Source organism: Protomyctophum parallelum (genome assembly GCF_964188405.1).
Source record: "Protomyctophum parallelum genome assembly, chromosome: 20".
Lineage (NCBI taxonomy): Eukaryota > Metazoa > Chordata > Actinopteri > Myctophiformes > Myctophidae > Protomyctophum > Protomyctophum parallelum.
Genome location: NC_139718.1, coordinates 40,401,357 through 40,666,356, shown reverse-complemented (window position 1 = coordinate 40,666,356; position 265,000 = coordinate 40,401,357). Strand labels below are relative to the sequence as shown.

The window sequence follows — 265,000 nt, the reverse complement described above, 5'->3', positions numbered from 1 at the left end:
CTCATAAACATTTGTTTTTTTTCAACGCCATGTTTTCTGCAATTTAATCACTTTGACTTGAATAATTGATTAAAAGAATTTGTGAAACAATGAAATGGGAACTAGAGATTATGACTGCAGGCAAAAGCTTAATCACACAAAACACCAAAATGAGACACTGCTTTTGGTGTGCCTAAAATAACGCCTTAAAAGTTAACGCGTTATAGTTTAGTACATTCGGTTCTGGTTAAGTGATTAATATATAGCAGCTTAACCACTATGTTGGCTATTCAAAAATAGCAGATCTACACGCTTGTACATCTTCTACTTTTGAAAATATTGAACAATATTAAACATGTTTGAAAAGTTTTTCATTCCTTTAACGCCATCTAGTGTTAGCATGCGCGCACCCAAGGAATGCCACCCGGCCGCTCTCACTCTACGGTGCTTGTTTCCCTTCCGGGTTATTCAGGAAGGTGGGGGCCTTTGTGAGGAGCACATCACCACTCGCATTAGCTCATAGCCCTTAGCTAGCATTACAACCAGTTACATTAGCTCACAGCCTTTAACTAGCATTACAACTGCAGTTACAATTGCTCAGTGATGCGGTACAAACTCACAAATGATTTACGGTCGCCGGGTGCGCGGCGGCCCACCATGGACAGCTCTCGAACCTTTAGAGATACAGCGCTTTGAAAATCCTGTTATAATTGGAGGCTCAACGGAGCTGGATTTAAAAATCCCATCATAGACGGAGGCTCTCCATACTAACCGGAGCAATGCTAAAAAGGTAAATAAACGGTCAGCGCTTTCATATATGGAGCATACGGTTGTCTACGAACATACGCGCAGATAGCAGCAGTAGGTACCGTTAGCCTAGCTACGTTTATGAACGTATAGATGCCAGCGAAAAAGTTACATTATTTTGACACTGCCACTGTCGCGCGTCTATGCAAAAAATAAAAAGAAGAAAAAAAGTTCCTTATCTGTCCTAAAATCCACGATAAACCATTGATGTACGCTGACTCGCAACCAGTATCTATATGATGATGAATTATGCCCCTATATAATTATACAAGTTTGACATTCACATTCCTTCCAACATTATTCAGTATTTACCTTCGAAGAGTCATCCTTATACCTCCAATCACAGTATCATTCACCTACATATATATCACACGTACTGTACATACACTCGCCTATTAGTTCGCATTGCACAACTACTTTGGATCATTGGACAACTATACATTGGATCCATTGGAACAGTGGAATGCAGGTTCCTTTTTTTTTTTTTTTTAAGGAACCTAAAAAAAGGTAAAGCTTTTAAACATAAAAGGTTTCTACCCGTCCGGGACGACAGCATTTTGCTGTCATTATTATGATGTAGTAGTAGTAGTAGTAGTTCGTTTTTTTTATAGAAGTTCCTGCAGTTACTCTCGTCACAGAATGAATCCCAGCGCGCTGCCCTGCATGCCTGACGCCATGCTGGAAAACTATTCCTCCAGATACAGAATAAGCTCTGTGTGTGAGAAAGAAAACCTGCATGAACACTGTCCGGACTGACCACCACACTGCATGGACACTGTCCGGACTGACCACCACACTGCATGAACACTGTCCGGACTGACCACCACACTGCATGGACACTGTCCGGACTGACCACCACACTGCATGGACACTGTCCGGACTGACCACCACACTGCATGAACACTGTCCGGACTGACCACCACACTGCATGAACACTGTCCGGACTGACCACCACACTGCATGGACACTGTCCGGACTGACCACCACACTGCATGGACACTGTCCGGACTGACCACCACACTGCATGAACACTGTCCGGACTGACCACCACACTGCATGGACACTGTCCGGACTGACCACCACACTGCATGAACACTGTCCGGACTGACCACCACACTGCATGGACACTGTCCGGACTGACCACCACACTGCATGGACACTGTCTGGACTGACCACCACACTGCATGGACACTGTCTGGACTGACCACCACACTGCATGAACACTGTCTGGACTGACCACCACACAGCATGGACACTGTCCGGACTGACCACCACACTGCATGGACACTGTCCGGACTGACCACCACACTGCATGGACACTGTCTGAACTGACCACCACACTGCATGGACACTGTCTGAACTGACCACCACACTGCATGGACACTGTCTGAACTGACCACCACACTGCATGGACACTGTCTGGACTGACCACCACACTGCATGAACACTGTCTGGACTGACCACCACACTGCATGAACACTGTCCGGACTGACCACCACACTGCATGAACACTGTCTGGACTGACAACCACACTGCATGAACACTGTCCGGACTGACCACCACACTGCATGGACACTGTCTGGACTGACCACCACACTGCATGAACACTGTCCGGACTGACCACCACACTGCATGGACACTGTCTGGACTGACCACCACACTGCATGAACACTGTCTGGACTGACCACCACACTGCATGAACACTGTCCGGACTGACCACCACACTGCATGGACACTGTCCGGACTGACCACCACACTGCATGAACACTGTCCGGACTGACCACCACACTGCATGGACACTGTCCGGACTGACCACCACACTGCATGAACACTGTCCGGACTGACCACCACACTGCATGAACACTGTCCAGACTGACCACCACACTGCATGGACACTGTCTGGACTGACCACCACACTGCATGAACACTGTCCGGACTGACCACCACACTGCATGAACACTGTCCGGACTGACCACCACACTGCATGGACACTGTCTGAACTGACCACCACACTGCATGGACACTGTCCGGACTGACCACCACACTGCATGAACACTGTCCGGACTGACCACCACACTGCATGAACACTGTCTGAACTGACCACCACACTGCATGAACACTGTCCGGACTGACCACCACACTGCATGAACACTGTCTGAACTGACCACCACACTGCATGAACACTGTCCGGACTGACCACCACACTGCATGAACACTGTCCGGACTGACCACCACACTGCATGGACACTGTCTGAACTGACCACCACACTGCATGAACACTGTCTGGACTGACCACCACACTGCATGAACACTGTCCGGACTGACCACCACACTGCATGGACACTGTCCGGACTGACCACCACACTGCATGGACACTGTCTGGACTGACCACCACACTGCATGAACACTGTCCGGACTGACCACCACACTGCATGGACACTGTCCGGACTGACCACCACACTGCATGAACACTGTCCGGACTGACCACCACACTGCATGGACACTGTCCGGACTGACCACCACACTGCATGGACACTGTCCGGACTGACCACCACACTGCATGGACACTGTCTGGACTGACCACCACACTGCATGGACACTGTCCGGACTGACCACCACACTGCACGGACACTGTCCGGACTGACCACCACACTGCATGGACACTGTCCGGACTGACCACCACACTGCATGGACACTGTCTGGACTGACCACCACACTGCATGAACACTGTCCGGACTGACCACCACACTGCATGGACACTGTCTGGACTGACCACCACACTGCATGAACACTGTCTGGACTGACCACCACACTGCATGGACACTGTCTGAACTGACCACCACACTGCATGGACACTGTCCGGACTGACCACCACACTGCATGAACACTGTCCGGACTGACCACCACACTGCATGGACACTGTCCGGACTGACCACCACACTGCATGGACACTGTCCGGACTGACCACCACACTGCATGAACACTGTCTGGACTGACCACCACACTGCATGAACACTGTCCGGACTGACCACCACACTGCATGGACACTGTCCGGACTGACCACCACACTGCATGAACACTGTCCGGACTGACCACCACACTGCATGGACACTGTCCGGACTGACCACCACACTGCATGAACACTGTCCGGACTGACCACCACACTGCATGAACACTGTCCAGACTGACCACCACACTGCATGGACACTGTCCGGACTGACCACCACACTGCATGAACACTGTCCCGGACTGACCACCACACTGCATGGACACTGTCCGGACTGACCACCACACTGCATGGACACTTTATGGACTGACCACCACACTGCATGAACACTGTCCGGACTGACCACCACACTGCATGGACACTGTCCGGACTGACCACCACACTGCATGGACACTTTATGGACTGACCACCACACTGCATGGACACTGTCCGGACTGACCACCACACTGCATGGACACTGTCCGGACTGACCACCACACTGCATGAACACTGTCCGGACTGACCACCACACTGCATGAACACTGTCCGGACTGACCACCACACTGCATGAACACTGTCCGGACTGACCACCACACTGCATGGACACTGTCCGGACTGACCACCACACTGCATGGACACTGTCCGGACTGACCACCACACTGCATGAACACTGTCCGGACTGACCACCACACTGCATGGACACTGTCCGGACTGACCACCACACTGCATGAACACTGTCCGGACTGACCACCACACTGCATGAACACTGTCTGAACTGACCACCACACTGCATGAACACTGTCTGGACTGACCACCACACTGCATGAACACTGTCTGAACTGACCACCACACTGCATGAACACTGTCCGGACTGACCACCACACTGCATGAACACTGTCCGGACTGACCACCACACTGCATGGACACTGTCTGAACTGACCACCACACTGCATGAACACTGTCTGAACTGACCACCACACTGCATGAACACTGTCTGAACTGACCACCACACTGCATGGACACTGTCTGGACTGACCACCACACTGCATGAACACTGTCTGGACTGACCACCACACTGCATGAACACTGTCCGGACTGACCACCACACTGCATGGACACTGTCCGGACTGACCACCACACTGCATGGACACTGTCCGGACTGACCACCACACTGCATGGACACTGTCCGGACTGACCACCACACTGCATGAACACTGTCCGGACTGACCACCACACTGCATGGACACTGTCTGGACTGACCACCACACTGCATGGACACTGTCCGGACTGACCACCACACTGCATGGACACTGTCCGGACTGACCACCACACTGCATGAACACTGTCCGGACTGACCACCACACTGCATGGACACTGTCCGGACTGACCACCACACTGCATGGACACTGTCCGGACTGACCACCACACTGCATGAACACTGTCCGGACTGACCACCACACTGCATGAACACTGTCCGGACTGACCACCACACTGCATGGACACTGTCCGGACTGACCACCACACTGCATGAACACTGTCCGGACTGACCACCACACTGCATGGACACTGCACATATTATGTGACATTAGATAATCTTCCCAAGATGAAGGATTGACAAAGTTCTTCAGGGTGAAGTATTGAGAATGTATTGAGAAGATTCAGCAGAGTAACAATCTGTTCCTGCAGCCCCTTCCGGTTTGAACTGACATGTTGGCTCAGAAACCTTGCGTTCTTGTATACTTCTACAAGTATACAAGATCTACAAGCGCACGACGCCACGCGTATAGTTGTGAGCTTGTCAGACCTCCCGAAAACAAACAACCATGACCCACATAATTCCAAATCTGAGGCCATGGTTCTCAGCAGGAAACCGGTGGATTGTGCAGTCCGGGTAGGGAATGAGGCATTACCCCAGGTGAAGGAGTTCAAGTATCTCGGGGTCTTGTTCACGAGTGAGGGGAGGACGGAGAAGGAGATCAGCCGGGAATCGGAGCGGCAGGGGCGGTATGCAGTCGCTGTATCATGAAGTGACCTAGGGAGGTCCTCGACCCCGGGGCAGACCAAGGCGCAGATGGAGGAAACACATCGACTCACTGGCCTTGGAACGTCTCGGAATCCCCCAGGAGGAAGTCGCTAATGTTGCTCTGGAGAGGGAAGTCTCCGACCCGACTACGGATAAGCGGTTGAAGATGGATGGATGGATGGACATGCTAGTCTGCAATGGCTCAGGGTATAGAAGACGGGGTTAAGGACATTAAAATGGGATTGGTATATAAGATAGTGAATGGTGATAATATAGCGCTTTTATCCAAAGCGTGTTACATAGATTGTGCATTACATTCACCCACTGACACACACAGACACACACATTCAAACACCAACCTGCTCATCAGGAGCAAAGGGTTCAGAGTCTTGCTCAAGGCCACTTCGACACTAACTCTGGGGGAGCCCACAGGGATCAAACTGGGACCCTCGCGGTTGCCATCCGGCCGCTCTACCCCTGGACCACTGCATAGTCAAAGACACTTCTCCAAAGTGAGTGACACCCACACCAGAGGGAGACACCATGATCTGACTGGTACCACCCCCCCAAAAATATGGGTCTAATGCTCATGCTACTGTTCTGTGTGCGCGAGCACACACACACACACACACACACACACACACACACACACACACACACACACACACACACACACACACACACACACTATTGTGAGTCGATGTATCATGTGTCAATCGTGATGCTGTGAGCTGGCTATCAGTCAGTCAGCACCAGGGTTGTTTGTTGTTCACATCAAGTGAGACGTTCCTCTTTGAATTCATGATATTGTTTTGGCATAATATCTCTTTGATCTGCTGCTACTGAGACTTGCAGTATCTTCAGTAAGAAATGCCTTGTTTTAACCCATTCTGTACGGGAACCCCTTTTGGTGTTTAAGCATTATTTTATACTTCAGCTATTGGAAAATAGCAGATCTACAAGCTCACAGCGCGGCGCTACGAGCTTGTAGGTCTGCTATTTTTGAGAAATCGTGAATATATAATCTTTGAATAATATATTCTTTCAGAGCGAACGTTTTTAACTCAGATCTTTGCTTCTGGGGAGGTCCCTGGAACAACATATTTTCAGATGGGGGTCGTGGCCATATATTTTTGGAGTCCTTGACATGAAATATTGAGCACCACTGCACTGATACAGAAACATAGGTATTTCAGATTTATTTTAGGCCTAAATGGGTTTAATATATTGCCTGTCGAGTGGAAACAAACCTCAATATGTCCAGATCTGTTACGATTCAGGATTCAAATTAAAAAGTGTCCAAAATAGCAGATCTATATACAAGCTCAAAATGTGTCACATTTCGAGCTTGTATAGATCTGCTATGTAACGTTGGATACTTTCGTGTGATTCTGTGTCGGTTAATTTATTACAAAAAGTAAGACGTTTCTAATCCAACAGTGACGATAATCCGATTACCTGTTTACGTGACCCGAGTTACAATAAATTATCCTTTTATTTTTCTCTTACATTTTTATCCCACAATTTTGTAACCCATTTTTTTCAGCCATTGTCAATGATCTAATGTAATCCTGGGCGCTACACTCCCTCTGCCAACCTGGGGACGACGACTGACCTCATGCTTCTTTATATGCATGAGGAGTCCAAGCCGCTTCTTTTCACCTGACAGACTGGTAGTTTCCTTGGTTGGACATAGCGCGTGGAAGGAACACGTTATTCCGACCAGTTCCTTTCCCCTCCATCAGACGCCCCGGCTGGCCAGGGGGAGGCAGTTTAGAGACCAGGACTACTGCATGTTTTTGTGAGGGTATACCTACCCTATAGGACACAGGGAGAACATGCAAACTCCACACACAAAGGCCCTTTCGCCAACCCCACCTAGGGTATGGGCAGTGGGCACTGATGACACGGAGGAGTGCCCACAGCGTCCCCTGCGGGAATCGAACCCGGGACCTAGCTGTAGTGTGAGGCGACATTTATCCTTTTAAATCTTACGGCAGCAATGATACAGTTTTACACCATCTTCGCTCTTTGTCGTATAACAAAGTATAGTAGTATAATGCTATTTCCGTGCTCGGATAGACCCAGGGCCACAGGGACAGACCCAGGCGGACCCCAGGGACACACATAGCTGTCTATAGGAGTGGTTGCACCACTCAAAAAACTACCGGTACATTCAGGCTTCGACAGCCCATACATTCAACAGAAAAGTCTGACTGCACTAAACGATGTTAAACGACATTAAACTCACTTTTCTGCTCACTTTATGCATGCACATACAGTACCCTCTATTGTGTAAATTAATGGTAGACATGTAACCACTTACAGTAGACCCTCACTACTTTTTATTTTTTGTTAAAAAAGGGGTTATTGTGCCCCATTGCATGGAGCTATAGAGTTCCAATAATGAGAGGATCCATTGTGAGACCTCACGTTTATGGGGAGGTTTCCATCTCAGGACGAGCAGTTTAGGACGAGCACTAATCGAGTAAACTTTGACCTCTGGCTCTGTACTTGGCTTGCTCCCATTTCCCCTCTAGACCAAACAGCCGATCTACAAGCTCACGCAGTGCCTCGAGCTGCATCAATCCCAGAAGTGTGTCAGTCAGGCAATTGACTAGTATACACAAGAGGAGCCATCATTATAATTAATGATAATAATTAATTACGCATTATCATCATTATAAGAGCTGCACATGAAACACAACCCCATGTGAAGTTCTGGATGAGTTGGCAGGCATAGTTACTTTCCGCGGCGTATACAGCCAAAGCATTGAAGTGTATTATTATTATTTCATTTTACCTTTTTCTTTTTACCTCTCAGTATCTCTGAGAGGGATTTGTTTTTCTGCTCACGGTGGTAAAAAGTGATATGAGTGAAGAATGTGTGCAGAGCTAGATGACTGGAGCCAGAACTGGAACATTACATAAGACCACATACTGCAATAAAATGTTTGCCAGGTACAGGTCCTTGGGAATTTATACATTTATAAATTATTATACGCAATTCTTCTGGCATAATTGTCTAAAGAACAAACAAAAAAAATCCACATGCTTTGTTTGCGTCTTGTCGACAGGCCAACAGATCCTCCTGTGTCTCTGGGTAGCCTCTGAACATGTGTGACCAGATTTGACTGAGAGACTGCCATCGCGCAAATTACAGCTTTTCACCAGATTTTTTTTCTCCCAAAATGAGTTAATAGCACAGGCAGACTCTTCACATACTGCATGTCTGAGATAAGTGTCAGAGCTGAAATCGACGTGTAAATAGGAAATAAATGCCCAAACATGTAGCTAGGTGTAATGTTAGAGACCACAGAAGTGAACCTTTCAAGCCTGCTTTCTCAACTCGCTGTTTCTCTGCAAGACATTACTCTATCAGTCATACAGTGTCTCCAAAACCGGTGGGTCAAACTGAACGACCAATATGTCAATTTGAAGCTACGATTCCCTGCTTTCATATGACGTGAAAAAACGACAACAGAGGCTGGGAGGAATTGGCCACCACGTCAAGAACAGATTCCGAGTGGCGCTACTGAATCTGTCGGCATGGGCATTCAGAAAAGTACATGAACATTGGGGATTAGTGGAAATGAAAACATTAGGCGCCACACAGGAAGAGCTAGTAGGGGCTGAGGGCGGGACCAAAACGGGCCAACATCCTGTTAAAACACATTTGGCGCCACAGCGCCGTCATGGTGCATTTTCAACGGCGAGCACCTTTGGACGCAGTACCACGCCGCCCACCCAGAGATTGTTCAGGAGCACACACATGCATCAATTATAAAGAACAACCATGTGAAGTTCACCCCTCGACATCTATTATTACAATTGAGAGAATTCCACGCCCAACAATGCAAATTAATTTGTGCCCATATAGAGCGGTGGCCAAGTCATACCGGAGGTGCCGTTCGCGCCTGTGCTTTGCCGTGATACTGCGTTTTCAACCCAGCTTGGTGGCTCTAAGGGCCTATTCATACTCCACTTTTAGGTGATAAGGTGACCACCGAAAACTACAACATGACGTCACTGAGCCGGGAGGCATACTATGATCCGACGGAGCATTGGTCCGAGGTGCGCTGGGGGTCGGGAGAGGGTTGGGGTTAGGTTTAGGTGTCTGCCCCGGGGGAGGTTAGGGTTAGGGTGAGGGTTTGAGGTAGGTTGTCGTTCGGACCAATGCTCCGTCGGATGAAAGTACTGCACTCCACTGATCCGCGGTGGTAAGCGACTCACCGCTCACCCAAACACATCTGTTTTTCCTAAAACTACAACATGACGTCACTGAGCCGCGGTGGTAAGCGACTCACCGCTCACCCAAACACATCTGTTTTTACTAAAACTACAACATGACGTCACTGAGCCGCGGTGGTAAGAGGCTCACTGCTCAACCCAAACACATCTCTCTGTTTTTACTAAAACTACAACATGACGTCACTGAGCCGCGGTGGTAAGAGGCTCACCGCTCAACCCAAACACATCTCTGTTTTTACTAAAACTACAACATGACGTCACTGAGCCGCGGTGGTAAGAGGCTCACTGCTCAACCCAAACACATCTCTCTGTTTTTACTAAAACTACAACATGACGTCACTGAGCCGCGGTGGTAAGAGGCTCACTGCTCAACCCAAACACATCTCTCTGTTTTTACTAAAACTACAACATGACGTCACTGAGCCGCGGTGGTAAGAGGCTCACCGCTCAACCCAAACACATCTCTGTTTTTACTAAAACTACAACATGACGTCACTGAGCCACGGTGGTAAGAGACTCACCGCTCACCCAAACATGTCATCTCTCTGTTTTAGTGTTTTTACTAAAACTTCAACATGACGTCACTGAGCCGCAGTGGTTAGCGACTCACTGCTCACCCAAACATATAATTTTTACTATCCACGGTTTCAGTTAAAAATAATCTTTATTGTCCCGAAGGATATGTGTTTTCACAGTCTGTGCAACACCCACATCAAAAACAACACAGAGCACATTACACCAGGACAATACAAAAACATGAGGTCCCCACAGTATACAGAACCATCCTATCATACTGTACACTGTGAAGAGAACCATCCTATCATACTGTACACTGTGTACAGAACCATCCTATCATACTGTACACTGTGTACAGAACCATCCTATCATACTGTACGCTGTGTACAGAACCATCCTATCATACTGTACACTGTGTACAGAACCATCCTATCATACTGTACACTGTGTACAGAACCATCCTATCATACTGTACACTGTGTACAGAACCATCCTATCATACTGTACACTGTGTACAGAACCATCCTATCATACTGTACACTGTGTACAGAACCATCCTATCATACTGTACACTGTGTACAGAACCATCCTATCATACTGTACACTGTGTACAGAACCATCCTATCATACTGTACACTGTGTACAGAACCATCCTATCATACTGTACACTGTGTACAGAACCATCCTATCATACTGTACACTGTGTACAGAACCATCCTATCATACTGTACACTGTGTACAGAACCATCCTATCATACTGTACACTGTGTACAGAACCATCCTATCATACTGTATACACTGTGTACAGAACCATCCTATCATACTGTACACTGTGTACAGAACCATCCTATCATACTGTACACTGTGTACAGAACCATCCTATCATACTGTACACTGTGTACAGAACCATCCTATCATACTGTACACTGTGTACAGAACCATCCTATCATACTGTACACTGTGAACAGAACCATCCTATCATACTGTACACTGTGTACAGAACCATCCTATCATACTGTACACTGTGTACAGAACCATCCTATCATACTGTACACTGTGTACAGAACCATCCTATCATACTGTACACTGTGTACAGAACCATCCTATCATACTGTACACTGTGTACAGAACCATCCTATTTTGTCCAGATGGCATGAGGTTGAAGAAGCGATATACAGGGGATGATCAGCGTCATGTGATATCCAAAGTGCCAGCTGTGTGAGGGCCTCATTGATTGGCCATCAGAAAGTGTGGATGTAGGTCAACGTGTCACCGAAAGGGTGGTCACCTCATCACCTAAACCTGGGGTATGAATGGGCCTTTCGGGCTACTGGCCAATCACAGTGGAGCTTTCCTAGAACTGCGGCGATGCTCCCTGTACTTTCCCCTTCTCTCTCTCTCTCTCTCTCTCTCTCTCTCTCTCTCTCTCCCCCCCCCCCCCCCCACAGAAAACACAGAAACAACGCGGCCAATGTCCAAAGACACATCGCTGTCTGCCATCGTTCAAAATGTACGGTTTGCGTGCGTGTGTGCGTCTCACTCGGACACGCGATACGAGTACACGCCATAGCTTCTAGTAGTTTACAAAAGGCTGCCGAGTACACAGAGTGTCTCTCCAGCGTGAATTAACATACATGAGCCTAGCTAATGCATATCAATAGTCCACGTCTTCAAAGTACCGTCCCACCAGAGAGAAGATTCACCACTTCATATTAACATACCATAATCAGATGTATTGCATTAACACCGTAGAGATACAGTGCTAGTTATATAATATATATCAAGTTAACATGCTCTACCATACAGAAGCACTAGTTATGGTCATAACGTACACCATACAGATATACCAGTGATATCTTTGTATTAGCATACTGTGCCATACATCTTGCAATAAAATTATGATTTATTCATTCAAATAAGTCTCAGATTGTGTCTTTGATACGGAGAGAGAGAGAGAGAGAGAGAGAGAGAGAGAGAGAGAGAGAGAGAGAGAGGGGGGTCATTATCAGGCCGAGCACAGCCCTGCGTAACCGTAGCATAATTCCAGCATTCACAGAACTTCAAACATTATACTTAGAAATGTAATTAACCCATTCTGAACGGGCACCCATTTTGGTGTTAGCATCATGTTATGCTTTAGCTATTGAAAAATAGCAGATCTACAAGCTCATATCGCGCCACCGAGTGGCGCGATACGAGCTTGTAGGTCTGCTATTTTTTGAAAAATCGAAGAACGACTGACATTTTTTGAATCTGATCTCAGGTCAGAATGGGTTAATCAGACCAGTGTGTGTCCAGTGGAAACCTCGTATGAATCTGATCTCAGGTCAGAATGGTTTAAGAGCATCAGTGTGCCGCACTGCGCGGCCACTCTGGGCCCATATCAAAGCTCTAGGAGGCGTAGCGTGTTCCATGTTAAAAGACTGCAGGTACAGACAGTCCTATATAACAGTGGGTCGGGACCCATGTGTGGGTCGCGGGCACATTTTTATGGGTCCCTTTGTTTGAGTTTTTTTTGTTTCCTATACTTTGTTTTTAATATAAAAAAAAAAAAATCTTTCATTTTTCAGTAATATCAGGAAGAAATAAAAGAAAAATCTATATCCATAAATGAGAAAAATGTTTAAGAAGTAGTGAAAATAGCAGATCTACAAGTTCATAATGCGCCGCTTCACGGCGCATTATGAGCTTGTAGATCTGCTATTTAGAGCTCGTATAGCAGCAAAATGAGTTCACCACTCCAACCCTGTATGGTTGCCTGGAGTCCCCCAGGGCTCTGTACTTTTCACTCTATATTATATAATATAAAGATATAGCCTAGTATAGACCTACAGACGCCTTAACAGACAACGTCACAATGATAAGAAACAACATGCGCGTGCATACCGGCAGCACAAGAACCCTGCCTCTCATTAGATGCAATGGAAAAGTTCTAACTGCACTCACGTGTAAAACATGCACCATTAAACTTTCAGATGCTGTTTTTCTCCCAGTGTGGAGGAAGAATGATTAGGATTTTTATTGTGATCGCTCGCCCTTGAAATATATAATCCTTGGTTTCTGTTGTGTTTGAACAATATAGGCTAATAGCAATTCAAAGCAGTCGTCCTCAAAACCACACCTCCAGTCGCTGTCACGAGAACGGGAGGTGCGCGCTCATGATCACGGCAGAAGAGCCTGTTTGTGCACGGCTGCACGTGCACCTGCAGCCCAGCCATCAAGTATAATTTTGGCTTCGTCCCGCGATGGTGTCGCACACGCCGACCTCTAACGCTCACAACAGTCGCATCCGCGATGCGATGTGAGATTGTATATCAGCTGTTCTCTGCGTGCAGTAGGCTACTGTTGCGCTTTGAAGTATAAATGTCTCCTAGGGTGCACCTCACTATAGCCAACACATAGCCTCGGTACAAGGCTTTCAGTTTTGTTGGTGCAAAAATTGAAAGCCTGGAGGAACGCATTGGCCGCTCTGGTCTAAAAGTGGGAGTCAACCTTTCCGGGTGGGCGTCGCTCCAAATGATGTGACGTAGCGCTGCACTAGGGCGGAGAGGAGGGGCCGGGGGTGACGGACAGATCGATGAGATCCAATCAGGGCGTGCGCAAATCTCAGCCGCGACCCTCCCCTCTAGACCAGAAACCTAACACGTTAGCTCAGGCTAGCCAACACAACATGCACGCTCGCTCGCTCGCTCACACACACACACACACACACACACACACACACACACACACACACACAGCAGTGGTTATGGTTTTGGATCAGTAACTCTGTACAGAAATGGGTGACAGTCAAATGGTGCATTTATATAGCACTTTTCTCCAAGGGGCTTTACATTACATTCACCCATTCACACAATAATTCATGCAGTATACACCGATGGCGGAGGAAACCATCATGCAAGGCACCAAACCAGCACATCGGGAGCAATTAGGGGTTCAGAGTATTAAAAGGAGACTGAACCGGAGCGATATCCCCGCTTTGAGGCACCCGGAAGAACGCTATAGTGGTGTCCAAAATGCGGAGGTGCAAACGGGCGCTCAATGTTAAAGCCCAGATGCTGCACGTCATAACTCCACGGGTCCGCCTGCAGTCCCTCCTCTTACCACTAGGGCCCAGTGTTTCAACGTTGCCCCCTTTCTGAGCCTAGCTCCTCGCCACTCGCCCTACACACTTGCCCTCGATATGCGCGTTCACGCGAGTGTCGTCCGAAACCAAGGGAAGTGGCTTATAAAGCCCTCAAGAGCGAGTCTTTGCCGATCTAGACCATAGAGTATTAAAAGGATAGAGACTGATCTGGCGCAAAGCCTGTCATTTTTGACAGTCACGCTGTATTTCCTTTTTCTATATTAATGAAATCCACTAGCCACACAAACATACACGATGCAATGCAATATAACTGTGCAAACAAAATAACAGGAACCATGGCAACGAATGGTGTCTGTTTCCTGTTTCTGCACAAGGAGGGCAAGTGTATTTCCAAACAGTTTTTTTATACCCAGCACCCTAATCAAGGGAACTTGATTCAGCTGGAGGGGCACTTCCTGTCAAGGGACTGGTTTCAGAAAGGGTGTTGGAGAGCCTCACTGGGGCCTTGGCTCAGAGTCTTGCTCCAGGACACTTAACTCTGTGCAAACAAAATAACAGGAACCATGGCAACGAATGGTGTCTGTTTCCTGTTTCTGCACAAGGAGGGCAAGTGTATTTCCAAACAGTTTTTTTATACCCAGCACCCTAATCAAGGGAACTTGATTCAGCTGGAGGGGCACTTCAAGTCAAGGGACTGGTTTCAGAAAGGGTGTTGGAGAGCCTCACTGGGGCCTTGGCTCAGAGTCTTGCTCCAGGACACTTAACTCTGGGGGGAGCCCGGGTTCGAACTGGGAACTCAACCCCTGAGCCGGTCCGTCTCAAACAAACAAGAGGGAAGAAACATTTAATGAAACAAGGCGAGATCCACTTCACCCTTCCTCTTCAAACAAACAAGTGGTTCTATGTAGCATCGCAGTCACACGAAAGCTATACCGTCACCGCCCCGCACCTCAGACTTGCGTCTTAAATGTGTGCCTCTCCAGTTTCCACCATGACATGCTTTTCTTCACGGTTTGATTTTCCTCCTTGCTCCCCCGCGCCCCCCCCCCCCCCCCCCCCCCCCCTCCTCGTTCTTTTTCTCTTTCTAAAAACGACACCAAACTAATCTCAACCTCTTCTTTACGCCTGTAAAACCGGCGATGTGACAACAACATCGTTCTGATCCCACTCCAAACACACATGGTGCTATTATTAACTCTGCGACAACAACTCAAGTGTAGGTAAAGGCGTCAAAAGGATTGGTGAAGCTGTTAAGGTCAATGCTGTGCTTTGTGTCAATAAACTATATCACGATTCATCATCTTTGGAGGAACATCTTGTATTGGATTGGCATTTTAAGCTCATAAGAAGCGGTCCGTATGGTCTCCGTACCAGCCAATATGAAGTTGACATTTCATATACTGGCCAGGCCAGAGCTTCCCAATGTGTGGGACCCAAACGCACCGACGGCAGAGGGACAGCAAATTTTGATTTTAGTTTTAGTCATAGTCTCTGAGTCTTGAATAGTTTTCATTTAGTTTAGTCACATTTTAGTCACCTGGAATGTCGACTAAACATCATACGATTTTAGTCGACTAAATCTACAGTTGATTTAGTAGAACAAAATGTGTTTTGGCGGGCCTTGATGCCGTCGTAATGACTGTTTTTACACTTGCTGAAAATAAGCCCCAGCGCGACGCGTTGTGAGCTTGTAGATCTGTGTGCAACTAATTGTATGCAACTAATTGTAATGTAGTAATCTAGTATAATTGTATAATTGTAATTATACTAGATGTCTTGTCCACTAGTCCCTTCATAGCATTTTAGTCTAGTTTTTATTTGTTGACGAAATTGTCAGTATATTTAGTCATCATAGCTTAGTTTTCATTTAGTTTCCATTTAGTTTTCGTCAGTGGAAAAAGGTAGTCGACGACACTTGGGACACTTGGCCTCCTGAGCCACTTATAAAACATCTAACACATTTGTCGGTTTGAGTGAGAAAACTAATCAATTGCACATGAAGCAAATCAACTGTGGGTCAGGAGGACCCCCAAGCCACAAACTATAGACCACGTGTTACAATTATTAATATATATTTTTAAATCCCCCAAATATAAAAGAACCCAATCTAAAAAGCGTAGGAAAAAAGCAAAGTAATTTGCACACCTTATCAGCTGAGGGACAGGTTCGTTTGTTAGGACATGCACGCACCCAGGCCCCCCCCCCCCCCCCCCCCCCCACACACACACACACACACACGTTACAGTTACAGACCTTCCTCAGCCATGAGCTTCCATGACCGAAATGTTACGTTAATACAAGTTTTCATGTGTGTGTGCCTTATGAATACGGGTACCGGCTTTAGTTTCGACATACTATTGGTCCGACAACGACCACCTACCTCAAACCCTAACCTAACCCTAACCTGGCACTCTAACCACAAGGCCACTGTCTGGTCCACCAAGCAAGCACAGTGTGAAGATCAACAGTACCACATTGTCACCTGTTGGTACCCAACAGAGACAGAGACAGAGACAGAGACAGAGAGAGACAGACAGCACTGTTCTTTGGAGTGGCTACTCAGAAACGTATGTTGCTATACCAGTGGTTCTGAACCTTTATCATGTCAAGGACGCCCAAAACGATATGTTTGGCCTCGGAACCTCTTCTCAAAATAGACAGTATTGGTTCCAGAAGCAAAGCTTTTGAGTTACAACAAAATACATATATATTCAAAGATTTGTACAAAATAATGTTCAAGAAGTTTCAAAAAGAGCAGATCTACAAGCTCATGCCGTACAGCACACGAGGTGCGTACACAAGGTGCTCGCTCACAGCGAGCATGCACATCTGCTAAAACTTCTCTCATGTACTGTCCATAAAAGGTTGTCAATAATGCAATGAGCTCCCTCTCACACTGAGGGAGCTGATCCCCACTTTCACAGCTTTTAAAAAGGTCAATTGAAACAGTGGCTAAAAAACAACCAGTCTTGTGATCACGTATGACGGTCAGTCCACAATAGAGTTGGCCCTATAGCAATAGTTTTAATCTTTTCTTATTTTCTCCTTTTACTGTGTTTTGAAATGCATCATGTTTTTGTATGCTGTCCTCTCATGTCTAGTAATGTCAGTTTTGTTTAGTGTTCAATGTCCTAAAGGGACTACGGATGGAAAATAGCATCTCTGCTAAATCCGGTGTATTTATGCTACTGTACATTTCCCCCCAAAAATGTACTGTTCATTAATATGCTCTGTCCGTCTAAATAAACAAATAAAGTAAAAGTAAAGAATGGGGGTCCCTGGCACAAAATGATGGAGGGTCTGGTCCGCGGCCCACTATAAATACATTTGGGGGTCCTTAATGGAACACAAAAACCAACCAACAACGTCTGAGAAACCACTGCTGTAAGAGGAGTGACCCGCCTCTTGCTGCCGGTGGGCGTGTTGCCAAAACGCAAGCTGTGTTTAACCCATTTTAGACCTGAGGTCGATTCTACAAATGTCTTCTAAATCCTGACAGTTTTCAGAAAAACGCATGTTTCTATGTCAGTGGTGCTCAAAGTCTTTCATGTCAAAAGACCCCAAAAACTATATGTAATTGGCCATTTGAAAATATGTAGTTCCAGGGCCAGAAGCAAAGATTTGAGTTAAAAACGTTCGCTCTGGGCCTGGGCCATGGCTCAGCGACGACGGCCTTTACTGCATGTCTTCCCCCCATTTCCTGTCAGCCTACTGTCTGTTCGCCCTGAAAGAATTATTCGAAGATTTGTGCCACGTTTTCACGTTTTTTTTTTTTAGCAGACCTACAAGCTCGTTTGTACATGAAGCGTGCTTTGAGCTTGTAGATCTGCTATTTTTCAATAGCTAAAGTATAACATAACGTTTAAAACACCAAAAGGGATTCCCGTCCAGAATGAGTTAAAAGTCTAAACGCTCTCCAAGCCCTTCCACGTTGCTTCAGTTGGTTCAGTTCCCCCTCTCTGTACCGTGTCAGACAGACTGGCAGAGGTTGGCAGCTTGCACATAAAATATACATTTCACACACTTCTACACCTGTAAGTCTGTGATGTGTCAATATGAATACAGTCTGAGAGGAGGACTAACAGGTGGCAGTCGAAGCCAAAGTGTGGGCAATGGGGCATGCATATTATTAAATTATGCATAAACATGATAATATCGCTTTGAATGTTTCATTGGTTTCCATTTTCATTTTAGTTTAGACTTTGTTTTAAAATGTGGTTTTTAAAGTGGATTGGATAGTTGATTTATTTGGTTTTGGGGTTTTTTGGGTTGAAACTTAAGATGGAAGTATAGCAGAGTGTCTCACAATCTCAGCCCGATGGCCTAAGAAAAAAAGTCTAATATCTTCCCAGAGTCTTATAGGGATATCCCTTTGGCTTAGTGGTTAAGAACCGTAAGACGTTGGCTTTCCACACTGCAGGAGCCCAGGGTTCGATTCCTGCAGGGCGTTACAGAAGCAACAAGCTAAACAAGATAAGACCCACGCAGACAACCACCACTGTCACATTCTGTACATGAAGCCTTGAGGAGGAGTCAGGAGATTTACGGTGATGTGATGCAAGAAGCTGTAACCTCTTATTAATGGATGGAAACCTCTCAACTCCACAGCATTATGTTGTTGTTTTTCCTAAATTAACACCCTAATAGATCTCACACTACAGCGTCACGCTAAGGTATCAAAAGAAGATCTACAAGCTCAAAACACGGTGCGAAACGGCACGTTTCGGAGCAGATCCATTTTCCTGAGTAAACATTTTAATCTCTCTCTCTCTCTCAGCACAAGTTCATACATTGAATGCATAGAAATAGTAATCTAGTATCATAGGTAAACCAAGAACGTATCAGTGTCAACAGTAGAATATTAAAATATATAATCTGTCATTTGAAATGTACATTGGATCGATCCATTAACCAATTGGTTATATTTTCTTACCATTACTTGCAAAGTTAATACTTTTACATACGAGGTATAGCATCCCGACAGTGACTTCATATTATATTCAGTAATCACACTGATCACACATTAAGCCAGGCTGTATTTACATAATGACATTAAACAGACGCACACAAGGTGTGTGTGTGTGTGTGTGTGTGTGTGTGTGTGTGTGTGTGTGTGTGTGTGTGTGTGAGAGAGAGAGAGAATGGAGAGATTATCAAACCTTCATCTCCTTCAAATGTGATCGAGCCCCAGAGACCAAAATATGAGAGAGAGAGAGAGAGAGAGAGAGAGAGAGAGAGAGAGAGAGAGAGAGAGAGAGAGAGAGAGAGAGAGAGAGAGAGAGAGAGAGAGAGAGGAGAGAGAGAGAGAGAGAGAGAGAGAGAGAGAGAGAGAGAGAGAGAGAGAGAGAGAGAGAGAGAGAGAGAGAGAGAGAGAGAGAGAGAGAGAGAGAGAGAGAGAGAGAGAGAAAGGACGGACAAACAAGAACTGCGTTTTATTTGATGACAGTATCATCGTTTGTCACTCGGTGGAGAAAAAGCTTAATCTGATTGTCTTCTAATGCGCCTGTCGATCAATTACAAGCATTTAGTCTCAGACAGACGCTAATCTCCGTGCAAGCCTTTTGCTGAAAATGTGTGATTTATCGCATTAGAAAAGCTACAATTTACAATTGATCCAGAGCGACTTAACATGTGCAAGATCTGAGAGGGCCGAGTCCAGCAAATTACTTTAAAGAAAAACTTTTAAAGAAGTATTCAAAATAGCCGATCTACAAGCTCACAGCTCACATGGGCAAAAACATCACGTTTCTCTTTTGTGGGTCTCCGAGCTAAAAAGGTTTGTGAACTGCTGAATTATACAACTGTCAGGGAAGAATAAAATAATCCTCAGTATCATAGTAGATATATAGATTAGCTTGCTTTTGTGGTTAAAGGAATCAATGCAATCAGCCGCAACGGGAAAGCTTTCTAATAAGCTATTATCGTTTTTGCTCTGTCTGTCTGTCTGTCTAACTGAATGGAGTGTTCATTTTGCAGGTAATTTAGTCTCAGTCTTTCAATCAGATCGATAGAGAAAGAGAGACGGTGGTGAAATGAACTATGTAACAACAAAGCAGAGTCCACTTCCTCAGACAGTATAGAATCATCCGCCATGTTGGCTTGTGGTGGACATCTTTGTGTCGACATTCCATCTTGCCGCGGACATACAAAATGAGAGGACAATAATATCACCAGAAAAACACATACATGGATAGCCTGAATGACAGGTTTGTAACTGTTGTAAAAGAGCTGTTCAAATGGAACCAAATCATTTGAATAAAGTACTATAGTTGGACTCCTAATGTGCCATAGAATTGTAGAAAATACCGGTAATTGTCATACATATTCTGAAGAAAACCTGGGTGACCCCTGAGTAGAATGTTTAATAGTTTAAACGTGTGCCTACAGTATATGATACATGTCCAACCAAAAATATGCATATATGTCACATGTTCAACCAGTGTTTATGCTCCTATATGTCATATTATGTTCAACCAGTTTTCAGTCAGTGAGGTTCATCCAACAGTATGAAAGGAAGCCAGCATTATTAATCCCCCTTCCGGAAGACAAATAAAACATGTAATGGACCCAAACTGCAGTCCTATTAGTATTTTACATTTGTTAAGCTGAATTATAGAAAGTTAATTCAAATTCAAACCAATCATATGGACTACTTTTCCAATAACGATCTACTTTCAACCAATTTGGCATGCGTACAGGGGAGGCCATCCTACAAGCAGTGCACTTCTAATGACGGCTGAGAAAGAAAGAAAGAAAGAAAGAAAGCAGAATAGACCACATCAGCATGCAGTTCCAAAACGGAATTTGGAACTCAAAACGTCCCAAACTCTTCTCCCTTCTGGCTCCAAAACTGTGGAATGCACTTCCCATCGCAGTCAGAACTGCAGCATCACTCCCAATCTTCCGCCGTAGTCTGAAAACACACCTCTTCAGACTCCACCATGGCCCGTAGCACTTGCCCTAGCCTAGCCCCTTAGATAGCACTTTATGTAGACTTGGATAGTATTTTAGACAGACTTATAGCTCGTTACGTAGACAGCACTAGAATTTCATTTTATGTAGTCATAGCACTTTATAGTACACATGTATATTGTATAATATAATAGTATAGTATGTATAGTTGACATAGATACTCCACTGTTACGTTCTTAGTTTATACATGATTCATGATAACTACTTTTTATATATGTGATGTAGGCCTATGCCATGCTTTTGTTTTTGCTTAAATGTAAATTGTAAATTGTAAAATGACTTCAATCACATTAATATACAACACAAGTAGCCCTGGATACATGGCGATGAATTACCATGCACCAATCACAACGCATTGCCCCATAAACGCATACACATGCTCCGCAAAGGAAGTTTTCATATGTTCACTCCACAATCATTTCAGGCGCCTAGCTGTCGCAGACAGAGACTACGCTGTCCATGTTTGAAGAGATATTTTACTAAACACACGTTCTCTGCCAGAACATTCAAATGGATATCGTTGCCGTCGGGAGGAAACCTTCTAATTCCATTTGTGAGGCTTTTGATTTTTTTTTCCATAAATCATTGCTATTGAACACCCTATTTCTGTGTGTTGTTTCGAAAATATTGAATGAATGAAAAGTAGTAAGAAACGCTTTGGACAAAACCGATTGGGCCCTCAAACTGTCTGCTAAAGCAACTACTGTAACCACCTCTCCCCCTCTCATGCAAGCCATTGACAATATATGAAGTCACAACGCCAACCTCTAAATTATAAGGTTCTTAATTTCCTGAAAAAAATTACATTTTGGAGTTACGAGGTTTCTGGACAGCAGAGATATGGAACTTAGTGGAAAATATCTGTCTCCAAGTTGCAGCAATTAATGATGGGGTGAGCACACATGCAGCGCCATAACTTAACCCATTCTGAACGGGCACCCATTTTGGTGTCAGCATCATGTTATGCTTTAGCTATTGAAAAATAGCAGATCTACAAGCTCGTATCGCGCACCGAGTGGCGAACGTTCTTCATCAATGTCTTCATCGTTATGCTGACATGCTGTCTTCATCGGTGTAGTATGTCAAACTCACAGATGATACAGTTCATTTCCAAAGTGATCAAATAGTGTCGTGCAATTAAAGTGTCAGCTAGAGATAATGATAAAAAAGTGAGCAGTGGATACCAATGATAATTAAGGCCTACCATTTCGGGATAGTGATTGCTATTGAATTACATTGTTTCTGTACTTTGGTGATTCAACTTTTAGCATTCCTACTTTCTCTAGTGTTAACTCTAAACAACTATCCTCTCTCTTTCTCTCTCTCTCTCTCTCTCTCGCTCTCAGTTCAATGCAATTTAAATGAAGGTGAAGTAAAAGGAAAAAAGCACTACATCGCGGCGAGTTGGTAAACTGGTGAGTTAAACTGCATGTTTATCTGGAATACATGAAATGTATGTAATGTCACAGACATTCTATAGGGGTGATTTTAAACCAGTGGTCCGGGGACCACCAGTGGTCCTTGAGGGGGTTCCAGCTGAATGATGGAGAGTAACCAAATGGACCCTTATAGATCTTTAACTCTTGAGAGCATACATTGAAACCAATTTGGACCCATAAGGGTCCATTTGGTTTCATTTTACAATCTCAAGAGTTAAATTATCGTTATACATCTGCATTACTTAATTTACAAGAAGTCTACATAATAGAAAAGTGGGATAATTGTTATTTTGATCAACGTTTGCCTGTTATCTCTCCTAATAAGAATTAATACAGTCAGCAACAGCATGGAATTGTGGACAAAATCTTGAACGATAACAAAACATTCTTTAGTTTTGGGTCTGAGAGGCTAATTGACATCAAATGGTGGTCCGTGGCTCATGCAGAATAAATAATGGGCCTTGGGATATGAAAAGGGGTGAAAACCACTGTTATATAGGGCTATATAGTAGCAACACAAACAGCAGCAGAAAAGAAGAAGGCGGGGAAAAAAAGATCCTACCTTTGAGCCATCTTCCACTTGACTTCTTTCAGTTGGCCAAGTAATGCCAGGATCAAACTTTGGAACCCATGGATAGAGAGATAGAGGGAGCGAGGCCCTCTCTCTCTGTAGTTCATCCTCTGATGAGCCCTATCCAGCTGGGTCTCCAGTCACCATCCATACATACGTCTTGTCTCTCTGGCTAGCTAGCTCGCCACTACTTTCCTCCCCTGCTGGGAGCTCCTGGTGTCAAAGGCATGCAGTGGACGGACCAGCGCGTCTGTGTGAAGCTAGGAGGAAAAGAGACATAACTTTAAATGCAGCCACGATGAGTCTGCTATACCCGGGGAGGGCACGCATGGGGCTGATCTATGGCTGAGGCCATGTATCTGACATAATATGAAATGTATGTAATATCACAGCCATTCTAAGGCTATAATATATTGAGATTAAATAGAAATCTGCACGTGTTGTTCAGCTTCTAACACTTCACTGCTCCAATATATCACAACATTAAAACTCACCAACATTGAAGCTGTACTAAAAGCTTGAATTATCCTCTTTCTACTGCACTACAGTATCTGAAAAACCCACCGTAGGCTAGACATGTTATGAGCTACTTAGAAATGCCATGATGCAGGTGATTGGAGTTTGGAAGCACTCAACAGCCCTGTGCATGTACCACCAATTACACATAATGCAGGAGGCAGTGGGACACACTCTGACACTTAGAAAAGTGTTAATCACCTGCACGCAATCCTTTGACAGAAAGTAGCTCACGTGTCTACGGTGAATTTTTGAGTGGTGCAACCACTCCCTTACGGAGCTGTGTGTGTGTGGGTAGCTGGGTATCTGGCTGCCTGGGTATGAGCACGAAAACAACATGGTTGTTTTTCACCACCTGTGCGCAACCTAACGCACACACAAACACACGCACATATCAACTGTATATATATGATGCTTTTGGGTGTGCCAGTACAGTACAGTAGAGGGTACAGTAGAGGGACCGCTGCACGGTAACTTTGTCATTTCTCAACCATTTCGGACGCGTGGCGGCACGCCGGAACGGGCCCACCCCCCTGGGTGCGTTACTGTGGGTCTGGAACCCCCCCCCCCCCCCCCCGGAAATCCCCAATCCCCACAGGAAGTTGCACCACTCACTTCACACAGGTGTGATTTTTATGAAACAAACACTTCAAGCTTTCCGTACAGCTTAAGCTGCAATGTCGGTGAGTTTAACGTCATTTAATATGATCAGATAGGACATTTCCTATATGGGCTGTCAATGGCTTTGTGTCGATAGATTCAACCCGTCATGAAAATATAGTGTTGCAAATTGGGCTAGTAAACAGTTAAGTGGCTACATTTATGTAATTTAGTTTTATAATTTAGCATTTTATTAGCCGCAATTTGCAACTCTAGATTGTATTATAATGGGATGAATCTAGAGTTGCAATACCCTCCATTGACTCCCCACTCATCAATTTGCGTTTGCGATCTGCTTGTCTTAAACGACATTAAACTCACCAACATTGCAGCTGTAGTCCAAACTTGAATTATCCAGCTCTTTCAATCTGCCGAGCTTGTTTTTCATAAAAATCCCCCGTAGACATGTTATGAGCTACTTTCTGTCAAGAAGAAGACATGTTGGAGTTTGGAAGCGCTCGTTTTTATTAAGGGGTCGCGCTGCTGTCTCCTGCAATATGTGCAAATGCGAAACAGATGCATGCAAGGCCGTTCAGTGACTTACCACGAAGGCTTCTGTAGTAGACATGCCCTCAAATATCTCCACTCATTTGAGGGGACTGGACCTCTGTCCATATGCGTATAAGGACATCGTCCAGGGACCAATGTTTCACCACTTCTAAATTGAGAAAGTTTCACCTCGTGTTTGGTGTACACACACACCAATGTTATCTGGAAATAGCTGACCCATCAACATTTTCTGACGGATCGGCTGAGAGACGCCGTGGAGTCTGAGGCAGAAAAAGTGACACTTCAAGAACTGATGGATGACCACACAGCTGTTTGATCTTTGCACAGCAACCGAGAAACTCTCTGGGGAAAATATCCATCTGGAAGGTTTTAAGATATAAAAGAGAAGGGGTGCCTTGTTGACTCACCCTGGGAACATATCATATCTAGAATACAGGAATTCTCAACCTATTAAAGTGTAGAATTTTTAATCTACTATTTTACTCCCTACTCCCTCTCTCTCCATCTCTCTCTACCTCCCTTTTTCTTTCATGTATCAGTCTCTCGTTTCGAGACATGTAAGGGGAGAGGGGGGCGGAGCTTACACTGACCAGAAGAGTTTAACTAACCGGTCCCGATCAGGACAGTTCAGTTTTTATTTGGGTTCACTCCCAAGCAGTGTTTTACTTTGTTTTGTGTGAAGTCTGAACCAATTATTATTTTAAGTTTTAAACCTACCTCACCGAGGCAGTGTATTTCGTTACTTTTTGTTGTTTGTTTCGATTTATGCTAGTAATAGCAATTTGGGATTGCAGAAGAAATCATTTGAATCAACCAGACCAAGGGCACTCGTTGACTTACACTCCAAGACTCTGACGAGAGTTAATGAAGAAAAGTAAAGCTAGTAGCCTCTGTGTTTTTGTTTCAATCCAATCGAACTGAACTAACTCTGACCAATACGACAACAGAACAGAACAGCTGATAGCTGATTTGTTACACAAAGAGAATTCACAGGAGAACCAGTGGAAAGACGTGCGCAGACTCTTCAATCAACTAAGGCACTTTCAAGCCGATTTTGGAATTATTACATCCATTCTGAACGAGTGACAGTGACTTTGATTTGCAAGAGGATTTGACGTAAAAAGAACTGTTTGCCTAGCCGGCGAAGAGGCTTTGACCGCCGAAGAAAGTTGCTTTGCGAGCGAAAAGGGAAAGTGACATTTTGCTATTGCGAGCGAAAAGGCTCTGTCCGCCGAAGACCACACGGAGAAGATTTGAACCAAGCAGAGGGGAGAACCACAGTACCACACCGCTAGAATCATTTGCCCACGGCACAACTAAGGTCTGTCGGTGTACCTTGATTTATGTGGTTTTGATTAAGAGAACAATTAAGTCATAAAGACATCGGTGATTTTGTTACTCTCCCTCCACTCTCTCTCTCTCTCTCTCTCTCTCTCTCTCTCACTCTGTCAGTGCAGCTCACTACTGTCTGCCATTCGTTATAACAACCTAAGATAGCTGAATTCATTTGTATCAGTCTCGATATAATAAACAGAATTGATTGAATCAATGGTTATATGATTGTGTTACTGTACTAATGTTTGATATAAGCAAGCGACACTGCAAATGATCAAAGAACTAAGTATTAATCTTGCCTGGCCACACCAGAAGACGTTGTGTATTTGTAACCATTATCAATTCATTCTTAGTGGTTATAAATATCATAATTAATCAGGCATAATTGCTACACTTCCAAACTCCAGCACTTAGAAAAATAATCACTTGCACAGAATTTCTTGACAGAAAGTAGCTCATAACATGTCTACGGGGGATTTTTATGAAAAACAAGCTCGGCAGATTGAAAGAGGATAATTCAAACTTGGACTACAGCTGCAATGTTGGTGAGTTTAACGTTGTTTAAGACAAGCAGATCGCAAACGCAAATGGATGAGTAGGGAGTCAATGGAGGGTATTGTAACTCTAGATTCATCCCATTATAAAAAAATCTAGAGTTGCAAATTGCGGCTAGCATTTCATTAGATTTATAAATTAGCATTTTATGTAGACGTAGCACTCTATACTGTACCTGTATAGCCTACTCATGGCCTCACTGTACAGATAATACATGTATTACCATGTGTAGCCCCTCTCGGGACCCCCTGGGTCAGCTCATTCTATCGTGCCGACCAATGGGGTCCCTGTTCGGAAGTGCAAATGATAGAACGCAGACATAAATACCGTCGGAAACGTCGTCTCTCAGCGTTTGAGTGATTCTGATCGTTTGAGTGATTCTGATTCTGAGAGCTACAGTATAGGATACAACGTAAACCGCTGAGAATTTCCCTGTGCCGCAGAAGCCGTTATGTTTGTATTGTATGTACAGTATCTATTGTATTTTTAATCTGTGTTTGACCGATTTGGTAGCTTTGATTCCTCTCTTCCTTCCTTGTTTATTGACATCCCATTGTACCGCCTATCTGGCTAGCTAGTGGCTAGCTATGACAGAGCAGATCAGAGATCAAAGCTACCAAATCGGTCAAACACAGATTAAAAATACGGCTTCTGCGCCAAAGGAAAATTCGCAGCCGTTGCCGTTGTCTCGTATAGCTCTTATATGCTTATTTTGGACCATCGGACCCGCGCGAGGAAACCGCAGCAAAGACGTTTCCGAAGTTATTTATGTTTGTGTAACATGCAGGTTAGCGCTGGAACAGGACTGTATTATGGAATACAGATGGACTTAGCGTCGAAAACGCCCGTGCTGCGCTGTGTGAGAACTTGCGATATATATAAACTTCATTACAGGCTCGTGGCCCTCAAGGTAAGACAGTAATCACATATACGAGAATACAAAAAAATAAAATAAAAAATACAGTACATTTACCCAGCCCCACAGGTTACTACTCTAGGCGAGGCACTCATGCCAGTGTCCTCTGATGGTAGAAGTGTACCTTACAGAACTACGGCCTGGGTCTGTCATCTGTCCAATGAGTCTATTCAGTGAGTGATCCAGCCTGCTCATGAATTTGAATGTCAGGTTCCTCAACAGAGCCATGAATGTAGTGATATGTTTCAAAAGAAGCATAAGAGCTATAGAAGACAACGGAAACGGCTGCAAATTTTCCTTTGGTGCAGAAGCCGTTAAGTATTTTTAATCTGTGTTTGACCGTTTTGGCAGATCTGAAATTCTCTCTTTCTTCCTTCCTTGACTTCCTTATTGACTTCCCATTGTACCGCCTCCAGCCCCGACACTCACACAGCGCAGCACGGGCGTTTTCTACGCTAAGTCCGTCTGTATTCCATAATTTCCATAAGGATTTCAACTGATGGCAAGGGACTCCACGGGTTAGCGATGAAAAGAGCTCAACCGGGGGGTCCGAGAGGGGCTAGTATCAGCATTACAATCAAACACAGATCAATGCAACTTATTCACTTCACAGCAAACCCCTGAGTAGTTTTACCAAGGCCTCACTCACACCTTTCGATCTAGCATACAACATTGATGCATGCTAGAGGGATGCTAGATGTAAACAAAGGGTAAGTGTCAATGCATTTCCAATGGAAGTCACATGGTTTGACACAACATTTTTGTTGCTTTCGGCTGTGTTTCGACTGCCCCCCCTCCCCCTCATACAACAAAAACGTTGTGTCAAACCATGTGACTCCCATTGGAAATGAATTGCGAGCTTGCATCAGTCAATAAGTCTCAGGCATCAGATATACATCAATCTGTTGTGAAGGTGTGAGTCAGGCCCGAGGGGGGGGGGGGGGGGGGGAAACAATGCTACACACAACTCAGCTCAACTGATGTCAAAGTGAACTCACCTGGAGAAGTTGGAAAGAAAAGCTGTGGTTTGTCATGAAGATTGTCAACACCTGGCTGTGACTCAGCAGTTTTCACTCCCTGACAACTCTTCACGCTACTCAACTCAAGTACATTATGTTGTTTATTTAACTATTTTCCTTCCAAACATAACAATCTGTCTGTTTGTATCAGGCAGGTGTGTGTGTGTGTGTGTGTGTGTGTGTGTGTGTGTGTGTGTGTTGGGGGGGGCGGAGCTACCAGAGGATTTTAAAGAGCCTCAGCCTGCTTTAGGGAGTGTCAATCAATAACCTGCAGCACTGTTTCCCAAGCAGTGGGTCGGGTCCCATGTGTGGGTCATGCAGACACACTTGTATGGGTCCCTTTGATTTTGCTTTCCTATATGTTTTGCTTTTCATCAATTCAAAACAAATTATTCCCCCCCCCCCCTATAGTGTATACGCATTGTTTCATTATATAGATATTCCACTGTTAGGTTCTTAGCGTACGACCGTACGTATGATTCTTGCTGAATATTTCTTTTATGTATTTCATGTAGGCCTACTTGCTTCATCATCATCATCATCATCATCGGGGGTGGCAGTGGCAATGGCTCCCCCAGAGTTCGTGTCGAAGTGTCCTTGAGCAAGACACTGGTCTGCTTCGAGCCAGTACTCCAGAGAGGACGTATACTTGCTCACTGTAAATCGCTCTGGATTAAGAGCGTCTGCTAAATGCCTAAAGTGTACATTGTATAGGTTTAGTGTAGGTTATCCATCTAGGTGACAGTGAGAGGTTTGGGATGTTCAGGAAGAATCAGCATCATCTGCTCTGGTTGATCTTCAGACCAATTATGCTTTGCAAAGATGTTCAGACAACAGGCGTGTGTGCATGCGTGTGTACGTGCGTGCGTGCGTGTGTGTGTGTGACCAAAGCCATGCACGTCATCTTAAAGAATCCATGTGTATTTGTTGCAACATTACGAGGAGTCAGGACTTACAGTGGCAAAATGATAGAATGTTAATTCCCTCCCCGTCTCAAATGTGAATTCCCTGTGAGTTCCAATCCCTTTTACACACATTCTGAAATCCCCACGTGTCATCACATTTCCTCCGCTCTATTATATTCTATTCTCAAACATGCCAACCAATGACAGTTACACTGACAGGAACAAATGACTCACTGACTAGCCCATTGAGACCATGAGGCCGATTCTACGAAAATGTCCTCTAAATCATAGACGGCTATCTGAAAAACCTTATGTTTCTCTGTCAGTCGTTCTCAAACTATTTCATGTCAAAGGACGCCAGAGATAATATGAAATTGGCCGCCGACCCCCATCTGAAAATATTTTCTTCCAGGGACCGCCCCGGGAGCAAAGATTTGACTTAAAAATAACTTTTTAAGATTTTTTCAAAAAATAGCAGATCTACAAGCTCGTAGTGTGGCACTCGCTGCCGCACTATGAGCTTGAAGATCTGCTATTTTTCAGTAGCTAAAGTATAACACACTTAAATCACCCAAAGGGGTTCCCGCCCTGGCTGGGCTAGAGATACCACAGCAAACGTCTAACTCCACACAAAGCTCATGTAAAAAGTATAACTCATCATGGCACAACGTTGCGCATTATTCACAATCAAATATTAGCGTTTGTGGTCCTCCGCAGTGTCTGAAGGGAGTTCATGATCAAACGAGAAATGACAGCACTTGGAAGTTTCCTTATTCATCTTTGGTTTATTTATTTTTGGAAAATAGCAATTATAGACGAGTATAGACGAGTATAGAAACTAATCTGAGCTGAGCTCAACTCTCGGAAACAATAAAGTGCATTGTTGTTGGAGAACATGCCGTGAAACCGGTACCCTTTATTTGCACGATAATAAAATTAACGATTTATTTTAAACTGTCCGATAAGAACTCCTCTCCTGAGTGACGGCCTCATTAGGTTTCATTTAGATCTCTGCCAACGATGGAGCTGGACAGGTTATCATTGCTGTCACAATCAGCCTCTCGGCGCCAGGTGCGAGATTAGTAGAGGTAGCCCCCGCACGTGCATATTTCATTTATTTTTATTTTATTTTATTATTTTGAGGGCTACACAGTTGTAGCGTGTTAGGCGTTATATTTAATCCTGTAGACTTTATATCAGTGTAATTCATAATTATAAAAATATGAATTATAAGTTAAAAAATTAAGAGCCAAAATCAATCTGAATTTAAGAAGGGGCACCAGTGAAATGAGCTTAGGAATAAGCACCAGATTGATTTGTATTTAGCCTTTAAGTTAAACCACTAATAAAACAATTAAAAGATTATAAAATAATCAATTATTATTTTATCTTAATAAATCTATGGAATCTGAAGGTAAGAGGTATTTTCCATTACATAGCCTTTCTTACTTTGCATTTGTCAAAAACCAGTAAGTTCAACTTCTTGAGCAAATAATAGACTTGTTTAAAAAATGAATCAATTTATTTTCACACCTAAGCTAATAGACAAACTTAGTAGAACAATAATCAAATGAATTCTTAAACAAGGGTTAATACAGGTTCAAATAGAATTTAAGAAACAAATCAAATGAAATGAATGATAGATAATGTTCCTTGCCATGAACTTAGAAACTTGATGTAATGCATCACTTTCCTGAGTGTTGGTTTGTTGAGCAGAGCTTTGAGAGAGGCAGACTGGGGTCGTCTGTCTTCTGAGGGAGAGAGGTTGCGTGACAGGCGGCAAGCGGCAGGGGTTCGATTGCTGGTCTGGCTATAACCCCTGAGCTTCTTGTTGTAGTGCCTTGGGTTGCCTGGGATCGCCTGGGACGCTCAGGTCAGAGCGTCGGGAGCTGGTCTGTGTAGTGTGGTGGCCAAGACCCTCTCATCAGACATCCCTCTGGTTCCTTTTCCTCTCCCTCCATCCGGTCCTCTGGACTCTCCACTATCTTAGTTTGTCTTCGTTCTGCCTCCTCAATATATAGTTCTCTTCGTTGTGCAATGCATGGCTCAGTTGTCACTCTCTTTGCAAGATGGAGACATTGAGATGTCTTGTGACATTCCCAGACGTTGTCAACATGTTGCTGTCGTGAGCAAAGTTTCTTTGAAGTTAATTTTGGGAAAGAGTGTACGCATGCACATTTCATGCAGCTTTAGATCTCACATAACACACAATCTGCATTTACATGTACACATGTATGAATCTACATGTATTGTACAGTGAATGTCATATTTCCAATTGATGGTCAAGGAATTGTGAATGAATGCTTTTGTGACTGAGTGGAACATTCAACCTTTGACATCCAAAGTCAGGGTGTGATCTGTGGCGATGACACTTTATCCAGCTGAAATGGAATCAAGTCTTTATGACACTTAGTCCAGCTGAAATGGAATCAAGTCTTTATGGTACAAGTGTATCCCATAAAACTGAGTCTCTGAGTCTGTAGGGAAACAAGTCAATATATTGTACTTCTTTGTACATATGAACATGAAGGCCAGTAATTGGAATTGGACAGTTCCAGTAAGAGTGTGTACATTTGTGCACACAATTATGCCACTGGTGTTGGATATGAGACCATTCTTGAGGGTCAAAAGGTCAGCAGACCCCTCTGCAGGGCTATAACTGTCCGTCTCCTTCACATGTCACATGTTCTACATGTGCATGTGATGTCAGCATGGGAGAGAGAAATCACTTCATGTTCATTAGATATCATCCAATGCTGTATGTGGTATAGCTGGATGCGATAGCTTAATTGTGCCTTTATACCCCTTGTCTACTACACAGTTGACAGTTTCGGTGTGAGAGGGGGGGGCATTTTGCCCACATTTAGTTCAACGTTAGATGGTTTCGGCATAGGACGTCTACTGTAAAAATCACACCTGTGTGAAGTGAGGGACGCTCTGATCATCGTACATCATCATCAAGAAAGGGGTACCGGCACCGACATACTAGCCTGGGGTCCACCTATGCTTTCTGTGGCATAGGCAGCTCCCGGCCGCGGGGAGAATCTAGACGCAGCTGCGCGACATGAGACTAATTAATTAGAGTGACAGAGATAGAGAGAGAGTAGTGTGTGTGTGTGTACGTGTGCGTCTGTGTCAATTTAACAAAGGTGCAGACGATCAGAAATCAGTAGAGTGATCGACGTTTGCGCTACTGCATGCCGTATGTGGACTCGGCCCCAGACTTTTTTTTTTCTCTCCCTGGAAATATAAACGTCTGGGTTTCCGAGGCTACCGACATACATACCCAGACGATTTGCTCAGACACAGTTCTCCATTTATTGTCAATGCAGGCATTTAATGTTTGTGACAGAATCTACACTGCTCTATCTTTCGAGCCGGGGCCTCTCAAAGAATATGGACGAAGGGAACCGCCACCCGTGACCCATTGGTTTCTATACAGACCCGTTTTGAAGCTACCTTTCCAGCGGACTTGAATGGAGTAAAAATGCTTCCGCCGCCAGCAGGAGGGGGAATAGTGACACCTGCTGGGCCATTCATTAGAACGGCATGCTGATATAACGTCCAGCAGAGCTTTCTTGCTACCTGGTTTGGTGTAGAGGCTTCATTTAGCCCATTTAGACCTGAGGGCGATTCTACAAATGTCTTCTAAATCCTGACAGTTTTGTTTCTGTCAGTGGTTCTCAGACATTTTCATTTCAAGGGCCTCCAATAATAATAATGTAATTGGCCGCCGACGCCCAACTGAAAATATGTTGTTTCGGGGTCCCCCAGAAGCAAATATTTGAGTTAAAAAACGTTCACTGTGAAAGAATATATTTGGGCCACATTTTCTCGATTAAAAAGAAATAGCAGACCTACAAGCTCCGCTATTTTTCAATAGCTATACAACATAATGCTTAAAACACCAAAAGGGGTTCCCGCACAAAAAGGGTTAGTCTGGTGTAGAGGCTTGGGGTCTTCATTCAGTCTGGTGTAGGGGCTTGGGGTCTTCATTCAGTCTGGTGTAGGGGCTTGGGGTCTTCATTCAGTCTGGTGTAGGGGCTTGGGGTCTTCATTCAGTCTGGTGTAGGGGCTTGGGGTCTTCATTCAGTCTGGTGTAGGGGCTTGGGGTCTTCATTCAGTCTGGTGTAGGGGCTTGGGGTCTTCATTCAGTCTGGTGTAGGGGCTTGGGGTCTTCATTCAGTCTGGTGTAGCGGCTTGGGGTCTTCATTCAGTCTGGTGTAGGGGCTTGGGGTCTTCATTCAGTCTGGTGTAGGGGCTTGGGGTCTTCATTCAGTCTGATGTAGGGGCTTGGGGTCTTCATTCAGTCTGGTGTAGGGGCTTGGGTCTTCATTCAGTCTGGTGTAGAGGCTTGGGTCTTCATTCAGTCTGGTGTAGAGGCTTGGGGTCTTCATTCAGTCTGATGTAGGGGCTTGGGGTCTTCATTCAGTCTGGTGTAGAGGCTCATGGGTCTTCAATCAGTCTGGTGTAGAGGCTCATGGGTCTTCATTCAGTCTGGTGTAGGGGCTTGGGGTCTTCATTCAGTCTGGTGTAGAGGCTCATGGGTCTTCACATTTAGTCGTTCAGAACCAGACGAGGCTGTGTTGCTGGTAACTCACTGACCCACCTGAGTGACAGACAGCACAGAATGAATGGAGGAGAGCATATAAAGACAGGAGATGAAGAGAGGATCGGCAAGACAACAGGAAGAAGTGGATGGGAAAAAGGCAAACATTTGTATGTTAATGGTTTTGTAATTGTTCAATAGAAACAGTATGCTGAGAAAAAAAAAGGGAATAACCAGGTGCTCACCGGAGATAATAAAAAAAAAGTGACGATGGTAAAACAAAAAAAGTGCTCACACGGATCAAAGGGGATCAAGGCATATAGAAAAAAGAAAGACGATCCGAGCACTCAAAGTTAAAAAGAGGCAAGCCTTTATTAGATTAAAAAGGCAACAGCCAACATGTTTCGACCATAAATGGTCTTCTACAGCGAGAAGGATGCTATTGCCACAGTAACTGTCTGACTTGTTAAAAAGGCAACTTTGTGGCTCAGGAGGTAGAGCGGCCGGCTGGCTGCTTGGGCATCAGCCGTGAGGCGTTGTGAGCTTGTAGATCGGCTACTTTCACAATGTTTGCCTCTTTCTCATGTAATATTTGACACTTTGGCTAAATTGGTATTAAAAAGGTCTTAAATGTCATTGCATTGAAATTTTAGAAATGTATTCTGTATACAGTATACATGTGTGTTTATATATAAGGCTGCTCCCATAGAGTTATAAGGCTGCTCCCATAGAGTTATAAGGCTGCTCCCATAGAGTTATAAGGCTGCTCCCATATAGTTATAAGGCTGCTCCCATAGAGTTATAAGGCTGCTCCCATAGAGTTATAAGGCTGCTCCCATAGAGTTATAAGGCTGCTCCCATAGAGTTATAAGGCTGCTCCCATAGAGTTATAAGGCTGCTCCCATAGAGTTATAAGGCTGCTCCCATAGAGTTATAAGGCTGCTCCCATAGAGTTATAAGGCTGCTCCCATAGAGTTATAAGGCTGCTTCCATAGAGTTATAAGGCTGCTCCCATAGAGTTATAAGGCTGCTCCCCATAGAGTTATAAGGCTGCTCCCATAGAGTTATAAGGCTGCTCCCATATTTATAAGGCTGCTCCCATAGAGTTATAAGGCTGCTCCCATATTTATAAGGCTGCTCCCATAGAGTTATAAGGCTGCTCCCATATTTATAAGGCTGCTCCCATAGAGTTATAAGGCTGCTCCCATAGAGTTATAAGGCTGCTCCCATAGCGTTATAAGGCTGCTCCCATATTTATAAGGCTGCTCCCATAGAGTTATAAGGCTGCTCCCATATTTATAAGGCTGCTCCCATAGAGTTATAAGGCTGCTCCCATAGAGTTATAAGGCTGCTCCCATAGAGTTATAAGGCTGCTCCCATAGAGTTATAAGGCTGCTCCCATAGAGTTATAAGGCTGCTCCCATATTTATAAGGCTGCTCCCATAGAGTTATAAGGCTGCTCCCATAGAGTTATAAGGCTGCTTCCATAGAGTTATAAGGCTGCTCCCATAGAGTTATAAGGCCGCTCCCATAGAGTTATAATGCTGCTCCCATATAGTTATAAGGCTGCTCCCATAGAGTTATAAGGCTGCTCCCATAGAGTCATAAGGCTGCTCCCATAGAGTCATAAGGCTGCTCCCATAGAGTTATAAGGCTGCTCCCATAGAGTTATAAGGCTGCTCCCATAGTTATAAGGCTGCTCCTATAGAGTTATAAGGCTGCTCCCCATAGAGTTATAAGGCTGCTCCCATAGAGTTATAAGGCTGCTCCCATAGAGTTATAAGGCTGCTCCTATAGAGTTATAAGGCTGCTCCCATAGAGTTATAAGGCTGCTCCCATAGAGTTATAAGGCTGCTCCCATAGAGTTATAAGGCTGCTCCCCATAGAGTTATAAGGCTGCTCCCATAGAGTTATAAGGCTGCTCCCATAGAGTTATAAGGCTGCTCCCATAGAGTTATAAGGCTGCTCCCCATAGAGTTATAAGGCTGCTCCCATAGAGTTATAAGGCCGCTCCCATAGAGTTATAATGCTGCTCCCATATAGTTATAAGGCTGCTCCCATAGAGTTATAAGGCTGCTCCCATAGAGTTATAAGGCTGCTCCCATAGAGTTATAAGGCTGCTCCCATAGAGTTATAAGGCTGCTCCCATAGAGCTATAAGGCTGCTCCCCATAGAGTTATAAGGCTGCTCCCATAGAGTTATAATGCTGCTCCCATATAGTTATAAGGCTGCTCCCATAGAGTTATAAGGCTGCTCCCATAGTTATAAGGCTGCTCCCATAGAGCTATAAGGCTGCTCCCATAGAGTCATAAGGCTGCTCCCATAGAGTTATAAGGCTGCTCCCATAGAGTTATAAGGCTGCTCCCATAGAGTTATAAGGCTGCTCCCTGATCTGCTCATTTTGCGTCTCTTAGCTCCCACCAAGTGGTTAAGAAACTGTTGGGACGACCAAAGTCACCAGCTGGGGTTCCTGTGTTGCGTCGGTGACTATAGAATACTATGAATATGTGTGTCTTTCACACACAGGGCCCTGCAAGCTGCGGGCCCCTGGGGCCCCTGGGGCTTCAGCGCCACTATGTTCCATTGTTAATCCGGGCCTGGCCCTACAGTATATGAGCAGGTCGGTGCCTTGCATGGATGCTTTCCTGCTCTGCATGCTGTCGGAGAGAGAGGGAGCGTATGGGTGAATGTATAATGCACATTGTACTGTAAAGCGCTTTGGAGAAATAGGTTGCTATAGAAATGAACCATTTACCATAATGGCTTTGTTGTTGGACGTCGAGACGGAGCCGTGCGTGTGTGTGTGACCTGCCCTGCCGTTCCGTTTCCCCTCCTAGGCTGTGTTGTTTCTGTCATTAGTCACAGAAACATGCTCCTGCCTCTCACTGTTTCATCATCGCCTTGAAGGCAAAGCACTCTGCGATGTATGTCCTCCCTGCTACTGAAAGACTGGGGAGGTTCATCCTGGGTGAAGACTGGATAAACACTGGTGAATACTGGTGAAGTTCACCCAGCTGGGTAAACAGAAAACAAGGGCTGCAAACTAGCTCTGATCCATAGCTCTAATTCCGTTGCATTATAGAGCTATGCTACTCTCGACTTCCTGCGCTCGCATGAAATGCAGACCAGCCTCTGTCTCGACTGTAACGACAATTAAAACGTCTGCGCTACTCACCGGTCACCGATACGAAGACGGCTTGTGTGATTAGAAAGCCTGCTTTCCGCGGTGGACGCACTCTGAGCCGCCCACCACCACTTTTTTTTTACCTTTTCTGGCCAAAAAGTGCATTTTATACGTGTGGTTGGGGGGGGGGGGGGGGGGGGGGGGGGCTCAGAGTGCGTCCACCGCGGTGAAAGTCCTTCTAGTCATACAAGCCATCTTTGTATTGGTGAGTATAGCCTATAAACGTTCTTTTTATTCTCACTACAGTCGAGAGGCTGGTCTGCATTTCATGCAAGCTCGGGAAGACGAGAGCTCTAATGCAGCTCTAAGGCATTAGACTCTAATGATTAGGGCTATATCTATATGCTCTTCATGTGTTGTAGAGCTCTAATGCAAAGGCATTCGACTCTAATGATTATATGTATATCTATGCTCTTATATGTTGTAATGGCATTAGACTCTAATGATTAGAGCTATGTATATCTATGCTCTTCATCTGTTGTAATGGCATTAGACTCTAATGGTTAGAGCTATGTATATCTATGCTCTTATATGTTGTAATGGCATTAGACTCTAATGATTAGAGCTATGCGTCTATGCTCTTCATATGTTGTAATGGGAAAATGACATTTCTATCCATAAGAGTCTGCCTTTAGAGAACTGCTGACAGAGTTAGCAGTCCCTGTATTAGGACAAGAGGAGTAATAGAACTCTTTCACAACGGTGCCAGCAGTCAAGAGCCTATTCTAGGGATTTCTAGCAGACAGCCATTTAAGGCCATGTGTTAGATGAGTGTTGTGTTTATTCTCAACCTATGTGTGCTCTCATTGTGAGACCTCTCGAAGTGTATGAGAGGGTGTGAAGCTGTAATTGGGAGGTGCCATGACACTTCGGGTGTTGTGTCATTCTCCATGGAGAGCTCTTGTTAATAAATACGTGATTGTGTTCTCAACACTTCTAAAACCTTCTCTCGATGTGAAATTCATTACGCTTTTGTTGTGAGTTTAAAATATCCAGTACAATGTCTATGAAGAGCTTTCTACAAGCTCTTCAAGCTCGTAGATCTGCTGTGTTTGATGCGTTTGTTATGAAAATTTGGGAGATAAAATAAAATATGGAGAAAAGAAGCATTTGCCCGACCAGCAACGTATATATGCTCACAGGATGTCTCTGGTTGCCATACTAATACTATAGAGCGCCGACGTCCTGACGTCACTCGCTCGTCCCCTCGATTCCCCCGGTTCACGGAAGTCATTTCTCTATATGGAGAATAACATGGGGTCATCTTGACCCATTCTGACCTGAGATCAGATTCATACGAGGTTTCCACTGGACACACATTGGTCTGATTGACCCATTCTGACCTGAGATCAGATTCTAAAAAAATGTCAGTCGTTCTTCGATTTTTCAAAAATAGCAGACCTACAAGCTCGTAGCGCGCCACTCGGTGGCACGCTATGAGCTTGTAGATCTGCTATTTTTCAATAGCTAAAGCATAACATGATGCCAACACCAAAATGGGTGCCCGGTCAGAATGGGTTAAAATCGTTTCATAATCAATAAACAAGCGGTCTCTGCGTTATTGTCGGGGAGGTGTCTCTGTATGGTTTGCGACAGTCAGTCTCTCATTATATGATACAGTCTGCTTCTATAGCGAAAATGTAACCAATTCAGCAGCAGTAACAATAGCGTTATCTCTCAGTCGGTTGATTCTTCATATCCATGTGAGTGAAGCGGCCGGGATGATTTTTTTCTTATTTTTCAAACACAGTACAGTAAACAAGGCGATCTAAAATACCCCTATGGGGATTACAATGCAAATGGAAAGTACATGAAACCGCGGACGATATAGCGCCCTCTCCCGATATTGGCGTCAGACTTCAGGTGCTCTATATGCCATTCTGAACGGGCACCCATTTTGGTGTCAGCATCATGTTATGCTTTAGCTATTTAAAAATAGCAGATCTACAAGCTCATATCGCGCCACCGAGTGGCGCGATACGAGCTTGTAGGTCTGCTATTTTTGAAAAATCGAAGAGCGACTGATATTTTTTTTAATCTGATCTCAGGTCAGAATGGGTTCATCAGACCAGTGTGTGTCCGGCGGAAACCTCGTATGAATCTGATCTCAGGTCAGAATGGGATATGCCATGCCACAGTATACTGTGTGGAGCAGCTGCAGGTTGAATACATCAGAGGAGAGAATCTGAGCTCAACGCTGCTGCTCCACAGCCTGGCTTTCTACAAAAGGTATTATACACTTCATATGGACTCCATTTGTTCTACTGCAAGACAGCTAGCGCGCACGCGTGTGCACCGGGGCGTGCGTGTGAAGTTCATAGACGAGACACAGAGAAAGAAAAAATAACATGTTTCTTTCTTTGGCCCAGAATACTGATAGAGATAGAGAGAGAGAGAGGGGGTGGGAGGGCAGGGGGGGGGGGGGGGGGGGGGGATGAGAGAGGGATGACCAGAGAGATGAAAGAGAATACATGAAGACAGGAGATGACACCCTGGGTATAGAGATGACTGGCGCGCGCGCACACGCACACACATCCACACGTTTATATTGCAGTACTCGTGATGACATATAACATTTCAGGAGGGACACGTCGTCAATGTCGTCCTTACCCATCGGGTATTTCTTTACCCATAATCCTATAAAGCCGAAAATAGCTAATGTATACATACAAGCTTGTAGATCAGCTATTTTCGGTGCATGACGACGCCGCCACACAATCTTTCCCATTCAGGACGGGAACCCCTTTTGGTGATTTTAGCATTATGTTGTATACTTTGGACGCTATTGGAAAATAGCAGATCTACAAGCTCATAGCGCGAGCTTGTATAGGTCTGCTATCTTTGAAAAATCCTGAACATGCATGGCGCAAATCTGTGAATATACAGTATATTCTTTCAGAGCGAACGTTTTTTTAACTCAAATCTTTGCTTCTGGAAAGGGGGGGGTCCCTGGAACAACATATTTTCAGATGTGGGAATCCGCGGCCAAATACAGATCATTCTGGGGGTCCTTGACATGAAATAGTTTGAGAACCACTGACACAGAAACAGGAGGTTTTTCTCAGAAAACTGTCATGACATGGTTTAAGTACGCGTGTATAGGCTACAAAATCAGGCCTATAGCTCCAAACCTAAACCCCCGAAAACCTACCCTCTAAATGTGTGTAATCCTAATCCCAGTCTCTGGGTTGAGGGTTAGGATTAAATACAAATCTTTAAGCCTTAGAACTGCCCAAAATCCCTTTTTTTAACCATGAGACCAAACCACCATATCTGCTATACTCGTGAGGACATTTTCAGCCTCACAAGTGTAGTACATGCACACACACACACGCACACACACGCACGCATGCACGCACGCACGGCTCCGTCACTGCTCCGTGTGCGCAGACAGCCTTGTGTGTGTGTGTGTGTGTGTGTGTGCGTGTGTATATCCCATTCTGACCGGGCACCCATTTTGGTGTCAGCATCATGTCATGCTTTAGCTATTGAAAAATAGCAGATCTACAAGCTCATATCGCGCCACCGAGTGGCGCGATAGGAGCTTGTAGGTCTGCTATTTTTTGAAAAATCGAAGAACGACTGACATTTCTATAGAATCTGATCTCAGGTCAGAATGGGTTTATCAGACCAATGTGTGTGTCCGGCGGAAACCTCGTATGAATCTGATCTCGGGTCAGAATGTGATATATAAGACACATAAGCGTTTAAGGGGCTATAGTGGGTACAGTGCAGCCCTGACCCCCCCTGCTCTTTGAAGCAGTGTTGACGCCTCAGGGGGTGAGCAGTGTGTAAATCCCTCTGCAGCCGCGCCGCTTCAGAAGGGTGAGAACCCGGCCAGGATGCTCTTACGCACGCACGCACGCACGCAGGCACGCACACACGCACGCAGGCACGCACGCACGCACGCACGCACGCACGCACGCACGCACGCACGCACGCACGCACGCACGCACGCACGCACGCACGCACGCACGCACGCACGCACGCACGCACGCACGCACGCACGCACGCACGCACGCACGCACGCACGCACGCAGGCAGGCACGCACGCACGCACGCACGCACGCAGGCACGGAGCACTGCAGAAGACTCATGGAGCATGAATGGACAACACTTATGCTCACAGCGGTGTACAGTGGATCTTTTAACTAGTGGAGCCGCTATACACGCCATGTGAGCACGCACGCACACACGCACGACACACGTAACATAACGATGTAACTGTTATTTTTTGTATTCATTTGTTTAACTAGAATAGACTAGAATGTTGGATTTGATTTTATAATGTGAATGTTTTGTCTTTTTGCATTTTGCTTTGTTCAGAAGCCCAGGAAGACCAGAGGCTCTTTCACGCGTCTCTGGTGGGGATCCTTTAATAACACACACACACACACACACACACACACACACACACACACACACACACACACACACACACACACACACACACACACACACACACAAGATCGATTTAAATAACCTCTTCGACCCATAAAGACCTGAGGCCATTTCCACAAACGCCTTCTAAATCCTCACAACAAAAAATATTTCGATATAGACCTGACAAAATCCTGACAGTTTTCTGGACTACCGTAGTTTTCTGTATCAGTGGTGTTCAATATTTCATGTCACGGACCCCAAAGATTATATATAATATGCCTCCGCCCCCCCCCCCCCCATCTGAAAATATGCTGTTCCAGGGACCTCCCCAGAAGCAAAGACTTGAGTTAAAACGTTCACTCTGTAATAATATATTCAAAGATTTGAGGCTCTATGAGCTTGTAGATCTGCTATTTTTCAATAGCTAAAGTATAACATAATGCTTTAAAACACCACAAGGGGTTCCCGACCAGAATGGGTTAAATATCAGTGGTTCTCAAACCTTTTTCGTGTCATGGACCACCCTGGATTTCCATCTCAAAATATTTCTTTTCTCAGGGGACCTCCCAAGAAAGAGATTTGAGTTAAAGGTATATTCAGTGATTTCACTTAATTCAAATATCACTTATTTTTTTGTTTTGTTGTGATAATCCTCTCTACTATAGAGTGTGCTGACAAGGAGTTCCTCCCTGTCCCCAGTTAACCCCTGGGGGTCAAAAAACCTTAGGTTTCGTTTTTGGCTCTCTATCCTGATTGGATGAAAGGCTTAGGTCCCAGCCAAAAACGAAACCTGAGGTTTTTTGAGTGAAATCACTGAATATACTTTTAAACATGTTCGTTTTAGAAATATTGCATTCAAATATTTGCACAAATGAGCTTGTATATCAAGTATTTTGGAATAGTCAATGCTAAGATTGAAAATGACCGGCTTTCCCGGTTTTATTTGATTAATATGGAGGCCTATTTATTAACCCAAAATATATATACACCGGTATATTGAATGACATGGTTACACTGGTTAAAACTCCCCTGTGGCTTATTCCACGCAGTGTTAGTCTAGTCTTAATTAGTCGACTAAAATGTCATGAGATTAAATCGACTAAATCTACGGTTGATTTAGTCGTCTAAAATGTATTTTGGCGGGCCTTGATGCCGTCATAATGGCTGATTTTACGCTTGCTGAAAATAGCCGATCTACAAACTCACAACACGTCGCAGCTTGTAGATTGGCTATTTTCAGCATAGAACCAAGTGTAAAATGACTTGATCTCTTGTCCACTAGTCCCTTCCTAAAATTTTAGCCCAGTGACTTCTAACCTGTAGGTATTTTCAGACGGTGGTATCCCATAATTATTCCCTCGTGCATGGCACGTGCACGCGCTCATGTGCACATAAAATGCTTCTTGCGTGTATTCTTGTCAAGTCAAGTCAAGTCAACTCAGCATATTATTTTAAAACAGCGGTTGACCCAAAGTGCTCTCCAGAAAACAGGTAGGCCGTAGTCTATATCCACAGTGCAATAACTCAATAGAACATTGTAATACAATAATAAAACAGGCCAAGCAAACAAAACAACAACAAAAAGAGTGCACACAACAATGAACAATAACTTCACACTGTGTTGAAAGCCAGACTAAAAAGGTGTGTTTTCGAGTTGGATTTGGAATGGAAGATCGTTCCAAAGTGTATAGGTCTTGTTGTAGCACGCATATAGGCTACATTTGCACTAGTTTGAATACTAAAGTAGTGTGTCATTATATCTATCGTTAAGTCTACCTGGGAAGTAGTTCCGTGGCCAGCGGCCATTGTCACTTCACTATACAGCCAGACACCAAGCCTTCACATTTAAGTGCTCAGACACGACATAATATCATCTGAAAAAAAGGCCATTGAACTGAAGTGCACATTCTTCCTATATCCCCATGCATCCCCTCCTCCTCCGTACGCTACTTCTTGTGCATGGCTACAGTTATTTTTTGTACATTCTGTCTGAGTACACTACGTAGGATAGCGTATACTGGTAGAATGAATTGCATTTTTTCTTTAAATACAAGACATACAAGGAACAAAGTACAAAAAAAAAAAAAAAAAAAAAAAACAACATACCATAACGCATACCCACCCACCCGCTAGCCCTGAGGGGAGAATAGACTTGTATAGAAAAAATATACGATAATAAACAATACTTACAAAGAATAATTAGGAAAGAAACCTGTATAGGCAAGACATGACCATATAAAAGAAGCTAAAGAAGATAGAGAGAGCCGCTAGTTGAGATTCTTTTTTCCTTTTTTCTAGGTGAATAAAGGACTTTTGCTTCCAGTGAAGCAAATTGCGGCGCCTCGCTATGATCTGGCTGCCTGACACCTACTGAATCTGCCCACCACAGGAGACACACCGAAAATAGCAACTAAAGCAGAGAGAGTATCGAAAAGGTGTTTCCAAAAAGGAACACGTTTTGGGCAGGAGTACAAAAATAATAATAATAATATTAATAAACTTTATTTGAATAGCACCTTTCCTACATAAATGCAGCTCAAAGTGCTTCACAGGGCAGGACACAAAAAATAAAAATAAAAATATAATACAATAAAACACAAGTAGTGAATATAAGAGCATAAAATAAATAAAAACAAATAAAAACACCACATGCAGCAAATCAGTCAGGGCAGGGTAGGAACGTGCATAGTAAAACTCAACTAAAGCAAGAGTGAAGAGGTGAGTCTTGAGTTGAGATTAAAAAATGTCTACAGAGGGTGCGTGTCTGAGCTCGAATGGAAGTTTATTCCAGGCTGTTGGGCCGTAGAAGCAAAAAGCTGCCTCACCATATTTTTTTGTGCACATTCTTTTAGGCACTTCAAGTAGGCCAGCATTGGAGGAAAAGTGTGTGTATGGTCTGCAGGTGAGTGAAGACACCTGGTACAGGAGTCATTGGTGTCTGGAAGCATTCTGCTCAACCTGGCCTTGGTGTGGTGTGTCCCATGGACCACTTTGAATTGGATACGACACATTGGATATGAGGCACATAAAACAAGACCAGTTTATTCTAGATAGCGCTTCCTTCCACAAATCCTCGGGTAGCTCCGTCCCATGTATACCTCACCCCAGAGGGTGTGGTTCATTTAGAAGAGAGCGAATTGCATTTTTATAGCGCTTTTCCAAGTGCTCAAAGCGCTTCACAACGGTCCATTCATTCATACATCGGGAGGTGAAGCGGCGAACAGTCGACGCCAGAGTCATCACTTCCCACGTTCACACACCGACGGTGGCGAGCTCACACCGACCGACTCATTGGAGGCAATGTAGGGTTCAGTGTCTTGCCCAAGGACACTTCGACATGTGCACAGGAGGAGGAGCCGGGATTCGAACCGCCGACCCAGGGATCATTGGACGACCGTTGGATCATCCACACACCAATGGTGGCTCTACCTCCTGAGCCACAGCCGCCCCATAGAACACAACAATTCTTCCAATACGAGTAAGTAAGCAAGGCAGTGTGCAGAAGACAGTTGGTGGCTTAATCGTTCCAGTGGTATATATGCGAGATTAGCACCGGATAAACACGCACGCACAAACACACACACACACACACACACACACACACACACACACATTCTTCTAGCCTCCGACAGACGCTGTAGAAAATAACTTCACTTCCTCTGTATATTGTTGTGGTCATGATGAGTATGATGAACTAAATTAATGTGCTCCTACCAGGAAACACAACACTGGTGTTTTGAACAGTAGGCTACAGCACACAGTGACACACTTTGAACAGTAGGCTATAGCACACAGTGACACACTTTGAACAGTAGGCTACAGCACACAGTGACACACTTTGAACAGTAGGCTACAGCACACAGTGACACACTTTGAACAGTAGGCTATAGTACACAGTGACACACTTTGAACAGTAGGCTACAGCACACAGGGACACACTTTGAACAGTAGGCTACAGCACACAGTGACACACTTTAAACAGTAGACTACAGCACACAGTGACACACTTTAAACAGTAGACTACAGCACACAGTGACACACTTTGAACAGTAGACTACAGCACACAGTGACACACTTTGAACAGTAGGCTACAGCACACAGTGACACACTTTGAACAGTAGGCTACAGCACACAGTGACACACTTTGAACAGTAGACTACAGCACACAGTGACACACTTTGAACAGTAGGCTACAGCACACAGTGACACACTTTAAACAGTAGACTACAGCACACAGTGACACACTTTGAACAGTAGGCTACAGCACACAGTGACACACTTTGAACAGTAGGCTACAGCACACAGTGACACACTTTGAACAGTAGGCTACAGCACACAGTGACACACTTTGAACAGTAGGCTATAGCACACAGTGACACACTTTGAACAGTAGGCTACAGCACACAGTGACACACTTTGAACAGTAGGCTATAGTACACAGTGACACACTTTGAACAGTAGGCTACAGCACACAGTGACACACTTTGAACAGTAGGCTATAGCACACAGTGACACACTTTGATAAAAAATATCAACACAACTGTGTCACTAGTCTGCATGCGACTGAGCGAAAACTCATTCATAATGCATCTTTCTTTTCACAACACAATGTTTAAATGGAGATCTAGCATCAAATGACATCAATGACAGCAGCATGATTTGTGAACTGCTGCTGCGATAAAAGAAGGTTAGCCAATGGAACCACAACCAAGATAAAAGGTTAGCCAATGAAACCACAACCACCCTAATGGACTGTACCTCTATAGACCTAACCTGACTCCGCCAGATGGCGGCAGTATTGAGTTCACCAGTTCCATCCTCCTGCCTGCATCTGGTCTCTCTCAAGCAGAAACGATAAACCGGAAAGCAGCGGGACCAAAATGATGATATCTCCATAATCATTTCGAGTTGTATAGTCCTTGTGTTTACATTTGCGCTGTGGCAGCGCTTCAATACGTCACCAGTCTCGCGAATGATCCCGCCTCTAGCGGCCGCGTACGGCTGCGTCTCTCTCTGGTCAGAAATGGCCCAGAGTGCATCGCCTCTGCCCGAGAGTAGCCTGGGCACCATTTCATTTACGTTATATGATCCTGTCGGGAGCGGATGATATCGTTACGTCATGTTGTAGTATTGTTTTGTAGTCGACACGCAGGCAGGGACAACTTCCTTTTCCCTCAAACCGATTTTTCTCAACAAAAGCTACAGGCTATACAAGAGCTTTTATTGAGAGGGAAAAGGAAGTTGCCGCCGCCTGTTGCTCCTGCCTGTCGACTACAAAAACAATACTACAACATGACGTAACCATTATCATCCGCTCCCGACAGGATACAGACCTTTGAAACAGAGACCAGGCTTTCCTCCGAGGTGGTGGAAAGCCTGGTGAGGAGAGGCTAGCCCGAGCTCCAGATGGGAGCAGGAGGAGGAACTCACTGCTGCCGCCAGCTGGCGGGGTCAGGTTACTACTAGACCTACTGCACATGTAAACAGACCTTTTAAACACATTTTAAATCAAAGCAAATGTGACATACAGTTCTGTTTACACAATGCTGTGCCCCCCCCCCCCCTCCAACTGTATATAATTTATACCCATTTTCAATTGTCTTTATTATATTTTGACACTTGATTTATTTGGCAATGTAAATGTCTCAAGCTCATTTTGAATCATTTTGAATTGACAGACAGCAGTGCTGCTGTGAGGCCAGTCTATCTGTGGCAGACGTTACTTGTCGTGCCATTATCGGGCACGACAAAGTGCCCGATAATGGGCACTTGTCAAGGCACGACAATGGGCACGACAAAGTGCCCGATGATGGGCACTTTTCAAGGCACGACAATGGGCACGACAAGTGCCCGATAATGGGCACTTTTCAAGGCACGACAACGGGCACGACAAAGTGCCCGATAATGGGCACTTGTCAAGGCACGACAATGGGCACGACAAAGTGCCCGATAATGGGCACTTTTCAAGGCACGACAATGGGCACGACAAGTGCCCGATAATGGGCACTTGTCAAGGCACGACAATGGGCACGACAAGTGCCCGATAATGGGCACTTTTCAAGGCACGACAATGGATCCACGACAAGTGGCCGATAATGGGCACTTGTCAAGGCACGACAACGGATCCACGACAAGCCCGGGGTGGACGACGGCCACCCCGGCCGGTGGCCGTCCGTCCCTCCTCCCGGCAGCGTCCGATCGCCGTGTCCGATCGCCGGTGCCGGAGAATGCACTCGCTCGGACAAAACCGTCTTTGCATTGGTGAGTAGCGAAAGTGTTGTGTTTGTTTTTGCAGGTGCAGGAAGTTGAAAGTACCATAGCGGCGTTAAGACCTTCTGGACGGGAACACCCTTTTGGTGTTTTAAAGCATCGTGTCATACTTTAGCTATTGAAAAATAGCAGATCCACAAGCTACCAGCTTGTAGGACTGCTATTTTTCGAAAGGTCTTGCTGGGTCCCTGGAACAACATATTTTCAGATGGGGGTCGGCGGCCAATTACATATTTTTGGGGGGTGACCTTGACACGAAAACACTGACATAGAAACAGGCTTTTCAAACTGTCATTTGATTTAAAAGACATTTTGTAGAATCTGGTCTCAGGTCTAAATGGGTTAAGGGACCGGTTATAGGGACCGGTTATAGGGACCGGTTAAGGAGACGATATGGACCAGAGCTACACTGCAACACGACCCTGAACTCCAGCTACAGTATATATATATATATACTCACTGCACTGATATCCTACTCAGAGGAGCGATTCAGATCCTCCGTGTGCTGCCGTTCCAAATCCTAATGCTCTCTCACTCTCTCTTCCGAGCCCTGCCTAAAGCGTGCATTTGCGCACACGCTTCGCACGGCAGGCGCGGCCAGAGAAGAATGACACTTATGGTCCTCGGGGGAATTGGAAACGTTGACCTTTAAGAATCACCAAGTGGGTTTTTTCTCATTGAAAAGTCCCTTCCCAGACGCATGAGAATGGCCTGTGCACTCCCCGGAGGCGGTAGAGACGCTCCGCGAGCAATAGACCCGCTGTATATGAAAGAGTTTATAGCGGTTAATTCACACTGGGAGGGAGAGATAGAGAAGAGAAGGGGGGGGGGGGGGGGGGGACAGCAGACAGGGACAGGCGACAGAGAGAGAGAGAGAGAGAGAGAGAGAGAGAAAGGAAAAAAAGGAACTGCATGGCGAAGAAGAAAAAGACGGTTCTGCACTCAATGGAGTGACTGAGTGGATCGATCGTGCATGTGAGAAAACATGCGCACAGCACGCACGCACGCACGCACACACACACACACACACACACACACACACACACACACACACACACACACACACACACACACACACACACACACACACACACACACACACACACACACACACACACACACACACACACACACACACACACAGAGAGAGAGAGAGAGAGAGCGCCAGCCTTTTCACAAGATGGGTTGATGAATCGAAGTCACTTAAAGATGTTGGTTCAAAGCTCATTTAGCTTTCACCAGTTGTTACACTCTCTGTGTGAGAGCGTGCGTGCAACGTGTGCCTGAGTGTGTGCGTGTGTGTGCGTGTGTGTGTGTGTACACTAGTATGTGACAGCCTTAAAGCAAATGAATGTCAGGTAAAAGGTATTTACGAAGCAACTTTGAGGCTTTTAAGCCGGAGGATGTGCATTGAGCTTTGTGCGTGTGCATACGCGCTGTGTGTGTACGTGCGTGCATGAGGTATTTGTATTTCATTACTTTTGCAACTGGACTGCTCTTGCTGTTTTCTGTCACGTGTCACAGCGTGTCACGGTGCGATGTGTTGTGAATGAGCTCTGTTATCCCATTCTGACCTGAGATCAGATTCTAAAAATGTCTTCTACATCCTGACAGTTTTCATTCTGACCTGAGATCAGATTCTAAAAATGTCTCCTACATCCTGACAGTTTTCATTCTGACCTGAGATCAGATTCTAAAAATGTCTTCTACATCCTGACAGTTTTCAAAAAATCTTGACAGAGATAGTTACCGTGTGGCGGTCCCCGGGAACATCCAGGAACGCGCCCAGGGATGGCGGGGGGTGGGGTCCCGGTTCCCCTACGTCCGAAACGGTTGAGAAATGACAAAGTTACCGGGTGGGGGTCCCCAGGGTGGTGGTCCCTGGGAACATCCAGACCCCAAGGAACGCACCCAGGGTGCCTGCCCTGTTCCAGGCCGAGCCTCCCCGCGTTCCGAAACGTCCGAGAAATGACAGAGTTACCGTGTCGCAACGTTCCGTGCTCGGACAGACACATATAGGGACACTTATACATACATACGTAGGGACACACTATAGCTGCGTAATGGAGCGGAGGCACCGCTCAAAAATAAAACCCACATAGAGATGCTATACCAAGCAATGTTTTCCACGTTGGAATAGTACAGTGCAACGACCGAAGGGAGGGGAAAAGGAAGAAAGTAATCCGAATGCCTGTTCCATCCCAACATCAAAAGAATCATCGTACTCTCTCATCTTCGCTCAAGCATCACCATGGGGTGTGTACAGCAGGCTACTAGCGCCACACCAAGAGTTGTTTGAGCTAGCTGCGCACACACACACACACACACACACACACACACACACACACACACACACACACACACACTCACGTCACACACACACACGTCACACACACACACACACACGCACACGCACGCACGCACACACACACACGCACACACACGCACACGCACACGCACACACACACACACACACACGCACACACACGCACACGCACACACACACACACACACACACAACACACACACACACACACGTCACACACACACACACACACACACACACACACACAGGCATACCGATGTGCTGTTTGAGAACCTCACATGTCCTTCCATTGGCAATTCAGTAGACTGGCAGTGCATTGCCAGAAACAGAACATTGTCAGTGAGAAAGTGGGGCATTCATTTGCCACGGTGTTATGTGTTCATTCTATTCAGATCTTCCCCTGAATAGACAGAGGGCTCCATCTTGCGCCTGCACCCTTATCCCATTATCCCTAAACTAATTTGCCATTTTTCACTATTTTGAAAGTCATTTTAAAACAGTTCAACTAGCCGATCTACATCTACACGTTGTGAGCTTGTAGATCAGCTATTTGAACTTGAGGTTTTGAGGTTTTTATTTATTTATAGTAAAACATGGCAAATAGGTTTAGGGATAAGGGTTAAGGGGTGGGCGCAAGATATAGCCCAGAGTTCCTCTGCTATGGACTCTTCTTTTCTGTAGCAAAGCAGTAGAATTAGAAAGGCTAACAAAAAAAACAGTGAATATAACTTGCTAAAAACATGCTATTTTCGTCCCAGGAAACCTCCAGGAAAAGACCAGGAAAGCGTGAAGAAATTGGAACGGCACAAGAGAGTGTGTCTATAGCGTGTCGATCAAAAATACCCATTTGCACCTCTTAGCAGTGTCAACGGCGTGAATTAACATGATAGGAATGACCCTGGCTGGATGCACATCAAGGCTATACTGTAAGTACTGTACAGTATAGGTGTAAGCATGCTGTCAGAGGTTCCGGAGCAGTCCATTGGATAACAGTGGCATGCTGTCAGAGGTTTCCGGAGCAGTCCATTGGATAACAGTGGCATGCTGTCGGAGGATCCAAAGCAGTCCATTGGACAGTGGCGGCGCTGGGGGGGGGGCTTTAGCACCTCCAAAAATACCATAGCACGGCCTGTAGCACCCCCAAGAAATTCTCAACCAAAATGTACACGTTACCCCCACTGTCGGTGAATAAAATGATTTTCTCTGAAATTATTTGGTGGTCATGTAATTATTATTTCCAGTGGCCTATCGGCTATCCGTTAACATCGATTAGTAAAACGTGTATACTCGCAGTGCGCCGTTCGCGTAACGTTACGTGCATAACGTACAATAACGTACGCTATTTACGTAACGTTACGCGAGCGGCGCGCGTCACCTGACATGCTAGGTGTAGCCAGGTGTAGTTGTACTATAGTTGGTGGAACTTGGCGGGCGGTTTTGGTTTTGCTCAGCAGCACATGTAGTCACAGAGCAAGACAGCAGTGTTGTTTTTGGCAGCAAATTTCTATTTTAGTTTAGTCATATAGGTCCTGATTCTTCAAAAACGAAATGCGTCAGAGTGTAACGGTGGCGGAAACAGATATCGTATTTATCCGTCCGATCAAGCTACGTTGAGATGACGTGTTATTCAGAGAGTGGTGTGTATCACAGGTGCGCAGGTGTATCGCAGGTGTATGTCATACTGAATGCAGCGGGTGCAAAGTGATCGGAAAAGCACCCGACAACCTCATCTGCATTGATCCACGCCCTATATCGCACCATAAAAGGCTTCAAGCATGACTCAGCAGACAGCAGTTTGTCTGAGATCACAGCCGCGTTCACTGCTATCCAAGCTTACGGTGCGTGCTCCACTGAAGCAATATAATTATAATTTATTTAATTAAGTTCGGGACCAAGGCGGGTGCTCACTCACACCTTTGCAGAGGTAAAACATATCCGATATTTAAAATATCGGATATGTCAATGCAAAAGTCGTCTTTTCAGAGAGAGCGAGAGAGAGAGAGAGAGACGAGAGAGGGAGGGGGGCTGCATGGGCCCTCGACACTGTTGCGCGATAAAGAACAGTAGCCCATACATTCATAAGTAAATATATTATAGGCCTGGGATCCTCTTGTCTGAAGAAATTATAATCCAGTGAGTTTATCCAGTGAGTTAAACTATTCTGTGTGTGGCATCCATGTGATCAATATCAATATACATTTTATAAATTCTGTCTGTCTGTCCGTCATGTTCACGAGTGGAGGTGAGCTGGTTTAAAACTGATATGACTGGCCGACTTTCAAACACGCTGCATTCATTAGGCTATAAATGTGGTCTTCTATTTTTTATATAGGGCTAATTAGCCCTATTCATTTTCCAATGTGAATCGGATCGGCAGCACGCTGCTGTCTGCCCCCCGCCACACACACACACACACACACACACACACACACACACACACACACACACACACACACACAGTGCAGAATGCAGATAAGCCTATGTTCTTATTATAACTGCGAGTCCGCGAGATCCGATCTACAAGCTCACAACCGTTGCACTTCCGAGTAGAAGGCTGCCGAGTGAGCAGCCTCAATCGCGCATGATATAAATATCCTAATAAATAAATAGAAATGTGTCGTGCTTGCGGGGCAGTTTCTGTATGCTATTTCTATAGGCTAACTTGCCTAGAATGCATGCATTTAGGCATACAAATGCACTCGGCTTTTATATATATATATATATATATATCGTTTTTTTATGTGCTGATCGACCAATATGTTGGGGACACATGCCTACATATTTTATCTGAGATTTGGGGACTATTTATTGATTCAGCATGAAGATTAAAGCCTTCTGAATAAATCTATACGCAAGTGTATGCTTCCGCAAATTTCTCCGCCACCTAAAGAGCTCCCGTAGGATTTAGCGGAGTTTCCGACGAACCAAAGTCAGCGTCAAGTTCACGGCCATTTCCATGAATTCCAAATTAATGTGGGAAATCCACGTAAATGCCTTTCCGCCAGCGTCATGGCAATATATCAGCGGAAACACGTTGAAGAATCAGGCCCATAGTCTTTGGACTGAAACTTCATTTAGTTCTAGTCACATTTTAGTCACCTGGAATGTCTTAGTGTTAGTCTAGTTTTAGTCGACTAAATGTCATAAGATTTTAGTCAACGAAATCTACAGTTGATTTAGTCGACTAAAATGTATTTTGGCGGGTCATGATGCCGTCGTAATGAGTGTTTTTACACTTGCTGAAAATAGCCGATCTACAAGCTCACAACGCGTCACGTTGCGACGTGTTGTGAGCTTGTAGATCGGCTATTTTCAGCATGCAACCAAGTGTAAAATGAGTTCTACTGGATCTCTTGTCCACTAGTCCCTTCCTAACATTTTAGTCTAGTTTTTATTTGTCGACGAAATTGTCAAGTCTTAGTTTTAGTCATCATAGCTTAGTTTTCATTTAGTTTCCATTTGTTTTTGTCAGTGAAAATAGGTAGTCGACGAACATTTTTCGTCTTAGTTTTAGTCGACGAAAACAACACTGCAAGACAGACAGACAGCGAGACAGATCATAACGAGATACAAAATGGATACGTTTGTGGTCAGGCAGCCTCGAGCTGTGCAGCACGACAGCAATGCGAATCCATGTTCTTGATATGGAGGTCGGAGGACGAGAATTCATGAGTCTGAACATGACGGAGAGGGAGAGAGCCCGGTACGGTACACCGGGAGAGGATGTTATTATTCAGGACGGCAAAAGCGCTGAAGATATAGACCAGATTACCGATGCCTTTGCGGCAATCACAACAACGGTTCTTCTGTGAAGTTGGTGACTGCATGCCACTGCGCTCCCTATAGCTATGAGTGTGTGTCATGATGGCCAGGAAGGCACCGTGGCATTAGTCCAATAGTCAGCTTCATTTGTATGTGCATGCAGGGCTGCAGGCCGCTGCTCTAGTATAGGGTGGATTTATTTCATTAAGTCTGATTCTGTTCTTGTTTTGTATATTGCTGCTGTGCTGTGTGTATATAGCGACAATAGAATGTGTGAGCGCTCTGACCGCTCTCTTTCTCTCTCCCACACCCCTCTCTCTCTCCTCTCCTCTCTCTCTCTCTCTCTCTCTCCCCCCCTTCCCCCCCCCCTCTCTCTCCGCCTCTCTCTCTCTCTCTCTTTCTCTCTCACACACCCCTCTCTCTCTTCTCTCTCCTCTCTCTCTCTCTCCCCCCCTCCCCCCCCCCCTCTCTCTCCGCCTCTCTCTCTCTCTCTCTCTCTCTCTCTCTCTCTCTTTCTCTCTCACACACCCCTCTCTCTCTTCTCTCCTCTCCCCCTCTCTCTCTCTCTCTCTCTCTCTCCCCCCTCTCTCTCTCCCGCCCCTCTCTCTCTCTCTCTTTCTCTCTCACACACCCCTCTCTCTCTTCTCTCCTCTCTCTCTCCCCCCTCTCTCTCTCTTTCTCTCTCTCGTAGTCATGTTTTGAGTGGTGCAACCACTCCAAGGAACAGCAATGTCCGTGTTGGTTCACCTATGTGACGTTAATGAGCACCAGTATGACTATATGCATACCAGTAGGGGCGCTGTTGTGCCAGAAACACAGAGAGAGAGACAATGCTGCACTGTTGCCTGCTAATGAGAGAAAGAGAGAGAGAGAGAAAGGGAGGGAGGTGGGGGGGGGGGGGGGGGGGGGAGAGGGAGTTGCAACACTCAGTTCACACGGGTGTGATTTGCTGATGGGTTGATTTGATTGGGTTCTCACTTCTCAGACTGCTTTGCTCGCTCTCAGATTGTGTGTGATTACAAGTTATTGGCTATAGTGATATAGCTGCTGGCACAATTAAAACTAGAAAAAGTGCCCGTCTGGGCACAGGTCTGTGTCGCAGATCGGACAGAACTTGTTTATGTCTTTGGCCGTGTTGAAGTGAGTCACCATAGGTCGCTGGTTCAATTCCGGCTCGAAGGGACCAATGTGACCGAGGCCAAGTATGGTGGTCTGGTCGGGAATAGGGCAGAGGGAATTCTACCTTCCGAAATACGGAAGGGACAGATATGGATTCCCTTGAGCGCAAGCTGGTCTTGGTGTCCGGTGGTCGGTAGCGAGATCTTGGTATGGAGTCCTAGGTCTGCTTTCTGATCTTGGTTATTCTTAGCTCAAATCCGTTTTAGCTTGCGTAGGCACCTATATTTATAGTGTTATGTCGGAGCGACCCCTGGTTCCTTCGTAACAATAGGAGTGTGTGTGATGTTTGGCAAAATGTTTAGGAGTAGGCTAATATAAACATGATTTTTTTGTTTTTTGTTTCTTGCAACAATTGTTTTCATTTTGTTGAGGAAATGCAGAGCCAGTTCACTCATAGCATCTCTGAGGATAGAATTCTGGATGAGCAGGACATGTGCAGCATTTTGTACAAAACGGGCCACTCCTGAAAACTTTGGAAGGCAATCTTAGCCAATCAGTGTAGGATCTGAGAATTCCAACAGGCTCGTCTTGATCACATGACTACAGAGATCATGTGTACCGATTTGCGTGAGATTTGGATGAAATCATAAACAATGTGTTTTGCCTAAATCTGCCTCATGGTGGCGCTATAACCGGCAGATGTAGAGGGATGCAGGGACAATGTTTTTCCATGGCCTCTAGGGAGTGTGCATACTGTACATAGGTTGTATATAGATCGATGCAGTTATAGGTAAAACAGGAATTGGCCTGTTATTGCGCCACCGTGAGGCTGATTTGGGAATAAAATAGTGGCATGACGTCCTCTGCTAGTGGAAATGTGCGTGTATAATTTCATGAACATTGGACACTGTTTGTGATTTGTGGCATTTTGTTCGAAATGGACCAATCATGGGAGCTTTGGAAGCCAATCTTAGCCAATCAGGATGGAAGATGGGAAATGACTATGGAGATACCGAATTGTGTGGATGTATGGATAAAATGTGTACGAGATATCCACAGAAATGTGTTTGGCCTAAATCGGCCTCATGGTGGCGCTATAACAGGCCGTTGAGGAATATTTGGGGCAGAGGTTCGTCGCCGGCAGCCAGGGAGTGTGTGTGCACAGTTTGGCATGGATCGGGCCAACGGTGCCGGAGATTAGCTGATAACGGACGGACGGAAGGACGGACGGACGGACGGACGGAGTGCAAAACATACTCTCTCCCCATGCCTTCGGCCTGGTGGAGACAATAAACACTTGTTTATTGTCATGGTCCCTCTAACTACATAATGTATGTGTGTGTGTGCATGATTTTGTGTCGGCTACATGGTTTACTGATGATCCATCTCTGTTATACTTTTCAGGATTCAAATATAAAAAGACGTAGCGCTCCACTAGTTAATACATCGCTAACACGCGTGGATCGATACGCAAGAGTGATAAACACGTGAAGGCGCTAATTTGTCTCCAGGGCTGCCGAGTCGACACGGCGCAGAACTCCAGACACTTCACCTGCATGGCTGGCACTTTCTGTTCTCCAATTCTCCCCAAAGTGGAATGCGTCTTTAAAGCGTTCTGTTTTGTGCACATTGGGCTGTAACCTTGATTTATGGAAGAATAACAGCCTCTTCAGCGCCTCGCAGCACAGCGCTACTTATGGGGCTCAACGGCGGAAAATGAAGCTGTCCGTCTCTGCCCGGAGGAAACCTCTTATCTCCACACTTTGTATGTGTCGTTGTCATATAAGTGAATGAACGACCCCAGTACTTCAATGTGTCTCTCCAGCGCAGTGCTTCGCAAACCGTTTTTCACATCAAGGTCCATTATTTTATTCGGCATTTTGAGCCACGTGCCACCGTTTGATGACATTTATTTCACCTCTCAGACCCAAAAGACTTTGGAATATTTGGTTGTCGTTGGATAAGATTTTGTCCACGGTTAGGAGATCAGGAGAGATAACAGGCAAACTTTGGTACTCATTATGTGATGCTCATATAGTCACATGGACACATAGGTGGACACATAGGTGTACACGGACATTGCTGGTTGTAGGAGGGGTTGCAGAACTAAAAAAAGAAAAGAATATGCAACTGAATGGCTTTGGAGTTGACATAGTACACTATAGTGAATGCATAAACTTTCCTTAATGATTATATCTGGTTTCAGTATTTATTCATGATACTTTTTTCATTTTCTCCATTATTAAGGTTATTGTCGCTGTCAATTTGTATTGGTGGTGGCGGTGGTGGTGGGGAGGGGGGCGGGGCTGGGGTCGGGAGACATGGTCATGAGCTTTCCTCGGGGTTCCCCAGTCAAAAACGTTGAGAACCCCCCCCCCCCCCCCCCCCGCTCTAGTATATATGACTTTTGAATTAGACTCCTGAAAAGTAGTAGCCTGGTTAATAAACCAGACTAATATCGCACGGACCGCGGGATATTAGTCTGGGGAGGCTCAGCTTGGATTTCATTTCCAGGGGAGCGGGCTGAAACATTTTCTCTTTGACGCAATTGGTCAGACCTACTGTCAGTCAAAGGTCTCAAGCATTGGAAGTCACTGTACCAAAGCCCGCCCATATTGCATACCGTGTCCCGATTGGCCACCCCATTTCTCTGGTGTAGGAAATGGGCGTACAATTGAGCCTCTCCAGACCGTAATCCGCCGGCAGGCAATTTATATACGGCTGATTCGGTCTGGTTTATTAACCAGGCTAGAAAAGTAGTGGTTATTTTGGACATATGAGGTTTCCACCCCGACATGAGCTCTTATTACTATCATACCTCCGGCCTGCTCTGACAACGATCAGCTGAACGTCACTAGAAACACCCTGTTTAGAGTGCATGCAGGCACTGCAGCACACTCTCAACGTCATGATAACACCTCCCGTTGTATATAGGAGCACACTCTCAACGTCATGATAACACCTCCCGTTGTATATAGGAGCACACTCTCAACGTCATGATAACACCTCCCGTTGTATATAGGAGCACACTCTCAACGTCATGATAACACCTCCCGTTGTATATAGGAGCACACTCTCAACGTCATGATAATACCTCCCGTTGTATATAGGAGCACACTCTCAACGTCATGATAATACCTCGTTTTTTAATAACGTTTTTGCTACTCACCAAAACAAAGGCGGGTTGTGTCATTAGAAAGCCTACTTTCCTTAGTGGACGCACTCTGAGCCTAACCTGACGCTGCCAGATCCAAGAAGCTTGCTACACAAATTTGTTTCACAGCTTATTGGGATCTGGGATCGCGGAAGCAAATTCGATGACGGGGCTGTTCTTTTTTTCAAGATACTTGGTAGATGATTGGATGGGACCGTCTGTCTATCACCGTGTGGGCGTGCAAACACAACCAATCATATTGACGTGTCTATATAGCTTCACATCCGGTTTCGCACATATCCCGCCCTTAGCTCACGCTGATTGTCCGGTACGGAACGGATTTTTGTCAGCTCAACTGCCTGAGAGATCCAGATGAATGCTGTGTTGGGGAACATGGTTACCCAATACCGCCCTCATCTGGCAGCGTCAGGTTACTCTGAGCCCCCCCCCCCCACCACATGTATAAACGGTACTTTTTGGCTAGAAAGGGATTTTTTTCACCGGAGGAAAAATATTCTCTATGAGGCAGTTCTCTGGGCAATATCGGTAGAGGGCGCAGTGGAGTAACTGAAAATATATTTTTCCCGGTGAAACAAAATCCCCTTTTGGCCAAAAAGTACCGTTTATACGTGTGGTGGGGGGCTCAGAGTGAGTCCACTAAGGGAAGTAGGCTTTCTAATGACACAACCCACCTTCGTTTTGGTGAGTAGAAAAAACGTTATTTTTATTTACGTTAAGGAGGAGAGGATGGTCTGATTTCGATTTGAGATTTAAAACAGAAAGTCATAGCCCGCAGGGCATAATCGTAGAAGCAGTAGAAGGCTATGGACCAGAGCTACACCTGGGGTGGGAAATATCCGTATAGTACTACACTCTGCCTTTGGACTTGAGCAAAAATGTATAGACACAACTCTACAGTTCGAAGTAAATGTCCTCTGTATTCACAATGTTAAGAAGTAGTAGACCGGTGCCCTGTTGGGTATACCGTACCGGCCTACGTTGGAACGATGTAAATTACGTTAGACCCTGAGACTCGGGGAAGATATTAGACTTTTTTTTTAGACCATTCTGGCTGAGATTGCACTCTGCTATACTTCCATCTTAAGGCCAACACAGACCCCCAAATAAATCAACCATCCAACCCACTTTAAAAACCACATTTTAAAACAAAGTGTTAAAGTGCTAAAATGAAAATAGAAACCAATGAAACATTCAAAGCGATATTATCATGTTTATGCATAATTTAATAATATGCATGCCCCATTGCCCACACTTGACATATGGGCTTCGACTGCCACCTGTTAGTCCTCCTCTCAGACTGTATTCATATTGACACATCACAGACTTACAGGTGTAGAAGTGTGTGAAATGTATATTTTATGTGCAAGCTGCCAACAATCCGCCAGTCTGTCTGACACGGTACAGAGAGGGGGGAACTGAACCAACTGAAGCAACGTGGAAGGGCTTGGAGAGCGTTTAGACTTTTAAACCATTCTGGACGGGAACCCCATTTGGTGTTTTAAAACATTAGCTATTTTAAACTTTAGCTATGAAAAATAGCAGATCCACAAGCTCATAGCTCATAGCTTTAACTCAAATCTTTGCTTCTGGCCCTGGAACTACATATGTTCAGAGGGGGGTGCAGGCGGCCAATATATATACAGCTTTTGGGGAAAGACTTTGAGCACCACTGACATAGAAACATGGGTTTTTCAGAAAACTGTCAGGATTTAGAAGACATTTGTAGAATCGACCTCAGGTCTAAAATGGGTTAAACACAGCTTGCGTTTTGGCAACACGCCCACCGGCAGCAAACAGCTGGTTCTCAGACGTTGTTGGTTGGTTTTTGTGTTCCATTAAGGACCCCCAAATGTATTTATAGTGGGCCGCGGACCAGACCCTCCATCATTTTGTGCCAGGGACCCCCCATGAGAGAAGTTTTAGCAGATGTGCATGCTCGCTGTGAGCGAGCACCTTGTGTACGCACCCCTTGTGTGCTGCACGGTATGAGCTTGTAGATCTGCTCTCTTTCAAACATCTTGAACATTGTTTTGTTCAAATCTATGAATATATGCATATATGTTTTTTTCAAGCGAACATGTGGACTGTGAAAAGTGGATCGAGCAGGCAGTATAACTAATCAATTGGCAGGTGTGGGGAGTTCACCAAATGAATCATAGGCTGGGGGTTGCCATGGCAATCGATTGGCTCATTTGGGCCACGGGCCAGAAGAAGCCTATATTGTACAACGGGCGTATTAGTCGGTTCTGGCCAAACCGCCTATCCAACGGTTCTCGACATATACGTAAACTATACAGATCCCGTGAATTTATTGTCAGATTAACCTATTATTAACTTTTAACTTTTGTTTGTTTTTATATAAAAATATATTGGTTCAGACACTTCAGCCAGCGTTTCAAGCTGAAACTTCAAAATAAAATGCCCACCATTTCCGTTTCACTACACCCTTAAAGCACTTGCGTTACAGTCTGTTTCTAATTTCTAATTTTACTTATAGAGGGCAAGAATAACATATTAAGGCATCATTCTTATTAGGTAGTGATCCTTTTAAGTATTTTGATGTATTTGGACTTTGACTCTTGAATAATAGAGGACTCATGATTGCATGTATTTTCTACATTGTGGAATTGCTATGCTTTTACCCTAGTTTCCACCACTGGTAATTATAGCCTTCAAAGAGACAATTGTGTTTAGCTTTTTTAACAATGTTCAGGGTTAATTGAGCAGCATGCGCACCATTTGCACACGTACAGAACGGAGTAGTGAGACAGTGCGGGCCACGCAGCATTATAACAATTATTAACGACTGCAAGCAGCTGCGACCGCTTGATGCATTCCCTAATTATTCCTTATTTCCCGTGTCATTAAGATGACACATTCTGAACATTTCACTTGCCAATGGCTTTTAGGCCAGAGTAGCATTCAGTAGTACATCATGTGTTGTGCAGAATTATGTTAAGTGAGTGTGTGTGCGCGCGTGTGCGTGCGTGCATGCATGCGTGCACAGCAAGAAAGAGTTTTAAGAGACGGAGGGCGGTCATCTCATCATGACATAATCTCAATCGGTGCATTTGTATGTAGCGTCTTTCTCCAAAGCACTTTACGATGCATTTCAGCCATGTTGAATTACTTGCGCAAGCAGAGCGCGCAAGCACTGTAATCGGCTGCGTATGTCGGTGGTGTCACTCGGCCAATCAGGGATTGGCTGATGACGTAACTAAGGTACGTTTGGTGTATGTTATGTGTATGTATGTCGGGGGAAAGAATGGTGGTTCCTTATTGGCTGTTTCAAGGTTGGTATAAGGTCAATAACGGGTCTAAAATATGCATATTATATATGTATATACTTATTATATTTTAATAATCTTCTCTTAATTTTAACCGACCAAGACATCCCTTTGCACTACATTGTACTATAGGCCTTATGCAGTACCTTTCTAACAGACAGAGGGAACTGTTCATTGTGTACCGTCACTTTAAAAGTGACGGTACACAATGAACAGTTAATAATTTATGGCAACGTGACAACGTCTTACCGTGCTGGCCTGGGGCAAGCACGGTAAGCACAACATGCGTTGGGTGGAAGAGCAGGATGTTTGTTCCGCTGCAGCAGCTGAGGCTCCCGGGTTGTTTCGACTCGGTGCAGACATGCAAAGGTATCGCATTTGGGTTTAATACAATGCATTATGGACAGATGTCTATGCATTGTCGAAATGCTCCCTTTCGTGCATGCAACAACTGTGGTAGGCTACATTATTGCATTTAGCTCCCCTCTTGTCTTTTTACCAAACCTTTCAACCGTTCCACCATACTTCCACCACGGCAAACGATGACGAACCACGCAACCACCGGTTGCGTCCAAGCCCCCTTTATATAGCGAGCGGCCCATGACGCCAGCCGCTGCGGCTATACCCGTTAAGAGGCTCGACAAGCCAAACGCCTATTGATACTCGGGTCTCGATTTTGTAGTGGTTCAGGAGTCGGGACGACCGGCTATCCGACGGACTCGACACCGTGCACTGGACTCGACACCGAGCACTGGACTCGACACCGTGCACTGGACTCGACACCGTGCACTGGACTCGACACCGAGCACTGGACTCGACACCGTGCACTGGACTCGACACCGAGCACTGGACTCGACACCGTGCACTGGACTCGACACCGTGCACTGGACTCGACACCGAGCACTGGACTCGACACCGTGCACTGGACTCGACACCGAGCACTGGACTCGACACCGTGCACTGGACTCGACACCGTGCACTGGACTCGACACCGAGCACTGGACTCGACACCGTGCACTGGACTCGACACCGAGCACTGGACTCGACACCGTGCACTGGACTCTACACCGTGCACTGGACTCGACACCGAGCACTGGACTCGACACCGTGCACTCGACAGCGTGCACTGGACTCGACACCGAGCACTGGACTCGACACCGTGCACTGGACTCGACACCGAGCACTGGACTCGACACCGTGCACTGGACTCGACACCGTGCACTGGACTCGACACCGTGCACTGGACTCGACACCGTGCACTGGACTCGAGTCGACACCGGACCAAGGACTATTGAAAGAGGACGGGAAGCGAACACCGTATACGGTGGACTCCATGTTGCTCCATGGAAGGAAAGAAACATGCGCAGTTGAGACCAAGGAAGCTGAACGCGGAAGTGTTGGCTGCATATAGCCCACTGCGCATGTTTTGTTCCTTCCAGGGAGCAACATGGAGTCCACCGTATACGGTCTTCGCTTCCCGTCCTCTTTCACTAGTCCTTGCACTGGACTCGACACCGGGCACTGCACTGCCTTTGGTGGTGTGGAACGCGTGTGTCGAATTTGAAGTTGGGTGAACGGTTCTCGAGTTACGTGGATTACAGACGTACAGTACATACACACGTACGTACACACAGAGACTTGGTGCATTTATAGCTAGATAGATATCTGGTAAAGCCGTGTCCTTATTCTACCTCTTGGCCAGTTCGCTGTGCTGCGGACGGCCCATATTAGGGCGTGCATGTGTGTGTGTGTGTGTGCGTGTGCGTGCGTGCGTGCATGCACACTTACTGCAAGAGGATGAACAGCACGAGCATGAGCGTTGCCATGACGATGAAGGGCATCCCAGTGACGGTAGTCAAGGTGAGAGGGTACAGGCCGTTGAAGACGAGCCCACCGATCAGAATGCACAAGGCCTCTACGGAGGCTGACATAGAGAACATGGCCCCTATAGACACACATGGGGACATATATATATATATATAGAGAACATGGCCCCTATAGACACACATGGGGACATATATATATATAGAGAACATGGCCCCCATAGACACACATGGGGACATATATATATAGAGAGAACATGGCCCCCATAGACACACATGGGGACATATATATATATATAGAGAGAACATGGCCCCTATAGACACACATGGGGACATATATATATATAGAGAACATGGCCCCCATAGACACACATGGGGACATATATATATAGAGAGAACATGGCCCCCATAGACACACATGGGGACATATATATATAGAGAGAACATGGCCCCTATAGACACACATGGGGACATATATATATATAGAGAACATGGCCCCCATAGACACACATGGGGACATATATATATATAGAGAACATGGCCCCCATAGACACACATGGGGACATATATATATAGAGAGAACATGGCCCCTATAGACACACATGGGGACATATATATATAGAGAACATGGCCCCTATAGACACACATGGGGACATATATATATAGAGAACATGGCCCCTATAGACACACATGGGGACATATATATATATAGAGAACATGGCCCCCATAGACACACATGGGGACATATATATATAGAGAGAACATGGCCCCCATAGACACACATGGGGACATATATATATAGAGAGAACATGGCCCCTATAGACACACATGGGGACATATATATATATAGAGAGAACATGGCCCCCATAGACACACATGGGGACATATATATATATAGAGAACATGGCCCCCATAGACACACATGGGGACATATATATATAGAGAACATGGCCCCTATAGACACACATGGGGACATATATATATAGAGAACATGGCCCCTATAGACACACATAGGGACATATATATATATAGAGAGAACATGGCCCCTATAGACACACATAGGGACATATATATATAGAGAGAACATGGCCCCTATAGACACACATAGGGACATATATATATATAGAGAACATGGCCCCTATAGACACACATAGGGACATATATATATATAGAGAACATGGCCCCTATAGACACACATAGGGACATATATATATAGAGAACATGGCCCCTATAGACACACATAGGGACATATATATATAGAGAACATGGCCCCTATAGACACACATAGGGACATATATATATATAGAGAACATGGCCCCTATAGACACACATAGGGACATATATATATATAGAGAACATGGCCCCTATAGACACACATAGGGACATATATATATAGAGAACATGGCCCCTATAGACACACATAGGGACATATATATATATAGAGAACATGGCCCCTATAGACACACATAGGGACATATATATATATAGAGAGAACATGGCCCCTATAGACACACATAGGGACATATATATATATATAGAGAACATGGCCCCTATAGACACACATGGGGACATATATATAGAGAGAACATGGCCCCTATAGACACACATAGGGACATATATATATATAGAGAACATGGCCCCTATAGACACACATGGGGACATATATATATATAGAGAGAACATGGCCCCTATAGACACACATGGGGACATATATATATAGAGAGAACATGGCCCCTATAGACACACATGGGGACATATATATATATAGAGAACATGGCCCCCATAGACACACATGGGGACATATATATATATAGAGAACATGGCCCCCATAGACACACATGGGGACATATATATATAGAGAGAACATGGCCCCTATAGACACACATGGGGACATATATATGTATAGAGAACATGGCCCCTATAGACACACATGGGGACATATATATATATATAGAGAACATGGCCCCTATAGACACACATGGGGACATATATATATAGAGAACATGGCCCCCATAGACACACATGGGGACATATATATATAGAGAACATGGCCCCTATAGACACACATGGGGACATATATATATATAGAGAACATGGCCCCTATAGACACACATGGGGACATATATATATATAGAGAACATGGCCCCCATAGACACACATGGGGACATATATATATATAGAGAACATGGCCCCCATAGACACACATGGGGACATATATATATATAGAGAACATGGCCCCCATAGACACACATGGGGACATATATATATATAGAGAGAACATGGCCCCCATAGACACACATGGGGACATATATATATATAGAGAACATGGCCCCTATAGACACACATGGGGACATATATATATATATAGAGAACATGGCCCCTATAGACACACATGGGGACATATATATATATAGAGAACATGGCCCCTATAGACACACATGGGGACATATATATATAGAGAGAACATGGCCCCCATAGACACACATGGGGACATATATATATAGAGAGAGCATGGCCCCTATAGACACACATGGGGACATATATATATAGAGAGAACATGGCCCCTATAGACACACATGGGGACATATATATGTATAGAGAACATGGCCCCTATAGACACACATGGGGACATATATATGTATAGAGAACATGGCCCCTATAGACACACATGGGGACATATATATATAGAGAGAACATGGCCCCTATAGACACACATGGGGACATATATAGAGAACATGGCCCCTATAGACACACATGGGGACATATATATATAGAGAGAACATGACCCCTATAGACACACATGGGGACATATATATATAGAGAGAACATGACCCCTATAGACACACATGGGGACATATATATATATATATATATAGAGAACATGGCCCTTATAGACACACATGGGGACATATATATATATATAGAGAACATGGCCCCTATAGACACACATGGGGACATATATATGTATAGAGAACATGGCCCCTATAGACACACATGGGGACATATATATGTATAGAGAACATGGCCCCTATAGACACACATGGGGACATATATATATATAGAGAACATGGCCCCCATAGACACACATGGGGACATATATATGTATAGAGAACATGTCCCCTATAGACACACATAGGGACATATATATATAGAGAACATGGCCCCTATACACACACATGGGGACATATATATAGAGAACATGGCCCCTATAGACACACATGGGGACATATATATATATAGAGAGAACATTGCCCCTATAGACACACATGGGGACATATATATAGAGAACATGGCCCCTATAGACACACATGGGGACATATATATATATATATATAGAGAGAACATGACCCCCATAGACACACATGGGGACAGACATATATATATATATATAGAGAGAGAGAACATGGCCCCTATACACACATGGGGACATATATATAGAGAGAACATGGCCCCTATAGACACACATGGGGACATATATATATAGAGAACATGGCCCCTATAGACACACATGGGGACATATATATATAGAGAACATGGCCCCTATAGACACACATGGGGACATATATATATAGAGAACATGGCCCCTATAGACACACATGGGGACATATATATATAGAGAACATGGCCCCTATAGACACACATAGGGACATATATATATATAGAGAACATGGCCCCTATAGACACACATGGGGACATATATATATATAGAGAACATGGCCCCTATAGACACACATGGGGACATATATATATAGAGAACATGGCCCCTATAGACACACATAGGGACATATATATGTATAGAGAACATGGCCCCTATAGACACACATGGGGACATATATATAGAGAGAACATGGCCCCTATAGACACACATGGGGACATATATATAGAGAACATGGCCCCTATAGACACACATAGGGACATATATATATAGAGAGAACATGACCCCTATAGACACACATGGGGACATATATATATAGAGAGAACATGACCCCTATAGACACACATGGGGACATATATATATATATATATATATATATATATATATATATAGAGAACATGGCCCTTATAGACACACATGGGGACATATATATATATATATAGAGAACATGGCCCCTATAGACACACATGGGGACATATATATGTATAGAGAACATGGCCCCTATAGACACACATGGGGACATATATATGTATAGAGAACATGGCCCCTATAGACACACATGGGGACATATATATATATAGAGAACATGGCCCCCATAGACACACATGGGGACATATATATGTATAGAGAACATGTCCCCTATAGACACACATAGGGACATATATATATAGAGAACATGGCCCCTATACACACACATGGGGACATATATATAGAGAACATGGCCCCTATAGACACACATGGGGACATATATATATATAGAGAGAACATTGCCCCTATAGACACACATGGGGACATATATATAGAGAACATGGCCCCTATAGACACACATGGGGACATATATATATATATATATAGAGAGAACATGACCCCCATAGACACACATGGGGACAGACATATATATATATATATATATAGAGAGAGAACATGGCCCCTATACACACATGGGGACATATATATAGAGAGAACATGGCCCCTATAGACACACATGGGGACATATATATATAGAGAACATGGCCCCTATAGACACACATGGGGACATATATATATAGAGAACATGGCCCCTATAGACACACATGGGGACATATATATATAGAGAACATGGCCCCTATAGACACACATGGGGACATATATATATAGAGAACATGGCCCCTATAGACACACATAGGGACATATATATATATAGAGAACATGGCCCCTATAGACACACATGGGGACATATATATATATAGAGAACATGGCCCCTATAGACACACATGGGGACATATATATATAGAGAACATGGCCCCTATAGACACACATAGGGACATATATATGTATAGAGAACATGGCCCCTATAGACACACATGGGGACATATATATAGAGAGAACATGGCCCCTATAGACACACATGGGGACATATATATAGAGAACATGGCCCCTATAGACACACATAGGGACATATATATATATAGAGAGAACATGGCCCCTATAGACACACATGGGGACATATATATATATAGAGAGAGAACATGGCCCCTATAGACACACATGGGGACATATATATATATATAGAGAACATGGCCCCTATAGACACACATGGGGACATATATATATAGAGAACATGGCCCCTATAGACACACATAGGGACATATATATATAGAGAACATGGCCCCTATAGACACACATAGGGACATATATATATATATAGAGAACATGGCCCCTATAGACACACATGGGGACATATATATATATATAGAGAACATGGCCCCTATAGACACACATAGGGACATATATATATAGAGAGAACATGGCCCCTATAGACACACATGGGGACATATATATATATATATATAGAGAACATGGCCCCTATAGACACACATAGGGACATATATATATAGAGAGAACATGGCCCCTATAGACACACATGGGGACATATATATATATAGAGAACATGGCCCCTATAGAAACACATAGGGACATATATATATATATATAGAGAACATGGCCCCTATAGACACACATAGGGACATATATATAGAGAACATGGCCCCTATAGACACACATGGGGACATATATATATAGAGAACATGGCCCCTATAGACACACATAGGGACATATATAGAGAGAGAACATGGCCCCTATAGACACACATGGGGACATATATATATATAGAGAACATGGCCCCTATAGACACACATAGGGACATATATATATATAGAGAACATGGCCCCTATAGACACACATAGGGACATATATATATAGAGAGAACATGGCCCCTATAGACACACATGGGGACATATATATATATAGAGAACATGGCCCCTATATACACACATAGGGACATATATATATATATATAGAGAACATGGCCCCTATAGACACACATGGGGACATATATATATATAGAGAACATGGCCCCTATAGTCACACATGGGGACATATATATATATAGAGAACATGGCCCCTATAGACACACATAGGGACATATATATATATAGAGAACATGGCCCCTATAGACACACATGGGGACATATATATATATAGAGAACATGGCCCCTATAGACACACATGAGGACATATATATATAGAGAGAACATGGCCCCTATAGACACACATGGGGACATATATATATAGAGAGAAAACATGGCCCCTATAGACACACATAGGGACATATATATATAGAGAACATGGCCCCTATAGACACACATGGGGACATATATATATATAGAACAGGCCCCTATAGACACACATGGGGACATATATATATATAGAACAGGCCCCTATAGACACACATGGGGACATATATATATATAGAACAGGCCCCTATAGACACACATGGGGACACATATATATATAGAGAACATGGCCCCTATAGACACACATGGGGACATATATATATAGAGAGAACATGGCCCCTATAGACACACATGGGGACATATATATATAGAGAGAACATGGCCCCTATAGACACACATGGGGACATATATATATAGAGAACATGGCCCCTATAGACACACATGGGGACATATATATATAGAGAGAACATGGCCCCTATAGACACACATGGGGACATATATATATATATATATAGAGAACATGGCCCCTATAGACACACATGGGGACATATATATATAGAGAACATGGCCCCTATAGACACACATGGGGACACACATATATATATATATATATATATATAGAGAACATGGCCCCTATAGACACACATGGGGACATATATATATAGAGAACATGGCCCCTATAGACACACATGGGGACATATATATATAGAGAACATGTCCCCTATAGACACACATGGGGACATATATATATATAGAGAACATGTCCCCTATAGACACACATGGGGACATATATATATATAGAGAACATGGCCCCTATAGACACACATGGGGACATATATATAGAGAGAACATGGCCCCTATAGACACACATGGGGACATATATATATAGAGAACATGGCCCCTATAGACACACATGGGGACATATATATATATAGAGAACATGTCCCCTATAGACACACATGGGGACATATATATATATAGAGAACATGGCCCCTATAGACACACATGGGGACATATATATATATATAGAGAACATGTCCCCTATAGACACACATGGGGACATATATATAGAGAGAACATGGCCCCCATAGACACACATGGGGACATATATATAGAGAGAACATGGCCCCTATAGACACACATGGGGACATATATATATAGAGAACATGGCCCCTATAGACACACATGGGGACATATATATATAGAGAGAACATGGCCCCTATAGACACACATGGGGACATATATATATAGAGAACATGGCCCCTATAGACACACATGGGGACACATATATATAGAGAGAACATGGCCCCTATAGACACACATGGGGACATATATATATAGAGAACATGGCCCCTATAGACACACATGGGGACACATATATATAGAGAGAACATGGCCCCTATAGACACACATGGGGACATATATATATAGAGAACATGGCCCCTATAGACACACATGGGGACACATATATATAGAGAGAACATGGCCCCTATAGACACACATGGGGACATATATATATAGAGAACATGGCCCCTATAGACACACATGAGGACATATATATATAGAGAGAGAACATGGCCCCTATAGACACACATGGGGACATATATATATAGAGAGAAAACATGGCCCCTATAGACACACATAGGGACATATATATATAGAGAACATGGCCCCTATAGACACACATGGGGACATATATATATATAGAACAGGCCCCTATAGACACACATGGGGACATATATATATATATAGAACAGGCCCCTATAGACACACATGGGGACACATATATATATAGAGAACATGGCCCCTATAGACACACATGGGGACATATATATATAGAGAGAACATGGCCCCTATAGACACACATGGGGACATATATATATAGAGAGAACATGGCCCCTATAGACACACATGGGGACACATATATATATAGAGAACATGGCCCCTATAGACACACATGGGGACATATATATATAGAGAGAACATGGCCCCTATAGACACACATGGGGACATATATATATATATATATATATATATATATATATAGAGAACATGGCCCCTATAGACACACATGGGGACATATATATATAGAGAACATGGCCCCTATAGACACACATGGGGACATATATATATATATATATATATATATATAGAGAACATGGCCCCTATAGACACACATGGGGACATATATATATAGAGAACATGTCCCCTATAGACACACGTGGGGACATATATATATATAGAGAACATGTCCCCTATAGACACACATGGGGACATATATATATATAGAGAACATGGCCCCTATAGACACACATGGGGACATATATATATATATAGAGAACATGTCCCCTATAGACACACATGGGGACATATATATATATAGAGAACATGGCCCCTATAGACACACATGGGGACATATATATAGAGAGAACATGGCCCCGATAGACACACATGGGGACATATATATATAGAGAACATGGCCCCTATAGACACACATGGGGACATATATATATATAGAGAACATGTCCCCTATAGACACACATGGGGACATATATATATATATAGAGAACATGGCCCCTATAGACACACATGGGGACATATATATATATAGAGAACATGTCCCCTATAGACACACATGGGGACATATATATAGAGAGAACATGGCCCCTATAGACACACATGGGGACATATATATATAGAGAACATGGCCCCTATAGACACACATGGGGACATATATATATAGAGAGAACATGGCCCCTATAGACACACATGGGGACATATATATATAGAGAGCATGGCCCCTATAGACACACATGGGGACACATATATATAGAGAGAACATGGCCCCTATAGACACACATGGGGACATATATATATAGAGAACATGGCCCCTATAGACACACATGGGGACACATATATATAGAGAGAACATGGCCCCTATAGACACACATGGGGACATATATATATAGAGAACATGGCCCCTATAGACACACATGGGGACACATATATATAGAGAGAACATGGCCCCTATAGACACACATGGGGACATATATATATAGAGAACATGGCCCCTATAGACACACATGGGGACATATATATATATATAGAGAACATGGCCCCTATACACACATAGGGACATATATATATAGAGAACATGGCCCCTATAGACACACATGGGGACATATATATATAGAGAACATGGCCCCTATAGACACACATGGGGACATATATATAGAGAGAGAACATGGCCCCTATAGACACACATGGGGACATATATATAGAGAGAGAACATGGCCCCTATAGACACACATAGGGACATATATATATAGAGAGAACATGGCCCCTATAGACACACATGGGGACATATATATATATATATATATAGAGAACATGGCCCCTATACACACATAGGGACATATATATATAGAGAACATGGCCCCTATAGACACACATGGGGACATATATATATAGAGAACATGGCCCCTATAGACACACATGGGGACATATATATATATAGAGAGAACATGGCCCCTATAGACACACATGGGGACATATATATATAGAGAGAACATGGCCCCTATAGACACACATGGGGACATATATATATATAGAGAGAACATGGCCCCTATACACACATAGGGACATATATATATAGAGAACATGGCCCCTATAGACACACATGGGGACATATATATATAGAGAACATGGCCCCTATAGACACACATGGGGACATATATATATAGAGAGAGAACATGGCCCCTATAGACACACATGGGGACATATATATATAGAGAGAACATGGCCCCTATAGACACACATGGGGACATATATATATATAGAGAGAACATGGCCCCTATAGACACACATGGGGACATATATATAGAGAGAGAACATGGCCCCTATAGACACACATGGGGACATATATATAGAGAGAGAACATGGCCCCTATAGACACACATAGGGACATATATATATAGAGAGAACATGGCCCCTATAGACACACATGGGGACATATATATTTATAGAGAGAACATGGCCCCTATAGACACACATGGGGACATATATATATATAGAGAACATGGCCCCTATAGACACACATGGGGACATATATATATATAGAGAACATGGCCCCTATAGACACACATGGGGACATATATATAGAGAACATGGCCCCTATAGACACACATGGGGACATATATATATATATAGAGAACATGGCCCCTATAGACACACATGGGGACATATATATATATAGAGAACATGGCCCCTATAGACACACATGGGGACATATATATATATAGAGAACATGGCCCCTATAGACACACATAGGGACATATATATAGAGAGAGAACATGGCCCCTATAGACACACATGGGGACATATATATAGAGAACATGGCCCCTATAGACACACATAGGGACATATATATATAGAGAACATGGCCCCTATAGACACACATGGGAACATATATATATATATATAGAGAGAACATGGCCCCTATAGACACACATGGGGACATATATATATATATATATATATATATAGAACATGGCCCCTATAGACACACATGGGGACATATATATATATATATATAGAACATGTCCTCTATAGACACACATGGGGACATATATATATATATATAGAACATGTCCCCTATAGACACACATGGGGACATATATATATATATATATAGAGAACATGGCCCCTATAGACACACATGGGGACATATATATATATATATATATATATATATATAGAGAACATGGCCCCTATAGACACACATGGGGACATATATATATATATATATATAGAACATGGCCCCTATAGACACACATGGGGACATATATATATATAGAGAGAACATGACCCCTATAGACACACATGGGGACATATATATATAGAGAACATGACCCCTATAGACACACATGGGGACATATATATATAGAGAGAACATGGCCCCTATAGACACACATGGGGACATATATATATAGAGAACATGGCCCCTATAGACACACATGGGGACATATATATATAGAGAACATGACCCCTATAGACACACATGGGGACATATATATAGAGAGAGAACATGGCCCCTATAGACACACATAGGGACATATATATATAGAGAGAACATGGCCCCTATAGACACACATGGGGACATATATATATAGAGAACATGGCCCCTATAGACACACATAGGGACATATATATATAGAGAACATGGCCCCTATAGACACACATGGGAACATATATATATAGAGAACATGGCCCCTATAGACACACATGGGGACATATATATATATAGAGAACATGGCCCCTATAGACACACATAGGGACATATATATATAGAGAACATGGCCCCTATAGACACACATGGGAACATATATATATATAGAACATGGCCCCTATAGACACACATAGGGACATATATATATAGAGAACATGGCCCCTATAGACACACATGGGAACATATATATATATATATATAGAGAACATGGCCCCTATAGACACACATGGGGACATATATATATATATATATAGAACATGTCCCCTATAGACACACATGGGGACATATATATATATATAGAACATGGCCCCTATAGACACACATGGGGACATATATATAGAGAACATGGCCCCTATAGACACACATGGGGACATATATATATATAGAGAACATGGCCCCTATAGACACACATGGGGACATATATATATATATATAGAGAACATGGCCCCTATAGACACACATGGGGACATATATATATATAGAGAACATGGCCCCTATAGACACACATGGGGACATATATATATATAGAGAACATGGCCCCTATAGACACACATGGGGACATATATATATATATAGAACATGGCCCCTATAGACACACATGGGGACATATATATATATAGAGAACATGGCCCCTATAGACACACATGGGGACATATATATATATAGAGAACATGGCCCCTATAGACACACATGGGGACATATATATATATATATAGAGAACATGGCCCCTATAGACACATATGGGGACATATATATATATATAGAACATGTCCCCTATAGACACACATGGGGACATATATATATATATAGAACATGTCCCCTATAGACACACATGGGGACATATATATATATATATATATATATAGAACATGGCCCCTATAGACACACATGGGGACATATATATATATAGAGAACATGGCCCCTATAGACACACATGGGGACATATATATATATAGAGAACATGGCCCCTATAGACACACATGGGGACATATATATATATAGAGAACATGGCCCCTATAGACACACATGGGGACATATATATATATAGAGAACATGGCCCCTATAGACACACATGGGGACATATATATATATATATAGAACATGGCCCCTATAGACACACATGGGGACATATATATATATATAGAACATGGCCCCTATAGACACACATGGGGACATATATATATATAGAGAACATGGCCCCTATAGACACACATGGGGACATATATATATAGAGAGAACATGGCCCCTATAGACACACATGGGGACATATATATATAGAGAACATGGCCCCTATAGACACACATGGGGACATATATATATATATATAGAACATGGCCCCTATAGACACACATGGGGACATATATATATATATATATATATATATATATATATATAGAACATGGCCCCTATAGACACACATGGGGACATATATATATATATATAGAGAGAGAACATGGCCCCTATAGACACACATGGGGACATATATATATATATATAGAACATGGCCCCTATAGACACACATGGGGACATATATATATAGAGAGAGAACATGGCCCCTATAGACACACATGGGGACATATATATATATAGAACATGGCCCCTATAAACACACATGGGGACATATATATATAGAGAACATGGCCCCTATAGACACACATGGGGACATATATATATATAGAGAGAACATGGCCCCTATAGACACACATGGGGACATATATATATAGAGAGAACATGGCCCCTATAGACACACATGGGGACATATATATATATAGAGAACATGGCCCCTATAGACACACATAGGGACATATATATATATAGAGAACATGGCCCCTATAGACACACATGGGGACACATATATATATAGAGAGAACATGGCCCCTATAGACACACATGGGGACATATATATATATAGAGAACATGGCCCCTATAGACACACATAGGGACATATATATATAGAGAACATGGCCCCTATAGACACACATGGGGACATATATATATAGAGAACATGGCCCCTATAGACACACATGGGGACATATATATATATATATATAGAGAACATGGCCCCTATAGACACACATGGGGACATATATATAGAGAACATAGCCCCTATAGACACACATAGGGACATATATATATATAGAGAACATGGCCCCTATAGACACACATGGGGACATATATATATATAGAGAACATGGCCCCTATAGACACACATGGGGACATATATATATAGAGAACATGGCCCCAGACACACATGGGGACATATATATATATAGAGAACATGGCCCCTATAGACACACATGGGGACATATATATAGAGAACATGGCCCCTATAGACACACATGGGGACATATATATATATATATATATATATATAGAGAACATGGCCCCTATAAACACATGGGGACATATATATATATAGAGAACATGGCCCCTATAGACACACATGGGGACATATATATATAGAGAACTTGGCCCCTATAGACACACATGGGGACATATATATATAGAGAACATGGCCCCTATAGACACACATGGGGACATATATATATATAGAGAACATGGCCCCTATAGACACACATGGGGACATATATATATATAGAGAACATGGCCCCTATAGACACACATGGGGACATATATATATAGAGAACATGGCCCCTATAGTCACACATGGGGACATATATATATATAGAGAACATGGCCCCTATAGACACACATGGGGACATATATATATATAGAGAACATGGCCCCTATAGACACACATGGGGACATATATATAGAGAACATGGCCCCTATAGACACACATAGGGACATATATATATAGAGAGAACATGGCCCCTATAGACACACATGGGGACATATATATATATATAGAGAACATGGCCCCTATAGACACACATGGGGACATATATATAGAGAACATGGCCCCTATAGACACACATAGGGACATATATAGAGAGAGAACATGGCCCCTATAGACACACATGGGGACATATATATATATAGAGAACATGGCCCCTATAGACACACATGGGGACATATATATATAGAGAACATGGCCCCTATAGACACACATGGGGACATATATATATATAGAGAACATGGCCCCTATAGACACACATGGGGACATATATATATATATATATATATATATATATATAGAGAACTGGCCCCTATAGACACACATGGGGACATATATATATATATAGAGAACATGGCCCCTATAGACACACATGGGGACATATATATATATATATATATATATATATATAGAGAACTGGCCCCTATAGACACACATGGGGACATATATATATATAGAGAACATGGCCCCTATAGACACACATGGGGACATATATATATAGAGAACATGGCCCCTATAGACACACATAGGGACATATATATATAGAGAACATGGCCCCTATAGACACACATGGGGACATATATATATAGAGAGAACATGGCCCCCATAGACACACATGGGGACATATATATATATAGAGAACATGGCCCCTATAGACACACATGGGGACATATATATAGAGAACATGGCCCCTATAGACACACATGGGGACATATATATATAGAGAACATGGCCCCTATAGACACACATGGGGACATATATATATATAGAGAGAACATGGCCCCCATAGACACACATGGGGACATATATATATATAGAGAACATGGCCCCTATAGACACACATGGGGACATATATAGAGAACATGGCCCCTATAGACACACATGGGGACATATATATAGAGAACATGGCCCCTATAGACACACATGGGGACATATATATAGAGAACATGGCCCCTATAGACACACATGGGGACACACATATATATATATAGAGAACATGGCCCCTATAGACACACATGGGGACATATATATAGAGAGAGAACATGGCCCCTATAGACACACATGGGGACATATATATATAGAGAACATGGCCCCTATAGACACACATGGGGACATATATATATAGAGAACATGGCCCCTATAGACACACATGGGGACATATATATATAGAGAACATGGCCCCTATAGACACACATGGGGACATATATATAGAGAACATGGCCCCTATAGACACACATGGGGACATATATATATAGAGAACATGGCCCCTATAGACACACATGGGGACATATATATATAGAGAACATGGCCCCTATAGACACACATGGGGACATATATATATAGAGAACATGGCCCCTATAGACACACATAGGGACATATATATATATATAGAACATGGCCCCTATAGACACACATAGGGACATATATATATAGAGAACATGGCCCCTATAGACACACATGGGGACATATATATATATATAGAGAACATGGCCCCTATAGACACACATGGGGACATATATATAGAGAACATGGCCCCCATAGACACACATAGGGACATATAGAGAACATGATAGACACACAGAGACATATATAGAGAACATGGCCCCTATAGACACATACATATATAGAGAACATGGCCCCTATAGACACACAGATACATATATAGAGAACATGGCCCCTAGTTTGACTCAGACAAACACGACATCGGTTCTGGTATTCCACAGGGCTCGATTCTCGGTCCTCTGCTATTCTCCCTCTACATACTGCTATTGGGTGAACTCATTACCAATCACGGAGTCAATTTTCATTTCTATGCTGATGATACCCAACTATATATTTCTGTGGCTCCAGATGATCCCTGTGCTTTAGACCCGCTGTTGACCTGTCTGTCTAGCATCAAATGTTGGATGAGTGAGAACTTTCTCAAGCTAAATGAGGATAAGACAGAAGTTCTCATAATCGGTTCTAGTGAGCAGAAAGAATCAATAATAAGCAGACTTGGCAATTATTATTTTTTTAATTCACACATTAATCATGTCACCAAGATTGCCTTTTTTCACCTTAGAAATATTGCATGAATCAGAGCCTATTTGTCTTTGGACGATGCAAAAACGCTAATCCACGCCTTTGTTTTTTCTCGGCTTGATTACTGCAATGCACACTTTTTTCAGGACTGCCTAAGAAAACAACTGACAGATTACAACTGTCTGGTCTGCCATGTCGTCACGTTTTCTCCATCCAATGAGCTCGCAGCCATGCCACCGGTCGGGAGAGTTTGGGCGATATATATATAAGCTTTTTAACAGAACTTTTCATTTAAATTTTTAGCGTGATGCTCTCCGTAAAACACATCGTCGGCCTCACCGCCTTCCTCCTGACCGCAGTGGGCCTGCTGTCGGCCGTGGTGGTCGTCAGGGACCTCCCTCTGCGCCTGACCCAGGATGTCCTGGTGGTTCTGGCCCGGGCCGAGAGCGCCTGCTACTTCTGGCCCGTTGTGGAGGTGGCGGCGTTGGCGGCAGCCACGCCCCCGTCCGGTGGCTCTTCCTCCTCCTCTGTCCTCCTGCATGGCGTCCGGTGCACCTTTGACCTCAAGGTGCTCGGCACTCACGAAGAGGCGGCGGACCACCTCGCTCTGCAAAAGAAATACGCGTTTCCCTTCGCCGACGCGTTCCGGGTCCTGCAGCTGTGCGTGCGGACGAGCACGGCGGCCGTGCTCGGGTTCACGGGCGGCACAGAGACGGTTAGTTGCGGCTACGACGTGGTCCTAGTTGCTCCCGTGGACCCCCGCGCCCTGCCGGCCGTCCTGAGGACCTGCCTCGGCCTCTTCCTCTTCAACTTCGCCGTCTTCAGCGCGGCGTTCGGCGCCGCGCCGTTCGCGCGCGACCTCTGGGGCCGGCGGGCCCGGCGGAGACGCGGCGACGCCCTCCTGAGGGGCCTCCCCGTCCACGCGTACCGGTCGGGCGACGGCGACGGCGACCCTTGCTGCGCCATCTGCCTGGCAGAGTACGAGCCCGGGGACGCGCTGCGGACGCTGCCCTGCGCCCACGCCTTCCACGCGGCCTGCGTGGACCACTGGCTGACGGCCGTGAGGACCACCTGTCCCCTCTGCACGCAGAGGGTGGAGCTTAGAGCCACAGCCACCGTAAGGCCCCGTACCAACTCAGTCACTGCCAGAGTGGATACATAAATAACACACTGAGTGTGCAGGTCATGACCGAAAGAATAAGGTCGCAGAATGCAAGTGAGTGAGGCCGGAATTAGTTTTGAGTGAAATTAGTTTTCTCCGACGGGTGGCTGGCATCTCCCTTAGAGATATAGGGTGAGAGGTTCAGTCACGCGGGAGAGACTCGGAGTAGAGCCGCTGCTCCTTCGCCTGGAAAGCTTAGGTGGTTCGGGGCATCTGGTTAGGATGCCTCTAGGGAGGTCCTCGATGCACGTCCCACTGGGAGGAGGACCAAGGCGCATATGGAGGCATTACATCGACTGCACTGGCCTTGGAACGTCTCGGGATCCCCCCCAGGGGGAAGTCACTAATGTTGCTCTGGAGAGGGAAGTCTGGAGCTCTCTGGCGGTGCTGTTGCCCCCGCGACCCGACTACGGATAAGCGGTTGAAGAGTGATGGACGGATGGAGGGATGGACTGCTGCAGCCATTTCCCGGTTTCCCCTATACCGTTCCAGTAGTCACAGCCGTTCGATCGTGGATCCCCGGGTCGTTGTGAAGACGGAGGCTTATAGTTATGGTCCGTTGACAATGGCCAAGAGAAGAAGGCGGGGCGTGACACACAGCCGTTTCCCCCAGGAATAAACAGGAAGCGGAGTGACGGCAGAGTGAGTGAGTGAGTGGCGATCACGTGATCTCCTGGATCTCTCTGTGAGCGAGGGTCAAACAGTGACGCGTGTTAGCGAGCAGCGCCATCTATAGCGGCGAACACTGCAAAGACACTGTTTCGCCGCGTCAACGCCGACGTGTCACACATATGGATGTACAAGGTAATAATAAATAATGATAATAATAATAAAAATAATAACAATAGTAATGTAATAAGGTAATACGGTGACATGCCCAAAATAGGGAGCCAAGTTTGAACGTTATTAGAAAATGTATAATGCTGACATTTTAAATGTAAAAAGAGAATTCATAATTGTGTAGGCATACTGTATACAGTATATTGCTGTATCAGAGAACCCAGAACCCCCTCAGGGAACCCAGAACCCCCTCAGAGAACCCAGAACCCCCTCAGAGAACCCAGAACCCCCTCAGGGAACCCAGAACCCCCTCAGGGAACCCAGAACCCCCTCAGAGAACCCAGAACCCCCTCAGAGAACCCAGAACCCCCTCAGAGAACACAGAACCCCCTCAGAGAACCCAGAACCCCCTCAGAGAACACAGAACCCCCTCAGGGAACCCAGAACCCCCTCAGGGAACCCAGAACCCCCTCAGAGAACCCAGAACCCCCTCAGGGAACCCAGAACCCCCTCAGAGAACCCAGAACCCCCTCAGGGAACCCAGAACCCCCTCAGAGAACCCAGAACCCCCTCAGGGAACCCAGGCCGGACAACACTTTGAGAACCACTGTAATAGAGCATAATATTATCTTGCAGTACTATAAATGCGCCACGTCTCTGCGTGCGTGTGTGTACGGTTGTGATGCACGTAACTCGAGAACCGTTTGACCCACCGACTTCACATTCGACACACGCGTTCCACACCCCCCCCCGCAGGGAGTGCATTGCCCGGCATCGAGTCGGTCGGACCCACGGTTCTCCAGAACCACCTCAAAAGGCTCTGGTCAGGCTCTGCCAGTGGGCCTAATGAGGCCAACTCCTTTCACCTGTGCAATTTCCAGCCTCTGCCTCAGCCAATTGAGGCTCAACCAATCAGGCTCTGCCAGTGGGCACAGGCACACACACCGGCTGACAGTTAAAACGGGTGCTATGACAACGTATATCACTAGGTTCCCAAGTTGCATCGTGCCCAAGTAGGCCGGTGGCCGACTGCGACGTACAGGTCTAGTAAATGAAATGCACCAACGTCTCTGTGTGAAGCCCAACACACACCGGGTGCGCAGCGACGCGGCACAGGCAACTCCTGGAAAATAGAACAGTGGCGTATCGGAGCGCCAGGCGAGGCGTGAGCGCGCGCCGGACGCCGCCGGTGTGGGATAGGTTCATTGAAAATAACGGAGGCGGCTGTTTTGACGCGCGGCGTTCGCAAACGGTGTGTGTTGGGCTTGAGTACACGACTGTAATCCAAGTAACTCGAGAAGCGTTCGCCCCACCCACTTCGACACCACCACAGGGAGTGCAGTGCCCATAGCCTCTTGTGGGTTGCCATGTGGGTTGACGGTTATGGTGAGCGTCACAAATGTGGCCCATACATAGTGAGAGACCGGTTTTACATTTAAATTTGAAGGCCTTAATATCAGGCATACAACTCGGAATAAAAGCAGGCGCGAGTATGAATTACTCACACCATGTTTTTAATTTGGTTTTGTGTTTTTGTTTAGTTTCATCAAAGCCCCGTCCACCTCACTGCCCCGGACCCTCGGTCTCCCGCGACCCTAACAAAACCCCGACCAGGGCTAATGTGTTCTGAAATAACCAACCCCAGTCTGTCATTTAGAAACGTCGCATAACTGCAATGCTTTTTAGATAGAGGTCACTGAAAGGAAGAGGAGCGAAACGGCACATTCATTTGCAAATGAGCTTTTCTAATATAAACGTCTGTCTTTTATCTGCCTCTCTGTACAATTCAAACCTCTTTGATAGCAGCACTTTTCACTCTTTTTTTAAGTATGTCTTTTCATGGTTGTGAGCCGTGACAGTCTAACATCTAAATGGCTTCAGGCACAATGTGTAAGAGAGGATGAGGGTCCATTTGCCCATGCACGCTTTTATCTCTTCTTCACATTTCATGTGACAATTGGGGGCCATCCGAGTTCACCAACTAAATCACATAGATATATATTTTTTGTATTATATTAAACCGTGCCATAGCAACCCCAGCTATTCTGGGGGGAACATTTTCGGCGAAGAGATTCTGTGTTTAAGGAGGTATGTCCACACCAGTTTGTTTTCAGGGAATAAGCATGTGTTCCAATGGGTCACCTGTAGTTAGTATTTAGACACAAACTCTTACTTCACGTCATTGTTTCAATATTTTATAAACCCCATAGTTAATAAGCCCATATTGTTGAGCGGAGTCACTCAGGGCTCAATGCTAAAGTATTGTCTGCTTTCTGTCATAGATGCCATGTTCTCCTTGTCAGCCTATAAGTAGAATAGGCCTAATTCATTTCATATCGTATAACTGCAGGCTTTGTTTTTTTGTGACGATTTGATTGGCTGAGCATGGAATGTGATGATTTGATTGGCTGAGCAGTATAAAGTACATATTTTATCACTTGATAAAAGTGAGGGCAGAAATGTGAAGACGCCAAAAGTGATTGGCTGGAATGACATTTGTGACCCATTTTTTCACCCACGTGTCAACCATCAAATGTAATCCTGGGAGACCATATAGAGACCAGATTATACTGCATGTTTTCAGGGATAACACGTGCGTGCGTGTATGTGTGCGTGCACGTTGTACCTTGTTCATGTGGCTCCACTATAGCAGAAGCCAGTGATCTGATCACAGCCTGGGTGATGCCTGATGGAGCCCCGATCACACACACTGTAACGCACACACACACACACACATACACACACACACACACACACACACACACACACACACACACACACACACACACACACACACACACACACACACACACACACACACACACACACACACACACACACACACACACACACACACACAGTAGACAGAGCAGTGTATGCACGGTTACTGAAAAGCTTTTGGCGGTTTTGTGTGCCGCTGTATAGTGTGATCAAGAACTCAAGAAGGTATGAATAACTTAGGGAAAAAACACACATAAGTTATAGAATAAGGAGATAAGAGGTTTCTGCCCGACAGCGACGATCACATCAGCATGCTCCAACGTGCCATGCGTGATGCCGCTGAGGAATACAAAAGCAAGCAGCCGCAACTTCGTTCCATCTTTTTCACAAGCCATCAATTTTAAAACCTGATTCTCGGGTTGCACATGTCGGAAGCTGCCCTGAATGACAATGTTTTTCACGCCAACGACCACTCCCAATTTGATTTTTTTTTTTTGCCGCGGACGAGAAGAAGAAAAAGAAAACGCTTTCAATATTTTTCAAAACATTAAAAAGAAATAGCAGATGTACACAATATTGCAGTGTGGCACTAATTGTGATGCGTTTTTGTGAGCTTGAAAATCTATTTTTGAATAGCCCACAACCCCCACATGGATAAACCCATTTAGTCCCGAGGTCGATTCTACAAATGTCTTAAAAAATTATAACTCATTTAAAAGAAATATGAAAGATATGAAATTGGCCACTGACCCCTCTTCTGTAAATATGTTACCCCCCGCCCCAGAAGCATAGATATGAGTAAAAAACATTTGCTGTGAATATATATTCAAAGATTTACACACATTTTCATGACTTTTCAAAAATAGCAGATCTGCAAGCATACGAGAGCAATTTCCATAAAAGTCCCTATATGATGTGAATGTAAGCCTGATTGTTCAAATGTGCGTATTTGTGGGGATAGAAAACACACAGCGGAGCCCAAAAAACACCAAAAAGTTGAATTGTATGTTATAGGTCCTTTAACCGCAGAAATATCACTTGTAACCTACAGTTATTAATGACAAAGGAAACATACAAACAAAAAGGCATATAAGGTCCCTACATGCTCCAGCTTTAGTCATCCACACACACACACACACACACACACACACACACACACACACACACACACACACACACACACACACACACACACACACACGCGCGAGTGGAATACGTACACAGTGCTGCCTTTGAGCCACGGCGATAAGCGTCTCATTGGTCACCATCAGCCCACCTAACTGTTTATACCAGTGTCAAATTTGGATTTGGTTAATAGTCATAGACTTTGGAATGAACATCTATTTAGTTTTAGTTATATTTAGTCATCTGAAAACTTTTAGTCGTCTTAAAATCTATAGTTATTTTGGCCTCGATGGGTGTCCGTAAATTACACTTGCGGTCGCTTGCTGAGAATATAGCCAATGTACACATTTGTGCTGTGATGTTCAAAGCGCAACGCCCGAGTAGGCTACAACCAAACAGACTGTTGATGAAATTGTCCATACCGGGAGGCATACTATCATCCGACAGAGCTCCGAGGTGCGCTGCGGGTCGGGAGAGGGTTGCGGTTAGGTTTAGGTGTCTGCCCCGGGGGAGGTTAGGGTTAGGGTGAGGGAGGAGGTAGGTTGTCGTTCGGACCAATGCTCCGTCGGACGAAAGTACTGCACTCGTCAATACCGCATATTTAGTCTTTAATCATCACAGTTTTTATTTAGTTTTCGTCAGTGAAAAAAGTAGTCGATGGGCATTTTCCGTCTATATGTCACTAACTATACTATAGCTGATGCCAACCCTCCGAGTGTGATTCAATCATTCAGGCCAGACCAACAGTATACAAAGACATTGTCCCCGTCTAGTGACCACCATACATAAATATTGAAGGGACTGTGACATCATTCTATTTTATTTTAGGTTTTCTGAGCTCAAATGCACCCAAAAAAAAACCCTGAACTTTTAACATTCAGTACATTTTCTGTGGTCTGGGGTTTTCTGAAAGATTTGCCTGTGAAGTGTGTGAGGTTACGGTAAGACTGCACAAATCCCATATATGTGACCAGATTTGACTGAGAGCCTGCCATCACGCAGATTCCAGCGTTTCACCAGAGGAGAAAAACTTATTTTTTATTATTTTTTATTAGTTAATAGCACAGGCAGACTCTTCACATACTAGAGCATGTCTGAAATAAGTGTCAAGAGCTGAAATCAACATGTAGCTAGGTGTAATGTTAGAGACCACAGAAGTGAACCTTTCAAGCCTGTTTTCTCAACTTGTTGTTTTCTGCAAGACATCACTCTATAAGCAGTATCTCCAAAACTGCTGGGTCAAACTGAACAACCAATAACTCTATTTGAAGCTATGATTCCCTGCTTTCACATGACATATGATAAAATTAAAAAAATTAAAAAAAAAATCTAATGGCAGTCCCTCAGTCAAATTTAGTCACATTATGACAATGGGATTTTCCAGCAGATGTCACCAAAGGATTCAGAACACACTGCAGAGAAAAGCACAGAGCACCGAAAATCCGCTGAATGTTCAAACTTCTGGTTGCTTGGGTGTAATTGAGGTCATATAACCAAAAAGAAAAACGAAAAATAAAAATTAATGAAAATTAATGTCATGGCCCAGGCGGTGGCGTAACCGTCTGGGCACCCGACTGGTAATCCAGTCGCAGTGTGCCGCGGGTTCGACTCCCGAGCCCGACACGGCCTTTACTGCATGTCTTCCCCCATCTCTCTCCCGTTTCCTGTCAGCCTACTGTCTGTCCCTTCAAAAAACTAATAAAAGGCGTAAGCCGCAAAAAAAAAAAAAGAAAAAAAAAAAAATTAATGTCATGAAACCTTTTAATATAAATAGGAATCACAGGAAAACGGGTGACTTAATAGCTAGTGATAGCTATTAAAACAAAGATGCCTTACTGGCCGCTGCAGTTCATTGTAGCGATGACTTGTCTCGTCAAGCGGAAGTGCTGAAGGAACGCCGCATTGACGTCACTCGTGCGACTCCTCCATGTCTCTCGCTGTCACTCAAACTACTGGCCAATCGCAGCGAGTCTTTTCCGGGACTTACAGTATGTTATACACACACGGAAGCTTGACAAGCTTCCGCTATATGCTTTGCGAGGAATCTCTGGGAAATTGTGCCTTCAATGTTGACACGCGCCCCAGAGCCGGAAGAGGCATCTATCTCTTTATGTCTATGAGTAAAATGAGTATGATGGTAAATATAGCGCCTTTATCCAAGGCGGTTTACATAGATTGTGCACTACATTGACACATTCACACACACATTCATACACCGATGGCGGCGGAAACCATGCAAGGCACCAACCAGCACATCGGGAGCAATTAGGGGTTCAGTGTCTTGCTCAAGGACACTTCGACATTAGCTCTGGGGGAGCCCACAGGGTTCGAACTGGCAACCTTGCGGTTCCCATCCAGCCACTCTACCTCTGAGCCACCGCCGCCCGATGGCGTGTTATCAATGGGATCTAGGAATAGGAAGAACGGGTGGATGATGGGTGGATGTCTAGAGTTGGAGCATGCACAAGAGCCTTATAAAGAGAGCATATCTCACCTAGAAATACCATCCACGTGTTGGTGGAAAAAGCCAGTGTAATGAACGAGGCTGCCCTGCAGAGGGCGCTCACCTTGGCCAGAGTCTGCTCTCCTACGCACCTCAGCAAGACAGGAAACACAAAGAGCAGCACCACGCCCTGGAACACAAGACGCACCTCGTCAAGACATGAAGTACAAAGAGTATAACACCACACCCTGGAACACAAGACACACCTCATCAAGACAGGAAGTACAAAGAGTATAACACCACACCCTGGAACACAAGACGCACCTCGTCTTGACAGGAAGTACAAAGAGTATAACGCCACACCCTGGAACACAAGACGCACCTCGTCAAGACAGGAAGTACAAAGAGTATAACACCACACCCTGGAACACAAGACGCATCTCGTCAAGACAGGAAGTACAAAGAGTATAACACCAAACCCTGGAACAGAAGACGCACCTCAGCAAGACCATAGATATTAACACAATGTGTGCTTCCACTATTAGCCAGAGTCGTGCATGATGATGATGCGGCTGTTTACACTGGCAGTGTATTAAATAATAGAGTGAGAGACGTGTCGTGTTTGGGAGGTAATGAGGACACTTGGATAAAATTATACAGTTAGTTCATCATCAACTGAATTCTGGATCTGACAGTTTTGTTGTTGTGAAATCTTGGACCCATATTTTATTTCGAGATTAATTTAGTATGATTCAAATGTCATTAATTATGTCATTAATCGAGATTCTCCATGAAGGCACCGCAACACAAATCAACTCAGCACAAAATGTTTGGAAACTTTTACTGGAACATTTGTTCCAGTATTATACGCCATTGTGGCACATTCTTTGGGGGCGCTACACACACATTTAGCTGTGACGCTCATTCCACGAATGCCCAATCCTTACAATCTATACCTCATTGTAAAGGTGACTAATCAACGATTAAAATAATATAGAATACAATACCAATTGGTATTATTAAAGTGGAGAAGTAATGGACCAAATTGAAATGACCTAACTTTGTAGGTAATTTGAGTTTATAAGAATGATCAGTCAAACAAAGGCTTCAGGGTGAGTAACTCAAATCATGTGTCATTGGTTTTAGTCTTCAAAGCAGTGGCGTTTCCAGGAATTGCATGTTGGGCAGACGAGCTCTGTTGTCGTCCCCCACTCCTCCCGCGCACAATCAGGAGCACAAAGAGATACACCTGCCAGACGAGTATATACAGGCTACGAAGGCTGAAAGGCATGCATTTGCATTCCAATGGGCTCTACGCGCAACGGCCAATTCACTGTCCATTAACAGTTCTCGGGTCTGGTGTTTGTCCTCTCTTTTTGAGTGGTGCAACCACTGCAAGGAACAGCAATGTCCGTGTTCACCTATGTGTTGTTCACCTATGTGTCCGTGTGTTCACCTATGTGCAGTCCGTGTGTTCACCCATGTGTCCGTGTGTTCACCTATGTGTCCGTGTGTTCACCCATGTGTCCGTTTGTTCACCTATGTGTCTGTGTGTTCACCTATGTGTCCGTGTGTTCACCCATGTGTCCGTTTGTTCACCTATGTGTCTGTGTGTTCACCTATGTGTCCGTGTGACATTAATGAGCACCAGTAGGGGCGCTGTTGTGCCAGAAACGGAGAGAGAGAGAGAGTGCTGCACTGTTGCCTGCTAATGAGAGAGAGGGGGGGGGGGGGGGGTTGCACCACTCAGTTCACACGGGTGTGATGTTTTCTCAGTGTATGGACTTTGGCCAGGCAGAAATGGATTTGGACAGGCCTTATGGTATAGATACGCCACTGCTTCCAAGTCCTTCAAATCTCCAAAAACAATTGGAAAAATAACAGGTCCACAAAACACGCAACGTCAATCTTCAATTTCAGTTTTAATTATTATAGTATTTGCCACTTTAGTTTATTTTCTCGTTTTTGAAAAGGCTCATAGTTTTAGTTAAATGTTGATCACAGATGCAAGGTATCCACGTGACGGCAACACAAACCATGAATCACAGAATAGCGAAGGCTAATGGCCAACCCCCATCCCTAGAGAGATGCTATAGCTATAGCCACCATGAATACGTACTTTACAAAGCATTACTGTAGCTGAAAACCTAGCATTGACACTTAAAGCATTTAGACCTGACACTATAGATTCTACAAAACAGTTTTCTGAAAAAAAACTATGTTTCTATAATTATGTCAGTGGTGCTCAACCTTTTTCATGTCAAGGACCCCCAGAATTATTTGTATTTGGCATGCGGACCCCCATGTGAAAATATGTACGGTAGTTCCAGGGACCCCCCCCCCCCCCCCCCCCCCCCCCCCCCGCCCCCCTCCAGAAGCAAATATTTGAGTTAAAAATGTTCGCGGTGAAAGAATAATATATATTCAAAGATTTGCGTCACATTTTCACCATTTTTCAAAAATAGCAGATCTACGAGCTCGTAGCGCGGCACTTTATGAGCTTGTAGATCTGCGATTTTTCAATAGCTAAAGTATAACATAATGCTAAAAAAAAACACCAAAGGGTGGTCCCTCCCGTTCTGAACGGGTTAAAGCATTTCTGTATCTGAAAAGCCAGCTTAACAAAGCATTTCTGACACTCTCTGACTCACATTGTGTGTGACGCACATTAAAATACATACCTTAACAAAGCATTTCTGACACGCTCTCTGACTCACATTGTGTGTGACGCACATTAAAATACATACCTCGCAGAACATGCTTTCAGACAAGGCAGCCTCCATTCCCCCTAATGGCTTCATATACGGTGTGTGCAAAACATGCAGAGCGTACGCTTTTGCATAATTTCATGTATGCAGAGAAAATATGTCTGTCAGAATGTCAATGTGTGAGAATGACGTGTAGAGAGAGAGAGAGAGAAGAAGAATGGAGTGTGGGCGAATATGTGATAATTTAAGGAATCCATAATGTCATCCCTGTCGGGTGGAAACCTCATATGTGACTGGGCCCAGCAAAAAGAACCCTCATTTCCCAGTTACTATAGCCATGTTGAAGAATTCTGTGTTTACAAACACACAACACGCTAATGGGCGGCGTGAATTCCGTTTGTGTCCGAGCATATATAGGCATGGCTGAGGCATGGCAACGCCCCGCCTGCCTGTGATTGGTCTACTGACACAAAGACATTCCAAAGACCAATCGAAAACCAGTATGCAAATCTCAGAGGGAAAAAAGCCTACTTTTACCTTTAAATCTATACCGTACTTATTTAATGTCCCCAAATCAACTATCTGTTGGAATGAAAACCTTCTTCAACATTGGAACTGTGTTAATATGGAAGAAAAAAACCCAGAAAAAATAGTTTATTTTGCCATTTTCTGCCTTTTCATTCTAGGCGAGTTGAGGACCATTCTGCCAGGCCCAGTCACATACAGTATCGACAAGCTGAAAACGTGTCACGATTAGCTACTTTTGTGTGAGGCTGTATAGTAATAAATATGACCAAGTCGCGGTCAGAAGGTCTTTGTTATTTTTTAACTGATACAATTCCCTCTAGAATGATAAAAGTAAGGTGCTATTTACACGAGGATGGTGTTCATAGAAAACGGCAAAATAAAGTACCGTTTGCTGTGGTTGTTTAGACGAGAACCGTGTTCTCATGAGGTGAAAACGCAACAAAGTGAAACCACCTTCCAGAGTGGAAATCTTTGAGAACGCGTTTTATCCCTTCTCCGTGTAAACAGGCAAAACGGTGAATCCGCAAAACTTATGACATCATGGCTCACGTTGGCTGACAGCGCATATGTTTATTACATTGATGCAGAGCCATATAATTATGATATAATGGAGTTCCTGAACAAGCCTCCCTCCTCGCCTACAAAGTGCTGCTCATCAGCGATGGTGAATGTAAAACCATGATGTAAATAAAAAGCCTTGTGATAGGCGGCAGCAGCAGCGTTTATGTAGCCTAATGTATTATAAAATATATACCATCCCGTGGCGCTTTTGCCTGTCAGTGTCAGCCCAGAGCAGTGTTGCGCCGCTTACACTGTTTTTTGGCAAATCTAAGCTAGCAAATTTAAGACCATCTCTTCAAAATAAGAGTATCCTCTAGAGTATTGAAAAAAGTTTCATTTGCACATTAAAAGTACAAATTAAGCATTTAAATGATGCTATAAGACACACATTATGTTTCTGTGTTATTTAATTACTTATTTTTACACAGAAACATAATGTGTGTCTTTACAATAGCTGTAATGTAATAATAATACTAATAATGTAATGTAATCATTATTTAATTAACGACACTTTTATTCTGAAAGCAACCGGATGTCTTAAATTTGCTAGCTCTCAAACAGGAAGTTCTAGATTTGCCAAAAAGACGGAGCCGTGTTGCGCAGGCTTGCGTGAAGGGGTTCTTCTTCTTGTACGTGGGTGACCTGTCTATTTGGCAGCCCGTTATCGCCACCTAGCGACATTATAGCATAATAGCACATTATAGCATAACGTGTGCGTTCTCGTGTAAAGGGTACGAAAAAATGAGAACGCAAGGGACTTTGCCATTTTCTATGAACACCATCCTCGTGTAAATAGCACCTAAGACCTCTGGTGTTTTCATGACTCCATCCTCATCTAACCTTTAGTAGGCGGGCATTTTGTTTTGAAGTTTCAGCTTGAAACGCTTATGTTTCTGAACCAATCAGAGCGTCGCATCCCTCCAGGCTATGGGGTTTTACGTATGTGACTTCCTCTCACGTTTGTAAACAAAGTGACAGAGAGATGTGCTGTATACATATTTCAGCGTGACGATTACGTTTGAACCCATTCTGACCTGAGATCAGATTCATACGAGGTTTCCGCCGGACACACACTGGTCCTGATGAACCCATTCTGACCTGAGATCAGATTCTAAAAATGTCAGTCGTTCTTCGATTTTTCAAAAAATAGCAGACCTACAAGCTCATATCACGCCACTCGGTGGCGCGATATGAGCTTGTAGATCTGCTATTTTTCAATAGCTAAAGCATAACATGATGCTGACACCAAAATGGGTGCCCGGTCAGAATGGGTTAATCAAAACCAGCTGTGTTGGAGAATGAAGCTATGGGAATCAAACTGGTGTGCTTCATTTTTATTGTCTTTCATTGATGTGGGATTTTTTATATGAAAACACACAAGAATGAGAATTTGACAATTTGTCTACATCTACAAGCTACGAGCTTGTAGGTCTGCTATTTTTGAAAAATCGTGAAAATGTGGCGCAAATCTTAGAATATTATTCTTTCAGAGCGAACGTTTATAACTCAAATCTTTGCTTCTGAGGGGGGGGGGGTCCCTGGAACGACATATTTCCAGATGGGGGTCGGCGGCCAAATACACATATTTGTGGGGTCCTTGACATGAAATATTGAGCACCGCTGATGTAAAAAAATAGATATTTCAGAAAACTGTCAGGATTTAGAAGATCTTTTTTTAAATTTCGACGTCAGGCCTAAATGGCTTAAAATATGGAGATACGAGGTTTCTGCCAACGATGTATACGAAGAGTGTGCGCATCAATTGCATGCAGAACATCTCAGTAGATTGAGAAAGGACGCAATCATGTCACCCTCCGGGGGTCCCGGGGATGCAATACTGTACTCAGTCAGTAGGCTGTACTCTAAACACCCCTGCATGGGTCCCATTACATTGAAAACCTATATTTACATCACGGCCATTTGCATCTGCATGGTGTATTTCAAAAACAAGTATATTAAACAGATATATAAACTTAAAGTGTCATCCTGGTGACTATATAGTGCCGTGTTTCACGAACATAAATATCATCTGTCGGGTGGGGAGAAAAAACCCCTTATGCCCAAAACGGTTACTTTTCAGGATTCAAATTCAAAAACTGCAAAAGCATCAGATCGACAAGCTCACAATGTGTCGCTTGTATAAGATCTTCTGCGTTTGGTGCTTTTGTGTAACGAGTATACGGCGTTAATTTACGGGAAAAAAACCACACAGAAAGTCTGAACATTGGAGACGAGAGGTTTCTCTCCCCGACAGTGACAATATAGCCTATAACCCATTCTGACCTGAGATCAGATTCATACGAGGTTTCCACTGGACACACACTGGTCTGATGAACCCATTCTGACCTGAGATCAGTTTCTAAAAATGTCAGTCGCTCTTTGATCTTTCAAAAATAGCAGACCTACAAGCTCGTAGCGCGCCACTCGGTGGCGCGCTACGAGCTTGTAGATCTGCTATTTTTCAATAGCTAAAGCATAACATGATGCCGACACCAAAATGGGTTCCCGTTCAGAATGGGATAATTCAGTTGGTGATAAAACCTGGTCCCGGACCCACATCTTCAGAGCTCCACAGGTCCCAGCAGCACAATGAAGCCAGTAATGGACATAATCTGCAAGAGTCCCTGCAGGGGGCCATCCGATCCCATCCCCCGCATCTTATACTTCAGGGAATAACTTTTCTAAGACGTTCCGGGGAGATTCCTTTGAGTAAATAGCTGCATTTCTTTCTTTTTTTTACGAGGCGGTAGTATATATATATATTTTTAGTTCCATCTTGGAATTGCTCCCCTCGGGTGTTTTCTTTCCTGAGGTCCAGGCAAACGCACGCACGCACGCACGCACGCACGCACGCACGCACGCACGCACGCACGCACACACGCGCTTCATTCCTAACAGTCTGAAGATCTCATAAAGTATAAAGCCTGGACCTGGAACTTGAACTCGACTCCCCCACCCCCCCCCCCCCCCACCCCGACTCCCACGGGTTGAAGGCAGATAGAATTATGGGACACATGCAGGTCCAGTAGGCACCGAAAACCTTGTGGTGCTCAATCTCTTTGCATGTCAAGGACCACCAACATTACATTATGTGTTTTGCTGCGGACCCCCATCTCAACTGGACTCTGTGCCATGCAGGGAGGGACCTCCAGAAGCAAAAAGACTTGAGGTTTTTTCTTCCTCCTATATATCCCATTCTGACCTGAGATCAGATTCATACGAGGTTTCCACTGGACACACACTGGTCTGATGATACCCATTCTGACCCGAGATCAGATTCTAAAAATGTCAGTCGTTCTTCGATTTTTCAAAAATAGCAGACCTACAAGCTCGTATCGCGCCACTCGGTGGCGCGATATGAGCTTGTAGATCTGCTATTTTTCAATAGATAAAGCATAACATGATGCCAACACCAAAATGGGTGCCCGGTCAGAATGGGATATACAGCTTTTGTCCACACACGTCTCATATTTTGCCATTGACAATGAAAGGAAAAAGTAGGTCCAAATGTCCGCCAAATATGACATGATTCGTGGCAACGCAAACATTAAATGCCACTGACAATGAAGAGAAAGTGTACGTCATATATGTAGACGGGCAAATCGCCTAACCAATCACATAACTTCAGTTGCTCGTGAGATGACGTACGATGACAAGTGCGCCCCTCACTCACTTCACATGGGTGTGATTTTGTTTTGTAAGAGTTTGCGTATCATTTTTCAATAGGCAAAGTATAAACTAGAAATCCGCACTCTCTCTCTTGAGACGCCAACTTGCGCCTTGTACACAAGAAGGCCATGTATGGCTTACTTGTGACTTGACTAAATCAATTAGCCTGATGAACCACTTATTTCATACTTTTTCGTTCAACAGACAGACAGACAGACAGACAGGCAGGGCGACAGACAGACAGGCAGGCAGGGCGACAGGGACCCAGTGATTAGAAGGCTTATAGAGTTTAAGTGCCTTGCCCAAGGGCACGTCAGGGGTAGTTATTATCCAATAGAAAGGCCGTAATGGCTGCAGGTGGTGGTTATTATCCAATAGAAAAGGCCGTTATGGCTGCAGGTCGCTATCAGAGTCACACCATCAACCATAAATCATCACGGCTGGTGGACATGTGTACACACACGCACGCACACACGCACGCACACACGTTTAGACTCACAGCATTACGACCTTTCAACCCTCAAAGGCGAGTTATGTGTGCGGACACACACACGCACACACACGCGCGCGAAGCACACATCGTTTTTCCCCACGTCTTTCCTTTTCTTTCCGAATGCCTACAAAGAGACACATGCACGCGCACACGCACACAGGTACACACGTACGCACGCACGCACGCACGCACGCACGCACGCACGCACGCACGCACGCACACACAGAGCGCCAGTGTGGCTGATAAATAATCCCGTCATTTTCTGGACAACAGAATAGAATGAATTAACCTTCAACCATCACAGCTAGCATCAATTATGTGTGTGTGTGTGTGTGTGTGTGTGTGTGTGTGTGTGTGTGTGTGTGTGTGTGTGTGTGTGTGTGCGCGCGCGCGCGCGACTTCTCACTGAAGCTCCGGCAGCCGAAGGGACTCAGACTTGTCAGCAGGCACACACACACACCGCACACACGCACGCACACGCGGATGATGACGATGATCATTGCGGTGTGTGCGTGTACTCAGAGGTCATGTACGTATCTCATTGAGTGCAGGGACATTATATGTATATATAATCAACAGTACATTGACCACTGACCACAGCGTCCACCCATCATGGCCAGAGCAGCCTTGTATCTCCGTATTCAAACTGTTCATGTTTCTTCTGTAAATACCGTCGATCGCTGTCGGGGCAGAAACCTCTTATCTCCATATATCTAACTGTGTTTTTGAGGGGCGCTATATGAGCCCCTCCTATGACCAGCTTTGTGTGCTTGTGTGTACCCCGTATAGCGATGATCTGATTGGCTGAGCAATGTGTGTATACCCCATATAGCGACGATTTGATTGGCTGAGCACGGAATGTGACGAATGTCACTTCACACAAGTGTGATTTTTGAGGGGCGCTAGCCCCTCCTATATTCAGCTATTAGTGTAGATTTTAGATTTTTAGAACTTCATGTCTGAGTGTATACATAAAAGTTTCATTGTACTCGCGAACAAGACCCCGAGATATACTTACAGGCGATTCACACTGAGACGGACTGAATCCGTTTCAGTGGAACCGTTTCCGAATATGGTTGCCTGGTCCCCGATGGCCATGATTCACATTGCCCGAGATTCAACAGCGCACCCGGGTACACTTGCATAACACACTTTAATCCTCCAGATGGCGGTGTGCTTGATGGCTGGCGCGCCCGGACACTGACCATCAACTCTGCGACATTGTCTCCAATAAATCCAGACACACTGCATTGCATTGCCTCTTTGCCGTTATACTACTTCACTGTCAGCCATGCCTGCTATTCACTGTGTCAGTCAGTTCTGTGCTCCAGTGTCGTGTTTGATATTGGTTTGCTATGGATTCTACTTTAGCATTATTATTATTATTTTTGTTTTACTTTGGAAACTATGCCAAGCAAAGCCCAAGAGCCACGTGTAGTCCGCAGAATAAGATCAGCGCGTATTGCGGTGCTGCGCGTATACGCAGATTCAACAGGAGACGGGCGGCGTTGAGAAATGCGCTGGTGTTACGTGTCGTGCAGCGGCTGTGTGTTTCTTTTGGTTGTTGACGCTTGGCTCGTCGACTAGAGATTATGTCACGTTCTTTTAAAAAAACAGTCCACTTCCTTCTTTAGGTACGCATTCACATTGGAACGATCCGTATCTGAATACACGTCAACGGTCCAGAGACCCGCCACCCCCATGCGGTCCCGGGGACGGTTGGGCGATCCGCTCCCGGGAACGGTACGCATCATTCACACTACCACAACATCTGCCAAGTGGTCCCGAGTGCATGCGCACCCGGGACCATATAGTGTGAATCGCCCCTTAAACTCTTTGGGCCTGATTCTTCAACGCGCTTCCGCTTATATATTGACGTGACGCTAGCGGAAAGGCATTTACGTGGATTTCCCACATTAATTTGGAATTCATGGAAATGGCCGTGAACTTGACGCTGTCTTTGGTTGGTCGGAAATTCCGCTAAATCCTCCGCCACCTCTTTAGGTGGCGGAGAAATTTTCGGAAGCATACACTTGCATATAGATTTATTCAGAAGGCTTTAGTCTTCATGCTGAATCAATAAATAGTCCCCAAATCTCAGATAAAATATGTAGGCATGTGTCCCCAACATATTGGTCGATCAGCACATAAAAAAACGATATATATATATATATATATATATATATATATATATATATATATATATATATATAAAAGCCGAGTGCACTTGTATGCCTAAATGCATGCATTATAGGCAAGTTAGCCTATAGAGTCCCATACAGAAACTGCCCCGCAAGCACGACACATTTCTATTTATTTATTAGGATATTTATATCATGCGCGATTGGGGCTGCAGCTCACTGGCAGCCTTCTACTCGGAAGTGCAACGGTTGTGAGCTTGTAGATCGGATCTCGCGGACTCGCGCTGCATGTTAAAAAACAAATTCACAGTTATAATAAGAACATAGGCTTATCTGCATTCTGCACTGTACGAATCCAACATAGTTTAGTGTAGACAGTAATGCCTGCAGTAGGCGTGTGTGTGTGTGTGTGTGTGTGTGTGTGTGTGTGTGTGTGTGTGTGTGTGTGTGTGTGTGTGTGTGTGTGTGTGTGGCGGGGGGCAGACAGCAGCGTGCTGCCGATCCGATTCACATTGGAAAATGAATAGGGCTAATTAGCCCTATATAAAAAATAGAAGACCACATTTATAGCCTAATGAATGCAGCGTGTTTGAAAGTCGGCCAGTCATATCAGTTTTAAACCATGCAGCTCGCCTCCACTCGTGAACATGACGGACAGACAGACAGAATTTATAATAATGTATATTGATATTGATCACATGGATGCCACACACAGAATAGTTTAACTCACTGGATTATAATTTCTTCAGACAAGAGGATCCCAGGCCTATAATATATTTACTTATGAATGTATGGGCTACTGTTCTTTATCGCGCAACAGTGTCGAGGGCCCATGCAGCCCCCCTCCCTCTCTCGTCTCTCTCTCTCTCTCGCTCTCTCTGAAAAGACGACTTTTGCATTGACAAAAATATCGGATATGTTTTACCTCTGCAAAGGTGTGAGTGAGCACCCGCCTTGGTCCCGAACTTAATTAAATAAATTATAATTATATTGCTTCAGCGGAGCACGCACTGTTGTAAGCTTGGATATAGCAGTGACCGCGGCTGTGATCTCAGACAAACTGCTGTCTGCTGAGTCATGCTTGAAGCCTTTTATGGTCGATATGGGGCGTGGATCAATGCAGATGAGGTTGTCGGTTGCTTTTCCGATCACTTTGCACCCGCTGCTTTCAGTATGACATACACCTGCGATACGCCAGCGCACCTGTGGTACACACCACTCTCTGAATAACACGTCATCTCAACGTAGCTTGATCGGACGGATAAATACGATATCTGTTTCCGTCACCGTTACACTCTGGCGCATTTCGTTTTTGAAGAATCAGGACCTTTGTGTTGTCATTAAAATGTCAAGTGTTTAGAGTCAGTTCTTCGGGGGAGGCCGCTTGCAGTATCCTCAGAGTCCCTCCAGTGAGCCCGGGCTCCACAGCTTACTGATGCATAATATGATCCACCTGGAGTAGAGGTCCTTGGAATTCAAAAGGTTGAGAATCAGATTTAATCATAAAGGATATATATTTATTTCCCCAATAAGTCATATGCAGACCTTGAGCTTATTATGAGGCCGGTTATGTATCGACGAGTGTGTCTTTGTGTGCGCGCGTGTGTGTGTGTGTGTGTGTGTGTGTGTGTGTGTGTGTGTGTGTGTGTGTGTGTGTGTGTGTGTGTGTGTGTGTGTGTGTGTGTGTGTGTGTGTGTGTGTGTGTGTGTGTGTGTGGAATATTCCGACAAACACACACATGCACACACGCGCACACACGTTTGAAGAACACTCTGAAAGGAAATCATGGAATGAAGCGGACCGGAAGAAGGAACTACTATATGCATTTCTTTTCATCAGTCATTCGTCCTTGTCGGGCAGAAACCTCTTATCTCCATATTTACACTTTTTGTGTTTTTTCGTAAATCTTTGTCGTACCTGATCACACTATGCCGTCACACAAAAGCATCAACAGTTAGCAGATCTACAAGCTCAAAAAGCGGCGCGTTTTGAGCTTGTAGATCTGCTATACTTTTGATGCTTCTGAATGTGAATCCTGAACAGTAACAGCTTTTGGACATAATTATGAGGTTTCCACCCGACAGAGATGATTTGTTAGGATGGTGGTGGTGGTAAAACGGAAAGGACGGAACTGGAATTCAATGGACTGAATCATCGTGAATGGCGTCAACCATGAGGCCCGGCCTCGACTCCAGTCTGCTTGTATTATTCTCCGCGGGTTTGCGTTTTGCAAACAGAGCTTTCATTCCATTCAGATCCCACTCAGGTACGTTGCTGACCATTTGGTTGCCCTACTCGTCATATGTGACCAGAATTGCCATCGTGCAATTTTTGTTATTTTTTTATGAGTTAATAGCACAGGCAAACTCTTCACATACTAGAGCATGAGAAATCGTGAAATGTAAATATGAAATAAATGCTTAGCTATAGAGACCACAGAAGTGAACCTTTCAAGCCTGTTTTCTCAACTCGCTGTTTCTCCAAAGAGCCATATCTCCAAAACCGGTGGGTCAAACTGAACAACCAATATGTCAATTTGAAGCTATATGATTCCCTGCTTTCATAAAACATGACAAAACGGAAATTCAAAAAAAAATCCAATGGCAGTCCCTCAGTCGAATGTACAGTAGTCACATATTTGTGCTGCCCCCCCCCCCTCCCGACGAGAGCGCTGTGTTTCCTTATGCAAATTGGCTATACTTTCGCCGTTTGCAGAGGTGCTCACTATTATGCGGCGGAGCCGCGGAGAAAATTGTTATACGAGGGTCGGCTTGGCACTTGTTGGCACATTTTGTTGCCCTACTCGCAGTGCGAATACTGCACGTATACGAAGCGACAGCGCCGCGGCCACTCAAAAGTCCTGACTTCACTCGCTCATCCCCTCGATTCCCCTGGTTCACGGGAGTATAATTTCTCTACGGAGAATAACATAGGGTCATCTTAAAAACGTTTCATATAAGCATTGTGGTCCAAAAATGAACAAAGGTGTCTCAGCGTTATTGCCGGGGAGGTGTCTCTGTATTGTTTGCGACAGTCAGTCAGTCATACAGTCCGTTTCTAGCGAAAATGTAACTAATTCGATTCCCGAGCGCGGTACGGCTGCATGCAGCTCACCAAGAGATGGGTCAAATGCGGAGAACAAATTTCACTGCGGTAACGTGTGTGACAGATCCTATGACCTTTTGACTACCGTTTTTTCCTCAAATAATTGAGAAGAAATGTCACACTGGCTGATGAAACAGAGAAAGCAATGAAACAGATGGATGGACACATGGATGGACAGAGCTGGTGAAAACATACTCAAGGCCCTATCTTGCCTTATGCCTTATTCATACACCTTTTAGGCATTATTCACTATTTTGACCTTTACCTTGCTATTTTAAGGCATAAAGGGCCCTTAATCTTCGGCCACTAGGCCTGGTGGAGATAATGACCTGAAAAAAATCACACCCGTGTGAAGTGAGGGGTGCTCTTATCATCATGACGTAACATGTCTATTTGCTCAGATACTATGACGTAAAAGTGTCAATTTATTTTGTCAATGGGAATTGTGTCCTTTGTGTAGGACAAAAATAGCCGATTTGCTCAGACACTATGATGTAAATTCTCCATTCATTGTCAATGGGAAATTAATGTTTGAGTAGGACGGAAATCTACTGAGAAAGACTGTACTGCCAGCACTCCAGGTTAGAACAAAGTCATTCTAGGTGCAAGGCTGAGGCTCGTAGATACAAATACGTGAAATAAATAAAATATCAGCACTCATTATAGGTCCTTTTCACATGAACGTATTTACCTCTGACGAGAGTGGACAATATAAGACGAAAACCTACACTAAATAGCTGAATATAGGAGGGGCTAGCGTCCCTCACAAATCACACTTGTGTGAAGTGAGGGGCGCTCCTATAATCATACATCATCACATTCCGTGCTCACGCCAATCAAATCAGCACCTTCCCTTCACAGTTACACACAGACGCACTATAGCCTCTGTCCCAGCCTTACTCCTCTGCGAAGAGAGAATTGGCCACAATGTAAGGCAGAGACAGCATAGCCGGTATATAGTGTCGGGCCGGAACATCCGTCAGATGTACAGTATATCCCCCCCGGATACGATATTGTTTGTGACCAATCACAAATCTTGTTTCATTCAGGGAAAACGTAAACAGATTTGCGTCAACGTCACTTCCTTGAGCGGTATATACTTCCGCCAAAACCCTGCTACTTCCGGACAAATTTCAGCGATGCACTCTACAGCGTAGGTCAGTGGCGTGCACAGACATTTAGAGGGGCAGGTGCACCTTGTGCAGCGCATTTTGTGGTGGGAACCCATTTGGGTGCTTTAGCTATTGAAAAATAGCAGATCTACAAGCTTGTAGGTCTGCTATTTTTCTTTAATCGAAGAACCACTGACGTAGAAACATAGCTTTAGATTGTGGGGGACTAAATAATATAGTAGAAGCGTTTTTTTATAAAGATTTGATCAATGTCACCGCATGGTCCACACAGTACAAATTAAGAAGAAAAAATAAAAAAAACGTTTTTTTTTCGTTTTTTTTTTTTTAAGAGCAAAATTGCTAAAAAGGGCAGGGGGTGCTCTAGCACCCCCTAGTGTCTATCTGTGCACGCCACTGGCATAGGTCTTGCCCAGCGTGCGGACACATAGGAGGGGCTATAGAGCCCCTAAAAAAAACCCCTATGTTTTCACTCTACTAGATCGCTGAAAGTACAGCCGCTCTATATCGCTTGTCGCCAATCTTACAAAAACGAAAAAGTTTTCGTTGACAGAACGTGAAGCCACGGTTGTCTTCCCGTGCCAGACATCCGTGCCAGAGGAACGAGGGAGAAAATTCAAAGAGAGAGACGAGCGGAACGAACGGCAACCCGTAGCGCTAATTAAAAGGCCCGAGCAGCCAAAGACAGATCAGTCCTGGTTCAGACGCCAGATGGCACAACCTTCAGGAGGAAAGGAAGTGAAAACATCTCCTATATATACAGACAGGAGAGGGGAAAGGCTTCACGTAGCATGCCGCAGCAGATGCTGCTGACGCAGACATGTGATGCGCAGGAGGAGGCACTTCAAAAAACAAAAGGAAAAAAAAAAAACCTGCAGCTTTCGATCAGAATCAATTCTGTCTCCGAATCCTTGCATGGTGACAAATGACATCTCAATGATGCCTTCTTAAAGGACAACTTTAGTTTTTTTCAACCAAGGTTCATGTTTTAGGTTGTTATTAGAGAAACTAAAAGGTGAATGTAAATTTTCTTTCATTTTCTGCTTTCTTTCGTTTTAGGGATTTTAGCTGTTTTTGACAGGGGGGCGGGGGCATTCGAGCATGGGGCTAAATATGTATTTTTTTACAGAATTGTATGGTGATTTATTTTTTTATTATTTACTATAGTCCTACTAGACCCCAAGAAATTACATTTGGCCACAAAAGATCACGGGATCTACTGAATGTGACAAACTGAAATATTGAGCCTACCGTATACACACAGTATGCCTTCCCCCAGTAGGCTACCTTCACATTCAGTAGATCCTGTGATCTTCTGTGGTCAGATGTAATTTCCTGGGGTTTATTAGGACTATAGTAAATAATAAAAATATAAATCACCATAACATTTTGTAAAGAAATACATATTTAGCCCCATGCACGAATGCCCCCGCCCCCCTGTCAAAAAGAGCTAAAATCCCTAAAACGAAAGAAAGCAGCAAATGAAAAAAAAAATTAACACTCATCTTTTACTTTCTCTAATAACAACCTAAAACATGAACCTTGGTTGAAAAAAACTAAAGTTGTCCTTTAAAGGAGAATTCCATGCTAGAATGCTTTCTTATCTTTCTTACCTTTCTTTGTAGTTGTTACGTCCCCACCAAAGAGGTCCAGGTGTTTTTTTGTGCAAAAACTCCTTATTGGCTACCATAAGCCCTCAATGAATTGCATTGCATTGAATGGGAATTGAATGGGGCTATGGGGTGTTATGCTAATTCGCTTATTTCCATCGAAAGAAGTAGTAAAGTGTGCCGCTTGGGATATTATTTACATTATGAAGAGAGGATATATACAAAGAAATTATAATTTTGAGCGATGGAAATAAGTGAATTAGCACAACACCCCATAGCCCCATTCAATTCCCATTCAATTCAATGCAATTCATTTAGGGCTTATGGTAGGGGAAATAGCCAATAAGGAGCTTTTGCACAAAATAACACCTGGACCTCTTTGGTGGGGACGTAACAACTACAAAGAAAGGTATAAGAAAGCCTTTTAGTATGGAATTCTCCTTTAACCCATTTAGACCTGACGCCTGACATCTAAATCACGACAGTTTTCTGAAATATATATATTTTTCAATAGGTAAAGCATAACATGATGCTAACACCAAAAGGGGTTCCCGGCCTAAAATGGGTTAAACGTACTGCGTGTGGTACATTTAAAAGGTGTCATTGACATGTCATTTGTATTGAAGAAATGTCGTCACTGTGTGTCGGGCATCTCCATAATTCTAACTTTTGGTGTGTTTTTCTTTTCCTTCGTAAATGAATGCCCGATGCTTGATCATATTCTACAGTGTCACAGAAAAGTGTCCACAGTAGCAGATCTACAAGCTCGAAACGCTGCACAAATCGAAGCTTTTTGAGCTTGTAGATCTGCTACTTTGAATTATTATTATTATTATTATTATATTATTATTATGTTTTATCCTGACAGAGATCATATACTTGGGATTGGGAACACATTGTGTAAAATATAATTGTGCAAAAAAAAAAAAGTATAGTCTTTGTAGTGTTTTTAACTCACTATACGTATTTCCGTAATTTCGATCTTCATCTATTTTTGAGTGGTGCAACCACTTCAAGGAACAGCAGTGGAGTTGCACCACTCAGTTCACACAAGTGTGATTTCTTTCTTCCCTTCTCTCTCTGTGCCCTGAATATTAGACCCCTTTTACACGAGAACAGTTCTTTTAAAAGATATTTTCCGGAACGGAAATGGAAAAAGCGGAAACGGATTACTCGGATTCGTGTATATAGTTCCAGACATAGCATTCGGGAGATTGTGGAATAGTTGTCTGGCTACGCGAGGCTGCGTCAAAAACTGCTTCAGAATCAGGATTCAAATTCTAAAGATTTGTTTTGTGGGGCTTTTTAATGCCTCTATTGTCTCTATATGTCTACATCACTATCGTGACGGTATAGACAGATAGGACAGGGGGAAAGAGAGGCAAAGGCTCCCCAGCCCGACGGGCTCGGGAGTCGAACCCGCGGCACGCCACCGTCCGGCTGGTTTGGCAGCCTATAATAATAATAAAGCTTTATTTGTATAGCACCTTTTAAGAACAAGTCACAAAGTGCTTCTACAGAGAGACATAATATAAAGACATAGCAAGGAGGCACACAATAGAATAAAAAGACATTGTCAATAATACACAAAATCACAACAATAACAGAAGAAAAAAAAAAAAAAAAATCACAAATCACATGGGTATAGCCTATAGGTGCCCAGACGGTTGAGCTAACCGTCAGAGGGGCCAGGATTCAAATTCAAACATAGCTGATCAAAAAGTATAGCAGATCTAAAAGGTCGCAAGATATGCTACTTTCGATGCTGTTGTGTGACGCTGTAGTATGATCAAGTACGTAACGCAAAACGTTTAGTTAGAATACAGAGGTAAGAGGTTTCTGCCCCGACAGCGACCACATACCAGCTACCCTCCTCTCGTGTCACGCGACGGATCGCAGCGCAAAAACAGCTTAACCCATTCTGAACGGGAACCCATTTTGGTGTCGGCATCACGTCATGCTTTACCTATTGAAAAATAGCAGATCTACAAGCTCATAGCGCGCCACCGAGTGGCGCGCTAAGAGCTTGTAGGTCTGCTATTTTTCTTCTTTGAAAAGAACGACTGACATTTTTTTAGAATCTGATCTCAGGTCAGAATGGGTTCATCAGACCAGTGTGTGTGCGTCCAGTGGAAACCTCGTAATGAATCTGATCTCAGGTCAGAACGGGTTAAAATGGAGATACGGGGTCTGGGAGCGACGGCGACAACAATGCATTATTCATGGCAGTGTTGATGAAAAACAAGTCCCGTCGTTATCGGCCCCTCTATCTCCCTGCCCTCCCCGTCCATCCATCCATACGTCTAGCTCACGCCCTCCTCTCTAATTAAAAAAACTAGTTAGTTTCAGCACTTCTATCACTCTCTCTATCTCCTCTCCCTAGCTCCCTCTTTGCTTTTTTTATATTTGGGTCTTTCTCTCCTTTTCAACCTATTCTTTTTTCTATGTCAAACGGCCCTTTATCGAGCCTTAATTAAACTTCTCTGTGTGTGTGTGTGTGTGTGTGTGTGTGTGTGTGTGTGTGTGTGTGTGTGTGTGCGCAAACAGCCGCTATTCTATAGCGCTCCTGTCAATCGATTGTTGCACTATGACGCTCGTATACACAAACGTACGCACGCACGCACGCACGCACGCACGCACGCACGCACGCACGCACGCACGCACGCACGCACGCACGCACGCACGCACGCACGCACGCACACACACACATGCACACACACACACACACACACACACACACACACATACAGTATGTACTGCATAGTCAAAGATTTGCACACATTTTCATGGATTCCACCAGGAACATAGCGTGTTACTTGCCACATGCCACACTTTCCTTTTTACAAAATCGTGATACACACACTCACACTATATGTAAACACAGCTAAAATGTAAAATGACGCAGAGGCTTTCCTGGATCGAATGGGTTAACGTTATGTGTATAGGACTGTAGGTCAATAAAGCCCTTTTCACACCGTGTGGAAATAATGTCCAGGGAATCAGGTCAGTTCTGTCCGCGGTCCTGTAACCACGCAACGGAAAGAATGTCCCTTCCACCCGCGCTCACGCACGTGTAACAGTGTAAATAATGGCCTGGGGCCGTGGCTCAGCGGTCCAGGCACCTCGGCTGGTAATCCAGTCTGGCAGTGTGCCGTGGGTTCGACTCCCGATCCCGACGGCCTTTACTGCATACAATTTACAATTTAGGCATTTAGCAGACGCTCTTAATCCAGAGCGACTTACAATAATCAAGAACAAAAGCATGGGAATACATCACAAAAGCATTTATCATAAAACATGCGTAAGCTAAGAAAGTAACAGTGGAATATCTATATTATGAGACTATACATATAACTATATATATATACTACTATGCTATACATATGTACTATGGCGTGCTATGAATATATACAATGCAATTATAGTGCCGTCTACATAACATGCTATAAGTCTGTATCAGATGCTATTTAAGTCTACAGAAATGCTATCTAAGGGGGTATAGGGTAAGTGCTATGGGCCATGATGGAGTCTAAAAAGGTGGGTTTTCAGACTACGGCGGAAGATTGGGAGTGATGCTGCAGTTCTGACTGCAATGGGAAGTGCATTCCACAGTTTTGGAGCCAGAAGGGAGATAGCCTGGTTAATAAACCAGACCGAATCAGCCGTTGGCAAAAAAAATTGCCTACCGGTGGATTTCGGTCTGGAGAGGCTCAATTTTACGCCCATTTCCTACACACGAGAATGTGTGCGCCCAATAGGGACACGGTATGCAATATGGGCGGGCTTTGGTACAGTGACGTTCAATGCTTGAGACCTTTGACTGTCAGTAGCTCTGACCAATTGCGTCAAAGAGAAAATGTTTCCCTGGAAATGAAATCCAAGCTGAGCCTCCCCAGACTAATATCCCGCGGATCCGTGCGATATTAGTCTGGTTTATTAACCAGGCTAGAAGGGAGAAGAGTTTGGGACGTGTGGAGTGTTGTCCCGGCGTTTTTAGTGAGGGTACTTCCAGCTTCCCTGCGTTGGCTGATCTGAGTGCGCGGGAGGGTTTGTAGGGTTCAATCATATACTTGCACGATATGGGGGAGCCATACCTTTGGTTGCCTTGAATGCCAGCATCAGAGTTTTGTATTCTGTGCGGGCAGCGACCGGGAGCCAGTGGAGGGAGCGGAGCAGGGGGGAGAGTTTTGACAAAACTGTTGTCTGGATTAGGAGCTGGGCTGATTCCTGGGTGAGGAACGGTCTAATTCGTCGCATGTCACCCCCCCCCCCCCCAACCCCCCATCTCCTGTCAGCCTATACTGTCTGGCCCTCCATCAAAAAATATAAGGTGAAAGGTGAAAGCCACAAAAAAAAAGCACTTTAACAGTGAAAATAATGTGTTTGATAAGGCAAGGCTGCACGGGGGTCTGGGTAGACATTATACACACAGTGTAACAGTGTAAATAATGTGTTTGATAAGGCGAGGGGGGCTTCATGGGGGTCTGGGTAGACATTACATGTGTAACAGTGTAAATAATGTGTTTGATACGGCGAGGGGCTTCATGGGTGTCTGGGTAGACATTACATGTTATAGCTATACTCCCACTCAACAGCGTGAGGAAGACCCAGGGATCGAATGCCATCTATTTTGTTCATTTGTTTCCCTTCCACTGAACATGAATGGTATCAGCTCGACTCCACGTTAAAGGAGAATTCCATGCTAGAAGGCTTTCTTAACTTTATTTGTAGTTGTTACGTCCCCACCAAAGAGGTCCAGGTGTTATTTTGTGCAAAAGCGCATTATAGGCTATTTCCCCTAATATAAGTCCTCAATGAATTGAATTGAATTGCATTGAATTGAATGCGTTGTGCTAATTCGCTTATTTCCATAGCTCAAAAATCTTTTTCTTTTGATATATCCTCTCTTCATAATGTAAATAGTATCCCAACACTTTACTACTTATTTCTATGGAGTGCTTATATTAGAGGAAATAGCCAATAACACAGAATAACACCTGGACCTCTTTGGTGGCAGCAACGGCTCCAGAAAATTGTGACTGGGGCTGCTATCTAGGGGCTGGCTATTTAGAGGTGGGCTAATGAATCTTGGTTTACATAGAAGTCAGTCAATTTGGCTTGTTTGGAGGGGTCTTAGGGGGGGGGGGGGGGGCTAAGCCTCCACCCTTGCCCCCCCTGGAGCTACAAATAAAGGTAAGAAAGCCTTAATTCTAGCATGGAATTCTGCTTTAAACACAAACAACACAGCTGTTTTACCATATACACTACAGTGGTCTAACTAACTATAATTACATTGTGAGGCACTTTTATGTCAACGTATGTCAACGTTTCAGTACTTTTACTTCTACTCCACTACATTTTAGGTTTAATGTGGTTAAGCAGATGGAACCCATGTTATATAAGGATATATAGCTGGTTATGCATTACTAATATCTTCATGTCTATATGCAAACTCGATTAGTTATTAATGTAGGAGGCCTTGGTCGTGACGAAGGCAGCTTATTGCTGTCCAAAACGCTGGCCTTATCTGTAAAAAAGAACGAATCAATCTTTGCATCAATCTTTGCATCGCGTCAAGGCTGGGTTCTCAAGGTTTATTCCCACCAGCCTGCTGGGCTGGACTCCTGTGTGATTTAAGACACACACACACGGAGAAGACCAAAGTGAATGCGACAAACGCCTGCAAAGCTCACTGGCAGTGGTGGAAAGTAACTTTTAGTTAAGTGCTTTTACTTAAGTACTGTACTTAAGTAAAATGTTGAGGTATTTGTACTTTACTTGAGTATTTCCAATTTCCAGTACTTTTACTTCTGCTCCACTACATCTCGGAGCCAACATTTTGTACTTTTACTTTTACAATTATGAAAACTTTAGTTACTACTAGTTACTTTGGCGATTTTAATTTTGATCAGAAAACATACAGTAACCACTTCAACCCTATACATTTCGGCCATTTGAAAATAGCCGATCTACAAGGGTTGCGTTGCGACGCATTGTGCTCTTGTAGATCTGCTATTTTCAATAGACTTTGTGCACATTTCGAACTTGTGAAGTGGGACATTCTGCAATATGAGTACTTTTGATGCTGATACTTTTGTACTTTTACTCAACTCCGTACTTTTACTTGTAACAAAGTACTTCTAAACACACAATGGAGAACCTTCTCCACCACTGCTCACTGGAACAACCTGGGGGTGCTGACCGAGGGACAGACTCTGAAGTCCATAGCATGTCACGTACTGTACAGTGTGTTTTCACCTTCTGTCCAGTTTTCCTCGTGACATATACTGTATCTTTGGGGCTTAAGATTTACATATTTACGCGCCGCTAATATGACAAAAGGTGCTATAAAGTAACAATTTAATGCAGGTGGTGCCGTGGATGAAAAAAAGGTTACTTATACTGTACATGTGCGACCTTCATGAGCCAAACCACTACCCTAATTAATGTATCAGTGCAGTAGTACAGCATACTGTAACTTCATTTACAGTATGTCAACGACCCCCACAATGACATGTATTTGGCCCGATCTGACAATTGTGTGTGTGTGTGTGTGTGTGTGTGTGTGCGTGTGTGTGTGTGTGTGTGTGTGTGTGTGTGTGTGTGTGTGTGTGTGTGTGTGTGTGTGTGTGTGTGTGCGTGCGTGCGTGCGTGTGTGCGTGCGTGCGTGTGTGTGTGTGTGTGTGTGTGCATGCGTGCGTGTGCACGTACCAAGACTACCATTCGGACAGAGTTGAAGATGCCATAGAGTTCAGTGGAGAAGTCTCTGGGAGGATATGTTAGGAAGAGCAGAGAGACTGTCGATTCACCTGCAATGAACGCACACACACACACACACACACACACACACACACACAAACGCGCACACACACACACACACACACATCGATTACTATACTTGCGAGGACATCAACATCATGTGTAACGCCGCTAACCCTGAACCCAACTGAAGAATTTTCTCTCCTCACTGAAAACTAAGTCTATATAACTCCCAAAAAGGACTTATTGTCCTCCCAAGATTTGACCCTCAAAAGCTTAGTATGCGCACGTACGCACACATTCACACGCACATAATGCACATACACACACACACACTTGTTTCAGGCTTTATAATGTTTGGAGCACGCACGCACGCACGCACGCACGCACGCACGCACGCACGCACGCACGCACGCACGCACATACACACTTATTGTAGGCTGTATAACGTTTGGGAAAGATGGATTCAAAACACTGGGTGATTGTTTCTGTGCTTTGTCAATTGGAAAGAACATTGTCGTTCCCACAAGGGTGTTTAGAAGAAAACCAAAACACCATGATATGATATGAATGCAGAAAACCAAAACACCATATGATATGATATGAATGCAGAAAACCAAAACACCATATCGTTGCTGCTGGGAGGAAACCTCCTAACTCATTTTTTTTAGGTTTTTGATATATATATCTTTTTATAAATCAGTGCTATTGAACACCCTTTACGTCTGTGTGTTGTATCGAAAATATTGAACTAATGGAAAGTAGTAAAAAGTGCTTGGGACAAAACCTCTTTACTCCATTGGACCCTCAAACTGTCTGCTAAAGCAACTAACTCCACCACCTCTCTCCTTCTCATGGAAGTAATTGACAATATATAAACTCACAACACCAACTTTGATGAGGCAGTATTGCTTTGTTTTCAAAACCAGGTTTTCTTAATTTCCTGAAAAATGTATATATTTAATTTCCTGAAAAATGAACATTTTGGGCCCGGACGGTGACATGACATGACATGACATGACATGACATGACATGACATGACGCATGACATGACGCATGACATGACATGACATGACGCATGACATGACGCATGACATGACATGACATGACGCATGACATGACGCATGACAGGACATGACATGACATGACATGACATGAATGCAGAAACCACTGAACCACCCTTACATAATTACTATTGGGTCCTTTGGTTATGTTTGTGAATTTTCCAGAAACAGTCAGTTGTGGACGTATACACAAGTTTCCACGACGAAAAAATAAACAAGCCTCTTCACTTCACATCATCCAGAGTGGAACACTGCTTCAGACGACTGTACGTCATTATGATATCACACCACCGTTAGTTAACTTGAAGCCACACACACACGATATGGAACAAGTACGCCGATGTTTTTCGTTTTTACCCGACCACAAGAAGCAACACAATCTGTCACAGCTTGAGAATCGCTGCTATACCGTATATACCCTGACATCTCCATGTCAGTGGTACGTTTTTCCATATCAAGGACCCCCAAAATGATACTCATTAGGCTGCGGACCCTCATTTGAAAATAATAGGACCCCCATAAGAGGAGATTTCTTTATTCTGATTTCTTTATAGTGATTCTCCCTTTTTTGACCTGAATTAGGCTACGGCCCCTTATTTAATTTATTTAATGGCATTTCTATGTCTGGGACCCCAATGTACAGTATGTTGTAAAATCAAAGTTAATTTAACTCTGAGGGCTCCATTTCCGTCACGGCTAAACCCCTTATCCCTAAATTCTTTGCCTTTTATTATTATTTTTTTTTTTTTACTATTTTGAAAAACATTTTTGAATAGTTCAACTAGCCAATCTACATTGACACGGTGTGAGCTTGTAGACTGGCCATTTTAACTATTAAAAAATGTTTAGCAAAATAGTAAAAAAGGCAAAGAAGTTTAGGGATAAGGGGTTTAGCGGTGACGAAAATGGAGTCCTGAGAGTGTACAAATAGTTCCTAACTATCAAATCAAATCAAATCAAATCAAACTTTATTTATAGAGCAACGTTTTAAAACAACCTAAGGTTGACCAAAGTGCTGTACATCAGTGGCAAAACAGAGAAACAGGCAGGAGAACACAGAATATAAACGAGAAAACACAATAATAAAAATGACAAAAATGTAAGCGTGAAAGCATAAAATGGACTCAGGAGGGATTAAAAGCCAGGGAGAAAAGATGAGTCTTAAGGTGAGACTTAAAAACACCAATGGATGGGGCAGAGCGAATGTGAAGGGGCAGGCTCTTCCAGAGCCTGGGAGCTGCAGCCGCGAAAGAGCGTGCGCCCCTAGTGCTTTCTTTTTGTTATTCGGCCCTCTAGCAGTAACTGATCCGCAGAGCGCAGAGCTCTATAGCCGGGTTGTAGGGTTTTACGAGCCCGGAGAGGTATTCGGGGGCCAGCCCATTTAAACATTTAAAAGTAAATAAAAAGGACTTTAAAATCAATTCTAAAAGAAACCGGGAGCCAGTGAAGGGAGGCCAGCACGGGGGTTATATGTTCTCTCTTTTTAGTGCCAGTTAAAAGGCGAGCAGCAGCATTCTGGACCAGTTGCAGTCGTCCGATTGCAGACTGTTCGATACCAATGTATAGGGAGTTGCAATAGTCTAACCTGGAGGAAATAAAAGCATGAATTGCAGTTTCTAGTTGTTTTGGGGGGAGGTATGGTTTGACTTTAGCCAGGAGACGGAGTTGGAAGAAGCTGGTCTTGACTACGGAGCTGATCTGTTTATGAAATTTAAAGGAGCTGTCGAGGATAATGCCAAGGTCGGAGATATATTGTATTTTTACTGTTTTTACAGACTATTGCGTAAAATGTCCAAGGAAACATGGAGCCGGTCTATCATTGAGCTGGGGACCCCCTGGAACCCCGCCAAGGACCCCTGGGGGTCCCTGGACCCCACTTTGGGAACCACTGCTCTATGTTACGACAGCAATGTTTATAGCACCTCATTAGCACAGGAGTAGTGGGTAATCAAGAGCTAGAGGATTTCTCTCATGAAATTAAAAATATATATTTTTAAAGATCTACACTCGATTAATTTAAGTCCCCTCGCAACCGTGTGCAAATTAAGTCCCGCACATAATCCTTCCTCCAGCCCATCAGCCTATCGTTTGTGTCAGGCAGAAATCTCGGATCTTGTATGATGTTGTTTTTTCCGTAACTTTTAAATGTCCTACTCCTACAGTACAGTACTTCATTATACAAGAGTGTTGCCCCTAAAGTAGTGAAAACAGCCGATGTTACAAGCCAATCCACAAGCCCGCGACGCGTTTTGAGATTGTAGATTGATTGGCTAAAGTAATTCCATTACTAAAAGGAACAGTTTTGGACATAAGCTACGTAAGTACAAATTCTCCCCGCTAATAGCAACGCTATGCTATGTAGCGCTGTGTGTATGTGTGTGTGTGTGCGTGCGCGCGTCCTTCTCACCTGTGATCACCACATGGTTGAGGAAGGTGCAGGTGATGAGCAGCAGCAGCTTCAGTCTCTCCTGTCCCGCTCTCTTCTTGAAGACCACCGTGAACGACCTCCTGGCGTGTGACAGCACGCCGGCGCGGCCGGCGTCCCTGTCGCCGACCTCACCGCCGCCGCCAACGCCAACGCTACCGTCAACGCCATCCAGGCTACCACCCTGTCGCACGGGAAACACCGTGGAAGTGTTTAGGGACGCTATACAGTTAATCCATTAATAAGACTCAGGTCTACAAAAATGTCTTCTAAATCACGACAGTTTTCGGAAACTCCTACTGTATGTTTCTATGTAAGTGGTTCTCAAAGTTGTTCATGTCAAGGACCCCCAAAATAAGACGTATTTGGCCGCAGACCCCCGTCTCAAAATATTTTGTTCCAGGGACCACCACCAGAAGCAAAGATTGGAGTTACAGCGCATATAGCGCGGCATTCGGTGCCGTGCTATGAGCTTGTAGCTCATTCAGTGCTTCTCAACCAGTGGTCCTTGAGGCGGACCCTTATAGAGTGTAAAATGAAACCCAATGGAACGGTTTCATTTCACGCTCTCAAGAGTTACATTTGTGTTAAACATCTGCATTAGTTAAGTCTACACGATTAGAGAATGTAGAAGAATTGTTATTTCTTTTTAATCAACGTTGGCCTGTTATCTCTCCTATGGTACCACATCAAAACGGCATGGAATATTCTCTCAATGACAAAACAACATCATTATTCTTAGTCTTGGGTCTGAGAGGCAAAATCTCAACCAATTGCGGTCCGTGGCTCACATGGCGAATAACTGATGGACATTACTATGAAAACGGTTGAAAACCACTAGACTGACTAACAATTGATTTAAGGACCACTTATACTTCACCTCTTTCCAACCCGTCTTCAATGAATCAATGAATCAATCAGTGGATGAATGCATTTGGTGATAAAAAAGGAAAGAGCACATCAGCACAACTTCCACACATAATAGCACAGCAGACACACTATCACAGAGGAATAAAAACACAATGAAACACCCGAGGCTATATATTTCCATTGTGGTCCTCTAAGGAAAGCACGGAACAGTCACAACATAACAGAGATAAAGACACCACTAGCAGCATTACAGCAGTGGCGGAAACAGTACTCACATGTTTTACTTAAAGGGTAAGACCACTTTTTTTGAGGTTTGGGTTGTGTAGTTACTTTGCCATGATGCAACTCCAAATGTGGACAAGAAATAAAAAAATACTGCTCCAGTGATTAGAAATTGATAATTCAAAATATGCTCCTCATTGACTTACATTGTAGCTAAAACAGCTCTCAAAGTCACTCTTTTGGTACGTAAACAAACACAAACAAAGTTGATTCAGACAATATAGAGCATCACCAAAACTCATGTGGTTTTATTTTTTCATAAAAATGTTAGATTCCTGTTGATTTTACTATTTGAAGATCTGGATCCGGATCCACGGATCCAGTCCGGGTTTTCTTCCCAATAAAATGGACAAATCAACAGGAAGATAACATTTTGATGAAAAAATAAAACCACATGAGTTTTGGTGATGCTCTATATTGTCTGAATCAACATTGTTTGTGTTTGTTTACGTACTAAAAGAGTGACTTTTAGAGCTGTTTTAGCTACAATGTAAGTCAATGAGGAGCATATTTTGAATTATCAATTTCTAATCACTGGAGCAGTTATTTTTTATTTCTTGTCCACATTTGGAGTTGCATCATGGCAAAGTAACTACACAACCCAAACCTCAAAAAAAGTGGTCTTACCCTTTAAGTACTTAAAGGACAACTTAACCAAGGTTCATGTTTTAGGTGGTTATTAGAGAAAGTAAAATAAGTGTTAATTTTTCTTCATTTGCTGCTTTCTTTCGTTTTAGGGATTTTAGCTGTTTTTGACAAGGGGGCGGGGGCATTCGAACAAGGGGCTAAATCTGTATTTTCTTTACAAAATTGTATAGCGATTTATTTTTTATCATTTACTATAGTCCTACTAGACCCCAAGAAATTACATCTGGCCACAAAAGATCACGAGATGTACTGAATGTGTCAAACTGACTTATTGAGCCTATGACACAGTGACAGTGTGGCTCCCCCCAGTAGGCTACCATCACATTCAGTAGATTCTGTGATCTTTTTTGGCCAGATTTAATTTCCTGGGGTCTAGTAGGACTATAGTAAATAATAAAATAATAAATCGCATAATATGTTGTAAGAAATACGTATTTAGCCCCATGCTCGAATGCCCCCATACCCCCCTGTCAAAAACAGCTAAAATCCCTAAAACCAAAGAAAGCAGCAAATGAAAAATAATTAACACTCATCTTTTACTTTCTCGAATAACGACCTAACACATGAGCCGTGGTTGAAAAAAACTAAAGTTGTCCTTTAAATATCGTTACTGCAATATAGAAATACTCCGTTATACAAGTAAAGGTCCGGCATTCAAAATGTACTTGAGTAGAAGAACCAAAAGTATTGGCATCAAAATGTACCAAAAGTACAAAAGTGCTCATTGTGTAGAATGTAGCCATTTCAAATCTTCAAGTGTATAAAAATTGTTTGAAAATAGCAGATCTACAAGCTGCGACGCATTGTGAGCAACGCATTGTTCTGATATGAAGATATTATCAGAACATAAAGTGTAGGCTACTACGTACGTACTAACTGGAATAAATTCATAATATCTTTCTCCCTACGTCTCCCCTCACTGCTCGCAAAGGAAAAAGGGCACTGACACAATGCAATATAATAATGTAGTATGTCCTGCCAGAAGCGTCTGGGAAAAATGCGAGGCCCTGTGCGAACATTAATTGTGACAAAATTTGACTGAGGGACTGCCATTGGATTTTTTTTGTTTTTTCATGTCATATGAAAGCAAGGAATCATAGCTTCAAATAGATATATTGGTTGTTCAGTTTGACCCACCAGTTTAGGAGATATGGCTTATAGAGTAATGTCTTGCAGAGAAACAGCGAGTTGAGAAAACAGGCTAAATAACTGAATGAATTAATGAATACATAGTTTATTTGAGGGAGGGCGAGATCCATTTCACCCGACCGCCTAGTCAGTCGGTGGTCCGACTATAGGCAGTCGGCAAGTCCGACGGTCGGTCGGCAAGTCCGTTTTTGGGGGTCTCAAGGTTCGGGGACCCCTGGGGACCGCCCCCCTATGGTAACTCTGTCATTTCTCAACAGTGTGCCACAAATGCCACTTGACATTTTCAAATCGGCATCTTTACCTGTAGCACCTATCTGCATACAACTTGTGTAACTGATAATATTATGTGACTGAACCTGAAGTGATAAAGTCTGCCTGTTTTTTTAATACACTTTGTTTGGCCTTTTTTGGGGTTTTCAGGTTCCGAGAAGGACTGAAAACACTCGGCATTCTTGAGAAGATACAGCAGCATCCAGAGTCCTTTCGTCCTGTACTGTGTTGTATGAACCATTCATATTGGTCTGTATATTCTTCTTACTATAGCTCTCTCTCTCGCTCACACACACTGTTCAGATATCACTTGATATGGACATTTAACCAAGCAATTTCCCTCTGACAAGGCTCGCTGTTACCTGACAAAACTGCAATTACTCAAACGAAAATGTAATTTGTTGCTTTTATATAAAAATAGAAATAAACACATACACTAATGTAAACTGTGGTTACAATAAACTAGACCAGTCTGTACGATGCGTGAGCTAACTAGCATGGTTTGATTGTTAGCATTCCTCGTTGAAGCATGCAGTAGTGCAAAGCAGGTACATTTTACTGTAAACACAAAAATAAATAGACAAAACACACCATAAACAGCAGATATACAAGCGACTAAAGTCTCTGTGCAAAAATGAAATGCCATGGCGACCCACTGTGGTCAAACCTCGTCAGTGGTCAGTGGGTCGCCAAAATGTGGAACGCCCTACCAACAGTCATTAAGACATGTGAATCCCATGACTCTTTCAAAACCGCCCTCAAAGGGTACCTACGGGCGGCTGCAATTAGAAACCTGTAAAATCTGAATCCCCCACCCACCCCTTTCCCCCCTCACTGTATATGTTTCTTTTCACCTCTGATGATTTCCTGTTTTGACTATGTTGTGTATATTTGTACATCTAATTGTTTTGATGAATTGTAAATGGTGGGCCGTATTGTAAACAAGTGTATTGCTTTATGGTGTCGTCCACTCACAGTTAACAGTTGTATTGAATTGTACTTGAAATGTAGGGGAGAACGGGGTAAGATGAACCACTTTTTGCTTAAGTTGTCCTGGAAGCAGTAAAATATAATGATCTACCCATATTTCAGGATGTCTTCTATCAATTGAAATGATAAGTAAGCATCTATGACAAAGGGCCATGAAAATATGACCTTTTTTTTTAAAGTGGACATGTGGCTCAACTTGCCCCAGGTAAGGGGTAAGTTGAGGGGCAAGTCGAACCACATGATATTTTAATGTTAAAAGCTTAAACTTGAACAGATAATGTATTCACTTATCAATAATAATATATTAACAGTTTTCCCTTTTGCAAATAGTCTTATTTATTTATTTATATTCTGCAAACTGTATAAACCAATAAATCATGACTTGAAAAAGAAGCGTGCAAATGCACAGAGACTTTAGTCGCTTGTATATCTGCTGTTAATGGTGTGTTTCCTCTATTTATTTTTGTTTACAGTAAAATGTACCTGCTTTGCACTACTGCATGCTTCAACGAGGAATGCTAACAATTGAACCATGCTAGTTAGCTCACACATTGTACGGACTGGTCTAGTTTATTGTAACCACAGTTTACATTAGTGTATGTGTTTATTTCTATTTTCATATAAAAGCAACAAAATACATTTTCGTTGTGGTTTGAATGTTTATTGCATTAAGTTGAAGTTGAGTAATTGCACAGTTTTGTTTGCGAGCCATGTCAGAGGGAAATCACTTGGTTAAATGTCCATATCAAGTGATATCTGAACAGTGTGTGTGAGCGAGAGAGAGAGAGCTATAGTAAGCTAGCATTACATCCCTCAACAGTAATACAAATACAATTAAGAACAGAGCCGCCTGGGAGAATGAAATTAACACAACCTTCTCGGACAATTGGTGGGGTAAGGCAATTGAAAGGGTTCATTCTTCCACTTCGTGTGCACGATTGAGTCTTATACAGTTTAAAGTCCTCCACAGGATCCATTACTCCAAAGCCCGACTAGCAGAGATATATCCTAATGTGAACAACAGATGTGACCGATGTAACCACGCCCCTGCTGATCTTAGTCATATGTTATTTTTTTGCCCTAAACTATATATATTTTGGGTCTCTTTCTTTAAAATCCTATCAGATGTCCTGGCACTGGACATCCAACCATGCCCTCGCATAGCCATCTTTGGGGTCCCCAGTGACACACTAATCCTTCAATCCACCCATGCAGATGTAATCGCATTCACCTCCCTTTTGGCAAGGAGGATTCTGCTCATGTGGAAATCCCCTTCCCCCCCACCTATATCCACCTGGCTGGTAGACGTGATGTTTTTCATAAAGCTCGAAAAATTCCAATTCAAAACTAGAGGCTCAATCGGGAAATTCCATACTAGATGGCGGCCCTTCATAACATACTGCAACAGCTTGGTAACACTCCCGAGCGATCAGTCGTAATTTTATCTATTTTATTTAACTGCCCAGCATCAATTTCAACGTCCCAAGGAGGTATGCAGTAGGCTATATTATAATGTTTGTATCTTATTTTTTGTCTGTCACGTTCCTTTATTATTTTTTTGTTTTTTATTTATTTTCTATTTTGTTCATTCGTTGTTCTTTTTTGTTTACCTTGCTTACTTTACTATTTGTTTTCTCCTTATTGTGTTGTATTTACATTTATTTTGGTCCTTGTGTTCTGCCTCCCCTGTGACCCATGGGAGGGTGGGAGGGTGAACGGGAGGGTGGGCTGAGCAACCGTGACCACTTTTGGTCACTCTGCCCAGCCCAAGGGGAAGGGTTGCACAAAAAAAAAAAAAAAAAAAGGGCGGGAATGTCACCAACAACAATGACTATGTGAAACTAACTTTGTACACCTCCCTGAATAAATAAATATATATAAAAAAAAAGAAAAAAAGAGCTATAGTAAGAAGAATATGCAGACCAAAATAAATGGTTCTCTCCGTCTCTCTCCCCATCAATAAAGTTCTATCATAAAAATGTCAAGAGTTACAATGTGGGAGTCCCCAGGGCCAGGGGTCCACGAACCTCAAACCCCGATAATGCGCCCAGAGAGGCAACACGATTCCAGCGAGTCAACCCCTGTCCAAAACGGTTGAGAAGTGACAGAGTTACCATGGGGGGGGGGGGGGGGTCCCCAGGGGTCCCCGAACCTTGAGACCCACAAAGACACCACCAGGGGGGCGGCACGATTCCAACGAGCCCACCCCCGTCCAAAACGGTTGAGAAATGACAGTTACCAAGGGGGGGGGGGGGGGGTCCCCAGGGGTCCCCGAACCTTGAGACCCCCAAAAACGCCACCAGGGGGGCGGCACGATTCCAACGATCCCACCCCCGTCCAAAACGGTTGAGAAATGATAGAGTTACCATGGGGGGGGGAAGGGTCCCCAGGGGTCCCCGAACTGACCGGACTTACCGACCGCCCGTCGGACTTGCCGACCGCCCGTCGGACTTGCCGACCGCCCGTCGGACTTGCCGACCGCCCGTCGGACTTGCCGACCGACCGTCGGACTTGCCGACCGCCTAGTCGGACTTGCCGACCGCCCGTCGGACTTGCCGACCGCCCGTCGGACTTGCCGACCGCCCGTCGGACTTGCTGACCGACCGTCGGACTTGCCGACCGCCTAGTCGGACTTGCCGACCGCCTAGTCGGACTTGCCGACCGACCGTCGGACTTGCCGACCGCCCGTCGGACTTGCCGACCGCCCGTCGGACTTGCCGACCGCCCGTCGGACTTGCCGACCGACCGTCGGACTTGCCGACCGCCTAGTCGGACTTGCCGACCGCCCGTCGGACTTGCCGACCGACCGTCGGACTTGCCGACCGCCTAGTCGGACCACCGACCGACTAGGCGGTCTGGTGAAATGGATCTCGCCCTTGCTGATTTCTTTTGGCCTTCAATTTTCAAATATTAACTAATTGAAATGAACACCCCAAAATGTAAGAGTATAGGCCATATGAAAGCCTTTTATGTTTATACTATTGGTATTTCACACAGCTGTGTCAAATAACAAATTATCTTGCCAGTCATGAGTTGTGCATATGGCATATCAATTTAAGCAGCAGAGCAGCTTAACTTTTATTCACGACACAGCAGGCAGGATGTCGTGAATAAAAGTTGTCTGGAGCATTACAAAGTGAGTTGCGATCCCCTGCTTTTGTCTATTTAATTATTTTCGACCTTGTCCAGGTCATTCAATTATTGAATATTTATTAACATGATTGCTATTGTGTTGAATTTGGATGGATTTTCATTGCAATCAATGTGCACGCCTTGTTAATGTACCCGTAACCCAGGCACATCTTATAACCACAATAAAACACTGTCTAAAGAATGAAATACCTGCACTAGCTGTCACTTTGCCAGTTGATAGGAAGGACAGACAGACCAACAAAAAGCATGGTCTAAATGCAAGACGTATAACGCAACGCACCAGTCAGACCTCATTGTAAGACCAACACACACCCATGTGGTCGCTATACAAGCTCACAACTCACTGTGAGCTTGGATATCTGATATCATCAGTGCCCATGCCCGAGGTGGGGTTGGAGAAAGGGCCTTTCTGTGTGGAGTTTGCATGTTCTCCCCGTGTCCCCTAGGGTAGGAACCCTCACAAGTTCTCCCCGTGTCGGCCTAGGGTAGGTACCCTCACATGTTCTCCCCGTGTACCCTAGGGTAGGTACCCACACATGTTCTCCCCGTGTCCCCTAGGGTATAGGTACCCTCACAAGTTCTCCCTGTGTCCCCTAGGGTAGGTACCCTCACATGTTCTCCCCGTGTACCCTAGGGTAGGTACCCACACATGTTCTCCCCGTGTCCCCTAGGGTAGGTACCCTCACATGTTCTCCCTGTGTCCCCTTGGGTAGGTACCCTCACATGTTCTCCCCGTGTCCCCTAGGGTAGGTACCCTCACAAGTTCTCCCCGTGTCCCCTAGGGTAGGTACCCTCACATGTTCTCCCCGTGTCCCCTAGGGTAGGTACCCTTACATGTTCTCCCCGTGTCCCCTAGGGTAGGTATAGGTACTCTCACTGTGGTTTCTAAACTATACCTAAGGAAGTGGTCAGAATAACGTGTTCCTTCCACGCGCCGGAGAAACTCCCCCCTGTCAGGTGAAAAGAAGTAGCTTGGATTCAGGAAGCATGAGGTCAGTCCGTTGCTCTCCCCAGGTTTGCAGAGGTAGTGTATAGTGCGCAGGGGAGTACATTCGAATAGATAATTGAGACTGGGTGAAAGAAATTTGATTGCAAAAATCGCGTCAGTGCGTCCGTAAGGGAACGGATTGGAATTTTGGGCCAATATTATTTTTATATATATATATTTTGTGGCTTTCGCCTTTATTTTATATATTTTATGGAGGGACAGACAGTAGGCTGACAGGAAATGGGGAGAGAGATGGGGGGGGGGGGGGGGGGTGACATGCAGTAAAGGCCGTCGGGATCGGAAGTCGAACCCGCGGCACCCTGCCAGACTGGATTAGCAGCCAAGGTGCCTGGACCGCTGAGTCACGGCCCAGGCCAGACAATATTGACAGGAAAGAGACAGAGAAGAAAATGGTCAGTGCGGTGGAAAAAGTACTCAAATGTTTTACTTAAGTAAATGTATCGAGATGAGAGAGATGAGATGAGATATACTTTATTAATCCCCGAGGGGAAATTGAAGTGTTACAACAGCATAAAGTGCATAGAAAACTAAAAAGCTAAAAACTACTGGACAGACAGAGCAACACAGAACAGACACAAAGACATATCACACAAGACCAGACAACCAAGGACCATATGTCATTTTGGGGGGGGGCAGTTCTTATGCCTTTGCATTAAAGAGTCTGATGGCAGTTGGCATGAAGGAGAGTCTGTAGCGTTCCGTACGCATCAGGGGGAGTGTGAGCCTACGGCTGAAGGTGCTCATCCTATCCCGCAGCACCTCATTGAAGGGGTGGGAGGGATTTGCCCGCATGGAGTCCAGTTTAACCCCGATCCTCCTCTCCGCGACTGACTTCAGGCTCTCCATTCGGAGGCCAACAACAGAGCTGGCCTTCTTTATAATTTTATTGAGCCTATTGAGCTCACCGGCCTTGATGCCCCCACCCCAGCATACCACTGCGTAGAATAGAACGCTGGCCACAACAGACTGGTAGAACATCACCAGTAGTCTGCTACACACCCCAAAGGACTTGAGCCTCCTCAGGAGGTACAGTCTGCTCTGTCCCTTTTTGTAGACAGCCTCTGTGTTGTCTCTCCAGTCCAGGTCCTTGTTCAGGTGGACACCCAGAAACTTGTAGGAGTCCACAATTTCTACCTCCTCTCCCTGGATGGTGATGGGTGCTGGGGTCCTCCTCTTGCTCCGCCTGGCGTCGAACACCAGCTCTTTGGTTTTTTTAATGTTCAACAGCAGGTGGTTCTGCTCTGCCCAGCCGATGAAGTTCTCCACCACGCTCCTGTACTCCCCGTCATTGTCCTCAGTGATGCAGCCCACAATGGAGGAGTCATCAGAGAACTTCTGGAGGTGGCATGTTGGCGAGTTGAAGCTGAAGTCGGAGGTATAAATGGTGAACAGGAAAGGTGACAGCACGGTTCCCTGGGGAACTCCAGTGCTTCCCATCACCACCTCTGACTGGCAGCCTTGTAGCCGCACATACTGTGGTCTCAGGGTGAGATAGTTGGTAATCCATTCCACCAGGTTGTGGTCCACATGCATGGAAGCAAGCTTCTCAGCAAGCAGGGGGGGCCGGATGGTGTTGAACGCACTGGAGAAATCAAAGAACATGATCCTCACCGTGCTCCCCTTTTTCTCCAGATGTGCGTAGGCCCTCTGCAGCATGTAGATGATGGCATCCTCCACACCAACTTTGGCCCGGTAGGCGAACTGTAGCGGGTCCAGGGACTCACTCACCACCGGCCGTAGGTGCTGCAGAACCAGTCTCTCCAGGGTTTTCATGATGTGTGAAGTCAGTACCACTGGCCTGTAGTCGTTCAGAGTACTGGGATGCGCTCCTTTCGGCACTGGGATGATGCAGGATGTCTTCCACCTCTTCGGCACCCTCCTCAGCCTCAACGAGAGGTTGAAAAGGTGCTCGAACACCGCTGACAGCTGGTCTGCACACATCCTCAGCACCCTTGGACTGATGCCATCGGGCCCTGCCGACTTGCCCTGATGTAGCCTCTTCAGTTCAATCTTCACCTGGTCAGCAGTCACAGTCAGTGGTGGTGGAGGAGAGGGGGGGGGAGGGGGGGAGGGGGGAAAAGGCAACGTGGCTTGTGCTGGGATATGAGCTGGAGGGCCATGGGGAAGGTTATCCTGGGAGCCGCTGATATCAAACCTATTGAAAAACAGGTTGAATTCATTGGCTTTATCCTGGTTGCCCTCCACTGACCGGCTGGTGGACTGCTTGTGACCAGACATGGTCTTCAGCCCCTTCCACACCTCCCTCACATTATTCCGTGCCAGATTTTCCTCAACCTTCCTCCTGTAGGTGTCTTTAGCCTCACTGATCCTCTTTTTCAGCTCTGCTTGCACCCGCTTAAGTTCCGCCCTGTCACCAGCCTTGAAGGCTCTCTTCTTTAGATTTAGAAGGTCCTTTAGGTCTCCAGTGACCCAGGGCTTGTTATTGGAAAAACAGCGTACGGTTTTGGTGGGTATGACATCATCCACACAAAATTGAATGTAATCCGTAATACAGTCTGTTAGTCCATCAATGTCCTCCTCATATGAGTCATAGAACACTCCCCAGTCCGTGGCCTCGTAGCATCCTCTCAGCACCTCATTTGCCTCAGGTGACCACTTTCTCACTATTATAGTGGTCACTGGCAGTTGTTTGACCATGGGCGTGTATAGGGATGTGAGGTGAACAAGGTTGTGGTCAGATCCACCCAACTTGGGCAGTGCTGTGCATTTGTATGCACCCTTCACATTAGCATATAGGAGATCCAGTGTCCTATCCTCCCTCGTAGTACAGCTCACAAACTGATAGAAGGTGGGCAGGGACCTGGAGAGTGACGCGTGGTTGAAGTCACCTGACACTGCCATGAATGCACTGGGATGTATTGTCTGGGCTCTTGCAATCGCAGAGTGGATGACGTCACACGCTGCTTCCGCGTTCGCAGAGGGCGGAATGTAAACAACAAACACGAGGACGTGTGAGTATTCACGGGGCAAGTAATAAGGACGCATACTAACAACCATCAGTTCAATGTCAGGCTGCCAGATACGCTCTTTTACCGTGATGTGCCCAGGATTACACCACTTGCTGTTGATCATCACCGCAAGACCGCCGCCTACGCTCTTACGGCACAACTTTGTGTCCCGGTCGGATCGAACAGTCACGAATCCATTGACTGACACCACGGAGTCCGGTACGTCCTTATGCAGCCATGTCTCTGTGAAGATCATCAGGCTACACTCCCGATACTCCCAGTGTGACTTCGCCAGCTCCGCCAACTCATCCATCCTATGTGGAGCTTTGAGTGACCTCACGTTCCCCATGACAATGGACGGCAGACACGGTCTAAACTTTCGTCTGTTTGTTCGCCGTCTCACGCCCGCTCTGCAGCCCCGAAATCGTCGCATGAGTTCAGCTGGTAAGTTCAACTTCTGCCGTTTGTAGTTCATGTGCGGTTTCCTCAGGGCTAACAGCTGTCGCCTTGAGTATACAGTCATAGTGTGTGTGTCACTATGTCAAAACAAGCTAAAAACTATACTGCTGCTATAACATCAAGCTAAAAACAAACATAAAACAGTAAAATATGCTAAAACGCTAAAACTCTAAAACACTGGAGCTGCTGTAACAGGCAGCTACTTCACGCAGCGCCTCCGTGTTGCCAGGTTTGGCTGACCGACCCCATCGGGATACTGCAATATAGAAATACTCTGTTACAAGTAAAAGTATATAGTAGTATATAGTAGTATATGCAATATAGAAATACTCTGTTACAAGTAAAAGTCCGGATTTCAACATTTACTTGAGTACAAAAGTATCGGTACCAAAATGCTATTTAAAAGAAAAACGTTTGAAAATAGTATACAAGCGATGCATGCGACACATTGTTCGAGTGGCTGAGATAGGGCTGAAGTGACTGGTTTTGTAATGATAAATAAATGTAGTGGAGGTACTATTGTGGATTCGAGATGTAGTGGAGTAGGCAGTAAAAGTGTTAGGAAATCGGACATACTCAAGAAAGTACAAATGAGAAATGCCTCAACATTGTAAAGTGTGTACTTGTACTTAGTTACTTTACACCACTGGAAACGGTCCAATCAGTCAGGCTGTGACCTTAGTGGTCATATCATTGGTTGAGGAGCAGGAAGGCTGTGACCTTAGAGGTCATATCATTGGTTGAGGAGCAGGAAGGCTGTGACCTTTGAGGTCATATCATTGGTTGAGGAGCAGGAAGGCTGTGACCTTTGAGGTCATATCATTGGTTGAGGAGCAGGAAGGCTGTGACCTTAGAGGTCATATCATTGGTTGAGGAGCAGGAAGGCCAAACTGAAGGGCAGAGGGCGTGACCCGCATAGACTCCGTGGAATACCTGCCCTGGATTTGAACGTTTAGGACTGAGGCCAGATTCTACAAAACGTCGTCCAAATCCTGACAGTTTTCTCCAACTATTTCATGTCAAGGACCCCCCTGGATTGGGATGTATTTGGCCGCCGACCCCCATCTGAAAATATGTTGTTCCAGGGACCCCCCCCTCCCAGAAGCAAAGATTTGAGTTAAAAAGTCTGGTGACCTGAGGTCAGGTGCGTCTTCTCTTGAATCTAACGTTCCGTAGCTGCGCGTGCACGTCACAATTCTTGGTACCACGGCATGGTACTGTGTCGTATGACACGAGCATGACACCACTGCCCGTCACCCTTTTTCGTCTTGGGTTTTACATCGGTAAGACGAGTGCGGACGTGACCGGGACGTCTCTCGGAATGCTCCCACGGGTAACCCCCCGTGGCGGGGTCACGTGTTGACGTTTCGGTCACATTTCTGTCCCAAGAAGACACTGTTGTCCAGGCCATCACATCAGTGAGAGTGTGTTTGGTTTTAACCCATTCTGAACGGGAACCCATTTTGGTATTAGCATCATGTTATGCTTTAGCTATTGGAAAACAGCAGATCTACAAGCTCGTAGCGCGCCACCGAGTGGTCCCGCTACGAGCTTGTAGGTCTGCTATTTTCGAAAAATCGAAGACATTTAAAAAAAAATCTGATCTCAGGTCAGAATGGGTTCATCAGACCAGTGTGTGTGTGTGTCCAGTGGAAACCTCGTATGAATCTGATCTCAGGTCAGAATGGGTTTTAAAACATACTGCCATGACATCGCAAGTTTTTCGCAAACCATTTCCTCTGTGTCCCCCCAAGAGGAGGCTCTCTGGCAGGAGGAGGATCCCTGGACAGACAGCAGGACCAACCAGGTGGAACGGATAAGCTTTGCAGCGCTCTGCACCATGTTTGAACATCAAGACACTTTGTTAATGGTCAGTCCTGGGACGGCGTGTCAAAGCCAGCGTCCCGACAGGACGAAAGAAGATAAAGAAAGAAGTTAAATCCAAGAAGAAGAGAGTTGACGTCACACCAAAAAAAACAAGCCCACGGCTGCACTGCTGCTGGGGGACGATGTGAACTCTCTGTTCTTTTTCCATCTCATTTTGTTGCTGACATTCTAACACGGCGTTCTTCAAAAAACCAACCACGGATCCTTTCAAGACTACAGGGGGGGGGGGGGGGCTTGTTCCTGCCCCGTAGCTTTACTGAAGGATATATGGACGGACGGACGGACGGACCGAGAGACGGGCAGACGGATAGACAGGGCAGACGGATGACACCCAGACACACAGCTGTTGCTGCAGGGTGTGAAAACGCATTTTTTGGCCACAGAGTATAAACCATAGAGCGATCAAAATATAGACTGATTCTATTTCTTTTTTTCAATGATTCAGAAATCTGGTTGCATTACACAATACAGGATAATCTGTATATAGGCCTATTAAAGTATAAGGTGATCTTAAACATGAGATAAGCTTACACAACAAGACTAGAATATTTGTTTAAATAATGGTTAAAACAGACCCCTGTTGTCTTGTCTTGATCGTTAGAAACCAAACTGACGCCCAGGTCTGTAACTCTTGACGATTGAACAAATGGAACCAAATGGACCCGTAAGAGTCAATTCACCATTTTGTCAGCCATCTGATTGGTCCCTGACTGACTAACCAGCAGGCTCTTTCTGCCTTGTTCCGCCCTGGTTCAGCCTCGTTTGTTGAATTAGCTAAAACAACATGATATGCCCAATCACCATGCTGCACATCACAGGTGCAGCACCTGTGATGTTCCTCTTTACTGACACCAAGTTTAAAATAAGAATTGAACGCACAGAATATCAATATACGAAGCAACTGATGGTAGTGGATGGTTTCAATGGTAGTGGATGGAGAGAGAGGACTTTTTGTCCAACCATGAAACGGCAACCAATGGGTGTGAAGAACCACGGGCGGGACTTGACAAAGGGTGAATTGGTGTGTGCGTGCGTGCGTGCGTGCGTGCGTGCGTGCATGCGCGCGAGAGAGAGATAGTCATACGGGTACCTGTACAAATACCGTGTGTCTGCAAGTGGGGTGTGATGCTGTAGAAATAGTGCAGTTGATGAGCACACTCCGGGGGGTCTAATGCATGTGTCAGCCCACCCACCCACTTACTCAATAATAGCACCCGCAGCCATCCACATCTGACATGTGGATATAGCGCCAGTAGCCGTTTGGAAAAGGGAGCAATTATTACCCTGTAGGCTGAAGATTGTAGTTAATGGATTTTCCTTTCTAGCCGATGAAGGTATATTGCCTCGTGGGTCCAGTTTGCACTCTGAGTTAATTAACAGTGAGGACCGCGAGGTCTGCGAGGGCTCCCAGACAGAGCCTCGTGTGACGTGCAGCCACTCAGGGATAGTTTTTTCAGCTCCAAGAGAGAAACTCTGGGTATTTTCCCAGGACCCTAACTCACAACCGCTTAACCCTAAGGGTTGGGCAACTTTGACGATGGAGAGGTTCCACCATAGTTCCACACTCACTCCAGAGGGCCACTATAATTCCACACTCACTCCAGAGGGCCACTATAGTTCCACACTCACTCCAGAGGGCCACTATAGTTCCACACTCACTCCAGAGGGCCACTATAGTTCCACACTCACTCCAGAGGGCCACTATAGTTCCACACTCACTCCAGAGTCCAGAAGGGCCACATTGCATATTACTGTCATAGCAAAAAAATAGCCAAGCTCAGTCGCAGTGCGACACGTTTTGAGCTTGTACAGTATATCAGCTATTTGCTATTTTTGAATTGGAATCCTGAAAAGTAACATTTAATTTCAAATGCATTTAGTTATAGTTTAAACTAGTCCTAGACCCGTTCTATAATCTATGTACACCAAATTAGGTACAGTGTGGGGAAAATGAGATGAAATCGATCACATTATTGACTGGGAGGGAATTGTTAACGGATGAGCATGGGAAGGGCACAAAGTTAAAGGACAACTTATTAGAGAAAGTAAAAGATGAGTGTTAATTCTTTTTAACTTGCTGCTTTCTTTCGTTTTAGGGATTTTAGCTCTTTTTGACAGGGGGCATTCGAGCATGGGGCTAAATATGTATTTTTGTTATGATTTATTTTTGTATTATTTACTATAGTCCTAATAAACCCCAGGAAATCTGGCCACGGAAGGTCACAGGATCTATGTGAAGGAGGCCTACTGGGGGAATTAAGGCTTATACTGTGTGTATAGGCTCAATATGTCAGTTTGTCACATTCAATAGACCTTGTGATCTTTTGTGGCCAGATGTAATTTCTTGGGGTCTAGTAGGACTATAGTAAATTAAAAAATTAATTTTTTTGAAAAAATACATATTTAGCTCCATGCTCGAATGCCCGAAACCTTAGGTTTCGTTTTTGACTCTCTATCCTGATTGGACGAAAGGCTGGGTCCCTGCACAGCCAAAAACGAAACCTAAGGTTTTTTGAGTGAAATCACTGAATATACCTTTAATGTTTTTTAATGCATGCGGTGCAGTAAGGCCAGGGGTGGGCAACGTTGACGCTGAAGTGGGCCACTATAGTTCCACACTCAATCCAGAGGGCCACATTGTATGTTTGAATTGAAATCCTGAATATTTTGTTTTTGCTATTTTTTAATTGGAATCCTGAAAAAAAAAACTTTTTATTTAATCTAAAATGCATCTAGTTATAGTTATGTTAACTTTATGAACTAAATTCAAATACATTGGACATAAAAAAGACGAACGTTTTAATACTAGTAAATACCTGAAATAATAATAATAATAATAAAACAGTAATTTGATATTAACCTGAGGGCTGCATTAAGTCATGTTGTGGCCCCCGGGGCGCCAGTTGCCCGTGCATGCTCTAGAGTAGACCCGTCCAGAAATCCCATATATGCTGGGCCAGGCTACTGGACTGTAACTAGTTTGGGGCACAATCAAGTGTGACTCATGACCCGGACTGGCTGGGATGTATGGACTCAGGACCCCATGGCTGGCTGGGATGTATGGACTCAGGACCCCATGGCTGGCTGGGATGTATGGACTCAGGACCCCATGGCTGGCTGGGATGTATGGACTCAGGACCCTATGGCTGGCTGGGATGTATGGACTGCAGGACTGGGGTGTATGGACTCAGGACTGGGGAGTATGGACTCAGGACTGGGGTGTATGGACTCAGGACTGGGGAGTATGGACTCGGGACTGGGGAGTATGGACTCAGGACTGGGGTGTATGGACTCAGGACTGGGGAGTATGGACTCAGGACTGGGGTGTATGGACTCAGGACTGGGGTGTATGGACTCGGGACTGGGGAGTATGGACTCAGGACTGGGGTGTATGGACTCGGGACTGGGGAGTATGGACTCAGGACTGGGGTGTATGGACTCAGGACTGGGGAGTATAGAGTCTATGGACTCAGGACTGGGGTGTATGACTCAGGACTGGGGTGTATGGAGTCTATGGACTCAGTACTGGGGAGTATGCGGACTCAGGACTGGGGTGTATGGACTCAGGACTGGGGAGTATATGGACTCAGGACTGGGGAGTATGGACTCAGGACTGGAGTGTATGGACTCAGGACTGGGGAGTATGCGGACTCAGGACTGGAGTGTATGGACTCAGGACTGGGGAGTATGGACTCAGGACTGGGGAGTATGGACTCAGGACTGGGGAGTATGGACTCAGGACTGGGGAGTATGGACTCAGGACTGGGGAGTATGGACTCAGGACTGGGGAGTATGGACTCAGGACTGGGGAGTATGCGGACTCAGGACTGGGGTGTATGGACTCAGGACTGGGGAGTATGGACTCAGGACTGGGGAGTATGCGGACTCAGGACTGGGGTGAGTGTATGGAGCATGGACCATGCGGTAAGTATAATCCACCCCTGTGTGACATAGATGAGCTTCTTTATCTCCCCCTTTCATTTCTTCAATCCCGGCACATTTTGGATTATAAAAAATAATAAAACTCACTCTCATCACATTAAAGCCTTATTTAACCTTCATCATGTTTCACGTTCACATACGAATTCCGACTTCTAATCTCTTCGACTGCGATTCTGCGTTGGACGCCGAGACGAGACAATGCCTCGTGGAAACATGTTCTATCAATACACAGACGGTGCTATTCTTTTTTTTGCGAAGGTCAAAACGGTCTCTGCAATTTCTTTCACTTTCCACTGACAACTGGCCTGAGATGGAAAAAGAGACTAATGCACACGCACACGCGCACACACACACCGACGACACCGTTATTATAATTAAAAACTTGACCAACTGTTATAGAATAGATTTACACACATTATATGAACATCGTGACATCAGTGAATTGCGGCGGTCACAGCTTGCTTTAACATGAATCTGCTCAGGAGGCAGCGAAGAGTCACGACATAGAATTATAAAGATAAATGTGCGAGCAAATTAATTAATTGTCAAAGCGCACGTACAGGCACACACATGCGCGGACACGGACACACAAACACACACACACACACACACACACACACACACACACACACGTTATCCCCAGGGAATTATGTGCAACTCATTTAAGCGACCTTATAATATATTATAAATGTTACACCTGAGGGATCGTTTAAATTGCAGCGTCACTTTCAGGAAAGAAACCTTGTATGTCCAAAACTTTTCAGGAATTGGACAATGGATGCGTTCGGAAATACCGCAGCGGAGCGCACTCGCCTGTTAGTTTGTATTGTACAGCGCGCTCAGAACGCACCCTTGTAGTTGCATGCTCTTGTTAACCTATTTTGGACTGAGGCTGATTCTACAAATACCTTCTAAATCATGACAGTTTTCTGTCAGATTATAATGTAATTAGCCGCCGACCCTCATCTGAAAACATGTTGTTCCAGGGACCCCCCAGAAGCAAAGATTTGAGTTAAAAACGTTCGCTCCTTTGCACTACATTTTCACGATTTTATTTTAATTAAACCAACATTTTATTTTTATTTTATCAGCCTCTTCCAGCCGGTATACAGCCTGAGGCCACGGTGCTCGTTGGCATTCAACAGGCATCGGCGTCCGACACTCGCAAGAGAACACTCACAACACCCCTGGCTGTTCGCCAGGGGTGTAAAGTAACTGAGTATTTAAGTACTGTACTTAAAGATGGAGTGCCGTGATTTCTTTCCACCCTAAAACATGATCAACAGGTTTTTTTGCAACCGCTCCAAGGAACAGCAATGTCTGTATATGCTGTTCACCTATGTGACGTTAATGAGCACCAGTATATACCAGTAGGGGCGCTGTAGTACTGCACTGTTGCCTGCTAATGAGAGAGAGAGAAATAAAACACATTCAAATGTTGTTGAGAAATAAAAAGTATGCCTGGTTTGCCTGGTGGGTGGTGATCCACCTGAACTGAAGCCGCAAACACAGCTGTTGTTGTATGATAAAGGGGGAGGGGTTAGGGGAGGGGATGATATTGTGATGTCACTATATCATATATTCTTTCATTGGCACGTTTGACTGTCAAGGTTTCAGCCTCCAGGAAGAAACCCTGAATAACAAATGGAAGACATCATTGCACATAACAACCACACCAAGGGGTCTATTGAAGTACCTCATAAAAAACATGAAAAACTGCACTCCATCTTTAAGCACCATTTTGAGGTATATATTTTTTTATTTAGTTTAACTTCTACTCCACTACATCTCAGAGGCAAATATTCTACTTTTACTTTCAGCTGGTCATTGACAGTATAGGGGTGTGTTCGGATATAGGGCACACTGAGTGCACTGCCAATACAAACTAATTGTATTGTGTATTGGGTTGTCCTGATCGGATCGGGGAGATCGGAAATCGCCAAATCGGCTCCGATCACATGATTTTCAAAAGATCGGAATCGGGGAGAACATATCAGATTGTTAATTGTCTAATGTAAATCTCAAAGAAAGATGTATAAGCAATGAGATTTTGTAAAAATTGTTGTTTTACTGTGTTTGTGTTTATGCTAGTTGTTTTCCTTCTGGTCCCAGTCAGAGATCATCAAACATAAGACACCAATATGAAAACAAAACCGCTATGATGGGATAGGTGTCTGTAGTAGCCTACTCTCTGAATGAGAGAGTTACTCTTTAAGAGTTTTAACTTGACTTCTTTATAAGCTGTAGAACGGTATTCACTCTAATTAACCAATACATCATTATTTCCCTATGATTCCATGCTTTAACAGAAATAATTATAATAAAAGTATAGTCACATTTCGCCTAAGGCAACAAAACAGACCACACTAGAGTGCTATACATTAGGATATTTGCTATTGTGATATGGCTTAAGTGTTATATAAAAATATAAGGATCGGATCGGGAAAGATCGGTATCGTTATGTCTCAAAATCAAATGATCGGAATCGGATTGGGAGCAAAAAAAGTGATCGGGACATCCCTACTAATAGGCGAGTGTGCTCCCGGACGTTCCCGGTGCACATCATCAAACACACCCTATAGGATAAAAGTAGGATCAGGATGACCTATACCTGGTCTGTGGGTGTGGCCAGTGGTGGAGGGGCGGGCGTTACCTGGTCTGTGGGTGTGGCCAGTGGTGGAGGGGCGGGCGTTACCTGGTCTGTGGGTGTGGCCAGTGGTGGAGGGGCGGGCGTTACCTGGTCTGTGGGTGTGGCCAGTGGTGGAGGGGCGGGCGTTACCTGGTCTGTGGGTGTGGCCAGTGGTGGAGGGGCGGGCGTTACCTGGTCTGTGGGTGTGGCCAGTGGTGGAGGGGCGGGCGTTACCTGGTCTGTGGGTGTGGCCAGTGGTGGAGGGGCGGGCGTTACCTGGTCTGTGCGTGTGGCCAGTGGTGGAGGGGCGGGGTCTCGCAACCACACCAGGTTGTAGACGATGGACAGGAAGTGACAACAGCAGTAGCAAATGAATGCCGACAGCAAGCCAGTGTGCTGCACCAGATAACCTCCTGAAAATATACATTTAGACCATAAATATCTATATATATAACCTCCTGAATATATAAATATACATTTACACTATAAAAATAACATCCTGAAAATATACATTTACACCATAAATATATATATATATATATAACCTCCTGAATATATATCCAATGCATTTTTCCCATAGACATTTCAAAAAGTATTAATTTAAAGACCTTTTAAGCGTCGTACGAAGCCAACTCGTGACAAATCATGACAACAAACACAATATTTTGGACCAAACAACAAAAAAGTGTTGTAACCTGCCGTTTCTTTCTACTTCCTAATTCTTTGTTTGGCCCAAAACATTGGGTTTATTGTCATGATTTGTCACGACAAGAGTTGGCTTTGTCCGCGGCGTAAACGTCTTTAAATAAATACTTTCTGAAAAGTCTATGAGGGAAAATGAACAGGGATTTCTTTTTCATTTAAAAATGTCTATTACATCCTGACAGTTTCATTATTAACCCATTCTGATCTGAGATCAGATTCTAAAAATGTCAGTCGTTCCTCGATTTTTCAAAAATAGCAGACCTACAAGCTCGTAGCGCGCCACTCGGTGGCGCGCTATGAGCTTGTAGATCTGCTATTTTTCAATAGCTAAAGCATAACATGATGCCAACACCAAAATGGGTGCCCGTTCAGAATGGGTTAATAAATAAAAATGAACGAGCTCCATATCCCTACACTGCCCTCTCTCTGCATGCGTGGCTGTTTTCACGCTGGTTTGTTTAGCTAGCCTGGCGTGTTTCTGGGCTGCCAAAAACTAACGGCGAAACTGAAAACACCACCACCTGCACCGCAGTGGCTGATTGGCATGGCCACACTACCATCACTGCCTACAGTATATAGATGTTAGGGGATCGATATCGCGATACATATCGCCACAAGGAACCGGGGATCCTTGAAATTGAATCACCGCTAGAGACAAAAATGTTGCTCTTTTATTCAACGTTTCGGTCTAACCGAAACGTCGAATAAGACCGAAAACGTTGAATAAACGTTTTGGCAAGTTTCTGACAGTGTGCGGGACCCTTCTTTGTTTTTCAAAGATAACCTTTTTAACCCATTCTGAACGGGAACCCATTTTGGTGTTAGCATCATGTTGTGCTGAGCTTGTAGGTCTGCAATTTTTTTTAAATCGAAGAGCGACTGACATTTTTAGAATCTGATCTCAGGTCAGAATGTGTTAATCAGACCAGTGTGTGTCCAGTGGAAACCTTGTATGAATCTGATCTCAGGTCAGAATGGATCCCCAGTTTGACATGCCTTAGGCTACGGAACCGCCTCGAATGACATTTCTATCTCTGGGACCCCCAATTTATATTGTAAAATCAACGTTAATTTAACTCTGAGAGTGTACAAATGGAACCATACGGACCCATTAATTAGAGTTACAGACCCATAAGGGTCCATTTGGTTCCAAAACCGTCCTTTAGCTGCATGGGGACCCCCTAGAACTGCCTCAAGGACCCCTTGGGGGCCCCGGACGCCACTTTTTGGAACCATTGATTTAGAACACATTAAGATCAGGAATGCCTGTGTCACTTTAGATAGCAGACATATGTTATACTTTAGCTAATAAGAAAAAGCAGATATACAAGCTCATCGTGTGTTGAGCATTTTGACCTGAGATCAGATTCTAAAAATGTCTTCTACAGTTTTCTGAAAAAGCTATGTTTCTATGTCAGTCTTGTAGATCTGCTATTTTTAAATAGCTAAAGCATAACATAATGCTAACACCAAAAGGGGTTCCCGCACAAAATGGGTTAAACCTATTAATCTGTAATCGGTATCAGTAAAATAATATATCGGATTTAGCAGATCTTTTATTTTATTATAATTATGTAAACAAAAAAAACAAACAAAAAAAATCCTGAAAAAGCCTTTTGTTATGAAGGCTGAAAATTAAATCAGTGTTTTCTGGGGAAGCTTTCGAAAGAGTCAATAGTTGGAACATTAAAAAAAAAATACTACATTCAAGCTGTTTATGTTGGGATATGAGCCAACATTTCAATAACAGTGCATCCCTAGTTTTGGAATAAAGAGGCATTGCTTTTTTTCTCAAATTCAGCCTTTTTCAGAATGGCAAAGATCATTATATATTTTTAATACAGAATGAGATCATATGGACGATCGATTATAACGGTTATCGGCCATAATAGCAATTCATTATATCGGATATCGATATCGGCCAAATCATCTCATCGGTTCATCCCTAGCGTGTACATCTGTTATTATCTCCTATAAGTAACATAAATTCAATTGAGAACCACCGATATAGCAACATACTGTACGTTTTTTTTCTCCAGGAAACGTGTTTGATGATTTTAGAAGACATTTTGTACAAATCGGCCTAGGGTCTTGATGTGTTAATCAAATACATCCCCGACAGCCAGTGCTGTGTGAATTATAATTAAATCAACCAACGGTAGCTTGTAATGCATTAAATAATAAGGCCAGTAACCCAATTGTAGAAAGTAAATGCATGTGATTGTTAAATGATTAATCAGTGTTATAGTTGTATGACTATAGCAGCAGGGATATGATGAATAGTGTGATTCATAGGATTATTAAATTAAATCGGTGTCCGGGACACTGGTCCGAGGAGAGAGGACACACAGCCAGGACATTTTAACTAGACAATGAAGCATGACAAAAAGATCACAACCAAAATGCATTCAAAGGATTCCTGGCTAATAAGACTTATTTATATGCATTATACTTGCCCTCAATAACTACAATTAGAAATTATAAAAACACCTTCAATATTTGATTATATTCTATGATTTTTAGAAATGGCACGTCTTTCAGGGGCCGCTCCCATCGCAAGTTGATGCCATATGTCCATGTGTGGTTCATTATGGTCCCTGTTTGTTGTGTTAGACCGGCTATTTCTAAAATAACCCATTTTGGGGCGGGAACCCCTTTTGGTGGTTTAAAGCATTATGTTATACTTTAGCTAATGAAAAATAGCAGATCTACAAGCTCGTAGTGCGGCACCGAGTGCCGCGCTATGAACTTGTAGGTATGCTATTTTTGAAAGTGTTAACTCAAATCTTTGCTTCTGGGAAGGTCCCTGGAACAACATATTTTCAGATGGGGGTCGGAGGCATATTACATATAATTTGTGGGGTCCTTGACATGAAATATTGAGCACCACTGATACAGAAACATAAGGTTTTTCAGAAAACTGTCAGGATTTTGAAGACATTTTTTGACATTTCGACGTCAGGCCTAAATGGGATAAATACAATGTTTTTAAGTTCTAGTATAGGCAAGTATAGGTAAGTCAGGAGTGTTGGTATCAGCCGGTAACACACAAGGAGTCTGTCCCCGTTACAATGCGCTAGACCTCTGGGAGATGGAGTCTGTCCCTGTTACAATGCACTAGAACCCTGGGAGATGGAGTCTGTCCCTGTTACAATGCACTAGAACCCTGGGAGATGGAGTCTGTCCCCGTTACAATGCACTAGAACCCTGGGAGATGGAGTCTGTCCCCGTTGCAATGCGCTAGACCTCTGGGAGATGGAATCTGTCCCCGTTGCAATGCGCTAGACCTCTGGGAGATGTAGTCTGTCCGCGTTACAAAGCGCTAGACCCCTGGGAGATGGAGTCTGTCCCCATTACAATGCACTAGACCCTTGGGAGATGGAGTCTGTCCCTGTTACAATGCACTAGACTTCTGGGAGATGGAGTCTGTCCCCGTTACAATGCGCTAGAACCCTGGGAGATGGAGTCTGTCCCCGTTACAATGCGCTAGAACCCTGGGAGATGGAGTCTGTCCCCGTTACAATGCACTAGAACCCTGGGAGATGGAGTCTGTCCCTGTTACAATGCACTAGACCCTTGGGAGATGGAGTCTGTCCCCATTACAATGCACTAGACCCCTGGGAGATGGAGTCTGTCCCTGTTACAATCCACTAGACCTCTGGGAGATGGAGTCTGTCCCTGTTACAATGCACTAGACTTCTGGGAGATGGAGTCTGTCCCCGTTACAATGCGCTAGACCCTTGGGAGATGGAGTCTGTCCCCGTTACAATGCGCTAGACCCAGATGGATACTGAGGTGGAGCACCACACCTACCATCAACTTGTCTCCCCGCACGACTTGCCGCACCCAAGTCGTGCTACTAATATGCTGAGTTGTCGTTGCCCGGGATCAAACCCACGACCTTGTGGTCCAAAGCTATAAGAGCTACGAACACATCATGTATTTAGGCATACAAGTCAGGGGTCCTTTTAACCTCTTTCAACACCTCTTTTGAGTATGTGGAAATGTTTGTATATGTGGACATTTTCTAAATATGAATAAATGAAATATAAACACATGTTACCCAGCAGGTAGCCGACAGTACCGCCCACATACACCATGGCCTCGGCGATGGCCATGCGTACTGTTCTGTTCTCCCCTCCTTTACTGGATGTGAGGTCTGCTATGTAGCTGAACGAACTGAGAGAGAGACAGAGAGAGAGAGAGAGACGGAGAGAGACACACACACACACACACACACACACACACAGACAGACAGACAGAGAGAGAGAGAGAGTATTTCATTGGTATTTTCAATAACATTGATAAATGGTCTGTTTCCACAGTGACAGGGAAGGCCAAGTGTGTGTGTGTGTGTGTGTGTGTGTGTGTGTGTGTGTGTGTGTGTGTGTGTGTGTGAGACCTATGGGCCACGTTCGGAGACAAATATTGGACATGAAGGCGGTTTATTGGGGTGGACGGGTCAAGTCGGGACACATTGGGTGTTTCCCCTGATTAGATTGTAGTGGAGTTTCATCATGTTGGGGTTAGGATACTATACGTACGCATGCAGTCTCCCAAGACACACAATATGCTCCACTCACACAGAGCAGTGCTTCTAGGTTTTTCATGGCAAAGAAACTTCAAAAGCTCCCAACATCTTTCATCGCAAAGAAACTTCAAAAGGTTATAAAACTATTTCATGTCAAGAAACTGGACTTGGCCACGGACCCTCATCTCAAAAGATTTTTTTTTGCCAGGGCAGGGACGCGCGCCCAGAAGGGAAGATTCGTGCAAGATTTGTTTGAAAATAGCAGATCTACAAGCTCACAGATATTTTTTGGAATATGAAAGGTATGGTTAAAATGGTTAGAAAGATTGTGACGCTATCTATATTAACTCGTCGTAGACCTCCATGTATGGCATGTGACATCATTCAACAACAACCAGACCTGCTTGCATGTCGGTTTGCGCTGACGACAGAGATGTCCATATATGGGGTTAATCTGGGCAGACACACCCACAAGTATCTACATATATGGACGTGTTTTGAGCCAACGTCGGGCATGTAGATTTGAGTTTTTTCAAATGTCAATGAAGAAAAAAAACTGGCGCAAAAGCCACCGTTTTTCAATTTTTTTATAATTTGGGGACCCCCCAAAATAATTTGGCGACCCCCCCCCCCCCCCCCCCCCCCCTGCGACATGGCAGCCGCAGACTGACGCACATGCACAGGCAGGCAGACACGGTAGTGTCGAACACATTGGTTGGTGAGGACAACTTTCCTCGCAAGAAAAATTGTGGTTGGGGTTAGTTTACGGATTAGGCATTTAGAGGTTAGGTGTAAGGCTTTGCGCTGGAACATAATTGCGATAATGGCATTCATAAAACTGGCGTCCTAAAATGCTGGTGTGTGTGTGTGTGTGTGTGCGCCCGCGCGCGCTCTATACCTCAGGAACAAACAGACAGTGCCTCCAGACAGTCCCACCAGCCCAGCAGACATCAGTGTCCACAGCACCCCCATCTGCTGGAACAGGGTCATTGCGATCATCCAGCCCCCGCTGGCCAGGGAGAGAACTGCGGGCAGGAGTAGGACCACCCGCCGCCGACCTGTCACACAATACACCATAATGACCTCAACGCTAGACTGTCTGGGAGGTCTTTCTGACACATTGAGATTTTGAAGTTGATTATCTTTGCCCGTGAAGCTCTCAGAAGGTTACCCATTTTTAAGTGGTGCAACAACTTCATTAAGTAGCTGTGTGTGTGTGTATGTGTATGTGTGTGTGTGTGTGGCTGGCTGGCTGGGTCTGAGCGGTTTTCACAACCAAGTGTAAATGTTGCGCAGCCACACACACATTTGAATTATTTTATTTGGATCTGCACAAGAGGCGTAATACAATATGCACATGCTTAACACACAGAGGGAAAAGAAGAAAAAATAAATATATTGTAATATAGCACATTGTTGACTATTACTTGACACTACTAGACAGGATGTTTGTTTTGGGTTTTTTAAGCCACCTATAGGGATAAATGAAACAACGCCTTCTCCAGATAGACAGACTGCCCATTGTAGCTGAGACAGAACAGTATTTCGGGTGTGACAGTACAGTTACAGTGCAGTACAGTGACCCCCACACGGCAACTGTCATTTCTCGACCGTTTCGGACGTGGGGTGCGCCGGAACTGGGCTGGCACCCTGGCCACGTACCTGCGGGTCTGGAAGTCGCCCCCCCCCCCCCCCCCACCATTTATGTCCAATGTATTTGTATTTAATTAATAAAGTTAGAACGAAAGAAAGAAAGAAACAGTCGCAGTTGAGACCAGGAAGTTGTACATGCCCAAATTTAATAAATAAATAATGCAATCGTTTTTATGGACCTTTGATATAAAAACACACAGAAATGAGAATTTTCACATTTTTTTTGGCATCCATTGTTAGGTATGCCCATATAATGACCACAGATATGGTCTAAAAGTGTGAAAAACTTCTTTTTCATTTCACTACACCTTTAAGGGTAAATGGATGACCAATGGTGTAAGTGAAAACCAAAGAAATAAGGAGGCAGAAACTGGGGTTAAAGGTTAACTTAAATATTATTGAACAACACAGAACTTAAACAACTTTGAACATTTATATAGAAAAAACCAAAAAATGGGGGCCCCTTTAAGGTGGTGACTGGCCTGGCTGCTTCCTCTATGAAGAAACTGGACCTGGTCTTCGAGGAGGAGATGGATCCCCCAGCCTTCCACTTCCTCCGTGGAGCCCCAGCCTCCCACCTCCTCTGTAGGCATGGTCTTTCAGGAGACGGCAGACGAGGAGCAGACGCCACTGCAGTGCACTGTCAAAGCAGAGCCAGTAGCGCATGGCACAGATATGAACGAGTATCATCCTTGTCTGGTGACAAACCACGTTGCCGGAATCCCTGGTGAACATCTCTGCCAGCGACCGTCGCTCTGCCGAGGCAGCCAGGCCTTCACAGCTGGTGGCTGTTGTATAGAGACACAGGCCTCCCCCCCAGGCCGTACGGCCACAGCGGGAAAGCCCACCAGGTCTGTGCGTCTCTCTGATGCTGCGTCACTCGGCAGCAGGCCTGCGGAGGAGGAGCCACACCCTGGAGTCTGTCCACAGAGGCTTCCAGGAGATCACTCCTGAAGGTCATGGCTCACGCCTTCCAACTCCACCTTCAGTGGCACTGAAGATATACTTCTGCAGAGATGGATGATGAGGATGAACACGAACCAGAGAAACAGTCGGGGGCTGTGGAGATTTTCGCTTAGACTGCAGGGCAACCAGAGCGGGTGTCTGTCAGTGGCAGCAGTAGTCCCTCTGCTGCTGGGAGCTAAAGAGCACAAACGGACGAAGCAGTTGTTCAGTCACAGTCACCTGTGAGAGCTTCCACTAGGAGTTCCAAACGAAAGGCTGAAGAACACACAGAGAACAGACAGAAGAAGACTAGCCAGAAAAAACACAAAATGGGTGACTGAGAGTCCCTGTTCAATTCCTATTGTTCTAAGTGGGGGGGGGGGGGGGGGGGGGGGGGGGGGGGGGGGGGGGATTGGGGGGGGGGTTCGCCAGGTCCAGGTACCAGAACCATCCAGAGGGAAATCCTTTCAAGGACACAAAAACCTGACCTGAAAGGCCAGGTGGCTAAATCAGTATTTTGTTCAAAAATCACATTAAATCAAATCAAACTATCAATGAGTAAAGAGTTCGACCTCTTTAATAATTTTTCCATTAACAGTTTATATCATGCATGCTTTGTCTTAGAAAAAAATACAAAGCTTTTTATAATATCAGTCTTAATTATTCAACAGAAAGCTCAAACATAAATCAATTGCTTTCAATACAGACTCAAATAACAGCTAATTAACCAGTTGATCTAAATGAAAATGACACCAAGCCTAAATAACTCACCGATGAGTAACAAGGGATTAGCACAGTAGTGTAGAGGAACATGTTGCTGCCCTACAAACAATTCGGCATCTTGAATGGGAGTGGGGAGTGTAGGAACTGATGCCACCTCTATACTGCTGTGGTTGACATCGGTTGCCATTTCTGGGTTGCCATGTTGGCTGGGTTACACATTTCAAAAAGTATTTATTTAAAGACCTTTTAGGCGTCGTACAAAACCAACTCGAGTAAAGTTGTGACAAATCGTGACAATAAACACAATATTTTGGACCAAACAAATAATTACAAAGTAGAAAAACAAGGAAAAAAATGTGTTTATTGTTTGTTCGGCCCGAAAAATTGTGTTTGTTGTCATGATTTCTCACAACTCCAGTTGGCTTTGCCTTAAAAGGTCTTTAAATAAATACCTTTTGAAATGTCTATGAGGGAAATGAACGGGGAGTCATTTCCTGGGCCCTGGTATAGGGGACTGTGACGCTCTATACTCTATAGGACCGATGCTATAATGGTCCTACTGGTTGAATCTCTCTCTGTTGCTTTATCCCATTCTTTATCCCATTCTGACCGGCATCACGTTAAGCTTTAGCTATTGAAAAATAGCAGATCTACAAGCTCATATCGCGCCACCGAGTGGCGCGATACGAGCTTGTAGGTCTGCTATTGAAAAATCGAAGAACGACTGACATTTTTAGAATCTGATCTCAGGTCAGCATGGGTTAATCAGACCAGTGTGTGTCCATGTGGAAACCTCGTATGAATCTGATCTCAGGTCAGAATGGGTTAATCAGACCAGTGTGTGTCCAGTGGAAAACGGTTCTGGACAACTGGTATAACCAAACTACTCGACGGACGGGCACCTCACTCCATCGAGCCCTTGGCGAGTTTGCTGGCTTCTATGGAATCCAAATGACGCCAGTACAGTACCAGCAGCATTAATTGGGGTATAGAATGGCCGTATACATAGACGTAGGTTATACGTACCCGTGTGCCGGTCGGACCAGGAGCCCAGCAGCAAGGCAGGGGGAACGGAGACCAGCGACAGCACGGCGGTGTAGAGGAGAACCACCATGGAGGAGGCGGCCTGCACCTCCTCGTGCTCCTCTGGATGTCTGAGGAGGTCTGAGCACACCTCGCTGGAGCCTCCGTACAGCCGGGCGCACTCCTAGAGACACAGAGGGAGATCTGAATACAGCCGGACACACTCCTTATAGACACAGAGGAAGATCTGAATACAGCCGGACACACTCCTAGAGACAGAGAGGAAGATCTGAATACAGCCGGACACACTCCTATAGAGACAGAGAGGGAGATCTGAATACAGCCGGACACACTCCTATAGAGACAGAGAGGAAGATCTGAATACAGCCGGAAACACACTCCTAGAGACACAGAGGAAGATCTGAATACAGCCGGAAACACACTCCTTAGAGACAGAGAGAGGAAGATCTGAATACAGCCGGAAACACACTCCTAGAGACACAGAGGAGGATCTGAATACAGCCGGACACACTCCTTAGAGACAGAGAGGAGGATCTGAATACAGCCGGACACACTCCTTAGAGACAGAGAGGAGGATCTGAATACAGCCGGACACACTCCTTAGAGACAGAGAGGAGGATCTGAATACAGCCGGACACACTCCTTAGAGACAGAGAGGGAGATCTGAATACAGCCGGACACACTCCTTAGAGACAGAGAGGAAGATCTGAATACAGCCGGACACACTCCTTAGAGACAGAGAGGAGGATCTGAATACAGCCGGACACACTCCTTATAGACAGAGAGGAAGATCTGAATACAGCCGTTGCACACTCCTAGTAGCCTCGGAAACCCATCCATCCATGCATCCATCCATCTTCAACCGCTTATCCGTAGTCGGGTCGCGGGGGCAAACAGCTCCACCAGAGTGCTCCAGACTTCCCTCTCCAGAGCAACATTAGTGACCTGGGGGATTCCGAGACGTTCCAAGGCCAGTGAGTCGATGTATTTCCTCCACCTGCGCCTTGGTCTGCCCCCCGGGGGTCTCCTCCCAGTGGAACGTGTGTCAGGGGAGGTCCTCGGAAACCCAGACGTTCTTATTTCCAGGGAGAAAACAAAAGTCTGGGAACGAGTTCACTTCGATACGTCATAGAGTAGCGCAAACGTCGATCACTCTCTGCTGATTTCTGATCGTCTGCACCTTTGTTAAATTGACGCACACACACACTTCTCTCTCTCTCTCTCTCTCTCTCTCTGTTGCTTTAATTAATTAGTCTCATGTCGCGCAGCTGCGTCTAGATTCTCCCGGCGGATCCTGCCATAGAAAGCATAGGTGGACCCCAGGCTACACTCCTAGAGACAGAGACACACGAGGAAGATTTATCACACACGTTACCGCATGCAGTGAAATTTGTTCTCCGCATTTGACCAATGTCTTGGAGCGGTGAGCCGTGCCGCGCTTGGGAATCATTTTGATTAGTGGTTTTGACCCCCCCCCCCCAATCTAACGCATTGATGCCGAGCGGCCAAACAGGGAGGCAGAGGGTCCCATTTTTACAGTCTTTGGTATGACCCGGCTGGGGATCGAACCCCAACCTCCCAGTTTCAGGGCGGCCACTCTAACCACAATTCCACTGTCTGGTCCGAAAGATATAAGGACACAGAGGAAGATCAGAATACAGCCGGGAACACTCCTACAGATAAGATAGAGCGGTTCCAGATGTTATCAGGTGTAATAGCGGTCATCATCAGCCCTTATCAAGACCATGCAATGGAGCCAGTATATTAATAGGGACACTTCCTAGAGTACATTTTGACGTTTGTTGTCATGCAGCCATTGTCCAGTGGCCTGGTTGGTCGCATTGTCCGACTACTAACCCTATTACTGCGACAGTGGCTCATGGGGTAGACTGAGAACCGCAAGGTTCCCAGTTCGAACCCGGGCCCCCCCAGAGTCAGTGTAGAAGTGTCCTTGAGCAAGACTCTGAACCCCTAATTGCTCCCAATGTGCAGGTTGGTGCGTTGCATGGTTTCCTCCGGCCTCGGTGTATGAATGTGTGAAAGGGTGAATGTAATGCACAATCTATGTAAAGCGTCGCTATATAAATGCACCATTTACTGACCTTAACCACTTCAGCTTTATACATTTCGGACAGGATCGAGGATGATCAAGTCCGAATTCAGAGCCGATTCAGAGCCTATGATCATACTACAGCGTCACACAAAAGCATAAAAAAGTATAGCAGATCTACAAGCTTTTTTTGTTTTGTTGGACATATGAGGTTTCCACACACCAGAAACCATATAATGATCATGTAAGACGGGTAATGCTATCGTCCAGAGCAACAGAGTTCAGGCCTCAAATATATATGCTGCGTACCAGTGGCGTGCACAGATAGACACTAGGGGGTGCTACCCTTTTGGCAATTTTGCTCTTAAAAAAAAAAAGAAAAAAAAAAAAAGTTTATTTTGTTCTTCTTAATTTGTAGTATGTGGACCATGGTGACATTGATCAAATCTTGATAAAAAAACGCTTCTACTATATTATTTAGGCCCCCACAATCTAAAGCTATGTTTCTATGTCAGTGATTCTTCGATTAAAGAAAAATAGCAGATCTACAAGCTCGTAGCGCGCTATGAGCTTGTAGGTCTGCTATTTTTCAATAGCTAAAGCACCAAAATGGGTTCCCGCCCCAAAATGCGCTGCACAAGGTGCCCTTTTTTTTCACTTGAGCACCTGCCCCTCTAAATGTCTGTGCACACCACTGCTGCGTACAATGAGAGTTCACGGCACCATTCATAGGTTACAAGTTCAGGCAAAAAAATACACAAAGGCTTGATAGAGTTACTACATCATGAGCTTTCGGTTATAAAATTATAGGTTCTTGGCAAGCAGATCGACACACTGCATATCTTGCTCAGATAAACATCCTTATACGGTACACACACACACACACACACACACACACACACACACACACACACACACACACACACACACAATGAGAACTGTGATTAAGTCATTTAGGCCTGAAAAAAATTAATCTTTTTCAAATGTATTTTATTTTGGGAAAAACCTCATGTTTCTGTATCAGTGGTGCTCAATATTTCGTGTCAAGCATCCCAAACATTATATGGCCGCCGAACCCCATCTGAAAATAATGTTGTTCCAGGGACTCTGAAACTCTGAAAGAATATATATTCAAAGTTTTGCGCCACATTTCCACGATTTTTCAATAGCTATAAAGTCAACACCAAAGGGCCCGGGTTCCCGTCCAAAATGGATTAAGGAGAATATTGGTGATTATCAGTTGATGCCATCCGAAGCGAGTGGACACAGACAGAGAGAATGATGAAGATCTGAACATGTCTCACCGGAGCCTCCATACACTCCTATAGACAGGGTTCTTGCACCCTTTTGAAAGTAAAATGTAAGACTTTTTAAGGACCCCCGGGGACCCTGTATAGATATAAAATTAATTATGGTTTTGTGAGATAGTTTCGTTTTCTTCTGAGTTGCAGTGTAACTCAGACACTTTTCTTTAATCCCCGTTAAATTGTACATGCATTGCTTTGTTTTAATTGTTTTGTTCCACTTTTGCTTTGGCAACGCAAACGTACATTTTCCCAAGCCAATAAAGAATTGAATTGAGCGAGCGAGCGAGATAGAGGGAGAGGGAGAGAGAGAGAGCATGCAGAGATTGACCATATCAAAGCAGCGTTATTCAAGTCAGGAATGCCAACACACACACAAAGTATACAAAGCATTCCTGTGTCCAAGAAATGTGCATCCTTGAACCACTTAAGTCCCTTATATAATTCCTTCAACAACAAATAGCACAAAAGTATGTAATTACGTAATTGTTAAGGGTCCATTTAGTTCCTATCAATGATTTAGCCGGACCCCATTGAGAAAACCGTTGGTCTAATAAATAGAGAGAAAGTAAATATGCACGCACGTGCGCACGCGCACGCACACGCACACGCACACGCACACACACAGATATTTTAACAATTTATTTATGTCCACACAGAGGAAATTGCATACAAGGACATAAATAGTTCAGGTGCAGCAAAGTTACATCCACAAAATCAAGGAATATGTCGCGATACGACAAGAATGTCACGTCACCCAGCATTCCATGGGCACAAGTATAGTGTAGGCATGCATCCTACACGTTGTGGCCACCAACAACCAGTCCGCGGGTGCGTCCCAGGCTGGACCACCAGAGGAAACCATGTCCCAGTCCACTCCTGCATCGCCGCCCGGTGTCATATCCCTCAAACAAGGCTGGCCTAATGGGCTTCAGTATTGTTTGTTTCATTATGCCCAAGCCAGGTAAGCCTCTCTCGTGCCTGCTGTCAGTGTATTGTTGACTAGAGTTATGGTCATGAAATTGACCGGTTGTCTCTTGCTTTGTAGTCTGTGTGCCACCGTCCGTCTCTGCACGGATGGCACCCTCCCCTCTCGGGTTGTCTCCCCCTTGTGTGCCTGGAGGCTGCCCGACTGTGCATCCTGCCCCTAAATGAGTGGTATAGGTTTGTTTGTGTAGATATTCCTTGTGTAATATAATTGATTAACTTAACTTACGCCTTATTGAAATGGCCTGGTAACACTGCGGCTTGTGTTTCCAGGGCTTGGTGAAAGGAAGCCACGCTGCTGTTTTGCCTTGCCTGAATCATGATAGTTAAACACTGACCAACCACTGATCCACTACTCAAAGGAATCAAAGGAAGAAACTCTGCCTGTGAACCGGGAATGTCCTATCGGACACTGTTTATGGAGACCTGTTTGTGTAACAGTGTAACCCTGTGTTGTCTGGATTCTCGTTTAATGTGTTTTAACTCTCTCTTTGCTAGTTCCGGTGCTGAGGCCTCCGGGTCTGGACCAGGCGATCGACGCCCGTCCCAGTGGTATAGTGGTATCCCCTTTCCTTTTATTGTGTGCCATGAGTTTGTTTTTGCTGTGTTCTATGCGGTTTGGGGTGCCACTGCCCTGGGCGGGTTAGCTGGTCCCCTGTCCCCCCTGGTAACCCTCAGCACCGGTCCCTGAGTGTCCCAATATGTAATTCTGAAGTACTTGAATACTAATAACTAATAACTTGTTTATGTCCAAGAAACATCCTGATCTTTTACCATGAAGTGAATAAAGCTTTGTACTTTGGTTACACACGTTTCTATATATACTGTTACTGAATCTGTGTTTGGGGAGTCATTTACGTGCTCCGGGTGTCCAGTATTGCATTTAGTAAATATCTCCTGGGGCGCAATTCCCCAGGTGGCATAGTAGGCTACCTTAAGCAATACCACCTCACAGTCACCACACAAGCTTGCGATGGTGTTGAAGCACACCTCTGTGTCCACAGAGGTTGCAAATGCATCTTAAATCTGCACCCACTACATTCACGATGGTAGTTACAACGGAGCAGTTTAACGTCATGATCAGGACACACACACACGCGCACACGCGCACACACACACACACACACACACACACACACACACACACACACACACACACACACACACACACACACACACACACACACACACACACACACACACACACACACACACACACACACACACACACACACACACACACACATGTACACACACACCCAGTATGAATGGATGTAGTGTCTTAATGTACTGTATACTGTCTATTTGTTATGTAACCATGTGTTAACTAAGCTGTTTTGTAACTGTGAAGATGATCAAATAAACTAAACTAAACTAATGTAGTACTGTCTAAATATATTGTCTACCGTTTGAACATGCAGTGTTTCTGATTCACCGTGAGATGAAGAACTAGCAGTAAAGTTACTGGCTCACTATGATATATTTATTTTCTGCATCACCCCCTCGGGCAGCAAAATTAATTATTGATTCAGAACTGTTCAAATTGGTCTAGTTCCAGCCTTATTTGTTACATTGTATTGTCAAGTGATTTAAGTAAATTATTCCTGTATTCCTGATGTCTTAGTGAGTGAGAGAATAAAAACACATTTTACTGAACATTGGGCCAGCTTTTCCAGTCGCTTTTGAAATCTCACAGCACAGCGGGAATGAACTAAATACTAAACCATTTCAGACGGCTCTCCCGTTCGCTCAGTTCATCAGCTATAGTCTGTAAATTGCATGATAAGATCCCACTTAGGGCAAAGTAAAGTATAATAATTATTCAAACGTTATCCAAAATGGCAACCTTGCCCTGCAAAAAGAATTACCTAATCATTTCCAAGTCCCTGTGGAGTTTTGAGGCAGGGCTCGATAAGCATTAATGGCCTCGCAAACGGGGAGCGATAAAACGCACCTATAGCACCTATAGTAATTTGGAGAAGTCGCAGTGCGACAACGCAAGCGTATTCACGTGAGCGCCGTCCCGTGAATTTGTTGCGCGTGCGCGCTCGTTACGTGCACACGCCCGCGACTCAACAGACCTGGATAAGGTTTAGCTTTTTTCTTACGCTTGCGTTGTCGCGCCCCTCTTCAACAGACCTGGAGGAGACCTGTGTTGATCCAGACCCTCTTCAACAGACCTGGAGGAGACCTGTGTTGATCCAGACCCTCTTCAACAGACCTGGAGGAGACCTGTGTTGATCCAGACCCTCTTCAACAGACCTGGAGGAGACCTGTGTTGATCCAGACCCTCTTCAACAGACCTGGAGGAGACCTGTGTTGATCCAGACCCTCTTCAACAGACCTGGAGGAGACCTGTGTTGATCCAGGCCCTCTTCAACAGACCTGGAGGAGACCTGTGTTGATCCAGGCCCTCTTCAACAGACCTGGAGGAGACCTGTGTTGATCCAGACCCTCTTCAACAGACCTGGAGGAGACCTGTATTGATCCAGACCCTCTTCAACAGACCTGGACCTGTGTTGATCCAGACCTGGAGGAGACCTGTGTTGATCCAGACCTGGAGGAGACCTGTGTTGATCCAGACCTGGAGGAGACCTGTGTTGATCCAGACCTGGAGGAGACCTGTGTTGATCCAGACCTGGAGGAGACCTGTGTTGATCCAGACCTGGAGGAGACCTGTGTTGATCCAGACCCTCTTCAACAGACCTGGAGGAGACCTGTGTTGATCCAGACCCTCTTCAACAGACCTGGAGGAGACCTGTGTTGATCCAGACCCTCTTCAACAGACCTGGAGGAGACCTGTGTTGGTCCAGACCCTCTTCAACAGACCTGGAGGAGACCTGTGTTGGTCCAGACCCTCTTCAACAGACCTGGAGGAGACCTGTGTTGATCCAGACCCTCTTCAACAGACCTGGAGGAGACCTGTGTTGATCCAGACCCTCTTCAACAGACCTGGAGGAGACCTGTGTTGATCCAGACCCTCTTCAACAGACCTGGAGGAGACCTGTGTTGATCCAGACCCTCTTCAACAGACCTGGAGGAGACCTGTGTTGATCCAGACCCTCTTCAACAGACCTGGAGGAGACCTGTGTTGGTCCAGACCCTCTTCAACAGACCTGGAGGAGACCTGTGTTGATCCAGACCCTCTTCAACAGACCTGGAGGAGACCTGTGTTGATCCAGGCAACAACGCCTGCGTTCCTCGCTTCAGGTTTGCAAGGCCCTTCTTAACGCTTCTCCCCGTCCCCTTTTCTCAGAATCTTGGACACTTTATTATGCCAGTGGACTTGACCATGGTATAGTCAAGTCCACTGGCATAATAAGGAACTTGAAGAACACGGGTACAGGCTTTAGTTCCCACATACTATTGATCCGAAACCTCAATCCCTAACCAAACCGATAAGCGCAAGCACGGGAGCAGCGCTTGTCGGACCATCGCATTATCGCATCACATCGCATGTCCCAGCGCTTCTGACCTTTGGTGTGTCGGATCTGCGTGTGCACCCCGAAGAACACTAGGCTATACCATGCACTTTTGAGATTGTGCCCATGCATGCACGGCGCAAAATTGGCTGCGTTCTTGTTCTAAATTACACCGTTGTGCATTGCACAGAATGAAATGCATAATTGTTTTGTCCCCAAGAAATGCCGAAAATAAACTAAACTGAAACTGATTTATGTGTTGTAAGAGATATATTTTCACGGCGTTATATTGTGAGCACTGTGTAGCCATTGCTGTTTTGAAAATGTCTTTGTGACAGTATGCCTTGCATGGCCATGTGGCCCATAGGGCAGGGGCCTATATCCGACCCTTGATGATGAGTGTCGAAATTTCTCCTAGCGCTTAAACCCGCCTGTGCCAGATGACGAGAATCTCGTCATTCTTTGATTTCTATTTATTAATCAAGTACGTATACCGTTATATTTACCGTATTTTAGCTTCCCGCCGCTTGCTTTCGCAGTGTGACCCCATTGAAATGCCCAAACGTCGTCCACACGGAATACAAGTGTGTATTTCTTGGATATTGAGGCTCAGATCGAGGTGATATGAGGTGAGGGACGGCGTTGGCATATTGAGGCATATAATGAGGTGGCGGTGGTCTTTGACATTGAGCACCACGGATATAGGAACATAGGGTTTTTGTAGAACTCTGGTCTTAATGACACGCATGCACGCACACGCACGCCTAACTAGTGTGCCTGGCTGTGTGTTTTGTGTACTAATAACAATATCCCAGAATAGATGCCAACTGCACCGCCTCACATGGCATAAATACCATTACATTAGGTGTCAATATATGTGCATGCACGCACGCACGCACGTGCACACACACACACACACACACACACACACACACACACACACACACAGTATAAACAATGCACACAGCAGGCCTAATACTATACTGTAGCTAATGACCATGACTTTGTTTGTCCAAAGTAAACGTATTAGTTTCGCTGAAGTAAACACGTCGCCTGGCCTGTCTGGTGATTATGTTTCTGTATGTGCTTCTGTGCATGCATGCACGCACGCGCGCACACACACACACACACACACACACGGTCCACTGACTGACAATAACCATGTTTAGTTTTCTTTGCACCGGTCAAAGTCGGGGCCAAAAGGCCTTGATGATTTAATTAGGCTGATAATAACAGGGCTGTAGGGAAATTACTAAATTAATACTGTGATAATTAGTAGTCTGGTCATTTCCGTCCGGGGCTTAAAGAGCCCCAACAATGCAACAATGACACACAACCTGAACACCACTCGCGCTTTTAAAACATGTTCACGTCAAGGACCTCCGAATTTAACCTACCTTCATATAATTGGTCCTCACTAATGTTCATGATGAAATGGATTCATGATAAAATAGCACAATTTATTTCTACTCAGTCTACTGTATGTCTCATATTAGGGCAGTTCAAGATACAAATAAAAAGATATTTAGATATTTATTATCGTGAGAACGATGGCTTCCATTATCGCATTGCAACATTTCAGGAATAGAAAGCCTGCCGTTTCTATTAGCTTGGATTCCCCATCGATGATGTCACTGGGTTTCTGAACTGCCCACAGCCCTCCTATGAGACACAGACCGAGTAGAAAAATAATCGTGCCATTTTATCATGATCATTAGTGAGGACCAGCTATTATATGAAGGTATAGGTTGAAAAGTGATGAAGTGGTCCTTTAAGTCATAGTGATATGTACATTGAAACTGTAGGATAGCAGGCAAACAATGACACTATAACATTCTGTCTAAATGTCTAAATTACATTTTAAAGTTATTTTGTTATAGTGTACACTGTACACTATAACAAAATAACTTTAAAATAAGTAATTGTAATAAAGTAATTGACACTGTACACTGTACAGTGTCCTGACCAGAGGATTGTTACATGACAGAGGTGTTACGACTCCAGCAGCAGCAGGTATTTGCAGAGGGGGATAAACAACTACCATAAAAGTGGAAGTACAGGTCAGCTGCTTTTAACGAGTGCAGTCCTTCTATCTTTTTTAACTAGCTTCCTGGCTCCTTTTGCCAACTCTGAACCGGGAAAGGCTGCTTTCAGTATCGGTGCGCCTGATTCTTGGAATCTGTCGCCTGCCTGCCTGCCTGCCTGCCTGAGAGGCAGCTGAAAATTACCACCGCTGAAGTGCCCTTGGACAAGGCATTGAACCCCTACCATGAAATGTTCTATGAGCAGGGCCTGGCTGTAAACAAGTTCTTGAGCTTAGTCCAGTTACCCTGCCTGCCTGCCTGCCCGCCCGCCCGCCAGCCAGCCAGCCAAACCATGCTATAATAAAATATTCCTATCTAAGTTGACATCAATCCATATCCCCTTCATACCAGTAGCACACATGCCAACCAATCAGGCGTCTGGTTGTTGGTTACCTTGGTGATGATGAGTTGTTGGTAGCACGGCGTTACCAGGAAGGTTGCGGTCATGTACAGGAAGATGATTGGCTCCACGGTGAAAATGCTCCTCAGGTGCTGCAGGCGTGTCTCCATGGCAACGGTCCACCCTGCACCTCTGGACACCGGGAATCCCACCCCGGTACCCCTGAACACTGGAATCAAAGCTAGTTGGAACAAAAGGATATAGAACGTCACCTGGAATTAGACAACATGCACAGCACTTCATGGTGACAAGTTGTAGGCAGTTAATCAAACTAATCGACTCCATTGATTATTTAAAAACGTACTCGATGATCAATTTAAACAAAAAATACTGAAACATGTAATGAAATGTAGCTTCTTTTTTTCAGCATTTGTTTTTTGAGGGGCGCCAGCCCCTCCTAGCATTACATTCCCATTGACAATGAATGGAAAATTGTCATAGTGTCTGAGCAAATCGGCTTAGTGTCCATTTTTGTCCTACACAAACAAAGATTCCCATTGACATTTTACATCATAGTGTCATATTAGGGTCGCATAGTGTCTATTTTACGTCATGATGATGTACGATGATAAGAGCAGTAAAGATATTTTAGGAGCATCAATTGGTGGTGCAGATTTTTTCATTTCTTCACGATGATAAGAGCGCCCCTCACTTCACACGGGTGTGATTCTTATATACAAAATAGCAGATGTAAAAGTTCACAACCGCGTAGTTATCTTGTAGATTTTTCAGTTTTCCTGCAACACTGATTGGTTGGATTGATTGAATACTTTATTAACAGTTTGCAAACAGTACAAAAGTTACAGTTATAAGATAATGTCAGGTAAAAAGCCCTGAGGGCTTGTTTCCATTGTGTCCTCATGTGTATTCAATTCATCAATTCATGCAACAAAGTTATAATCAGACTAATCAATGTGATCATTTGATTAATATAGAGAAAACATATCACCATTATTCAATGAATTGATAAAGTGATCAACAAGAACTACATAATAATCGATTGGTTACTACCTGTAACTGTTGTCTACAGTGAGAGTATAGCAGTTAAACTACCAGTGAAGGCAGTAGTTTACTGATCACAGGCTGTTCCAAAACCACAGTGAACTGTCCATGACTCCCTGCAGACTCTCCGTGAGAACTCTGACGTCAACATTTTACTGTGGAAGTGATGGTTCCTTTTGTCCCCATATCTCACACACACACACACACACACACACACACACACACACACACACACACACACACACACACGCACACACGCACGCACGCACGCACGCACGCACGCACACACACGCAGAGAGAGAGATAGTCACGAGGGCCATGAGTCACGACAAGCAGTATAAAGCAAAGAGAAGTGCTTGGTCGGCATGCACACTTCCTGGTTGTAAAGCTGCAGTATCAATTCTAGCCAATCGCAGCTGATGCTCAGCCAATGAGATGCCTTCGCCGCCGCATGGTGAAATCAGTGGGTCGAGTTTTATGGACCACGGGGTCATGGACAAGTCAATATGTAAACTGTACTCAATATAATACAATAATAACAATAATACTTATTATTAACCTAAGATACAAGTAGGAGCTTGTGAATGGGCTTTTTTTAAAGGTTTCATGACATTAAAGGAGAATTCCATGCTAGAAGGCTTTCTTATCTTTCTTACCTTTCTTTGTAGTTGTTACGTCCCCACCAAAGAGGTCCAGGTGTTTTTTTGTGCAAAAACTCCTTATTGGCTATTTTCCCTACCATAAGCCCTCAATGAATTGCATTGCATTGAATTCACTTATTTCCATCGAAAGAAGTAGTAAAGTGTGCCGCTTGGGATATGATTTACATTATGAAGAGAGGATATATACAAAGAAATTATAATTTTGAGCGATGGAAATAAGCAAATTAGGACAACACCCCATAGCCCCATTTAATTCCCATTCAATTCAATGCAATTCATTTAGGGCTTATGGTAGGGGAAATAGCCAATAAGGAGCTTTTGCACAAAATAACACCTGGACCTCTTTGGTGGGGACGTAACAACTACAAAGAAAGGTAAGAAAGCCTTTTAGTATGGAATTCTCCTTTAATTTCCATTAATTCTTATTTTTTCATTTTATGACCTCAATTACCCCCACACAACCTGAACATTGAACGGTCAGTGGACCTCCTGGGTTTTCTCTGTGTGTCCCGAAGCCCTTTGAGCTGCAAATCCCTGCAAAATATCAGTACAATAATGTGAAATAAACCGCACGCACGCACACACACACACACACACACGCACGCACGCACGCATGCACACACACACGCACACACACACACACACACACACACACACAGAGAGAGATAGAGAGAGAGAGAGATTTAAAGTTCACAGGTGACTTTAAAGGATGCGGTGGTGACTCAGCCATTGTCGTGACTTTATGAGGTGTATATAAGCAGTTCCATGGCTTCAGGGCCACGACGGCAATATCCTCAAAGTCAGGTGGAAACCTTGTGAGTCCAAAACGGCTATCGCTGTCGTCGGGGCAGAAACCACTTATCTCCAAATTAGAGAAGTGAGATAGCCAAAGAACAAGGGCTGGGGAAGAATATGTTTTTTCTCGTCTCCATCCGTCTCCCTGTTTTCTGCAATAGGCCTTTCGGAGTAATGCCCTCTTCGAGGGAATCGATCTGATTGGTTGAAATGGCCATCTAGTACCCGTGCTCCAGACGAGCATCGCTGCACACCTAATCAAAACACGAACACAACTAGAAATGCACTTTGTCAAGCTGCCGACCTGCGCCTTGTGTGCACACAGAGCGCGCAAGTATACTGCTACTAACTAATGTCTATTTCAGCTGCCGTTCTAAATCCTTTAGACCCGTTATTGACCTTATACCAACCTTGAAACGTATACCGTAGTTACGTCACCATCAACAGCCAATAAAGGACCACCATTCTAGACAGACAGACAGACAGACAGAACATGTATGTATGCATACACTAAACTAGCCCTGGAACATGACTGCCATGATGATTATCATGACAGTCATGCAGTAACTTTGCCCTGTTTTTTGCGCTCGCTGCATTTACAAGATTTCCGTATATATAAACATTCAGATTTCAAATATAAAGTACTCACAAAGTGTCCCACGGGTGTTAGTTAGTAGCAGCGCCAGCGATTAGAATTGCTGCGTCCCGCGTTGTTTAATAAAAAGCATTTTTGTCCGAGCTCCCCGGCTACTTTTTTCAAACGGGGTTCGTTTGGGAAATCCACAGTTGCACACCGGGAGCGCACTCGCCTATTAGTCTGTATTGGCAGGGCGGTCAGCGTACCTATATCGAACACACCGAGTGACCCCCTCCTCCCGACCGATAGGGGCGCGTAGTTGAAAGCCAATGGCAAAATAACACCTCGGATAAAAATGCTTTTTATTAAACAACGCGGGATGCAGAAATTCTAATCGCTGGCGCTGCTACTAACTAACACCCGTGGGACACTTTGTGAGTACTTTATATTTGAAATGCGAATGTTTATATATTTTAATTATTTGTAAATGTAGCGTTCGCAAAAACCAGGGTGAAGTTACATCATGACTCTCGTATGAATACGAGAGTCATGTTCCACGGCTAACACTAAACATACCCTATTTGGGGTGCACACGCAAAGGTGGTTTAGACTAGTCATTGGTTAGACCAGTCATTAGTCCTACAACTACAACCTATCTCAAACCCTCACCCTAACCCTAACTTCCCACGGGGCAGCACACCTAAACCTAACCTTCACCCATGTCTAACCAATGACTAGTCTAAACTAAGTATGCACGCCCTCTGCTTGCGCAAGTAATCATACCTGTGTGAAGTGTGGAGGGGGATACGGAATTATACAAAGGTTCAAGACGCACAAATTATATGAGGTGGGTAAGACGCATCAGGAACGTTCCTTGTACAATGGGTGCTGCTGCGTTCCTCGCTGAACACTCTCTGAAAGGACCCATGGCGTTGTCGTTCCTATAGCGACGGCCTTAACCCATGTTAGACGGGAACCCCTTTCGGTGTTTAAGCATTATGTTTAATATACTTTAGCTATTGAAAAATAGCAGATCTACAGCTTGTATAGGTCTTTTTTTTTTAAATCTTGGAAATGTGAAAATATTCTTTCAGAGCAAACGTTTTTAACTCAAATCTTTGCTTCTGGGGGGGGGGGGGGGGGAACAACATATTTTCAGATGGGGGTCCGCGGCCAAATACAGATAATTCTGGGGGTCCTTGACATGAAAAAGGTTGAGAACCACACTGTAGAAACACCCGGATTTTCTGAAAAGGCCCGAAAAAATCAATAATTTAGAAGACATTTGTATAATCTATAGTGTCAGTCAGGTCTAAATGGGTTAAACGCTGAACACTCTCCCGAGTCTGAAAAGGACCAATCTCTGCCTCTGCTGATGAACCTGGAAGCTGTGGATATACCAACCCCCCCCCCCCACCCCCCCCACCCCCCCCACACCCCCCCACCCCCCCCCCCCCCCCCCCCCTCGTCTCTTTGTCCTCCGTACTCTCTCCGAGTAGTAGTGGTGTGTATTTAAGAGCCTATATCGTTGCGGTCAGGTGGAAACCTCGTATGAGCCTATAGATACTCCACACATTGAGGTATTTGTCCTTTATTTTAGTATTTCCAATTTCCAATACTTCTTCTTCCACTTCTACACCAGAGCAGAGTTCTCACATTTCGGCCCGAACCCGACCCTATATACCCGACGTTTTCGCGTATAGGGTATAGGGTTCCAAAGTGCACGGTAATTAGTCGGGCCGGGCAGAGTCTCGGGTTCCGTGACTCAGGCAGCAGAGAGCATGCATCAGTGTCTGTGCGTCTGTCTGTACGTCTGTCTGTCTGTACGTCTGTCTGTCTGTCTGTACGTCTGTCTGTCTGTACGTCTGTCTGTCTGTACCTCGGCATTGAAGCCTAACCAGTGCACCAAGGACAATCGACTACTATAGACGAATAACAGTCTAAGTCCACACTATAATGATCCATAATGTATAAATGCTGGATAAGGGGTCAGGAAAAACGATCGAGGGCCTTTTCGTGTAGGGGTCAGAATAAAATTTGAACTTAAACTGTTATTCTTTATAGTACTCAGTGACGTTACAAAATCGCTTTCCGCTATGTAACCTACTATAGCGGCTCAAAACGTCTCACGTCGTGCCTCGTCTTGAGCTTGTAGATCTGCAATTTGTTGGTATACTTTCGTTTGAACCATGGAGATTTTCTTCCCGGTGGAGACCGAGAGTCTCAGAGTGAATTAAAGTGCTTTAAAATGCAGCTATAGCCATCATATGCACGCTCTCCCTGACACCTCTCAGTAATAGCGTATACTTAACAGACTATCACAGGCATTTAGAGGGAATGTGATGGCTTTAATAGACTGCCTGTGTGATCGTTCTGTTGCCCATCCCCCCCCTCCCCCTCCCCCCCCTCCCTCCATTCCCGCTCACCTATTATTTCTTCTCTGTGGCTTCTGTTAGTACCCCCCCCCCCCCACCCCCTCTCCTCTCCTCTAGGTTTTCCTGCAGACTGTACAGGCATTATGATGTAACTGTCATATTTCATCAAATCAGCCTGCTCTCACGCAGCATACCATTTAGGCATTTAGCAGACCCTCTTAACCCATTCTGACCTGAGATCAGATTCTAAAAAAATGTCAGTCGTTCTTTGATTAAAAAAAAATAGCAGACCTACAAGCTCGTATCGCGCCACTCGGTGGCGCGATATGAGCTTGTAGATCTGCTATTTTTAAATAGCTAAAGCACGACATGATGCTAACACCAAAATGGGTCCCCGGTCAGAATGGGTTAATCCAGAGCGATTTACCGTAAGCAAGAACAAAAAAAAACATGGTGATACATCAAATACATTAAAAAAGAAAGTCATCGTGAATCATACGTACAGTATAAGCTTAAAACAGTGGAATATCATATATCTAATGAAACTATAAGTGTATAGACTAGACTGCTATGTCTACATAAAGTACTATTTAAGTTACATAAATGGAGCCTATATGCATATGCATTAGTGATGCTCCGAGCAGGTTTTTTGGGGACTTAGGTCCGATACCGATACTGATCTTGTGAAATGTTGCAAAATGATTATATGTCAAAACCCACGTCAAAACTGTTCCTGTGTGAAGGGGAGGAAGGGAGAATGTTTATAGGCCTGTCACAAAAATGCTTTATATATATATATATATATGATTGACATTTATACCACTTAAATGGTGTAAAAGATCCGTTTCTCCTGATAGGGTGAATTGCCGATCACAGATAGGGTAAATGCTGATTACCGATCAGAGTGAATATCGGCCGATATGGCTGATCACCGATCGCTGGCCGATTATTGGAGCCTCTCTAATAACGCAATACTACATTGTATCTTCCCTTCTTCTCTGGAGTCCTGCCTCAAAGCAGACCAGAGGTAGAAAGCTGTCGTTTTCCCTGATGTCATCGCTAATAGGGACATCAGTAGGCAGGAACTGGGGGACGGCAATGAAGGACCGGGGAGTCTGGCGTGGCATTGTTGAAATCCACGATCGCGACCGCGGTGGAAAACTGCAAGCACACCTCACGACCATTACACATACAAGTACCACGTTGGGATATGTAAACACATAATACCGTCGTTATCGTGATAAATGCCCCGACATTATCGCGGTCATCTAACACACTACTTATGCAGGTTAAACATGTTCTGTTTGAAAAGCAGCCGAGTATAATGAGAGTGAAACACACCGTGACTCTATAGCAAATCCCTTGGTTATATATAGCTGGTTTGACTGAGCAACATAGACTATACCTCATAGCTATTGTATAGTCAAACAGTGTATAGGTTAGGGGTGTTGCGTGCAGTGATGAAGAACCTGCCCACCATCGAACGCGGAGGCTGGGTGGTCGAATCACCGTCCGGCTTTGTCGGGCTTGGTCTACAGTACATATTATACGGACAGGATTGGCCCAATTCTTTACCTCCTCTCGGTGGGGGCTCCTCACTGGCAGGTGAGCCAGTATAGCACACACGACAACAGTGTCAACACACGGAAAATGTATGTGGGGAGGAAATAATTGGCCTAACCCCTCCCTCTCTCTCTCTCTCTCTCTCGCAGTAAAAAACTAGGAAAAAGAAATACCAAGGTGTAAGTAGAGCAGCAGAACATTATAAATGTCGTGGATTTGTACTAAATTACATCCCGGGGTGAACCATGCTGATGTACGACGGCTCAGATATATATATATATATATAAACTTGCCTTGGGCTCCATCCATCCGTCTGACATTCAGCTGTATTTAATTGAATTCTGGGTGTTGTGGTTCCAAAGAGAGGTCCATTTCAGGACGACGTCCACAGAGAACCCTGCAGGCTGTGTCGGGGCGTGGTGAGACTGATGGTGCACGTCCACGCTGCACTGTCTCTCTCTCTCTCTGTTTCTGGCACAACAGCGCCCCTACTGGTACTAATAGTCATACTCGTGCTCACACAGTAACATAGGCGGGTGGGTTATAACGTCACGGACATTGCTGTTCCTTGGAGTGGTTGCACCACTCAAAAATCACACCTGTGTGAAGACGGACCCGTTAAGGTCCACGTGGTTTCCGTTTGTACACTCTCGGAGTTTGGTTCCAAACTATCATTTAGCTGGGGAGACCCCCTGGAACTCCATCAAGGACCCCACTTTGGGAACCAACTGCTGTATGAGTTCTCTTCCCTCATTGGAGAACATTGTTATCGTGGTCTGACAATGGATGTTCTGTTAATTAAAAGACGTGGACGGACAGGGAGACCCTCGCTGTAACAATGCATGTTCTGTTAACCCATTCTGAACGGGCACCCATTTTGGTGTCGGCATCATGTTATGCTTTAGCTATTGAAAAATAGCAGATCTACAAGCTCATATCGCGCCACCGAGTGGCGCGATACGAGCTTGTAGGTCTGCTATTTTTGAAAAATCGAAGAACGACTGACATTTTTTTAATCTGATCTCAGGTCAGAATGGGTTAATCAGACCAGTGTGTGTCCAGTGGAAACCTCGTATGAATCTGATCTCAGGTCAGAATGGATTAACTAAAGACTTGGACCGCCAGGGAGACCCTCGCTGTAACCAAACAAACACTCAATGTGTCATTGAGCATAACCTGAGCATAATTGAGTGGTATATTAATGACAATGGCTATAGGCAACTCCAAACGGCTCCAAAAACAGCAGGATGCCAGCACTATTTAACCCCACTGATTGCGAGAACAGAAAAATAAAAATTGGGTTGTGCATTCGAGTGTGTTCGGCAATACAGATTGGCTCGCCAGGAACTGTCCACCTCCCTTATTCTCAGACTATAGCCGAGTGATGAATTCATAAAAACGGCTATGCCCAAGTCCAAACAGCCCCAAAGACACACGACGCCAGCCAGGCACTATATCAGCTTTGGTCAATCTAAATTGCGCTTGTTTTCTTTTTAATTTTTTATGTCGATAAATCACGTAACGCAATTCTCTTTCAAAATGGGGTTATATTAAATGCATTTTTTGTGCTTTCCCTCTGACTTGTAATCTCGGCACAGCTGGAAAGGAGAGGCTCTCCGCGGCGGCAGCCCCCTGATCGGTTTGTTTTTCCTCCGGAATAAAATGTAAAGGTTTGAAATGAAAGTAAAACACGCGAGTTAGTTATATTCCCGGCAGGCAGGCAGGCAGCAGGTGAGCGAGGTCATGTGTTGTTGAGACTGATGGTGCTGCAGGTAATTACTGGGCTGAGCTGTGGATGGATGCACTCGCTGCAGAGACACAGAGAGAGAGAGAGAGAGAGAGCGGGAGGGGGGGGGGGGGGGGGGGGGGGGGGGGAGGGAGGGGGTGATGCTGTTCACAGTGGTGGAAAAAGTACTCAAATGTAGCTTGTAATTGTGGGGATGGCGAAAAGGCCTTTTCTGCATTTTATCCCGCCGTGTCCCCTATAGGGTAGGTACCCTCACATGTTCTCCCCGTGTCCCCTAGGGTAGGTACCCTCACATGTTCTCCCCGTGTCCCCTATAGGGTAGGTACCCTCACATGTTCTCCCCGTGTCCCCTATAGGGTAGGTACCCTCACATGTTCTCCCCGTGTCCCCTATAGGGTAGGTACCCTCACATGTTCTCCCCGTGTCCCCTATAGGGTAGGAACCCTCACATGTTCTCCCCGTGTCCCCTATAGGGTAGGTACCCTCACATGTTCTCCCCGTGTCCCCTATAGGGTAGGTACCCTCACATGTTCTCCCCGTGTCCCCTATAGGGTAGGTATACCCTCACATGTTCTCCCCGTGTCCCCTATAGGGTAGGTACCCTCACATGTTCTCCCCGTGTCCCCTATAGGGTAGGTACCCTCACATGTTCTCCCCGTGTCCCCTATTGGGTAGGTACCCTCACATGTTCTCCGTGTGTCCCCTATAGGGTAAGTACCCTCACATGTTCTCCCCGTGTCCCCTATAGGGTAGGTACCCTCACATGTTCTCCCCGTGTCCCCTATAGGGTAGGTACCCTCACATGTTCTGGTGAGTAGTTACGTCGTTTTGTATATTTCTAGGAATTCCAAAGCCTCGCACGGCAGTGGGAAAACTGCGACAGAGCACTGGATGGGTGTCCGGCAGGTCGTCAGTGGAGAGACTGGCTGACGCACTGACCAGGGCTATAGGGTATAGGTAGCTTCACAAAAAAGCATGCATTAATCCTGGTCTCTATACTGCCTCTCCCTGGTCTGTGGTGTTTCTTCCACGCACTACGTCCTACCGGGTAAACTCCCCCCCCCCCCCCCCCCCTGTCAGGTGAAAAGAAGTGGCCTGCTCACTCCTCTCGTATTGAAGGACGCATGAGCTCGGTTCGGGGCTCTCCCCAGGTTGGCAGAGCTATAGGGAGAGCCCAGGATTACATTTTAGGCAATATGGCACCGGGTGAAAAAAATGGGTTACAAAATCGCGGTTTGATTTATTTTTGTCACTGTTGCACACGCAGGAAATTGCATTGACCCATCCTATAAAAACTATAGGAGCAGGGAGCAGTGTGGCACTCTGGGAGCAATTAGGGCATAACCCATTCAGGACGGGAACCCCTCTTGGTGTTTTAAGCATTATGTTATACTTTAGCTATTGAAAAACAGCAGATCTACAAGCTCATAGCGCGGCACCCGGAGCTTGTAGATATGCTTTTTTTTTTCATTGTGAAAATGCGGCGCAAACCTTTGAATTCTTTCAGAGCGAACGTTTTTAACTCAAATCTTTGCTTCTGGGGGGGGGGGGGGGGGTTCCCTGGAACAACATATTTTGAGATTGGGGTCGGCGGCCAATTACATACAGTATATGTTTGGGGGTCCTTGACAACGACTGACGTAGAATCGTGGGTTTTTCAGAAAACTGTCAGGACTTAGAAGGCATTTGTAGAATCGTCCTCAGGTCTTTAATGGGCTAAGAAAGAGTGTTGCTCAGGGACACACATCGACACATTGCTGCATGGCCTCATGGCCACGGATCCTGGGACAACCAGGCGTCTTGTGTGAGATTGCAGATTGGCTATTTTCAAATAGCCAAAGTATATACTTATAGGTATGAATTGGTTAAAGTTCAGTGGAGTAAATAGTACAATATTTGCCTCTGCAGATGTAGTGGAGAACAGAGAAGTGAAAGTATCAAAAACTGGAAACACTCCAGTGTAAAGTTAAAATTCCACTCAAGTAATACAAGTACAGTACAGTAATTGTACTTAGTTACTTCCCACCACTGGCTGGTGTGTGGAGAGCTAAGTGCACAGACAGGCAGGCAGCGGAGACAGAGTACAGGGGCCTCTTCGGGGCGGTGGAGTGGAGGCTCTCTCTAGCTCGGGCTCGGGCGCAATTTGCTGCGGAGATGGCTGGGCCATAAGTCAAGCAGAGGGTCTGCGGTGAAAGCTGTGCTCATTTGAAAAGCTTCAAATTATAAACGAACCCGTTGGGGGAGTTTTTCCTGTTAAAACTTTTATGTGCTCCCCGTGTTCCTAACTTCCTATATATATGAAAGACAGGCACCCAATCAGTGGCTGCTGTTCCTATATGAAAGACATTCACCCAATGAGTGGCTGCTGTTCCTATATGAAAGACATTCACCCAATGAGTGGTTACTGTTCCTATAATATAGGAATTCCTATAATTCCTATAATATAGGAACAGTAACCACTCATTGGGTGAACGTCTTTCATATATTATATGAAAGACATTCACCCAACGAGTGGTTGCTGTTCCTATATGAAAGACATTCACCCAATGAGTGGTTACTGTTACTATATGAAAGACATTCACCCAATGAGTGGCTGCTGTTCCTATATGAAAGACAGGCACCCAATGAGTGGATGCTGTTCCTATACTGAAAGACATTCACCCAATGAGTAGCTGCTGTTCCTATATGAAAGACATTCACCCAATGAGTGGCTGCTGTTCCTATATGAAAGACTTTCATCCAACGAGTGGTTGCTGTTCCTTATATATGAAAGACATTCACCCAATGAGTGGTTCCTGTTCCTTATATATGAAAGACGTTCACCCAATGAGTGGTTGTTGTCGGGCAACACAACAGTGTCACACAAACGTACGTATCAAAGACAGCGACACGTGAAGAAACATGTACAGTGAAAGTATAGGTTAAGAATTGTCTGTGGGTTTTATGAATACTGAACCAGCATAATGTACTAGAAGAAAAAGTAGGTCGGGAGTGGCTTATTGTCGGTATATCAGCCGGTAACACGTGGGAGTCAGTCCCCGTTACAGTCCCCGAGTCCAAGGGGGGAGTCCCTTGTGGTGCGCGAACGCCCTCTAGGGGGTGTGCGACATGGGGGTGTGCGACATTGTAATCCCCAAAGGGGTATTTTAGATCGCCTCATATACGTACTGTTTGAAAAATAAACAAATCGTACAGGCCGCTTCACTCATATGGATATGAAGAATCAACTGACTGAGAGATAACGCTATATTGTTACTGCTGCTGAATTAGTTAGATTTTAGCTAGAAGCAGACTGTATCATATATGAGTGACTGACTGTCATAAACTATATACAGAGACACCTCCCTGACAACACAGAGAAAGCTTCTTTATTTTTGGACCACATTTATATGAAACGATTTCAAGATGACCCCATGTTATTCTCTATAGAGCAATTACTTCGTGAACCAGGGGAATCGAGGGGACGAGCGAGTGACGTCAGGACGTTGGCGCGCTATAGTTCCTCGTTCTTGATCCTAAAGAAGAGATGGGTTTCAGACAGCCGCTTATAAAAGTCTGTATATCTTCTGCAATGTTCTTTTCGTCATTCTCCCAAGTCTCTGAACGGACCCTCACATTTTCCTCGTGAGGACAAGGAAAATGGTCCTCACTCACACTATGTCTATTTTGCCAATTCTAGCTTGACGAACCGAATAGTGGTGCACCACTCATCTATTGAACTCAATGCTATACCGTCCTATTCTTTTCATTTGACCATGGAATAGCAATACAAGTGAGAGCGCACGCACGCACACACACACACGCACGCACACACACACACACGACCCTCCCCCTCACGCCAGCTCCCTCCCCGGCGTCGTGCACGTGCACGACGACTACATTCTGTGACTTGAACTGAGATGTTGGCAAATTGCAATCCATTAAAAAAGGTCAAAGCCATCAGGGATTCCTTTTAGCCCTCTAACACCCGCATTCATTTCTACTTGCAAAAAATAGATTTCAACCTTACTACTACTTTGTACTACTAGGACTAAGACTAAAAAATATGTTATATATTTTTTTTTAATAAAGTTTGATGAAAAATGTATAATAATTATATAATAATTATATAATATAATAAATTAATAATTTACATTTGGGGATATCTTTCACAATAATGAATAAAACATGTTCTAGACATTGCATTGCACAGAGTCCAGACATTTTTTATTTGTGTGAATTTCAGTCTCTGTGGGGGGTATTTATATGCAAATATCATGACCAATGGCATTGAAATGGCATTGCAATGAACATCACTGATGACGTTTAGGTGAAAAAAGAACAGAAAAAAAAAAGAAATTTAGTAATTAAATAAAATAAAATTGTTGCTAAAAAGCAACGCTGGGTGTTAGAGGGTTAGGAAGGAAGAAAAAAAACAAGACTCGAGGTCCTTGCAGACACGCTAACGCACTATTTTCAGCGAACGCTTTCCCCACAATAACATGAAGAGGCGCTAGTATAGCGCCCTGAGGGACACCACTCAACCATACAGGGTTTATGTATAGAAGAGCCGTCACAATTACACATTTAAAGGAGAATTCCATGCTAGAAGGCTTTCTTACCTTTATTTGTAGTCCCCACCAAAGAGGTCCAGGTGTTATTTTGTGCAAAGGCGCATTATTGGCTATTTCCCCTACCATAAGCTCTCAATGAATTGAATTGCATTGAATTGAATGGGGCTGCTGGGGCATTGGGTTTTTGTGCTAATTTGCTTATTTCCATCACTCAAAAATCATTTTTTTTGGTATCCTCTCTTCATAATGTAAATAGTATCCCAAGCGGCACACTTTACTACTTACTTTGATGGAAATAAGTGAATTAGCACAAAAACCCAATCCCCATTGAGGGCTTATGGTAGAGGAAATAGCCAATAATGCACTTTTGCACAAAATAATACCTGGACCTCTTTGGTGGGGACGTAACGACGACAAATAGGTAAGGTAAGAAAGCCTTCTAGCATGGAATTCTACTTTAAGTTGACGATGAACTGTTACACAAACAATTGCAATTAACGATTTAATTGTGAACTTGTGAAAAAACATTAATACAAAATTAAGCCTTTTAGGCTTCCTAATTAGAAATTGCATGTGGCGGATACGACAAATAACGTATATATATATATATATATATAATATACAAAGAAGTTACCGACTTCAGAATCGATTTGTGTTAATATTGTTATACAATGATATATATTGTTATATATAGTGGGAATAGCTGATCTACAAGCTTAGAACGCGTCGCGAAATGGCACGTTGTATATTTGTTTTTGGATTATCTTCCAACACGTGGGAAACGATTATGACGTTTATGGAAAATATCTGCGATTATCTCAGGTATAATAAAAACTGCGACTGGATGATTATGTATGGCCTATTTAAGTGGTTAAAATCCTGAACGGATCCAACTCTACAGGGAGAATGGGACATTGAATTCAGTCAAAATTAATAAAAAGAGAAAGCTAGAGAGAGAGGAAAAAGCAAGTGATAAAAACACACACAGCGTATAGCAGTAAACGCTTCAGAGCATTCTGACACCCTCTATGGTGGCTGACACCGTGTGTCAACTGGCTTATTTGACTTTCTTTTCCATTTTTTTCTCCCCCGGACACATTTCTTCGTCTGCTGGGAAATGTTAACCTTTTTTTCCCGGCCCACAGGGAAAAGTTAACATTTACCACATTGACACGTTCACTGTGAAACATGCACGCACGCACGCACGCACACACGCACGCATGCACACTTGGGACGAAAAAGTGCAATAGAAAATGGGTACGCTCTCAGAGTTACATTATATCTCAAGGGCTGTAACTATATACTTTTCCCTGGGGGGTCCCTAGGGCCACACTTTGAGAACCCCTGACATTATGGGGAAACTCCCCGTACAGTATATGCATATTTGAATATATAATCTAGATTTGTGTGGATGAAGTCTTGAATGTGAATGCAGAATATTTGTCGAGTGTTCTGCACAGATAAGCTTTGAGCTTCAGCCTATATAGATGCCTTTTCGATCAGCCAGGAAGAAATGTTTCTGGATTACAGTTTTCTGTATAGTTTTATTGATTTGCTGCAGGCGGCAACTTCACTGGTACGTCTATATAAAGACCTCTTTCCCTCCCAATCATGTTTTAATTGTTTAATTCGCCGTTTTTGATAACTTTGAAGAGATACAAGGTTTCCCCTCTGACACTCTCGGATATACGTCACACGTTTGGATCACTTGACCGGAGGAACGCCCCTCCACCCCCCCGAAAACGACTTCTCAGGGCTTCTGGGAAGTCGAGGCACAATGCATTGGCTATTGAGTATTTAAGCCGTGACGTAAATGTACATACAAAATGGACTACAAAATGTATTGTACTTTTTTCATATTCATGAAAATGTTTGAGAACGAAAGTTTTTCAGAAAACTGAATGACACGCGTATATCATTAACTGCCAGGTGAAAGAAGCACTTTCCGTTGTGCATCTGTCCCCCGTTTCATTTTTATTTTATAATTCTTTCTGCCCCTATAATATTGTATATATATATATATATCAACGTGTATGTTTCTCTGGACGTTGTTTCCGTTAGTTTTTTGTAATTTTTTTGTCGGTTCAATCACTGTGTTTTGTTGTGTATAGCTCCAGTTATCTCATAACATTAGCGGCTGTTGTGAGGCGCTCCGCGTTAACCCAGATTCTGGCAGTTAACACTTCCGCGTTGCGGCCTTTCAGGGCTTAGGAGGCACTCCCACTGGCTTAGGCGGCGTTTCAGAGTATGGGTTCAGACTCTGGGCGGCGAATCATGACTACTAGGTCGTCAAAGCCAACCCCGAGCGGAAATAGGTCCAGGTTTCATCCATGGCACAAAAAAAAAACGCTCTACAACAAACTGTTGTTTTTGGCAGCAATTTTTTTATTTTAGTTTTAGTCATAGTCTCTTGAGTTTTAGTCACATTTTAGTCACCCAAAATGTTTTAATGTTAGTCTAGTTTTAGTCGACTAAATGTCATAAGATTATGTTGACTAAATCTACAGTTGATTTAGTTTACTAAAATGTATTTTGGTGGGCGTTGATGCTATCGTAATGACTGTTTTTACACTTGCTGAAAATAGCCGATCTACAAGCTCACAACGTGTGGCGCTGCAACGCGTTGTGAGCTTGTAGATCGGCAACCAAGTGTAAAATTACTTATACTGGATCTCTTGTCCACTAGTGCCTTCCTAACATTTTAGTCCAGTTTAGTGTCAGTATATTTAGTCTTAGTTTTAGTCGTCATAGCTTCGTTTTCATTTAGTTTCCATTTAGTTTTCGTCAGTGGAAAAAAGGCAGTCGCCGAACATTTCCCGTCTTAGTTTTAGTCGACGAAATCAACACTGACAAAGTTACAACAGACAGACACACGCACGCCACACAACTGCCAGGGCTTATACGAGCCTCCCTACATTTGTCCTCACACAAGTTCAGAGCATTTGATGGACACTTCATTATGCGCACGCACTTCAGCACCATGGACAGCGAACATGCCATTTCGGAACCCCACTTCAACTAACGAGCAATACTGAAAATTATCTGGAATGTTTGGGGGGGGCGGGGGGGGGGAATAGCACGGCAGAGCCCTCAGTTCAAATACAAGTAGAAATTAATTTCAGCACAGCAGTGCATCGGTTGAAGTATAGAAATTAAATGTCAAGTACACTATTTACATGTCAACAGGGGGCATGCAGGGCCCGGCACAGACAGGCAGGCGTGGAGAGGATCTGAGGACATTTTACGCAGATACTGTACTGAAACTTTTTCACGTCAAGGACCCCCAGATTGGCACTCATCAGCCCGCAGACCCCCTCTTTGAAAAGATATGCCAGGGACCCCCCATAAGAGAAGATTATTTTACGGCTCTAGCAGTGATTCTCAACCCCGTTTACTTTCAAGGACCCCCAGTTTGACATGCATTAGTCTATATGGACTCCCCATGCAATGGCATTTCTATCTCTGGGACCCCTGGAACTCCCTCAAGGACCCCTGGGGGTCCCCGGTCCCCACTTTGGGAACCCGTTTCCAACCCATCTTCATATGATTGGTCCTCACTAATGCTCAATACTATAGGGATGTGCCGATCACGTGTTTTTGCTCCCAATCCGATTCCAATCATTTGATTTGGAGTCTCTGCCGATACCGATTTTTCCCCCGATACGATATTTATATTTTAATATCACGATAGTACAATATCCAGTCTAATATCATGATATGGATAATATAATATTGATACTAGGGATGTCCCTTTTTTTCCGATTTCGATCATTTGACAATGACGTGATTCCCATCCCATCGATGATGTCACTGGTAGGCGGTTTTCCGAACTGTCCACAGCCCTCCTCTGAGAATGAATTAATGAGTTTCAAAATGCAGCTGCCATGTTAGGGACCAACACAGGTGTTTCAATTTGTCTAATTGGCATATATAGAACTAAGGTTTTCTACGCCAATATATGGAGCTGACCTGTTCTGTGACATTCCACATATGTTGATCTGACCTCATCAAACCCTGTACACTCAAGGCACGCTCCATCTATGGCCGGCGCAGAATTCGTTGATCCCATGCCAAAGCGCCAGCGCTCGCCCAGCAGTCTGCTGTCACCCAGGCCTACTGGTAACCACTGAATGTGTGTCCTGACAGTGACTCTGATTGAAGGAGCATGTTGCTGTGTACGATTTTGTGGATTTCAAAAATATATATATACATTTTTACATTTTTTTCCATTTGTATTTCATTTTCATTTCCTTTCCCCACCACAGCTTCAACTGTGCCGCCTTCTCCACTCCAGGCAAACATGCACAGGCCCCAAACGGAAGCAGCTCTAATTAGCAGGGAAACAAAGTTAATTACACACGCTGAACACCAAACTGTTTGAAACGTAATTAATTACATAACCTGAACGTAGAAGCGTTTTGTCTGTCTCCTCAACGTGAACCTAACTAGCCCGCAGGTCGCACACAAACTAAGTGCGGCGTTTAATTGCCTGATGGCAAATTAGCTCAAAGCTCATTTGCCATCACGAGTTGTATAGCCAAAATTGCAGTTGATATACTCCGTGTGTGTGTGTGCGCATGGCTGCGTGTGCACGGCTGCGTGTGCGTGCGTGGCTGCGCGTGCGTGCTCGTGCATGTGCGTGTGCTTGTGTGCGGCTCATGCATGTGCTTGTGCGTGCATGTGCGTGCGTGCCTGCGTGTGTGTGTGTGTGTGTGTGTGTGTGGTGATGTGATGTGATTTAGTGCTTGTCGTTGGCCATCAGTCTGCTCGACAGACGCTGAATGACAGATGAGGACAGAGACAGATTTAGAACCTACTCCTCTCTTCTTCTTCTTCCTCGTTACTCCGCTTGTTAAATCGTTAAGTGTTCATGTCTTGTCACTCTCTCTCTCTCTCTGCCTTACAAACCTTTCCACTCTCTCTCTCTCTCTCTCTCTCTCTCTCTCTCTCTCTCTCTCTCTCTCTCTCTCTCTCTCTCTCTCTCTCCCAAACCTTTCCACTCTCTCTCTCTCTCTCTCTCTTCCAAACCTTTCCTCTCTCTCTCTCTCTCTCTCTCTCTCCCAAACCTTTCCTCTCTCTCTCTCTCTCTCTGCCTTACAAACCTTTCCTCTCTCTCTCTCTCTCTCTCTCTCTCTCTCTCTCTCTCTCTCTCTCTCTCTCTCTCTCTCTCTCTCTCTCTCTCTCTCTCTCTCTCTCTCTCTCTCTCTCTCTCTCTCTAATCTTACCGGCACCCAGAAGGACTATACCTGCTCCTTGCCTAAAAGGCCGGTTGTGGCTTTATTATGTGTTTCCTTTATTTCACGTTAAACCTCTCAGGGGGTTCTAAAGGCTTTCGACGAATAAACAACACAATAATCCAAAAACAATAAACCCTCGCCAACAAAATATTCGTGCATAACTACAATTATTCATGCCCGGCAGCGAGCGATGCAAATTTTGCGACACCTGTTCACTACGTTTTGGGCATTTGTTATTTTCTAGCAACAATAAGATCCAGAATAATCCAATGAGGAAGATCTCGTCCTCCTCCTCCTCCTCACTCGTTAAAAAGAAGAAGGCATCTGGGGGTGCATTCCATTCCGTCTGGCAAAAACCTTGTATCTCCATATTTCAACTTGTTATCCCATTCTGAACGGGCACCCATTTTGGTGTCGGCATCATGTCGTGCTTTAGCTATTGAAAAATAGCAGATCTACAAGCTCATATCGCGCCACCGAGTGGCGCGCTACGAGCTTGTAGGTCTGCTATTTTTGAACAATCGAAGAACGACTGACATTTTCTTTAATCTGATCTCAGGTCAGAATGGGTTAATCAGACCAGTGTGTGTCCAGTGGAAACCTCGTATGAATCTGATCTCAGGTCAGAATGGGTTAAACATACATTTTTGAAAATTAATTCCCTATACTACAAAAGTACGTCAGAGAGGCTTATTGTCCCTGTTTCAATGCGCTAGACCCCTGGGAGATGGAGTCTATCCCCGTTTGAATGCACTAGACCTCTGGGAGATGGAGTCTGTCCCTGTTTGAATGCACTAGACCTCTGGGAGATGGAGTCTATCCATGTTTGAATGCACTAGACCTCTGGGAGATGGAGTCTATCCATGTTTGAATGTAGGCTACTAGACCTCTGGGAGATGGAGTCTATCCCTGTTTCAATGCACTAGACCCCTGGGAGATGGAGTCTATCCCTGTTTGAATGCACTAGACCCCTGGGAGATGGAGTCTATCCCTGTTTCAATGCACTAGACCTCTGGGAGATGGAGTCTATCCCCGTTTGAATGCGCTAGACCTCTGGAAGATGGAGTCTATCCCCGTTTGAATGCACTAGACCCCTGGGAGATGGAGTCTATCCCCGTTTGAATGCACTAGACCTCTGGGAGATGGAGTCTATCCCTGTTCCAATGCACTAGACCTCTGGGAGATGGAGTCTATCCCCGTTTGAATGCACTAGACCTCTGGGAGATGGAGTCTATCCCTGTTCCAATGCACTAGACCTCTGGGAGATGGAGTCTATCCCCGTTTGAATGCGCTAGACCTCTGGGAGATGGAGTCTATCCATGTTTGAATGCACTAGACGCCTGGGAGATGGAGTCTGTCCCTGTTTGAATGCGCTATAGACCTCTGGGAGATGGAGTCTATCCCCGTTTGAATGTACTAGACCCCTGGGAGATGGAGTCTATCCCCGTTTGAATGCACTAGACCTCTGGGAGATGGAGTCTATCCCTGTTCCAATGCACTAGACCTCTGGGAGATGGAGTCTATCCCCGTTTGAATGCACTAGACCTCTGGGAGATGGAGTCTATCCCTGTTCCAATGCACTAGACCTCTGGGAGATGGAGTCTATCCCCGTTTGAATGCGCTAGACCTCCCAGTTTCACGGCGGACACTCTAACCACAAAGCCGACAAAGGACAAAGACAACTCGGCTCCTGCATGACTCCTTTTATGTGCTATGTAATAATTTTAAAAAAGGAAGGGTTTTGGACATAAAAGGTTTCCACACCTGACAGCAACACTTTTACAAGGCAGAGAGACAGAAGGAGAGTTTCACAGCCTCGTGAAGGATTCTCCACCATGGCCGCTTTTTCGCTTCCGCACGTATTTTAGGATGTCACAATCAGACAGTTCAAGGTTCTTGCGGCGATGCTAGGATATAGCGCCCCATCTGAGCAGGCTGAGGATGGACTACTATTGACCCAGAGCATCGTCCGTCTGTCTGTGGTAAGTTGTTAGTTGTATAGCCCAACCCCAGGGGTTCTCAAACTTTGTTCAAGTACATTAAACTTTATATTGGCAGAAGAGTGCCTGTAATTTCTTATTTTGTTGTACTGTAGATAGAACACTCGCTTGACCAACCCAAAGGCCCATAAATACTTCCTGACAGATCATCAATGCCACCTGCAGCCTGAACAAAACATCTATCCACAAGGAGACCAGACAAGGGGAGGTGAATGTATGAAGCCTTCTATCAGGAGACCACAAGGGGACATCAATGTAAGTGATTTTGTAGTGTTTGTATTGCTCCTGACATGCATATACAATTGATTATTTCCATTGCAAAACGATTGGATACCGATTATTTCCATTGCAAAACGATTCGATACCGATTATTTCCATTGCAAAACGATACAATACAAAGTCAATGCAGTTGAAACGGTTTCTAGCCGTTGATCAAACCAGCACTGTTCACCACCTAATCAAAACAAATAATTCAGCCGCTCTGTTTTCCCAGCCACCGGCTAGCTAGGCTAGCTAGTTTCACTTCAGTGATGCTTGCGGAACTCGACTTCGTCTCGTTCCCCTATACCGCATCACTGTCGTCGCAATAATCACGTTAAACAACGCCCTCTCGTGTAATATTGCTTAAATAATGTCTACCGGTATATACAGTACATAAGACTAATGAAGAAAACTATACCTGCATGGTGCAGAATAGATCAGAAAGAACCACATTTGTTGACGTTCACCAATGCAGGTCAGGAGGATAGGATAGGAACCAAGGAAAGGAAGTTAGAATGCAAAGCTTTATATGCAAATAATTAGAGATGCACGGTTAATCGGTAGCATAATCGGCTATAAAAATGCCATAACGGTCTCAAAATAATACAGATTATTTAATCGGTTTTCACCAGGAAAAGACAATAGAAATGGAATCTAAATTGTACTTGTCATTCAGTAGTCATTCAGTTGTGAAAACAGACACTTGGACAGCCATTAACAGGCTTTGGGCCAAGCCCATATGGCCTAGGCTTGTTTCCATTGTGGTCCTCTCTATAACATCGGAATCGGTCAGATCCGGTATCGGCAAATAATCGGAGATGGGATATCAGTCATAATTTCATAATCGTGTGTCCCTACAAATAATTATGCACAAAGAAATAACTGCATGGAACACGTACAGTCGTATACACACTACTATGAGACCAACGGTATCTAAGCAACCAATTAAGGAGCCTATAGGTTAAACACAGGTGATCACATTCTATCAACCATGAAACACACGCGAGAGAGCTGAGCACGATGGGGAATTAGAAAGCACATTGGGCGTGTTAAGCGTGTCAATTAGCAAACATGGCCCCACTACCCCCACGGATATATACTCTTTAACCCATTCTGACCTGAGATCAGATTCATAACGAGGTTTCCGCCGGACACACACTGGTCTGATGAACCCATTCTGACCTGAGATCAGATTCTAAAAATGTCAGTTGCTCTTCGATTTTTCAAAAATAGCAGACCTACAAGCTCGTATCGCGCCACTCGGTGGCGCGATATGAGCTTGTAGATCTGCTATTTTTAAATAGCTAAAGCATAACATGATGCTGACACCAAAATGGGTGCCCGGTCAGAATGGGTTAAGAGAACGTTTTTAACTCAAATCTTTGCTTCCGGGGGTGTCCCTGGAACAACATATTTTCAAATATAGGGGCGGGGGCCAATGTCATATATATATTTCTGGGGGTCCTTGACATGAATGTGTTTGAGAATGACTGACAGAAAACTGCCTAATATTTTCATGTTGAATGATGATTCAGCGATTGGGTTGACATTGACAATGCCACGTAGACCCCCCCTTTTTTTTTTTTAACAAAAAATAAAATAAAAACTTGATCACAAAAAAAGAAAACTGTCTGGATTTAGACGATATTTGTAGAATCGTCCTCAGGTTGGGCAAAAAGAAAACAACGTTGGCCAAATGGCCAGCCTCTCTGGGGGATTCATACTCCTATTTTACCGCTGTTTCGGCGCTGTAGTGCCGAAATGATTTCGGCTTGTCAGAAATTTTCAGTAGCACCGAAGAGCCGAGTTTAGGACGGTACCCGTCCCCCGAACCTCAAATGACGTCAAATTGTAGGCTCTACAGAGCCGAACCGACTTTTATTCGGCTCTAAAATAGGAGTATATGAATCGGCCTTAACTCCTGACCTGTACCTGTCTTTCATTCCGAGTTCGGACTGGCTGCTGTTATACTGCTGTGACACCTGAATCGATCTGCATGGAGATTAAATGGTGCTCGTTAAGTGACTTCAGCTCTTGATAATAAGCATTGATCATCAATTGGAATCAGCTGTGCAAGTATAGGGTCTTGTAGGCTAAGTACATACATAGGCAGACTTAATATGACCCTTTCTGTCAGGTCGTGTTCGCACATTATTGTTGACCGATTTGATCACTCAAAATTAACCCAATCTGGCGGGAACCCCTTTTGCCGTTTTAAGCATTATAGCTATTGAAAAATAGCAGATCTACAAGCTCATAGCTTGTAGCTCAAATCCTTGAATATATGTATTCTTTCCAGTGTTGTGACTAACGCCCTTATACATCGCGTTACGTTACATAACGTAACTACTATTTGCAGTAACTTGTAACCTAACGCTTTACATTTCCCATTTCCATAACGGCCTTATAGTTATTGTGCGAGTGTTACCCGCGTTATGGCGTTATGTCAACTTATGTGATCAGTGAAAAGTCTCGCAGCTCCGTGAGTATCATACATTCATACAGGCATCTCTGCGCTGCTGATTGCAGTGCAGGGACTAGAGAGCGCTCTCTGTGTTGACAGTTTCGTTTGTGCTCTGCCTCTCAACTAACTGCGTGAAAAACACAGATGTACAAGCCCAAAGCGCAGTGCATTGCGACCGGTAGATAACTTGTAGATCTGCTACTTCCAGTGCAGGACGGGCGCATGCTTATGACGCTCTTAAATATGCATCAGCACTCAGCAGCCAGCAACGCACTAGCAGGCAGCAGCATAAACCACTCGTCGTCAGACGGAATACACACGCAAATACGAGTCACGACACAACTTTATTGCACATCTGTGCTTGCCTTTCATCCACGCTTCTATAGCCTTTTAAATCTCATTTCCCATCCACGGGCACAAGCAGCTTCCACCCGATCTGGATGGTGATGTTGTTTCTGACGAGGGTATAGCAACTAGTTAGCATGGGAGCTAACATTAGTTTAACTCTGGTCCATATCGTTAGAAGCCAAGGAGTCCTCCTATAATAACACTGGTACTTTCCATCCGTTCCCCAACCCTCACACTCGATGTTGCGTCTGCCCGTGTATAATGGTCAGGGTTTCACTGTCCACAGCTAGCAGGCAGACCTGTCAAAACTATGCACTTCCCAAAACTCACAAGACATGCCAGCCACCACCTATAAGTTCAAACCGTTACACACCTCTAGAATATTTGTTTCCCCAGCTATCTCATTTCACTTTCATTTATTTTATTCCATAGTCTTAGTTTTTCTCTAATAAAGTAGTTTTTATTTGTTTTCTCATGTTCCCCTTGAAAAGCGTCTTTAAGTACTCAGAGAAGCATTATATAAATAATAATATTATCACTATTATTATTACTACTTTTTAATTGCCTATGCTTATGTAGTCACTATTCATTGATTCACTCGTATCCAAATCCATTCGAAAAAAAGCTCACTGATGATCAGGTCAAATAGGCCTATTGATATGCCATTAATTGAGATTAATGAATCACAAAAAACCTTCTTTTAAATCGTTTTTTATATTATTATTTTTTAAAGTAAAGTAAAGTAAAGTAAAGTAGTTACTTTCATAATTTAATGTAAAGTAAAGTAACAAATTACTTTTTTAGATAAGTAACGATAACTATAATTCCTTACTTTTTAAAAGTAACTTCCCCAACACTGATTCTTTCAGAGCAAACGTTTTGAACTAAAATCTTCTTTGCTTCTGGGGGGGTTCCTGGAATAACATATTTTGAGATGGGGGTCGGCGGCCAATTACAGATAATTTTTGGGGTCCTTGACAGGAAATATTGAGCACCACTGATACAGAAACATAAGGTATTTCAGAAAACTGTCAGGAAGACATTTTTTTTATTTCGACATCAGGCCTAAATTGGTTAATTGAATTTGACAACAGGAAGTGATGCCCATACTTGACACACACCCTTTCCCCCACAAAGCTCCCCATAGATAGACCACAGGCCTATTCACACAGTGATGAAGACTGAAGAGCTGACTGACAGTCTGTGTCTGTGTCTTGGGTCCTGTGTCTGTGTCTGTGTCTGTGTCTGTGTCTGTGTCTGTGTCTGTGTCTGTGCATGCGTGCGTGCGTGCGTGCGCGTGCGTGTGTATGTGTCCATCCGTCTGTGTATACAGCTAATCTCCGGCACAGTTAACCCGGTCGATGCCAAATTTTGCACACACACTCCCTGGATGCCAACGATGAACCTCTGCCAGAGATTTTCCAGGACGGCCTGTTATAGCGCCACCAGGAAGCCGACTTTTGAAAAACATTTTTTTTTATAATACTCCTCCAGATTCTGTCCAAAAACTCCCGTAAATCATTACACACTATCTCTATAGTCATGTGTTCAAGATGGATCTGTCTGATATTTCATATTCCATCCTAATTGGCTAACATTGGCTTTCAAAGTATATGCAGGATTGGCCCTTTTGAAACAGAAAGCCTCAAATCATGAACGCAGCGTGCAATTTACGTGAAAACTTTCACAGACTTTACTACTAGGCTGAGGAATGTATCCCACCCTTTTCACATTGGCCTGTTATAGCGCCACCAACAGGTGGATCTTTTCAAAAGACATTTTTGCAACCAAATTCCTTAAATCATGAACGCAGCGTGCAATTCACGTGAAATCTTTCACAGACTTTCCTACTAGGCTGAGGAATATATCCCACCCCTTTCACGTTGGCCTGTTATAGCGCCACCAACAGGCGGATTTTTGCAAAACACATTTCTTGGAACAAAATGCCTCAAATCAGCCAATTGCCATCCAGGAGGCCTGTGTGTGTGTGTGTGTGTGTGTGTGTGTGTGTGTGTGTGTGTGTGTGTGTGTGTGTGCGTGCGTGTGCGTGTGCGTGTGCGTGTGTGCGTGTGCGTGTGCGTGCGTGCGTGCGTGCGGCCACTGGCATAATGCAGGCAGTACAGAGAAAGACATGTCTTCATCTTCCCCCACAATGCAATCCGTGTATTTACTGTAGCATTTGTGTGATGTGTTCTGTGACCTCTCCCACTCATTACAGACTGCGCTGTGTGACTGTGTGATGTGTTCTGTGACCTCTCTCACTCATTACAGACTGCGCTGTGGGCAGAGGATCAGAGATCAAGGTCAGGGTCAAATTATTGATCAGCAGGAGTTTCCAATTGTGCTCTGTATCTGTATCTGGCCTCTCAGATGCACGCATGCACGCACGCACACAAATTTAAACTATTTAGCTAAACATTTGAATAGTTAAAATGGCCAGTCTACAAGTCTACAGTCTCACAACGTGTCGATGTAGATTGGCTAGTTGAACTATTCAAAAATGCTTTTCAAAATATATTTAAAAAAAAAGGCAAAGACATTTAGTTGCCAAATTTATCTTTTACAGATTTGCCATTTGAGAAGTTCCCACGTCACGCCATTTATTGGCAAGACAGCGGGTTGTCGTGAAATTGTCAGAACATTGACAGCGAGAAAGGAGGGCATTTGCAATGTTCTTTACAATGGAAAGAAGTGTCGAAAGGTGACACAAAAGAGAAGAATTAACAAGGCTAAACAGTGAAAAGAACCATGGGGAGAAAAAGTATTTATAGAAAAGATGCAGGAAAAGCACAGGAAAGCCTGAAGTGTTGGAATGGCACATCTGTATATGGGTCTGCATGGGAAACCTAGCTTTCACTAGACTACAGTAGATGATGATGATAAAAAACAAATGGCACTTAGGCCTAAGTCTTTAAGATAGTGAAACATCGTCACTACCAATCAACAAGGCAAATGAATGACATTAGCAAAACACGCTTGGAAAAACAAGCCATCCATGATCAGCTGAACTGGCACTGCTGATGTTGAATGTATGCACGGATTAACGCAAAAACAAAGTCTCACGACTGAAACCAATGTTTCAGGCCAAGTTCTAATAATAGGCTATAATGCGAAACTATTTGTGAAACTGTGAATGCAGCACATATGAGGCATAATTATGCTGACTTGTATGGAATCCAAATGACTGAAATCAGTCATGCTGAATGAGAACTGTAATGCACGTACATGGATACTTGGCACACATTCAACACAGTGTTGATTTCATAGACTTAGGGGCTATCCAGACGCGGACGTATTCTGCGTTACCCGGGGAAGTATTTAGCCAATCTGCCCTTTCTGTCACATGGAGACGGCGTTTTGGGGGACTTAACCGGCTAATTTTGAAACCACCTTCCAGAGTGGGAAAGTTTGGGGACGCGACTTTGTCGTCTCGATGTGTACAGAGAATGCTGCCTATTTGCTGAAACGGTGACGCAATAGTCCCCTCGCCCCCTCCAAACTAACCTCACGTGACGTCACCATGCAGGCTTACCACCTCCAGTATCACTCACAGCTATTTTATATCTGCAAATAGGCCTAACGTCTATAAATATCTTCTCCGAAAATAGCCGATCTGCAGGCATGAGCTATTTTCGGAGAACAGATATAGCCTAAATTATGGTTATTACCAATCTGGAAAGACAAGAAAAAAAATGATCTTCTACATTATTGTTACTATTAAATGGTGTAGTGTAGGATAGATTAGTATATAGGCTATACAAGATAGGCAGCACAGCCACCGAGTTCCTCTCAGGCAGGTCTGACTGTGCAGTGCACACTGCACAGCACGCATGGACCTCATTAAAGTGCTTCGTCTTCTTGGGTGGAAATTAAACATTCTTTGTGTAACTTGAAAACAGCTTTGCATTGAGAGACCCCAGGTAGGATAAACACATTGTTTACCGTCCATATTCCTCTATAAACGGCCTGTTTTCACTGTTTCCAATTGCTCTTTTTTTTATACTTTTGTATAGCCTATGTGCAATGTTTAGCGCTGTGCTGCACAGCAGGTGGAATCAATCTAAACGAGCAATTATCTGACATTCAGAGGTGTTGCGCACCAGCGGATATATATTCAATCTCCAAAGTCAAACTCATAAGTTTGCAATGCATCATGCCGCCCCGCGTTGTGAGTTTTAAGATCTGCAAACTATTAATCTCATGCTTATGTATACTTTGTAGCCTACTTCTGGCAGAAGAGGATATATGAATATTAGTAGGCATATGTCAAATCATTAAAAGTTTAATGATTTGTAATGAAAAGAAAGAAAAACATCAGCTACAGTTGATTATGCCCATGCCTGCCTACTGAATGATTATGCCACAATGCCACATATGCATTTAGCCTACAATACACAATACAGCTTTCTCTGGGTGTCTCTACCGCTCTCGTCTGGACTACATGCATCATTAATATAACTGCAATATGGGCGAAGGAAGGTTTCGCATCGTTTACAAACGTGTGGAAAGCACTTAAAACTATGATGGCCAACGACTATACTTTTTCACTGACGAAAACAAAATAAATCAAAATACAAAATAAAGCTATGATGACTAAAACTAAGACTAATATCCTGACAATGTTGTATAAAAAAGAAAAAAACTAGGGAGGGGCTAGTGGAGAAGAGGTGCAGTAGAAGTCAAAGACAAGTCATTAATGTTTGATGGAACTCGGGTGAGCATATATCTATACAAGCTCATAATAATGGCAAAAGACTACGGTTTTATTGCTAATCATTTACAATAAATAATAATTGTGTGATAATAATTTACATTAAAGTAAAGTAATAATAATTGTATTCATCTTCCATCAAGCGACCACAGAGTCACTTGATTGATCATTGAAATAAATGAACGTTTTAAGAAACACAGAAGAGGAGCACGCCTTGCAGAAACATGGAATAATAAGGTGTTGCATTCTATTAATATAACAGGATATACTGTATCACGGAGAACTATATCCATCAGCTGCTGAAGGAAGTAGAGAGAGAGACAGCCTCTATGCATCTATTAGTCTGCTTCTATCTATCTATCTATCTATCTATCTCTGCGTGCGTGCGTGCGTGCGTGCGTGCGTGCGTGCGTGCGTGCGTGCGTGCGTGCGTGCGTCTACGCAGCCATTACACTGCTTCTATATCTATCAGAGAGGTTTCAATCAAAACAGGCCCTTCACTGGAAGGACAAAAACTCACACACACTGTGTGGGGGTGGGCGTGCGTGTGTGCGTGCGTGTGTGCGACTGTGTGTGTGTGTGTGCGCGCGTGCATGCGTGTGTCAGCAGTTTCACCATCTTTCTAATTCAAACGTTTGACAGGCGGAGACAGCAAAAGTCTCAGCAATCCATCACACACGCACACGCACGCACGCACGCACGCACATTCACATACCAGCCCCAATGATCGCCCACACACGTTCAAAGACACACATATAAAAGTCTCTCTTTTATATGCACATGCATTTACCATTTACCAGCCAAGATGCTTGCACGTGCACACATGCACACTGTGTGATCGTCACCTAAATAATATAAACTTGACAACAGTGTGTCACTTTGAATGCAAGCATGTGTGTGCGTGCGTACCTGTGTGTGTGTGAGTTAAACAGCATAATATATCAGAAATTGGACGGCACACACACACACACACACACACACACACACACACACACACACACACACACACAGTGTAGGAACCGTACCATGCACAGACACAGATCTGAGGCTAGGAGAGCAGAAATGTGTGAAAAAGGAAAAGACATGCATGAGAAGATGGTGGGTGGTGCAAGGAAGTATATTGGTGTGCGTGCCAAGCAAAATACTAAACGTTATTTCGTATAAAGCGTCACATACTGTAATCTCCCAAGAACAGATTGCGAGCTAGGGCAAATTCAAGGAAAACAGGGCGCTGTTTTTCCTCCTCTGTTTTTGCCGATGGGTTTCCCCGAGTGCACCGTTGCCCAGAGTGCTTTACATAAGGAAAAGAGATGAACCAAAGAAAAATAACACAATATTAAAGGGAGGTGAAACAGCAGTCAAGAAAATAGCACGAACAAAACATCACTACAACACTCTAGTAGAGGAATTACAGCCTCCATAAAATGTATTAGACCTGTATATATTTACAGGGAACCATACAGACTACCTGTCACCTTATGTAGAAGGTACACACTAAGGCCCTCATTTATCAACCGTGCGTACGCCAAAATATGGGCGCACGCCGAAATTACCGACATTTTCGGCATTTAACATTTCCGGCAAAGCTTGAAATTGAACTTGAGTAGGACAAATAGTCACGTCTGGTCGCGAGCTGGCGTACGCTGTTTTTCTGTTTTACACAAGCGGAGCAGCCTTGTCTGAACTGCTGAGAGGCTGCCACAGGCATCAAAACATATATGTATTAACTCCTAAAATGTTTATATAAAAGGTATGTATAATGTATATGGGCTACATGTAAAAAATAAATAAATAAAAATGTTAAGGAATACATGTGTCATATGAAATTAGTAGGAGATAAAATCGCGCAATTAAAAACAATGTTGCAAGAGATGCTTAAGCCATTTAAACAGTGTTTTGCATGAGCGCATATATGCGAGGATTTGGGCTGTCTGTGCTGAAATATTTCCATGACGGGACGTTGGAGAGTATAGTGCAGCAGCTGCTGCAGCTCAGCTGCGGAGAGTCCCAACGTGCAGGTATAGCCTACTGTAGCCTAATCTACAGCATGAAGGCCGATGTCTTTCTTACGGTATGTGCAATATAATAAACCCGACGCGTCGCTCGAATGCCAAATGTACCGTGCCAGGCTCCCAGCGCAAGTGGGAACTGCATCGGAGATATAGGTATAGGCCTATTACCCAGCCAGCCCATGCACCAGCCACATGAGGCTATGGTTTTGGCTGCACATTCATATAACAGTGCATGACTAACGACTGCGAGGCAATCTAAATAGACTGGCGAACGTCGGAACGTGCATGGTCAGTTGGTCACGGACGGACCACTGTGATAGAGAGAGACAGACAGACAGACAGACAGGACAGGAGGAGCACCTGAAAAACAGCAGCGTGTGTGTGCCTATTTGTTATTTAATTATGGTTCACAGGTTCAGGTTTTCGTTCACTAATATATCTTGTTGTATATTAAATTAAAAATACTTTAATAATTTAATATACAACTAACAACACACAGTTAAAGTTGCAAATAGCGATATGTGCGTGCGTGCGGGGGGTGAGGGGGAAGCGAAGCGAGAGGAGAAACAGACAGCTTTTTTTAATGTGTCATGTAGGTGCGTGCGTGCATGACAGCAAGGCAAGCGAGGTGAGAGGGAAACAGACAGGGACCCTGCATGAATTAAATAAAGTTGTAGACCTACCCTGTCACAGGGTAGGCCTACAACTTTATTTAGTTGTCTGTTTCTCCTCTCGCTTCGCTTCCCTTGCTGCCCGCCTCACCCCCCGCACGCACGCTTTATTTAATTCATGCAGGTGTTCGTTCTTTATTTGTTTAACAACACACCAGTTAGTTGGGCTTGCAAGTTGCGTGTGCGTGCTGTACATGTGTATGAGAGAGGGGGGTGAGGCGAGCAGCAAGGCACGGGAGAAACCTATTTTTTCATGTAACCATGGTTTCAGGAAACGTATTGCCGTTGTTCATGTCGCAAAAACGAGGGCGAGGCTTGATTTCTTAGGGCGTGCCAGATCAAATTCAGCCGTGACATTTATTAACGTGAGAACAAAATTAAGGAAGGATCAGCTGTTTGCGATCACTTTATAAATGCCGTGGCGACGTGGGTGTACTACGAAACCTGCACTCGAATCTGTGGCAGATTTTACACTCGATTGATAAATGAGGGCCTAAGGAACCACACACACTACCTGTCACCTATTTACTGCAGTAGACGTCAATAAGGAATCACACAAACTCTACCTATATTTAGATACTGTACACAGCCTTAAAACATCATAGTTTTAAGGCTCATACATAGTCTGGATTCTCGGTGGTTAGGTGACCACCGAACTACAAAATGACGTCACGAGCCGCGGTGAAGAGCAAACCACCGCCACCCGCTCCAGCCCTTCTCTCTGTTTTTACTCACCACCGCTCAACGTTATTTCAGCTCCGGTGGTCAGCTGCTCACCACCGGAGAGGTGGTCGATCACCTCACCACCGAAAGTCCAGACTATGAATAGACCAACGAAATCAACACTGCACTGCACCATGCAGTCACGACTTCCACCAATAGCTATTAGAAACAGACAAGGACATACAGTTGGGGGAGAGAGAGAGAGAGACGCCACATGATAAAAGCCAGGGAGAGTGATGTACTGTAAATGCCAAAGAGAGCTTGTTCTTTTAGCTGTAGTGGCAGGGTGCTCTGCCAGACTGCCACCTCTCTGGCATTTGCCTGACAGACTACACAGGTTTCCTCTTGCACTCCATTCCAGGGGCCGGGGGGGTGTTTTTAACTGTATAATGGTCTCAGTCGGGTTTAGCGCTGTACCGGAGGTATGACATAAATCTGAGACTGAGCTGTGTGACTCTGTGACTGGGCCAGGGGAATGACTGTGTGACTGGGCCAGGAGAATGACTGTGTGACTGACTGGGCCAGGAGAATGACTGTCTGACTGGGCCAGGAGAATGACTGTGTGACTGACTGGGCCAGGAGAATGACTGTGTGACTGAGCCAGGAGAATGACTGTGAGACTGACTGGGCCAGGAGAATGTAGTCTCTCTCGAAGACAAGTGGTTCTCAAACCTTTTTTGTTTTGAGCCGACACCCCCAGAAGAGACACACACACACACACACCCGAGTGGTTCAAACTAAGTATATGTACTTAAAGTACAATTTGAGGAACTTTTACTTAAAGGACCACTTCACCACTTTTCAACCTATCTTCATATAATAGGTCCTCACTAATAATCATGATAAAATGGCACAATTTATTTCTACTCAGTCTGTGTCTCATAGGAGGGCTCTGGGCAGTTCAGAAACCCGTCCAGTGACATCATCGTTAGGCAGATTTCTTTTAAACAAGTGTTATTTACAAAAATGGCGATGGACATTTTCGATGGCTTCCATTTTCACATTGCAACTTTTCAGGACTAAAAAGCCTGCAGTTTCTATTAGCTTGGATTCCCCATCGATGATGTCACTGGTGGACAGATTTCTGAACTGCCCACAGCCCTCCTATGAGACACAGACCGAGTAGAAAAAGATTGTGCCATTTTATCATGATTATTAGTGAGGACCTATTATATGAAGATAGGTTGAAAAGAGGTGAAGTGGTCCTTTTTAACACATTTAGGCCTGACGTCGAAATTCTACTGGTTTATGATCGTCAAGCCCTGCTGGATATTCGCCTTGCTAGCGAAAACTTGACTCTGTTTTCGCGACAGAAAACGTTTCCTCTACCACCGCTGCTCGTGGGAATACCTGCCCACTTGCACGCTCCTCTCCCCCTGTCGGAGACGGCACAGGACCCGCTCCCGTGGTAAGCGCAGCGGCAAGCTGGTGAGGCTGAAAGCCGCCCTGGTGCATTTCTCTGCATCTACCCTGGTTGGAAATGAGGTAGTAAGAAAGAGCTTCTTCCAGCTTAGGAGGCTATCTAAGGTTAAATCTTGTCTATCCCGCTCTGTGTTTGAAACTGTAATTCATGCTTTTATGACATCCCTCCTTGACTACTGTAATGCCCTGTATATTGGCGTAAACCAGGTTCCCATTTCTCGATTACTGCTAGTCCAGAACGCCGCTGCTAGGTTACTTACAGGCACACGTAAGCGAGACCACATCAGCCCTGTACTAGCCTTCCTCCACTGGCTTCCTGTGCGATACCGGATTGACAAAGTATTGCTCTTTGTCTTTAAGTGTCTAAATAGTTTGGCACCCATTTATTTATCTGAACTGCTGAAACCCTATGCTCCGACACGGACGCTCAGGTCCTCTGACCAGCTTCTCCTGGTGGTGCCTAAAACCAGGCTGAAGCTCAGAGGGAACCAAGCTTTTGCAGTGGCAGCTCCCAAGCTCTGGAATGAGCTGCCTCTGCACATAAGACAGGTGTTTAAATCACGCCTCAAGACTTTCCTTTATTCCTTGGCATTTCCAAGCACAGTATGAGATGTTTTGAGTGTGACACTGTGCATGTCGTTTGTGGTTTTTCAATGAAGTTGTGTTTTTAAATGTGCTATATAAATAAAGGTGGCATGGTATGGTATGGTAAAATGGGTAATTCTATCCCTGTGTTTGCTGTACTTGGTGTGCTTTTGTTGTTTTGAATGTTATGCAATCTAATGTAACTATATGCTGGCTCATTGTCTGAAGGAAGCCAAACAAAAATAAGTTTGTAAGTTATGCACCCACATGTACACACGATGTAACAATAAAGTATAACCTTGAACCCTTGAACATTGTTTGATAACAAGCTTCAAGGTTGCCAGCTCGAACCCGGGCTCCCCCAGAGTTAGTGTCGAAGTGTCCTTCAGCAAGACTCTGAACCCCTAATTGCTCCCGATGTGCAGGTTGGTGCCTTGCATGCATGGTTTCCTCCGGCATCAGTGCGTGAATGTAATGCACAATCCATGTAAAGCGCCTTGGATAAAGGCGCTGTATAGGGTTAGGGTTAGTACCATGTATAATTTATATACTCCTACTCCACTTTAGTTACTACATTATACACCACGTTAACCACTGAAGCCTGATATTGTTATACTTGCGCAACTGCTCGTGGCGTAACGTTCCGTCATAAGGAATCCAAGCAGCAACTGCTTCTGGCGGAATGTTCCGTCTGATAAGCTCTATCATCGATATCAAACCGCGTCGCTGATTTCTTTTTTTGTATTATTATTTTGGCTTGGCCTTTCCTCCTTTAGCGATCCTAGACCGGGTTGCGCAACCGCGCTGCCGTCCACCTCCCATTATACAGGCAGACTAAAAAGAGGAATAACTCGAAATCTACAGAGCTCTCCATTGTTTGGATGAAATGCGCCATGTTCGGAGGTCTTTGCTGATTATCCGGTGGTTTAGAAGGAAACATTGGCGCTTTCTAGAGCAAGGATGGCTTCATTTTAGCTCGCTAGCATTGACGCCATTTATTTAGCAATAAAGATGGACGCTCCAGACAGGATGTCAGTCCAGTGTGTGCTGCATTGTAATGGCTCTGCGTCCAGCAGGTGGCAGTATATAGGTTAAGATATGTTTCAATGTTATAATGGGTATGTAGGTATGTAGGTATGTAGGCGTGTCCTCGGTGGTCCCTTATTGGCTGTTGATGGTGACATAACTAAGATAGCTTTCAAGTTGGGAGGGCGGTACTTGCGCGCTCTGCTTGCACACAAGTAGGCCATGTATGGCCTACTTGTGTGCATGGCGCGAGTTGGCAGCTCGATGGAGTGCATTTCTATAGTTATACGTGTGCGAACCCTGCTGTTTTTCATGCAGTACATTTAGTATTTGTTTAGTATTTGTTTAGCAGTATAAAAACAATACCGTGAACATATAAATATAACATTTTGAACGTTACATACATTTGAAGCATAAGTAAAGTAAACATCTCCGTTCACTACTGACGCACGCGCGGGCGCGCGCGCACACACACACACACACACACACACACACACACACACACACACACACACACACACACACACACACGCTCCGCCCGTCCCCGAGTGCCCACCCTTAATTCATCCTTCGGGGAGTAATTCTTGTTTAGACAAGTCTCAGAGGAGCAGCCGACATTAATTAAAAACATTAAACAAAACCATTTCATTCTAATGTAACTGATCAATCAAGTGTCATTAAGAGTAATGGTTTATCTCCCCGTTAGACTCATTCTCATGATGATTCCTTTGTACGCCGATCCCCCCCCCAAAAGAACATCTATAGCAGCATAACTAATCTACTAATTAGTGTCTGCTCATTAGAGGGGGATCTTTTTTAATGAACTGATGAATCATTTTTAATGAACTGGTGTGCTCTCGCCTTTCCTCTTCACGTCTCTCTCTGTGGTGTATGCAGCAGTGGTTCCCAAACTTTTTCCATGTCAAGGACGCCCAAATTGACGTCCCGCGGACCCCCATTTGAAAAGATAAGCCGGGGACCCCCATAAGAGAACTTTTTAAGTGGTGCAACCACTTCTACATCCAGCAATGTCCGCCTGCATCATGTATCTTGTATCATGTATCATGAGCACGAGTGGTGTGCGCATGCGTGAAATTGGAACGAGAGAAGTATGTGACATGGCTGCCACCTGCTGGACGCAAATGATACAGAGAAGAAATTGGAACGATACAAATTGGAACGATACAGAGAACCAATAGACGGGAGTTGCACCACTTGGTTCACACTGGTGTGATTTTTTTTTTTACGGCTGATTGGTTGAGTGATTCTCAACCAGTTTAATTTCAAGGACCCCCAGTTTGACATGCATTCGTCTACGGACCCCCATTTAATGGCATTTCTATCTCTGGGACCCCCGATTTATATTGTAAAATCAATGTTAATTTAACTCTAAGAGTGTACAAATGGAACCTAATGGACCTGTTAGGGTCAGTTTGGTTCCATTTGTACACTCTCAGAGTTACAGACCCATAAGGGTCCATTTGTTTCTAAATTATCATTTAGCTAGGGACCCCCTGGAACTCCCTCAAGGACCCCCTCAAGGACCCCTGGGAACCACTGGTCTATACGATTCACTACAAGGTTAAGGTTAAGGCTCTGCTAAGCTGTGGATTAAACTCCAGCCTGCAGCCAGGACTGCAGACTATATCAGGGGTGGCCTTGAGAGCTACTTTAAAAAATGACCAGCACAACATGATCTATTCTATACCCACCCCCAAAAATTACCCGAGGGAGCTTTTCAATAGCGGCGTTGGCGTTACATAATAAGACAAACACACTTGGGACTGTGAAATAGTGGGGGAAATTACAATTATTACAATCCAATTCAAGATTCGAGATTCGTGTATAGTCATCTTTGGCCGCAGACCTCCCATCTGAACATGATGCATTCAGTGAAGAGAATATTTGTTTTAAAATTAATTCATAGAACAAACGGAAAGGTAGGAGCGCACACCAGTAGTGGCGAGGTGCTGACCACGGGATATAATACTTTGACTAAAGAAAATAGGACGCACAGCTCATAGTCACGATGCTATAGAAACTTTATTTATTAAAGTTAATTAAACCAACGTTTCGGCAAGCAGGTTGCCTTCTTCAGGGCCTTATACCTTGAAGAAGGTTCCTAGCATCGTGACTACGAGCTGTGCGTCCTCATTTCTTTAGTTAAAAATAATTAATAAAAACGAAAAAAGGCTTTTTAACAATTTCAGGATATTTGGGAACCGGTTTGTTCTAAACTCCTTGGGACAAACCCGCTTTACGGGTCAACCACACAACATTGCAACGTATTGCAACTCAATGAGTTGCCATTGGTGTGGTTGACCCTAACCCATTTGGACCTGACGACGATTCTACAAATGCCTTCTGAATCCTGACAGTTTTCTGAAAAACCCTATGTTTCTATGTCAGTGGTTCTCAAACTATTTCATGTCAAAGATGGCAGAAATTATATGAAATTGGCCGCTGACCCCCCCCCCCCCCCCAGAAGCAAAGATTTGAGTTAAAAACGTTTGCTCTGAAAGAATGTATAATGAAAGATTTGCACCACATTTTCACGATAAAAAAAAATAGCAGACCTAAGAGCTTGCAAGCTTGTAGATCTGCTATTTTTCAATAGCTAAAGTATAACATAATGCTTGAAACACCAAAAGGGGTTCCCGCCCAGAATGGGCTCTTTGGTGTGGTTTGGGGCTTATAAGATTACATCCTAAGAGTAAAATCTAAAAAAACGACACAGATGCTTTCCAGGGTCTTCCAGAGTTGAAGAAAGGGGTTGTGAACTGATACCAGTGCATTACACAATACATGGCAGCAGCTACAGTAAAACCCCAAGTGCAGTCCATCTTATTTACAGTAGTATGGTACCATCTGCACTCTGCCAATTATAAAAGTTAGAATAAATGCCGGCATTTTTTACTCCTTCAAGTCCTGCAGTTAGATCTGACTCATAATTAGACACTATTGGAGGCAGTCATTCACAGCAAATTATTACCCTTCTAGAGAAAGGAGAGAGAGAGAGAGAGAGAGAGACAACAACACATGTTAGAACTCAGATGATATGCGGACGCACATACTGCATATAATTGCTTTGCTCGCTGAGATTTCGCGGCTGATTATCTGTCTGACAGACCTTTTCTCTTCTCATATCGTTGAATTTAATTTACGGCCACGGCGGACGTGCTGCTGCTCTCAGAAGACACACTGTTTTTTAGTGCTTTTTATTTTGGTGATAATACCAAATGATGCCGTAATGAGCCGGCTCAGCGCGAGACCTCGTACGGTGGTACATCCTGCCTCGTTACTGTATAGCACTGCATATGGCTTATGATATCATCGTGACATGTTGGCGCTTCTTATGAGGCCACTGGAAGCAATAATAGGCCACATAATCATTAGTGTCAAAACTCTTCAACTGACTTTTAACCCGTAAAGAATCTGTAGCATTGTAGATTTTTTGCTTTGGGTATAATGGCTATTCTTGCGACAATGGTAACGAAAAACTCCCCTTTGGGAAGAAACGTCAGGCAGAACCCGACTCTAGGGTGGGCGGCCATCTGCCTCGACCGTGTCGGGGGAGATGGGGGGGGGGGGGGGGGGGGTATAGGTAGAGGGGGGATAGGAAGAAAGAATAGAAGAGAGATATAGACAGACCAAAAAGCATCTGCTATTTTTGGTCTTTTTTCTTATTTTGTTTTGTGTGTGAGAACTACAGACTGACTGTTTTTTGATACAGACAAGTGTTCAGGAGAGGAGAAAAACTGATTTTTGTTTTTCAAAATGAGTTAATAGCACAGGCACACTTCACATGATAGAGCATGTCTGAAATAGATGTCAGAGCTGAAATGTAAATATGAAATAAATGCTTAAACATGTAGCTAGGTGTAATGTCCACAGAAGTGCACCTTTCAAGCCTGTTTTCTCAACTCGCTGTTTCTCGGCAAGACATTACTCTATAAGCCATATCTCCAAAACTGGTGGGTCAAACTGAACAGCCAATGGTTACCTGCTTTCATATGACATCAAAAAACGAAAATGGGAAAAAATTACCAAAGCATTTCTGGGGGTCCCCAGCCAAAATAGTTTGAGAACCCTTGCACTAAGCTATACGGACACCCTCACATGTTCCCTCAAGCTCACAATGTGTCGCGATATGAAACATTGTGAGCTTGTAGATCTGCTATTTTGTAAAACATTTTTTATACATTTGAAAACTTGAAATGGGACAATCTGCACAATGAGTACTTTATACTTTTGGTACTTTAAGTACATTTTGAAGCCAACACTTTTGTACTTTCACTTTGCAAGAGAGTTCCTATTATTTCAGTATTGATACTAGGCCTACTTTTACTGAAAGGACCACTTCACCACTTCTCAACTTATCCTCATAATTGGTCCTCAGTCACTCACTAATGTTCATGATAAAATACCGCAGTTGTTTTTCTACTCGGTCTGTGTCTCATAGGAGGGCTGTGGGCAGTTCAGAAAGCTGTCGATTAACCAATTGATCTGGGGACCCCCTGGAACCCCCCTCAAGGACCCCTGGGGGTCCCAAGACCCAAGACCCCACATTGAGAACGACTATAGGCTATAATCCGCACCATCATATTGCATTGCTTTATTATCATTATGTTTTGTTTGGCATGGGACAGTTTTGCCAACCATGCAGTAGATCACAGCTCAACAGCACTTAGTTTGTTTGTGCTTTTGGCTTGATAAAAACCAACAGCACAGCAGGTTTTCATAACGCCCCCGTTTTTTTTTTTTAATTCTAATTTAATTATTTCCCCACATGACCCCGTTTTATTTCATGAACGCACGTCTCTCCGCGGCCTTTCCCTCTTATGCCACCGCATTAACCCATTCTGACCTGAGATCAGATTCATACGAGGTTTCCGCCGGACACACACTGGTCTGATGAACCCATTCTGACCTGAGATCAGATTCTAAAAATGTCAGTCGCTCTTCGATTTTTCAAAAATAGCAGACCTACAAGCTCATATCGCGCCACTCGGTGGCGCGATATGAGCTTGTAGATCTGCTATTTTTAAATAGCTAAAGCATAACATGATGCTGACACCAAAATGGGTGCCTGGTCAGAATGGGTTAATATTTATCGGCGCCGTAACCGCCACGCCATGCGGTGGTTTAGCGCTGCATATACTATCATACATTAGTTAGAATACGCCATCATACATTATTACCCACACCGCCGTGTTTTATTCTTTTCATTATCGATGGCATTCTCTCTGAGTGAGAGGAGAGGGAGAGAGTGTGTGTGTGTGTGTGTGTGTGTGTGTGTGTGTGTGTGTGTGTGTGTGTGTGTGCGCGTGCGCGTGTGCGTGTGCGTGTGTGTGTGTGTGTGTGCGTGTGTGCGCGTGCGTGCGTGCGTCGCACAAGATGATGAATCATTCAGCTTCTCTCCTTGTAAACATGAAAACTGAAGGGAGAATTGGAGCAGCTTGTCGCTTTCCCTTTCTGTTCTCCATCTCTCTGTCTCTTATTACCCTCGCTCTTTCCATTGCTCCCATTCCTCCCATCTCTCTGTCCATTTCCCCACTTTCCTCTTTCCATCCCTCTCTCTCTCTCCACCAGTCTTGTCCTGTGTCTATGCCGCCCGCCCGCCCAACCCCCCCCCCCCTCCTACTATGCTATGCCAGGAGTGAATTCCTTTAAAATGCAAATGTTCTGATGAATTAATATCAGGAGGACGTACAGTGTACGTGTCATGTCATATCTGTCCTACTTATAGAAGAAGCAACCGGAGAACTAAAGCCTGGGTACCGAGGCTAGCAGAGAACCAACACTATAAATGGTAAATGGTGCGTTTCTATATATTGCCTTTTTATCCAAAGCGCTTTTACAATGTGCTTTAGATTCACGCGCGCATGTGCGCACGCACACATGCAGGTGCGTCGACTGCGGGAGTGCTTGGTAGCTGAAGCACACACACACACACACACACACACACACACACAATATTCATGTAGAAAACAGAAGAAGAAATGATTATTATAACTAAAGCTATAGCACAATAAACTAGAATAAAAAAACAGTACAGTAGTGCATCCCGTGGATGCAGAGGTCGTTGTTTTATTGCGTCCCCTTAACTATATAAACTACGTTTTGGGATGCTAAATGCACCCCATTTTAATCTCTGCACATATCAAGCTAATTGGAAAGAGACTTTTCTGTGGATCACGTGAAATGTTGAATCAAGATGCTGAAACAATTAAGTCGTGCCATACTCAGGCAATCCTCAAGCGATTGTTATAATTCCAAGTGGTCGATACTCCGTGAAGTGTCTATTTTCATTGGGTGTCATGTTTGCCTTAATCAAACGATACGGAGAGAGATGCCATGCACTGGCACACTCTCTCAATTAGAGGTTAGAGATACACTCTTGTGTGTACAACCTTTATTCAAATAGTTGAAAATGAATTCATTAAAAAAAGCTGAGCACATGGTATTTTTGATCTATAAGGCTCATTTGAAAGAATATATTAAGAGTAGGCTGCCTATATACGACAGCCTTTTAAAATGTTTATAGCTAATATTGGAACTTTACACAGCTGTGCTACCAAATCACTAATTACATCATGCCAGTCTGGGTCAAATCAATTAAGCAGCAGTAGCTTTGATTGATTGATTGATTGATTGAAATATTTATTAACAGTTTGTAGAATTACAGTACATTTCAAGCACAAACTCAATACAAAGACTGTTAACTGTGAGTGGACAACCCAATTAAGCATTACACTTGTTTACAACAGGGTCCACATTGTTCAATTCATCAAAACATTTAGAGACATACAAATAGACACTTCTATGTAGTTAAAGAACAGAACAGGAATTCATCATATAGGAAGCAAAAAGGGAAAAGATACATATACAGTGAGGGGAAAGGGGGGGGGGGATTCAGATTTTACAGAGGCCAGTTTCGAATTGCAGCCATCCGTAGGTGCCCTTTGAGAGCGGTTTCGAAAGAGTCAAGGGATTCACATGTCTTAATGACTGTTGGTAGGGCGTTCCACATTTTGGTGGCATACGAGCGAAAATATTTTAGTCCCTTGTTTGTGCCGAATCTGGGTTCGAATTCCATGTGATAATGTTGTCACCCACTCTAACCAAGAAGCCATCTGCCTTGCTGAGATTACTATTTGATCCGAAGAGAATGGATTCAGTTTTTCCCAGGTGTAAGGATAGTTTGTTATCAGCTGCCTATAAGCCCCCCTATTCTCAATAGGCCTATTATTACTGTAAATCAAAAAGATGTACAGTATGTTTATCATATACCTTTTAATTTTGGACTAAAAACATGCTCGACGGGAACTGTAACCCAAGAATGGCCCGGTGCAGGCCGGTGAAAAAATAAATATGTGGCGTATTCTACTTGAAAAAAGCCTGGACTTTGATAAGGACTTCAATGCTGACCTGCAACGATACAGGATCAGTGCACTTCTAGAATCACTCCTCATCCCGTCTAAATCCACCGCGCAGCAGCCAGGAATTACACCCAGCTCAGAACAGAACAGGCGTCTGCGTGACTTAACACACAGACATAGTGGGGTTGGCATGGTCCCTATAGCACTGAACAGTATGCGCGAGCACGTGCACGCACACACGCACACACACTCCAACGGGCATCATTCCCAAAGGGCATCGGTATAGATATGCACATTACATCATCATCATACCCGGAAGTTACTACTTTTACTACTTTCTGGCCTTGACAGCCCAAACAGAAAAGTCTTATCTGATTGCATTAAACGATGTTAAAGTCACTTTGGAACTCACTTTATGGTAATTGTATCCAAAAGAAAATAGCACTTCTACAAGCTCATAGCACACACACACACACACACACACACACACACACAAAACCACACACACAGTTTTCATGTGGTTTATAAGCTCCATCTTTTTTGAGTGGTGCAACCACTCCAAGGAACTATGTGACTATGTTTAGAGTACCAGTAGGGGCAAAAGTGGCACTTTTGCCAGAGAGAGAGAGAGCGAGAGCGAGGCAGGGGGAGCAGGGAGTTGCACCACTCAGTTCACACGGGTGTGATTCTTTTTTATTTAACCAGTAAAACACATTGAGACAGAGTGTCTTTTTCAAGTGGGAACTGGCCAAGAGGCAGAAGTAAAATTACAACTTCAAAGCCACAATGTTACATGTCAATAATATAACAGCCAATAATACATCCATGACGCCACCATAAAGAACCTATCAAATATAATACTCTTTTAATCAGAGAGAAAATACACAAGTACAGCAATTAACCGCAATAATAAATATGGAGGCCTACAGTGCCGTCGCTACACATATATATCGGAGTGCAAATACGCACTGCGAGTAGGGCAACACGCCGAGGGGGGCAACAAAATGTGGCAAAAAGTGCACACCGACCCTCATGATAACGTGCGTCCTCGAAAACGTCGAAAATAGCCGATCTGAATGAGGAAACATAGCGCTCTCGTCAGCTACGTCCCTGGAGGCCTATACCAAGGCTGCTATACACATACGACGTTCTGAACATGTGCAGGTGTTTGACTGCACACCGGAGATTCAAAACAAGCCTTCAATCCGTAGAAGAAGCCCAAAGTGAATTTAAGATTCTTGCTCAAGGAATCAATATGACATTTAAAATGTGGGTGTCTATCCAACCAGAAACCAAGGTACTTGTAGCGCTCCCACTCGATGGGAGTTCTACCTAGTTACTGGAACTGAAAAAGCACACATGGAGAGAACAAGATAGCCTTTGGTTTTTTGCCGTTTAACAAAATAGACTTATCGTACAAAGCTAGCGATCCAAAGTAGCCGCTATTTATTTTTTGCTTTACCTTTTAAAACATTTTGAAAAAGACATAGGTTTTCTACACGCCGAGAGTTGGACTGATTTCACATTAACTGGATGGAAACAATTCGTAATTTTAGTGATTTAGTGCAACATGTTTAAAATGCTGGACTGCCTCCAAAGCGACCACGTACGGAGGAAGCAGAGGAGCAGAGTCAGTGTAGCAGAGACAGAAGAGTTGTAGAAAATATATAACAAATGGAAGAGATAAGAGTGTGGAGAACAGAAGTGTGTGAGATTAATAGTTTGTAGCAGACAGGCCGGGTGCGTTGGGGGTGAAGCGGTGTGGAACATAGAGGATAGGAGAGAACCATCTTGAGGTATTTGTACTTTACTTTCCAATACTTTTACTTCTACTCCACTACATCTCAGACATCTCAGCATTTTTTGAGGTGGCGCTATAGTCCCGCCTATGCCCAGCTGTCTGTCTGTCTGTCTGTCTGTCTGTCTGTCTGTGTCTGTGAGAGACCATGCACGGAAATGATTTGATTGGCTGAGCACAGAGCGTGATGTATGATAATGATACGAGCTTGTAGGTCTGCTATTTTTGAAAAAAATCGAAGAACGACTGACATTTTTAGAATCTGATCTCAGGTCAGAATGGGTTCATCAGACCAGCGTGTGTCCAGTGGAAACCTCGTATGAATCTGATCTCAGGTCAGAATGGGTTAAATAAAAATGCTGAGTACTTTTTCAACCACTGATGACGAGAGGCCTCTCTCTCTATGTGTAACTGATGGTAATGGTGTGAAAATGCCGGCGAAACTCTTTTCTGACTGATGATCCTCTCCCCTGGGATGTGCTGACGCGCCACAAATACCAGGAGGTGGTGGGGGGGCGCGTGCACGTGGTGAGCGCACGTGATGATGTGTGAGGGACCAAATCATGTCCCCGGAAGATAATGGTAAGAACATGATGAGAAACAAGGCATTGTGAGGACAAATATCCTGCATGGTCCTCCCAAGAGAAATGAACGGTTTTAATGCTGCGTGCGTGCGTGCGTGCGTGCGTGCGCGTCTTAAGCTCAACTTAACTTGGTCCCTAAGGACACAATCAAAGTGTTTAGAAGACTAGGGGTTCTCTCTTCGTCCGTGCTAAACCCCTCTATTTTCGTCCAAAGAAAGAAAGAGAGAGATCAATGTGAGGTTGTAGATCTCTGTATTTGAGCGGCGCCTCCGCTCCATTACGCAGCTATGTGTGTCCCTATTCAGTATTTAACCCATTCTGACCTGAGATCAGATTCATACGAGGTTTCCGCCGGACACACACTGGTCTGATGAACCCATTCTGACCTGAGATCAGATTCTAAAAATGTCAGTCGCTCTTCGATTTTTCAAAAATAGCAGACCTACAAGCTCGTATCGCGCCACTCGGTGGCGCGATATGAGCTTGTAGATCTGCTATTTTTAAATAGCTAAAGCATAACATGATGCTGACACCAAAATGGGTGCCCGGTCAGAATGGGTTAAGTCCGACGTCATTTTGTAGTGCTACGTTACGTCCAGGTCCAAGTGGCACCTGCAGCTCCCGTCCGCATCTCATTGTAAATAGAATATCTAAACGTGTGAATCTTTTTACAATGATGTTATTTTTCAGAAAGGAAGCCATTGAGGGTTAAAATGGGTCTTAATGCTTCCAACTCGAGTAGAATTATTAATGTTTTGTGTCCATGACAAAGAAAATATATGATGTGGAGACAATAAAGACTATTATTCTCATTATTATCGAAGGTGGTAACAGTCCATACATTTGCTCAGTACAATATTTCGGGGGCATATTTAGAATGTGTGCAGGGTTGAGTATGTTGAATCTAGTTTGCAAATAATGAGGATTTAGTTGACACAATGAAACAAAATGCCGATATATTCAGTGTGGGGCAGACGGTCTGTCACAGCCAGATTTGGGAGAGCAGCAGCTTTGTTGTCGCGAGGAAAGCAGTAAAATCGTGGTTGTTTTCGTCTCAGATTTAGTCCGACGGAGTGTCACAGTATAACTCTATGGGGACCCAAAAGTAGGACCCGGAAGTATCTCTGGAGGGGGCGCTCACATCCCGGCGAAAATACTGAATCTATCAACACAGAGTAAAGTGGCACATAGTACACAGTACAGTACGAGCCCCCATGGGTGCGTTCCTGGGGGTCTGGATGTATGCAGTATACATAGCACAGTGCAGTACAGTAACTATAAATAAATGTATAGCTGCACCGCTCAGTTCACACAGGTATATATTTGTCTATTATGAAAAATCCAGAATAGAGTGGCTGGATGTTTGTCACCCTGGCAGTTCCCTGATGAAAATGATGTCACTTCTTACGTCACCACCAGGTGGCTCACTTGGTGAGACATTACTAGCAATGCTAGCATGTGTCCAGCATGTGTGCGTGGACCCTGAGCCCACCCCTATCATCTCTGTCGGTTGGAAACCTCATACGTCCAAAACTGTGACTTTTCAGGATTCAAATCAAAAAGAAAATGTGCAAAAGTAGCATTATCTACAAGCTCAAAACGCGTCACCTGGCCCAGGCCGTAGCGTAACGGTCTGGGCACCGGACTGGTAATCCAGTCGCAGTGTGCCGCGGGTTCGACTCCCGGACCCGACACGGCCTTTACTGCATGTCATCCCCCCATCTCTCTCCCGTTTCCTGTCAGCCTACTGTCTGTCCCTTCAAAAAATCAATAAAAGGCGTAAGCCGCAAAAAAATATCTAAAAAAAAAAAAAAAAAAAAAAACGCGTCACCTTGGGCAGCGTTTCGAGTTTGCCAGATAGATGTGTTACTTTTGCTGCTTTGGTGTGACGCTGTATTACAGGTGTGTCCAACGTTTTTTCAAAGGGGGCCATATTAGAAAATATAAAAAAAAAACACCCAAGGGCCAACATCATCTCCTCGACTGACATAATGTGCCTTCCGACTATAACAAAGTCACATACTGGCCCAGGCCGTAGCGTAACGGTCTGGGCACCGGACTGGTGATCCAGTCGCGGTGTGCCGCGGGTTCGACTCCCGAACCCGACACGGCCTTTACCGCATGTCATCCCCCCATCTCTCTCCCGTTTCCTGTCAGCCTACTATCTGTCCCTTAAAAAATCAATAAAAGGCGTAAGCCGCAAAAAAATATCTTAAAAAAAAAAAAAAAAAAAATCACATACTGTAGGCCTGCATATGCATTGCATTTAAACGATTTTATGTAATCATCAGTATTTAATGGCTACATTTGACCCCTTCAGAATGAGACAAATTATACTCTGGGAAATGCCCAGGTAAATGAAAAATATAACTTCAATGTGAAAATCTTGGGGTAATACAATTCAGCTATGAAGCCGAGGGCCGCACTTTGGACACCCCTGCTGTAGTATGTATGGTGTTGGGAAAAAAACCGACGACGATAATGTTTTAAATGATGCGTGTGGCGTAACTATGCGGACAAACAAACAGAAAATATGGCCTACGGCTATTAGTCCTTCCCACACCTGGCTCACTTTGAATCCACCCTATTGTTCTTTGATGTATGATATCCCACTGTCTTTGCTCTCTCTCTCTCTCTCTCTCTCTCTCTCTCTCGAAGCAGAAATACAGATGAACCAAAGTCGCTTTGTTTGTGTCTCAGTTTCGTATACCTGAAGCAGAGCTCAGGGCAAATTATGCTCTCATCATGCGTCAGAGTTTTTCCGCTTTTACAGGTATTTTTGGTATCCCCGAGAGCAAGATAAGGTGATCACCGAAAACTACAACATGGTGGTAAGCGACTCACCGCTCACCCAAACACGTCTCTCTTGTTTTTACTAAAACTAGAACATGGTGGTAAGCGACTCACCGCTCACCCAAACACGTCTCTCTTGTTTTTACTAAAACTACAACATGGTGGTAAGCGACTCACCGCTCACCCAAACACGTCTCTCTTGTTTTTACTAAAACTACAACATGGTGGTAAGCGACTCACCGCTCACCCAAACACGTCTCTCTTGTTTTTACTAAAACTACAACATGGTGGTAAGCGACTCACCGCTCACCCAAACACATCTCTTGTTTTTACTAAAACTACAACATGGTGGTAAGCGACTCACCGCTCACTCAAACACGTCTCTCTTGTTTTTACTAAAACTACAACATGGTGGTAAGCGACTCACCGCTCACCCAAACACGTCTCTCTTGTTTTTACTAAAACTACAACATGGTGGTAAGCGACTCACCGCTCACCCAAACACGTCTCTCTTGTTTTTACTAAAACTACAACATGGTGGTAAGCGACTCACCGCTCACCCAAACACATCTCTCTTGTTTTTACTAAAACTACAACATGGTGGTAGGCGACTCACCGCTCACCCAAACACATCTGTCTTGTTTTTACTAAAACTACAACATGGTGGTAGGCGACTCACCGCTCACCCAAACACATCTCTCTTGTTTTTACTAAAACTACAACATGGTGGTATAAGCGACTCACCGCTCACCCAAACACATCTGTCTTGTTTTTACTAAAACTACAACATGGTGGTAAGCGACTCACCGCTCACCCAAACACGTCTCTCTTGTTTTTACTAAAACTACAACATGGTGGTAGGCGACTCACCGCTCACCCAAACACGTCTCTCTTGTTTTTACTAAAACTACAACATGGTGGTAAGCGACTCACCGCTCACCCAAACACATCTCTCTTGTTTTTACTAAAACTACAACATGGTGGTAAGCGACTCACCGCTCACCCAAACACATCTCTCTTGTTTTTACTAAAACTACAACATGGTGGTAGGCGACTCACCGCTCACCCAAACACATCTCTCTTGTTTTTACTAAAACTACAACATGGTGGTAAGCGACTCACCGCTCACTCAAACACGTCTCTCTTGTTTTTACTAAAACTACAACATGGTGGTAAGCGACTCACCGCTCACCCAAACACGTCTCTCTTGTTTTTACTAAAACTACAACATGGTGGTATAAGCGACTCACCGCTCACCCAAACACGTCTCTCTTGTTTTTACTAAAACTACAACATGGTGGTAAGCGACTCACCGCTCACCCAAACACATCTCTCTTGTTTTTACTAAAACTACAACATGGTGGTAGGCGACTCAACGCTCACCCAAACACATCTCTCTTGTTTTTACTAAAACTACAACATGGTGGTATAAGCGACTCACCGCTCACCCAAACACATCTCTCTTGTTTTTACTAAAACTACAACATGGTGGTAAGCGACTCACCGCTCACTCAAACACATCTCTCTTGTTTTTACTAAAACTACAACATGGTGGTATAAGCGACTCACCGCTCACCCAAACACATCTCTCTTGTTTTTACTAAAACTACAACATGGTGGTAAGCGACTCACCGCTCACCCAAACACATCTCTCTTGTTTTTACTAAAACTACAACATGGTGGTATAAGCGACTCACCGCTCACCCAAACACATCTCTCTTGTTTTTACTAAAACTACAACATGGTGGTAAGCGACTCACCGCTCACCCAAACACATCTCTCTTGTTTTTACTAAAACTACAACATGGTGGTATAAGCGACTCACCGCTCACCCAAACACATCTCTCTTGTTTTTACTAAAACTACAACATGGTGGTATAAGCGACTCACCGCTCACCCAAACACGTCTCTCTTGTTTTTACTAAAACTACAACATGGTGGTAAGCGACTCACCGCTCACCCAAACACATCTCTCTTGTTTTTACTAAAACTACAACATGGTGGTAAGCGACTCACCGCTCACCCAAACACATCTCTCTTGTTTTTACTAAAACTACAACATGGTGGTAAGCGACTCACCGCTCACCCAAACACATCTCTCTTGTTTTTACTAAAACTACAACATGGTGGTATAAGCGACTCACCGCTCACCCAAACACATCTCTCTTGTTTTTACTAAAACTACAACATGGTGGTAGGCGACTCACCGCTCACCCAAACATGCATCTCTATATAACCACCGTTTAGGTGGTCATCTTATCATCTAAAACTGGAGTATGAATAGGCCTTTTAACCCATTTAGGCCTGAAAATATGTTGTTCCAGGGACCCTCCCAGTAGCAGATTTGAGTTAAAAAAAAAACTCACTCTGTAACAATATATATTCAAAGATTTCAGGCACATTTTCACGATTAAAATAAAATAGCAGACCTACAAGCTCGTAGCGCGGCACTCGGTGCCGCGCTACGAGCTTGCCCCAATATTTAAAGCCCCCTCCCAGACAATGTAGAGGACACGTTTGAAACGTTTTTTGTTCCTTCTTCATTTATAAAGCGGAGACCGACGTTCATAACCTGACTCCGCCAGATGGTGGCAGCATTGAGTCACAGGTTCCACAAGACAACGCCATCTCCATCCGGTCTCTCTCGGGCAGAGACGATGTACCCGAACCAGCGGGTTTCGGGCCGATCAGCGGCAGCGAGAGGCGGGACTCAAGGCGAGACTGACGACGCATTGAAGCTGCGCCACAGCACAAAATGGTAATCACAACCCAACAGGACTACAACTCGAAAATTATCATGGAGGTATATAGCAGCTGATTTTCGCCACTGGTTCGGGGTTCATCGCCTCTGCCTCGAGAGACCAGACTGAGTAGCGAAGTGACATTTTCAGATCCACGGAATGCAGTGAATCAGGCTGCCACATTCAGGCAATCATATAAAAATGCTTCCCCCCCCCCCCCCCCCCCCCGTCACATTCATAAAACCGCACGCTCAAGGCGCAGATTCTGGTGTCATACATCTCAATAATTGTAGAACCCGACACAACTGCATGTCATGTCATTACACGTATGAAGAGACCGTTACACGCGGACGGACGCATACATACATTTATATCTGATGTAATTAATGTACAGTACATGCACATCATGCGCGGCGCTGCAATTGATAAAAGTGTCAACGGCTGAGATTTTTAACCCGCTGAAACCTGGAAAGCATCCGTGCGCTTTTAGACTTTAGCCTAACTCATGCTGCTATGATTAGGTGATGTAATGGTGATGTAAAACAAACGGGTGTCAAAACAAACATTAAATTCCCTTTATTGTTAATGGCATTTAATGTTTGTGTTAGGGACAAGATGACGTACATTTTCCCTTCATTGTCAATGGTGTTTTTAAAACAAACATTGAACTGAACTAACAACAAACATTAATTTCTCTTCATTGTCAATGGCGTTTTTAAAACAAACATTGAACTAAAAGCAAACATTAAACCTTTGTATATAGGAGGGCCCTCAAAAATAACACAAATCTTCTCTTCTGGCGTCCCTGTCTGGCACAAAACACTTTAAGATGGGTTTCACGGCCAAATATATATAAATTTAGGCGTCCTCCACTGCGCAAAAATATGGAACATGGCATACGGATGTGTATATTACAGGAAACTCACGTTAAACTTTCGAACAAACTCTGGTGAACTCCCGAATTGTACCATCACACCTGTATATTACCGTATATTAACTGTGTATGCCTGCAAAACTTGAGGTTTACGGGTGAAATACAGTGCCCATAATTGCCCGTTAACACATTGAGATGACATTTGTTGTAGAATCGGTCCCAGGTTTGAATGGGTTAAGACAAATCAATGGTATAATTGTGTGCTTCTTGAGCAGTGCTGTCACACTTTCTGGACGTCTAGTCAGTGAGATCTCGCTCTCTCTCATCTGTTGTTGCAAAAGAACACAAAACGTATCCTATAAAGATGCTTCTATGTTGAGTTTGTCACTCTTACTCATATTAACTATAATTGCCGAATACACCATATCTCGTATTTGATCGCTTTTATGTCAATATGAAACAGCTATACACAGAAGTAGCCTTTAGCCTTTAGTCCTGTCCCCGGTTGCCTGGCAAATACTTCGTCACCCCTATAGCACAAGGACGAGTGAGCAAGCCCATTCAAAGTGGGATTTTCTTTGGCCGTCATCTCTGAAACAATGAGTGCTGTCCACTTCATCCACGATCGAAATATTACCGTTTCTGGCGAAAAGTAAACATCGTGAGCTAATGCTAACATTAGCCGTTTCTTCTTCTCTCTAAGTGAGTAGAAATCTCGTCATTTCCGTCGGCAGAAGCTAACTACCTCCCCAGACAACTAGGTGGCAGTGAAATCGGCCACGTCGGTGAATGTCATCTAATTTGCTGCTACACCGATGGCAGTCAACAAGGTGAATATCAGCCAATACAGATTTGTGAAAAGATATTTCAAAAATAGCCAGGGGGAGGCAGTAGAAAGACCAGGACTAATGCATGTTTTTGAGCGGTGCCCAGTGCTTAATTTCAGCCGGAGCTTGGCGGAGCTCAGCGGGCACAACTACCTTCTTTGCGCAGGGCGGGCGCAACTACGTTCTGTGCGCAGTGAGTGTACGCTGCTCATAAGGGTGGAATCTTCCGTCAATAACGTACCTTAGTGATCAGAATTGGAAACATGCCTGTTGAGTGTAGAAGTTATTATTCCCACCACGCAGAAACGCCCCCCCTTTCAAAGTATTTTAGCTTTGTTGTAATCGGTTCAGGTTCGGACGGGAGAGTTTTTTTTTTAGATAACACACAGAATCTATCAGTCATCATGAAGCGACTTTATCCGTTCGTTCAGGATATGAAAAAAGAAAAGGCTTCAGACTGAACTATACGGGCAGCAGCAATCAGGTAAATAAACTGTCAACGTGCAGCCTTGCAGTGTCCTGTGCTGTGAATGCCGGTTGTTGTTACTTGTTCCAAACGGAGCTATCGGGTGGTCAAAGTGTGTGTGTTTATGTGGGGGGCGGGGGGGTGAAATCACTGACCTACAGTATATGTGAGAGTGCGGGTGTTGGGACACAGTGAATGATGGTGACACGCCTGGTTGTTGTTGTTGTTGTTGTGTATTGTACAGGCTGCTGCTGCAGTTTGTATTTGTAATCAAGAATCATCTCTCTTATGAGTCTTATCACAACAGGTGACTCGCTGTAGTCTCACTCTCTGTGACTGTACAGTCTGTGGCTAGCTAGTTTGATTTGTGAAAAAGTGTTTGGTATAGCCTACCTACTGTCTGACTCTGGGGCGGAATTACCACCAAATAACCGGCATAAATACCCCCAAACCCGACGAAAAACAGTTTTTTCGCAGTGGCGTGTGCGTGCATGTGCGGGAGTTGAGCTCCTGGCATCCATTGAGTTAGAAATTAAGGACTGACGGTGCCTGACCGCGCTCCAACTAGTCTGACCGACCATCTGCAATACCACTGGGTGACCTAAAGTGGCACTGTTGAGCAGGCCGTAGAACCTCCTGATTGACACGCACGCACGCAGTGAGTAACTATAACAAAAGTATACAGTAGGTGCTCAGTTCAGACGGGTCTGATTTTTGCGAGGGTACCTATACCTACCCTATGGGACAAGGGGACAACATGCAAACTCCATACAGAAAGGACCTTTTTTCATTATTTTCAAAAACATTTTTAAACAGTACGCAAGAGGGCCCGAAATCTTCAAAAGAAAAAGAAAAGAAAAGAAAAAAAAAAGTATGAAAGTTTTCAAATAATTGTGGTGGAATAAACCGTACACTATCTGCCTCCAAGATGTAGTGGGGCGTACAAGCATAACGTTCTTATGATATAGGCTATGCAAATACAAAAGTACAGTAAAAGCACCTAAAAGTTTTACTAGAGAAATAGTTCAAAAGGGGTTTTCAAAGCGATTTCAAAGGCGTGTGTACTGGGCTCAGCCCCACTGTGAACCTCTTCAAACAATGGTTTAAGGATTAATCAAGCACAGGTGCGCTTCATTGTTTTCCCTGAAGCCTTGACTCTGACGCACGCGCGCACAGCCGCACACGTGCACACGCACACACTTACTTTCTCTCTCCCTCCCCCTCTCTCCAATGTGATGTTGTTTGAACCGCTCATCAATCACTCAGGACTGGAATAAACAAATCGTTGCCGTCGCGATAGAAACCTCTCATGTCCATATTTCTACCTTTTTGTGTTTTCTTCATAAATCAACGGCCTACGTTACACTTGATCATACTGTACGTATGGCGTCACGCGAAAGCATCAAAGCGCGGTGCGAAGCCACGAGACACACTGCCGGGCGAGCTCCGGCGAGCGAGTCACCGCGCTGTCATACGTATACTATATACATAATCAGTCAAATAAAATAGCTAATTGTGCCTGTTCTGCTGGGACCAGAGTACGTGGTGTGTATATGTATGACTAGCTCTCAATGATGACGTAAGAAATTTGTGTAATCTGGTCCCAGCAAACCAGGCACAAATCTGCTGTTTTATTTGCATACGCATCAAATGGCAGGTTGGCTGTCACGGTTTTTGGCGCAAAGTAACCACAGTATACCGCTAATCAACTTACAACTACATACTCTATATAGTATATGTATATGTATACGTATGTCTTACGTCATCATTTAGAGCTCATCACATATCAATGATTTATTTTTCTTAAAAAAACTAAAAAGGGATCCAGAATATATCTACATCGATAAAACTGTATTTCTTATATAGATAGAAACTTGAACCATACTTAATAATACTAGGTGTTTATATGCATAAAGTAGGTATGTAGCAAATAGTTACACCTAATAATTATACATTTCAAGTATGCACTCGACAGATTCTACAGTTCTAGTTTATACTATGTGCTTTTGTCCTCTGGTTTCCAGGCTATGACTATCACAAATTACAACAAAAACCTCAAACAAAACTATTAGTAATAAATACTGTACTAAAACCAAGCATTTTCACGAAACAAAAAAAAAGAACTCTCAAACTTTAATGACTCATTACAACTAATTGGAATTGAAGACGTGAAGTCAAAAAGCGAAGAGTTCAAAGCCATAACAGCATGTTTCACATTTCATCAGCAAAGCATCCGTTGTCTTCAGTGCTTTGTAGATGTGGCTGATGTGTCAGTTGAACTATACCGGCCCTGCTAAAGCTGCCGCTATTGCATCACTCTAACCCGCTAAGACCGGGAAAGCATCGGTGTCGTTTTAGATTTGAGCTACTTGCAATCATTTTAACCACTTTAACCTTTTATATATATGTTCATTGGTCATTAAAAAATAGCAGATATATGAGATATATTTTAAATATCGTGGAAATGTCGGCAAATCTTTGAAAAATATATACGCTATTGGTCTGAATACATTTATAAGACAACGATTTTTTTATTTGTATCGAAATATCCTAAAGAAAATGGGGTTGATCCGAGGACTAGACCATTTGACATTCAATGTTCTTTTTCCACAAATGAGTCTTGAAAAATGGCAGTCATCTTATAATCAGAGTCGTCTTATATTCGGTACAATACGGGTAAATATTTTAAAGCCAACACTTTAACTCAAATCATTGCTTTTGTCCCTGGAACGACATGTTTTGAGATGGGAGTCAGTCCGCGGTCAAATACATATAATTCTGGGGGTCCTTTAAAGGTTTGAGAACCACTGATAGAGAAACCAATAGTTTTTTAGAAAACTGTAGAAGTAGTTTGTAGAATCGCCCCGAGGTCTTTATGGGTTAAAGCTGCTTCCAGGGACTCCATGACTCAACATTTCACAACTTCAAGCAGAAGCAAGCCACCCATCCAAGCAACATACCCACGCACGCACTCACGCGCACACACGCTCACGCACAGACAGTTATTTATAAATCCGGCATGCCTTAATTGGCTTATGACATAAATGTATCCCTATAGACGCTTCATTTCTTTTGTAAGATGAAACAGTAACCGAATGTTTTATCCGAAACATATCGTCTCTGTCAGGCAGAAACCTCAATAGCCTATGTCAGTGGCGTTCTACCATTTTCATGTCAAGGCCCATAATTTAGTCCGCATTTGAGCCACGGACCACCATTTGATGAGATTTAGCCTCTCAGGGCCCCCAAAACTATTGGGCAAACGTTGGTCAAAATAACAATTCTTCTACATTATCTAATGCAGATGTTTAACAATAAATTAACTCTCGTAAAATGAAAACATTCCGGGTCCATTTTACGCTCTCAAGAGTTAAAGATCAATATGGATCTATATTTTGTTACCAACTCTACTCTGTCATTTACCTGGGATCGACCACCTTGAACCCCCTCAAGGAACACTGGTGGTCCCCGGACCACTCGTTGAAAACCACTGGCCTATGTCCAAAACTGTTGGCGTAATCAAGTAGGGCGTTAATTTACAACAATCACAAAAAGTTAAAATGGTGATAGGAGGTTTCTGCCTGACAGCAACGATAGGCTATACTGTATAGCCTACTGTATATTGTACAATATGAGGATCATGAGTAATTTAACTGTCACTATAGCTGTCTTGCATTGGGCAGATCTCGCCAGCCAGGGAAAACAGCCAAGTGTTTTTGCGCCCAAAAAACAGTCAGTCAGTACCCCCTTTCCATTATTTCGGAATCCAAGCTTGTCCGAGGATGGCTCTTCTGTGGCCCGACTCTGGAGTCTGAGCAATGTTTCATGTCGTCAAAGTGCAGTAAACACAATGGAAGTGTGCAAGTTGAATATCGCTGGAGGTGATGAAAAATACATGGAATGCTGTGGAATGGTCTTTGAAAGAGCACGCACGCACACACACACGCACACACACGCGCACACAAACACGCGAGCATGTAGGTGAACTTACACTTTTAAGCTCACATTCGGAATGGTGTTAACATTAAAGCTGCAGTTCGCAAAATATAATGTCAATACTGTACAGAATATAAACGGAAAGTATTACTTTGGCCGTTCAAGGACTGATATGGAGGAAAAGAAGGTACTCAAGTGAATTAGCTCAAGGTCGAAGTAAACAGGTTTTTTTTCTCCCTTTCAAAATGTTGTCAAACTCTTTCTGAAAATATCAGATCTACAAGCTCTGTCTGCAGGTGTTGCACGTACACAAGAACAGTCGGACATACAAGCAAGAAGAGGTTAAGTCAGCGGTGCCTTCATTCAGACTGAGGACAAAAAGAACAGGATGATGGTGACGATGCAAGATGTTTTGGGAGTTCACTTACAACATATTGTATTATCTCTAAAACCCTTGGCCCCTTCCTTCCGAATCCATTATCCTCCCGATGTTACGCGTCATGCTTTTTGAGAGCATAGTGCCAGCAGAACATGCACATAGTTTGGTACTGCAGATATCAAAGAAATTAAATATCTATGCCTATATCGCAAAGATATTTCAATCTTGAAACCCTCAACAAATATACCCTGCACTTCCCTGCATAAGTGGGCAACATGACAAATAGCTATAGGTCACATGTGATCGCACACCTACATTTTCAACTCTGAAATCAATACATGGGAAAAAGCTCTGCATTGAAAGAAAGAAAGAAAGAAAGAAAGAAAGAAAGAAAGAAAGAAAGAAAGAAAGAAAGAAAGAAAGAAAGAAAGCCTACTTAGTCTTTGCCACCATGTCAGTGGTGCCATAACATTCTTGAATTTCTGGCTGCTATGTCAAACTTAAGCCCTAAACCTGCAGCTCGAACCAAAAGGAAATAGCAAATTCACTCCTAGGATTATTGAAGTGATCAAGTCACATACACACATCCTGTTCCCTGTTACAACTCGCAACGGCAACGCAACGGCAACGGCAGATACAACACAACAGACATCACAATCACATCATTAGCATTCAAATCCAGAGACACAAACAAGTTACTGAACACACATGTTTTCATTGCCACCCAGTCATTGGGCCCCATAATGACAGCAATAGTACAGCATCTTGAATCACACACAGCATACAACACAAGCAGCACCAGCAAAGAAGCAAAACAAAGTTCCTATACCTTGAGCCGTCTTCTACTTGACTTCATTGGTTGTGTAAGCGATGGCCAGGGTCAAACATGGGATAGACAGATATAGTGCCCCGCTTCTCTCTAGTTCATGATGAGCCCTAGCTCCACCGGCGTCTCCATAGTCATCTCATCTCCATCCTCCACATCTGGCTAGCTGGCCAGTACTTTCCTCCCAGTATCAATAGCACCGACCAGCCTCATTATCCTGGCTGCCACCTTCTCACTTCTCAGCATTGGATGTTTAGGCAGGGCCGGATGTACCATATGGGCAGCATGTGCAGGCATCAGGGGGCCCTCCAGGGACATTTGCCCCATTTTTCCCCATCTAAAAAGAGTAAAAAAATAGTGTTTTATTGTTGGTGAGAATGCATCTCAACAACTGCCAATCTAGTGCAACAATGCGCTAGAGTGGCTGTTGTTCAAAGTGGGCGGGCCCACTGCGCCGCGTGAGGACAGGTGACAGGTGGAGACTCGTGATTCTAGTGGAATATAAGAGTGCGTCTGTCAAAAGCATGGCATTGTTTACTGCATAGCGTGTCAGGTGGCTCGACTAAAACACTGAAATACATTGGCACTGCAGGGGATACTCTCACCCATTTGCTTACTATGTGGTTCAAATAAAAAAAATATGTATTTGTTGCTGCCTGGCTGTCACTCTGGGGCAGGGGAGGTGGCTGGGAATAGTCCAAAATAACCACATAAAACCGAGGGGGAAAAAACGTTGCGCGCCCACAGGTCCGTGCATACATGGCATGTGCAGCGTGGCCCTTCGAGCTTCAGTGCCCAGGGGTCCTTAGAGGTTCTAATCCAGTACTGATGTTTAGTACGGCACATATTATAGCGTCCTCCTGGTGGTCAGGGCAGGCTCTAGGGTCCAGCATTCACAGCATGAGGCTGAGCTTGGCGGTCTGGGGTCATCACCCTGGCTCGTGTACCTGTGGAGTAGGTTGAGAGAAACACCATACGCTTTGAGGAAGTGAACTGACCAAGAGCCACAGTATACTGTACTCTGTCACAATTCACTAGCAACAGCAGACAATCATACACAGCCTGTATACGTATACTGCATCCATCCGGTTACAACAGACACAGCCACGGCTGCGTTTTACAATTCTATGATAGAATTCTATCAGTCGAACGGCCACGTTTTACAATTCTATCAGTCGAACGGCCACATTTTACAATTCTATCAGTCGAACGGCCACGTTTTACAATTCTATCAGTCGAACGGCCACATTTTACAATTCTATCAGTCGAACGGCCACATTTTACAATTCCATCAGTCGAACGGCCTAGTTCATACAAGCCCAAGCTACAAGCTCATGGCGTGGCACGAAGTGACAAAGTGACATTTGAATGGATTAAGTCCATTTATTATTCACTGTTGTGATTACAACACAAACGGATCAGCCCAGGAAAACAAAAGTCAGCCGGGGCGAGTCAACCAGACTTACCAGAGTGAAGGCAATCGTTTGGTTGACGAGCCGTATAGCTGCAGGTTTCAGTTCACTGAGGCAGACGCCAGGGAGGGACAGCTGGCCAGGAGCGATGCCAACTGCAGCGCTGACACACAGGAGACAGCGGTATAAGTATACAGGACAGCTGACAACCACACACAACCTCTACGCCTGAGTGGGACGTGAGTGACTATACTGTGGCAGCAGAGTTTATGATCTCTAGCAGCAGAGCAGTGGAGGATGAACCATTGACAGTGCTCTCCTGCCTCACACAGAGAGAGAGAAAGAGAGGCCCTATTTTCAGACAAAGTTCTGCTCTGGTTCACAGACTTCACGCGCTTCATGACCCTTGGCTTGGGTAAGCAGAGCAATGCAAGTCACATTCACCTCCGTTAAAAAGCCAAATGTTAAAAAGCACGCGTGAAAACAAATTAGCCTAGAGGCAGTATAGTGATTGCGACATTGTCTTGACAAAACCATAAAGGAATGCATGGATACGAGCACCCGAGTTTTAAGGTAAAGCACAGATGAGAGCACCCGCACAAATCAGCGTCGCCGGGCAACTTGTGTGTACAACGGTTTGCGTTGCACGCGACGTCAGACCAGCTCATACATAAGGCGTTTCAGTGGTCAAGGACGACTATATTATGTTGAGTGACCGACCGAATACAGACATACATAGATATAGAGTGTCTGGAGACAGACACACACGTCGATAGATAGATGCAGTGGACGGTGAACAAGAACATCCAACGGAAGACGGATTGCCACAGGCCACTGGCACAGATCATCGCCGTGGCGGTCGGCGACAAGGTGTACTCGCTGCACTACACCAACACCGACGTGCAGATCTTGGTGCGCGTCCTCAACACGGTGTCCATGCGCTGGACCAAGCTGTACCCGGCGGCGGCGGCGGCGATGGAGACGGACGCGACGGCGGGGGGAGGAGGAGGAGGGGGACGAGGAGGGGAGCGATCATCCCTGGACGTCCCGTCCAAGCGATACGGCCACTCGGCCGTGCTCATAGACAGCGTCATCTACGTGTGGGGCGGCGTGAAGCAGGCGGGCGGCTACTGCAACGTGCTGTACGCGTTCGACGTGGACGCGCACCGCTGGTCCAAGCCGGCCGTCTCGGGCACCGTGCCGCAGGGCAAGGGCTACCACTCGGCCTGCGTCTCCGGCCAGAAGATCATGTACATCTACGGCGGGTGCAACAACGTGACGCAGTGCAACAACGACATCTACCGGCTGGACGCCGCCGCCATGACCTGGTCGGTGACCCGGTCACTGATCAACACGCGGGGCATCCCGGGCCCCGTCCTCGAGTGCCACTCGGCGACCATGATCGGCACGCGGATGTACGTGTTCGGCGGCCACGTGGTCCTGGGCCACGAGGACCAGGACAACAACGTGCGCGTGTTTGACACGGAGACCACCTGCTGGCTGAGCATGCCGTCGGCGCAGCAGCGCCCGGGGGGCAGCCGCTGCCACTCGGCCGTGGCGCACGGCGGCGAGCTGTACATATTCGGCGGCCACATCCTGGGCCAGACGCCCAACGACCTGTGGCGGTTCAGCCCCGACACGAGCTCCTGGCGGAAGATGGAGCCGAGGGGGAAAGGCCCACGGCGCATCTCCAAGGTGGTCTGCTGCAAGGTTTCCGACCGCGTGGTCGTCTTCGGGGGAAACCGGCACAGGCAGGTGGCCAAGTCCGACCACATGTACATCCTGGACCTGCGGCCGAGCCTGAAGACACTGTGCAAGGTGGCGGTCATCCGGTACCGCCTGGAGCAGTCGGAGCTGCCGCACGACCTCCGCTGGGAGCTGGGGGCCATGACCACCATCAGGAAGAGAAAGAGGAAGACCAGCATAGACGACACGGCCCAATAGAGGCGGGGCGCTCGGACATCATCATATAAAAGATGGGTGGGGTGCGTCCTTGTCTCGGTGGGTTGTTCGTTCTGAAACTTGCCGCCCACGGGCATTGGCCATTGCCGCAGGAAAGGAGGAAGTAAATGTTTCACTTTTCCCAAATGAACCGATTCCATTGACTCCAGCGCTCTGGAGCCAGTGCCAACCGAATGCGAGAAGAAGACCCTGTGAAACGGTAGTAATCGGCCATTTCCGTGCTACAGTGGATCACCTTCGCTAGCCTCAGAGGTCCTATGCTAACCGGGACATTGCTATTGTTTTTATTGAGCTCCTAACATCGTCCCTCACCTCAATTACGAGAATTGCGTGCGTGCGCAGAGTTTTTGGATTTCGATGACGTCACACCATGGAAACAAGCGTTGCCTAGCGACAGGGAGCTAAAATACGGTAAATATAAATATTAGTATTAATTCTGGATTTAAGCTCTATATACGAGATTTCTTCGAGTTTGGCACAGAATAGGGGCGATTTTTCTCCATTTTTTTCTACAGGCTATGGGATCTGTAGTAGCAGTCACGGTCCCATAGTCCAGATGGAGGGGAATGCGGGCAGCATTTACGGGCAATCCCCCTTTAAATGATTGAGTAATTATTGAGTACTTTATTATTTTTGAGTCGACGAGCAGGAGGTTTCAGTTCACTGAGGAAGGCTCCAGGGACAGGGCAGAAATGGATGCCAACTGCAGTGCAGTTAAATTGCCTCCTTTTAAATGCGTCTGCTGTTTCTAACGTGACAAGCACCACGAGTTATGGAGCACGGGCATGATGCTCTCATGTATGCCGAGTGTGCATTATGGTATGGAAGTGACAATAAATTCATTCATTTTTATTTATTCATGCATTCATTAAAATGGTTAATGTATATGCATTATGTCATATTGTAAGTGCTTAACACAGGCCCACAGAGTCGTATTTCTTGTTTTTGCTCTGTCATGACCGTGCTGTGGAACAGGCTGTGGCCCTGGAAACATCGCTCACTTCTGCTGTGGCGATCGACATGTTTTTTGTTTGTTTTTGTTTTGTTTTGTTTTCCTCTGTGGACATGGGGACAAATTGTATTCATCAATCACTGTGTTTTCTGTACGAAGGACAGCTTTTCTTTACAATTATAGGTTTTGTTTTGAGACTAGAATCACCGTTTGGCACCACAGTCTGCTAGTGCTTTGATTGATTTGATTTGATTGCCTAATATGTATAATTTTAATTGTGTCAATTATTTTTCTCTTCGTTTTGTTTATCTGACGTCTACGTGAGATATTGTATAAGAGACTTGTATAGTTTAACCTGGAAGGCATCGGTTATGAGCTGAGGTGTGTTCAGACTTGAGGCGAGGATGTTTTCACATGCAACGTGATTACATTAACGGAGCTAAAGGATTTAGAACAGCAGTTGTAATAGACATTCCTTATACTGTAGTAGCAGTACTTGCGCGCTCTGCTTGCACACAAGTAGGCCATGGCCTACTTGTGTTCAAGGCGCACGTTCACATCTCGACAGAGTGCATTTCTATACACTAGTATTTATTTTATTGAATTATGTAGTATTATTTATCATAATGATGTCAGCTCCATATTTGGGCATGGTTTCAGCCAGTGTTGTTTTTGGCAGCAAATTTTACTTTTAGTCACAGTCTCTTGAATGGCTTCCAATTAGTTTTAGTCACATTTTAGTCACGCGGAATGTTTTAGTGTTAGTCGACTAAATCTACAGTTGATTTAGTTGACTAAAGTGTATTTTGGTGGGCGTTGATGCTATCGTAATGACTGTTTTTACACTTGCTGAAAATAGCCAATCTAGAAGCTTAGCTTGTAGATCAGCTATTTTCAGTGTAAAATAACTTACTGGATCTCTTGTCCACTAGTGCCTTCCTATGCCACACCACTGCCCTGTGGGACAGTAGTGTAGTGGCTGGGCAGTAGTTTGCAGGGCAGTGGGGGCGCATGTGTAATGCCAGGGCAATAGTTCAGTGTGGATGGCAGACCGGTGGGACAGTTAGGTCATGGGTAATCCCTCAAGACCTCCTAATTCAACATAGTTTTTTTTTTAGAATTGTCCTCAGGTCTAAATGGGTTAATATAAGGTGTACAATGACAGGCCCCTCTCTGCCAACTCTGCCAAATGAACCCGTAAGGGTCACTTTGGAATCACTCTCAATAGTAATGGGGTCCTTGAAGTTAAATTATATTACCCTAAATTGAAACAGAGTTGGTACAACTTAAGTAGTAAGAAAGGGGCCCCAGTTCCGTTCCATTGAATTCGCTTCAATGGAACCGCATACTGTATAGCCACTTGTATTGGCTATATGCGGCACAAGCGCAAAGCTCGGCCAATCGGTCAAGCCGACGGTTTGGGTTGGCCAACCAGCGAGGCCGACTCGTACAATGCAGCGTATTCAGTGCATCCTCCTCAGACCTACAGTATACACAACGATGAGACGCCTATGCCCAAAAAAAAGCAATAGGTCTCTTCCAGGCAACGCAAATTGTGACTCGGCATCGATCGCACACACCCAAGGGGTCATAATGACACACATGTGCCAAGTTCGAGACCGTTTGGTAAGTGCTTTCCGAGTTACGCCCAAGACAGAGAGTGGCCGACACAGATTTGGTGAATTCATTCATAGACACACAAAAAAAAATCACACCCATGTGAAGTGAGGGGCGCTAATATATTAACCCATTCTGACCTGAGATCAGATTCATACGAGGTTTCCACATGGACACACACTGGTCTGATTAACCCATTCTGACCTGAGATCAGATTCTAGAAATGTCAGTCGCTCTTCGATTTTTCAAAAATAGCAGACCTACAAGCTCGTATCGCGCCACTCGGTGGCGCGATATGAGCTTGTAGATCTGCTATTTTTCAATAGCTAAAGCATAACATGATGCCGACACCAAAATGGGTGCCCGGTCAGAATGGGTTAAAGTCTAACTCATGTTGATTAGGTGATGCAATGGGGATGTAAAACAAGCGGTGCAAACACAAACATTAAACGCCATTAACAATAAAGAGACACTATGACTTAAATGGCACATTGTGATGTAAATGTTCCTGTCATTGTCAATGGAGTTTACAAAACAAACATTGCACTAAAGGCAAACATTAAACAAATGAGACAAAAATAAATAAATCACACTTGTGAAGTGAGGGGTGCCCACTGTATTTATATCGGCCACATGACGCAATTTAGTGCCCAAAAACAAACATTAAAGTCCATAGACTTGGCTGGCAAACGGTTTACGTCACAAGTGCTCTAAACAAAATAGTCATCTTCAAAAGCCAGGCAATGGAGGGGCTAGTGCCTCTCAGTAAAGGAACATACGGCATAAACCGCTCCTCCAGATGACCACACCATAAAGAAGTGAGTCCGATACATCTCTGTTACCATAGCAACCGTGATGCCATCAAAGTTACCCGGTCCAATCAGTGTGCCGCTGTGACGCTCCAACGTTGAAGAGTCTGGGTTATAAATGAAACGTGTTGAGAAGAACACGCAGTAATATATACACCGCCGAAGACCTCGGTACATCCATGATGGCAGACAAAAGAATCCTCAAGGAGACCCAGCGGCTGCTCGCGGAGCCCGTCCCGGGCATCAGAGCGGAGCCGGACGAGGCCAACGCCCGCTACTTCCACGTGGTCATCGCCGGACCGCAGGACTCGCCCTTCGCGGGCGGGACCTTCAAGCTGGAGCTCTTCCTCCCGGAGGAGTACCCCATGGCCGCGCCCAAGGTGCGCTTCATGACCAAGATATACCACCCCAACGTGGACAAGCTAGGGAGGATATGCCTGGACATCCTGAAGGACAAGTGGTCTCCGGCCCTGCAGATACGCACCGTGCTGCTGTCCATCCAGGCGTTGCTGAACGCGCCCAACCCGGACGACCCCCTGGCCAACGATGTCGCCGAGCAGTGGAAGACCAACGAGGCTCTGGCCATGGAGACGGCCAAGGCGTGGACCAGCATTTATGCTCACGGAAACAATATCAAACTGTAGAAACCGTCCCTATACCGCAACAAGCGGGGGTAACGAGTGGAGGCCGAGTGCCGATAGCTCCCAAGACCCTCTCCCTATACTTCCGTTTGCCCGTAACCACTTGAAGGCCTTTATACGTTGTTGACTGGATTCCCATCAAGGGCTCACTGATATGCCACTGTCTGAATATCTCTGGTGAAAATAGACCATCTATAAGCTTGTTAGCCTGGGCATCATTCCATTTCGGATTCATGAACCGGTCGGGAGCGGATGATATCGCTACGTCATGTTGTAGTATCGTTTTGTAGTCATCCATCTTCCGGAACTTCCTTTCCCCTCAAACAATTTTTTCTCAATGAAAGCTACAGGCTACGAAAGCTTTTATTGTTATTCTTCCGGTTTGAGGGAAAAGGAAGTTCCGTTTGATTGTTCCTGCCTGATGACTACAAAACCATACTACAACATAACGTAACTATATAATCCGTTCCAGACCTGTTCACACGGCACTTTTGGAACAGAGACCAGGCTTTCCTCCGAGGTGGAAAGCCTGGTGAGGCGAGGTTACAAGCTTGTAGATCAGCTATTTTCCCAAATGTTTATAAAGACATGAGCGGAAAAAAAAAGCTGTAGAGAAGAGACAACTGTTTTCCCACAATTGTGCAATAGAACTGGATCTAACTGGCTTTCGGAGGCAACTGCAAACATGCATAAATCATATAATTATAATAAACGTAGAGAACGGACTGCCCCACCCTCACATTAATTTCAATGAAGTTGCTCACCCACCCACCGCACTAGGCAACAGAAGTACACTCTACGTCAAAATTGTATTAGAGCACCAGGCAGGCGCAGTAGGCCTTCAGATGATAGAAACATGCGCAGTAGCATTTTAAATGCGGAAATCTTGCTTTAATAGCCTACTCCTCGCGGTCCTGGGGGCTTGGCTTCGATGAGTACACTTTTTTTTTTCTTCCTGAAACGCGTTGTGATCTTGTAGATTGCCGGATTCGATGAATGGTGTAGAGGGGACCAATCAGAGTATAGGGTTTAACCACTTTACCCCAGCATCTATATTTTGGGGGGAACATTAGCAAAACATATCAGATGTACAAGCTCACAGCACATTAGCAACAATCAGATTTTTTTTTTCAATGGATTGCTTGAAATAAGATTATTAAGTACAGTCAAAGATGCAAAAAGGATAACCTAGGGTCTTGTTTCCATTGTGGTCCATTGTACTAAATTAACTCGGTTACATACAATACTGTAAGGGATTTATGTTAGTTTTTCACCCTGTAAGGAATAAGGGGAGAACTGATTATTTTCGGTCCAGGGGCATACAGTAGTTAGACCTTTGAGGAGGTCACACCAGTTCTGATGTGCGTGCGTTGTGGTGTAATGTGTAGACTGAATTGGAGAGAATATGTACAAATTTGATCAAAACAGATGTGAATGGAATTCCTGTCTCAGTCTCATTTCCAATAGGCCTACATTTGAAACTATAACCTAAGCAAGTATCCTTCAGGATTACAATACAATAAAAACATTTGAGATCAAATAAGGCTCAATAATCAAAATGTATATTTACAGAGAAAGCAGTTACTTTAGTTCTGAGTTTGGTTATAGGGAGTCTATATTATGTCGTTTGGATGGTCATTCCAACTCATTTTTCTTGACTGGGATGGCTCAGAGTAGAAGACAGTTCTAAAGGTAAGCAATTCAAAATGGGATAGGTTTTCACGTTAGTCAAAAGGGCCCCCAAATGCCTTCAATACCCTCATGCCAACCACCTCAGCAAGGTGAGTGACACCCACAGCCACAAAGAGTGAGCTACCATCTCCTATAGAACAAACAAGGTTGATTAAGTTCTCTTCCATTGCACTGCCACCAAAGTGTGGAATTCCCCCGACAACACCATCCATTACAAATAGGCGCATCTCTGGCTTCCTTCAAATTAGGGCCAAAGATCCATCTCTTATAGCAGCCGGGCCAAAGGAGGAGGTAAACTCACCTCTCCCATATACTGTACAGTAGTTAATAGTTGGTCATGATGTTGTACTTTGGTGTTGTTGATGATGTACTGTATAGGACCACAATGGACTTTTTTGTGTTATCCTTTTAGCTCAAATGTCTGACTGTACTTTCTGTCTAACAAGTATTCAATCAATCAATCAATCAATCAATCAAACAATGCACATGTTGGTGGCAGCGTAGAGTAGAAGGATTTTTCATTTCAATCTTTGGGGGAACAAGGTGAACTCCTTCTCCATCTATTTTTGGAGCAGAGATTTGGTGTAGAGAGAAGATACAACATACCCGTTGTACCTGGTGTCGGTATATCTGTTCTACACAGCTGTCCGTCTGTGACCATTGTATGTCCATATGTGGAGACAAATACTGTATATGCCTATACCGTATACCGTATACCGTATATAAAAAATAATAATAATAATCACACCCGTGTGAAGTGAGGGGGTGCTCTACTGCTCTTATCATGACGTACAGCACTAGGACATCATCAGACACTTCAATGAAGAATGTAATGTTTGCGTAGAAAAGGTTTGTGAACATACCACCGCTACACGAAAAGCTGGATATAGGAGGGGCTATAGCGCCCCCTCAAACACAAAGATACACCGCCCACCCTCCCCCAACGTCAGAAATGTACATGGATGACGTTATCAGGCCACGTCTCGTTCACGTACGGACTCTGTCGGGGGTGGAAACCTCACAAAAACTGTTACTTTTCAGGATTCGAATGAATAAATAGCAAAAGTAGCAGTTCTCCCAAGCTCAAGTTTGGTTTGTGGATCTGCGTCTTTTGATGCTTTTGTGCGACGCTGTAGTATGATCATGTTTATAGGCCAGGGCGTTAATTTAGGAAAAAGAAAACACAGACATTGAGAACATGGAGATAAGAACTGTCGGATGAAAGGCCAGGCATAATAACTTAAAGGGCGGTCCGCTACAGTGTTGAGTGTGGGGGGAGGGGAACCTAATCTTGCAAGCCGCTGAACAGATCTATGCCTAATGTGTTGTTCACTTCACACACACTGGCAGTGGGCCAAGAAGCACCTCCACTCTGTCCTAGCTCCCTCTCCACTCTGTGTCCTAGCTCCCTCCTTACTCCGTGTCCTAGCTCCCTCTCCACACTGTGTCCTAGCTCCCTCCTTACTCCGTGTCCTAGCTCCCTCTCCACACTGTGTCCTAGCTCCCTGAGGGAGCTAGGACACAGAGTGGAGAGGGAGCCTCCCTCTCCACTCTGTGTCCTAGCTCCCTCCTTACTCCGTGTCCTAGCTCCTTCTCCACACTGTGTCCTAGCTCCCTCTCCACTCTGCTCCCTCCTTACTCCGTGTCCTAGCTCCCTCTCCACTCTGCTCCCTCCTTACTCCGTGTCCTAGCTCCCTCTCCACTCTGTGTCCTAGCTCCCTCTCCACTCTGTCCTAGCTCCCTCCTTACTCCGTGTCCTAGCTCCCTCTCTGCTCGGGTGCATGCTTTGGGTTAGACATATACCATTGGTCCGATATCTCAAACTCTCACCTCCCACGGGGCAGCACACCTAAACCTAACCTTAACCCTCTCCCAACCCTTAACGCACCCACCAACCTTAATCCGGCCATTTTAACAATTTACAATTTACAATTTAGGCATTTAGCAGACGCTCTTAATCCAGAGCGACTTACATTTAAGCAAGAACAAAAGCATGGGAATACATCACATAAAAGCATTTATCATGAGACATGCGTAAGCTAAGAAGGTAACAGTGGAATATCTATATGATGAAACTATACATACACTATACATAATAAACTATACATATTCACTACTATGCTATACATATGTACTATGGCGTGCTATGACTATATACACAATACAATTATAGTGCTGTCTACATAACATGCTATAAGTCTGTGTCAAATGCTATCTAAGCCAACAGAAATGCTATCTAAGGGGTTAGGGTAAGTGCTATGGGCCATGATGGAGTCTGAAAAGGTGGGTTTTCAGGCTACGGCGGAAGATTGGGAGTGATGCTGCAGTTCTGACTGCAATGGGAAGTGCATTCCACAGTTTTGGAGCCAAAAGGGAGAAGAGTTTGGGACGTGTGGAGTGTTGTCCCGGCGTTTTTAGTGAGGGTACTTCCAGTTTCCCTGCGTTGGCTGATCTGAGTGCGCGGGAAGGTTTGTAGGGTTCAATCATACTTGTAAGATATGGGGGAGCCATACCTTTGGTTGCTTTGAATGCCAGCATCAGAGTTTTGTATTCTGTGCGGGCAGCGACCGGGAGCCAGTGGAGGGAGCGGAGCAGGGGGGAGACATGTGAGAATTTTGGCTGGTTGAAGACCAAGCGAGCTGCTGCATTTTGGATGAGCTGGAGAGGCTTAAGTGCACATGCTGGTAGGCCAGTAAGGAGGGAGTTACAATAGTCGAGTTTTGACAAGACTGTTGTCTGGATTAGGAGCTGGGCTGATTCCTGGGTGAGGAACGGTCTAATTCGTCGTATGTTATAGAGTGTGAACCTACATGATCGAGTGACAGCTGTGATGTGAGCTTTGAACGAGAGCTGACTGTCCAGGACAACACCAAGATTCCTGGCTGTTGGGACAGACGTTACCAGGGCGTTGTCTACGGAAATAGTTAGCTCCCGCATAGGGCAGACTTAGCTGGGAAGAAGAGAAGCTCAGTCTTGTCTGGGTTCAGCTTGAGGTGGTTGGAGGACATCCACTGTGAGATGTCAGCCAGGCATGCAGTGATGCGCTCTTCCACCTGAGTGGCAGAGGGGGGGGAAGGATAGGAACAGTTAACGCACCCCTCACCAAGCTATGTCTAACCACAGTATATGCCTTAGACTACTCAGTCCTGTCATAGTGTTGTTAAGATGGATAGGGCTGAGGGGACGAGTGGCCCCTCAATTCTTACACTTTTCTGTATCGTATAAAGAAAAAGGTAAAGGTAGCCCCAGATGTCTGCATACAGGTCCAATGAAAAGCGTCAGTGAGTCGCGGTAAAATCACACCCGTGTGAAGTGAGGGGCACTAACATATTAAAGTCTAACTCATGTTGATTAGGTGATGTAAAACAAACGGTGCAAACACAAACATTAAACGCCTTAACAATAAAGAGTAATGAGCACATCCTGACGTAAATCTTCCCTTCATTGTCAATGGTGTTTACAAAACAAAAGAACTAAAGACAAACATTAAACCTGTGAAAAAAAAGTATGGCTGATGCAGATGGACCCGTTGCTTTTTCATTGTGCTTCAGCCTGATTGAGTTAACAATTAAAGTTCCACGGTTTGTTTGTTTGTTTGTTTGTGAGTATGTTAATACAATACACAAACGTGTCGGTTGTACAGTTCAGTGGTTCTCAACCAGTGGTCCGGGGACCACCAGTGGTCCTTGAGCGGGTTCCAGCTAGGTGGTCCTCAGCTAAATAATGGAGTTGGTAACCAAATGGACCCTTATAGATCTTTAACAAAGGGTTATATAATTTACAATTACAAACTGAGAGGCTAAATCCCATAAATGGTGGTCCGTGGCTCAAATGCAGAATAAACTAGAAAAAGTGCCCTTCTGGGCACAGGTCTCCACCAGGATTCTTCCTCAGCCTAGTGGGAATATGCGTGCACAGTTTCATCGCAATCGGACGCTGCGTTGAGGAGTTGTGGCGATTTGTACAAAGCGGGCTACTCCTGAAAACTGTAGGAGCCAATCGTGGCCAATCAGGATGGAATATGAGAATTCAAACAAACCTGTCTTGATCACATGACTATGGAGATCATGTGTACCGATTTGCGTGAAATTTGGATAAAATCTGAAGGAGTAATAATAGAAAAATGTGTTTTACATATGTCGGCCTCCTGGTGGCGCTATAAAGAGCAGATGTGAAAAATTCCAGGCAAAGGTTTTTCCTTGGCCTCTAGGGAGTTGGCATACAAAGTTATCCACAGATCCGTGCAGTTAGAGGTAAAAACACTTTTCGGCCAGTTATAGCGCCACCTTGAGGCTGAGTTGAAATTGTTCATGTGGCATTTTGTCCTCGGCCTAGTGGGAATGTGGGTGCACAATTTCACGGAAATCACGCGATGTGTTCATGATTTGCAGCATTTTGTTTGAAACTGAGCACTCCTGTGAACTTTGGAAGCCAATCTTAACCAATCAGGATGGAGTGTGAGAAATCTGAAAGACCGGTTTTGTTGAATGGCTCTAGAGAGACTGTGTACCAATTTGCGTGATGTTTGGACAAAATCTGTAGGTGTACTGTGCAAAAACTTGTTTTGCACAAAGCGACCTCCTGGTGGCGCTATAACAGGCCGTTCTGGAAAGTTTGGGGCAGAGGTTCATCGTTGGCATCCAGGGAGTGTGTGTGCAAAATTTGGCCTCGACTGGGTTAACGGTGGCCGAGATTAGCTGCTCACGGACGGACGGACACACACACACACACACACACACACGGACGGACGGACGGACACACGGACACACGGACACACGGACGGACGGAGTGCAAAACATACTCTCCCCCCATGCCTTCGGCCTGGTGGAGACAATAATGGACCTTTTAATGTAAACCACTGGTGTAGTTAAATGGTAAATGGTGCATTTATATAGCGCCTTTATCCAAGGCGCTTTACAGAGATTGTGCATTACATTCACCCATTCACACACACATTCATACACCGATGGCAGCGGAAACCATGCAAGGCACCAACTAGCACATCGGGAGCAATTAGGGGTTCAGTGTCTTGCTCAAGGACACTTCGACAGTAACTCTGGGGGAGCCCGGGTTCGAACTGGCAACCTTACGGTTGCACATCCAGGCACTCTACCCCAGAGCCACCGCCGCCCCTAGTTGGACTCCCTGCTCTTCTCTCCTATAGGGAAGTATCGATCCTGTAGTCTGGTGTGACACCTACTGGTTGCAGGTGGTACTGCCTGAAGGTCAACGTTCTATTTCACTTCTGAATCGGAGCAAGAATGTGTAGTTGTGTACTCTGCTGTTAGATCAGTGAGTGTAGAGTCGGAACAAATAGTTGATTTCCCCCACACAGCACAGGGAACCTGCTTTTGAATTGGGTATTGCATATGATATAATCTCTCAGGAGTGCCTGGTACTGGGAGTCTGGTGCAACGCACAGGTCCTGGGCCTGGTGAGAGCAGGAGTGGACCTGGTGAGACGTAGGAGGGGCCCGGTCAGGAGTCAACCCACAGAGCCTAGTCCTTCCACGCGCCAGATTTTGGGTCTCCCAGTGCCGGCAGCGTGGTTCCGGAGCAACGGATTGTGTGGCCTTGCTCATTCCCTGATGGACTGATCAAGGGTAGATACTGGGATTTGATCAACCCCGGCTGGGTCGCCTGAGTGAGGGGTATGATGTTGGAAGACCCGAAACCCTGTTGACCTCAGGAAACATCACTGCTGTTGTATACTGGCATGGCCAGACTAATGCATACAGTATGTAGCAGAGTGGCTCAAGTCAGCCTGATTGACCATTGCCATCAGAGTTTGGAAGCACTCGTTTTCCGTAAAGCAACGTCCTGCTGCCTCTTGCACTATGTGCAAATTCAAAACAGGTGGTACTACGCAGGTCAGTTGAGTGATATCTAACGAGCACTTCCAAACGGCAACATTAGAAAAATAATCACCTGCGGAAAGGACAGAAAGTAACTCATATGTCTACAGTGGATTTTTATGAAACAAACACTTTGAGGATAGAAAGAGAACAATTCAAGCTTTTTGTACAGCAGCAATGTTGGTGAGTTTGACGTTGTGTAATACAATCAGACAGGACTTTTCTGTTTGGATGAATGGGCTGCCAATGGGAAGTTGCACCTTGTTAGCACCTTGCCATTAAATTATATGGTAAGATGGCCGCGGTCTGCATATTGTCCATGGCTTCAAAAGTGTAATATCTCCCCTGAGGAGAGCATTGTTTCTTCAACGGGTTGAGTACAGTGACCTAGAGGGAGCGCTGTGACTGGCCAGTCGCTGTGATTGACAGCCTACACCTAAACCTAACACTAACCTTAACCTCAGTAAAACTATACCTAAACCTAACCCTAACGATAACCTTAACCTCAGTAAAACTATACCTAAACCAAACCCTAACCCTAACCTCAGTAAAACTATACCTAAACCTAACATCAGTAAACTATACCTAACCCTAACCTCAGTAAAACTATACCTAAACCTAACATCAGTAAACTATACCTAAACCTAACCTCAGTAAAACTAAACGCAGTGGCTGGGGACGTTTCCAAGAACCCGGAAGAACGACGGAATCCGTTGAAGAAACCATGCTAGCTCTCCTGAGCCATATGCAATGGGCTATAGGCTCTATGCACACAGAATAACTTCCTACTTCCAAGGCCGCTTCCATACTTCCTTCACAGGTGTTACAGATGATACTCATTAAGGCTCTGTTCCGATTAGTGTGCAGTGCTTCTCAAACTATTTAATTTCAAGGACCCGCATAACTCTGAGAAAACAAATTTTAAGCTACACTCTCAGAGTTACACCCGTACAGGGCCATTTGGACAGGACACTCTAGGCTCTATTTCTCGCACCTTCCTACCTACATGACTGCCTCCCTAAATATGTCCCAAACCGGCCCCTAACGTCTTCCACTGCCGGCCTGCTCGCTTTGCCTAAAAAAATGGCAACTAAAAAAATACGGGGAAGCAGCTTTTTGCTTCTACGGGCCGTCGGCATGGAACAAGCTCCCACTGTGCCTTCGTCAGGCAGCCTCTGTAGACATTTTTAAAGCTCAGCTCAAGACCCACCTCTACAACATTGCTTTTAAATGATCTTTTATTTTTTGTTATTCACGTCCTCACTGTATTGTATTACTGCTTGTTTTTTGTTTGTTTTTATGTCGTTGCCTTAGTTTCTGTTCTTATCTTTGTACCACTGCCTTCTCCTGATTTGACACTGCGTTATTGTCCTATTGTTTTAACTGCATGCCTGTTTTAATGCTGTTTTGTTTTGCTTTTATTATCTTTTTTGCTCTGTAAAGCACTTTGAGCTACATTTATGTATGAAAGGTGCTATATAAATAAACTTTATTATTATTATTATTATTTTCGTCCATGCTAAAGCCCTCATCCCAAAACTACTTAGCCTTTTTTGAGGGTCTGTATATTGGCCCCTCCAATATACAGCCTTTGTCCACACTTCAGCAAGCAAGCTAAACAATCACATAACTTCAGTTGTTCATGAGACGATGTATGATGCTGTATAATGATAAGAGCGCCCCTCACTTCACACTCATTTTTACAATTTTGAAAAACATTTTTGAATAGTTAAAATGGCCAATCTACATGCTCACGTCACGTGTCATGTCATGTATTCCCGTGTCAATTAAAATGCTTAATCGGACTTTGCTAAATGGCAGCAACCATAGCCGACTAGATGCACCATCAAGGAAATGTGTGCAATATCTCTGGTTTTTAATGTTCTCGTTTTTCCTTTTCTTTTCTGTTGAATGTGTATGTATGCAGCTTGTGACTCTATCTCCAAGACACATTTCTCCTGAGGGAGACAAATAACCCATTCTGAACGGGCACCCATTTTGGTGTCAGCATCATGTTATGCTTTAGCTATTTAAAAATAGCAGATCTACAAGCTCATATCGCGCCACCGAGTGGCGCGATACGAGCTTGTAGGTCTGCTATTTTTGAAAAATCGAAGAACGACTGACATTTTTAGAATCTGATCTCAGGTCAGAATGGGTTCATCAGACCAGTGTGTGTCCAGCGGAAACCTCGTATGAATCTGATCTCAGGTCAGAATGGGATAAAGACAACCTTGAACCTTGAGCCCTCCAGCGGTGTCTCCAGTCATCTCCATCCTCCCTCATGGTTAGCTGGCCAGTGCTTTCCTCCTCTGCTGCATGGGAGCTCCCGGGGGTCAATGGCAGTGTCGGACCGGCCTCCTTCTCCCAGCTGTCATCTTCTCACTCAGCCTTGGTAGCCCCATAGTAACAATATTATATTTTTGACTTTTAAAGCTCTTCATTGCCTAGCACCACAATGCATATCTGACCTCCTGGAACCACAACCGTGGCCTGAGGTCCTCTAAGTCAGTGGTTCCCAAATTGTCTCATGTCAAGGACCCCCAAATAGACACCAATTAGCCCGCAGACCCCCATTAGAGAATATATGCCAAGGAGAGGAGATCTTTATGGCTCTAGCAGTGATTCTCAACCCGTTTAATTTCAAAGACCCCCAGTTTGACATGCATTCGTTTACAGACCCCCATTAAATGGCATTTCTATCTCTGGGACCCCCAATTTATATTATATCTCTGTATGTATCTGTCTGTGCAAGTCAGTGCAAACTGCCTGTGAAAAGTGGAGTGGTTAAGACATCAATTTGCAGGTGTGGGATTGCCATAGCCGCAATTTGCAACTCTAGATTTTTTTATAATGGCATGAATCTAGAGTTGCAATACCCTCCATTGACTCCCTACTCATCCAAATTGCGTTTGCGATCTGCTTATATTAAACAACGTTAAACTCACCAACATTGCAGCTCTAGGCCAAGCTTGAATTATCATCTATCTATCTATCATTCTATCACAGCTCCTTGGAAGATAATTACACGTCATCATAACAAAGTATCGATTGCCATGGTAGTGTATGCCTCTGCTATGAATTTAGAAGTGCGAGCTGCACCCCACCGTCACAGCAGCAGAAGTCAGGATGCACAGCGTGTGCATCGGCCTCCTCTGTTCTGCTGTATGGTTCTGAGAGCTGGAGAGAGTGGTCACAACAGACACTAGGAAAATAGAAGTGTTCCACAACAGATGCCTCAGACGTATATACTGTATGTCAGATCTATTTGGCCGAATAAAATATCAAACGATGAACTGTACAAACAAACGGGGAGCATAAATATCAACGCATTGCTAGCCTATTATTGGAATTCAGAACATAGACATTTTCAAGAAGATATGGCCTCCGTGAGCCCTCAGTTTGGTCTCAGACCCTTCAAAGAAAGAAAAAGATATTACCCGAGGCCACAGAGGCCTTTAACATCCTGACCTCACTGTCCCAGCTGATTTAAAAGTTATCTCCTCTGCCTCTTCTGCGGTGTCAGTCACAGAGCGGGTGTGTGTCGATCAGCAGTCAGTGGAAAATGAAAAGTTGGGAAATAAAATGGATCAGGAGGCAGCTAGGGCTTGCACATTTCTTTTGCAGATTGTATTCAGGCAAGGACAAAAGAAAAGGCAAACACTTGGAACTCAGAAACCAAACAATGCAAATGAATGGAGAGGAAAAGTGTCAACCTCTCCCCATGGCATCATTCAGTCCCACTGTGCCGTTTCCCTTATACATCTGCAGACTCCACCCGTCCATGAGAATCACAGACAGTTTACAAGTTGACACAACATAAACCACGGTACAGTACATATTTCAGGAGCGAGAGATCACAGTAAACATCCACCCTAAACCTTCTTCCACACTGGGAGGAAAACAGCATCTGAAAAGTTTGATGGGATGCATGTACACGTCAGTGCACAGAGAAAGAAACTTTTGAAAGAAAAGTTTTATTTCCAACCTTAAAAACAACAACTTTGTTCTCACACTTCTTTTCACTAAAATATTAAAGAATTCTGAAACAAGGGCATTTCACCCGAATATAAAACTACTGAACAGATAACATAATTATTTATAACACCATTGTTGCACAAAATTGTGCAGGCTTTTCATTTCTTGTGATGATATCTAAAGTCTATCCATACCCTTGCCCTGACCAATAAGATGAAAACACTGACCTGCGTCACTTCTTTTCCCCCCCCATCTTGTTCCTTCTAGTCAAATATATCGCCATCTTTGCTTCACCTAAAAGGAAATTCAGAAATTGCCACTTTGTCGCGTTGTTTCTCCTGTAACCTGCTCCGAGTATAAAAACAACTTTAGACCATTTATCTTCAAACAATAAAAACAAACTTTCTAATACTATCATGTCAAATAAGGGACCAGTCTCCACCTCTCTGCAGAAGGGACACTCATTTTAAACCGTTTTTTTTTACACCATTGAATTAACTGCCACCGCCTCATGGAGAATCCTCCACTGCAAGTCCCCCAGGTGTGTTTCTTTGAGGGGAGTTAGAATACAACAAGGCTCTCCACCCTGGTTTGCTTTATCAAAATACCTTCTCCACAATGTATCATCTTTACCATTTAGTTTCTCTCTGTTAAGAGCGTTAAGAGCGTTGACAGAGCACATGTACAACCCCTTTCCATTTACTGTGTACAAATCAACACTTTGACTCACTTCCTCATCTAGTAAAAGCCGGTTCTGAACAGCCCTTCAGATCAGGAAAAAAGCTTTAACTGCGGTAAAGAAGGGTCCTCTTCGCCAGGGGTTTCCTCCCCCTCACTGTAGTTTAGATCCTCTTCGTCAGGGGTTTCCTCCCCCTCACTGTAGTGTAGTGTCCCGAGACACTGCCAAAGCATCTCCGGGGGTCCAAAAACGTTGGGAACCCCTGCCTTATGGGTCTGTAACTCTCTAACAAATGTACAATTTGTACACCATCAGAGTTAAATTAATAAAGCAATGAACCACGAGAGGTCTCAGGTTACCAGGTATTTTACAATGGCTGAGAGGCGTATACTGAACTGTGTAGAAAAAACATGGTGCCATTTTATCATGATCATCAGTAAGGACCAATTATATGAAGATAGGTTGAAAAGTGGTCCTTTAAGCATTTAGCAAGAAACTATAGGATCAACAATGTATTATTAGAAACTATAGGATCCATGAACAATGTACTATTGAAATAACCATCTGTACATTTGAAACTATAGCATACCAAGTAAATAAACAATGAACATCCACTTGTCCACAAACTCAAATCACTCAAATAGTAATACAGTGTTTACACTGCATTTAGTCTCTCTGGTCTTATCCTGTGGTCCGGTAGGACACCTACTGGTTGATAAGAGGTACTGCCTGGAAGGCCAAATTCAATATCTCCTCTGAGGCTTCCACTCGACAGAGATGATATGCCATCATTCTTTTAAAGACCTTTTTGGGGCTTTTCTGACTTTATTTAGAAAACAGAGAGAGGGGGGGGGAATGATGTGGGGGGGAATGATGTCAAATACAAGCATTCATTGTGTGTACACTGTGTAGAATACCCTACCTACACTGTTTACAGCAAATTACTTCTGTACATAGAAATACTGGCCTATATAAACAGAGGAACTAACATTAATTAAATTACATTTTAATAAATTGCTGCTACTTGTCGCACATGTATTTTATACTAAGTGAATGCAAAAACATTGAAATGCTGCTGTCAACTTTCCAAAGTATAAACCTAACGTCTCCTATATGGATCTCTGACAGAAAATGCACAATCTTTTTATAGTTTCACAAGATATTACTCAAGCATTATTCAAAGTGTCAATGTAACACAGCTGTGTATACACCTTTATTTTATTCCTATCTATATTCAATATTTATTTGTACATACTTTATCTCGATTGTCTTGTTCCACTTTTGCCACGTACGTTTTCTCATGCCAATAATGCTCCTTTGGAGAGAGAGAGAGAGAGAGAGAGAGAGAGAGAGAGAGAGAGAGAGAGAAATGACACGCAGTAGAGGTCATCAGGATTCGAACCTGAAAGTGCTGTCAGGTTGCATTAGAGCCTGGACCTGGATTAGATTAAACTCACTTTGCTAGTCGATTTGACATTCACTTGGTATTGAAGTAATAGAGGGTATGCGCAATTGCGCATACCCTCTATTACTTCAATTCATCAACTAGGATTCTTCATTCACCGTGAAGGACCGTGAAGGAATGCGACACAGACAAAACTCTCTCTGTATTCAAGTGTTCACAGGCTGAGTTATTGATAGGGAATACAGTGGTTCTGAAACGTTTTTAATTTCAACGTCGGTTATGCAATTAGGCCACACAGGCTTTGAGAACTCTAGTTTAATGCGGGCCCAATCGATGACTGTCATTGTAATGCAAATGACAGAGAGATGTACTGTAGCTCTACTTAACTACTCTCGACAATGTTGACTAACTGACAGAGAGACCTACCTTTTCACTTTTCACTGTTACTTTTTGCATTTCCATCGAGCACCTGGTTGATTTTCCTTTTGTCGCTTTGCAAGTCTGGCTTTTTGTTTTATCCAGTTGAAATGTTTTAACTTGTACCTTTAAATCGTCAAACTATTCAATCAATGAATCAAAGATAAACTACACGGCCAAGCATGTGATCCAAGTGGAACAAGACAATCGAGATAGAGTATGTACAAATAAATATTGAATATAGATAGGAATAAAATAAAGGTGTATACAGCTGTGTTACATTGACACTTTGTCAGAGATAGTTCTACAATATACATCCATATAGGAGACGTTAGGTTTATACTTTTGAAAGTTGACAGCAGCATTTCAATGTTTTTGCATTCACTTAGTATAAAATACATTTGCGACAAGTAGCAGCAATTTATTCAAATGTAATTGAATTAAAGTTAGTTGCTCTGTTTATATAGGCCTAACAGTATTTATATGTACCGAAGCCATTTGCTGTAAACAGTGTAGGTAGGGTATAAACAGTGTACACACAATGATTTTAATTCATTAAGGTGCTTGTATTCCATTTGGCATGATCCCCCCCCCCCCCCTTCTCTCTCTCATCAATAAAGTCAGAAAAGGCCCAGGCCGTAGCGTAACGGTCTGGGCACCGGACTGGTGATCCAGTCGCGGTGTGCCGCGGGTTCGACTCCCGAACCCGACACGGCCTTTACCGCATGTCATCCCCCCATCTCTCTCCCGTTTCCTGTCAGCCTACTATCTGTCCCTTAAAAAATCAATAAAAGGCGTAAGCCGCAAAAAAATTACTTAAAAAAAAAAAAAAAAAAAAGTCAGAAAAGCCCCAAAAAGGTATTTAAAAGAATGATGGCATATCATCTGTCAGTGGAAGCCTCAGGGGAGATATTGAATTTGGCCTTCCATGCAGTACCTCTTATCAACCAGTAGGTGTTCTATCGGACCACAGGATAAGAGCAGAGAGACTAAATGCACTGTATTACTATTTGAGTGACTGTACGTTTGTGGACAAGTGGATGTTCATTGTTCATTTACCTGGTATGCTATAGTTACAAATGTACAGATGGTTATTTCAATAGTACATTGTTCATGGATCCTATAGTTTCTAATAATACATTGTTGATCCTATAGTTTCTTGCTAAATGCTTAAAGGACCACTTCACCACTTTTCTATCTTCATATAATTGGTCCTTACTGATGATCATGATAAAATAGCACCATGTTTTTCTACACAGTTCAGTCTGTCTAACTACGCCTATCAGCTGGTTTAACAATACTAAAAACAGGGGGAAAGGAAGGTGGAACAATGTTGGCGTCAAGTTCAAGTTCAAACAATTCAAATCTGAATGCAGATTGCAGAGTGTCACTTCCTGCCTATAAGCACTCACAGCATGGGCCCAAACCCACTGATTAGGGATGACACTAGGTGTGAATGGTCATTGTCCTATTGTCTTCTTTAAAGTGCTATAAACAGTGCAATTCAATTAAGCTATATTACAAAACTATATTCAACAGCCCCCTTTACTGAAAAGGCAGACTGTCTGAAAGAATTGTTACACCTGGGAACAATACAGTTACCACTTGTTGAGGCTTGTGTAGTGTAGTTGCTCTACCGGAGCTCGGAAGTCTATCAACCAGTCCAGAGAACAAAGGTGACACATGACCATGTAAACATTAAAAAAAAAGATGGTAGGAAAAGAAACACAATTTTCAAACGTAAAACTGTGTGTGTGTTTTTTTTTTAGATACCACAAAGGTGCCATCTCATCGTTTTTTCATCCATGATTTTTATAGCCTGTTTATATATTGATGTTATTGGTTTTAGGACAGTTTGAGAGGATTGTAACCATGTTGTAAGGCTATATGATGGATGTGAGCAATCATACCCTTATTAATTACTTTCAGTAAGTTTCCATTGTCCTTCAATTAAAGTTTTGAGTAACTGTCGGTGACATTTGTTAATGGTACATATCATGATTCATGACATATTATGGCACATCATTAGTTACAAATGTATCATCGCATAAATCTGTGGCGTTGTCGGCAACATTTGTTTCCACCTTGTTTCCACAAGGTTCTCAACACATCAGCTGACTGCCTGCACCGTTTGGTGGGTTCAAAAAGCAAATTGTATCCATTTCTGTACCTTTCCTGTAAACACCTCTGTCTTTGCGTGAACTAATTATGAAGTGTGTGATTCTCGGGTGTGATTTGTCATATTCTGATAGTTTGGTGATATGGTACTGTAAAGACACATGGACTTTCCTCACCCAAAAATGATGACCATCATTAACTTATAGCCTATAATCACCTATGGCAGCATATTAGACAGGAATTTATGTTTTTTTCTTGTAAATGAGAAGAAGAAGGAAGTAAAGCAGTGGTTCCCAAAGTGGGGTTCGGGGACCCGCAGGGGTCCTTGAAGGAGTTCCATGGGTACCCAGCTAAATGATAGTTTGGAACCAAATGGACCCTTATGGGTCTGTAACTCAGAGAGCGTACAAATGGAACCAAATGGACCCTAACAAGTGTACAAATGGAACCCTGACGGGTCCATTTGGTTCCATTTGTAGAGTTAAATTAACATTAATTTTACTATATAAATTGGGGGTCCCAGTGATAGAAATGCCATTAAATAGGGGTCCGTAGCCTAATGCATGTCAAACTGGGTGTCCTTGAAATTAAAAATCTTCTCTTCTGGGGGTCCCTGCAGGCATATCTTTTTAAATGGGGGTCCGTGGACTCATTAGTATCAATTTGGGGGTCCTTGACATGATAGAGTTTTGGAACCACTGAAGTAAAGGAGCGCTCTTTCCCTGTCATCACAAAAGTACAATTTTCACACCAAAATAAAAGTTCACAACAATCAAGAAAACTATATATATGGTGGTTGTGTTTTGTTCTAACTCAGGGAGGGGTAGGCCTACCGGTGTCTCAAAATATGAGGGCCTCTATTGCTAGACTAGGTACGTCTAAAGAAATCTGATTTGCAATAAAACTACTAGATAACTCCAAACAATCACTGGATATTGTTTAATAGCATCCTAGGCAATGCAGCAAGGGTTGAATTGGGGGTAAGTGTCCAGGGGGTGTACTTATACATCAAGCTGCCTCACGCTACAGAACAGAGGAAACAGGAGATAGGCTCCTGCCCTATGGGCCTCATAGCTCGGCAAGGCTACTTACTGCTACTTACTAGGCAATGCAGCAACAGCATATCAGACAGGAATATATGTTTTTCTTGAAAATGAGAGAAAGTAAAGGTCCTCACCACAAAGGTACAATTTCTGCCTAAATTAATGTATGTTTAAAGGACAATATTTCAGTATTTCTTTAGGTAAATTACATTCTGACTCTTTAGTGACATAGGGTAGAAACCTGGTTCATAGTACATTTTATGAAGATACATTCTCAAGTTATAGGCTTTTTTTGTCCCCTTTACCCCATTCGGATTTGCCTTTTTCAGAGATTGAGGTAGGTCTAAAGAATAGCCTAAAACGTTGTTTTTTTCCCCCAAAATAAAAATCCATTTCATATATGGGAGAACCTAAAGATAAGAAAAAAACATGGAGGGGTATCTAAAAAACTATGGCCTTTTTTGAGGACTTGCTGCAGGACTAAGATGAAAAGACACTCTGTCCAAGCCAAAAGGCTTCAGTTACTCAAAACCCTAAGGGACGGACAATGGATTCTCACACTATTCTCATTTTTTCCCTGAAAATATTTATAAAAAAAAACATAAGTAAAGTAACTAAAATGAATTGGACAGCCAACTAGTGCTGCACGATTCTTCACAAAATGAGATTGCATAGGTGTCTGAATTTCCAGATTAATTGTGCAGTGCTACAGACCATGGATGGTGTAATTGTGGTGGCAGTACATTTGTCAAGTACATTTGCAGTGCATAGCTGAAATACTTCCTCAGCCTCATACCCAGCCTAATGACCATTATTATAGAACCTATACTCCTGCACTCCTACCTGAGCAACTCTTCTAAGAGGCTTCATGAAAACCATTTAGACCTGAGGACGATTCTACAAATGTCTTCTAAATCATGACAGTTTTCTGTTTTTGTCAAATGCATGTAATTGGCCGTCGACCTACATCTGAAAATATGTTGTTCCAGGGACCCCTCCCCCCAGAAGCAAAGAATTTAGTTTAAAATGTTCGCTCTCAGCGGTCCAGGCACCTTGGCTGCGGTAATCCAGCTTGGCAGTGTGCCGCATTTTCAAGATTTGCGCCACATTTTCAAGACTTTTCAAAAATAGTATAACATAATGCTTAAAACACCAAAATGGGTTCCCGTCCAGAATGGGTTAAAAACAATATTAATTTCGGGGCATGTCAGCGGACCTTGAAATGTTAGAGATGAAAGTCTTACCGTGCCAACGTGTATGTCCTTGTTGAAGATGCGTTTGTTGGAACCTTCCTCGTAAAGTGTAGACCGAACCAATGTCTCCACTCCAAACACGAACCGCATCTTTACAGTGAAAAGGTTGAAGACTGAACTGATGATTTTGAAAAATCAACGTAGAACTGACAAGAGAAAAGGCATACAAATGCATCAATAAACATCCATTATCCAACATCTCATTATCAGTATAACAAACAAGTTCCAATAAACCATATAATTACATATATATCCCATACAATATAATATAGCTTAAAACTACCATATCAAAATGCCATATGAATTGAAAACCACCACAATAAACCTCAGACAATAAACCACAAGAATAAGACCCAGTCAGACCAAATAAACATTAAAGAGATTCACCTTGTCCCCTTTCCAGCTGGGTGCTAAAGTGGCATGTGCTTCACTGCTTTGTGTCCATAATTTGTTCAGCTTTTGACCGTCAGTCCTTTCCATGGCCTTCCTTTCCATAAGCCTTGACCAAACTTTGTGTACTGGTCCCATAGTGATGCAGTTCTCGCTCCTCTACCACTGAGGCCCTTTTATTGTCTACTCCTGCTATCTGCAGCACCATGCTGGGCGTCGGCAGCACAACAGGTGAACTTCATCAACCCATCAGTGCCCATTGATGTGCTCCTGAAGTTTGAACAGGAAACTAGTCAAATAAAGGTCTGTAAGACCCAACATGGCAGGAAACCCTTCACAATAAAAGTTTAACCATCCCGGGGTCCGTTACACTCCCACCAAAAAGTGATTTTTAAAACCCTATAGGCCTATATATAAAGTAAAAAATTACAATTATTTTTTACATGAAAATCATGTGACCCCGGACGCATTTAAGATTTTCACAATAGGTAGCAATAATCTGAACCACCCTTCTCCCACCATGATTCCTCCTCCCACCATGGGTACGGTCGGATGCCTGTACGTCATCTGGTGGCAGTGGTGCTCCTCTAGCTGCTCGTGTCACTACTAAAGCAGTCAGGGTGTCTTCCTTGGCAGCCACTGCTTTGGGGGACTGGCCTTCAGCTTGAACTTGATTCTGAGGGATCTGCAGGCCCCTCCGACCTGCAGAACACCAGCTCCTCCAGTCTTTGGGCTTCCCTGCTGCCACTCCCTCATTCACCTCCAGCTGTCCCTCGATGCCCTTTTCTTCCTTGCGATCCAGAGCACCCGACCTGGCTGTTGTGTCTGGCAGTGGTGGATCTCCTTTTGTTGCTCCTCTGACAGCCTGGAGCTTCCTTTGCTGCTCTCGCTCCTGTGCGGCAGCCTGGAGCTTCCTCTGCTGCTTCCGCTCCTGTGCGGCAGCCTGGAGCTTCCTCTGCTCCCATTCCTCCTCAAACTGCTCCGTCCATGTCTTCTTTTCTACCTTACTTTGAGTAACTGCTTCAAAAATACCCCTTGAAATAAATTCACATGCTTTCACTTTATATTTTACGTCATCCAGTGTGATACGATTTTGCTTAGAATACATTTTCAAAACATCCATACTCTTCTCCAATGTGTCATGGATAAGTCTTGGGTTACTCTCCACAGTGTTGGACTTTAACAGTTTCTTTGCTGCTCGTTCCAGAACCTTCCATCTTTCATATAGGCAGAGAAGCTCCACTTTGTTCTCAATCTCAACCCTTGAGTCTATAAGGTCTGACATTTTGAAAAAGACTAAATATACCTTAAATTACTACAGGATTAATGTAGCACAGTAAACTCATATTTCCATAGATAATTGTATTGCAAATGAACAAAACAAACACTTAACCTTTGCAAACCTTAATAGCAGAAAAATGTAACCTTCCTTAGAGCCTATGCAATTTAAATATGCTCTTTAAAAATGTAAATGTCCATCATTATAAAAGTTGAATTCACTGTTAACTTTCCGTATAGTCATTCTTTGTTTCCTGACCGTGTGTAAGATTGAAGAGTGTGGTTGAGCTCAGATGCCTTGGAGTGAGAGGTCCATTTTATTGCAGGTGTACTGTAGGCAGCAGGCCTCCATGGTTTGTAGAATGTAGAGATGATCCGGGTAAAGTTCTACTGTAGCGGACCCAGCTGGCCATGAAAAGGTTGAAGACTGAACTGATGATTTTGAAGTTTCTTTATTAAATCAACGTAGAACTGACAAGAGAAAAGGCAAATAAAGGCATCAATAAACATCCATTATCCAACATCTCATTATCAGTATAACGAACAAGTTCCAATAAACCATATAATTACATATATATCCCATACAATATAATATAGCTTAAAACTACCATATCAAAATGCCATATGAAAACCACCACAATAAACCTCAGACAATAAACCACAAGAATAAGACCCAGTCAGACCAAATAAACATTAAAAGAGATTCACCTTGTCCCCTTTCCAGCTGGGTGCTAAAGTGGCATGTGCTTCACTGCTTTGTGTCCATAATTTGTTCAGCTTTTGACCGTCAGTCCTTTCCATTGGCCTTCCTTTCCATAAGCCTTGACCAAACTTTGTGTACTGGTCCCATAGTGATGCAGTTCTCGCTCCTCTACCACTGAGGCCCTTTTATTGTCTACTCCTGCTATCTGCAGCACCATGCTGGGCGTCGGCAGCACAACAGGTGAACTTCATCAACCCATCAGTGGCCATTGATGTGCTCCTGAAGTTTGAACAGGAAACTAGTCAAATAAAGGTCTGTAAGACCCAACATGGCAGGAACCCCTTCACAATAAAAGTTTGACCATCCCGGGGTCCGTTACAGTTAGTGGTTTTTTCCATCCATGTTTCTGCATGTATTTGAATTTGAATTAGTGTGATGTATGTGTGACTATGCCTTATAAATTGTAGTACAGCATTTGGAGTTGCTCCTTCTTTAATTATTAAGAATGATTGGGACGAGGCCCCTAACTATAGCTAACTTTGTAGGCTACTTTTGTCCCTTCTGTTGTACAGTGAATGACTACCTTTTGAGAGAGGGATGGACTGGACTTTAATTGTGTATTTCTAGAGAAGAGAGGCCTTAAGACATGCCTTCTGTTAATCTTTGCAAAACGTGTTTTCTAGTTGTGTTGCATTGCTCAACCTATCTTCTCTTCAAAGAATAAGCTTTGTAGCCACTTTAGCACTTTAATATGGTTTTCTACCATTTGCTATATAGGTCTTCTGACTGAGTACTGTTTTTTCCCCGAGCGTGCGACCGGTAAAATGGTCAAAGTGATGGAGACGAGATGGAGTCGTGCATGGTACCTACTTTTAGGACTATCTCAATCTGTTCTGGATCAGGGCCCACTGCTAAATCTCAAAAGAGTTTGTGTCCCCTAAACTTTAAGTAAACTGTGCCAAATGGTACAGTACATTAAAATGGCCTGTTGGGGGCAACGGATCTCCAGAGAGACATTTCCAAATTCCATCTCTCTCCCAATTTGCAACAGCACACACACACACACACACACACACACACACACACACACACACACACACGCGCGCGCGCACACACACACACACACACACACACACACACACACACACATACATGACCGATGTCCGATAGGCAGTCGGTCTATTTGGAGGAGAAGGCTTTTTGTACCCATGATTTACTTTCGGTGTTGGTAATATGACAGACTGAAGTGACCAATGTGGGCTGTGAATAAGTTCATGTGTTGCCTATATTCTGTACATTTAGGGACTCAAGCACTGACTGAGACACGTGATGTTTCGAGCGCGTACTGCGTAGTATATCAGAAGCAACTGAAAATATTTGTGCCCTTGATATTGTATTCGTGATAAAACGATACATGTTGATGTGACGTCATGGAGCCAGTTCAATTTAAATGGCTTGTTTCGGCATGAGAGAACACAGTTACTTTGAAGCAGTGATGTTGAGTCAGTGGAGTCACGTGATGCAGAATGACTTCATGCATGTTTTGAGAAAGTTGAGACCGCTTTCATTGCCACATGCAGAGAGAGAGAGAGAGAGAGAGAGAGAGAGAGAGAGAGAGAGAGAGAGAGAGAGAGGTGTGTGTGTTCAACAGGTTGACCACTGACCAGCCCACATGGAGAATCATTGGGTCTGAATGGGTCAAGGGTCTGTATATAAACCCGTGTCTTTCTACATGCAGTCTGCAGTCAGTCATCAGAGTTCAGTCTCTGATCTCCTGTCGGAGTAACTGGGATTTAAGTTGCGGAGATATTGAAACATACTGCACGGTGCGGAGCGTCTTGACTCTAAAAAAGTGAGTTTTAATCTGAAATATATAAGACATATAGGCTGGTTTATTATATAGCCTACTGTGTTAATTGTTGTGGGACTGCAGGACCTACAGTCCCCGTTTAGCCAACACCTGCAGTGCAGGTGTTGGCTATAGGATCTTTATGTTTATTTAGTTTAATTGCTGTTGGCTGTTTGGTATGTTGATTTATATTGAATTAATTAGTTGGTTGGTGTCCTCTGAGGGTTATTTAAATGAATGAGAAAACTCAGATGTTTTAGCCATGCGGCTTAATTGTTGTTCACTGTGAATTAAATAGTTCTTATTTCTAAATAAATATATATATCGTCATTTCAGTTCCGTCTCTCTTTGAGGACGTTAAATCCTGGAACGGTTGCGCAGAGACCCGCCCGGCAGCACTGTCTAATGCAATGTATTTGTGCATGTGTGTTACTGTGTTATACGTTTTCTTTGTTGAATTACTCATGACAAAGTTGTAAAAGTCAACAGTATATGTATATCCATAAAATAAGCAAGCAGCACGCTAGCAGACATTACACTAGTTCTGTCTTTCAATCATTTTATTTATCATTATTATTATTATTATTATATTTTCACAATCTGATACACAGTACAGGGCATTCATCAAAAAATCGATTCATCGATTTATCGATCAATTATCACGAGTCGATTCGGATTAGGATAAGTCGAAAGTTGAAAAAGAAAAAAAAAAGTTCATATTTCATATTTATCATATTTTTTGCTCTATGTGTGCGTCACTGCGTGTGTAGTGTACATAATTCAAACTGTAGCATTGATTATTGTCACGGACAGAAGTCATTCTTTCCCGCACCGGAGTGCACTCGCACTCTTGGTGCTCTCTTAGGTTGCAATGCATTCAGAACGCGCCCTTAATTAAAAACCAAATAATGTTATATCTCTTATTGTGTTCTCGGGCCGCTGCTGCTGCAGCGCTGCGTGCCAATACCACTACTTTACCTGGATAACATCATCTTTTCATTTTGACATGATTCACATAAAATAATAATAATAATAATAATAATCCTGTACCGGCACCGCGTGTAGCGTTTGGTTTCATTAACGCGATCGTGACAAAATAGCCTACTCTGCTGCTGTCAAAGATACCAATAAATCAGTCAGTGAAGTCAACTTTTCACCGCCGAGACGAGTAGGATCCCAGTCTATGGTAGGATCATATAGGCAGCCTGAAAGGCAAGCATTTGCATTCCAATGGGTGATTGAGCGTCGCGCTATATACGCGCAACGGCCATCAGGTCTGGTGTTTGTCCTCTTTTCTCAGTGTTTTCAAATGGATTTTTAAACGACGCAAAACTTGGAATTCCCCTCTCGCGTACCAGTGGCACGTGTCCCGCGGACCGGCACCGGTGTTTGGGAACCTCTGATATAGATGATACATGCACTGTGTCATATTGGAGAGGCCACTGACTGAATGCGCAGTGCTTTGTTTGACATGCTCCGTAAATACTTATACACGCGCGGCACAAATAAATTGCATTAAGTGCTGCCGAACAGAACATCTGTTCTGTTTGTTTGTTTGTTTGGTCAATAGCCTAATCTAATGCTTCTATGCAGGGCAGAATCATAGGCTAGAAGCATATTAGGCTATATGGACCAGACTAGATCGAGCTACATGTGTCCATGGCATGGACTGGACACCGCCATCGGTGACAATTTAAAGGCGCAATATAAATGCACCATTTACCATTCTACTACTTTGCTGCTCATCGAAACAAATGAAGGCTCTTTTGTGTTGTTGAAAGTGTAATATTCTGCAGGGTGAGGAGGAGCCTCTCAGGACCCCACCTAACCTTCTCTGTAAAATAGTCTTTTGGGGAAAAAGTTGCAGCTATAAATGTCTATTGTGTTTAGTAGCCTAATTAATATACCGTCTGCTAATCATTTCATCCATTTCCCACGCGCGAGCATTAGCCTGCCCTGTAGTCGCTGTAGTAGCCTAGTGTATACTCTGATAGACTGTCACTGAATGGCTCATGCTGAGCTGTTGGGGGGCGAGGCCCTAGCACAATGAACGCCGCTGATAGGCTGAATGGTCTAGCAGCAGCCACCATGCAGGTAAACTTTAGTGAACTCTGTCACGGTGCACGCGCCTGCATAAAGTGAAGACTTGCAGAGCGCAGACTTCACGTGAACGCGCTTAAGTCGGTGATTGTGACTCAATCTGTTTCATGTCAAGGGGCAGGGCCCCCACCCAAATGTACATGTAGCCCCCGCAGACCCCACCCCCCATTGGAGAAGATGTTGACGGTTCTATATGTGATTCTCAACCATTTAAATTTCAAGGACCGCCCAGTTTGACATGCATTATAGGCTACGGACCCCCATTTAATGGCATTTCTATCTCTGGGACCCCTGAATTTATGTTGTAAAATCAATGTTAATTTATTCCATGCTGAAGGTCGTATAGCCTATAGGTTTGGTCCTGGCGCTGCTGTGATCAAAGTGTGTATGTTCTTGTGTCTTTCAGATCTGGGGTTCAGTCCAGGATGGCTGAAAAATGGTGGCACCGCCGTCCTAAGCATCCTTATGTGATTGCTGGCCTCGGTACGGGCATAGTTGTAGGCATCGTGATTCTGGTGGCCCTGCTCTGCGGTAAGACAACTGGCATAATGAGGATGTTATTGCAACTCATCATAGCTAAATCTAATATTATTACCGTTCCAATTTGTCTGCATCAATTCCTATTTCACGTGAATCATGGTTAAAAGAGGGAGACCCCTTTTTACTGGAGGCTTAGCAATGATTAGGATACTATTAAAATATAGAGATATTTAACATCCCTTAGGATCATTATTTGTATTTGGACCTATATCTTGCACCACCCCTTACCACTTATCCCTAAATGTATTTGCCATTTTTTACTATTTTAAAATAGTACAAATAGCCGATCTACAAGCTAACAACGTATCGATGTAGATTGGCTATAGTTGAACTATTTTTAAATGTTTTAAAATAGTAAAAATTGGCAAATATGTTTAGGGAAAAGGGGTAAGGGGTGGCGCAAAGATGTATTTTCTTGATACTTAAAAAAATATTAATCACACAATGAAGTATAGCCTACATGAGTCTTTAGTGGTTAATTGTATATCTGTGATCTGTGTCTCTTCCAGGTGGACAGCAGGCCGCTGACTCTGTTGCAGTCTCTGCTGGGACACCAGGGGGAGCCCAGGTTCCAGTCTCTGCTGGGACGGTCACGGCCCAGCCAAGATTCCCAAAGATAATTGGCGGGAAGCCAGCCAAACTGCCGTTCATTGTCAGCATTCAGCACAAGCGCAAGCACATATGCCAAGGAAGTATCGCGGATGACAAATTTGTGGTTACCACCGCACAATGTGTCTCGTGAGTATAGTGTAATATTATTACACCAGGGAGGGGGTGATTCTCCTTAGAGATCAGCTCTTAGTATAGCCTATAGCCCCCATGAAAGACATTAGGCCAAGACATGAGGTTAAAAAGACTCACACACTCCATTTTTACAATCTCAACCCTAAAGTGTTCATGTGCAAGGTGATAGGACAAACGTTTTGGTGAGGGTGGGGTGGGGGGATGTAGAGAGAGAGAGAGCTATGTAATGTTGAAGCCACATCACAAATTGCATAATCACTAAAGATGTTTGTGTATGTTTCTCTTCCAGTGGCCTCAATATCAAGCACCTGACCCTCGTCATGGGACGGTCCAACCTCGATGACGAAGGCGGTGAGACGAGAAGTGTTATTGATAGTAAAATAAACTCAAAGTGGACTCCAAAGTAGGTATCATGTGCACGACTGACCTAAATCACACTACATTATTCTAGTGTTGTTAATAACTAATATTGGTTTATTCTGACTCATTCCTAGTGACTGGAGCTACGATGAAGCTGTGCTGGAAATGGGCCGGCCCGTTGTCTTCGGAGAGAACATCCAGCCTGTGTGCTTCGCAGACGAACACAGTGTCTTCCCGACTGGCATGAAAGCTGCCTTTTACGGTTGGGGTAATGTCGGACAATCAGGTAAGAACGGGACCCAACATGGCACCCTGGGGACCAAATGGACTTGTTTAAGGGTTCCAATTTGGTTCCATGGTTAACACTCTCTGAGCAGGTAACCAAATGGACCCTTACGATCAATCATGTGGCCTCAAGTAACCCTGGAGGTCCCCGGACCACACTTTGTGTGCCGTACACGTATAATTTCACTGAATAATGTTTTGACAGGCATGCTGAGTATTAATATTAGTACCTATTGAAGCACATGCACCCTAGCCTCCCTACTCTGGCCAACATTGTTGCACACAAGTAGACCATAAATGGCCTACTAGTGCGAAAGCAGAGCACACTGTGTTCTAGAATACAGCTCTATGACTTACTTGAAAAGCATTTACCTGTCTGACACTATTTTGAGATCTGTTGAAGAACATGAAGGTAATTCTATTTAAGCATTTCAAATTCATTCTTTCGTTCTTACGCAATGACGATATGTTTTAGTGTCGGGAGGATTACAGGTAATGCCCCTATGTATATGTATGTACCGGTATGTAATCTGACACCACTGCCATATCAAGCACAAGTAGTCATTACATCATACGCTGGCACGGCGCATACACATCAAAACGGCGACATACTGGACGAAAACTGGACGAAAACTATTACTTGCGCGCTCTGCTTGCGCAAGTAATGACATTTAGGTTTGCATTTCTAAATGTTTCCACTGTTCACTGTATGCAAACACTTAAGCCATTGACACACAATGTGAGCTTGTAGATCTGCTATTTTCTGAAAACCTTTTTTTTTGCCATATATGTCACACACACACACACACACACACACACACACACACACACACACACACACACACACACACACACACACACACAGACTAATAATGGTTCTGTTCTGTTTGTGTCTATGTATATAGAAGAACTGCCTCCACCCAGAACACTTCAAGGAGTCAACGTGACGGTAACTGACCGTGACATTTGTAACCTGAAACACCATGGGAAGGTGACCGAGGATATGCTTTGTACCGGAAACGTGGCAGGAGACAAGGACACCTGCTACGTAAGAATGCTTTTATATATACTGTATATAATATATATAAATACCATGGGAAGGTGACCCAGGATATGCTTTGTACCGGAAACGTGGCAGGAGACAAGGACACCTGCTACGTAAGAATGCCTTTATATATACTGTATATAATATATATAAATACCATGGGAAGGTGACCCAGGATATGCTTTGTACCGGAAACGTGGCAGGAGACAAGGACACCTGCTACGTAAGAATGCCTGTCAGATCACACGCCTCTTTCACAGAAAGAACACTACAGCCTTTTTTCTCTCTTTCTGGAAAGTTAGCACACTGAAATAGAATATATAAATTAGTTAAATGTAAAGTTTTAAATGGCCTACTGATGATGTCACTGGTAGGCAGGTGGCGTGTTAACGGTCCACAGCCCTCCTCTCAGTACACATGTGCCCCCCCCCCCCCCCCCACATATTTCTGTGTTGTCACTGCTGTCACATCCTACTGAACAATGCTTCACTTGTGTCTTATTAGGGAGATTTAGGAGCTCCCCTGGTGGTGAAACAAGGAGATGACTTCATCCAGATGGGAACCGCCATCAGGATCCCAGATCAGTGTGCTGTTTCACATGCGGAAACAGTTTCCTTGAAACCCTCCAAAATCTTCATCATAGACGCCATTGAAGGTATGCGTGTGTTGATGTTTTAATGTCCTGCATAGGCACAGTCATTGAAGTGTGTGTGTGTGTGTGTGTGTGTGTGTGTGTGTGTGTGTGTGTGTGTGTGTGTGTGTGTGTGTGTGTGTGTGTGTGTGTGTGCGTGCGTGCGTGCGTGCGTGCTCGTGCGTGCATGCGTTGCGTGCGTGCGTGAGTGCATCTTAGACACTAAAACTCCTTTATACTGAGTTGACCGGAGTCTCCATGCAGGGCTCTGTAGGTGAAACTAGCAGATCTATTATCTGCAATTTATATTTCTAGATCTGCTATTTTCACCTGTATTCAGCTGTTATTATTCATAGAGCTGTCCTGGTGTTTTATCGTGTCTTGTGTAGAGATGAGAGACCTGGACCCAACTCCCGCTCCAACCACTCCGTCCGGAACTCAAACCACTGTGGCCCCGAGGCCGCAGTGCGGGAAGAGGAACAATGTTCCTGTTTCACGCGTGGAAAATGGCGAAGAATCTCCTCCTCACTCTTGGCCTTGGGTCGCTTACATCTTGGTAATTATACTTTATACTACAGTATACTAGGTAATTATACTTCATACAACAGTATATCCAGGAAAATGTACTTTATACAACAGTATAAATTATACTTCATACAACAGTAGGCTATATGGAGGTAAATGTACTTCATACAACAGTATATGGAGGTAAATGCACTTCATAGTAGTATATGAAGGTAAATGTACTTTATACAACAGTAGAGTATATGGAGGTAAATGTACTTTATACAACAGTATATGGAGGTAAATGTACTTCATACAACAGCATATCCAGACACACACAGGAAACCATGCATCCTGCTTTTTGTCTTCCTTCAAATAGAGATCAAAAGAAACTCTACATTGATGCTAAATTAAATTCATATTTACATTTCAGCTTCAGTTAATTCAGTTGTTCTCAACGCTGTCGTGTCAAGGACCCCCAAATTAATATGTATTTGGCGACGGACCCCTGAATATATTCAATTTATTTCAAGATGTTTGGAAAACAGCAGATCTACCAGCTCACCACAATGCGACGCGTTGTGAGCTTGTAGATTGTCTATTTTCAAATTGTATAGAAAGTGTTTGAAGTGATTTTCATACTTTAGTAGGCCTAACACAAATGGCCGGGGACCCCCTGGAACCCCCTCAGGACCCCCAAGAACCCCCCAGGGACCCCTGAGGGTCCCCAGACCCCTCTTTGAGAACCACTGAGCTATTAGAACAAAGGTCATATTATGTTGGAGGAGTGTTTCATTTATGCTCCATTGTACGACGTCACACGGCAAAAGGTTTATTCTGTCTTTGATTCACATTTTAACTTTTATCTTTCAGGGTAAAGATGGAACCTTTCGTGGAGGTGCTACGCTGATTAACGACTCCTTTGTTGTGACTCACTGGCTGGTCAGGTAATAAACATAGAGTTGAGATATAATTAAACACAGTTTATTATCTCTCTCTGTCTGTCACTTCATCTCTTCCAACCTGACCCTACTATTGGTCATTAGTCATTCTAGGTGGAAGATGTCCATATATGGACACAACATTCAAGATGTCCATATGGACACAACATTGTGTCCATAATTTATAGAATCAGCCTCAGGTCTAAATGGGTTAAACCCTGTTTTCATTTAACCATTTAAACCCTGGTCCTATTGTGGTATTAATGAACCGAAAACAGCTGATCTACAAGTTCACAACGTGCCACAGCAACATGTTTTCACCTTGTAGATCGGCTATTTTAACAATAGGGCTAAAGTGACTAAATATGTAATGTTTTAAAACCAACCCATAGCTGCGCTACTTATAGACAAATGTTAAATAGTTACTTATTGATAATGGAATTAAAATTAAATAATCATTTGTTTCTGTTGTCTCTCCAGCGAGGGTGAATATGTGGTCTTCGGAGCCCACAACCTCAGCTCGACCTCTGAACCCACTCAGAAGATCATGATAGAAAAGGTATGAACTTCAATATGTCAGAACATATTACATAACGAGCGATACATTATAATGTTTATATTATAATTATTCATTTATTATTCATTAAGCACTGAACTATCTGCTCTTCAGTTCAGTCAAACATTTGTTAAAATCCTTTGAAAATAGATCTACGAACTGAGCCTCTTTTGAAAATGTTTTGGAAACAGGTCTTATGTGTTTTTATCTAAACATGTGTCTGTTCTCTTTAGGTCTACTGGCATCCCAACTATACCAGCATGCCTCGGGGTGGCATGAGGCTGGCCAAACTGTCCCATCCTGTCAACTTCACCAACCATGTTGGACCCATCTGTCTCCCTCAGGCTGATGACGTACTACCTGCTGGATCTACTTGCGTCATAGCTGGATGGGGGCGGGACAGTGTTGGATGTGAGGAAACAACACACACACACACACACACACACACACACACACACACACACACACACACACACACACACGTTCATACAGGCTGACAAGGAATCTGATTGGTCACATTATCAGCATGTACTGATAATGGGGCGCTGTCTTTCTTTGACCAATCACAGCACAGCTTTCATGGACTGCGACCGTAACGTCACTTCCTGTAGGGAATTAGGGCGGGACTTCCTGTACGTCTGCTTAGACACTTCACTGGAAATTCATCTCAATATTATATTCAGAGTAGAAATATATCTACAGCACATCACATGTTATGAGCTTATAGATCGCTATTTTTGAAAATGTGTGAACAATAAATACATACACCTATTGTCCCTATTTTAGGCAAACAAGTGGTTAAAAATAATCTATATGTCTATATGTCTATATCTATATATTTAATGGAATATAATTGTCCTCTATTTATAAAATGTGTGTACGTCCTGTGTGTGTTTCCCCAGACATTCCTCCAGGGGTCACTGACGTTCTCCATGAGGGAAATGTGACGGTCATCACCAACCAGCAGTGCAGAGAGGCCTATGATTCTCACTTTCACCAATTGATCACCAAGTATACGATCTGTACTGCATGGGGTGTGACTCCTCCCTCCTGGGTGAGTGACACACTGATGGAAACATTACCATGATATTTATCACATAAAAACACACTCTGAACAACACAACTTCCTGTTGTTACAGCTTGACGAGGGCGGGGCACTGATGTGTGTGAAGGACAGCGACTGGTTCTTCCAAGGTGTTCTCTTCTGGGATGGTGGTTCCATAAAAGAACCTGCTCTGTACTACAACGTTCCTAAGAGGATCCCCTGGATCAACCCGGTCCCTGGTCCGACCCCGGACCCTGCTCCAGAACCGTCCGACCAAGTCTGCTTCAAGAAATATGAAGGTTAATAATTCATAATGAAGGACAGCTGTTAACCTCTGAGGAACACCTCACACACGCTGATTAATTAACCTGTTAAAGCCTGGAGTAAATGTTCTCATTGAATTAGCCTCTTAAAGCCATAAAAACCGGGAAAGCATCTGTTGTGTCATTTCAGATTTGGCTATTGGAGAAATAGCAGATCTACAAGCTCGCAGCGGGTCACTTCGTGCCGCGCTGCGAGCTTGTAGATCTGCTATTTTTTTAATATATTGAAAGTGTGTTTTTGAAACAGCTTTTTTAATAATTTAGATAATTTTCTTTACGCAAATCTTCTCTTCTGGGGGGTCCCTGGCACAAAACATTTTCAGGTGAGGGGTCCACGGACAAATACATCATCATTTTGGGGGTCCTCATGGGCACGAAACAGTTTGAGAACTACTGATTTAGAAGAAAACTTGTGGAATCCTCCCCTCAGGTCTTAATGGGTTAAAGCATAATTTGATTAAAAACGTTACACTTTCCATATACGTGTCTCTCCAGGGTTAAAACGGTTCATTGATTTGAGCAGCAGTGTGATGTATTGATCAGATGGAGTTACTTTGTGCCTTTACAGAGAAAGCTTTTATAAAACTATTTTTCCTTCATGTCTCCTGGATGAAACGAGGTGTTCACTGCAGACAGGGTTTAACCTCTGACCTCTGATCATAGAATCAGGATTAAAGTGGTTCATTGCAGTGTGATGGTAGTGATCAGATGGAGAGAAAGCTTTTAGAATAGTATTTTTTTCAACTGTACCTTTATGCTTCATCACTGTTTGCAAATGATACACTACACACAGAAGAATAATGGTGTTCAAATGGTTCTTTCTTTATTTAGTGAATGGTGATTATTAGAGGGACCTTTGAATGTTTCTTTATAGAACCCTTCATTTAAATGGTTCTTTAAATATAACCTTGGTCTGAAAGGTCCTTCCTGGAACCAGTTTAGGTTCTAGTTGACACTTTTATTTTTCTGTGTGTGTAAACTAAACTAACAAGTGTGTTATAGCTGTAGTAATTACACAGGTGTAAAGATGATCTACACAGAATGTACTCCATGTACAGTAATGTATATGGAGAGTATTGATGGAACTACAGGCATGTACTGTATAGTTAGACAGGTGTGTTGATTGTATATCTGTGTGATTGTGTGCAAATACTAACTAAACTAAACTAAACTATGGGACAGGAAATTAATAACTGGAACATTGGTCCCCACTGATAACACACTTTATTTTTAATATTTGATTACAAATGTGCAGCAAAAATAATATATTTTTGTAATAATATTTAGGGACCAATACTTTTTACAAATGTGTGGCCAAATAATAATATATTTTTGTAATAGCATTCAAGGACCAATATTATTATTATTTTTATTAAAGTAATGCTACAAAACCAGCCAGTCACTACAAGATGTTGAATGGTCTGATAATGATGTACCGTGCATGTTAAAATCAGGTATATTGACATTATTTATGTCCATTTTCCAAAGCATACATTAATTTGTTTTTTCATACATTTAGGGGAAATAAATGCCAATTTAATGCCGACCAGTATCTGTCCAGAATTTGAACTATGAATGTCACTAAATGTCTCTTTATGTCATTCACTTGTGTCTTTTACTGTTTACCATTAGTTTTACCATGACATGTAAAACTAATTATGGGTTGGTTTGGTACGCTATATGGAAATGATTCCTGTCAGAGAGTCCTTTATACCAGAATGTTATTTATGAAATGAAATCCAGCGCATACAGTACATGGATTAAAGGAGGTGATAGTAGGTGTTACTGTAAATGTGCTCTGAATTAATTTAACACGGTTTAACATGAATCAAACATTTATATGTCAGCTTTAGTTCAATCTGTTGTGTCACATGGACACTATAACAAAAGGCCTGTCCTGCAGTCCCCGAGGCTAGACCCCCCCCCCACCCTCTTCTCCTCCTCTGCTGTGTCTACATGCCTTTCTTCATGTAGACACAAAAGCGAGCATGCAGGAATTAATGTTCCAGATAGGAGTCATGGTTGGCGAGATAAAATGGCTATTAAAGTTGAATTCCCGTGACCTAGCTTTGTTCTCGGTCGGTTCCTGTAAAAATATCTTCAGAAGATGTTGACAGCATCAGGGACCTGGAACATGTGATACGACAAACCACCTTATACCAATATTACTAAGTGAATAAATAAAGATGTTCTGTATGGGGCATAACTATACTGATTGTTAGTGGAATAAAAGGTTTGTACTGTGTGCTGCAACCTTGTGTCACTTAGAGGAGTTCATCAAATAGTTTAACAGGAACATTTTATCAGTGAGACAGACAGTCACTCCCTTCAGAACAAGAGGCCATTCATGATTCAAGGTCTCTTAGCACAGAGATAAACAATACGTTTACAGTACTTTTGGTACACATTTAATTAAAAAGTCTAAAGGGGTTCTCAACCAGTGGTCCGGGGACCACCAGTGCAGGTCCCCAGCTAAATGATGATGAGAGTATTGGTAACCAAATGGAACCTTAGAGATCTTTAACTCTAGCTGTAAAATGAAAGACAGATGTAGAATAATTATTTTGATAAACATTTACCTGTTTTCTCTGCTATGGTACCACATCAATACAGCATAATTTAATTGTGGACAAAACTCTTATCCAACGATAACAAATAGTGGTCTGTGTGCATGCTCAAATGCTGAATAAATAATGGACCTCGTGTGTGTGTGTGTGTGTGTGTGTGTGTGTGTGTGTGTGTGTGTGTGTGTGTGTGTGTGTGTGTGTGTGTGTGTGTGTGTGTGTGTGTGTGTGTGTGTGTGTGTGTAAAGCGGGGACTTAAACGGAATCTTCACTGTGTCTCTTTAGTTTAGATAGAGGCTCAAAGTCACTTTAAAACTGTCAGGGAAGAAGACAGCATGCATCGCTGCTATGAGAGACACAGGGAGAGGAGCTGTCCATGGTTCTGAACACAACGTAACAGCCTCACAATGCTTTCCACCGTGGAGGAAAACCTGGTATTAGTTCTAAAACTAGCCTAGCCCTGGTCCAGTCCAGTGCACGAGAGAGAGAGAGAGAGAGAGAGAGAGAGAGAGAGAGAGAGAGAGAGAGAGAGAGAGAGAGACGCGCTGCACTGGCTGAACTGTCTCCCAGGAATGGGGGTGAATTAGCAGAGAGGCTGTTTACAACCAGAGACACAGGCTCTAAAAAAACTTTATTGTACAACAAAGGTGTCACACAAATGTCAGACGTATCACTAAATTAGTGTTGTGTGGCTTTTAATGCTGCTGTTCATGTTCAACGGTAGCCTATAGTCTGTTTATATAGGCTACATTAAAATATGCATCATAAACGCGTGATATTAATTTTAAACGTTTAAATGTTTTTGCATAATCGGCCTTTTAACACCCCTGGTGGTCCGCGGACCTCACGTTGAGTTTCCTTTGTTATTTCTTTTCTTAAAAAAGGCTATAGGCAAAATAAGCTTCGGCTTCAGCCGAGACCCTTTCGGTGCCACCTCTTTGTAAAACTTAAATGCAAATGATGAAACTTATCATGTAACTGTACAGCACCGAAATAAACTATTCATTCATTCAGAACCACTGTTAGCCTACTATTAAAGCAAGTTGAACACAGAATGGTGCCCTGACCTAACCTGACTCCGCCAGTTGGGGCCGGTATTGAGTCACAACAGCCATTGCAGTGGCCACCTGTGAAGCAAATGATCTTTCATGTCAGGTTAGCGTTGAACTGACCAACCTGCAGTGGCGGAGAAACTAACAGTAGCCTACTACTTATCAGGTCTTAATGGGTTTAGGCAACCTAGGTGCCAACATTGGCACGGGGGAGAGTGCTCACGGGCACACTGCTGGCGTACGTGTGAGAGAGACGTTTTCTAATTTTAAGATAAAATATATATTTAAAAAAAACTTTTAGTCGGCCTGGGCCGCCGTGCAGCGTGGCGGTCCGGGCCTGACAGCGGGTCGCGAGTTCGAATCCCGATCCCGACGACCATTTCTGCGTGCCACTCCACATCTTTATCCCCATGTCCTACTTAGTCTACTGTCCTATCAAAAAAAGCATAAAAAAGCCCCCAAAACAAATATATAAAAATTAATAAAAAGCTTTATAGTCAGGGCCTGCATGGGCTGACCCAGCAGTCCAGGCAGACGTTGCAGCATTAAACAAACTGCCTCCTGATAGGATGGTTGTTGTGTATACTGTAGACTTCATATATTGTCTTGGTGTTGTGTTGTTCTGTGCTCTATAGCTATTATGCGTTTTTCTGTTGGAACTGTAAAGATGAAAATCCCGGAGGAGACAATAAAGACAATTATTATTAACGTAGTAGAGCCCGACCGAAACCACCTTTTTGCCAAGAAGCTAAAAAAGAAACAAAAAAATTAATTAAAAAACTTAAGATTTGAGTTTCTACTAGAAAATGTACTTATAAGCAGAACAATAGCTCATTAATTTAACCACGTAAGCCCTAATATTCAAAAAGGTTCTAAAATAGTCGGTCTGATTAAAAAAAAAGCCATTAATCACAACGGATCAGATATTTTTTTAACATTTATCCTATAATGGCATGCCTAGAATAGGAACGGCAGGCTTACAGTGGTCACTATGTCACCACTGTCAAAAAGTTAAATAATGGTAGGCCTACTGATATATTGGCCAAACTGACATATGCGCCAGGCTCTAGAACCTATGGAACAGGGGTGCCTAAAACACAAAGGCTATTCCCCTAAAAATAAATAAACCTAATATTAAAAAACTATTAGTGAATGTATTGGCGTGTTGAGTGATTGACATCAAGAAGGGCCTGTCAGCTCACTTCACGGCTACTGTATAGGCAAACCCAGTGTTTAGGCGCAAATGTCAGTAGCATTACAAAGTTATACAGTACATGAAAATAACTACCAATTAAACGTTTTCCCCTCCATTTCCCATCCCTAGTGTGTTTGTCGTAGTAACGTCATCAATGCTATTCCAAAGCCCCCTCAGGTATATTTTCAAAGTATTTTCAGCAATGGGATAATACGTTTTTGGGTGCAGGGTCGGTAGATATGAGCTGGTCATTTTAAAAATAGTTCTCGTGTGGGCAGTGCGCACCCCTAACCCTGACAGCTATTATCTATAGTATGGATAATATCCGTTACCAGTACACTCAACTGAAAGTAGAATCACATCACAGTAGAACTTAAAAGCAGTAAAAACAGAAAACACTAAAGAACTGAGAGATCTTGAGGTATTGAAAATATACTCGGGAATAACTGTTAAAATAGAACCGTTTAATAATTAACCTTTAAAAGGGAAATGTCATGGTCTTCATCAGCCAGAACAAACACAGAGTCTGAACAGGCTGCGAGTACACTTTACAACATTTAATATTATAGACATTTTATATATACATTACTTTTCAGCCGTTCTTTGTTTTGCTTCTCTGAGACACAATCTTTCAAACCTGTCGTTTGTAAAACAAATAAAAGGTACAAAACATCAAACTGATCAGAATGTTTGTTTTGTTTTTCCTCCTCGTTTCGGAAGACTAGAAAAAATACTTTGATGGTACTAATCATGGTACTTGATCGTGGGTATGAATCATGCAATTAGACAAAACAAAAATGTCGTTTGGTACACCACACATTTTTAGCATGTTTGAAAATAGTTTTACAGAATAAAACAAAGGTTTTAATGAATCCGTATGACTGTTAAAATATGCCCCCACCCCCACCGCACCAAGCTACACACACCCACCTGTTACCTAGCAACTGTTGCCACGGTAACTAGTTGGTTGTGCCTGATGAGACAAGATTTATTTCTGCAGTGAGACAGATTGTAGTCCTGCATTAAGACAGGATTTAGTTCTGCAGTGAGACAGTTTGTAGTCCTGCAGTGAGACAGTTTGTAGTCCTGCAGTGAGACAGATTTTAGTCCTGCAGTGTGTGAGACAGGTGTAGACATATGTGCGGGGGCGGGGCTATAGCAGAGAGGATTCTTAATTAAAAAACACTTTATTTTACACTAATTATGTTAAATATGCAAATAATGCTTGAAAAGGATGACAATGATTGGCTAAAAACAGTTCATTTTCCCTCCACAATGACAACGAGCAGGGGGGCGGGACTTTAAAACGCCGGGTCACCCACCCAGAGGATGGGAACGTGGCCATGGCAACCACTTCCTCCCCCCCCCCCATCCATCCATCCATCCCATAGGCTGTAGCATTCAGGAGCAGCAGTGTTTCAGTTGAAGGGTCTTTGTGTGGTCCTCTACACACAAATGGTTCTCAACGTCCGGCCCGGGGCTCCACCGACAGTCCAAATGGACCCTTGCGGGTCTGGAACTCTGAGGGTACAAATGCAACCAAATGGACCTGTCTTACAATAGGGTTCCCGTATTGTTTAATTCAGTGATTCTCAACTCTTTTCTTTTTACTTCAAGGACACCCAGCTCTATATGCATTAGAGCAGTGGTTCTCAACCTTTTCAGGCCGTGATCCCCCCAAAATGATCATCATATTTGAACTGGGGGCCCCTCCAAAATAACCATCATATTTGAACTGGGGGCCTCTCCAAAATAACCATCATATTTGAACTAGGAAGCCCCCAACCCAGGGGCGTCATTTGGGCCTCTAGGGTGTTGCCATGGCAACACCCTAGCGATTTCATAAAAATAAAAATAAAGTCAATGATGCTTTTTTTTTTTTTTTTGGTCAGGAGTAGGGGTGGGTCCCGAATCTCGGTACCAAGTATGTACCGAACCGAACGTCACACGCTATTTATTTATTTCTTCCCTTAATAGATGCGCAGGGAACAGAGCTGATCTACAAGCCTACACCGCGTTGCATCAGCGACGAGTTGTGGGCTTGTGGCTTGCAGAGGCGGAGCCATCTCTCTGCATGAAGTTAGTTGTTGAGGAGTAGAGACAGAGAGACGCGCTGTGCCTGGCACTGAGGCGACATCATTATTAAAGTTTCTTAAACGTAATTTTCAAGTAAAGTTTATGGGAGGAAACTTTTAAGAGGGGACAGGAATCTTGCGCCTTGTCTGAGTCTTCACTGCGCAGCATTGAATCAACATGAGACAAGGAGAGAAAGCGTCGGTGCACTCACTTCGAGTGCGCACCCGTGTGTGTGTGTGTGTGTGTGTGTGTGATCACGGCGTAGGGTCAGATACCCAGTCTAACTTCGAGAGGTGTCGAAAAAACAACAAAAGATAGCCTACTTTGGGCAGCCCGTGTGCATGCACATTTCTGTTAGTACAGTAGCAAACCAAGCCGCCTTTGTTTTCAATGATCCCCCATTGACACGCTGCCCCTTCCCCTTCATTAGCGATGCTAATTTACACAGTCAATCGTGTGTGTTGCTCTCAGATCTCAGACATGCTTTTATTTGTTATTGGTAATAAGAGAAGTAGCCTGTGTCCAAAACCGTTCCAAAACCGTTAGTAACACTATTGCCCTGGGTAAATACAGAATCGATATTATATAGATACATTTAAAATAATCACTATATTATCCACAAATGGCTCAATAAAGGAGAAGATGATATACTATTCATTATACATGTCTTTAGTTTACAGTATACACTCTGCTCTGACATGCCATGCAGACTGTGCACCACATGATATTCTTTTCTAGATTTCTGACTTTGTGTTGCAGTGATGTGTTGCAGTGATGTTTATGTTGTGTAGTCTCTCAGGCATATTTGTTGTCATTGTCAGTAGTAGTAAGAGGTAACTGTAGTATCCACAAATGGCTCAACTGTTAAAGGAAAGGATGTTGGTCTACTCTATTCATCTGTCTTAAAGCAAAGTCTTTGTAATAAAAGCTTTGTGAAAAACAATTGACCTTAAGTTTATACCATTAATTTTTTTACTATATTATCCACAAATGGCTCAACTGAATGAGGAGGAAGAGGATGTCACACTATTTATTCATTACATGTCTTAAATTGACATTGAGCTTTTTTGTTAAACATTTGACCTCTTTTATATCATTTTGGAACCGAAATAGGGAACCGTTAAGAACCGGAATCGATAAGCAGAACCGGAATCGGTACCGGACTCGGAAAAATCCTAACGATACCCATCCCTAGTCAGGAGTGCCCTTTTCCTTTTTGCGTGCTTAAATAAACATCCATATTTTGAAAAGGCTTATGTTGTCTCAAGCCCTTTGCGCACATTGACACGTTACAATTTAGCCTTTAGACCCGCAAGAAACCGCAAAAAAGTAAGAAAAAACCCGATAAAAACCCGAAAAAATGCACGCGCGCTGCGCGCGCGTGCATGACCGTTCGCCCCCGCAACACCCTAGCTTTTGGTCTAATTACGCCACTGCCCCAACCTGACAAGCACTTTGAGGAGGAGGCTTTCATTACATTTAGATTGACTCGGCTCCACAGATTAAATATTGTGACAATAGCAGATCTCACAAGCTCACGACGCCTCAAAATAGATCGCCTATTTTCAAAAATGTATTTCTTATATTTCAATTCGGCCAATGTTTGGCGACCCACAGGTTGAGAAGCACTGGATTAGACCACCACGCAAGAATTAAAAAAATCTGTGGGACCATACAGTGTAGAAACCCTCGGTGCTAATGTGACTCTCAGAGCGTAGAAACTGATTCCTCTCAGAGTTACAGAGGCCGTTCCATCAGGTGGTCCCCGGACCAGACTCTCCTCACACGTAGACCCTGGCGAGGGCGTCGGCCCCCGCCGAGGCGATGTAGGCTTTGGAGGGGTGAAAGGTCACGTCGTAGATGGCCTCCTCGCTCTTCTTCCTGTGCGCCGTGATTTCCTGAACGCACGTCTTACTGTCCAGGTTCCACAGGCGCACCGAGCAGTCGTGGCCTGAGGGGGGGCGACACAGACCAAGACGTTACAACCATGGATATAAAAAAGAAAATAGATTGACCGCTGCAGTTGGTTTGAGCCATGCGTATCCACGTGAGGGCGGGCGTGCTCCGGAAGTCACGCTGCTACTCAAGTGACTACTGACCAATCACAGCGCGTCTTTTCCGGGACTTTCAGATCCGAATATCGCAATGTCCGCTCTGTGATGCACGCGGAACACTATTCATCACCTTTATTTATACTCACAGTCACAAGAGTCGCAAGTACAGGTTGAGGGCAAGCCCTTATTTTCAATGTAGCCGGTATAGTCTTGGGGTGCCAGACTGTTGCCTCTCGGTCTGGCTATGCAAGACCAGTGAAGCAGCAACACGGAAGCTTGCCCTCACTTTTGCACAGACGCCCCAGAGGGTCGTCTACCTTTCTATGTCTATGGTTACAACCTCTACTGACCACCGGCTGAATCCACTTGTAGCAGAGTGGCTCAAAACCTCTACTCTGTCTGATTACCTAAAAGTGTAATATCTGCCCCGAGCCATAGGGAATTCCCTCTGGCTTAGTGGTTAAGATGTTGGCTGTTAATGTCAGATGTTGGCTTTCCACACGGGAGACCCGGGTTTGAATCTCGGGCGTTACACAATCACAGCTTCATAGCACACAACACCAAAACACACTATAATTACTATTTAGATATTTAGCAGACACATGGAATAATAGCAACTCAAGTTTAATCGTTCTAAATGTTGCTGCTGTTCCACATACAGAAATCACAGATTTGAGGCATTAACCTTTTGCTTTTATGACATTTCTGAGACCATTCACGTTTATGGAAGATGCTTCAAAACATGTATTCTATTGCTAGTTTGATCACTTCACTTTGAACTTAAAATAAGTAACAAATAACCAAAAATAGCAGATCTACAGGCTCATGTGAGAGCTTGTAGATCTTCAGTGTGCAACATTCTGACATTCTGGCTTCCATGGAATCCAAATGACTCAGGACTTTAATCCATGTAGACACTTACCGGTATCCAGAGTGAGGTAAACACAATTCAGAGGACAGTGTAGTGTCTCAAAAATTAGGATCTCTGGTAAACCAAGAAAGTAGCATCTGTCTAAACAATGTGCTAGCAGCTAGTGTACAATGTACGATTCTCATTCCCCTCCCCCCCATTTAATCTGTAGTTGCTGAACATTACATTTACTACCTTCAAAATCGCTCACGCTTTAACTTTAACTTCCATAACTGCTGTAGCTTTAAACAGACATCAAAGTGCTTGACTTAAACCTCTCTTAAAGTCTCTCTATAGTAGGAAAACCACAAGAGTAAATTAACTGGACAGCCAACTAGTGCTGCACGATTCTTGCTCAAATTTAGAAATGAGATATCATAGGTTGTCTGAATCTAGATCAATCATTTTATAATTTATTGATTAATTGTGCAGCACTACAATGTACTATTGAAATGTACATTTGAAAATATAGCATACCAGGCAAACAATGAACTTAACATCCATTGGTCCACAAATGTACACTCTTAATACAGTAAACTAATATTATATAAATACAGTAAACTACTGCCATGGTTGCATTTAGTCTCTCTGCTCTTCTATTGAGATTATTACTAAGAATCCCTGTAGGACACCTACTGGTTGATAAGAGGTACTGCCTGGAAGGCCAAATTCAATATCTCCCCTTATTAACTCTCAGAGTTACAGACCCATAAGGGTCAATTTGGTTCTCAATAGGGTCCCCAGACCCTACTTTGAGAACACACTGGGAAATACCTAGCCTGTCGAGTGTCTACAGTACACAGACATACTGACATTTGGCATTTTTTGTTTACTTTGCATACAACTATTCCATCTTATAAATGTATACAACCATTCCATCTTATAAACTCAGGCTTTTCTCCTCTGAGATGAGAAAAGGCTAGGAACATGGCTACGTTGAAAGCCTCTGCTTTAATAGATCTTAGAGCTGATTGGTCACTTACTGCCTGACATCAGATAGATGCCGTTTGGGTCCACAGCCAGACTGGTCACTGCGTCCAGGTGAGCCACCATGGCATGGATCACTTTCCCTGCACAAAACGCACACACTTTTTAACCACATTCATTATCGACATTTTAACCACTTTCATTATAGACATTTTATCTGCCAACTGACCTTTTGGCAAGACCATAAAGACCTATTCATACTACAGTTTTAGGTGATAAGGTGAACACTGAAAACTACAATATGACGTCATGCTGCGGTCATAAGCCACTCACTGCTCACCCAAACACATGTCTCTGTTTTTACTAACCACCGCTTCAGTGGTCTCCTTATCGCCTAAAACTGGAGTATTATGAAGGCCTTAAACCCGTGGTCTCGCCCCTCGACGGCAGTAAGCTGTTGCTTTGTTGGACAAAAATCTCCTCTTTGTGGTCGGTCTGGGACAAATCAGAAGGCTGAGTACACAGATGTGTGGAAACAAGGCGTACAGTATGTGATTAAAGGAGAATTCCATGCTAGAAGGCTTTCTTACCTTTATTTGTAGTTATGTGGTGTTATTTTGTGCAAAAGTGTAGTATGTAGTGAGTATTGGCTATTTCCCTTAATATAAGCCCTCAATTCATTTAATTGAATTACATTGAATTGAATGGGGCATTGGGGTGTTGTGCTAATTGGCTTATTTCCATCGCTCAAAAATCTTTTTTTATTATAAATCCTCTCTTCATAATGTAAATAGTATCCCAAACGGCACACTTTACTACTTATTTAGATGGAAATACGTGAATTAGCACAAAATCCCAACCTCCATTGAAGGCTTATATTACAATAATGCACTTTTGCATAAAATAACACCTGGACCTCTTTGGTGAGGGGGGACGTAACAACTACAAATAAAGGTAAGAAAGTCTTCTAGCATGGAATTCTCCTTTAATGCAGTCAAAGTCTCACCTGACTTGTTATCAAAGAACTTGATGTGTCTGTCCTCGTGAGCTGTGATGGTGATGGGCAGCGTAGGGTGACTCACCACCCTGTTGATGTGGTTGATACCTGACACGACACAACATGACACAAACATGGTTGATAGTTGATAACCGACAGTTTATTATTATCACTGCACTGTGTTACTACCGTGTGTGTACTTGCATTGTGATATTTGTGAGGGCCAAATATTCCCATGCAGTAGAAACAGACATTGTGAGTAGGCCAGACAGTGTCACCATGACACGTGAACGCTGAACGCGTGCAATGATAGTCAACGGCCAGCACGGCGTTCATGTGTTTGGCTCAATCAATCCCAGAATGCACTCTGTTCCTAACCGGAAGGAGGAGTGAAATTGCCTCATGCGCTTTTGAGGAACTTAATGCGAGTGGATGGGAGGAGAAATCTGGTGACGTCTCTATTAATATATACTCTAAGGTGTGAGGCAGTGAGGAGGGAAAGGAGAGCGCACACACACACAGACACTGCTCTTAAAGAGACAGGCTGCGTTTTCACAGCTTCGGCCATCATATCGCTACACTATATGCAATACTCTACCTTTAATTACAGTATATTTTTTGCGAATCTGCGCTGATCTCATAAATGACCCTATGAAATCCTCAGGACGGAAATCCGTCCCTAGGACGGAGAACATTAAGCCCTGCAGTTTGATACGGCCACTTAAGAGTTCAAAATGTTTTTTAAAGTTAGACGTGTGTGTGTGTGTGTGTGTGTGTGTGTGTGTGTGTGTGTGTGTGTGTGTGTGTGTGTTCGTACTTGTGTCTCCTTGTCCGTGGAGGACCAGGGTTGGCTGTGAGGTCTCCAGGTCAAAGGTCACTATATCTCCACTGCTGAATGATGTCACCATGTGGGCGGGGTCACAGCCGATGAAATCTACTGACGTCGGGATGCCGTGTTCCACACACACACACACACACACACACACACACACACACACACACTTTAAATGTTTATTTATGTCCACATAATGAGAAGTACAGGAATACCTTGTACAAAGGACATAAACACTGCCAGTGCAGTTTGACAGTGGGAGAGCAGCCAGTTACAACGTGCATGGACGGCAAAGCTTCGTTACATACAGTACAGCTGACATGTCGGACACAGGGCAGCAGAAATAAATCATGGATAAAGGAAACAACGCCTCCTCCAAATTGAGCGCCTTCCTATAATGGCTGAAACTGAGCAATACCTCACTAACTGCTTGGCTCTCCTTTTGGTAAGGCCGGCCATTTGTAAGCCCCTCACAACCAACTTATGCACATGCCCTAGGCTGCCAAAGATAAAAACTAAAAGTTTACATCTGTAGCCTAGCTGTGAGATGGTCTGCACTAGCTGCTGATACTTTGGTTAGAAAGGCTTCTTCCAGGCTATAGTCAAAGGTACAGCCGACATCGAGAATGAACACCTCTCTATGGCTTTCATTTACAACAATGACATCAGGGGTGTTAGCTGAAATGTTAGAAAACACAGAATCATCATTACACAGGTTATTACACAGGTTAAACATCCTTGGCTTCACAGTAGAATGCTTATGAAGCATAATGGAGGACCTGAAAATGGAAGAGATGTCTTTCGATATAAAAATCTACTATTCTGTCATGCCTACTTATGTAAACATGGCAACCATTTAAGATGTGACAGACACACACACACACACACACACACACACACACACACACACACACACACACACACACACACGTTTCAAATTTCTTTGTCAAAATGTCAGGTCAAAAGAGTTTCAACATTTTATTTTCTATGCAATCTCACATCTACAAGTCTATTTACAAGCTTGTAGCTTGGTGAAGTGCCTTGGTGAGCTTCAGAGCTTGTAGATCGGAATAACGTCGACAAATGTACATCTG

The 265,000-nt window shown here is 44.1% G+C and overlaps 4 protein-coding genes across 4 annotated transcripts in view; 2 read left to right on the top strand and 2 right to left on the bottom strand.

Moving 5' to 3' along the window:
• Positions 1-34,582: 34,582 nt before the first annotated feature.
• On the bottom strand, positions 34,583-204,857 carry LOC310877785 (proton-coupled folate transporter; the record flags this gene model as incomplete). The annotated part of the gene is made up of 12 exons (XM_083791733.1): positions 34,583-34,656; positions 63,891-64,047; positions 84,873-84,956; positions 88,587-88,725; positions 111,192-111,289; positions 114,711-114,912; positions 135,262-135,398; positions 139,754-139,869; positions 141,120-141,279; positions 144,554-144,749; positions 154,827-155,014; positions 204,731-204,857. The coding sequence occupies 12 exons, from the start codon at positions 204,855-204,857 to the stop codon at positions 34,605-34,607; spliced, it is 1,656 nt and encodes a 551-aa protein (XP_083647859.1). The 3' UTR covers positions 34,583-34,604.
• A 9,508-nt stretch (positions 204,858-214,365) lies between these two features.
• Positions 214,366-215,529, top strand: LOC310877784 (kelch domain-containing protein 3-like; the record flags this gene model as incomplete). The annotated part of the gene is made up of 1 exon (XM_083791732.1): positions 214,366-215,529. One exon carries the CDS (start codon positions 214,366-214,368, stop codon positions 215,527-215,529), a length of 1,164 nt encoding a protein of 387 aa, XP_083647858.1.
• Positions 215,530-219,107: 3,578 nt separating this feature from the next.
• On the top strand, positions 219,108-219,569 carry LOC310877783 (ubiquitin-conjugating enzyme E2 N-like; the record flags this gene model as incomplete). Its single annotated transcript, XM_083791731.1, has 1 exon — positions 219,108-219,569. The coding sequence occupies one exon, from the start codon at positions 219,108-219,110 to the stop codon at positions 219,567-219,569; it is 462 nt and encodes a 153-aa protein (XP_083647857.1).
• A 36,990-nt stretch (positions 219,570-256,559) lies between these two features.
• LOC310877782 (striatin-3-like) overlaps positions 256,560-265,000 on the bottom strand; it is a gene marked incomplete at its 5' end in the record, with an annotated part of 12,659 nt that continues 4,218 nt past the window's right edge. The window contains 5 exons of the mRNA XM_083791730.1: positions 256,560-257,853; positions 259,630-260,137; positions 262,134-262,220; positions 263,084-263,182; positions 263,892-264,038. Of these exons, the coding sequence (XP_083647856.1) occupies positions 259,968-260,137; positions 262,134-262,220; positions 263,084-263,182; positions 263,892-264,038 (503 nt within the window). The 3' untranslated portion in view covers positions 256,560-257,853; positions 259,630-259,967. The remainder of the gene's footprint in view (positions 257,854-259,629; positions 260,138-262,133; positions 262,221-263,083; positions 263,183-263,891; positions 264,039-265,000) is intronic.